The following is a 288,358-nucleotide window of genomic DNA, read 5'->3' on the forward strand; positions in this document are numbered from 1 at the left end:
TTCTGACGTTTGTTGTAAGCCTTCAAACGCCATCATGTATCTGCTGCTCATAGGGCTAATCTTTTGTAGTTGTCTCCAATGTTCCCTCCAATTTTTTACGGCACTGAGCAAATTTCAGGTCTGCTGAGCGAAAACTTGACGGTAGTGAAAATTCTGTACAACTTCCAGCACGTGTTTACAGTGAACACTAAGGCTGTACACCCTTTGAACTACAGTTAACAGTGGCCAGGTAGGCTATTTGATCATAATGTACAGTAGACCTACCAGAGTGGCCTACAATCAAAAACAATAGAGAAAATGCATGCCATAGCATTTCAACATGGAAAAAGCTGTTCTATCATTTTGCATACAGTAGCAGCCAATGTGTGGTGTTCAATGTAGGCCTACATTCCATGAGACTTTAGAAAAAAAAAAACATGCAGGCATTGACATTAACCTGTTTATCTACTTGTCCTTCAGACATGGAGGTGACTGAAATACTGTTGTTTTGCTTGATGAAAGAAACCACTTTACAAAATAAAATGCATTATTATTCCCATACCATTATTACAGAGAATCAGACAAATTATGCTACCCTCTGCCTATTAGCTACTTAGCTCATTCAACCCGGTGTCAAAATACAACACTGCCCATTTACAAAAAATAAATAAAATAAAGCTCTTTTCTTGAATAGCTTTTCAAAGAGGTCTAGAAATGTACACGTTTTGTGCTCTTGTAGGAAGCAATCACTCCCCTATTACTGACTACAAATGATCTATAACTGGGCTAATAACTCACTAACTAGCAACGGATATGAAGAAAATGTGCACACGTGGCTACATGCAGCTCTCGCTTTGATCTCAAAACAAGCGTACATACTCACGACCGCTCATGCTGTAAACACAGTCCAGTTCAAATATGGCACAAATCCATATACTGCAACGGTCTATTTGCATATAGACCTACTGCAGCTATGATTGGTTATGCCACACCGGTCTGTGTAAAGCACGGGCTGAGTCGTGTGTGTCAATGCAATAGAAACCTACTCAGATGCGTTCCGCCTACAACTAAATCTCTTGCATAGTTTATTATGTTGCATTGAAAATGGCTAATAATGCATTGATTCGAATCACAATTGCCACAGTAAAGGGAAACATTGATAGTGTTAGCAGGGAAAACTGTAGAACAGTGGTAAACCAACCTTTGAGTCAAGATCACTTTGAGTCAAAATGCACGCTCAGATGTTTTTAACGTGACGAAAAAAACAACCCTATGCAACATTAACCAATTATAAACAGTACTGTAGCAATGAGGTTGCTCAGTATGCTATAGGCCCAATACAATATAACCGCATATTAGCTTTGCTTGAATTGCCAATGCATTGTTGTTTGGGCAATTTTTTGGTATTATATTTCAAAATTTGAGGTAGGCTATATGACCACACCAGTAATAGATCCGTTGTTGTATTACTTGTATGCTCACTCAGCTGTGCTTCACATTTAAAATGATTTGCTTTTTATTACTGGGCTGATGGTGCCTGCATCTGATGGTCAGTCTCAGCAGAGGAAGAGAGCAGCAGACTGAGGGTCTGCATCTCAACATCCCTCCATTCTCCCTTTCCTCCACTGACACTGACCAAAAGGGTCCCTGTCTTCCAGCTGATGGCACAACTTGAGTCACACCGCATTATTTCTGCCTTATGCACAAATTCATGTTGTTACTCCTATGAGAAAAGTGAAATATTATTTAATATTAAATAATACCGAAGACGCTAATAATAACAGCGTAAGCCTATCTACTTTCCTACTCATTCATTACTGCTGCAGTGCTTGTTGTAGCACTGAGTGGAAATAGGAAGAACGTGCATTTTATGGCTTATAAAAGTGTTGAATACAAAGTGTTGACAGTACAGAGTAAGAATTTAACATCAATTCACTCATAAAAACAGCATCTCTTTGCTGTACTTGTTGACAGTCTCTCTCTAGCCATGGTTTTAAACATTTAGAAATCTCAGAATAAAATTTGCTGTAGCTTTCTTTTATGCCAGCTATGTTACTGCACACTGTAATCTGAGCCATCCGATTGGCCAGCGGTAGACCTTTCGTGCATTTGATTTGCTCTCAAGGCACGCTGGTAAGGCAGAGTTTGTATCTTCAGACACATGAAATGGTTCAAAATGGCAACAGTTGGCCTACCCGGCGCATAGGACAGCTGAATCAGGTGCACTTACCGCCAGCCAGAGACACATTTTTAAAAATATCAACATAAGGCTTTATCATTGGGTTTTTAACAGAAATGTTTGCCGATCAACTAGGAATGCCTTGGAGATTGACGTGACCACTGCTCTAGAAAGTTGAGAGAAGTTCAATCTAGTGCTTCTCTCTGTGGGCTGATATTTCTGCACGGCAGTCCCGGGGGAGCTGTGCCGACAGTCTCTGGGCTACTGCGCGCATGCAGCTTAGAGGGAACATTGGTTGTCTGTATATTCAATTCATTAAATCCAGCAGTTATAAAAATCATAGCAATTCCACCTGTCCCTACTCATCGTTAATTATTCCAAAAGTATTGAAGGTAAATCAACAAATTGGGTCAGTTAGGTGAAGTGTCATAGCAGAGCAGGGCGAGGCTCACCATGAGTATCCTCCTGTAGCTGTCTCTGTCGATGCCCCACAGTTTGACGTTGGTCTTGGCTCGGACGGTGGCAGCCCTGGGGGTCCCGTAGATCAGGGCCAACTCTCCAAAGCTGCCCCCCTCCCCGATATTGGTCACCCACTCATTGTTGACATACACCTGGCAGGAAGGTGTGGGGGGGTGTTTAGACATTTAGACCAGGTAAGGTTAGTAAAATACTGTCTCTATTAGATGTTGTCGTTTCTGCCTATGTCTATGTCGTTTCTATGTCTATGTCGTTTCTATGTCTATGCCGTTTCTTGTATTGTGTAGAAATAATTAGGTTTGGCCATCTAATTAGAATCCTATTTCTATGAGAGTAGGCATGCTAAGGTATTAGATAACAGGAATCTGAATAACCAAGTAACAGATGACAAAAAATAAAAGTAAGTTGCAAAAGTAAGCCTGTCATATTCCGGGGGGGAAAAACAAGACAAGCTTTCAACTTGGGGGCCTGTCTTTTTTTTTTTTTTTTTTTTTAAATGGAACGCTTGTGTGTGTGTTAACACGAGAGTCATTGTGCAAAAGCAAAAAGAGTGTTGTTGGTTCCTAAAATACATCAAAGAGACGTACATCCGTCTCTCCTTGGTCGATGACGTAGAAATTATCCCCCTCATCACCTGACAGGGAAGAGAGGATATTGTTCATATTTTCTCTGGAATAAAAAGACATTCAGGTCTAATTGAATTTCCACTGAATCTAAAGAAAAATAAGATCCTACTGTACCTTGCATAATGATAGTCTCTCCAGCGATGTAGGTAACTGAAAACATGGCATCAAATATGTCACTGCGAATAAAGATTGTATTTGTTAAGCTTTTGTAAAAATATTAAAGTTTGTGACTTGATCAGTGGGATTGATAAACTCATTGACAACCAAACTTTACAGACAAATCAAAGCCTGTTAACAACATACCTCCTCTCGTTGTCATCCAAGTGAGAGAAAAGCACATTCTTTTCGATAGCTTTAGCCAGGGCAGCCATTGTTTTGTAGTCTTTAGGAATGACCTTGAAAACAAAACGCATCCAAGATTAGGCATTTCACCCAAGCTATTCACAAGATCTCCAGCCAGCCCATAAATGACTAAGTAGAGGACACTTTTGTGGACTAGTCTGAGCGACTGTGTTTTGTGGACTAGTCTGAGCGACTGTGTTTTGTGGACTAGTCTGAGCGACTGTGTTTTGTGGACTAGTCTGAGCGACTGTGTTTTGTGGACTAGTCTGAGCGACTGTGTTTTGTGGACTAGTCTGAGCGACTGTGTTTTGTGGACTAGTCTGAGCGACTGTGTTTTGTGGACTAGTCTGAGCGACTGTGTTTTGTGGACTAGTCTGAGCGACTGTGTTTTGTGGACTAGTCTGAGCGACTGTGTTTTGTGGACTAGTCTGAGCGACTGTGTTTTGTGGACTAGTCTGAGCGACTGTGTTTTGTGGACTAGTCTGAGCGACTGTGTTTTGTGGACTAGTCTGAGCGACTGTGTTTTGTGGACTAGTCTGAGCGACTGTGTTTTGTGGACTAGTCTGAGCGACTGTGTTTTGTGGACTAGTCTGAGCGACTGTGTTTTGTGGACTAGACTGAGCGACTGTGTTTTGTGGACTAGTCTGAGCGACTGTGTTTTGTGGACTAGTCTGAGCGACTGTGTTTTGTGGACTAGTCTGAGCGACTGTGTTTTGTGGACTAGTCTGAGTGACTGTGTTTTGTGGACTAGTCAGGGATGCAAACTGGTGAGGGCCCAAAAAGGTGACTTTTTTTTGCATGTTTCAGTGCAAAAAAAAATGTATCCCTGCTAGGAGGAAATGCAGGTTTTAACTAATTAAACAACAAAGAATATGATCTACATGATCAGTCTCTGTGTGTAAAATAAGTGGTTAATGTGAACCTAACTCAGGTAAAGAAAGCAATTCAATGTTATTTGTTGCCTAGACTTTACTGCAAATGACACAAGTCTTAAGAAAAAACAATACACTTATATTGCAGTTAGACATGAGAGCCTTTATAATAGAACGCTTGTGACCACACACACATAAATATTGCACTTGGGGAAAAAACATCTTGGGGAAAAAACAAATACAATGAAACAAAAACGCAGCTATTTTTGCTCTATTATAGAGGCCACTTATAGTAGACATCAATCAAGTACACAAGGCTACATGTGTGCAAAAATAACGTTCACTGAGTAAAAAAAAATTATAATCCCCTTCACTCACACACACGTGTTACTGTCAAGTGCAACACAACAAAGGCAATATCTTTGGGCTACACTGCACATTATTACATTTTCTGCCTGTGGACATATGTCCTACAATGTGCCAGCAGAGCAAGATACCCTTTGTTGGCATAATTGATCTCTTTCAGGCAGAGAGTACACCTGGCATACCCCTTTTTATCCGCTGTATTGAAAAAGGTGAGAAATAGAGAAAGTGTGTGGTGTTTCTTTCACCTCTATAGTGGCATCCAGTTTAAGCCAGGCCCAACTCCAGCTACACTTGATCCCTGAATCCACTTGTTTAACAAGCAACGCCTCATTTTCACCTAATTCTCTCTTTCTGAAAATTAACCACATACTGTAGAGGTTAAACATTAGTTCACAGATCGTAGTTAGTTCGTTAGCAAATTAACTAGTCAACATTTCACACAGATTCCCAGGATCCAGTAAGCAACTAACGTGTTATAACTTGAGAAACGGCAAGGAGTCGTATACCAGTTAATACTATAGCGAATTGGTTAGGTTACTAATGTTAGCTCATCTGATGTTGTAACGTTAGCTAGCTAACGTTAGCTGTCTGACTTTATTAGCCAGCTAATTTTCACATCATAAACTCAATTATTTGATCAGTTAAGCTGGCTAATGTTGCTCAATATTTCTCTGGCTAGCTAATGGAGAATTCGATCCAGCTAGCAAGATAACGTTACTCAATGCTAACGATTCTTGTTCCACCACACTTTCTCCCTCACCTCAAACTATTCAAATGCCAGTTGTTTTTTGGTTACAGCTCATGAGGCGCTGATGCTGTAACTAGCAAATTGGTTGTCTCTTCTCTCTTCAGTAGCATGCTGCATTCTGTTGCTATGTGAACGATGGATACAGCCTTGGATACAGCCAGTATTGCGCCGAAAGCGCATCACTCGTTTGCTTACAGACAGTAGTGTGATCCAAAGCCAAGCATCCCTGGGACTAGTCCGAGTGACTGTCTTCTGTGGGCCAGTCCGAGTGACTGTCTTCTGTGGGCCAGTCCGAGTGACTGTCTTCTGTGGGCCAGTCCGAGTGACTGTCTTCTGTGGGCCAGTCCGAGTGACTGTCTTCTGTGGGCCAGTCCAAGTGACTGTCTTCTGTGGGCCAGTCCGAGTGACTGTCTTCTGTGGGCCAGTCCGAGTGACTGTGTTTTGTTGATGCTGTGTTGTTTTAGTAGAGCCATGTGTTTGAAGGTGATTTCCTTTTTTTCCTGTGTGCGTTTCCTCACCTTTCTGACATAGGATGCAGCGTCCTCCTCTGTGTAGACCTCAGCGCTGATGGCTCCTCTCCGCCGGCGACCCTTGACAACGGGGTTCATGGGAGGAGACACCTCCTCATCCCTGGAGTCAGAACGGCTGCTGGCCTTCTGCTGGTTTAGGATCTGCTTGGCCTCCTCCTGCACGAGGTCACAAACATCCAATCAGCTGGCAGGGGAATGCTTTACAATATAAAAGGCACTACAATGATAAAACTACTTTCATGGAAGGGCCTGTCAGGTCTGGAGGTACACAGCTAGACGGTACGCATGCATGCACGCACGCAGATGCACGCATACACACCACCCTACCCACCTTCTCCAGCCTCTCAAAGTACTCTCTGAGGAATGCCATGGGTCTGTCAGGCCTGGAGGTACACAGCTGGACGATGCAGTCCTTCAGCAACTGCTGGATGTTGTGTTTCTGCACGTAGAGCTCACACTCCCTCAGACTCCTCTCCTCCTCACTGCTCGTACTGCTCGACGCCATCACGATGTGCTCCTGCTCCGCTACGACCTGGTAAACAAATCTGACCTTTGAACTAGAGATGGAGAGAGACAACTTGGATGGTTACTTCTATCATTTTCTGAAAGAGTTACAATGCTCTTCTAATGTGGTTGTTATTGTCTTCTAAAATGAGGGCGCATGTGAGACAGAAATAAAGTGAAGAGAGGTGTTGCAGGGATGCTTGATGGAAATGTGGTCATATGATGTGATTACATCTTACTAAGTGGTAAACCCACTGTATCCTTGCTTGATGTCATCTGACATTTCTTATCAGTTTCATAATGCAGAGGTCAGGATTACTGTATATCATAAACAGTAAATAGCACCAAGTCATTCCTAATCTAACAAAGTAGATTATCAAAGACGGAGCCAGATAGCAAGCACGCCATGCTGCTTTACTACTAAAGACAGGATCTATTGCATTGGTAAAGTTAAGTCCTCCACCAAAGGGTTACATTGTACTGTTCAGTCGCATCACTCTAAGACAGATCATGAGGATACAAATGATAGAAACAACCATTTATATCAAGCATTAATAAACGAAATATCTAGCCGAGCTAATGTTGACTAGGATTTCAGACAGTTCTTGAATGTCCTGTTATCTAGTGATGCTTATTGTTCTGGCGTTTACTGCTTATGAACTTTCTCCTGGAATAATATGAGAGATGTCAAAAAAAACGTTGATTGGAGCAGTAACGTTTACCAGTTGGAAGGGTAAAAGTATAAAGCAAACGCTGGTTGGCTACGATGCTAGTTAGCTAGCTATATTAGCTATTGCCTTCAAATACAAACAGGGAGCATAACCGATGACAGCATTCAAGACCAAGCTAGTTAGCTAAGTTAGGCCTTTAATACGTAGTTAACTAGGTACTAGAGTTAGTACGCGTCACATCGCTGTTTGGTCGCAGATTACTGGTACGTTAGCTAGTTAGTTAACTTAAACATACTAATGACGAAGCTAGCTTGCAAAAAATTTATTGATTGATATCAAATCTAGCTAACTAGTTGGCATTTAGGCCTGCAAAGCCCTCTTGCCAATGACGCCATCTTGAGCTCTATCATAAACAAATGCGAGGCGGAGGCTACATATCCCGCAATTGCAAGGACATCAATTTTCAACGACGAAGCATGTAAATACTTACAAGAACCCGCGAATTCTTACCGAGCCCTTCGTCACTGACTCGGTTTTGGATGTTATTTCCACAAGCGTAACAAATTTCTCCCTTCGACTTTCCAAATCCTTGGACCGCTGCCCCACCGGATACGGGTTTAGGACCAATCACTAGCCGTCATTGACGTCAATTCGCCTCGTTCTGACATGTGAGCCGTAACCCTTGGCAACATTAAAGGGGAACGCACGGAAATCATGACGTCAATGGGAAAATTATTAAAATGATAGCGGATAGAAGGACCCGATAGTCTCCTATTCAAAATGTCCCATGAACAGTGAGTGGGTGGAGCATCCTCTATTCAAATACATCTCAATATAGGAATATTTTTTGGGATGAGATTGTTGTTTTAGATTAATGTCTGCACGCTATGCCTCAGCAGTTCAGGTTTATAATAAACAATAGATGGCAGTGCCATTGGATTATATTTATGTTTCATGATTGATCAGCCAAGGAATTTGTAAAATACATTGTTGGTATGCATAGCTTTTGTGCAAATTGCAAATGTTTTTATTTTTTATTTTATTTTTTACTCTGCAAAGCTTCACATAGAAAGATGTGTCAAAGATGGTCAGCAAAACATTCGATGGGTCCATCCATTTGATGCAGCACACTCCAACCGATCAAAACAATTCCTCGTGCCCAGAATGAAGGTAAAATTAAATAATCGCAATCGTTTCATTTAGAATGGGCGGTTCTCTCTGTACTTTTTCGGGGGAGTTTTATTGTAAATGAGGAGATTCGATTAATCTCGGACGGGTGACCGAGGATGCGTGTTTTGCACCGGGTGAAAGTTGATTGCATTCGTTGTTGTCTCCCGGGTGTGACGAAATCGGCTCAAAACAAAGTGACGTGGAGCACGTGGAGTAACGCTGAGTGTTACACCTTGATCACACTGACAGCATCATCGAGATTTGGTACACCAGAAATACATTAATTTCCAATGGAACGCTGTATTTGCCTTGCAGCATTGCATTGCAGAGCGTTCTGTGTGGTACATGCATTGGATTTATCGTACCTCTATGCATCAAATTGTATGCATAGACAGATTAACGAAATGGTAGCAGAAGGTGAATGTTGAACTTTTTCTGCGTACTATTTTCGCAATGATGCTGTGGGTGCGATCAGGGCCTTCTTGCCATACGGTATATATTTTACTTAGTCTTCACAATACATGCCGCATCACAACAAAAAGTATAATTGTACACATTAGCAACGTCTTCCGTGGTTTACTACTGGTACCGCACACAAGTCAAAGCAAAGCACAAATTGAAAAAATCCAACACGCGCGACACACTGCACACAATGAATGCTACGCAACCTAGTCCTGCAGATGAGTCGCAGTGGTGTGTATTGCCTCCCAATGAAATTAATGAATTGCTGCCTGAACACATACAGTTGACACAACCGATGTGCGTAGGATTCTGTGTTTTCACATGCACAAGTGATTTGCTTTACCAATGAAAACGAGATAGAAAATTAAAACATTAATTTTGATTGAAAATATATGTTGTATGTTTCTGGACGATGCACCATGCTGCCTTGTAGACGAAATGACCGAGCAGCACATACTGTTCGATTTGAGAAGGGCGCTCCTGCTCCTCCCTCCCCGCTTTCGACCTATGACGTACCAGGCCTTTACCCAGTGCCGCACGGCAGCATAATCGAATCCACCCAATCAGATACATGTTTTGAAAAGGTTGGACAATCTGAGTGGTGCAGAGGTAGTCTCCAAGTTCCAACCAGCCAATAGAAAAGGGCACAAAAGTGACGCATCCAGCCCTCAGCTGTTTTTGTTTTTGTCTGCCTCCTGTTAACTCTAGAAGTTAGGGTTAAAACAGAATACAAGCGCCGTGTTCTAAAATAGAAGAAACAGCAAATACTTTTAGTTTCAGGATTCAAGCCATCAATTTCCAATTTGTATAGCATGTATTACATTGTAATAACTAATCTCAAGCGCATACGTGTGTAGAGGAGCTGGGTTTCGGGGTGATCGATCCGAACACAGGCCACTGAACTAGGGCAGTGGAGCAGGACAGGATAATCACTGTGGACGAGATGGAGGAACGGGAGACATCCGACGGTCCGGGAGGGCCTCAAGGCTTGATCAGCGCCTCGTTCAACCAGGACACCACGTAAGCAAGCACCCTGTCTGCCAACTCGGGCCAGTTATAGCGTATTCAACTTGTCACACTGTTAGAAGATTCTTCTTGCATAATCTAGGCAGTAAATCTGTATGCGTCTGTCTAGCTGTAATATGGTCTGTCTGTTGGTCTGTAGCAGATATATGTTAATGTATGAATTCTATCTTCCTACCTAACCCACTTGTGCATGTAGTTTATCAATGTTAATACAATTGTCCCATGGTGTCTCATCAACACAGTTCCTAAAATATAGGTTAGTACCTTGTGAAGTACGCCACCACACTACGAAGGCTTATAGATAGATGGCCAGAGAAAAGTATCCAGGCAAGATTTGACCTACAGTAGAGATACTGGTCAGCGCAGCAGACTATTGTGCAAATTAGTTTTTTGTCTCCGATGATGACACATGCAATGAGTTGTGGAACTGTCATGATTTCTTGAAGCACTAAGGCTATCACCACTGCATGCATGGGGCGGTTGTAGGAATTGCATTATGACAAAGGGTCTTTGGGTATGGGATCCCATGCTAGGTAACATTATGAATGTTGGAAGTTGAGTGTGAGTGATAGAGGAGCAGCCAGAGACTGTTGATCTACAGGGCGGTTACAGGTGTAGTAACAGCCAGGTGGTCAAACACACATGTTAATGTTAGATCTCTGCCATTTTCAATCATCCTCAGACATGATAAGATAAGACAAGCAGCAGTTAGGCTATATGTTGCCTGGGATAGGCCTATATCCCACTGAACCACGCACCTGTTCAACTCTGAGTAGTGGTTGCCCTCAGGCACAGATCTAGGATCAGCTCACCCTCCACATAGCGTAACCTGAACCATAAGGGGGGAAATGTTAAAGTGATATTAGATCAGTGTCTACTCTAGAATGAATATGATCCTATATCCTATATCTCCATCCTATTCCACCTGTTGACAGATGCCTGCCCCTCCTTTTCTCTACACAGTATCTCTGTATATGCCCATAGTGTGCTTGATTATCAGGGGTGTTTGAAGTGCCTAGGGTGATCACATGACCTGAGTCAACTCTTGCTGTGTTGACCATACAGCACACTGTGTATCCTTCATTTCCCCCTGACTGCTATATATAGCTCAGTGGGTAGTGAGGCATTTCATGTATCCCCTACATTTCCTGGTAAGCGAAGTGTGTACAAAGGCTTTCCTTAGAAAACATCCTCTGCCTTTAGTGGTCCAATCAGCCTTGGTCCAATCAGCCTTTCCGCTCATAAGCGTAGCGTCATTTAAGAATGCACTGAGTAAAGGTAGTAGTTGATAGAGGTGTCCCGGTTAGAGAACAAGGATAGGGAGAGAGACTTGAGGTTCAGTTTACAGTGTTTGAGCTCCCATTTATTTTCTCCAATCAAAGATCCATTTCATTTCCATGAATTACTTGTGTGATTTTGATATTGGACTCACAGATAACAAAAAGACAAATGCTGGAGAGGTTTTTACATCTGCCCGGATTGTTTGTCACTGAACTCATTCGATTTTATTGTATGGTTTTTCCATTGTTTGTTCATTTAGTTTAAGAGGTATAGCGTGTGTAACTCTGTGTTGTTGCATGTGTCGAACTGCTTTGCTTTATCTTGGCCAGGTTGGAGTTGCAAATGAGAACTTGTTCTCAACTAGCCTACCTGGTTATATAAAGGTGAATAAAAACAAGGTAGATGATTATTTAGATTATGGCACGACAAGTGAACATCCAGCCTATTTGGTTATATCATATTAACAAACTGTAACCTTCAATCAAACCTTGAGAGGAGATTATGATGAAACCATTATGGCGGTTTACAAGACTACACCCCTATAGTGGATTATAGACTACACACATAGTGGACGCCATCTTGGATGTGTAACAACAGTTGGGTCTCTGTGTTTCAGCTCTCTATCAGTGGGCACTAAGTCAGGCTACAGACTCTTCTCTGTCACCTCAGTGGACAAGATGGACTGCATCCACGAAGGAGGTGAGTGAGTGTCCTTATAGCTTGTGTGTACTGGTAGCTACAGTTAAACACTAAGCTGGTATCCTAGCACCGGGACAAAACAAACACCCAATAAGCTGTGGTCAGGTCAACTAGCATGGTTGAACAGTAGTCTTGTAACCAGAGAACAAGTTGTTCTAAGCTGACATAGCCCTCCCTCTCCCACATATGTAAACAATGGTAGAGAGCAGTGTGTTACATCATAAGCCTGTTCCCAGTAATGCATTCTGCAAGTATTTTATCAGTGTTTCATATCACAGAGAGAGGAAAGTGTGTGATCCTATGAATGTTTTAGTTTGAATGAATGATGGAATGAATGATGGAAAGTGTGTGTGTGTGGTATGTATGTGTGTGTGTGTGTGTGTGTGTGTGTATTCTATGCACAGTGTGTTTTATATTAGCACTTGTATGTGATTTAACCCTTCCAACTTCCCTCCCTCTCCCTCCTTTTCCCCCCTTCCCCATCCCTCCCTCTCCTTCCCCTCCCTCTACCAGCGGAGTGTCCAGACGTGTACATCGTGGAGCGGTTGTTCTCCAGCAGTCTGGTGGCGGTGGTCAGTCTCTCCATGCCCCGACGTATGAACGTCTACCACTTCAAAAGGGGAACAGAGATCTGCAACTATAGCTACTCTAACAACATCCTCTCAGTCCGACTCAACAGACAGGTAATGGACCTATTCCAAACCCATTCCTCACCGCTACACTCCTAGAAAAAAGGTGCTATCTAAAATGTTAAAGGGTTCCCCATAGGACAGCCGAAGAACCCTTTTGGAACCCTTTTTTCTAAGACTGTATACTTAGGTCAGATTGAGGCCCCATTCCAATCCAATCTCTCTCACCAATCCTGAGATCAACTCCCATTCCAAACCTATCCCATCTTCCAGCTCTGCAGCAACGTTTCCCTCTCTTTCCCCTGTAGAGGCTGGTGGTGTGTCTGGAGGAGTCAGTGTACATCCACAACATCAAAGACATGAAGCTGCTGAAGACGCTGCTCAACACGCCCCACAACCCCTCGGGTACTGAATACGCACACACACACACACACACACACACACACACACACACACACACACACACACACACACACACACACACACACACACACACATGCACAAACACACACACAATTCATCATACCCTCAACTATGCTCAGTTTCTAAACACAGACAAACCCTCCAACCCGTCAGGTCTCTGTGCCCTCTCTGTGAACCATGGTAACTCCTACCTGGCGTACCCTGGCAGTCAGACCATCGGAGAGATCATGGTCTATGACACCAACAACCTGGTAAGACCTGATATTCAAATGACTTCTGCCACAGCGGCTATTCAAACCACTGTCTGCACAGCACAATGCATGGGGTATTCATGTTGACCCCAATGGCAGCTTGTGGGTTAGCTAGTAGAGTAGTTGGAGAGGTAGTTGAGTTGCCTTAATACCTTTGGGTACATGAAGTACAGTCATTGCATGTCACGGCTGTTGAAGTGGTCACAGGTTGATGATGTTACTAATGTGTGACCTGTGTTTTCCTCAGAGCAAGGTGACGATGATCCCAGCCCATGACAGTCCCCTGGCAGCCCTCACATTCAACGCTTCAGGAACAAAACTGGCCAGTGCCTCCGAGAGGGTGAGTCTGACTGTTCCTTTCTCTCTCTTTCTGGTTGTCTCTGCCTGTCTTTCAACTGTACCTCTCACTATATATATATATACACACATATACACTGAGTGTACAAAACATTAGGACACTTACACCTTTTGTCTTGTCCATTCACCCTCTGAATGACACACATACACAATCCATTTCTCAACTGTCTCAAGGCTTAAAAATCCTTCTTTAAACTGTCTCCTCCCCTTCATCTACACTGGTTGAAATGGATTTATCAAGTGGCATCAATAAGGGATCATAGTTTTCACCTGGTCAGTCTGTCATGGAAAGAGCAGGTGTTCCTAATGTTTTGTGCACTCAGTGTAGATCTCTGTCTATGGTTCTGTCTGATCATCTCCTCCTCCAATCCAGGGTACAGTGATCAGAGTGTTCACCATCCCAGAGGGACAGAGGCTGTTTGAGTTCCGTAGAGGGATGAAGAGGTCAGTTTATACCAGACTATAGATACTATATGTGTGGACAGACTACAGATACCACAGTTACTACAGACACAACAGACACTACAGATCAAATCAAATGAACTGTTATTTGTCACATGCGCCAAACAGTTGTAGACCTGACCATGAAATGCTTACTTATAAGCCCTTAACCAACAATGCCGTTTTAAGAAAATAGAGTTAAGTAAATATTTACTAAATAAACAAACAAAAACATGTAACACAATAAAATAACAATGTGGAGGCTATATACAGGGGGTACCGGTACCAAGTCAATGTGGAGGCTATATACAGGGGGTACCGCTACCAAGTCAATGTGGAGGCTATATACAGGGGGTACCGGTACCAAGTCAATGTGGAGGCTATATACAGGGGGTACCGGTACCAAGTCAATGTGGAGGCTATATACAGGGGGTACCGGTACCAAGTCAATGTGGAGGCTATATACAGGGGGTACCGGTACCAAGTCAATGTGGAGGCTGTATACAGGGGGTACCGGTACCAAGTCAATGTGGAGGCTATATACAGGGGGTACCGGTACCGAGTCAATGTGGAGGCTATATACAGGGGGTACCGGTACCAAGTCAATGTGGAGGCTATATACAGGGGGTACCGGTACCAAGTCAATGTGGAGGCTATATACAGGGGGTACCGGTACCAAGTCAATGTGGAGGCTATATACAGGGGGTACCGGTACCAAGTCAAAGTGGAGGCTATATACAGGGGGTACCGGTACCAAGTCAATGTGGAGGCTATATACAGGGGGTACCGGTACCAAGTCAATGTGGAGGCTATATACAGGGGGTACCGGTACCAAGTCAATGTGGAGGCTATATACAGGGGGTACCGGTACCAAGTCAATGTGGAGGCTATATACAGGGGGTACCGGTACCAAGTCAATGTGGAGGCTATATACAGGGGGTACCGGTACCAAGTCAATGTGGAGGCTATATACAGGGGGTACCGGTACCGAGTCAATGTGGAGGCTATATACAGGGGGTACCGGTACCAAGTCAAAGTGGAGGCTATATACAGGGGATACCGGTACCAAGTCAATGTGGAGGCTATATACAGGGGGTACCGGTACCAAGTCAAAGTGGAGGCTATATACAGGGGGTACCGGTACCAAGTCAATGTGGAGGCTATATACAGGGGGTACCGGTACCAAGTCAATGTGGAGGCTATATACAGGGGGTACCGGTACCAAGTCAATGTGGAGGCTATATACAGGGGGTACCGCTACCAAGTCAATGTGGAGGCTATATACAGGGGGTACCGGTACCGAGTCAATGTGGAGGCTATATACAGGGGGTACCGGTACCGAGTCAATGTGGAGGCTATATACAGGGGGTACCGGTACCGAGTCAATGTGGAGGCTATATACAGGGGGTACCGGTACCGAGTCAATGTGGAGGCTATATACAGGGGGTACCGGTACCAAGTCAATGTGGAGGCTATATACAGGGGGTACCGGTACCGAGTCAATGTGGAGGCTATATACAGGGGGTACCGATACCGAGTCAGTGTGTGCGGGTACAGGTTAGTCGAGGTCATTTGTAGATGTAGGTAGGGGTAAAGTGACTATGCATAGATATTAAACAGCAAGTAGCAGCAGTGTAAAAACAAAGGGGGTTAAGAGTTACCAGCCTCAGAAATTGCATCCCAAATAAATGCATCACAGATTTCAAGTAACAGACACATCTCAACATCAACTGTTCAGAGGAGACTGCGTAAATCAGGCCTTCATGGTCGAATTGCTGCAAAGAAACCACTACCAAAGAACACCAGTAAGAAGAAGAGACTTGCTTGGACCAAGAAACACGAGCAATGAACATTAGAGCGGTATAAATCTGTAATTTGGTCTGAGTCCAAATTTTAGATTTTTTGGTTCCAACCGCCGTGTCTTTGTGAGACGCAGAGTAGGTGAATGGATGATTTCCGCATGTGTGGTTCCCACCGTGAAGCATGGAGGAGGAGGTGTAAGGGTGTGGGGGTGCTTTGCTGGTGAAACTGTCAGTGATTTATTCTGCAGCGATACGCTATCCCATCTGGTTTGGGCTTAGTGGGACTATCATTTGTTTTTCAACAGGACAATGACCCAATACATCTCCAGGCTGTGTAAGGGCTATTTGACTAAGAAGGAGAGTGATGGAGTGCTGCATCAGATGACCTGGCTTCCACAATCATCCAACCTCAACCCAATTGAGATGATTTGGGATGAGTTGGACCGCAGAGTGAAGGAAAAGCAGCCAACAAGTGCTCAGCATAGAATAAGGCTGTAGCGTAACAAAATGTTTAAAAATTCAAGGGTTCTGGATACTTTCCGAATGCACTGTATATAGGGCAGCAGCTTCTAAGGTGCAAGGTTGAGTACCGAATGGTAGCCGGCTAGTGAAGGCTATTTAACAGTCTGATGGCCTTGAGATAGAAGCTGTTTTTCAGTCTCTCGTCCCAGCTTTGATGCACCTGTACTGACCTCGCCTTCTGGATGATAGCGGGGTGAACAGGCAGTGGCTCGGGTGGTTGCTGTCCTTGATGATCTTATTGGCCTTCCTGTGACATCGGGTGCTGTAGGTGTCCTGGAGGGCAGGTAGTTTGGCCATGGTGATGCGTTGTGCAGACCGCACCACCCTCTGGAGAGACTTGCGGTTGCGGGTGGTGCAGTTGCCGTACCGGGCGGTGATACAGCCCAAAAGGATGCTCTCAATTGTGCATCTGTAAAAATTTGAGGGTCTTAGGAGCCAAGGCAAATTTCTTCAGCCTTCTTAACCACACTGTCTGTGTGGGTGGACCATTTCAGATGATCAGTGATGTGAACACCGAGGAACTTGAAGCTCACCACCTTCTCCACTGCGGTCCCGTCGATGTGGATATGGGCGTGCTCCCTCTGCTGTTTCCTGAAGTCCACGATCAGCTCCTTCGTTTTGTTGAGGTTATTTTCCTGGAAACACTCCACCAGGGACCTCACCTCCACCCTGTAGGCCGTCTCGTCATGGGTGAACAGAGAGTACAAGAGGGGGCTGAGCGCGCACCCTTGTGTGGCCCCAATGTTGAGGATCAGAGAAGTGGAGGTGATGTTTCCTATCTTCACCACCTGGGGGCGGCCCGTCAGGAAGTCCAGGACCCAGTTGCACAGGGCGGGGTTCAGACCCAGGGCCCCGTGCTTAATGATGGGCTTGGAGGGTACTATGGTGTTGAAGGCTGAGCTGTAGTTAATGAACAGCATTCTGACGTAGGTATTCCTCTTGTCCAGGGCAGTGTGCAGTGTGATGACGATTGCATCCTCTGTGGATCTATTGGGGCGGTAAGCAAATTGAAGTGAGTCTAGGGTGTCAGGTAAGGTAGAGGTGAAATTATCCTTAACTAGCCTCTCAAAGTACTTAATGATGACAGAAGAGGGTGCTATGGGGCAATAGTCACTTTGTTCTGTTACCTTTGCTTTCTTGGGTACAGGAACAATGGAGGACATCTCGAAGCAAGTGGGGACTGTAATGTCTGTGGTGTCTGTGGTATCTGTTGTCTGTCTACACATGTAGTGTCTGTAATATCTGTAGTGCCTGTAGTGTCCCCTTCTGAGGGGGAAAAGGCGTTGTCGTGCCCTCTTCACAACTTTCTTGGTGTGTTTGGACACTACAGACACTACAGATACTACATGTGTAGACAGACTACAGATACTACAGACACTGCAGACACTACTGATACTAAACTCAAAGAAACGTCCTCTCACTGTCAACTGCGTTTATTTTCAGCAAACTTAACATGCGTCAATATTTGTATGAACATAACAAGATTCAACAACTGAGACATAAACTGAACAAGTTCCACAGACATGTGACTAACAGAAATTTTATCATGTTTTCCTGAACAAAGGAGGAGGTCAAAATCAAAAGTAACAGTCTGTATCTGGTGTGGCCATCAGCTGCATTAAGTAATGCAGTGCATCTCCTCCTCATGGACTGCACCAGATTTGCCAGTTCTTAGTGTGAGATGTTACCCCACTCTTCCACCAAGGCACCTGGAAGTTCCCAAACATTTCTGGGGGGAATGTCCCTAGCCCTCACCCTCCGATCCAACAGGTCCCAGATGTGCTCAATGGGATTGAGATCCGGGCTCTTCGCTAGCAATGGCAGAACACTGACATTCCTGTCTAGCAGGAAATCTCACACAGAACGAGCAGTATGGCTGGTGGCATTGTCATGCTAGAGGATCATGTCAGGATGAGCCTGCAGGAAGGGTACCACATGAGGGAGGAGGATGTCTTCCCTGTAACACACAGCGTTAGTCCGATGATGCTGTGACACACCGCACCAGACCATGACGGACCTTCCACCTCCAAATCAATCCCGCTCCAGAGTACAGGCCTCAGTGTAACGCTCATTCCTTCGACGATAAACGCGAATCCGACCATCACCCCTGGTGAGACAAAACCGCGACTCGTCAGTGAAGAGCACTTTTTGCCAGTTCTATCTGGTCAAGCGACAGTGGGTTTGTGCCCATAGGCGACGTTGTTGCCGGTGATGTCTGGTGAGGACCTGCCTTACAACAGGCCTACAAGCCCTTAGTCCAGCCTCTCTCAACCTATTACTGATGGAGTGATTGTGCGTTCCTGGTGTAACTCGGGCAGTTGTTGTTGCCATCCTGTACCTGTCCCACAGGTGTTATGTTTGGATGTACCAATCCTGTGCAGGTGTTGTTACACGTGGTCTGCCACTGTGAGGACGATCAGCTGTCCGTCCTGTCTCCCTGTAGCGCTGTCTTAGGCGTCTCACAGTACGGACATTGCAATTTATTGCCCTGGCCACATCTGCAGTCCTCATGCCTTCTTGCAGCATGCCTAAGGCATGTTCACGCAGATGAGCAGGGACCCTGGGCATCTTTCTTTTGGTGTTTTTCAGAGTCAGTAGAAAGGCCTCTTTAGTGTCCCAAGTTTTCATAACTGTGACCTTAATTGCCTACCGTCTGTAAGCTGTTAGTGTCTTAACAACCGTTCCACAGGTGCATGTTCATTAATTGTTTATGGTTCATTGAACAAGCATGGGAAACAGTGTTTAAACCCTTTACAATGAAGATCTGTGAAGTTATTTGGATTTTTACAAATTATCTTTGAAAGACAGGGTCTTGAAAAAGGGACGTTTCTTTTTTTGCTGAGTTTGTGTAGACCGACTACAGATATTGCAGACACTGCAGATATTAGACACTACATACACTACAGATACTGCAGATATTACATACACTGCAGATATTACAGATATTACTGATAATACAGAACAGACACTGCAAACACTACATGTGTAGACAGAATACAGATATGACAGACACAGATACAACAGACACAACAGGTACTACATGTGTAGACAGACTACAGAACGATTCCAAGGTATTGTAGTGGTAGGTTTGGTATCTTGGGGGATGATGACTCTTACCATGTGTGTCTGTGTCTCAGGTATGTGAGTATCAGCTCGTTGTCCTTTAGTTCAGACGCACAGTTCCTCTGTGCCTCCAGCAACACAGAGACGGTCCATATCTTCAAACTGGAACAGCACAGCCCCAGGTACTCACTGTTTACTCTCCATATTTTGTTGTGTTGATTGTCTTACGACTTGTCCCTTTCTGGTCCTCAGTGGCTAGTTGTCAGGTGTGTTCAATGTTTTATGTTAGTTTTGTCTCTGTAGTCAGTCAGGAAGAGCAGTGCGATTGATTCCTGCCTGTCTCCTCTGCCTGTCTCTAGTCGAGATGGCGAGTCTCCTACGTGGGGTGCCTACGTGGGGAAGATGTTCACAGCAGCCAGCACCTACCTTCCCTCCCAGGTCTCTGACATGATGCACCAAGACCGGGCCTTTGCCACCGTACGACTCAACATGTTCGGACTCAAGAACGTATGCGCCTTGTCCACGTAAGTGTGTGTGTTTGCGGGGGGATGCAGGGCGGGATGGTGTGTCACTTTATTTTACAGTCCTATTACTTGCTATATTTTCAGGGTTCAGAAGCTACCTCGTCTGCTGGTGGCATCATCAGATGGACATCTCTACATCTATAACATTGACCCACAGGATGGAGGAGAGTGTGTTCTGGTCAGGAAACACAGGTGAGGGACTGGGTTCTGGTCAGTAAACACAGGTGAGGGACTGGGTTCTGGTCAGTAAACACAGGTGAGGGACTGGGTTCTGGTCAGGAAACACAGGTGAGGGACTGGGTTCTGGTCAGGAAACACAGGTGAGGGACTGGGTTCTGGTCAGAAAACACAGGTGAGGGACTGGGTTCTGGTCAGGAAACACAGGTGAGGGACTGGGTTCTGGTCAGAAAACACAGGTGAGGGACTGGGTTCTGGTCAGGAAACACAGGTGAGGGACTGGGTTCTGGTCAGGAAACACAGGTGAGGGACTGGGTTCTGGTCAGAAAACACAGGTGAGGGACTGGGTTCTGGTCAGGAAACACAGGTGAGGGACTGGGTTCTGGTCAGGAAACACAGGTGAGGGACTGGGTTCTGGTCAGAAAACACAGGTGAGGGACTGGGTTCTGGTCAGTAAACACAGGTGAGGGACTGGGTTCTGGCCAGGAAACACAGGTGGGGGACTGGGTTCTGGCCAGGAAACACAGGTGGGGGACTGGGTTCTGGCCAGGAAACACAGGTGGGGGACTGGGTTCTGGTCAGGAAACACAGGTGAGGGACTGGGTTCTGGTCAGGAAACACAGGTGAGGAACTGGGTTCTGGTCAGGAAACACAGGTGAGGGACTGGGTTCTGGTCAGAAAACACAGGTGAGGGACTGGGTTCCGGTCAGTAAACACAGGTGAGGGACTGGGTTCTGGTCAGAAAACACAGGTGAGGGACTGGGTTCTGGTCAGGAAACACAGGTGAGGGACTGGGTTCTGGTCAGTAAACACAGGTGAGGGACTGGGTTCTGGTCAGGAAACACAGGTGGGGGACTGGGTTCTGGTCAGGAAACACAGGTGGGGGACTGGGTTCTGGTCAGGAAACACAGGTGAGGGACTGGGTTCTGGTCAGAAAACACAGGTGAGGGACTGGGTTCTGGTCAGGAAACACAGGTGGGGGACTGGGTTCTGGTCAGGAAACACAGGTGGGGGACTGGGTTCTGGTCAGGAAACACAGGTGAGGGACTGGGTTCTGGTCAGGAAACACAGGTGAGGAACTGGGTTCTGGTCAGGAAACACAGGTGAGGGACTGGGTTCTGGTCAGAAAACACAGGTGAGGGACTGGGTTCCGGTCAGTAAACACAGGTGAGGGACTGGGTTCTGGTCAGAAAACACAGGTGAGGGACTGGGTTCTGGTCAGGAAACACAGGTGAGGGACTGGGTTCTGGTCAGTAAACACAGGTGAGGGACTGGGTTCTGGTCAGGAAACACAGGTGGGGGACTGGGTTCTGGTCAGGAAACACAGGTGGGGGACTGGGTTCTGGTCAGGAAACACAGGTGAGGGACTGGGTTCTGGTCAGAAAACACAGGTGAGGGACTGGGTTCTGGTCAGGAAACACAGGTGGGGGACTGGGTTCTGGTCAGGAAACACAGGTGGGGGACTGGGTTCTGGTCAGGAAACACAGGTGAGGGACTGGGTTCTGGTCAGGAAACACAGGTGAGGAACTGGGTTCTGGTCAGAAAACACAGGTGAGGAACTGGGTTCTGTGTGTGTGAGCCTCAGAGTTGGGGTCAATTCCATTTCAATTCCAGTCCATTCAGGAAGCAAAATGACATTCCAATTCCAATTAATTTCAATGCTTTTCAATGAGGAAAATGTGGAATTTGCTTTACTTTCTGAATTGACTGGAATTGAAATGGAACTGACCCCAACCCTGGTGAGTATATGTGTGTGCTTAAGCATGGTTGTATATGTGCGTGAACTCAGGCTCTCTTTGTGTTTTCTCCAGGCTATTTGAAAGAGATGAGGCGCCACAGGAAGCACAACCGGAAGAGGAGGAGTCAGAGGATGGAAGGTCCCTCCCACCGTCAACCAGCCCATCATACGCTGCCACTGTGTCCCTCCCCTCGACCCCACCTTCTTCTACCACTCTCACAGGTAATGTGTGTGGTTTGCTTCATGAATGTCTTACCTTGTGTGATTAAGGACTTTTTTCAATCCGTATCACAGAAGTTCAGCTTTACAGCGTGATTGAAATTTAAAGGAAATGTTCCCGCTTTAGCGGAAACTGCATCACGGTAAACGCTGCATATGTCGGCTCAATTGGAAATTACCTTTAAATGTATATTGTGGAATCTGTAAATCTTCAGCTTTATAGACTGAATACAGCCCTTAGTCTGGTGATGTGTCCTGTAATCTCTCTTCTCCTCTCCTTCTATCCTCTTCCCAGGCTACTCAGAGGATGGAGGGGCTGAGAAAGGGGATGTGATCCCTGAACATGAGTTTGCCGAGGGACCCGTCTGTCTGGATGACGAGAACGAGTTTCCTCCCGTCAGCAAACAGACCAACTGACCCACCACTTCCCTGGAACCAATCAACTGGAGCCATTATGACCCGCCACTTCCCAGGAACCAATCAACTAGAGCCATTCACGCAAGAAGGAAGTATATCAGTGTTAAGAGAACCCCCCACCCCATGTCCCCAACGAGCCAATCAAATGGGAGAAATGTAGATGCCACAGTGTTGATTGGTTACTCTAATGTGCCATTCAGAAGTAGAGTGTGGCTAGATAGTAGACCCGTCTCTGTACATTGTCTCATACCTGGCCCTAAAGGTCATTATGAATACAATTTAAATCCATTCCCTAACTATCAGAAGGGAAGCAGGTCTGGGCTATGAATTTGTAGCCTTCCTCTAGTCTAATATTAACCAATATTTAACCTGGTTAAAAAGGAACTTTAATATTGAATTGCAATCATATAGCGCTATTGAGAAGTGCTCTGAGCGCTTAACCATTCAGTTGTACTTTTATAACCTGTTTAGTATAGTGATTTATAACACTGACTGGATAGTGAGGTCCGAGTCCTATTCTGCTGCTTGATGCATATTGGCTAGAACCCAGTGTAGGGTGGAAGAGGGCAGAGAGGGGCACAGACAGACTGCGTCTTATCAGTGGGCTATAGCTGTGCCACGCCCTGAGAGAGAAGAGGGGGGAGGGAGAGAGAGGATGGTGGAATAGAGAAGGAGAGAGAGGGGATGGTGGAATAGAGAAGGAGAGAGAGGACGTTCTATCATATGTCTTGAGGTGATGTTTTTGAACTTATCTCTAGAAAAAAGGTGGGAAGAATAATATACACATACTGATAATGTGAAAAACTTGATTTATAGTATTGTAGATTCTTACAGGTCCTTTTATTTCAGTGATAATATTATTAACACCATTGACTAAATAATGTTGAATATTGTACAATTTCATACATGACATAGATGTTTTTACTTTGTAAAAAATTATGTTGACTTGTACTAAATATTATTTTGGAATATGAAATTAGAATTATTCATCAATGCATTAGACCTACAGTAATTAAGTGAAGGTTTTGGCGGAAAGTGGATTTTTATTGTTTGTGTATAATGTGTATGTATATATGTGTGTGTGTGTGTGTGTATATATAGTTGAAGTTGGAAGTTTACATACACTTAGGTTGGAGTCATTAAAAGTTTTTCAACCACTCCACGAATTTCTTGTTAACAAACTATAGTTTTGGCAAGTCGGTTAGGCCATCTACTTTGTGCATGACACAAGTAATTTTTCTAACAATTGTTTACAGACAGATTATTTAACTTATAATTCACTGTATCACAATTCCAGTGGGTCAGAAGTTTATATACACTAAGTTGACTGTGCCTTTAAACAGCTTGGAAAATTCCAGAAAATGATGTCATGGCTTTAGAAGCTTCTGATAGGCTAATTGACCTCATTTGAGTCAATTGGAGGTGTACCTGTGGCTGTATTTCAAGGCCTACCTTCAAACTCTGTGCCTCTTTGCTTGACATCATAGAAAATCAAAAGAAATCAGCTAAGACCTCAGAAAAAATATTGCAGTCCTCCACAAGTCTGGTTCATCCTTGGGAGCAATTTCCAAGTGCCTGAAGGTACCACGTTCATCTGTACAAACAATAGTACGCAAGTATAAACACCATGGGAACACGCAGCCGTCATACTGCTCAGGAAGGAGACGCGTTCTGTCTCCTAGAGATGAACGTACGTTGGTGCGAAAAGTGCAAATCAATCCCAGAACAACAGCAAAGGACCTTGTGAAGATGCTGGAGGAAACATGTAGAAAAGTATCTATATCCACAGTATAACGAGTCCTATATCGACATAACCTGAAAGGCCGCTCAGCAAGGAAGAAGCCACTGCTCCAAACCCGCCATAAAAAAGCCAGACTACGGTTTGCAACTGCACATGGGGACAAAGATCGTACTTTTTGGAGAAATGTCCTCTGGTCTGATTCAACAAAAATAGAACTGTTTGGCCATAATGACCATTGTTATGTTTGGAGGACGAATGGGGAGGCTTGCAAACCGAAGAACACCATCCCAACCGTGAAGCATGGGGGTGGCAGCATCATGTTGTGGGGGTGCTTTGCTGCAGAAGGGACTGGTGCACTAAACAAAATAGATGGCATCATGAGGTAGGAAAATTATGTGGAATTATTGAAGCAACATCTCAAGATAGTCAGGAAGTTAAAGCTTGGTCACAAATGGATCTTCCAAATGGACAATGACCCCAAGCATACTTCCAAAGTTGTGGCAAAATGGCTTAAGGACAATAAAGTCAAGATATTGGAGTGGCCATCACAAAGCCCTGACCTCAATCCTATAGAAAATGTGTGGGCAGAACTGAAAAAGCGTGTGCAAGCAAGGAGGCCTTCAAACCTGACTCAGTTACACCAGCTCTGTCAGGAGGAATGGGACAAAATTCACCCAACTTATTGTGGGAAGCTTGTGGACGGCTACCCGAAACGTTTTACCCAAGTTAAACAATTTAAAGGCAATGCTACCAAATACTAATTGAGTGTATGTACATTTCTGACCCACTGGGAATGTGATGATTAAAGCTGAAATAAATCATTCTCTCTACTATTATTCTGACATTTCACGTTCTTAAAATAAAGTGGTGATCCTAACTGACCTAAGACAGGTAATTTTTACTAGGATTAAATGTCAGGAATTGTGAAAAACTGAGTTTAAATGTATTTGGCTAAGGTGTATGTAAACTTCCGACTTCAACTGTATGTATATATATATATACACACACACACACACACATGTATATATATATATATATACATATTATATGTGTGTGTGTATGTGTATGTATGTAAACAGTATGCCTATTGTTATTACCTTGTGACTGATTTGCCTAAGGGTGGAGCTTTGAGAACACTAATGTTCTTTTGAAGTTTTGATTTAAGATTTTAAACCACAAATGAAAGGGAATGTGAATCAAACAAGTCTCCTGTGTTTCATTTCATTGAAATGTCTTAGGTTAAAATTAACCTTGGAAGAAAGATCTTTGTCAAATCAAATTAAACCCAGCTATTAGTGGGACAAACTACACTGGTCTTAGGTCAGTGTGTATTGCCAATTTCATCCTACTTATTGCGTTGTCATATACTCCCCACCAGAGTGTTAGTGCAACCCAGAAGCCTCAGTGGTATTACTGTACAAGAAGTCTGTGTACAGGAAAACACTGTTAATATTGGGAATAATAGTGTGAATATTGTTTTCACTATATATTTTACCTCTTGGTGATGTCATTCCGAAACATAATGTTAACTTTCACTGCTATGCGGATGACACACAGCTGTACATTTCGATGAAACATGGTGAAGCCCTAAAATTGCCCACGCTGGAAGCCTGTCTTTCAGACATAAGGAAGTGGATGGCTGCAAATGTTCTACTTTTAAACTCGGACAAAACAGAGGTGCTTGTTCTAGGTCCCAAGAAACAAAGAGATCCTTAGTGGGTCGTACCTCATGTCCTTTTATGACTAGCTCTGATCACTCCTTAGTGGGTCGTACCTCATGTCCTTTTATGACTAGCTCTGATCACTCCTTAGTGGGTCGTACCTCATGTCCTTTTATGACTAGCTCTGATCACTCCTTAGTGGGTCGTACCTCATGTCCTTTTATGACTAGCTCTGATCACTCCTTAGTGGGTCGTACCTCATGTCCTTTTATGACTGGCTCTGATCACTCCTTAGTGGGTCGTACCTCATGTCCTTTTATGACTAGCTCTGATCACTCCTTATTGGGTCGTACCTCATGTCCTTTTATGACTGGCTCTGATCACTCCTTAGTGGGTCGTACCTCATGTCCTTTTATGACTAGCTCTGATCACTCCTTAGTGGGTCGTACCTCATGTCCTTTTATGACTAGCTCTGATCACTCCTTAGTGGGTCGTACCTCATGTCCTTTTATGACTAGCTCTGATCACTCCTTAGTGGGTCGTACCTCATGTCCTTTTATGACTAGCTCTGATCACTCCTTAGTGGGTCGTACCTCATGTCCTTTTATGACTGGCTCTGATCACTCCTTAGTGGGTCGTACCTCATGTCCTTTTATGACTAGCTCTGATCACTCCTTAGTGGGTCGTACCTCATGTCCTTTTATGACTGGCTCTGATCACTCCTTAGTGGGTCGTACCTCATGTCCTTTTATGACTAGCTCTGATCACTCCTTAGTGGGTCGTACCTCATGTCCTTTTATGACTAGCTCTGATCACTCCTTAGTGGGTCGTACCTCATGTCCTTTTATGACTAGCTCTGATCACTCCTTAGTGGGTCGTACCTCATGTCCTTTTATGACTAGCTCTGATCACTCCTTAGTGGGTCGTACCTCATGTCCTTTTATGACTGGCTCTGATCACTACTTAGTGGGTCGTACCTCATGTCCTTTTATGACTAGCTCTGATCACTCCTTAGTGGGTTGTACCTCATGTCCTTTTATGACTAGCTCTGATCACTCCTTAGTGGGTCGTACCTCATGTCCTTTTATGACTAGCTCTGATCACTCCTTAGTGGGTCGTACCTCATGTCCTTTTATGACTAGCTCTGATCACTCCTTAGTGGGTCGTACCTCATGTCCTTTTATGACTAGCTCTGATCACTCCTTAGTGGGTCGTACCTCATGTCCTTTTATGACTAGCTCTGATCACTCCTTAGTGGGTCGTACCTCATGTCCTTTTATGACTAGCTCTGATCACTCCTTAGTGGGTCGTACCTCATGTCCTTTTATGACTAGCTCTGATCACTCCTTAGTGGGTTTTTACCTCATGTCCTATTTCTTTGCCATGTAGAAGGTCATCGGTGGCATCGATACCGTCATAGCTTCTGTCTGATGGGGATTCACTCCACCCAGGGAGAGGAGGGTGGGAAAAATATCCAGTACCCTGGGAGAAGGGAGAGGGAAGAGAGAGGGAGATGAGGAGAAAGAAAGGGTCAACTCTGCACAAATAACTCAAAAGTGTAACCTATTCATCCATCTATCTTTGTAAATGTACCTTAGCAGTTATTTTTAATATACACCTGTGTTTTGTATCTGAGCTGGGTGTAGCTTCAGATATATCTGTACTGTAATGACTATACTGAGCAGGGCATAGCTGCTGCTGTTGGATGGTACCCTGACAGGCCAGTAGGACACCGTGGGCACCCTGTGCCCCCCATCCCAGGTGGTCCGCTTGGCTGAGCCACCATTTTAGGTTTAGACACACATTCTGCTCACCATTTTAGGTTTAGAGACATTCTGCTCACCATTTTAGGTTGATATACATTCTGCTCGGAATTTTATGTTTAGACAACCATTCTGCTCACCATTCTAGGTTTAGACACGCATTCTGCTCACCATTCTAGGTTTAGACACTCATTCTGCTCACCATTCTAGGTTTAGACACGTATTCTGCTCACCATTCTAGGTTTAGACACTCATTCTGCTCACCATTCTAGGTTTAGACACGCATTCTGCTCACCATTCTAGGTTTAGACACGTATTCTGCTCACCATTCTAGGTTTAGACACTCATTCTGCTCACCATTCTAGGTTTAGACACGCATTCTTCTCACCATTCTAGGTTTAGACACACATTCTGCTCACCATTCTAGGTTTAGACACTCATTCTGCTCCCCATTTTAGGTTTAAACAAATTCTGCTCACCATTTTAGATTTAGACAGACATTCTGCTCACCATTTTAGGTTTAGACACTCATTCTGCTCACCATTCTAGGTTTAGACACTCATTCTGCTCACCATTTTAGGTTTAAACAAATTCTGCTCACCATTTTATGTTTAGACACACATTCTGCTCAACATTTTATGTTTAGACACGCATTCTGCTCACCATTTTAGGTTTAGACAGACATTCTGCTCACCATTTTAGGTTTAGACATTTCTCACAGTCAAGAGCAGTGTTTTGCCAACTGGCGGCCCGTGGGCCTAATTTGGCCAGCAGATGGTTTTATTATGTTTTATAAGCAAAAGCAAAAACAACAACAAGTTAATTTCATGTTTTATTGTTGGGTATAAACTACTGTAAAAACACTAGCAAATCAGCTCCAAATAATCTTTTCCAAAGTATTCCCACGCATAGTAGAGAGATATATGTGATCAAATACAAATGTAAGCAAGGTTTGAAATGATTATGTTTTCGTCAAACATTATTTCTGTTTGGGCTTCTTGCGGTCAATTTGTAGTCTACAAATGATTTATAATTATGTTCCGGCCCACTGACCATCTGCTCAAGAAGAAATCGTCGAGTGGCTGAATCTAGTTGATGATTCCTGGTGTAGAGGCAGCTTTGCTCTGACATGAGAGAACGGAACACCATCTTTGCCTTGGGAATCAGAATGTTGGCATAGACACAGAAAAAATATTCTGAAATGGGGTCCTGAAAATGAACCGCACGTCCACTTGTAACGGTCGTCGTAATCCTCCTCCTCGGACGAGGAGGAGAGGCGAGAAGGATCAGACCAATACGCGGAGTGATTTGTGTCCATGATTATTTAATGAATCGAAACTGAACACGAAACAAAAATAACATAAAACAACCGACAAACAGTCCCGTGTGGCACGAATGCAGACACGCGATACAACCACCCACAAAACACACGTGAAACCCCGGCTGCCTTAGTATGATTCTCAATCAGGGACAAACGATCTACAGCTGCCTCTGATTGAGAATCATACCAGGCCGAACACAAAAACCCCAACATAGAAAACACACATAGACCAACCCACCCAACTCACGCCCTGACCAACTAAATAAATACAAGAAAAAAGGAAAACAGGTCAGGAACGTGACATAACCCCCCCCTTAAGGTGCGAACTCCGGGCGCACCCGCATAAACTCTAGGGGAGAGTCTGGGTGGGCGTCTGTCCACGGTGGCGGCTCTGGCGCTGGTCGTGGTCCCCAACCCACCATAGTCAAACCCCGCTTCCGTGGTCTCCTCCCAATGGCCACCCTCCATGTCAAACCCACTCTACTAAAAGGCAGCACCGGACTGAGGAGCAGCTCCGGACTGAGGGGCAGCACCGGACTGAGGGGCAGCACCGGACTGAGGGGCGGATCCTGGCTGGCTGGCTCTGGCGGATCCTGGCTGGCCGGCTCTGGCGGATCCTGGCTGGCCGGCTCTGGCGGATCCTGGCTGGCCGGCTCTGGCGGATCCTGGCTGGCCGGCTCTGGCGGATCCTGGCTGGACGGCTCTGGCAGCTCCTGGCTGACTGGCTCTGGCAGGTCCTGGCTGGACGGCTCTGGCAGGTCCTGGCTGGACGGCTCTGGCAGGTCCTGGCTGGACGGCTCTGGCAGGTCCTGGCTGGACGGCTCTGGCAGGTCCTGGCTGGACGGCTCATAACAGACGGACAGCTCGGGACAGACGAACAGCTCTGACGGTGCTGTGCAGGCAGACAGTTCATACAGCGGTGGGCAGGCAGACAGCTCAGACACTGGCTGCGCTGGAGAGGAGGAAGGCTCTGACAGCGCTGGACAGGTGGGAGCAGCTGGAGAGAGAACCCGGAGAGACAGCCTGGTGCGGGGGGCTGCCACCGGTGGACTGGTACGCGGAGGTGGCACCGGGTATACCGGACCGTGAAGGAGGACACGCGCTCTTGAGCACCGAGCCTGCCCAACCTTACCAGGTTGAATGGTCCCCGTAGCCCTTCCAGTGCGGCGAGGTGGAATAGCCCGCACTGGGCTATGCTGGCGAACCGGGGACACCATCTGTAAGGCTGGTGCCATGTATGCCGGCCCGAGGAGACGCACTGGTGGCCAGATGCGTTGGGCCGGCTTCATGACATCCGGCTCGATGCCCAACTTAGCCCTACCAGTGCGGCGAGGTGGAATAGCCCGCACTGGGCTAAGCACGCGTACTGGGGACACCGTGCGCTTTACCGCATAACACGGTGTCTGACCAGTACGACGCCCTCTCACTCCACGGTAAGCACGGGGAGTTGGCTCAGGTATCCTACCCGGCTTTGCCACACTCCTCGTGTGCCCCCCCCCCCCCCCCAAGACATTTTTGGGTCTGACTCTCGGGCTCCCAACCGCGTCGCCGCGCTGCCTCCTCATACCAGCGCCTCTCTGCCTTCGCTGCCTCCAGCTCCGCCTTGGGACGGCGATATTCCCCTGGCTGAGCCCAGGGTCCTTTGCCGTCCAGGATCTCCTCCCAAGTCCAGGAGTCCTGGGTTTTTTCCCACTGCTGTCGCCTCCCTTCTCCACTCCGCTTGGTCCTAGATTGGTGGGTGGTTCTGTAACGGTCGTCGTAATCCTCCTCCTCGGACGAGGAGGAGAGGCGAGAAGGATCAGACCAATACGCGGAGTGATTTGTGTCCATGATTATTTAATGAATCGAAACTGAACACGAAACAAAAATAACATAAAACAACCGACAAACAGTCCCGTGTGGCACGAATGCAGACACGCGATACAACCACCCACAAAACACACGTGAAACCCCGGCTGCCTTAGTATGATTCTCAATCAGGGACAAACGATCTACAGCTGCCTCTGATTGAGAATCATACCAGGCCGAACACAAAAACCCCAACATAGAAAACACACATAGACCAACCCACCCAACTCACGCCCTGACCAACTAAATAAATACAAGAAAAAAGGAAAACAGGTCAGGAACGTGACACCACTTACCAAAACATGTTGACATTTCTGTTCTAATGATCAGGGCTACATTTGTTCAGAACTATGTTCCCTTTGCACTAACCTGTAAACTTCTCACACCATGACCAACATACAACTGTCTCAATGAGTAGGTAGGCTATATCAACAGCTGCAACCCAAGTTACAGTATATGAGGGTTGTGTTCTACTAAATAGCTGTATCTTTTCCCCCGTCACATTTAGATTTTTATAGGGCATTATTTACCTGGCTGTGTGTGTAATATTGAGTGCATGGGAGTTGTATCGCTGTGTTAGCCTCCAAAGGTCCAGAGGCTGCTCTACGATGGTCCTGTTCTCAAACAGAGGCAGGGCCACCTTGGTTTCAGAGCTGCTGTTACCAATCCTCTTAATCTAGTTAAGATGACAACACAAATCTTCAGTATTTTGAGAATACTGAGTTCTGACAAGAAAATGTATGATTCATGCAGTCAAAATGATATGCCTGGATCTCAAGTTGAGATCCGGCCCAGTCTGTAAAAACTCACCTATCTATGTGAGGAAACAAAGACCTGAGGTACCTATGAGCACACAACCCCCATCTGTGGTCCGGGGTCACAGGGAGGGCAGGTTTGTGTACCTAAGGTACCTATTAGCACACAACCCCCACCTGCTGTTTAGTATCCGTGGTCCGGGGTCACAGGGAGGGCAGGTCGTAACCAGGCAGGCCTGTACAGCCCATATCATTACTGTAGAGGATCCCCAGGTAGTAGTCAAAATCTGCCCACAGAAAGCAATAAGAGACTCTCATTGTTTTGGACCTCAAACAGTGCATTTGGAAAGTATTCAGACCCCTTCACTTTTTCCACATTGTGACGTTACAGCCTTATTCAAAAATGTATTTTAAAAAAATAATTCCCCTCATCAATCTACACACAATACCCCATAATGACAAAGCAAAAACAGGTTTTTAGACATTTTTGCAAATGTATTAAAAATAAAAAACGGAAATATCACATTTACATAAGTATTCATACCTTTTACTCAGTACTTTGTTGAAGCACCTTTGGCAGCGGTTACAGCCTTGAGTCTTCTTGGGTATGACAATACAAGCTTGGCACAACTGTACTTGGGGAGTTTCTCCCATTCTTCTCTGCAGATCCTCTCATGCTCTGTCAGGTTGGATGGGGAGCATCGCTGCACAGCTTTTTTCAGGTCTTTCCAGAGATGTTCGATCGGGTTCAAGTCCGGGCTCTGGCTGGGCCACTCAAGGACATTCAGAGACTTGTTCCGAAGCCACTCCTGCATTGTCTTGGCTGTGTGCTTAAGTTGTTGTCCTGTTGAAAGGTGAACCTTCACCCCAGTCTGAGGTCCTGAGCTCTCTGGAGCAGGTTTTCATCAAGAAACTCTCTGTACGCCTCCCGAGTGACGCAGCGGTCTAAGGCATCGCAGTGCTAGAGGCGCCACTAGAGATCCGGGTTCGATCCCGGGCTGTGTTGCAGCCGGCCGCGACCGGGCAAGCCATGAGTCTGCGCACAATTGGCCCAGAGGATAGAATAGAACAGAACAGAATAGAATATAATAAAATATAATAAAACCGGTCTCTTCACGTCTCACCGACCATGTCTGTGTAGTATTCATCCTGGTGCAGAATGTCAGCCAGGGTGGTCTCAGCTCGGGGAATCGATCCAGCAACCTTTCGGTTACTGGCCCAATGCTCTAACCACTAAGCTACCTGCCGCCCCAGAAATCAATAATGGCTGTTGATACCAAAAAGCTTGAATGGCCTTTTCTATTCAAAATTTTGGAAGCTTTCAACTTTCCAGCTGAAATAATACATTTAATTAAAATATTATATAAATGCCCTAAAGCAAAAGTATACACAAATAATACTGTATCTGATGGAATAGCTTTAGAAAGTGGCACAAGACAGGGATGTCCTCTCTCCACACTTCGATTTGCACTGGCAATTGAACCGCTTGCTGGAAGAATTAGACAGGACCCAAATGTAACAGGTATCAGTATTGGTAAACATGAATATAAACTAAACCTATTTGCAGATGATCTCCTGATATACCTGACCAATATTGAAAACTCAATACCCCCCTTTGCAAAAAATATTTTCGAAATATCAAGATATAAAATGAACGTGGAAAAAAACGAAATAACGGCAATACGGAAAATAAAAATAATAACTGACGATCTACAGCAATCCTTTAAGCGGACCACAAAAATATTAAACACTTAAGATGCGTAATAAGTGACAACAAACAACAAATATCTAAAAATAACTTTATTCCAATACTGAACCATATGAAAACAGATTTAATTTAATGGAACCATCTTCCCATAAATCTCCCATAAAGAATAAACCTCTGGCATGGCTCCTAAAGTTTTTGTTTCTATTTTCGGTAATACCAATTACGCCACCGAAGACATTCTTTTAAAAATTCTGGGAATAAAAAGGGAAGCTGTATATCTTCCTAAGTCTGCGTGTGGTTTTAACCTTCCAGACTTGGAAATGTATCAAATCGATACCCAAGGCTTTTCCTTGCGACATATAGTTAAATGCACTAAAGAGGAACAATGGGTACATATTGAAGATATGCTTAGCTTTATCAAAGGATAAAGCTAAAAAGATTAATAACTTCAATGTTAAGAACACCATAACAATATGGAAGAAATGAAAGGTATTCAACAAGAACCAATATCACTCCCTAAAAACACAACCGTATGGAACAATCCTTTGATAGCTTTTCAGACTTCACCAATAAATTGGTCCACATGGAAAACTAGAGGCATAGAAACCATATATGACTTGCTAATAGGAAATACATGTATTTCCATGACAGCTTTAAAAAGCAATTATGGATTAACCAATGTAGATATTTTCTTTGTAACTTATTTCCCCCCAAAAATTAGCAATCTTGAGGGAATCCTATTTGAGTCAGAAAAGGATATACATATGATAGGTAAACTATACAACACCTTGCAGAGAGCCTATCCAACTGACAATCTGCCATTTGCACACACTGTATATAGACTTTCTTTTTTTCTATTGTGTTATTGACTGTATGCTTGTATTTTCCATGTGTAACTGTGAGTTGTCGTTTGTTTCGCACTGCTTTGCTTTATCTTGGCCAGGTCGCAGTTGTAAATGAGAACTTGTTCTCAACTAGCCTACCTGTTTAAATAAAGGTGAAATAAAACATTAAAAAAATAAATCTCTTATAAAAAAATATAATCTCTTGGAACCAAGACTTAAAAAAAACTGAACTGATATTGGCTCAAGATGGAGGGCATGTTGGAACATAACTAACGAGATTACAGTTAACGAAAATGTACGTTTAATCCAGTATAAATTAATGTAAGTAATTTATTACAAGAGACAAAATTCACAAATTCTACAGCACAATGGCAGGCAGAGTCATGTATTAAGTGTAAAACTAATAATTACTCAATAATCCATGTATTCTGGGGATGTTATAAAGTCCCAAAGCTATGAGCAGAGTGTCAGAAGTATTACAATGTAAATGTACTTTTAATCCTTCAGTCTGCATATTTCAAGACTAGTGCTGAGCAACTAGTGCTTTTTGAGTTCGGTCTTGTTTCGGTTCAATTATAAAAAAAATTATCATGTTTTTGGTTTTGATTATTTTTCTGAACATTAAATGTTATATTTGGGTTGAGTGCTATAACTACACAGAATAAAACAATTAATAAAAGTCTCATGATGGAAGTGACTGCTCATTACTGTTTATCACTTATTAACCATCATTTATTTACATTACTTTAGGCCTATTTTCATAAAATGTAGGCCTAAACAGATGTCGGTCAATAAATTGTTTAAAACTGAAAAATAATCGAAATATCGGTTAATGGCTCAGCACTATAATCAAGATATGGCATATGAGGGTGCAGTGACATACCATATGGGTTGGATGATACTTTCCCTGTCAATCATCATTAAAAAACATATACTTAAAAACTGGAAATCAACCAATCCTCCGCCATTAACGCATTTTTATTATCTAAAAATGTAAAGTGCTATGGGCTATGGAAAGAAACAAAATGGTGCAGTTTGAGGCCATGTGGCTTAAAGTGACGCAGGCACTGGAGATGTGGGTGTGTGTGCTAGCTAGTGGGTCTGGGCAGGTGTGATGTAGTTGATGTTTGTATAATGTTGTCGTTTGTATGTGTATGTTTCATGTTTCATGTTGTTTATAAAATACACAATAAAATCTTGAAACAAAAAATAAAAGATCCAATAAAGGTATTTGACATCTGGGCTGGAATTAAAGCCTCTACCTCCTGTAGCATTTATCCATGACAGTTACAGTGGGGAGAACAAGTATTTGATCCACTGCCGATTTTGCAGGCTTTCCTACTTACAAAGCATGTAGAGGTCTGTAATTTTTATCATAGGTACACTTCAACTGTGAGATACGTAATCTAAAACAAAAATCCAGAAAATCACATTGTATGATTTTTAAGTAATTAATTAGCATTTTAGTGCATGACATAAGTATTTGATCACCTACCAACCAGTAAGAATTCCGGCTCTCACAGACCTGTTAGTTTTTCTTTAAGAAGCTCTCCTGTTCTCCACTCATTACCTGTATTAACTGCACCTGTTTGAACTCGTTACCTGTATAAAAGACACCTGTACACACACTCAATCAAACAGACTCCAACCTCTCCACAATGGCCAAGACCAGAGAGCTGTGTAAGGACATCAGGGATAAAATTGTAGACCTGCACAAGCCTGGGATGGGCTACAGGACAATAGGCAAGCAGCTTGGTGAGAAGGCAAAAACTGTTGGTGCAAGTATTAGAAAATGGAAGAAGTTCAAGATGACAGTCAATCACCCTCGGTCTGGGGTTCCATGCAAGATCTCACCTCGTGGGGCATCAATGATCATGAGGAAGGTGAGGGATCAGCCCAGAACTACACGGCAGGACCTGGTCAATGACCTGAAGAGAGCTGGGACCACAGTCTCAAAGAAAACCATTAGTAACACACTACGCCGTCATGGATTAAAATCCTGCAAGGTCCCCCTGCTCAAGCCAGCGCATGTCCAGGCCCGTCTGAAGTTTGCCAATGACCATCTGGATGATCCAGAGGAGGAATGGGAGAAGGTCATGTGGTCTGATGAGACAAAAATAGAGCTTTTTGGTCTAAACTCCACTCGCCGTGTTTGGAGGAAGAAGAAGGATGAGTACAATCCCAAGAACACCATCCCAACCGTGAAGCATGGAGGTGGAATCATCATTCTTTGGGGATGCTTTTCTGCAAAGGGGACAGGACGACTGCACCGTATTGAGTGGAGAATGGATGGGGCCATGTATCGCGAGATCTTGGCCAACAACCTCCTTCCCTCAGTAAGAGCATTGAAGATGGGTCGTGGCAGGGTCTTCCAGCATGACAACGACCCGGAACACACTGCCAGGGCAACTAAGGAGTGGCTCCATAAGAAGCATCTCAAGGTCCTGGAGTGGCCTAGCCAGTCTCCAGACCTGAACCCAATAGAAAGTCTTTGGAGGGAGCTGAAAGTCCGTATTGCCCAGCGACAGCCCCGAAACCTGAAGGATCTGGAGAAGGTCTGTATGGAGGAGTGGGCCAAAATCCCTGCTGCAGTGTGTGCAAACCTGGTCAAGAACTACAGGAAACGTATGATCTCTGTAATTACAAACAAACGTTTCTGTACAAAATATTAAGTTCTGCTTTTCTGATGTATCAAATACTTATGTCATGCAATAAAATGCGAATTAATTACTTAAAAATCATACAATGTGATTTTCTGGATTTTTGTTTTGATTTTTTTAGATTCCGTCTCTCACAGTTGAAGTGTACCTATGATAAAAATTACAGACCTCTACATGCTTTGTAAGTAGGAAAACCTGCAAAATCGGCAGTGTATCAAATACTTGTTCTCCCCACTGTATATCTTAATGTAAGTTAGGTGAGTTGGTTAGTGAACAGGCGACCAAGAGTTGTACCTCATTCCCATCAAGTTCAGATGAGGGGTTTGGCTTGATCTCTGACCCACCTGCTGGTTGGCTCCCAGGTCTCCCCAACCAATACCATCTTCCAAAATGATGATGAAGTTGGGTCTCCTGGTGCTGCTTCTGTCCCTGACTCCATTCTGACTCACTGTGTGGAACAGTAGTCCACAGAGCAGGGTCCCAGATAATAGGAGCATGGAGACACCCACTGTCATTCTGGTTCAAGACCTGGGAGAGTGACAGAGTAAGACAAAGAACTGATCAAACCTAAGGTCCCAAGAGACACTTTTGTAGCAGCTTTGGGTTGAATAGTTTATTATTAAAATTATCATGGTAAAGTGCAAAAACAGCACAGGATGAGAACTACTCAGAACCACTGCACACAGACTACACTGTGACAGTTATCAGCTGGAGGGGGCTGCAGCAGACTGATATAGGACAGAGTTGACTGACTGTAACCCGATCCTCTTAACTCCTGCATTTCCTCATGATTGTCAGTGTGAGTGTGTATGTGTTTGTGAGTATGTGTATGTGTTAGAGAGAGAGAGAGAGAGAGTGCAGCAGTAAGGTTGTCACTGGTTTCACACAACATAAATTGAACAGCACACAGGATTACTATTCAGCACACAGGTAAGAGTTACGCAATACTAATTGAAGTTAAAACATTCTGTATCTGACTGAGAAGTATTGATTGAAAGGGAGCAACAAGTGAGCTGGCAAAGAATATATCTACAGTTATGTACAATCTACGTTGCCAGCAGCATGAATGAGACCCGTACAATGGGTAGTTCAATGCGGTCATTCACAAACTCGTGCTACCTTTAAATTCAAGTTGTGGACAATTTAAATCAAGTTAGCATTGGAAACTGAGTCTCCGAAAGGGACTTTCCTCTCCTCATCTCTCCTCTCCTTAAATCATCAAAATATAGGATAAGTGGAAGCAATATGGCAGAGACCAACCCAGGGGATTTGCTTTCACCTGTAGTTCTTTGAGATCAGTCCACTAAAGGAATAAGGCTAGGAGCCTATAGATCTGTTCTAGTATATTACCTTTTTGGACAGTTCCAAATTAAAAACCTTGTATAGCTCACTCAAGAGGCCCGATAATCACCCCTGTAGCCTAGTTATAATCTAGTTATATTTTCATTGTGGTTAATTATATTCAATGTGGTTATTTTCACTAACATTAATTGGTGATTCAAATACTTGGACAGCTTATAGCTTACAGTTTATACTCAAATTGGTTAGGTGCAAAATATCTGAAGACTCTAGACAGCCTTAGAACAGGGCCCTTTTTGTAGTCCCGCGGATCAATTTCCAAAAACAAAAAATATATACTTGTGTGGCCTCTACCCCCATCCCTGCCCTAGAATGTAGGAGAACATGACATCGTGAGCTAAGACAAGACAAGTAAAGTATTGGTATTATTCTTTAGGCTAAGTCAAGTCTATAGTACTATCTGCTGTTGTCTTTCCTTTGACCATCTTTGGCGGATGGGTTGTCGACCCACACAGATCTATGCACACACACTTTTGGTTAAAAAACAGACAGACAAGTCAGCACTGCAGAATGAGTTGGGAGTTGGGTTGGATGAGTTGCCAATGCCATAGGCTATTCACCAGGGATAGCATTGCTTATTCATTCATTGAGAAAAGGCTAACTGGATATGAGGACTGACAATAAAGGCGGTGAGTGAGGCAGGTTTATGTGTGTGTGAACACATGATGGTTGTGTACTGAAGTTGTGCTAAATAGCGCAGTAGCATTGATTAGGGTCCTTGATACAAAACAAACGTTGCGTTGATATAGCAGACAACTGTCCTAAAAAGCCACATTGTTTCCGATGTAAGTAGCAACAACTTTCATCATAACATTGCCTGAAACGAGAATAGTTTGTTACTAACATATGAAATTGAGAAAGATACTTAATATTGCCATTTTGCCATATAACCCACAGGTAACTATTGGCGACTAAGCGACGTTTAGTTTTTTGGGGGCGGGGTTGACCGAGGTCGGTTCAATTACCTGTACTTCAATTCCATTTAGTTCCGTTTTTTTGTGAGCCTAAAGCCCCATTTCTCTTGAGAGAAATCAAATCATTCACCAGAGAATGGGACGCTGGGCTGAAGGGAGTTTTAGTTTTCATTAAAGAAATATTCCGCCTAGTTCAGCCCAGAAACGTTGTAATTAACTACAATGACCATGATCCACTGCGCCTTTTCCGGCTCGGACATAGATGGATACACTTACACTTTAACGCCTACTAAATTAGGTTAGATACAGACAGAACGCATAGACGAACAGATAGCATTCGAGATGAATGTACACAACAAGGAAGAAAGATATGGATAGAGACAGATCGTGAAAGTATGCCTTAAGTACTTTGAAGAACTAGTAAAATGATTTAATCAGACAGCTCTGCAGGCTAGCCTAGCTAAATAGATGACAGCACAGTATTGGGAGCAGAGAGAACGTTGTCTGGCCATTTGGCAGCTACTTCCAAGGCAGCGATGAGATGATGACTTTTAAGGAATGAAAAATAATAGTCATCAAATAACAGCTAAGTAATATACACAACATAAATATTTTATTATTTCATAGTAATTTCCTATTGATGTCAACCCAATGTGGAACTGACAGAGACAATTTAATATTTTAAATGTTTTGGCAATTTAATGAATGTTAATTATTTTGGGCTTTGGAATTTCCATTAAAAAGCTCTAAAATTATAATTTTTGAATGCAATTAATGTTTAAAAAAATTATCAAAATCGAAAACTGTGTTTATTTTTAATAATGAACCAACACCAAACCTACCTCAAAGAGCACTAATCACTCAGCACTAGTAAATGGAAATCAGTAATTGAATTACCGCTTTACGTGCACGTTCACGCCAACAATGAGCGTTCACACATATGCTCACAGTTACCAAAGAGTGTTACAGTGGCGAGGGAAACTGCAGATATATTTTTTTGCCCTTCATTAAGTATTCACGCACCTTGGCTTTTTCCACATTTAAAATTGATTCGATTGAGATTTTTGTGTCACTGGCCTACAGACAATACCCTATAATGTGGAAGTGGAATAATTTTTTGTTAGAATTTTTTTACAAATTAATTATAAATGAAAAGCTGAAATGTTTTGAGTCAGTAAGTATTCAACCCCTTTGTTATGGTAAGCCTAAATATGTTCAGGAGTACAAATTTGCTTAACAAGTCATATAATAAGTTGCATGGACTGAAATAATAGTTTAGCATAATTGTTTTAATGACTAACTCCTCTCTGTACCCCACACATACAATTACAGTGCATTTGGAAAGCATTCAGACCCCTTGACTTTTTCCACATTTTGTTACAGCGTTATTCTAAAATGTATTTAATAGTTTCCCCCCATCAATCTACACACAATACCCCATAATGACAAAGCAAAAACTGCTTTTTAGACATTTTTGCAAATGTATAAATAATAATAAAAAGCTAAAATACTGTACTTTGCTCCATTCATCTTTCCCTCGATCCTGACTAGTCTCCCAGTCCCTGCTGCTGAAAAACATCCCCACAGCATGATGCTGCCACCACCATGCTTCACCGTAGGGATGGTGCCAGGTTTCCTCCAGATGTGACGCTGGACCAGAGAATCTTGTTTCTCATGATCAGAGTCCTTTAGGTGCCTCTTGGCAAACTCCATGTGGGCTGTCATGTGCCTTTTACTGAGTGGCTACCGTCTGGTCACTCTAACATAAAGGCAAGATTGGTGGAGTGCTACAGAGATGGTTGTCCTTCTGGAAGGTTCTTCCATCTCCACAGAGGAACTCTAGAGCTCTATCAGAGTGACCATCGGGTTCTTGGTCACCTCCCTTACCAAGGCCCTTCTGCCCCGATTGCTCAGTTTGGCCGGGCGGCCAGCTCTAGGAAGAGTCTTGGTGGTCCCAAACTTCTTCCATTTAAGAATGATGGAGGTCACTGTGTTCTTGGAGAACTTCAATGCTGCAGAAATGTTTTGGTACCCTTCCCCAGATCTGTGCCTCGACACAATCCTGTCTCTGAACTTTACAGACAATTCCTTCCACCTCATGTCTTGACTGTGGGACCTTATATAGACAGGTATGTCCCGTCCCCCCCCCCCCCCCCCATTATAATTTTTTACAAATGTAACCTTTATTTAACTAGGCAAGTCAGTTAAGAACAAATTCTTATTTACAATGACGGCCTACTGGGGAACAGTGGGTTGTTCAGGGGCAGGACGACAGACTTTTACCTTGTCGGCTCGGGGATTCAATCCAGCAACCTTTCGGTTACTGGCCCAACGCTCTAACCACTGCCGCCCCAAATTGTCCAATCAATTGAATTTACCAAAGGTGGACTCCAATCAAGTTGTAGAAACATCTCAAGGATGATCAATGGAAACAGGATGTACCTCAATTTCGAGTCTCATAGCAAAGGTTCTGAATACCTGTTTTCGCTTCGTCATTATGGGTTAGTGTGTGTAGATTGATGAGGGAAAAAATGTATTTAATACATTTTAGAATAAGGCTGTAACGTAACAAAAAGTGGAAAAAGTCAAAGGTTTGAATACTTTCCGAATGCACTGTATCTGTAAAGTCCCTCAGTCAAGCAGTGAATGTCAAACATAGATTCAACCACAAAAACCAGGGAGGTTTTCCAGTGCCTCATAAAGAAGGGCACCTATTGGTAGATGGGTAAAAATAAAACGCAGACATTGAATATCCCTTTGAGCATGGTGAAGTTATTAATTCCCCTTTGGATGGTGTATCAATTAAGCCAGTCACTACAAAGACACAGGCGTCCTTCCTAACTCAATTTCCGGAGAGAAAGGAAACCAATGGTGAGGCCAATGGTGAATTTAAAACAATTACAGAGATTAATGGCTGTGATAGGAGAAAACTAAGGATGGTTCAACAACATTGTAGTTACTCCACAATACTAACTTAATTGACAAAGTGAAAAGAAGTAAGCCTGTACAAAATACAAATATTCCAAAACATACATACTGTTTGCAACAAGGCACTAAAGTAATACTGAAAAAAAATGTGGCAAATCAATTCACTTTTGTCCTGAATACAAAGTGTTATGAAAATCCAATACAACCATTACTGAGTACCACTCTCCATATTTTCAAGCATAGTGGTGGCTGCATCATGTTATGGGTATTCTTGTAATTGTTAAGGACTTGGGAGTTTTTCAGGATAAAAAAGAAATGGAGCTAAGCACAGGCAAAATCCTAGAGTAAAACATGGTTCAGTCTGCTTTCCATCAGACACTAGGAGATTAATTCACCTTTCAGCAAGACAATAACCTAAAACACAATGCCAAATCTACACTGGAATTGCTTGCCAAGAAGACAGTGAATGTTCCTGAGTGGCCAAGTTACAGTTTTGACTTACATTTACTTGAAAATCTATGGAAAGACCTGAAATTGGTTGTCTAGCAATGATCAACAACCAATTTGACAGAGCATGAAGAATTTAGAAAATGATAATGGGAAAGTGTTGCACAATCCAGGTGTGGAAAGCTCTTGAGACTTACCCAGAAAGATTCACAGCTGATATTACTGCCAAAGGTGTTTCTACAAAGTCACTCAGGGGTGTGAATACTTATGTAAATTAGATATTTCTGTATTTCATTTTCAATAAATTCGCAAAAATTTCAAAAAAACAATTTTCACTGTCATTATGTGGTATTGTGTGTAGACAGGTGAGATTATAATTTTTTTAATCGATTTTGAATTCAGGTTGTAACACAACAAAATTAGGAATAAATCAAGGGGTATGAATACTTTCTGAAGGCACTGTATATGTCCAACTTGTAGAATATATTAACCTTATATCATAGCCTACTAATACAATTTGCATTATTAACTATGCATTTATTCTCTTTCCAATCCAAGGGGGGAAATTGTGGTGTAGATATTGGGCGGGGGGACAATTTTCAGACGGGGGACATGACTTGACTTGACATGACTCTCTTGAGTGGTATATGGAGGGATATTTTTAAAACACAGTATTAGTGGAAGGATAAGTCATCACCTTCATTAATGAATATATTTCCAGACAAATATTAAGAAGACACAAGATGAATACTGAGTTGTATTATAATGATGCAGACATGCATATTTATGTATAGTAAGAAGACTGAGTTTTATTATCATGATGATCATAAACATTTACATATAAAAAAAGTTTCTGCAATACTACAGTTTGTCATGGCTTTATGGTCTCTCTTGAGGGGTATTTTTGAAAACACTAAGTGGAAGGATAAGTCACCATCAGCAATGACATTATTTCAAGGCAAATATTAAGACACAAAAGAGGAAGACTGAGTATAAGGATGCACATTCATATTTACATAGGATATCATCCACTAAGTTGATCATACATTTACTACATTTACTGTGTTGTGGTTTTCCTAGTTTACAGGTGGAAGACATACACTTGGGGTACTGAGCTAAAAGATACCTTACAGTATATTTAGAGTACTGATATTCAGTCTAACAAACAGCTGTCAGGGGAGAGTCTATATTGAAACATTAAATTAGGAGGTTGCTGATAGAGACTGGACTTTTCTAGGAGGCAGACAGTAGCTGGACTCTGAAGATGGCTGTTAGTAGCTGGACTGGACTAAACTTGGAAGGCAGGCAGTGACTGGGCTCTGAAGGTGGCTGACAGAGACTGGACTTTACCTTTTTAGGATGCGGACAGTGGCTGGGCTCTGAAGGTGGCTGACAGACTGGACTTTTCTAGGAGGCAGACAGTAGCTGGGCTCTGAAGGTGATTGGCAGAGCCTGGACTGGAATTTGAAAGTCTGGGCTAAACTTGGAAGAAGGAAGACATTGGCTGGGCTCTGAAGGTGGCTGACAGAACGGACTTGACCTGTCTAGGAGGCAGACAGCTACTAAAACAAACAATTGGAAAACGAGACTTATGTTGTCTTATGTTGTAGCAACTAAACTGTCCCTTAGTGGTAGAGCGTGCTCACTCCCTGGATGTTGTGTGCTCAAGGTTGTATTTGTTCTCAGTAGTTTTTTAAATTAGTATATATTTTTCTCCCCAATTTTGTGTTATCCAATTACGATACAATTACGATCTTGTCTCATCGCTGCAACTCCCCAACGGGCTCAGGAGAGGCAAAGGTCGAGTCATGTGTCCTCCGAAACATGACCCACCAAACCGCGCTTCTTAACACCCGCCCACTTAACCCGGAAGCCAGCTGAACCAATGTGTCGGAGGAAACACTGTTCAACTGACGACCGAAGTCAGCATGCAGGTGCCCGGCCCGCCACAAGGAGTCACTAGAGCGTGATGAGGCAAGTAAATGCAGCTACCTCGGCTGGGTCTGAGGTGCAGGAAGTGGAGATGGATTGGGTGGTTGGAGCAAATGTCTTATCTGCCTGGGTATGAGGTGGCTGCCTGGGCGTGGGGTATGAGGTGACTGCCTGGGTGTGGGGTATGAGGTGGCTGCCTGGGCGTGGGGTATGAGGTGGCTGCCTGGGCGTGGGGTATGTGGTGGCTGCCTGGGCATGGGGTATGAGGTGGCTGCCTGGGCGTGGGGTAGGAGGTGGCTGCCTGGGCGTGGGGTAGGAGGTGGCTGCCTGGGCGTGGGGTATGAGGTGGCTGCCTGGGCGTGGGGTATGAGGTGGCTGCCTGTGCGTGGGGTATGAGGTGGCTGCCTGGACGTGGGGTATGCGGTGGCTGTCTGGGGTTGGGGTAGGCGGTGGCTGCCTGGGCGTGGGGTATACGGTGGCTGCCCACATCCAACCCAGCTCCTGTGCGATCTGTCGCCAGTTACGGGAGGCTACTTGAAGAGAGAGGTTCGGTGGGTACCCCCCGCTGCTTCTGTCTGCCTCGGTCAAGCACCGTTTGCCTCTCTTCCCAGACTTGTTGATGAAGGTCCGGTCCCACTGCTGTGATCTGGTCCTACGTGGACTTTCGAGACCGGGCTAGCTAAACGAGCGCTGCATAGCGTGCGAGCCAGTTTGGCTAACTCGCAGAGGTGAGCTAGCTATTCTTGCCTCCTCATTCTAGACTTACGTGCCCTCAGCTAGCACGTCAGAGTCTACAAACTCAGAATGCTCACGAGCTGCCGGCTACTATAGCGATTGGCTGGTGGCGGCAGACTCGAGTGGGCAAGCAGTGTTACACACATCCATGCTACTTTCCCTTATTCAGTCTCTAGGCTTCATAAGAAACCAGAAGAAGAGCTGTATGATTATGTCTCAGCGCATTCCGTTTCTGGGTTTCAAACTAGACTTACTTGCGTATCACGCTTTTCAAGCCTTATGGAGGGTGTCTGGTTTTCAGCTCTGCTTAGACAGATTTCATCAGGGGTTTCGCCTGTGCTTATTCCTACTGTGATTAAAGTAGTTTCCGCTCTTCCAGCGCTGGCCACTCAACTGGGCGCATCTCGCAGCCTAAGCTGTTCGCTTTGATTGTCCCAGTCAGGCCCAGTGGTGAGACCCTCTGCTATTGTCAGGGGGCTCCCATGGGTTGAGTTGTGTCTCGCAAGGTGATCACGACAGACACATCTGTAGTGGTGTGGAAATGATCCAACCATTATGTAGAAATTATGTTGAATTTAATTTAAAAAAACATTTATCGATCTGATTCCAATATTATGTGAATAAATGCAACAGGCCGTGTACGTCTCTGGAGGATCTAGTCAAGGTAGCAAGCCTTGCATCACCTCTCAGTATGATTATAATGAACATGTGTCTAACTTGCACCGTTATGCAATTATTAAGAGAGTAGATACAAATAGCTAATCCTGGCAACTAATGTTCTAGCATTAACTTATTGAGGCAAGCAGGTCAGTGATTTCAAGGTGGAGCCCAAGCATGTGCTATGCATAGTGTATATAACAACTACCAACAGACCTACTAAATTATAAACGGATAGTCAAATAGTTACTCTGTAAAATGAGGAATGCATTTATTCAATTCAACTAATAACATTTATTAGAGATAATTATGAAAACACAGAGAGATGAAAGATCAATGATTTTATAATAAAAAAGATTGTATTGGTGAAATATTTGGGTAAGCCTGGCTTCTGTTGGCATCCATGAATACATATGCACGCATCATTGAGAGATTCTGCAGTGCAGAATATCCTAGTTATCACTGTGAAATAATCTGCTTTAACTAGATTGTTTCATTGGGCCAGCTTAATGTAATGCAATGAATGGTCATGGGTCACTAAGACAAACTTACATTTCTTTACAACAAGAAATTACACATCATTAATCTACCTTAACCTGATCTTACTTTCTGATTCGGAACTTTGTGTTTGCGATGTTCTTGTTGCTCACTTGAATCAAGCTGCGAAAAGAGGTAGAAGGCATTTTTGCAAAAGCTATTCTTTCAAGGAGGGGAGAGGGAGGGGCACATTCCATTCCAGAAGATACATGTGTTTTCTGAAATGGAATGAGGCCGGCCTTACTGCGGGGCAGGTGCTGGCATGGCTAAGGTTGCTGAGCAGCATACTGAAATTAGTTGGAGAAGGGCGTATAGACAGTGGGAAAGGGGCGTATAGACAGTGGGAGAGGGGCGTATAGACAGTGGGAGAGGGGTGTATAGACAGTGGGAGAGGGGCGTATAGACAGTGGGAAAGGGGCGTATAGACAGTGGGAGAGGGGCGTATAGACAGTGGGAAAGGGGCGTATAGACAGTGGGAAAGGGGCGTATAGACAGTGGGAGAGGGGCGTATAGACAGTGGGAAAGGGGCGTATAGACAGTGGGAGAGGGGCGTATAGACAGTGGGAAAGGGGCGTATAGACAGTGGGAGAGGGGCGTATAGACAGTGGGAGAGGGGCGTATAGACAGTGGGAAAGGGGCGTATAGACAGTGGGAGAGGGGCGTATAGACAGTGGGAGAGGGGCGTATAGACAGTGGGAGAGGGGCGTATAGACAGTGGGAGAGGGGCACGTAGACAGTGGGAGAGGGGCACGTAGACAGTGGGAGAGGGGCACGTAGACAGTGGGAGAGGGGCATGTAGACAGTGGGAGAGGGGCACGTAGACAGTGGGAGAGGAGCACGTAGACAGTGGGAGAGGAGCACGTAGACAGTGGGAGAGGGGCACGTAGACAGTGGGAGAGGGGCGTATAGACAGTGGGAGAGGGGCGTATAGACAGTGGGAGAGGGGCACGTAGACAGTGGGAGAGGAGCACGTAGACAGTGGGAGAGGGGCACGTAGACAGTGGGAGAGGGGCACGTAGACAGTGGGAGAGGAGCACGTAGACAGTGGGAGAGGGGCACGTAGACAGTGGGAGAGGGTCGTATAGACAGTGGGAGAGGGGCACGTAGACAGTGGGAGAGAGGCACGTAGACAGTGGGAGAGGGGCACGTAGACAGTGGGAGAGGGCGTATAGACAGTGGGAGAGGGGCACGTAGACAGTGGGAGAGGGCGTATAGACAGAGGGAGAGGGGCACGTAGACAGTGGGAGAGGGCGTATAGACAGTGGGAGAGGGGCACGTAGACAGTGGGAGAGGGGCACGTTGACAGTGGGAGAGGGCGTATAGACAGTGGGAGAGGGGCACGTAGACAGTGGGAAAGGGGCACGTTGACAGTGGGAAAGGGGTGTATAGACAGTGGGAGAGGGGCGTATAGACAGTGGGAGAGGGGCGTATAGACAGTGGGAGAGGGGCGTATAGACCGTGGGAGAGGGGCACGTAGACAGTGGGAGAGGGGCACGTAGACAGTGGGAGAGGGGCACGTAGACAGTGGGAGAGGGCGTATAGACAGTGGGAGAGGGCGTATAGACAGTGGGAGAGGGGCACGTAGACAGTGGGAGAGGGCGTATAGACAGAGGGAAAGGGCGTATAGACAGTGGGAGAGGGGTGTAGTGAGTGAAGGGTGTAGAGACAGTGGGCGATGGGCGTAGAGACAGTGGGCGATGGGCGTAGAGACAGTGGGCGAGGGGCACGTAGACAGTGGGAGAGGAGCACGTAGACAGTGGGAGAGGGGCACGTAGACAGTGGGAGAGGGTCGTATAGACAGTGGGAGAGGGGCACGTAGACAGTGGGAGAGAGGCACGTAGACAGTGGGAGAGGGGCACGTAGACAGTGGGAGAGGGCGTATAGACAGTGGGAGAGGGGCACGTAGACAGTGGGAGAGGGCGTATAGACAGAGGGAGAGGGGCACGTAGACAGTGGGAGAGGGCGTATAGACAGTGGGAGAGGGGCACGTAGACAGTGGGAAAGGGGCACGTTGACAGTGGGAAAGGGGTGTATAGACAGTGGGAGAGGGGCGTATAGACAGTGGGAGAGGGGCGTATAGACAGTGGGAGAGGGGCGTATAGACAGTGGGAGAGGGGCACGTAGACAGTGGGAGAGGGGCACGTAGACAGTGGGAGAGGGGCACGTAGACAGTGGGAGAGGGCGTATAGACAGTGGGAGAGGGCGTATAGACAGTGGGAGAGGGGCACGTAGACAGTGGGAGAGGGCGTATAGACAGAGGGAAAGGGCGTATAGACAGTGGGAGAGGGGTGTAGTGAGTGAAGGGTGTAGAGACAGTGGGCGATGGGCGTAGAGACAGTGGGCGATGGGCGTAGAGACAGTGGGCGAAGGGCGTAGAGACAGTGGGCGAAGGGCGTAGAGACAGTGGGCGAAGGGCGTAGAGACAGTGGGCGAAGGGCATAGAGACAGTGGGCGAAGGGCGTAGAGACAGTGGGCGAAGGGCGTAGAGACAGTGGGCGAAGGGCGTAGAGACAGTGCAGCTGAGCGGAGGAGGTGCAGGGCATCCACATGATTTTTATTGATTTTAAATCAGTTATTGGGGGGGATGAATCGACCTGTTCTGAATGTTGTGGGGGGACATTTCTCCCCAGCCAATTACAAGCATCATTTACTTTACTTTCATATGAACTTTGATACCTTTTCAAAAAGGGATTTTTTGCCCACCTTCCCTACAGAATCCCATGCTCCATCCATGACAGTGTGGGGGTCCAGAGTGAAGCGCTGCATGGGGCCTAACGTCTACACGGCTCCCCCAGATGGTGGCTGGGGCTGGGTGGTGGCGGTCTCCTTCTTCCTGGTGGAAGTGTTCACCTACGGAGTCATCAAGAGCCTGGGCATCTTCCTCCAGGACCTGATGGAGGAGTTTGGGGAGAGCAACAGCCGAGTCTCTTGGATCATCTCCATCTGTGTCTTCGTCATGGCCTTCACTGGTGAGACTAGGGGCAGCATCAGGGTCTAGGGCTGGGGTGTTTTTGGAGAGCTGCAGGGTGTTCAGGCTTTTGTTACTGGCCCAGCACTGATTGAAATAATCAGATTTGTGCTAAGCTGAATCAATGCTGGGCTAGAATGACAGGCTCAAGAGCTCAAAAGAAATGCTTTTAAAGGTGACAACACTGTGATTACACTCTCAGCTACAAAAGGTCAGATGCTCTATAGTGTGCTAACCAGAGATACCTGTCCCCTTTCAGCTCCTCTCGCTTCTGTGATGACCAACCGGTTTGGCTTTCAGACAGTTGTTATGATTGGTGGACTCCTCGTCTCCATAGGAACCATCGCCAGTGGCTTCACCAGATCCATCAACGAGATGTACATCACCATCGGACTCTTTGCAGGTATTAGAAAAAAACACACACACACACACAATTGACCATCACAACTGTCACAGTGCCACCAGTGTTTCACCAGTGTGTGTGCGTGTGTCCTCTTCCCTCCACAGGTCTGGGGTACTGTCTGACCTTCCTGCCCACAATTACTCTCCTGTCCCAGTACTTCTCCCACCGACGCTCCCTGGTCACAGCTGTCGCCTCCACAGGAGAGTCCTTCTCTGTGTTCGCCCTCGCCCCAGGTAAAAGGTCACAAGGGGACTTGAACACTGCTTACTAGCTAGCAAAGTTTATCTTAAAAAAACAGCTAATGTTTCAGTTTACCAACCTTCCCATTCTCTTAATCTTACTTCTCTCAATTGCTTTTTCATTTCACATTAACCCGCATTTAATTTTAGGATGGATTGCAAACCCTAACCACTATTTGAAACACTCTCCTCTCTGTTCTCCCCTCTGCTCCTCAGCCTTCTCTGCTCTGAGGGACTGTATCGGCTGGCGTTACACCCTGGTGGTGATCGGAGCTCTACAGGGCATCATCATCATCTGTGGAGTTCTGCTAAGACCCATCATCATCAGACCTGGACCAGCCACGACGACAGAAACTGATGGACTGGCTGACAAAGAGCTGAAGGCTCTGGATACTCTGGACACACAGGAGGAGTACTACAGTAAGGAGAGGTTGTACACTAAGGGCAGTTCATATGCTAAGGATGGGTCTTACACACTGCAGAGGGATAGCAAGCTGGCTCATCGTTTCTCCCTGAGCTCTGGAGAGTCTGAAAACTCTGAAGTTCAGTTCCTCCATCACCAGGTCCTGAAGGACGGCAGTAAGGCAGGGGAGGAGATAGAGGAGGAGGAGGCGTCTTCACAGAGGTGCTTAGGAAGCAAGGAGAAGGAGATGGAGAAGGATGAGGAGACGGAGGAGAAGGATATGGAGCAGACACAAACACTATCCCCCCAGAAACTCCTTGACTTCTCCATGTTAAGAGAAGGCAGCTTCATCTGCTACGCTCTCTTCGGCCTTTTTGCCACATTGGGTTTCTTCGCCCCTCAGCTCTACATCATCGAGCTGAGTGTGAACCGTGGCGTGAAGCGTGACCGCGCCGCCCACATGCTCTCCGCCATGGCCTTTGCCGAGATCTTCGGCCGCCTCTCCATTGGTTGGGTGCTAGGCAGGAAGCTGTTCAGAGGCAGGAAGCCCCTGGTGCTGCTGGGATGTGTAGTTCTGCTGTGCCTGGTGCTGGTAGCCTTTACCCTGGTGTGGGAGTTCTGGGGCCTGGCCGTGTGTTGTGGGTTCTATGGGTTTTTTATAGGCACCGTGTCTTCGACACATATACCCATGCTGGCAGAGGAGGATGTGGTGGGCATAGAAAGGATGTCGTCAGCTGTGGGGGTCTATGTGTTTATACAGAGCTTCGCTGGGCTGGCGGGACCACCTCTGGGAGGTAAGAGATGCATTCAGGTCTCTTTTTCACAGCCCTCTGTCATGTCACGTCTCTTTTGCTCTCTCTGATATGTAGCACCAGTTTTATTTTCATTATCATCAAAGGAAAATAACACAAACTTGCTTAATTTGTGCATCATTTTAATGAATGAGTTTATTTAACTTATACAATTTATATTGTGTTCTCTCAGGTGTTCTTGTGGACCTGACTCAGAACTACGGCTCAGCGTTCTACTCCTGTGCGGTGGGTATGGGTCTAGGGGCTGTGTTCCTGGGTCTGGTACGACCAGCCAAGAGAGGCCTGCTCTGCTGCAGCACAACCAAGCCTCAGAGCATTTCGTATTATTCTGTATGTAAATCCGAGACACTACATTTACTATGATATGTTACATTTCGTACGGTATGTATTAATTTGTGGATGTCCATCATCCATATCTTATGATATGGTACAAATTACAATTCATATTTTATGTTATGAATTTGCAAAACGAATGATATGTTACGAATTCTCGCTAGGTGGCCAGATTACTAACATTAGCTAGCTCGCTAACATTAGCTAGGCTAGGAGTTAGGGTTAAGGTTAAAATTTAGGAGTTAGGATAAATGGTTATGGTTAGCTAAAATGGTTAAGGTTAAGTGAAGAGTTAGCTAAAAGGGTTAGAGTTTTTACTTGCAGAATAATACGAAGTGCTCTGAGACCAGGTTGTGCAGCAGGAGGGGGGATCAGAACCTCCCAGAACCCATGCAGGTGGGGCCAGGGAACCCTGTACCTCAGCGAGAGGGGAAGGAGGCCCAGGACAGAGACAGTCCTCAGGACTTCCTAGAAGTTGACCTTGATTTGGACCAGAAAACGTTACTGAAAAAGGCCAACAGATGACAATCTCTACTTGAAAAGACATCAAAGGTCAGAAGGAAATCCCATAAGAGTCTGAACTGAAGTCTCAGTTAAACTAGTGCTGATTGAGATAAGTCAGACAAATGTGTGAATAAAGATCTAGACTGCCACGGACTATCTATCCTGTGATTTCAGATCTGGTTTCGGGAGTCTGGAGAGTGGCTCACACTGAACAAATGAAATCCCAATCACGGCCAGTTGTGACACAGCCTGGAATCGAACCAGGGTGTCTGTAGTGACGCCTCAAGCACTGAGATGCAGTGCCTTAGACCGCTGCGCCATTCGGGAGCCCATGAACATGAACATACTGTTTTGGCTCATGGTATTGTAAGAGAGGATACAAACAATATGTGGATGCATGAAGTCAGCTGTGAAGAAATAATAACACCATGACATCATGTTGTATTCAATTACTTTTTAAACTTCACTTTACATTTTTTAGACTAAGCAATCACTTGGTACTAATAAAAAATAAATATCACAATCATTTGTAAAGTCATTGAAGTGCTTTGAATAGAAATTTACATTCTAGGATCTTCCTCTCATCCTAGTGTATATTCATAAATCATATCAATTTCCTGAGTGTGACCATTCGAGAATTTACAGGTAAATCTGGAGATTCTAGAATTTCACTTCATCCAGAATCTCCAGACACATCCTGAGCCACTGTCTGAAGGTCTGGAAGGCCAGAGTGGGTTTGGGACAGTAGGGCTCGGAGTCAGACTAGGAGACAGTGGGCTGTCCAGGGCTAGCTGTTCCCCCCTTCTCTATCCATCGCAGCAAGGTCTGAGAGAGACGAGATATACAGTGCGTTTGGAAAGTATTCAGACCCCTTGACTTTTCCCACATTTTGTTATGTTACAGCCTTATTCTAAAATGGATGAAATGTTTTTTTCCCCCTCATCAAACTACACACAATACCCCATAATGACAAAGCAAAAACAGTTTTTTTTTAAAATGTATGCAAATGCATAAAAAAAAATGGAAATATCACATTTACATAAGCATTCAGACCCTTTACTCAGTACTTTGCTGAAGCACCTTTGGCAGCGATTACAGCCTTGAGTCTACTTGGGTATGACGCTACAAGCTTGGCACACCTTTGGAGAGTTTTTCCCATTCTTCTCTGCATATCCTCTCAATCTCTGTCAGGTTGGATGGACAGCATTGCTGCGCAGCTTTTTTCAGGTCTTTCCAGAGATGTTCGATCGGGTTCAAGTCCGGGCTCTGGCTGGGCCTCTCAAGGACATTCAGAGACTTGTCCCGAAGCCACTCCTGCGTTGTCTTGGCTGTGTGCTTAGGGTCTTTGTCCTGCTGGAAGGTGAACCGTCGCCCCAGTCTTTGGTCCTGAGTGCTCTGGAGCAGGTTTTCATCAAGGATCTCTCTGTACTTTGCGCCGTTCTTCTTTGCCTCAATCCTGACTAGTCTCCCAGCCCTACCGCTGAAAAACATCCCCACAGCATGATGCTGCCACCACCATGCTGCTGCCACCACGCTTCACCATAGGGATGATGCCAGGTTTTCTCCAGATGTGACGCTTGGCATTCAGACCAAAGAGTTCAATCTTGGTTTCATCAGACCAGAGAGTCTTGTTTCTCATGGTCTGAGAGTCTTTAGGTGCATTTTGGCAAACTCCAAGCGGGCTGTCATGTGCCTTTTACTGAGGAGAGACTTCTGTCTGTCCACTACAATAAAGGCCAGATTGGTAGAGTGCTGCAGAGATGGTTGTCCTTCTGGAAGGATCTCCCATCTCCACATAAGAACTCTAGAGCACTGTCAGAGTGACAATCAGGTTCTTGGTCACCTCCCTGACCAAGGCCCTTCACCCCCGATTGGTCAGTTTGGCCAGGCAGCAAGCTCTAGAAAATGTCCTCATGGTTCCAAACTTCTTCCATTTAACCCTCATGTTATGTTCGTTTCATGTTAATTCATTCTGTGTAAATACATATATTATCACCTAATGTTGTGTTAGATCGTTTTATCGACTTAAGGTCTTGTGAACATTACAAGTTTTGAACTTGTATTTGCTATTTATGGCCTGTAGGCCTCATTGACCTGAGCTCATACAACTTGTTTTTGAGTAAAAAAAGCATAATGTATGGATTATTTTGATTAACAAATACTCAGATGAAACATATTGTGCTATTTATCACATACTACTTTGTGTCAAGGTTTAACAAGGACTCTCTCCTCCTCACCAGTGTCATGATCACAGATATGATCAAGAGCCTCACATACAGTATATAGTTTGGTCATTGTGCTGCCACAGAATGAATTGTGAGCAAGGCCTCAAAAAGCTTTATATACCAGAGCTACAAGAGAAGTTATATTTTTATTGAAACAATGTTGCAATTGTTTGTGAGAATGCCAACAGGTGTGGTATCTGTGGGGGAAATATTCTATTGGGGAAAGGTTCCCATGGGGTTTGCCATGGAAGCCAAGAAGGGGAGTGAGGTGTGTGTGTGTGTTCAAGCACACATGCTTGTGGGGGTCTGGGAGAAGAAGTGTGTCCATCTGATGAATGGGCATGTGCCTGAACTCAATTTTATACACTAATTGTAGTGTCACCCATTTATTTCTAATGACTGGTCATTTTTGACCGGGAACACCACAGGTGTAAAAAAGTTAAATAAAACACACGAAATGTAATGAAAATCATCAAAATGTATTTTGTGTGTTCAGATGTCCTGTGTGGACAAAGTCATGGAACCTTATGACAATCAGATTAAATTAACTACATTTTTCAGAGAGAAAACTTCCAATTCTACCGGGAACACAGCAGGAGGGTTAAGAATGATGGAGGCCACTGTGTTCTTGAGGACCTTCAACGCTGCAGAAATTTGTTGGTACCCTTCCCCAGATCTGTGCCTCGACACAATTCTGTCTCAGAGATCCATGGACAATTTCTTCGATCTCATGGCTTGGTTTTTGCTATGACATGCACTGTCAACTGTCAACATTTCTAAAAACCTGTCTTGCTTTGTCATTATGGGGTATTGTGTGTAGATTGCTGAGGATTTATTTTATTTGATACATTTTTGAATAAAGCTGTAACTGTGGAAAAAGTCAAGAGGTCTGAATACTTTCCGAAGGCACTGTAGCCACTCCAGAGTCACCCCATTACAGTGTAGTATGGGAAATAGACTGGCAACCAGGCTACAGAATACAGTGAATCAAAGTCGATGCACGTTTTGTGCTTACCTTGTATCTGTCAGCCATTTTGAATCCAATGGCAGACCGGTCAAAGGTCCAGGGGCCGGGGGTCTGAGTGCTCCAGGTGGTTGGAGCCCTGCATGACACACTGCATCCACTGGCAGTGCTTCACCCCGTATATGTGCCCTATCTCATGGGTGACCGTCTGGAGCCAAACACAGAGGAGGGATAGGCATAAATGTAGGGGATAAGACTGAACCAATAACAATCCATTTCTAGACAGGGCCAAAGATCAGACTTATGTTCAATAGGCCACCCTAGGACAATAGGGATTGATACTGAAACTGACACCATTCAATAACTCTGAGCTGGGCTGTAGCATGTACCTTGCAGGACCTTAGCAGTAAGGTGCTCGTGATAGGAGTGCTGTAGTAGCCCTCAAACACAGAGTAGTCTCTCTGACAAGGCCTGATACACATAACTCCTGCTGTAGAAGTTGTCATCGTACCTGGCAAAGCTGAACACTCCCATTCCTGCAGAAAGAAAATATTCAGTCAATGTATAATTTTTGTTTGCGTAACATGCTGACCACACCGCCTGTGTTTGCGTGTGCGAGCATTGCAAAATATACAGTGGGGCAAAAAAGTATTTAGTCAGCCACCAATTGTGCAAGTTCTCCCACTTAAAAAGATGAGAGAGGCCTGTAATTTTCATCATAGGTACACTTCAACTATGACAGACAAAATGACTAAAAAAAATCCAGAAAATCACATTGTAGGTTTTTTATGAATTTATTTGCAAATTATGGTGGAAAATAAGTATTTGGTCACCTTCAAACAAGCAAGATTTCTGGCTCTCACAGACCTGTAACTTCTTCTTTAAGAGGCTCCTCTGTCCTCCACTCGTTACCTGTATTAATGGCACCTGTTTGAACTTGTTCTCAGTATAAAAGACACCTGTCCACAACCTCAAACAGTCACACTCCAAACTCCACTATGGCCAAGACCAAAGAGCTGTCAAAGGACACCAGAAACAAAATTGTAGACCTGCACCAGGCTGGGAAGACTGAATCTGCAATAGGTAAGCAGCTTGGTTTGAAGAAATCAACTGTGGGAGCAATTATTAGGAAATGGAAGACATACAAGACCACTGATAATCTCCCTCGATCTGGGGCTCCACGCAAGATCTCACCCCGTGGGGTCAAAATGATCACAAGAACGGTGAGCAAAAATCCCAGAACCACACGGGGGGACCTAGTGAATGACCTGCAGAGAGCTGGGACCAAAGTAACAAAGCCTACCATCAGTAACACACTACGCCGCCAGGGACTCAAATCCTGCAGTGCCAGACGTGTCCCCCTGCTTAAGCCAGTACATGTCCAGGCCCGTCTGAAGTTTGCTAGAGAGCATTTGGATGATCCAGAAGAAGATTGGGAGAATGTCATATGGTCAGATGAAACCAAAATAGAACTTTTTGGTAAAAACTCAACTCGTCGTGTTTGGAGGACAAAGAATGCTGAGTTGCATCCAAAGAACACCATACCTACTGTGAAGCATGGGGGTGGAAACATCATGCTTTGGGGCTGTTTTTCTGCAAAGGGACCAGGACGACTGATCCGTGTAAAGGAAAGAATGAATGGGGCCATGTATCGTGAGATTCTGAGTGAAAACCTCCTTCTATCAGCAAGGGCATTGAAGGGGTGGCTTCGTAAGAAGCATTTCAAGGTCCTGGAGTGGCCTAGCCAGTCTCCAGATCTCAACCCCATAGAAAATCTTTGGAGGGAGTTGAAAGTCCGTGTTGCCCAGCAACAGCCCCAAAACATCACTGCTCTAGAGGAGATCTGCATGGAGGAATGGGCCAAAATACCAGCAACAGTGTGTGAAAACCTTGTGAAGACTTACAGAAAACGTTTGACCTCTGTCATTGCCAACAAAGGGTATATAACAAAGTATTGAGATAAACTTTTGTTATTGACCAAATACTTATTTTCCACCATAATTTGCAAATTCATAAAAAATCCTACAATGTGATTTTCTGGATTTTTTTTCTCATTTTGTCTGTCATAGTTGAAGTGTACCTATGATGCAAATTACAGGCCTCTCTCATCTTTTTAAGTGGGAGAATTGCACAATTGGTGGCTGACTAAATACTTTTTTGCCCCACTGTATGTACACATTCATGTTATTCAATAATTTCATCCAAACTGCTTGTTTGGATGAAATGTACTGCCTCTCCCATCTCCTCATTGGTTTTTAGGAGCATATACCCACGTGGGTGATTGAAAGATGAACTGAGGTCCACAGTCCAGTTGGTGGTGCTAATGCAACTTAAAGTTGGTTGTCAACTGCCATATAAAGTCTAAAGAAGAAGAAGAAGACTGAAGAGAGATTACTAGAAACTAACTAGGTTTCCCCTTTTATTTGTGGATTAATCGTCAGAGTAGAGAACACATGATTTTGTGTGACTCAAAATGGGTCAAAATTCTACAAAAGTCCAGAAAAAAAGGACCTTGTGCATTTCAGGTAAAATAAAAACCCAATGTTTATATCCCAGGACAAAGTAGCTAGCAACAGCAAGCTAGCTAGCTAAATGTCCATACATTTTAATGTGTTTCGACCTGTCTCCAAATAAATATATTGGTTCAGATATTTATTTTTTTGATCGCGTCTGGTGTGGATGGACAAAATCAACATGCGCGCAATGGCGCACGCGGATGCACTTGTGTGCCCAGTGTAGTCAGCATGTAAAGCACCACCTACTGGTATGTTAGAGTTAGAGTGAGAACAAGTTCAAGGAAAGCACCAGTCTCTCTGTAGTTGGATAAATGGTGATGATTTTGTCTGGATGCACACACCATGCCAGGGGTCCCCAGGATTACATTTAAGGGAGTATTACAGATAACAACTTTCTTTACAGCTCTGGTGCAGTTCAAGCAATGGGATAACTCCATATTATAGGAATACAACTACATTAAAGTGTGTGTGTGTGTTTAATTACCTTCAGTGAGGGAGGCCTGTCCAAACACAAAGTTCCAGGAATCTTTGGGGTAGAGGTCTATCATGGTGATGCCCATGATGCCGAAGGCATCTTACGGTTTCCTCTTCTGAAGAAACCGCAGCAAATCCCCTGAAAGAAACAATGACAACCACCTTTCATTTATTTATTATTTTTATACCCACATCGGCCAGTTGAGGGCCTCATAACACCTGAGAAACCCCCCACAAAGCGGAACCCTGGCGCATGACCCGGTGTCGTGAGCTAGTTTCTCTCACCTGCGTGGATCTGTAGGTTGTGTGAACTGCTGTTGACCCTGAAGGCACAGCCTGTGGCAGCAACGGTCACCGGAGGCAACAGCTTAACCACCAGCCGATAATAGAAGGCCTGGCAGTAGTCCCTCAACCACCTCACGTACTGGCCTGTCTCAGCCTCTGCCTCCCTAAAGGAGCCTGGGAAACAACACACAGAGATGGATAGCTGAATAGTACCACTCAATGTTTCACCTTGCATTATTTCGGTGGAGCATCCTCTCCCACATAGCTCTGTGGCACACCAACTGTAAAATGTTGTCCTCTATTGGTTTCAATGGAACATTCTGGTGTTTGTACTGTAGCCCCGAATGCTGTTTCTGTGGTCTTTGCACCTGACTCAGAAGGAAATAAAAAGTAGGAGATGCACTGGTAGTGTATGCCCTATTTGTGGTTCTTGTTCTGAGCACAGAGTGGCAAACTAGGTGCATGCACGCCTCTTTGCAAGAGGTTCAAGTCGTGCATGCTCTGTATTGGTTGCTACACTGCCTTTAACTGTGGCAGTTCAAAGATTCTATCTTTCATGACCTTTAGCTTTAGTTAAATCCATGTAGCTGCTCCCTTAACTCTGATTACTTAAAGTAGCTGATGTGTGTGGCTCAACAGTAGTGGTCAGCTCAATCACACACAAATGAGTTTGTTGTCCATGGTGCACCAGCTAATGGCATCTGAATGATTCACTGTTATTTTCAGAGGATTTTGCCACTGCAGGGAAACTGTATCTCTGTATAAAGTATTAATAGGCCATAGGGCTTGAGAGACGGCTAAAACAGAAAGAGTGTGGACCCACCTACCGATGATCTGTAGGTAGATAGTACTGTGACCCTTGATGGGCTTGCTGCGGTAGGGGTTGCAATAGAAACTCTGGAAGTCCTGCGGCTCCTCTGGGTGCGAGTGGATCCAGTCAGAGTGCACAGTGATGGGCCGGAACAAGGACCCATCCCCCAGGTAGAGACACTCCTCCAGGAGCCGCAGCTCTTCTCGGCTGTACTTATGGTAGCGATCAGTCAGGTCACAGCGGCTGGACACCAGGGCTGTGTGAAGTGTCTCTTCGGGGTGCTGGATCACCTGCATCTGTGGAGCAGTCAGGGGGAGGTGAGGAGAGAACACAGATGTGACATACGGTGAGGTAAGAGTATGATGAAGTTTCCCAAAAGGCCTAGACACTGTAGCTCCCTCCTAATGGTATTGATTAGAGTTTAATATCTGTACCTTGGGGCATCTTCCAGAGCCTTGTATGGCACAGGGACAGGTGAGAATAAGACTGCATTTACACAGGTTAGACAAAGTTTATGGGTGGGGCTGAGGCAAAATAAACTAAAAGCCTCCTGACATTCTTAATAAATATTGCATATTTGCTTTTTGTCTGTTGTCTTTAAGGTGAAGGAAAAGTTTTCAAATGAGGATCGTTTGAATAGTCCCTATAATTCCATACCTGGTGGAGGAATAAAAATAACTTCTAAATGCCTCTTCATGCAACCACCAGTAACACATCCATTCTTTTCATTCACAGGTAGATAGTATTACAGTGCATAACACTAGGGACCACACAATGCAGGCACATTCTATTCCCATATAAAGTTATAAAAATAACTTTCATCACAATAATGGAATTTCATAGAAAATATAAATATTTGTAGAACTAAAAGGTTGTTAACCTGCGACAAGTTAACAGTGTAACTGCCTCTCTGATATGCAACATGTAGCCTACTGTAGAGTTTGCAGATGCGCATTCGGTCGGTTTCAGGTTATTGGATCGTTACGTCATCAAACATCATGTAAACACTTTCAGCTGGGTCTTTTTGCTAGCAGCAGAACACTCGCTAGCTTGATCAGATTCGTAGTATTGTATTCTTTCTGATCTGTCATCTCACCAATACCGAAGGATAGTTTTTGACTGCTCTCAAATACTACCAAAACTCGAGTTAAATTGACGGATTGGAGGAATCTCGCTTGTTTCGTTATAAGTTTACCTGGTTAGCTAGCTAAAGTAGCTTATAGCGGAAAGAGACGTTAACCGAGAAGTAAACTTGTTTACTGACATAATCTGCATACATACTAGGATAGTGACAGTTAATGCTAAATTATCAAGACTAACCACTCAAGGGTTGTTTCCTTGCTAACCAAATAAGCTGTTCAACAAGCTAGCAACCAGATAAAATCAGAATGCCCTGACTGCTCAAATTCGGGGGAAAGCGCTGCTGTACGTACGAAAATAGATTTTTGCTCGACCAAAAGCTGTGAGGGAGAGGAGTCATTCCTTTACATCCGAACGTGCTCAGAGGGCCAAAGTCTTCTTTGTAACCAAAACAACCCACTGACAATCGTCTCCCAAATGTTGACAGAAAACAGGTGAGTGTTTTTCTTACAAAAATACCTTATTTTTATTTAATAAGGATCCTCATTAAATGTGTGCCCTCAGGCCACTACTCATGACTACCTTCTGGACCCCCTGGGGTCGGAAACGCTGGCTCAAGCTCCCGTTTGGTGTCTCAGTGGCGCCTGAGGTATACCAAAGCAAGCAGCACGAGTTACTGGCTGGGCTCAAGGGCATTGAACCCATCGCCGATGATGTCCTGATTGTAGGCTGTGGTGACACAGACGAAGAAGCAGAACGTGACCACGATGTGAAGCTCCTGGCACTGATGGAGCGCTGCCGATCAGTTAAGCTTCGTCTTGGCCTGAAGAAGCTGCAGTTCAAGGTGAAAGACGTCCACTTCCATGGCCACATTCTCTCGGCCAAAGGCCTGAAGCCGGACCCAGACAAGGTCCAAGCAATCCTCGACATGCCAAACCCGTCTGATGCAAAAGGAGTACAGCGTCTCATCGGTTTTGCAAACTATCTTGCAAAGTTCATGCCACACCTATCAGCAGTCTGTGAGCCTCTGCGCCGGTTGCTGGACAAAGACACACCATGGCACTGGCTACCCAAGCACGAGGCCGCAGTGCAGGAGATGAAATCTCTGGCTTCATCCATGCCAGTGTTGCGCTACTACGACGTCACGAAGCCTGTCACAATCCAGAGCGACTCTAGCCAAAGGGGACTTGGATGCTGCCTTATGCAGGAAGGCCAGCCTGTTGCGTTTGCCTCGAGAGCGCTCACCCCCACCGAACAAAACTATGCACAAATCGAGAAAGAGTGCCTCAGCATCGTCTTCTCCTGCCAGCGATTCCATCACTACTTATATGGTCGAGAGCTGGTCACCGCTGAAACTGACCACAAACCACTCATTGCCATATTCAGTAAACCTCTCCTCAACGCGCCCAAGAGGCTTCAAAGCATGCTCCTGACTCTGCAAAACTACAGCCTGAAGGTCATTTACAAGCCAGGACCAGAGATGTACATCAGCGACACACTGAGCAGGGCAACAGCACAATGTACAGGTAGAGGCACTGCCTATCAGCGGCAGGCCATCTGTTCGCTACAGCAGGAACAACAAGATGTTCAACAGATCAATCAGGCAGACTATTTAAACGTCACAGATCACCACCTAGCCCAGATCAGGCAACATACTGACAAGGACGAACACCTACAGTCACTGAAGTCCATGGCTCTCGCAGGTTGGCCATATCTGAAAGAGGAGACACCTTTCACAGTGAGAGAATACTGGACCTTTCGAGATGAGATCAGCGTGCAAAATGTTGTTCAGAGGTCAGAAGGTCATTATTCCCAAATCACTACGTCCAGAGATGCTACCCGCATACACTCCAGTCACGTTGGAGGTGACGCATGCTACCGCCAGGCTCGTGAAACATTATACTGGCCAAACATGCAAGCAGAAATTAAAGACTTTGTCAGCAACTGTACCACATGCAACGAGTACGCTCATGAACAGCAAAAGGAAACCATGATGTCACACGAACTGCCCACAAGGGCCTGGCAAATCATCAGCATGGACTTATTCAGCCACAGACAAAAGGACTATCTTCTCATCGTTGATCACTACTCTGACTTTTGGGAAATTGAACTGCTCCCTGACTTGTCTGCAGAGACGGTCATAAAGCGCTGCAAGGCGCAGTTTGCAAGGCAAGGTCAGCCTGACAAGGTAATCACGGACAATGGCCCACTGCACAGTTCAACCGTTTCACCTCAGAATGGGAGTTTGACCACGTGACCTCCTCTCCAAGACACCCAAAAGCAAATGGCAAGGCAGAATCAGCTGTCAAGATTGCAAAAAACCTGTTAAGCAGGGCCTTGCGCGACAGCAACGACCCATGGAAAGCGATCTTACAGTGGAGGAACACACCCACCGAAAACATGGACAGCAGCCCAGCACAACGCCTTCTGTCCAGACGTCTGAAGACTACCATCCCCATAGCTAACAAGCTACTTGAGCCCTGCGTCATGGTTGGCGTCACGGACAAACTGCGTCACAGAAAGCAGCTCGCTAAGTGCTTCTACGACCGGACTGCTCGAGACCTACCAGAGCTGGAGGTGGGTGAAACGATAAGGATGAAACCGCTGCCGGGAGACCACACAGGACTTTGGAGGCTGGGCACATGCCTACAGAGAGTTGCACCACGTTCTTACCTGGTGGATGTTGGTGGCTCCCTCTATCGTCGCAATCGGGTGGATCTGCACGTAGCAGAGCAGACGAACCAAAACATGCCATACACTCACCTAGATGAGCTGGATCACAGTCCAGGCCTAAGGGTAAGGGGTGCAGAATTGAGACATGAGCCAACTGAAGGTGAGGCTTCTACCCCACCAAACTCTCCAGCTCGTGGCCCTAATCCTACCCCTGTCAGAGCCAATACTTACTCACAGGTGGGTCGGCTGTGCAAGCCACCGGACAGGCTTACTCTGTAAGCAAGAGACTTAACTTGTTGTCTGTTAGTTTTTTTTTTAAAAGAAGAAAAAAAGGAAGATGACAACTGAAGTAAAAAGAAAATGTCATGCTTTTCAATTGTTATGACTTGACTGTTAAGAACTCAATGTTATGCCGTTATGTTTGCACTTTCTATTGAAAAGGATGATGTTACGGAGTCTAGTTGATAGGTATTCGACTAGCCGGACTGTTCCCCAGACTCCGCGTGTAGGGATTTGTACAATGCTTAACAAGGCTATTGAACTTGACATTGGTGTCCGTCTTTATTCCTTTATCCAACATATCATACTGAAACAACTACTCTACAACCACATATATACAATGCAAAATCCATGTGTGTGTGTCTCTTCAGTCCCTGCTGTTCCATAAGGTGTATATTTGTATTTAAAAAAAATCTGATTCTACTACTTGCATCAGTTAGCTGATGTGGAATAGAGTTCCATGTAGCCATGGCTCTATTTAGTACTGTGCGTCTCTCATCTGTTCTGGACTTGGAAGAGACCTCTGGTGGCATGTCTTGTGGGGAATGTATGGGTGTCCAAGCTGTGTGCTAGTAGTTTAAACAGACACCTCTGTGCATTCAGCATGTCAACACTTCTTACAAAAACAAGTAAAGATGAAGTCAATCTCTCCTCTACTTTGAACCATAAGAGATTGACATACATATTATTAATGTTAGCTCTCCGTGTACATTTAAGGGCCAACCGTGCTGCCCTGTTCTGAGCCAATTGTAATTTTCCTAAGACCCTCTTTGAGGCACCTGACCACATGACTGGACAGTAGTCCAGGTGCGACAAAACTAGGGCTTGTAGAACCTGCCTTGTTGATAGTGTTGTAAAGAAGGCAGAGCAGCGCTTTATTATGGACAGACTTCTCCCCACCTTAGCTAATGTTGCATCAAGATGTTTTGACCATGACAGTGACAATCCAGGGTTACTCTAAGAAGTTTCGTCACCTCAACTTGCTACATTTTTATGTTATTCATTACAAGATTTAGTTGAGGTTTATGGTTTAGTGAATGATTTGTCCCAAATACAATACTTTTCATTTTTTGAAATATTTAGGACTTTTGCCATCCATTCTGACTGCAGCTCTTTTTTAAGTCTTGCAGTGATTTCACTTGCTGTAGTAGCTGACGTGTATAGTGTTGAGTCATCCGCATACATACACATTGGCTTTACTCAAAGCAAATGGCATGTCATTACTAAAGATTGAAAAATGTAAGGGCCCTAGACAGCTGCTCTGGGGAATGCCTAATTCTACCTGGATTATGTTGGAGAGGCTTCCATTAAAGAACACCCTATGTGTTCTGTTAGACAGGTAATTCTTTATCCACAATATAGCAGGAGGTGTAAAGCCATAACACATACATTTTTCCAGCAGCAGACTGATCGATAATGTCAAAAGCTGCACTGAAGTCTAACAAAACAACTCCCACAATCTTTTTATAATCAATTTATCTTCCCTCCAGGCCTGAGGGCACACACTTTCTTGTAGGCTTAGATTGAAGATATGGCAAATCGGAGTGACATTATCATCTGCTATTATCCTTAGTAATTTTCCATCCAAGTTGTCCGACCTAGGTGGCTTGTCATTGTTGCTAGACAACAGTAATTTTGTTCACATTTTCAAATTACAATGCTTGTCTTTCATATTTTGATCAGTTGTACTTGGATGTGTAGGGTCAGCATGTCATGACTAAGTTAGCTAATCTTGCCAATTAAAAAATCATTAAAGTAGTTGGCAATATCAGTTGGTTTTGTGATGAATGATGGAGCGGAGTTGCATTTTTGCCCAATATTTAATTGAAGGTACTCCAAAGTTGTTTTACTATCATTCTTTATATAAATAATCTTTGTTTTATAGTATAGTTATTGAATTACCATTAACCTCGGTGGCCAGTGTTACATTTGTTAATGTCTCAAGTACGCTAGTTGATCTCTTCGCATATCAGTTTAACTTGAACAATATTTCACATGGTTGTTTTCTTCCCAGATAAGTTGTCATACTCATGGCTGAACATTTGAGCACGTCTGCTCCTATAACTATAATGCTGTGGCTGAGATAGCCTCTCTCTCTCCCACACACACAATGCATTCGGAAAGTATTCAGACCCCTTGACTTTTTCCACATTTTGTTACTTTACAGCCTTATTCTAAAATGGATTAAATAATTGTTTCCCTCATCAATCTGCGCACACTACCCCATAATGACAAAGCAAAAAGATTGTGAATTTTTTGCAAATGTATTAAAAATCAAAAACTGAAGTATCACATTTATGTACAGTACCAGTCAAAAGTTTGGACACACCTACTCATTCAAGGGGTTTTCTTTATTTTTTACTATTTTCTACGTTGTATGTAGAATAACAGTGAAGACAACAAACCTATGAAATAACACACATGGAATCATGTAGTAACCAAAAAAGTGTTAATTAAATCAAAATATTTTTTATATTTGAGATTTTTCAAAGTAGCCACCCTTTGCACACTCTTGGCATTCCAAATAAAATAAAATGTTATTAGTCACATACACATGGTTAGCAGATGTTATTGTGAGTGTAGCGAAATGCTTGTGCATCTAGTTCCGACAGTGCAGCAATATCTAACATGTAATCTAACAATTCCACAGCAACTACCTAACACACACAAATCTAAGTAAAGGATTGGAATAAGAATATATACATGAATATATGGATGAGCAATGACAGAGCAGCATAGGCAAGATGGTATAAAATACAATATATACATATGAGATGAGTAATGTAAGATATGTAAACATTATTAAAGTGACTAGTGATCCATTTATTAAAGTGGTCAATGAGTTCAAGTCTGTATGTAGGCAGTAGCCTCTCTGTGTTAGTGATCGTTGTATAACAGTCTGATGGCCTTGAGACAGAAGCTGTTTTTCAGTCTCTTGGTCCCAGCTTTGATGCACCTGTACTGACCTCGCCTTCTGGATAGTAGCGGGGTGAACAGACACTGGCTCGAGTGGTTGTTGTCCTTGATGGTCTTTTTGGCCTTCCTGTGACATCACGTGCTGTAGGTGTCCTGGAGGGCAGGTAGTTTGGCCATGGTGATGCGTTGTGCAGACCGCACCACCCTCTGGAGAGACTTGCGGTTGTGGGCGGTGCAGTTGCCGTACCCGGCAGTGATACAGCCCAAAAGGATGCTCTCAATTGTGCATCTGAAAGTTTGTGGGTTTTAGGTGACAAGCCAAATTTCTTCACCCTCCTGAAGTTGATGAGGTGCTGTTGCGCCTTCTTCACCACACTGTCTGTGTGGATGGACCATTTCATTTTGTGTTTCTTGGCACACGCAAGTCTCTTCTTCTTATTGGTGTCCTTTAGTAGTGGTTTCTTTGCAGCAATTCGACCATGAAGGACTGACTCACGCAGTCTCCTCTGAAAAGTTGATGTTGAGATGTGTCTAATTGAAGTCTGAAGCATTTATTTGGGCTGCAATCTGAGGTGCAGTTAATTCTGCTGCAGTGGATAAGTAGAGGTAACGCTGGGTCTTCATTTCCTGTGGCGGTCCTCATGTGAGCCAGTTTCATCATAGCGTTTGATGGTTTTTGCGACTGCACTTGAAGAAACTTTCAAGGTTCTTGAAATTTTACTGATTGACTGACCTTCATGTCTTAAAGTAATAATGGACTGTTGTTTCTCTTTGATTATTTGAGCTGTTCTTGCCATAATATGGACTTGGTCTTTTAGCAAATAGTGCTATCTTCTGTATACCACCCGTTAGTGACACACCGATATTACATTTTTTCCTTAGCAAAAAAACCTAACCGATAACACACACATGGACACAGCTGTCTAAGGCACTGCATCTCAGTGCAGGAGGCGTCACTACAGTCCCTGGTTCGAATCCAGGCTGTATCACATCTGGCCGTGATTGGGAGTCCCATAGGGCGGCACACAATTGGTTATTTTTTTGGCATTTACTTATGTCCCCATTACCAGTAAAACATAATCAAAACCTATTTCTTTCACTTACTTGCTGTGCTGTTTTGTTGTTTATTTGTTCAGTCGTTTGCTTCTCAACCAGGATTTCATCATACATGTCAAGCAGTGAAGTTTCAGCTCTGTCTGTCCGTGGCGCCTCTTCCTCGGTGCGCACTGTCACTGTGTCCGTTTCCATCTTGTCCAGCTGCGTATGTAACATTTCACGTAAACTCTGTTTCTTGTCTGCATTGAAGTAGCGGTCCTTGTGCATAGCATCGAACATGGTGGCGACACGGTAAAGAGAGAATTCCACCGAATCGCTTGTTCACAGCCTGAGTGGGCAGTTTTGTTGCTGGGACAAACTGTTGTCAAGGGCAACTGTTTCATTCGCCAATGTGGGCCAGTAGGAACATCCACCTTGTCTGGAAAAGGGGCCATCTTCACTCCATAGAAACTAGTCAGCACTAACGTCGCACACTAGCTGCTAGCTAACTGGTTAGCTTAACATTGGCGAAGTCAGAATGGGCATGCGCACTCCACTGTTATGTGACAGAATCGGTGGCATTAGAATTAGGAATTAGAATACGAATACTACACCGAACAAAAATATAAACGCAACATGTAAAGTGTTTGTTTCATCAGCTAAAAAAAAAGATCCCAGAAATGTTCCATACACACATAAAGCTGATCTCAAATGTTATGCACATTTGTTTATATTCCTGCCAGTTTTGTTGAGCAGGTGTTTCAATGCCATGACAGAGCGCATCACGTCTGCTGCAGGCGCAGTTGATGAGCTTATTTCTCCAGTCAGTTGTTTTAATGGAGCTGGCTAGTGTATTCATGTTTCCAAGTTTCAACCATGTTCTCCAATGCCATTGAAATGGCAGCAGTGGTATGACAACCAGCAGATTCCTGAGCAATACGGCTTTCCTCCGTACGAAATCCTCGACGACCCACTGTGCTGTCAGACTCCGCATGCTCATGGGGCTGATATCGCTGGTCCAAATGTCAGTCGTGAAGCTAATAGCAGTGACGCTATTACTGTGCAACTACGGTAGGGCAACATCTTAAATAGTACCAACATTTAAACAAAAGTGTACCGGTGCTCGACCAGTTGGCGATAGCCAACATCACCACGACAGAGAACGGCAATGAATTCCATTATCTTGGCTTTAATGGATTTCGCCTTTGAGTTGTCTCTCTGAAATGTTCTTACTCTTTCAAATGACTGCTCGATCCACACAGCAGACGTGGGCTAGGTTAGGAATGCTGTGTTGCACGTGTAGCGCAACTTTTTAAGTGGCATTATTATGTCATGTACCTACGTTATATACAAAGATGTTCTCATCTATCTGTGTTATATAGGTATGCACGTCAGCTGTGACATCGGTTTTTCACATCGGCATTAAACTAGACATTGGGCCGATACCGATGTTGGCCTTTTTAGCGAATATCGGTCAATTCCGATATGTTCTCCGATATATCGTGCATCCCTACCATCCATACCTTGTCACAACACAACTGATTGGCTCAAACACATTAAGAAGGAAAGAAATTCCACAAATTAACTTTTAACAAGGCACACCTGTTAATTGAAATGCATTCCAGGTGACTACTTCATGAAGCTGGTTGAGAGAATGCAAATAGTGTGCAAAGCTGTTATCAAGGCAAAGGGTGGCTACTTTGAAGAGTCTCATAAAATATATTTTGATTCGTTTAACACATGATTCCATATGTGTTATTTCATAGTTTTGATGTCTTAGTAAAAATAAAGAAAAACCCTTGAATGAGTAGGTGTCCAACCTTTTGACTGGTACTGTAAGTATTCAGACCCTTTACTCAGTACTTTGTTGAAGCACCGCTGGCAGCGATTACACCTTCGAGTCTTCTTGGGTATGACGCTACAAGCCTAGCACACCTGTATTTGGGGAGTTTCTCCCATTCTTCTCTGCAGATCCTCTCAAGCTCTGTCAGGTTGGATGGGGATGCACAGCTATGCACAGCTATTTTCAGGTATCTCCAGAGAAGTTCGATCGGGTTCAAGTCCGGGCTCTGGCTGGGCCACTCAAGGACATTATCACCTTTAGGTGCCTTTTGGCAAACTCCAAGTGGGCTTTCATGTGCCTTTTACTGAGGAGCGGCTTCCGTCTGGCAACTCTACCATAAAGGCCTGATTGGTGGAGTGCTGCAGAGATGGTTGTCCTTCTGAAAGGATCTCCCATCTCCACAGTGGAACTCTGGAGCTTTGTCAGTGACCATCAGGTTGTTGGTCACCTCCCTGACAGGCGGCCAGTTCTAGGGAAAAACACCTGGAATTTTTATTTAATCCATTTTAGAATAAGGCTGTAACGTAACAAAATGAGGAAAAAGTGAAGGTCTGAATACTTTCTGAATGCACTGTACACCCACTTTCTCAATATTGGCCTAATAAAATATGCCATTTAGTAGAAGCTTTTATCCAAAGCAACTTACTGTATACATGTTATGTATGAGGGGCCCCAGCAGGAATCGAACTGACCGTACTTGGCATTGTAAGCACCATGCTCTATCGACTGAGCCACACAGGACCACAGACACAAACTTCCTCTCCTTTCTCTCTCTCTCTCTCTCTGATCCGGTCACTCTCTCACGTTTACTCCCTGGCCTCTCTGTCACTGTGTACAGGAAGCGGCGGCGGGGTGGAGACAATGAGGGGGACCAGCTGGCCAAAAGGTCAGGAGGGGGGCAGGAGGGTCACGCCCTGGTGTCCAAGCTTGGCCAAGATGTCTGGGACTCTGAGGTGACAGGACACACACACACACACTTGTGATGGTTTGTGCAACAAGTATTTTCTGTAAGTCATTCCTGTTTTCTCTCTCTGCTCCAGTCGTCCGGCAGTGACAGCAGTAGTGGTATCAGTAGTCCTGAGAGGGCAGGGGGAGGAGCCAGCACCAGCACATGTACACAGAGCCAGAAGAACTGCACTTCCCAGGGTCTCCTCAGTCCCTCGCCAGAAGACCCTTCAATTTCCTCGTTGAGTCGCTATGGCAGCAGCACTCCCTATGACCACATCAACAGTGTCCTGAGGGAGGCTGTCCAGTCTGCAGACCAGAGGTCAGCCAGGATCTACGTGACCTCAACTCACCCCTGACCCATCACTCCTGACCCCCGTTTCCCCAACTGGGCAGGGTCGGTTCAGGTAGAAGTTGCCCGTAGGCTCAAATCTAGAATCAACTTACCCCAGATTTGTGTCTAGGAGCAACGTCAACCTATTGTCATCCATGACGTGGCAGATGAGGATATACATCCTTTGGGCTCTGGGCCAAATCCATACCATCGTCCCTGTGCCATACACCTTACATACATGAAGCACCCCTACATATCCAATGGCCCGCCCCCTGTGGTACTACTATATGCAGTATGTATGTACTCCAGCACTTTACTGAGGGGGTCTACTGCTCTGTGCTGGTCTCTTTACATGAGTGACTTCTTGTTGGACAATAACATCGCCACTGGTGCTATCTACTACAGACGGACATTTGTAGGAGTGTATAAAGGCTGAATTTTGGGTTTGTACTTGTGTACCCATGTAGGCAGGTTTCTGCGACACTAGCGGTCTACCAGTTTGTTTTGTTTTATGTTTCAGGTCCATCAGCCGCAGTGAACATCGACTGCTCATCCTCCCACCACAAAAAAGAGGGGACCATGATTACACCCACTTGCACAGAAGTATTTTTTGTGACAACACCACATTCTCCATTGTTCAGAATGTTCCAATGGAAATGAGCTTTTTGTTTCTCCCGTTCTTGATAGAGGAAACTGTTGAGCGTAAAAACCCAGCAGCGCTGCAGTTCTAGACACAAACCGGTGAGCCTGACACCTTCTACCATACCCCGTTCAAAGGCACTTTAATATTTTGTCTTGCCCAGTCACCCTCTGAATGGCACACACACACAATCCATGTCTCAAGGCTTAAAAATCCTTCTTTAACCTCCTCCCCTTCGTTTGAAGTGGATTTAACAGGTGACATCAATAAGGGATCATAGCTTTCACCTTGTCAGTCTGTCATGGAACGAGCAGGTGTTAATGTTCTGTACACTCAGCGTATTTGTTAGGTAATCGACATCTGTGCTGCTCATGACTGTACCAAAAGTTATGTATTTGAATTGTATCTTACAATACCATTCAAATAACTTGAGTTGTACTTTTGTAATGTTAGTTACCCTGACCCAGAATTCCAGACAGAAACTGACCTTCAACTGAACAGCCTCTGGTAGAACAGAATTTTTAAAAAATCAAGGGTTTTTATAAGTAATACAGGACTGCATTGCAATAATGTGAATTCAGGGAAGACTATGTAGATATTAACCCTGGCCCACTTCTATTTAAAACATACCACATTCCATGTATTTTCCAATAGAGAGAGTCAGGGAGATGTTTTCCCACTAGTCTGTAGGAGTCACTAAGTAGAAGTCTGCCTAAATGATTGTGACGCCACCTTTGAGCTGCTCTCATCTCTTAATTAAGCATTACTAATGCTGCCTTGGCCCGTTGTTGGTTAAAGCTACTGGTCTATGCAATTTAGACAGTATATAAACAGACTGCTTTTCAATAATGTTTTATTTGTCTTTTTTTTTTTTTTTCCACATTCTTGTTAATTTGGCAATAATTAGCATAGTAAAGTGCATCTGGAAGAACATCTTCAAAAGGCCACATGAAAAGTAAGCATTGTCTCTTGAGCAAAATCAACAATGTATCTCAATTAAATAACTTTACACACCGAACATTGTTTTCATGGAAAGAGACACTCGTACACATGAACGTATTGTTCATATCATACATAATGAATTGTTCTTATCTGCTTGAAAAATTATATGTACATATTTAACAGTAACAATGCTCCCATATAAATTACGCTTTGTTTGTTCTTGGAAACTACCACTGCACAGACATTGTAGACCTAAACAAACCAACGTGTCCCTAACAACAAGAGGATAATTACGGAACAGTTTTTTGAGACAACAAAATATACTGCTGCAGGCATTGAGGTGGACTTGGGGTATTGAAAACAGTATGGGTGATAATGAAACCTTATCAACATTATAGTACAACAGACATGATGCCACAAGAACACAGATTTCCACACATAACTATGGAATGTTTACCAACTAACTCAAAGATCAAAACTAGTCCATCTCTGCTATAGGTTATTGAAAACCTTCAACATAGCGGTCACCTGGCGAATGTTTGTTTAGATATTCCCCTAAATCTGCTCTCCACTCAAGGTGCAAAAGGCTTTAATGACTTCCATCAGGAGACTTAGATTACTGTATGTGAGTCCTAGGATGTAGGTTACTGTTTGTGGCCTGGGACGTAAGTTACTCTGTGATTCCTGGGACGGCTAATCTGTGTACCTTACACCTCCCATGCCACACGCATGCCTAAGCCAGCCTCACATGCCAAATCCAGTGTCATTAAGTCTGTGTTTGCCAGTGTGTGTAAAACTGGATCTCTGTGTAGTAGAATCATCTGGAATTAGGTAGATCGGCCTTTCCTTACACAGACAAACGAAACACATGACCAGCATTACACGTAGCAGGTACAGTAGTCGTCAAGATCCAGAACATGATTCTCAACACGCCACAGACAGACATCCTAAGACTCAGTCTCAGACAGCCGGTCCTGGCATATCTCTAGAGCCAATTTGGCTGCTCCCCCTCCAAACACCTCCACATCACTGTCCAGCCAGGACACCACGTTCCCGGGGGTGTAGGAGGAACAGTTGGCCATGGTGAGGATGTCAGATGGCTTCAGGACCTTGTCCCAGATGTTAACCTGGCTCAGCTCACCCACAAAGGCCTGTGTGGCGTCAAAGCGCCCGCCCACCATGTCCTGTTGAGGCCATAAACAACAGGCCTCGTTAAAAACAATAACATCCTATTCACTGTGTGGACCGCAAGGCTGAGCCAGACACACTCGACCTGTCTGGTCTCTACTGTACTCGCTCTAAAAAAAACAAAAAAAACATTTATTTTCTCATGTAACTGATCTTTAGGATTTTTGTTAGCGATGGGGCTTTTCAAATTTGGTCTACACTCTAGAGCCTATAGCACAGTACTCATGGTCATGGCTAAGAACCTGTACCATTCAAACCTGATGCGGTTTTGTAAACCAAGAGTAAAATAGGCTAAATATTTCCCATACAAATATATGTAATTGTGTATCCTACAGATAAGGGGCGCTAGTCAGCAGACTCACCTGTTCCTGCCCCAGTATGATGGCTCCTCCAGGCTTGATGCGGTGCCAGGGGGCCAGGTTATCCCCTGCCCCCAGCTTCTGACCATCCTGGTAGGCTTCCCACAGACCATCCCTGGTGGTCCAGGTGATACAGATGTGTCGCCACCTCCCATCACGCACTGATAGAGGCAGCTGAGCCACCTGGACAGGTAACATAGGAGAGGAGTACAGATGCTTACAAACAGAAAAGAGAAATACACATTAGATTGAGGAAGGTTAGGATTTGGTAAAGCTGGTAAAAAACAAAAAATCAGCAACCTCATTAAAGCCAGATCTAATTTAAAACAAAGACTCCTGTCAATAACGGTATGCTCTCCCACAGATCAGCAATACTGAGAATCAAAGAGTCCTTGAGTCATTTAGAGTGCCCTTACCTTGTCATTGATGAGCAGCTCTATGGGGTTGTTTCCCCACTCCATGACGACAATCTCATTGGCCTGTCCTGGCACCCCATAGGAGAAGGGGGTGCCTATGCCAGGGCCGGCGCTGGACCGCAGCCACATGCAGAGAGTGAAAGAGTACATCTCAGGAAGGCTCTTGGCCATGCGGCCGTACAGGTAGTTAGTACGCAGGGGGAGGACCAGCTTAAACTGCTCGGGGGACTTGAACCCACTGCCACCTACAGAGAGAATAATGGGAGAGTTGGCTATGAAGTCACCTCTATACTTATACACAAATTATGAGAACAAAATGATAAGCCAACGTTTGTCAGATTTGATCTAAAGCCTCAGTTGTTTACTGCAGTGGGGTACAGTAGTGGGATAGTTGATAGTCGATAGAATGAATGACTCATTGTGTTTACAATGTGTGAGTCTCCCTGTTTGTGCTGCAGGTGTGTACTACTGTCATCGGATTGTGTACACAGACGTATGTTTGTGCGTACGTGAGTATGTCTGTATGTGTCTGTCATATATTTCTTTTTCCAGTGATTTACCTTTCTCCAGCTCATTGATCCTGGTCAGCAGGGAGTTGAGGGTGCTCTCTGTCTTCTGCCTGTGGGCTGTGGTCTCGTTGTAGAGCAGAGACTTCTCTTCCTCCAGGTTGTTGACCTTACTGAGCAGCTGGTTTTCCAGGTCTCCCAGCCTGCGCTGCAGCAGGTCTCGCAGCTCGCTGGGGAACAACGCTCCCGACATGTTTGCTCTCTGCTGCTGCTGCTGCGGGGACAAGATGGAGACGTCATTAGACAAATAAGTGGAGACAATACAAGATGGTCACAAACAATTAGTGGAGGTTAACGCAGACAGTCTGTGGAGGTTGATAGACGTCAGGTCAATTTGTACTGAGGTCTGAGATGTGCTGCTTCCTGTCTCTTATGTTTGTCACCTTTTTAATGTGTGTAATTTTCTAAGATCATTGGCTGAGTGGAAATCGGCTACACTGTGTGTAGGCTAGTATGTTATCAGAAAGCCCAGGAGTTTTTGTCCTGGCCACATGACCTGACCAGAGAAAACTCTGGCCCCTTATTGTAACTCATGGAGAACATTGGATCTCTCCAATTGTCTCACCAGTTTCCTAAGCCTGTTAATGCATAATGAGCTTAAACACCATCTATTGTGTGGTTTAGCTTGATACCGTCATGCGTTTGTTTCCCAATGTACTTTTACTGCATGGCCTAATGGGGATTACCTGTGGTTCAGGAAGCTCTAAGCTAACAGATGGGACTACACCTACACAAGCTAGGATTGGATTTACTGAACTTGTATTTCGATCTGGAATGAAACAGCTCTGTAAGAGACCTAAATATCCCAAGAAACACATTATATCCTTGGTCATTTGAATGAGCTGTTATTATTAAGAGCTGATACATTTGTTGAGTAAGGTGACATAGGGAACTTAATCACTGGAAGGTAAAGGAGATAAAAGGCTAATCCATTTAGGGTATGCCTCCACATGATGGCAAAAATAGAATATTATAGGCTACAGGCCAAAATGGGAGCAAATTTAATGGCCAAAGTTGACTACAGCAACAGGTGTTCACTTTGGATTCAATGACTTAATAAGCAGACAATCATGCAAGGGGCAACAATTTTAAACATTAGGCCTATTTCAGATGTATTTAAGTCACACTGGTGACGATAATTTTCAGCACTCCCTTTCCATGATTTAGGAAACAAAGAGTAATTTATGGTTACTGTCCCGTGACTTACCTCTAGGTTCTCCAGTCGGTCCTTCAGACTCTGCATGGTTTTACCGAGGTTGTCGATTGTATCATTGGGATCTCTGGGTAAATCTCCCATTGTGTTCTGATTGTTTTTACTCCAAGATCCACCACTTTCATACTTCCCTTCCTCGGAGGCTGACTCGCAGAGGGAGAGCTTGGTGGTCAGCTCGTTTATGGTCCCAAGTTGGTTGACTATCGTCTCTTTCTGTTGGAGAACCGTTTCACGGAGCTGCATGACTGTGTTCCTCAACACTTCCTCGTGAGCCGCCGCGTTTGGTTCGGGAACTACGGGGACCAAACAAGTGTCAGCGCCAACGGCGATGGCTCGGCATAGGAACCGGGCTCCCGTATCCGGATTGTCATCCTGTCCACGCACAAGCTTCTCATAGCCCAGTCCCAGTGCGTAAAAACACAACAATCTCAACAGAGATAACATACCAGGGCAGTATTTTGGTCGTTAAACTTTAGTGAAATAACGGGTGGCGCCTAACCGATTATTATGCCTTTTAAATCCGGTGCGTAAAACACGCCGAGAAAGCGGTAATCTACTCGGAATACCATAGTCAATCTCGGATTAAATGATATATATGGTTTCAAAACGTTATCATTCCATACAAAGTACAATTTTGAAAAGTAAAATTTAGGCGATGGTAAAACCACATGAAGAGTCTGGGTTAACGCTCAAAGTATCCATGCCTTCAATCCGCATTACGCATTTAATGGTGCTTTAAGGACAGCGACCATGAGTTAAGAAGATTACTGTCAGATGTATGGCGCGATTGGATTGGTTGTAGTATGTTGCCATAACTACAGTCCGTATAGGTAGGTTCTGTATGATGGACAAGTCATTTTTGAGTTGTATCTAACTGGTACTGTGTGATCATTGACCAATCAATTGAAATAGATGCTATAACAATGTCCAATATTCCATATCCTTAGAAAAACTATAGTATTAAATAAATTAGGGAAATGCTTCACACATATGGTTCAGATCCATCCAACACCAGTACTAAAGGCTTTAATGGGATCACAGGTGACAAGATAGGTAGGTGGGGTTTCCACTAGATTTTGACTTCGTGGCTCTGCAATATCGTAAAAATTCATGAAAACATAAATGAGCTTTATGGTCTTAATTTAAGGTTAGGGTTAGGCATAAGGTTACCAGTGTGGTTAAGGTTAGGGTTTAATGTTAGGTTGAAAATCAAAGTTTAAGAAGAGAAATTGTAGAAATAGGCAGGCATTATAACTTTGTGGCTGTGGTAACTAGTGACGACCGCATAGTGGGAGGGTTATGAGTACTCTGACACCACCAATGGAAAGATCCAGAAGCGCCTGGCGTGATACACTAGACACTGAAAGAAAGATGATGGAAAGGAGGAGAGCAAAGTTGATGGAATGATGGAAAAGGAGGTGAGTAGAGTTGACAAGGAAACAGATGTCTAACAGGACCATATAAGGATATAAATTGCTGCTGTTTTATCATTGCCACCATGCACACTGATTAAGTCAGCCTGCCATGGTCTCATAGACATAACATAGTACATGTAAATCCGTGACACTCAAATTAGTAAGATTTGTTACAGTTTGGTATGGTTAAATAAGACGGAAGGTTTCTTAAGGCAAAAACGGAGGGAGGTTGGTCGGGCATATAACGCGAACGTCTAGCAACCCAAAGGTTGCGTGTTCAAATCTAATCACGGACAAGTTTAGCTAATTAGCTACTTTTTAGCTAATGTGCAACTACTTAGCATGTTGTTAGCTAACCCTTTCCCTAACCTTCACTGTAACCCTTTAATTTAACTCATAACCTTATCCCTAACCCTAGCATAGAAAACGTTAGCCAGCTAGATAATGTTACCCACAACAAATTGGAATCATATCATACATTTTGAAAATTGGTAACATATTCTACGTCTTGCGAATTCGTAACATAGTGTTACTTCCAAATCCGTAACATATAATATGAATTGTAAATCTTAACACATCATACGAAATGGGTGATGGACATCCACAAATGAATACGTAACATACTAAAAGGAGTGTCTCGAATTTACATACAGAATAATATAAAATGCTCTGAGACCAGGTTGGCCCTAAGAACACTTGGTATCAACCAATATTCATAAAGGATGTGCAGGTAAACAATTAGTAGCATCACCTTCGAGGTCTGACTGTGAAATCTGGAAGACAATAGCATCTAAACAACAGGAGAGATGAGCACTGAGAGGAAGACAGGAAGCTCTGTAACACAGTGGGGTTGGCTTTTGATATGGCATCGAAAACGGTCACTAAACAGCCAATTAGTGATTTGTAACACAGTTCGTATACTGACACAGGGGCGCAAAGCTCAGTTGGGGAAAATATAATCTATTTGTGTGTGTATACAGTACCAGTCAAGGGTTTTTCTTTATTTTTTACTATTTTCTACATTGTAGAATAATAGTGAAGACATCAACTAAAATAACACATATGGAAACATATAGTACCCAAAAAAGTGTTAAACAAATCAAAATATAGTTTATATTTGAGATTCTTCAAAGTAGCCACCCTTTGCCTTAAGCTTCACAAACTATTGGCATTCTCTCAACCAGCTCCATGAGGTAGTTACCTGGAAAGCATTTCTGTTAACAGGTGTGCCTTGTCAAAAGTTAATTTGTAGAATTCCTTTCCTTCTTAATGCATTTCAGCCAATCAGTTGTGACAAGGTAAGGTGGTATGCATAAGATAGCCCTATTTTGTAAAATACCAAGTCCATATTATGGCATGAACTGCTCAAATAAGTAAAGAGAAACAACAGTCAATTATTACTTTAAGACATGAAGGTCAGTCAATCAGGACATTTCAAGAACTTTGAAAGTTTCTTCAATTGCAGTTGCAAAAACCATCAATCGCTATGACGAAACTGGCTCTCATGAGAATCGCCACAGGAAATAAATGCTTCACAGAGTTCAAGTAACAGACACATCTCAACATCAACTGTTCAGAATCTGTGGGAATCAGGCCTTCATACGACTAAAGGACACCAATAATAATAATAAGAGACTTGCCAAGAAACATGAGTAATGGACATAAGACCGGTGGAAATCTGTCTTTTGGTCTGATGAGTCCAAATTTGAGATTTTTGGTTCCAACAGCCGTGTCTCCGCATGTGTGGTTCCCACCATGAAGCATGGAGGACGAGGTGTGATGGTATGGAGGTGTTTGCTGGTGACACTGTTAGTGATTTATTTAGAATTCAAAGGCTATTTGACCAAGAAGGAGAGTGATGGAGTGCTGCATTAGATGACCTGGCATCCACAATCATCCGACCTCAACCCAATTGAGATGGGGTGGCTACTTTAAAAAATCTAAAATATATTTGTTTAACACTTTTTTTTGTTACTACATGATTCCATATGTGTTATTTCATAGTTCATAGTGTTGATGTCTTCACTATTTTCTACAATGTAGAAAATAGTAAAAATAAAGAAACACTTGAATGAGTAGGTGTGTCCAATATATGTGTGTATATATAGTGCATTTGGAAAGTATTCAGACCCCTTGACTTTTTCCAAATTTTTTACGTTAGCCTTATTCTAAAATGGATTAAATCGTTTTTTTACTCATCAATCATCAAATCAAATGACGAAGCAAAAACAGATTTTTATAAATTGTTGCAAATGTATTAAAAACAAAAACTGAAATATCACATTTACACAAGTATTCAGACCGTTTACTCAGTACTTTGTTGAATCACCTTTGGCAGCGACTACAGCCTCGAGTCTTCCTGGGGTTGACCCTACAAGCTTGGCACACCTGTATTTAGGGAGTTTCTCCCATTCTCTGCAGATCCTCTCAAGCTCTGTCAGGTTGGATGGAGAGCATCGCTGCACAGCTATTTTCAGTTCTCTCCAGAGATGTTCGTTTGGGTTCAAGTCCGGGCTCTGGCTGTGCCACTCAAGGACATTGAGATTTGTCCCGAAGCCACTCCTGCGTTGTCTTGGCTGGGTGCTTAGGGTCGTTGGCCTGTTGGAAGGTAAACCTTCGCACCAGTCTGAGGTTCTGAGCGCTCTGGAGAAGGTTTTCATCAAGGATCTCTCTGTACTTGGCTCCTTTCCCTCGATCCTGACTGGTCTCCCAGTTCCTGGCACTGAAAAACATCCCCACAGCATGATACTGCCACCACCATGCTTCACCGTAGGGATGGTGCCAGGTTACCTCCAGACGTGACGCTTGGCATTCAGGCCAAAGAGTTCAATCTTGGTTTCATCAGACCAGAGAATCTTATTTCTCATGGTCTGAGAGTCATTTAGGTGCCTCTGCCTCCAAGCAGGCTGTCATGTGCCTTTTACTGAGGAGTGACTTTCCGTCTGGCCACTCTACCATAAAGGCTTGAAAAATATATGGCAAATGGAAATCCAATATGGAAGATTGGTGGAGTGCTTTAGAGATGGTTGTCCTTCTGGAAGGTTGTCACATCTCCACAGAGGAATTCTGGAAGTCGTTCAGAGTGACCATCGGGTTTTTGGTCACCTTCCTGACCAAGGCCCTTCTCCCTTGATTGCTCAGTTTGGCTGGGCTGACAGCTCTAGGTCGAGTCTTGGTGGTTCCAAACTTCTTCCATTTAAGAATGATGGAGGCCCCCGTGTTCTTGGTGAGCTTCAATACTGCAAACATTTTTTGGTACTCTTCCCCGGATCTGTGCCTTGACACAATCCTGTCTTGGAGCTCTACAGGCAATTCCTTTGACCTTATGGCTTGGTTTTTGCTCTGACATGCAGTGTCAACTGTGGGAACTTACAGTTGAAGTCGGAAGTTTACATACACTTAGGTTGGAGTCATTAACTCCTTTTTCAACCACTCCACAAATTTCTTGTTAACAATCTATAGTTTTGGCAAGTCGGTTAGGACATCTACTTTGTGCATGACACAAGTAATTTTTCCAACAATTGTTTACAGATATTATTTCACTTATAATTCATTGTATTACAATTCCAGTGGATCAGAAGTTTACATACACTAAGTTGACTGTGCCTTTTAAACAGCTTGGACAATTCCCGAAAATTATGTCATGGCTTTAGAAGCTTCTGCTAGGCTAATTGACATAATTTGAGTCAATTGGAGGTGTACATGTAGATGTATTTCAAGGCCTACCTTCAAACTCAGTGCATCTTTGCTTGACATCATGGGAAAATCAAAAGAAATCAGCCAAGACCTCAGAAAAAAAATTGTAGACATCCCACAAGTCTGGTTCATCCTTGGGAGCAATTTCCAAATGCCTGAAGGTACCACGCTCATCTGTACAAACAATAGTACGCAAGTATAAACACCATGGGAACACACAGCCGTCATACCGCTCAGGAAGGAGATGCGTTCTGTCTCCTAGAGATGAACGTACTTTGGTGCGAAAAGTGCAAATCAATCTCAGAACAACAGCAAAGGACCTTGTGAAGATGCTTGAGGAAACCGGTACAAAAGTATCTATATCCACAGTAAAACAAGTCCTATATCGACATAACCTGAAAGGCCGCTCAGCAAGGAAGAAGCCACTGCTCCAAAATCGCAATAAAAAAGCCAAACTACGGTTTGCAACTGCACATAGGGACACAGATCGTACTTTTGGAGAAATGTCCTCTGGTCTGATGAAACAAAAATAGAACTGTTTGGCCATAATGACCATCGTTATGTTTGGAGGAAAAAGGGGGAGGCTTGCAAGCCGAAGAACACCATCCCAGCATCATGTTGTGGGGGTGCTTTGCTGCAGGAGGGACTGGTGCAATTCACAAAATAGATGGCATCATGAGGTAGGAAAATTATGTGGATATATTGAAGCAACATCTCAAGACATCAGCCAGGAAGTTAAAGCTTGGTCGCAAATGGGTCTTCCAAATGGACAATGACCCCAAGCATACTTCCAAAGTTGTTGCAAAATAGCTTAAGGACAACAAAGTCAAGGTTTTGGAGTGGCCATCACAAAGCCCTGACCTCAATCTTATAGAAAATTTGTGGGCAGAACTGAAAAAGCGTGTGCGAGCAAGGAGGCCTACAAACCTGACTCAGTTACACCAGCTCTGTCAGGAGGAATGGGCCAAAATTCACCCAACTTATTGTGGGAAGCTTGTGGAAGGCTACCCGAAACGTTTGACCCAAGTTAAACAATTTAAAGGCAATGCGACCAAAAACTAATTGAGTGTATGGTAACTTCTGACCCACTGGGATTGTGATGAAAGAAATAAAAGCTGAAATAATTCTCTCTACTATTATTCTGACATTTCACATTCTTAAAATAAAGTGGTGATCCTAACTGACCTAAAACAGGGGATTTTTACTAGGATTAAACGTCAGGAATTGTGAAAAACTGAGTTTAAATGTATTTGGCTAAGGTGTATGTAAACTTCCAACTTCAACTGTATATAGCCTTTCCAAATCATGTCTTATCATTTTGAATTTCCCACAGGTGGACTTGGACTCCAATCAAGTTGTAGAAAGTGCTCAAGGATGATCAATGGAAACAGGATGCACCTGAGCTCAATTTTGAGTCTCATAGCAAAGGGTCTGAATACTTATGTAAATAAGGTATTTCTGTTTTTTTAAATGATATATTTGAAAAATGTCTAAAAACCTGTTTTCGCTCTGTCAATATGGGATATTGTGTCGATTGATGAGGGGAACTTTTTTAAATCCATTTTAGAATAAGGCTGTAACGTTACAAAATGTGAAAAAAGTCAAGGGGTCTGAATACTTTACGAATGCATTGTATACACACTACATGACCAAATGTATGTGGACACCTGCTCTTTGAACATCTCATTCCAAAAACATTGGGATTAATATGGAGTTGGTCCCCCCTTTACTGCTATAACAGCCTCCAGTCTTCTGGGGAAGCTTTCCACTAGATGTTGGAACATTGCTGTGGGGACTTGCTTCCATTCAGCCACAAGAGCATTAGTGAGGACAGACACTGATGTTGGGCGATTAGGCCTGGCTCATGGTCGGCGTTCCAATTCATCCCAAAGATGTTCGATGGGGTAGAGGTCAGGGCTCTGTCTCGACAAACCATTTCTGTTTGGAGATCGCTTTGTCCACAGGGGAATTTTCATTCTGAAACAGGAAAGGGCCTTCCCAAACTGTTGCCACAAAGTTGGAAGCAGAGAATCATCTACAATGTCATTGTATGCTGTAGCGTTAAAATTTCCCTTCACTGGAACTAAGGGGACTAGTGTTGGGGTTCGTTCCTTGTTCCTTGTCAATCATTGGCTCATTGGTGAAATAAGCATTCATACAATATCTTTAATTAAATCATTCAAAAACCTTTATTAATGCAATTGCAGACAGACGTTGACAACAGGAACATAGCACGCATGTTTCCGAGTAAGTTCTGCAAAATATAAAATGGTCCGAGTTGTTTTATTAGGCCTGCAGTCATATATCTTAGTGATGTCACTGCCTATGTCATTACCTTCTACTCCTGAGACCAAACCCATACCTACACAACCTTGAAACTCTTGTTTGTTATAGCTATCTAAAGGCTCAGCAGTAAATGTCCACTCCCCAAGTTGATTTTTAGTGGAATGTCTGACTAATCTCTTTCAGTCCCCTGCAGAGTTCTGTCTCACAGTCACAAATCTCTCAGACCACTTCTTTATAAGAGGCAGAGACTAGAAATACTGTGGAACAATATTAAACATTATAATGAATATATATGGTTAATCTGCAGTATAGGACCCTATAAATGTCTTATAACCCCTCCCCTTCTATTAATACAACATAAGCATAATCAATTATTATAATACATCACACATTTGGTACAGCCCCTATCATAACCACAAGGTGAACCCGACACTATTTCACCTTTATTTAACCAGGTAGGCCAGTTGAGAACAAGTTCTTATTTACAACTGCGACCTGGCCAAGATAAAGCAAAGCAGTGTGACAAAAACAACAACACAGAGTTACACATAAACAAACGTACAGTCAATAACACAAGAAAATAAATAAAGATCTATGTACGGTGTGTGCAAATGTAGAAGAGTAGGGAGGTAGGCAATAAATAGGCATAGAGGCAAAAATAATTACAATTTAGCATGAATACTGGAGTGATATATGTGCAAATGATGATGTGCAAGTAGAGATACTGGGGTGCAAAAGAGCAAGAGGGTAAGTAATAATATGTGGATGAGGTAGTCGGGTGTGCTATTTACAGATTGGCTGTGTACAGGTACAGTGTTAGGTAAGCAGCTCTGACAGCTGATGCTTAAAGTTAGAGAGGGAGATATGACTCCAGCTTCAGAGATGTTTGCAATTCGTTCCAGTCGTTGGCAGCAGAGAACTGGAAGGAAAGGAGGCCAAAGTAAGTGTTGGTTTTGGGGATGACCAGTGCAATATACCTGCTGGAGCACCTGATACGGATGGGTGTTGCTATGGTGACCAGTGAGCTGAGATAAGGCAGGGCTTTACCTAGCAAAGACTTATAGATGACCTGGAGCCAGTGGGTTTGGCGATGAATATGTAGCGAGGGCCAGCCGACGAGAGCATACAGGTCGCAGTGGTGGGTAGTATATGGGGCTTTGGTGACAAAACGGATGGCACTGTGATAGACTGCATCCAATTTGCTGAGTAGAGTGTTGGAGGCTATTTTGTAAATGACAAGGCCGAAGTCAAGGATCGGTAGGATAGTCAGTTTTACGAGGGTATGTTTGACAGCATGAGTGAAGGAGGCTTTGTTGCGAAATAGGAAGCCGATTCTAGATTTCATTTTGGATTGGAGATGCTTAATGTGAGTCTGGAAGGAGAGTTTACAGTCTAACCAGACACCTAGGTATTTGTAGTTGTCCACATATTCTAGGTCAGAACCGTCCAGAGTAGTGATGCTAGTCAGGTGGGAGGGTGCAGGCAGCAATCGGTTGAAGAGCATGCACTTAGTTTTACTAACATTTAAATGCAGTTGAAGGAGTGTTGTATGGCGTTGAAGCTCGTTTGGAGGTTTGTTAGCACAGTGTCCAAAGAAGTGCCAGATGTATACAGAATGGTGTCGTCTGTGTAGAGGTGGATCAGAGAATCACTAGCAGCAAGAGCGACATCATTGATATATACAGAGTAAAGAGTCGGCCCGAGAATTGAGCCCTTTGGCACCCCCATAGAGACTGCCAGAGGTCCGGACAACAGGCCCTCTGATTTGACACACTGAACTCTGTCTGAGAAGTAGTTGGTGAACCAGGCGAGTCAGTCATTAGAGAAACCAAGGCTGTTGAGTCTGCCGATAAGAATGTGGTGATTGACAGAGTCGAAAGCCTTGGCCAGGTCGATGAATACAGCTGCACAGTATTGTCTCTTATCGATGGCGGTTATGATATCGTTTAGAACCTTGAGCGTGTTGCACCCATGGCCAGCTCGGAAACCAGATTGCATAGCGGAGAAGGTACGGTGGGATTCGAAATGGTCGGTGATCTGTTTGTTAACTTGGCTTTCGAAGACCTTAGAAAGGCAGGGTAGGATAGTTATAGGTCTGACAGAACTCTGCAGGCTATCTCTGCAGTAGATTGTAACTCCGCCCCCTTTGGCAGTTCTATCTTGACAGAAAATGTTATAGTTAGGGATGGAAATTTCTGGATTTTTGGTGCACTTATAGGACCAGGGCTGACATTTGATGAACTGACTTGTTGGAAAGGTGGCATCCTATGACGGTGCCACGTTGAAAGTCACTGAGCTCTTCAGTAAGGCCATTCTACTGCCAATGTTTGTCTATGGAGATTGCATGGCGGTGTAGCTGAAATGGCCAAATCCACTAATTTGAAGGGGTGTCCACATACTTTTGTATATATAGTGCATGTACAATAACAAACGTAACATATCATACTAATTATGACTGTCACGGAAATCCGTTTACTATGTTACGTCTACCACTGAGTCCAGGTTGCAACCAGCGTTAGAGCTCTTTCAAGTCACATTATGAGTTGAGGTGAGTACAATGCCACAATGAGCTTCAGTCAAAGATCTTTACAGTTCAACATCACTGTTAAAGCTGCAATATGTAACTTTTTGAGCGGCCTGACCAAATGCACATAGAAATATGAGTTATAGATTTGTCATTCGCATTGAAAGCAAGTCTATGAAGCGGTAGATCTGTTTTATGTGCACTATTTTTATGCTTCCCGTTCTTAAATTTCGTTTTTGTGTATTTTACTTTCAGTTTTGTACACCAGTTTCAAAAAGTCGAAAATACAATATTTTTGGTTATTGAAAATGCATTTCACAGCGGTTTAGATGGTACAAAGATTATTTTCACTTATTTTGTTTTGCTTGTTTTGTAACAAAATGAAATTAGGCGAACTTTTAAAATTGTACCTACAGGAAATGGCAGAGTGATTTCTTCATAATCCATCTTTCAAGTTTGTCAATGTTACATAAAGCTCTATACACTTCGTCATATAAACACAGCTTTTCCCCGACTGCCCATCCAAGCCATGGCAGAGTGCTGTATGGGCCCTGCAGTAAAGCACATTTGTAGCTTGTGTGCTGATTTTAAAATGGACTGTCTACACCTCAATATCTTATATGTATGTCTATAGACATGCAAACTGAACTCTACATCGTTTGTATTCATATGCAAATATTGGGAATTAAATAGATATTAGATAAAACATGATAAATAGCTCCTACAATGTTGTTGTTTTGTATCTCAAATAGGTTTCACAATCTTATTTGACGTCCAACGCGGGATGGGCGGGGCTTGGGAGAAAGGAAGGTCTACCTCCGTAGCTCGGACGGGGCTGAATACTCCGTTGTCTCGAAAGGTACAGTGCGCTCGTCGGAACTTTAATAAAGATTTCATCCGGTTAGGAATGTAAATTGTTATGTAGATGTTGGTAAATATTTGGAAGTAAAAAGAGAAGTAAACGTGCATTTTTCATGACAGAGTCATATCCTGTCATTCCTACCTTGAACGTAGGTAAGTTCGCTTTCTTTGACTGCCTAACATCTTGTTGTTTTTCTCCTTTACATTGCCTTTGTTTTGTGCCAGTTTAAGGCTGATGTGGTCAAAGTTAATACATCAGAAAAAAACGAATCATATTTATGCAACATTCATAGTCAATCCTAAGCATATTCCTAGGTAGAAGTCACTTCACACGTAAACTTTTTCTTATCTATTCTTTTTCCTGAGCTACAAAACTAGATGTGAAAAGTAGGTATTTCTGTACCTTACCAGATACACCAGTAGCCTGAAGATATTGTTCTGCATATCCAAGCGTGCATTGTAAAACCTGTTGCCTAGACACTTTTGTTTTGAGTCTGTTTGTGGTTTGACCTGTAACTTTTGCGCTGGGGTCTCAGTAATAATTTTAATGACAGGTTTGTGAAATCCTTTGGTGTCCTTGGAATAAGTGAACGATGTTACCCTCTCTGCAAAGTGCATCTCCAAGGTAATCGCCTCAGAAGCTCGCACGACACGTTGCTAACTGTAGCAAAATGGCTTCTATTAATTACAGTGCAGACAAAGGCTTTGAACAGTTGTGTGGTAGTTACTCGGTTGATGATAAAGATCACATAACTCTCACAGTGCCTTCAGAAAGTATTCACGCCCCTTGACCTTTTCCACATGTTGTTGTCTTACAGACTGAATTTAAAATGGATTACATTTAGATTTTGTCACTAGCCCCATAATGTGAAAGTAGAATTACATTTGTTGTCATTTTTACAAATTCATAAAAAAATGTAAAGCTGAAATGTTGAGTCAATAAGTAAACTGAACAAAAACATAAACACAACATGTAAAGTGTTGATATCCCAGAAATTTTCCATACACACAAAAATATTATTTCTCTAATTTTGTGCACAAATTTGTTTACATCCATGTTAGTGGCACATCAAGAAGCTGATTAAACAGCATGATCATTACACAGGTGCACCTTGTGCTGGGGACAATAAAAGGCAACTCTAAAATGTGCAGTTTTGTTACACAACACAAGCCACAGATGTCTCAAGTTTTGAGGGAGCGTGCAATTGGCATGCTGACTGCAGGAATGGCCACCAGAGCTGTTGCCAGAGAATTTAATGTTAATTTCTCTACCATAAGCCGCCTCCAATGTCGTTTTAGAGAATTTGTCAGTATGTCCAACCGGCCTCACAACCACAGACCACGTGTAACCACGCCAGCCCAGGACCTCCACATCCGGCTTCTTCACCTGCAGGATCGTCTGAGACCAGCCACCCGGACAGCTGATGAAACTGAGGCATATTTTTGTCTGTAATAAAGCCTTTTTGTGGGGAAAAACTAGTTCTGATTGGGTGGGCCTGGTTCCCAACTGGCTGCACCCCTGCCCTGTCATGTGAAATCCATAGATTAGAGCCTAATTTATTTATTTCAAGTGACTGATTTCCAAACTGTAACTCAGTAAAATCGTTGAAATTGGTGCATGTTGCATTTTTTAATATTTTTGTTCAGTATATTTAACCCCTTTGTTATGGCAAGCCTAAATAATAAGCATTGACTCAGTAAATTTAATTCATTTTGAATTCAGGCTGTAACACAAAATGTGGAATAAGTCAATAGGTATGAATACTAACTGAAGGCACTGTATTTGAGAGCTGTCATTCACTGGCATTTCACTATGGAGTACTTTCTAGGCCAGGGATGGGCAACTGCAATTTTGAAATTTGTTTGTGCATCAGCAGTTTTTCACTTGTTATGCCTGTCACTGACAGTCACTCAATTATCCCATGTCAACTACCATTTTTTAGATTGGTAAGTTAGCTGGAGAGACTATCTAAACTTCTAGTAATCATGGTCAAATTACTGACCGGGAAGCCCCCATTGATTTTGTTAGTCACTGTCATTCAGATATCACATTAAAAACTGCAAATATTTCTCCCCGCCCCATGGCAAAATGTGTTGAATTTAATATTGGAAATGAGTTACAGTATAAATTGCCAAATCTTCTCTCTGCCGCATGGCAAAATGAGTAGAATTACAGGAAATGAACACTTTTATTCTCTCTGCTGTCAAGAGGGGAGCCAGTAAAATGTTTTGCCCGCAAGGTAGGGGTGGGGGGGGGCAACAAAATGTAACTTAGGGCCGGCTCTCTCATTCATGTGGGAACGCAGACATGAACCACAGCGGCCCCTCATGATGAGTTCAGATTTTGTGGTCCCCACCCCGATCAAAGTGGCCCATCCCTGTTCCAGGTTATACACTGTTGGCTGACTTGTCTCTTCACTCTTTGTAGACTCCCTCCCCTGCTGGACAGCTACAGTCAGTGTGAGGAGAATGATGAGACAATGAGTGACGCATCCATATCTAGTGCCCTACGCTTAAGACCCCATAGTCAACTCAATTATCCAGAAGTCCTCAGCCAGAGCAGGATGGCCAATAGAGAGCCACACGGCAGCCAAGAAGAACCACCGTCAAGATCCAGCCAAAACTGGCCACCCCAGGGACTATGTGCTGGCTACAGCCCCCAGACACCCTACCCCGGACAGGAAGAGATGTGTCTGAGTGCCCTGGACCACCAGAGGTACGCCTGGCTGAAATCCAGCTTTGCCAACAGCAGCGACGGATGCACTGGAGGGCCATACCCAGACAGCCTGCCATCCTACTCATACCCACACGGTGCAGACTTTGCCAGTTGCCCAGTAGAGGAGGGCTATCATCACCAGGGTAAATCCCACCACTCACTCCCCGGGCGTTACAGCCCCAGCATCAGTAGTTTGGAGCAGCCGTACTCTCTGCTCTCCTGCCCACCAGAGGCTGCCCCCCGTTACCCTTTCCTTCCCCCGTACCCCTACCCTACCCAGGGCCCGGTCTGCTGTGCACAGTGCCCTGCACAGGGGCTCGGAATGGGCCCTGTCCTACAGCTCGTTCCAAGGCCAAGTTACCGTCCACCCTACTATGGTGAGTTCCAGTTCCAATCATATAGGTGTGTGTGTGTGTGTGTGTGTGTAAAACTATATTTAGTATATTGAGTTGCACCCCCCTTTCGCCCTCAGAACAGCCTCAATTCGTCGGGCCATGGACGCTGCAAGGTGTCGAAAGTATTCCACAGGAAGGCTGACCCATGTTGACTCCAGTGCGTCCCACAATTGTGTCAAGTCGGCTGGATGTCCTTTGGGTGGTAGACCATTCTTGATACACACAGGAAACTGTTGAGCGTGAAAAAAAACAGCAGCGTTGCAGTTCTTGACACAAACCGGTGCGCCTGGTACCTACTACCATACCCTGTTGTCTTGCCCATTCATCCTCTAAATGGCACACATCTCTAGGCTTAAAAATCCTTCTTTAACCTGTCTCCTCCCCTTTAACCTGTCTCCCACTGCTTGAAGTGGATTTAACAGGTGACATTAATAAGGGATCATAGTTTTCACCTGGATTAGCCTGGTCAGTCTATGTCATGGAAAGAGCAGGTGTTCTTAATGTTTTGTACACTCAGTGTATGTCACCAGAATCCCAGTCCATATGTGGCATCCTATTCCTCAGAGGCACTCATATTTTGTCCTTCCACCTCCTAAAATGTTAGATCATCCACAGTGCATGCAGCAACATATTCTGTCTATAAGCAGGTTCCCATCCAACCTTTTTTTTATGCGAGTAAAGTACATGTCAGATAAAAAATGTCATGACAGGCCTGATGGAAGCAAATTTGACGGTAAACTTTCCAAATGTCGACAAAACAAAATACGCTAGACAAGGTGGGATCTTTTTGAGTCGGTAAAAATGTATAATGCGAGAAATAGTGATGGAGGCGCCTTATGATGGCTATTAGATCAATATTTGCACATATCGAAGTAAACTTGGAGTCACGCGTTGACATGGTATGGTGTGTGGTCCTCCCACTACGACTCCTCGCTACAGATGAAATAAATGATGATGAACTTCACAGGGTGGTGAAAGTGCTAGGTGATGAGCTTGATGCTTTCCATTAAAACATTTTCTGGTGACAAGCTCATCGATGCTTCCCTGCCGTTTGACAAATAACAATAATCTTGCTCTTTTGCCCATAATAATCTCATCATGTAGGCCATACCCGCACTGTATCTGCGAGTTGTTGCGTAGAGTGTGTGTGCTAAGACCAGAGTGCACATTCGCTATATAACCCGCCAATAATTGTGACAAAACCATTAATAGAGTTGAAAATGCGATGGAAACCTATTTAACTTGTACTTTATTCGGTACATGGGAATTGAACCACAAAAGTTACTTTCATGTGCACTACTTGATGGAAACACATCTCTGGTGGGAAAATGCTGTTATTGTTTATTGTGGGTTTTAGAATATTCCCATCGAAGTTTGTCATCAATTGGATCGAAACCTAGCTAATGACAATTAAAATTATACTCTTTGTATGTATTTGTTACTATATATATATCTATATATGTGTGTGTGTGTAAGTATTTATGTCTACAAAAAAAACGAGTACCAGTCAAAAGTTTGGACACACCTACTCATTCAAGGGTTTTTCTATATTTTTACGACTGATGAGCCTCCACTGATCAATATGAAATTGTATTTGTCACATGCACCGAATACAACAGGTGTAGACATTACAGTGAAATACTTACTTAGAAGCCCTTAACCAACAATGCAGTTTTAAGGATAAAAAAAAAGAAGATATAACAAATTATTAAGGAGCAATAATAATATCTTTATTTTTACTATTTTATACATTGTAGAATAATAGTGAAGACATCAAAACTGTGAAATAACACATATGGAATCATGTAGTAACCCAAAAAATATATTTTAGATTGTTCAAAGTAGCCACCCTTTGCCTTGACAGCTTTGCAACACTCTTGGCATTCTCTCAACCAACTTCACCTGGAATGCTTTTCCAACAGTTTTGAAGGAGTTCCCACATATGCTGAGCACTTGTTCCTTCACTCTGCTGTGGAGGCCAGGTCATCTGATGCAAAACTCCATCACTCTCCTTCTTGGTCAAATAGCCCTTACACAGCCTGGAGGTGTGTTTTGAGTCATTGTCCTGTTGAAAAACAAATGATAGTCCCACTAAGCGCAAACCAGATGGGATGGCGTATCGCTGCAGAATGCTGTGGTAGCCATGCTGGTGAAGTGTGCCTTGAATTCTAAATAAATCACAGTGTCACCAGCAAAGCACCATCACACCACCTCCTTCTCCATGCTTCACGGTGGGAACCACACATGCGGAGATCATCTACTCTGCATCTCACAAAGACACGGCAGTTAGAACCAAAAATCAAAAATTTGGACTCATCAGACCAAAGGACACAAGCAATGGACAGTCTAATGTCCATTGCTCGTGTTTCTTGTCACAAGCAAGTCTCTTCTTATTATTGGTGTCCTTTGGTAGTGGTTTCTTTGCAGCAATTTGACCATGAAGGCCTGATTTCACACTGCCTCCTCTGAACTGTTGATGTCTGTTACTTGAACTCTGAAGCATTTATTTGGGATGCAATTTCTAAGGCTGGTAACTATTGAACTTATCCTCTGCAGCAGAGGTAACTCTGGGTCTTAATTTCCTGTGGTGGTCCTCATGAATGCCAGTTTCATCATAGCGCTTGATGTTTTTTTGCGACTGGACTTGAAGAAACTTTCAAAGTTCTTGATTTTCCTGATTGACTGACCTTCATGTCTTAAAGTCATGATGGACTGTTTCTCTTTGCTTAATTCAGCTGTTCATGCCATAATATGGACTTAGTATTTACCAAATAGGGCTATCTTCTGTATACAACCCATACCTTGTCACAACACAACTGATTGGCTCAAACGCATTAAGAAGCAAAGAAATTCTACAAATGAACTTTTAACAAGGCACACCTGTTAATTGAAATGCATTCCAGGTGATATCTCATGAAGCTTATTGAGAGAATGCAAATGGTGTGCAAAGCCGTCATCAAGGCAAAGAGGGGCTACTTTGAAGAATCTCAGATATAAAATATATTGTGATTTAACACTTTTTTTTGTGTTATTTCATAGTTTTGATGTCTTAACTATTATTCTACAATGTAAAAACCCTTGAAATGAGTAGGTGTGTCCAAACTTTTGACTGGTACTATTTTTTTAATAAATAATATATATATATATATATATATATTGGTGTCATATCAGGTCCGGACCACTGCAGACATCAAGATGCAGCTGGCACCACTCAAAGGTGAGTTGTCTAACTAACCCAGCCTTTCTACCAAAAGGCCTCCTGCGGGGACGGGGGCCTGGGATTAAAAATAAATACATCAAATTAAATATAGGACAAAACACATCACAACAAAGACAACATAGCAAGGCAGCAACACATGACAACACAGCATGATAGCAACACAACATAACAAAAACATGGTAGCAGCACAAAATATTATTGGGCACAGACAACAGCACAAAAGGCAAGAAGGTAGAGACAACAATACATCACACAAAGCAGCCACAACCGTCAGTGTCCATGATTGAGTCTTCGATTGAAGAGATTGAGATAAAACTACCCAGTTTGAGTGTTTGTTGCAGCTCGTTCCGGTTGCTAGCTGCAGCGAACTGAAAAGAGAAGCGACCCAGGGATGTGTGTGCTTTGGAGACCTTTAACAGAATGTGACTGGCAGAACGGGTGTTGTATGTGGAGGATGAGGGCTGCAGTAGATATCTCAGATAGGGGGGAGTGAGGCCTAAGAGGGTTTAATAAATAAGCATCAACCAGTGGGTCTTGCGACAGGTATACAGAGATGACCAGTTTACAGAGGAGTTTAGAGTGCAGTGATGTGTCCTACAAGGAGCATTGGTGGCAAATCTGATGGCCGAATGTTAAAGAACATCTAGCCGCTCGAGAGCACCCTTACCTGCTGATCTATAATTTACGTCTCTGTAATCTAGTATGGGTAGGATGGTCATCTGAATCAGGGTTAGTTTTGCAGCTGAAGTGAAAGAGATTTAACTTTAGCCTGCAGCTTTGATATTTGCTGAGAGAAGGACAGTGCACCGTCTAGCCATACTCCCAAGTACTTGTATGAGGTGACTACCTCAAGCTCTAAACCCTCAGAGGTAGTAATCACACCATTGGGGAGAGGGGCATTCTTCTTACCAAATCACATGACCTTTGTTTTGGAGGTGTTCAGAACAAGGTTAAGGGCAGAGAAAGCTTGTTGGACACTAAGAAAGCTTTGTTGTAGAGCGTTTAACACAACATCCGGGGAGGGGCCAGCTGAGTATGACTGTATCATCTGCATATAAATGGATGAGAGAGCTTCCTACTGTCTGAGCAATGTTGTTGATGTAAATTGAGAAGAGCGTGGGGCCTAGGATCGAGCCTTGGAGACAGCAGATTTTCTGACTTTATACACTGCACTCTTTGAGAGCGGTAGTTAGCAAACCAGGCCAAAGACCCCTCAGAGACACCAATACTCCTTAGCCGGCCCACAAGAATGAAATGGTCTACCGTATCAAAAGCTTTGGCCAAGTCAATAAAAATAGCAGCACAACATTGCTTAGAATCAAGGGCAATGGTGACATCATTGAGGACCTTTAAGGTTGCAGTGACACATCCATAACCTGAGTGGAAACCAGATTGCATACCAGAGAGAATACTGTAGACGTCAAGAAAGCCAGTCAGTTGATTATTGACAAGTTTTTCCAACACTTTTGATAAACAGGGCAAAATAGGCCTATGACAGTTAGGATCAGCTTGATCTCCCCCGTTTAAATAAAGGACAAACTGTGGCTGCCAACCAAGCAAAGGGAACCTCCCCAGAAAGGAGAGACAGGCTTGGTGATGATAGGGGCAACAACCTTAAAGAAGAAAGGGTCTAAACCATCTGACTCAGATGTTTTTTTGGGGGTCACGTTTAAGGAGCTCCTTTAGGAACTCCGACTCAGCGACTGCCTGCAGGGAGAAATTTTGTAGCGGGGCAGGGGAAAAAGAGGGAGAAGCATCGGGGATAGTCGCATTAGAAGGGGTGGAAGATGAGGAAATGTTGGACGGTCTCTGATGTTACAACTTCCCCTCAATGTTTTACTTCCTTGGTTACATTTTAAAAACTGTCTAGTGTAAACGATGACATCTGTGACAATATCAAGCCCTTTGAAGAGGATGATTTAAGGAATGAATACTGTAAATTCTTCGACAGAGAAGAGTTCTGACAATCTAATTATGTCAATTACATGTAACATACTCTTTTTCCATTGGAACAGGCATGTGCTTCTTTTAATAATAACGTGTTTTCGGTTCCGGACTCTGCATGCCACTGAAGTCGTACACAAACAGTACAGGCCATAACACAGCGTTAGCTATAAGGTGGACACCACAGGAGGCTGGTGGGATGAGCTATAGGAGGACAGGCTCATTGTAAAGAATGGAATGGAATTAATGGAACGGTATCAAACACATCAAACATATGGAAACCATACGTTTGACTCATTCCCTTCAAACCATTACAATGAGCGCATCCTCCCATAGCACCTCCCACCAGCCTCCACTGGTGAACACACATCATAGGTAATGGTTTAGTACAGACCAATAGACAAGGGGTCCAAGCAACCAAACAGAAAGTGGGAACTCAAATATCTAAAAGGCCAATAACTGCCTGGACAATTTCCTCAACAGGAACAAATTAAGTATTGGCTCAGTTAGAGCATGGCGCTTACAACACCAGGGTTGTGGGTTTGATTCCCACGGGGACCAGTACGGGAAAAAGTACAAAAATGAATCCACTCACTACTGTAAGTCGGTCTGGACAAGAGCATCTGCTAAATGACTAAAATGTAAATGTAAATTACACTTAGTGTAAGTTACATTGTAAGTCAAGTTCTTGACTGGCACTATGATTTGGCTTGTCTCTCCCATCACAGTGAGAGCTTTGTCCCCCAACACAGACAAAGTGACAGACCTGGGAGTAGTACACAGCTGTCATTGGAGCAAAGTAAGTGCTGTACAGAGTATGGTAGACCAAAACTGCCAATAGTATCAACATGGAATTTGTTGTCTTTCCTTACTAGCACTGACTTTGCAGATAGTTGCTTTATTAAGGAACATTTTTACTTACTCTGATTGTGATATGTGGTTGTCTCACCTAGCTACCTTAAGATGAATGTGACTAACTGTAAGTCGCTCTGGATAGGAGCATCTGCTGAATGACAAAAATGTCAAATGTTTGTGATATTATACAAATAGGAGTGATTACACACTTGTTTCTGTTGGTCCATACTGTGTGCTATTTAACAGCACACAGTGCTATTGAGTAACATGTTATTTGTTTATTTTAGGAAAGGTCTTTGTCACCTATGAGAGAGACAGCGACAACCATTTTAAAGAGACCATGAACTTTGTTTCCCTGCTGCGACACAACGGCTTTGACACTAGTGTAAGGCTACTTTATTCCTCATCACTTTTTACAGTTCAGAATTAAAGAATTTCACTTGACATTTACTGATGTCAAGTAGTATATTAGTGATGTTTCTCTTCCTGTATGGTTTCAGGTGGATGTATTTGAGCAACAGCTCATAAGTATTAGCGCCATTGACTTCATGGAAAAATACATCAACGAGGTAAAATGGCTGATTCAACCTCAGAGGACTTTGACAAGATGGTAGAAATACTTCTTAACCTTTTAATCAATGCTATGTTACATCACAAATGAAGTCATGAAGTCAAGTTAGCATGTGTCAACATGAAGTGGCCTGGGCTGAGGGCTAATCCTTTCTATCTCCACCTTCTCAGAAATATTACCTTATCATCATTGTTATCAGTCCCAAGTATCATGAGACCGTAACGGGGGCTAACATCTATATGGAGAAAGACGAGAGGATGTTACACACAGTCTATATCCATAAGCAGGTGAGCTTATGGCAGTCCATAAAGAAACCTAATGATAATCATCTATCAAAAATAATGTTTTCATCGATTTCATGCTTCACTTCTAGAAAGTGATATGAAAGTGTGACTATGTTACAGCTGCAGAATGAGTTCATTCAGAATGGATGCCAGAACTTCAGATTCATTCCCATACTGTTTCCAGGAGCTAAAAAGGTATTGGACTTATGTGGAAATTAATGTAGTTTTTTAAAAGCACTAAAACACTTAACTAAGAAACTGAAAGACAATAGCCTCTCTCCCTCTAGCCCATTTATACCTTGCGCTAACACCACTGGAAGTTGGTGGCACCTTAATTGGGGAGGACAGGCTCATAGTAATGGCTGGAACGGCATGAATGGTATCAAACACATGAATTGTATGTGTTTGATAGCATTCCATTTACTCCATTCCAGCCATTATGATCCGTCCCACCCTCAGCAAAACGATTGTACCCACGTTTTCAGATGTGTCCACACGTGCTATTAAAATGTGTCTTTTCTGTCCACTGTCTGCATTGTGACCAGATTTCCTGGTCCCTCCCTGTATGCAAATGATATGACAGATATTGTTTCAAATTAATATGTATTATTTCTTTTAAGACACCTATTGACGCCACAAGTCAATGGTGACAGCTGTCAATGGTATTAGAGGGTGGGAAATTATGATTTTAAATGGTTTCACTGTTCACATCCGTTTACACTTGTACAATATCCAGACACAATACGTGCCTGACTACCTCCAGAGGTGGGCAGGAAGATCTGATCACAATCAGATGCTTCTTTTAATCGTCTACATCAGGGGTGTCAAACTCATTCCACGGAGGGCCTAGTGTCTGCAGGTTTTTGGTTTTTCCTTTCAATAAAGCCCTAGACAACCAGGTGTGGGGAGTTCCTAACTAATTAGTGATGTTAATTCATCAATCAAGTACAAGGGAGGAGCGAAAACCCGCAGACACTCGGCCCTCCGTGGAATGAGTTTGACACCTGTGGTCTACATCTATCTAAAAATGTGGGCACAATCAGAAAGTGGACAAGATCAGGACAAAGGCTGCATGTTAGAACCAGGTATAAACAGGGCTTCTGACTGTCTCAGTGCCATGTTCCTGCCTGGCTCCAGAACACTCTAGTCTACACCTGGCCAAAGGACAGAGACGACATCCTACGTCGACTGATGAGAGTGGAGAAGTACAACCCTCCGCCTGTTGGGGAGCTACCCACCATCGTTTCCACCCCCCTCTAGAACCACAGCCTGCAGGGTTTACTTTACAGTGAAGTCCAGCCATGCTGTTTTTCCATCAGGACTGGGTCCCACTCCCAGCCTTTTTTGGGGTGAAGGCACTGTTATTCTAGGGAATTTGTGTTTCCATAGCTATGGCTGAGTGACACTAAGGAGTTGTGAAGCACATAATCAACAACCTCTGTCTTTTGAGAACATCTGTTGCAGTATTCTGCCCAGGGAGGTGGCAATAAATTGGATTTGATTGATGTTTACCCTGTCTTATTTCAGTTGGCTTGCTCCATATAAAAACTACTATGGCATGCATCCAAGATGAGTGAATAAATATAACCTTATTTTACTAAATAAATGTTTTCCCTTATGGAAATACTCTTTTAAACGGAGGCATTTTGACTTGGACTTAAGTCACGATTTTCTTGACTCGACCAGTGATGACTTTGTCAGTCTCTCTCCCTTGCATGATTCAACATGCTAGCTACAACAGCAAATGTTACATAGCTACTGTACTAGCAGTCTAGCCTTACTTAGCTTTCTATCTGATGAAAAATTGCTTTAAAGATTGTTGGACCGCAGCTTTTACCATGACTTGGGACTCAAGTATAAAGGACTCGGAGTTGGACTCCAGGTATAGTGACTTAATCACTGCCCAGCGGGGTCTGAGTACATAGACAATTTTGACAGGTCGGTCCATCGGCAAAGAACATCTGCATCTGAAATGGTGCACTATCACAGGTGTCAAACTCATTCCAGAGACTTCAGTGTCTGTGGGTTTTCACTCCTCCCTTGTACTTGAATGATTAAGGTAATTGATTAGTTAGGATGTCCCCTCACCTGGTTATCTAGGTCTTAATTGATTAGTTAGGACGTCCCCTCACCTGGTTATCTAGGTCTTAATTGATTAGTTAGGACGTCCCCTCACCTGGTTATCCAGGTCTTAATTGATTAGTTAGGATGCCCCCTCACCTGGTTATCCAGGTCTTAATTGATTAGTTAGGACACCCCTCACCTGGTTATCCAGGTCTTAATTGATTAGTTAGGACGTCCCCTCACCTGGTTATCTAGGTCTTAATTGATTAGTTAGGACGTCCCCTCACCTGGTTATCTAGGTCTTAATTGATTAGTTTGACAACTAGGTGAGGGGAGGTCCTAAGTCTTCGTTTGACAATAATTGAAAGAAAGTAACAGACCAGCAGACACTTGGACCTCCACGGAGTTTGACACCCCCTGCCTTATAGTGACATGGTTAATGCTATACGGTATCCTTGGGACATCCCGAGCATAAACCTTTTAAATTTCATCTTCAATGAGGTGATGTCAGAGTTGTGATGTCCCATGGGCTCTTTTCCATAGTGACATACCTGTTATTCTTGTAGTGCAGGAATGTGTTTTTGTTCTAACATGGGCCCCCTCCGGGCACATAGCAAAGCTGAACCACATATGAGACAACTCCCTGCTGACTGAAAGACCCACTAGATTACCTAACTTCTATGATCTGACTTTTCCCTGCCCACAATGTTTTCAATCAAATTTAAAACACATGCAACAAATGTGAGCTGGTAGATGAGTCAGCCCACACTGGAGAGGGGGACATTTGATTCAAAACATTGCAGTGCCATGGTCCCATGGGGAGTTGAGAATATTAGGCTGTGTTTATACAGGCAGCTCAAATCTGATATTTTCCTCATTGTTCTTTTGACCAACCACATCAGCTCTTTTTCAGAGCTGATGTGATTGCTCAAAAGACCAATTAGTGAAAAAGGATCAGAATCAGGCTGCCTGTGTAAACGCAGCCCTAGTGGCATATCCAGAGACCAAAAAACTACTGAACAGATAACACATTTCTGACAAGGGCGGAATTGCAGTGAATCAGATCCATTTATTTAACGCCCGTAGGGCGGGGTGCTGCTAATGTTATGTAATGCCCCACCATAAAAGGCCTTTCTTCTACTTAGTGCTGCAACAAAAAGACAGCAGGTTTTATTGTAGTCACACACAGTGGTGCAACAGCATGGCTTTAGTTGAAATAGACACAGTATCACCACTGAATGTACCAATATGCTTTCAATCTGTGGTATACTGTAGCGCTCTGACCAACAGACAGGCATGGTTTAGAGGACATAGAGAAGGACAACTCCTCGTTCATACATTACTTCATTATATTTCACTGAGGTTTTTGCAAATCGTTCATGCAATCTACAACCAGTCCCATTCCTATTGAATGTGAATCAACAGTAGAAATAAAACACACTTGTGAAATAACACTCAATGTTAATATTTAAGGTAGTAAGAAGGGCACCTAGTGCCAGAGAAGAGCGGAAGACACATCCCACTGGGTACAGATGTCAATTCAACATCTATTCCACGTTGGCTCAACGTCATTTCATTGAAATGACATGACGTGGAAACAATGTTGATTCAACCAGTGTGCACCCAGTGGGATTACTCAACATAAAATCATTGTAGTGCAAAATCCTGAGTCAAAGTAACCAATAACTAGCTTGTGAAAATTACCTCACATTTGTTAAACATAACTCTGCAAACTGAACATACTCCAGGCATACTGTGTAGAGTTTTTACCCCTGGGGATTATTGTGGAAATGAAGTTAATATTACAACTCACAGCGAACATTGCATACCTTCAGGACTGGGAGCTGGGCACCCCTGACAAATTGTAGTCATGGTTTTAGAGCAGAGATGCCTATGGGGCCAGCATTATCCTAACCATTCCTGTTCTGTGTTGGAGATCAGAGGTTAAGGAAAGAGAAGGCTGAGGCTGATTGGCTGCTGGTGGACGTGAGGTCGTAGGTAGGCGTTGTATCGCTGATGTTATCGACACAGAGTAGCGGTGTGTTTGTAGGGGTAACACTCAGACGCTCCCTCCCGTCTCTCTTTTCCACCTGAGGCTGCAGATCTCCACTCCTCTCTGTAAGGGTTGATGGACACACAGACCTCCCTCTGGTCACCAGCTCCATGCCACTGAACAAAGAGAGTCTACCCCCACAGGGCTGCTCGATCTGGGGGTCCGTGACTCGGAATGGGTCCCGCTCTGTCTGGAGCTCTGAGTCTTTAACTGTAACATTTGAGGTGAGCTGGGTCTCACCAGTCCTAAATCCAATCTGACTGTCCACGAACTCTTCACCCTGATTAGCAGACCCTCTCTCATCATCAAGCTTGAGATTTAGTAACCTCTCAGATGTACCCCTTTGGGCCCAGCCCAGGTCAGGCAGGGGAGGGGGTTGAGCTTGCCCCCCAGGTGACTGCTCAGTCTCAGGGTCTCTCCCTCTGTGATGGTTAAAGACCGGGATGTCACCTGGGCGTGTTGGCAGTAGCAGTGCGGGACTTGTGGCAGTGGGGGGCTGGTCCGAGGAGGATAGAGGAACACCATTGGCTGCTGCTGCATCACATCCAGCACCAATGATTGGCCCGCCCATCAGAGCCTTAAACTGACGAAGGATCTGGAAGGCAAAACCATCCTTTTTTACAATGCAAAACTACATAGTGTATGTAACAAGAGTCAACCATCGTAGATCATCATCTTCCATTATAACACCCAGGCTCATCACACTCTGCCTCTCTGGTGTTGACTTATTATTCAAGGTTCAATATGCAGAAATCGCCCTGCCATTCCCTGGTTGCTAAAATTCTAATAGTTCGCTTAATTTCAGTTTGTGACAAAACAAGCAATATTGTGTAGAGAATCATTGTTCCATCTAAGCTGCTGTGAGCAGGTCGAGAGTTTCAAGTTCCTTGGTGTCCACATCACCAATGAACTATCATGGTCCAAACACACCAAGACAGTCGTGAAGAGGCACGACAACACCTTTTCCCCCTCAGGAGACTGAAAAGATTTACCTCAAAAGGTTCTACAGCTGCACCATCGAGAGCATCCTAACCGGTTGCATCACTGCCTGGTATGGCAACTGCTCGGCATCTGACCGTAAGGCGCTACAGAGGGTACTGCGAACGGCCCAGTACATCACTGGGGCCAAGCTCCCTGCCATCCAGGACCTATACAATAGGCGGTGTCAGAGGAAAGCCCATAAAATTGTCAAAGACTCCAGTCACCCAAGTTATGGACTTTTTTCTCTGCTACCGCACGGCAAGCCTTCAGAGCATCAAACTCTCTAATACACAGGTCCTTTCTCAGCTCCTGTCTGCCTGTGGTGGAAGCAGTCACACACTTCCCATAAACTGCAGCCTGGGGAGAACAAGATATTCAGAAGTATTTTGATAAGATTTTAGAGGATGACTGCACTGGTTAGAATAGATAAATCTATGGTCCAAGTCATTTCTAGTCGACACTCAGTTTCCACTTGATTATTCCCTAAGAGTCCCCATAGCAACATCGGAGGCCACTGACACCATGCATAACAATTGAAGGAAATTCCTTGGCAGGCAATTCCTGTCCTTCCGAGTTCTCCCACTTACATACAGTACATCACCAAAAGTATGTAGACACCCCTTCAAATTAGTGGATTCTGCTATTTCAGCCACACCCGTTGCTGAAAGGTGTATACAATCGAGCACACAGCCATGCAATCGCCATAGATAAACATTGGCAGTAGAATGGCCCGTACTGAAGAGCTCAGTGACATTCAACGTGGCACCGTCATAGGATGCCACCTTTCCAACAAGTCAGTTCGTCAAATTTCTGCCCTGCTCGAACGGCTCCGGTCAACTGTAAGTGCTGTTATTGTGAAGTGGAAACGTCTAGGAGCAACAACGGCTCAACCACGAAATGGTAGGCTACACAAGCTCACAGAACGGGACCACCGAGAGCTGAAGCACATAACTCGTAAAAATTGTCTGTCCTTGGTTGCAACACTCACTACCGAGTTCAAAACTGCCTCTGGAAGCAACGTCAATACAATAACTGTTCGTCAGGAGCTTCACACAAGCCTAAGATCACCATGCGCAATGACAAGCGTGGGCTAGAATGGTGTAAAGCTCGCCGCCATTGGACTCTGGAGCAGTGGAAATGCATTCTCTGGAGTGATGAATCACACTTCACCATCTGGCAGTCCGACGGATGAATCTGGGTTTGGTGGATGCCAGGAGAATGCTACCTGCCCAAATGCATAGTGCCAACTGTAAAGTTTGGTGGAGGAGGAATAATGGTCTGGGGCTGTTTTCATGGTTCGGGCTAGGCCCCTTGTTCCAGCAATGTTCCAATATTTTGTGGAAAGCCTTCCCAGAAGAATGGATGGTTGTAGCAGCAAAGGGGGAGGACAAACTCCATATTAATGCCCATGATTTTGGAATGAGATGTACGACGAGCAGGTGTGAAACCGAAAGTAAAAAAGACACAAAAACAAAACTTAAGAACGGAAAGCATAGAAATAGCACACATAGAACAGATTTACCGCTTCTTAGACTTGTTTTCAATGGGAATGAAAGATCTATAACTCATTTCTATGTGAATTTGGTTTGGTCGCCCAAAAAGTTACATATTGCAGCTTTAAAAGGTAATAACTAGACTGTGTTACCTTGATGGTCTTGTTGGCTACAGGCCCTGGGGGTCCCTCACTCAGCTGGACCAGCCTCCTCTGGGTCACCCCGAAGATTTGCTCCAGAGATAGCAGATCAGAGGTCATGAGACAGGCCACAGCACACAGCGCCCTCTGGTGGGAAGGAGGGAAGCAGCACATTCACACATATTTGCGATTTGATGTTTATTTTTCAAGAGAAACCTGATCAAAATAGCAGCACATTCAAGACACATGTATATTGACTGTACCATCTGGGCAGTCTGTGACGGGTCCTGCAATCTGCGAGAGAGCAGCTCCACCACCACCTCACAGTTCAGAGTGGAACACCTGGGGACAGATGGGAGGGAATTAAAACACTCCAAAAAACACTGGACAAAAATTAAGGTGAAGGCAGACTGGAACAAAGGTCGAAGCCAATGCTCTAATAACATGCAACCTATTGGTCTGTACTGACTCCTTGATGAAGTGCTGGTTCTCCTCTCTGGACAGGAAGACCTTGGAGCCCTCAGTCATCCTGCTGATCAGCGCCATCTCCTGCCCACAGTCCCCTAACTGCATAGCCTCCACCCTGACACAGAAAGGTGGATGGAGGGAGAGAGAGGGAGACTCAGCATGGTTGACTCATTTAGTATTTTGCTGGTAAAGACTTCATATATCATGTAATATTTCCACCGTTCTGATAGGTCTCCGGAGCTCTCCCTACTGGCTCCCGATTGGCTACTGGTGCCACCCGAATTGCTGCTACCGCCCCCCGAGACCTGGCAATGGTCTGCGTTCTCCTGACAGGAGTTGTGGGAGGAGCTATGGCTGCTGTCAATCTCCTCCCAGCCCCCGCCCACCTGCCCTGGACACCGCTGGGAAACTAAGAGTAGGGGAAGAGAGAGAGGGAACAGGCCAGGATATTGAGAGAAGTACAGATGAAGAAGGCTTTCTGTCCTGTCAAACATATGTAACAACTATGTAATAAAAGCCTAATGATCTAATCAATATAACAGCTGATTTAAAAACACCTTTGGGTCTGTGAGGAGGCACAGTGTAGGCACATGCTGGCACTGCCACCTCTACGGGGCCCGAAGGCGCCACCACTGCCCGGTAGTGGTTGTCATGGAGACGGATACCCTGGTGTTCCATCGGGGGCAGGACGGCACTGGCCACAAACTCAGTAGCCTTGCGGATCTTGTCCATCAGGGTCTCACCACCTGCCGGAAACAGGATGTGATATGGATTTGACTGGGTGTATTTGAAATCTATTCAAACAGGTCCACTGAGCCACATGAAACCAAAATGGTGGCCTTGTTGCTGCCACCTACTTGTTATGTTCTTCACTGGGCTGTAGCCAAACCCCTGCATTCTGGATCCGTGGGCAGACTCCGACCCCATGCCTGGAACGAAAGACCTCAGCGATAAAAGACAACCATTGTACTTGTGTGCCTGCCTTTCCCCACTCTTCCCATCCACTCCCTCTTTTCCCCCTGTCTCTTCCTCACTCCTCCCTGCTTCTTTCTTCTTCTCCACCATCCCTCCTTTTCTCTTCCTCAATCTCTCTGTCAGAAGGATTGGTTTAACTTGATTGTAATTGAGGTCACATCCATTCATTCAGTAGTCAGATGTCTGTCATTAGTAGCAGTATTAGGTCAGAGATTGTTTGTTAACTAATAAGAGAGATACACATGCAATAACAATACAATGTACTCACCCATGTTGGCCATGGTTAGTTTGCATGGAGACGTGCTGCTCTGGTGAGAGACTGTCTCTGTGAAGAGTAACCTGGCCAATTCCTGAAGACCGACAAAGACAGAGAGTTTGTGAGTTTCAAAAAGACGCATTGGGGGATAGTAATTGTTTTAGACATTGTTTTGGCTCACCTGTGCTGTGGCCCTCACTTTCTGGTACATAGCAGTGCCATGGATGGGGTCAAGAGGACCACTGTAAACTGATATTCAGCATAACACACAGATTCAGTATAACACTCATAGCTCTCCGAAACCCTACTGTCACAAAGAGAAGGATGAAATGGAGACACAGATGCATTAGTGGTCACATCATCATCATCATCATCATCATCTCACCTGAGGCCTGCTGGATGAAGGTGGAGTTCCGTCTGAGTTCCGTCAGAAAGTGAGGTGATCCGTGGCCACAGAGATGGACGAAGACCTTCAGAACCTGGAAGGACAGAAACGATGGAAAAGGATGAGGCACAGGAGGAACAGATGAATAGCTGATATGATATATGGTGAAGATTAGCTGCATTCTTCTACATGATTCCTCTTCAGCCTCAGTTAACAAATCAAGGTCAAATTCAGTGTTTGGGGGCTTCTTAATGCAGCTGAAAGCCTGGTAACCCGGCTAGCTGAGCTCACCTTTATTTTGACATGGCAGGATTCTACCTGCAGCCTCTCCAACAGGTACTCCAACAGGCACTGACCACACCCAGTGGACTCCTGGGAGATTTCTGCAGCGCCAGGAGGGTAAAGGATACAAACTGTACTGTCTTTGGGTTGACATTGAAAAGAATAGGATCTCGCTAAATTATCTTTAATATCAGAACACAGTACTGTATCAGCATACAGTGGGAGGTGATGGGGATAAAAGGATACTTCCGATTTCTTCAAAGAGGTAGCCAGGACAGGGCTTTTCGTCATCTGCTGTTGCTTTCATCAGAGTGGGAACCTGAGAGGGATCATGCATGGATTGGCCAACAGATGAACACCAGAATAGACCATTTAGCTAGGATTTGTGTCATTTTATGTTTGGGTTTATAGCGAAAAGCACAGGGTGGTGGGTCCAGCGTAATACACTGTGGGAAGAAATCATACCAATTGACTATAGCGCTCAAGTCTTATATAAGTCTAATCATGACACGATTTCTGTCCTGGGAGTGTGATATCATATGATGTGCTAGCATGCTAACGTTAGCTAACTAGGTTGCTGTGGTACAGTAAACAGTGGGCGTAATGGGATTTACAAAACAATGTACTGTTCCCCCATAAAGTGACATATACGAATTATATCAAAATGTTATTTGCAAGTGTTTATATAGGTAAATAACACCTACTTTCTGAAGGAAAGATAGTCGTTCCATGAATGTTGCCATGATTTTGCAATAACTGGAGTCTACACATCTCTTCCTTGGGACAGACAACGAAGGCGGGGTTTACAATGACAGGTAGCCAATCAAACAACTATGGGTAGGACTCATACGATACCATTGGTCCAAGGCTTTTGCGTAAGGGTAACCATTGGCAAATCAAAAAGTCCATAATCCATATTGCCCTAACAAATCACGTTCGTAGATTGCATGTATGTAATTTCCTGATTCAGGGTCAACAACATGGCGCTGTCCATGGACTATGTCATCAAATGGTTTGAGTGATATTTTCCTACGAGTGCCATCTATTTCTATGATACTTAGTTAATATTGTACAAGAGCTTATGCAGAGGCATTAGATCGTTATTCAATTGATTGTATTCGTAGTTTTTTTTCCATCGTCAAAGACTATTGATCAAGTGTCCACCTATTGATCAAACGTGTGGACTCGCAGTCGAGAGAGGATGAGATGGTTTCCAGAGCTGTTTGCCCAGTGTACTGGTGGGGTGCGTATGTAGCTACTTGCTAGCTACCTAGCAAATATGGGCACTGTAGCCATTCATAATCCAAAAGCATCTATACCTCAGTGGTCATCATACACTACATGACCAAAAGTATGTAGACACCTGCTCGTCGAACATCTCATTCCAAAATCATGGACATAATATGGAGTTGGTCCCCCCCCCTTTGCTGCTACAACAACCTCCACTCTTCTGGGAAGGCTTTCCACTAGATGTTGAAACATTGTTGCAGGGACTTGCTTCCAGTCAGCCATGAGCATTAGTGAGGTCGGGCACTGATGTTGGGCTATTAGTTCTGGCTCGCAGTCAGCATTTCAATTCATCCCAAAGGTGTTCAATAGGGTTGAGGTCAGGGCTCTGTGCAGGTCAGTCAAGTTCTTCCACACCGATCTCAACAAACCATTTCTGTATGGACCTCGCTTTGTGCACGGGTGCATTGTCATGCTGAAACAGGAAAGGGCCTTCCCCTAACTGTTGTCACAAAGTTGGAAGAACAGCTTCATCTAGAATGTCATTTGTATACTGTAGTGTTAAGATTTCCCTTCACTGGGACTAAGGAGCCTAGCCCAAACCACGATAAACAGTTCCAGACCATTATTCCTCCACAATATGCCTTCAAGCAAGTAGCGTTCTCCTTGCATCCGCCAAACCCAGATTCATCAGTCGGACTGCCAGATGGTGAAGCGTGATTCATCACTCCAGAGAGCGCGTTTCCAATTGTGGCGAGCTTTACACCACTCCAGCCGACGCTTGGCATTGTGCATGGTGATCTTAGGCTTGTGTGCGGCTGCTCAGCTATGGAAACCCATTTCATGAATCTCCCGACGAACAGTTATTGTGTTGACGTTGCTTCCAGAGGCAGTTTTGAACTCGGTAGTGAGTGTTGCAACCGAGGACAGCGGTCCCGTTCTGTGAGCTTGTGTGGACAAAACGTTGGATATTAGGTTATTCAATTATTGCATCTGGGCTCCTAGTGTGCGGCTCTCCTTTTCTTTTTTAAGCTTGTGTGGTCTACCACTTCGCGGTTGAGCTGTTGTTGCTCCTAGACATTGCCACTTCACAATAATAGCACTTACAGTTGACCGGGGCAGTTCTAGCAGGGCAGAAATTTGACAAACTGACTTGTTGGAAAGGTGGCATCCTACGACGGTGCCACGTTGAAAGTCACTGAGCTCTTCAGTGAGGCCATTCTACTGCCAATTTTTGTCTATGGAGACTGCATGGCTGTGTGCTCGATTACACCTGTCAGCAACGGGTGTGGCTGAAATAGCCGAATCCAGTAATTTGAAAGGATGTCCACATACTTTTGGTGATGTACTGTATGTCAGTGGGAGAACTCGGAAGGACAGGAATTGCCTGCCAAGGAATTTCCTTCAATTGTTATGCATGGTGTCAGTGGCCTCCGATGTTGCTATGGGGACTCTTAGGGAATAATCAAGTGGAAACTGAGTGTCGACTAGAAATGACTTGGACCATAGATTTATCTATTCTAACCAGTGCAGTCATCCTCTAAAATCTTATCAAAATACTTCTGAATATCTTGTTCTCCCCAGGCTGCAGTTTATGGGAAGTGTGTGACTGCTTCCACCACAGGCAGACAGGAGCTGACAAAGGACCTGTGTGTTAGTTTGATGCTCTGAAGGCGTGCTTTGTTACAGCAGTGAGTGGCATATTACAGGGGTTTCATTGTACATTTGATCAAATTGTCTGTTTTTGATGTATCAATTTACTTTATCATCAAATTGTCTTGCAGGCCAAGAAGGCCATTCTGCCCAACATAACCAGGCAATGGACCCAATGTCCCCCCCCATGTTGTTATCTTCAACATAACCAGGCAATGGACCCAATATGTTGCATCTTCAACATAACCAGGCAATGGACCCAATGTCCCTCCATGTTCCATGAACATCATGTAGTACTGTATCAGTAATGTGCTGGCAGGTGCTGAAAGACTTCTTGTCTAGTCTCACCTGTTTAAAATTGGTTCCAGGGGTAATGCCAAGACAGCGTTTGGACAACACTCTTTTCAATAATGCTTCAATGTCATACTGTGTGACTATGTACTAACATGTAGCCCACTACCGGAGACTTGTAGGACTGTGTCTTTATAATATGTCCTTTATGGCTCAGTTGGTAGAGCATGGCGCTTGCAATGGCAGGATTGTGGATTTGTGTCCTGGGGTCACTGATACGTAAAATGTATGCACAGCACGGATGACTAAGTCGATTTGGATAAAAGCGTCTGCTAAATGGAATATTGTTATGTAAATACATGTGTGTATGGGGTCGCTTTTGTTCATGTACACACACATTTTATTTTACCAGGTAGGCAAGTTGAGAACAAGTTCTCATTTACAATTGCGACCTGGCCAAGATAAAGCAAAGCAGTTCGACACATACAACACAGAGTTACACATGGAATAAACAGTCAATAATACAGTAGAAAAATAAGTCTATATAGTTGACAACTGAATATTTTGCACATTTTCAAAAAATACAATGAGTTGAAAGCTTTACAGAAAAAAACTTATTCTAAAGAAGCCATGAGCAGTTATGAAGCCACTATTGATGTCCTCTCTCTGTGGAGTCCATTTCATTCACTGTCCTTATAGTAGCCACAGCACAGTGCACCATTGTAGAAGTCAAAGCCACTGTTTCAAATGCTACAAGAACAGAGAGATGACAATTCAATCGCATAAATAAACCACCTGTACAAGTATTCCAGTATTTTGCCTACATTCTGTCACTGCTAGAGAAGCCACTTCATAGGAACAATTCTGATCTCTATACAGTTACTCACTTTGACCCATTCATTTCACTGCAAGTTACAATAAAAGGCACAAAGCAGTGGCACCCACACACACACACACAGGATATGACTAAACAAAATAACCACATTACTTTAAGTCATGGAAAACATCACATGTATGAAAGGCACTGGTGGAGAGAGAGTAGAACCAGAACATGGAATGTAGAACCAGAGTTATGGATTCAGAACTCCTTTGTGGGTAAAACGTTTGGGAATTGTACATTACACTGAGTGTACAAAACATTGACACCTGCTCTTTCCATGACAAACTGACCAGGTGAAAGCTATGATCCCTTATTGATGTCACTTGTTAAATCCAATTCAATCAGTGAAGGGGAGGAGACAGTTTAAAGAAGGATTTTTAAGCCCTGAGACATGGATTGTGTGTGTGCCATTCAGAGAGTGAATGGGCAAGACAAAAGATTAAAGTGCCTTTGAATGGGGTATGGTAGTAGGTGCCAGGCACACCGGTTAAAGTGTGTCAAGAACTCCTACACTGCTGGGTTTTTCACACTCAACAGTTTCCTGTGTGTATCAAGAATGGCCCACCCCCCAAAGGACATCCAGCCAACTTGACACAGCTGTGGGAAGCATCCCTGTGGAGCGCTTTTGACAGCTTGTAGAGTCCATGCGCCGATAAATCGAGGCTGTTCTGAGGACAACAGGGGGGTTGTTGCAAGTCAATATTAGGAAGGTGTTCTTAATGTTTTGACCAGTCAGTGTAGAAATACGGCTACAGTATCAGTATGTACTCATCAAAATGGAAGTCTGGTTTAAAATCCAGAGGAAAATGTAAGCAAGGAAGCTAACCGATTTATCCTTAATTAAATGTACTATGAATGTTTTCCAAAAATATTATGTAAAAAAAAGCAGCATGAGAACATTTAGCTACGTTCAGAAAATAAGGTATACACTATTTACAGCTCACAATAACTAACATACATTTCAAAGGGCTTAACAAAAGCACTACAGTAACAAAATCAAGTAATCTCTACAGAGCCAAAACGAAAACTCCACATCACCTAGAAGTATCAAGGGATTTAACGTGACTCAAATGCAGCCATTGGATAGCCGGATAGGTGGTGCATTGCTCTCTCAAACACACAGGACAAAAGGAAACTTGGCATGTGGTATTGCATAGCTTAACGTACATTACAGTATAGCATTGAGCTTCTTAATAAAAAAACTAAAATAAGTTAATATTTACATACAAATAGATTTATGGCAGCATAATACAGCATATTTTTATAGAATAGTCTACAATATATTTGATCATCACTATATCTGCAATGTCTTCTGGAATCATGGAAGGAGCATGCTAAAAAATGCTTGCTAAAAAAAAAGCATTCCTATTTGGTAGAAGAACACAGACACACTGGCTGTTTACACATCTTCAGCCAATAAATGGTATTTTGACCAATCAGATCTTTTGCCAATAATTGATAAAAAGCTCAGGATTGGGTCGCCTGTGTAAACGCAGCCAGAATGTTCCCTATAACAATCAATGCACCTCACACACTCACAATCCTCCTGTACTGGTCAGGTATTATGAAGACAGGTGGTAAGGCAGAGTGTGATCCATGGTACATGACTGTGCGTGGGAGAGAAAGAGTGTGTGTTGTGGATAGTATGAATGCGTGTATAACAACCCACTGTACATGTGTGTGTGTGTGTGTGAGGGAGAGAATAAGGTGTGCACATTCTAACCAACTGTATTGCGAGTGTGTTTGTGTGAATACAGGGATTTGCACAGTCCAACCCAACTGTCCGTGAGTGTATGTTATACCGTATTCATGTGTGTGTATACCGTTACCCACTCCCAGTTACTCGTCTCTCTCAAGCTCAGAGGTCTGTTTTATCTGGCGTGTGTGTACCAGTGCTACCCCCAGTAGCGGTCCCTCTAGGGCTGCATGGAGATCCCACCCCCCATGTCCAAGAAGGACTCCAGCCTCCTGGAACGCCAAGCCTCCCCTACCACTCCTACCCCCAGGGCTCTCCTCCTCCTTCTCAGGTCCATGTCTCCTTGGTCCCTGGCCTTCTCCTGGACCCCCTGGTCCTGGCCTTTGTGGGTCTTCTCTTCAACAACATCGCTGGAGTCTGACTGGACGGTCGCCCTCTCCTTCAGGTCCCGTCCACGCTTCTTCACAGCCCCTAGTTCTTCTCCTAATCCTGGTTTGACAGATCCTGGCCCAGCTGCAGCCAGAGCCTGCTCCTCCCGGGCCTTGATGGCACTCTCCAGCTGTGCCAATTTCTCCTTCTGCGCCTGGACCTTTTTCTCCTTCTCCGCTCTCTCCATCACCTCTCTCTCCGTCTTCTCCCACTGGATCCTCTCTCGCTCCGCACTCTCCCTCTCTGCTCGCTCGTTTTCCAACCTCTCATTCTCTATTCCCTCTTTCTCTACTCTGGATTTTTCTATCTCCTGCTCTCTCGACAGTTTCTCTCTCCTCTCCCTATCCAACCGTTCCTCCTCCACCCTCCCCTGCACCGCTCTATCAATCCTCACTTCTTCCAGTCTCTTTCTCCATCCTCTCCTTCGCCTTGTCCACTACCTCCACCCCTCCTTTAACTACCCCGTCCTCAGCTTTGGCAGGTGGCGGCTGGGCTGGTTCTACCTTCATCCCCTCTGACACCTTCTGACCCAGCGGTACTCCCATAGCCCCAAGGTCCCTCTCCTTAGGGGCCTCCACCTCTGCCCCTGCCACAATTGCTGCCTCAGCCAAAACAGGCCGTTTAGGGACCTCCTGAAGGACTTTTTCCTTGGCAATAACAGAGGCAACCACTTTGAAGACCTGCTCTTCTGCACTCTTCTCCACAGGGAGGACCTCATTGTGGGGCTGGATGTGAGCCTCAGCCCCTCCGGCCTGTGGAGCTCCAGCGGGCTCCCCAGGCTCCATGGTGTCTGAGGCCAGGGCAGGACCACCTTGAGCTGGGTCTTTGGATTTGGATGCTCCCCCCTCCTCCTGGACCCCCTTCTCTGCATCGGCCTCTGGAGCTCGATCTATCGTAATACAAATATCGTTATTTACTTTCCCTTTTAATAACCAAACAGTTCAATTACTCAACACTTAGATACACATCACAATATAAAGACAGAACACGTATGAGTGTGCACACGCTGTGAGTCTGTACCTGTCATTTTGGGGTGCATCTCCTGGTGCTGTTCCTTTATGACAGCCAGTAGTTTCTCCTGCTGGTCCAACAGCCTCTTCTGCTGCTCCTGCTGCTCCTTTATAACCTGCAGCAGAGCAGCATGGTCCAACTGACCCTCTACATGGGGGGAGACAGGGTTAGAACACACCAAACACACACAGGGGGAGTCAATTACAAGTGGGTTGGGTTGAATATACCATTCATAAATCATATATTTGGAGGTATTGGGTATCTACATTGGAGGGAGAAAGGGTATTCGATTTATCCAGACAAACAGTATAGGGATGTGTTTAAGGGTTGGGGGCTGGAGGAGGGATAACTCAGTCAAATTAATGTTGGGTGTGGTTGCTACAAACAACAACAGTTTGGTGGGGGGGTACTGTGTGAGAGGGGGTGAGGTGGTTTAGAACTTGAGGGTTATGGCCATTTGGGTTAGGGGGACACAGAATTAGAAAGGTGAGTGACAATGTGAATACAGATAGAGAGAGAGAGAGAGAAACACTTGAACACACTAAACAAACATGAGTTATCTATCCAAAACAGAGATGTATGGATAAACCACTACTCCAATCTTTTTGGCTCTATAACAAAGAACAAACAGCAAAAACATATACATTATAATACAAATCTTAGAATCAACTATTAAAGACAACCAGATTCTCCAATTACATTTATTGAACTACAGGACAAAATACAAACCCTCCAACCCAAAAAGGCCTGTGGTGTTGATGGTATCCTCAATGAAATGATAAAATATACAAACTACAAATTCTAATTGGCTATACTTAAACGCTTTAACATCATCCTCAGCTCTTGCAACTTCCGCAATATTTGGAACCAAGGACATATCACCCCAATCCATGAAAGTGGAGACAAATTTGACCCCAATAACTACCGTGGGATATGCGTCAACAGCAAACTTGGGAAAATCCACTGCATCATCATTAACAGCAGACTTGTACATTTCCTCAGTGAAAACAAAGTACTGAGAAATGGTCAAATAGGCTTTTTACCAAATTACCGTACAACAGACCACGTATTCACCCTGCACACCCTAATTAACAAACAAACCAAAACGAAGGCAAAGTCTTCTCATGCTTTCTTGATTTCAAAAAAGCTTGACTCAATTTGGCATGAGGGTCTGCTATACAAATTGATGGAAAGCGGTGTTGAGGGAGAAAAATACAACAGTGTGCGCTTAAAATGGGCAAAAAAACATTTCTTTCCACAGGGCCGTGGGGTGAGACAGGGATGTACAGTACCAGACAAAAGTGTAGACACACCTACTCATCAAGGGTTTTTCTTTATTTGGACTATTTTATACATTGTAGAATAATAGTGAAGACATCAAACCTATGAAATAACACATGGAATCATATACACTGCTCAAAAAAATAAAGGGAACACTTAAACAACACAATGTAACTCCAAGTCAATCACACTTCTGTGAAATCAAACTGTCCACTTAGGAAGCAACACTGATTGACAATAAATTTCACATGCTGTTGTGCAAATGGAATAGACAAAAGGTGGAAATTATAGGCAATTAGCAAGACACCCCCAATAAAGGAGTGATTCTGCAGGTGGTGACCACAGACCACTTCTCAGTTCCTATGCTTCCTGGCTGATGTTTTGGTCACTTTTGAATGCTGGCGGTGCTCTCACTCTAGTGGTAGCATGAGACGGAGTCTACAACCCACACAAGTGGCTCAGGTAGTGCAGCTCATCCAGGATGAGGTGCTAGCTAGCATTAAACGTATCTTATAAAAAAACAATCAATCTTAACATAATCACTAGTTAGCTACACATGGTTGATGATATTACTAGTTTATCTAGCTTGTCCTGCGTTGCATATCGATGCGGTGCCTGTTAATTTATCATTGCATCACAGCCTACTTCGCCAAACGGGTGATTTAACAAGCGCATTCGCGAAAAAAAGCACTGTCGTTGCACCAATGTGTACCTAACCATCAATGCCTTTTTTTAAATCAATACACAAGTATATATTTAGTTAATATTGCCTGCTAACATGAATTTCTTTTAACTAGGGAAATTGTGTCACTTCTCTTGCGTTCTGTGCAAGCAGAGTCAGGGTATATGCAGCAGTTTGGGCCGCCTGACTCGTTGCGAACTGTGTGACGACCATTTCTTACTAACAAAGACCGTAATTAATTTGCCAGAGTTTTACATAATTATGACATAACATTGAAGGTTGTGCAATGTAACAGCAATATTTAGACTTGGATGCCACCCGTTAGATAAAATACGGAACGGTTCCGTACTTCACTGAAAGAATAAACGTTTTGTTTTTGAAATGACAGTTTCCGGATTTGACCATATTAATGACCTAAGGCTCGTATTTCTGTGTGTTATTATAAGTAAGTCTATGATTTGATAGAGCAGTCTGACTGAGCGGTGGTAGGCAGCAGCAGGCTCGTAAGCATTCATTCAAACAGCACTTTCCTGCATTTGCCAGCAGCTCTTCGCTGTGCTTCAAGCATTGCACTGTTTATGACTTCAAGCCTATCAACTCCCGAGATTAGGCTGGCAATACTAAAGTACCTATTAGAACATCCAATTGTCAAAGGTATATGAAATACAAATGGTAGAGAGAGAAATAGTCCTATAATAACTACAACCTAAAACTTCTTACCTGGGAATATTGAAGACTCATGTTAAAAGGAATCACCAGCTTTCATATGTTCTCATGTTCTGAGCAAGGAACTTAAACGTTAGCTTTTTTACATGGCACATATTGCACTTTTACTTTCTTCTCCAACACTTTGTTTTTGTATTATTTAAACGAAATTGAACATGTTTCATTATTTATTAAATAAATTATATATATATATATATATATATATATATAAATAAAAGCTAACAATTTTTTATATACATATATATATTAAAAAGAAATTGGCCAATTAATCGGTATCGGCTTTTTTGGTCCTCCAATAAATCGGTATCGGTGTTGAAAAATCATAATCGGTTGACCTCTACTAGTGATAGCAGAAAATCCACTCTCGCTTACAGTTGAAGTCGGAAGTTTACATACACCTTAGCCAAATACATTTAAACTCAGTTTTCACAATTCCTGACATTTTATCCTAGTAAAAATTCATATCACCACTTTATTTTAAGTATGTGAAATGTCAGAATAATAGTAGAGAGAATGATTTATTTCAGCTTTTATTTCTTTCATCACATTCCCAGTGGGTCAGGAGTTTACATACACTCAATTAGTATGGTAGCATTGCCTTTAAATTGTTTAACTTGGGTCAAACGTTTCGGGTAGCCTTCCACAAGCGTACCACAATAAGTTGGGTGAATTTTGGCCCATTCCTCCTGACAGAGCTGGTGTAACTGAGTCAGGTTTGTAGGCCTCCTTGCCCGCACACGCTTTTCAGTTCTGCACACACATTTTCTATGGGATTGAGGTCAGGGCTTTGTGATGGCCACTCCAATACCTTGACTTTGTTGTCCTTAAGCCATTTTGCCACAACTTTGGAAGTATGCTTGGGGTCATTGTCCATTTGGAAGACCCATTTGCGACCAAGCTTTAACTTCCTGACTGATGTCTTGAGATGTTGCTTCAATATATTCACAATTTTCCTCCCTCATGATGCCATCCATTTTGTGAAGCGCACCAGTCCCTCCTGCAGCAAAGCACCCTCACAACATGACGCTGCCACCCCCGTGCTTCACGGTTGGGATGGTGTTCTTCGGCTTGCAAGCATCCCCCTTTTTCCTCCAAACATAATGACGTCATTATGGCCAAACAGTTCTACTTTTGTTTAATCAGACCAGAGGACATTTCTCCAAAAAGTACGATCCTTGTCACCATGTGCAGTTGCAAACCGTAGTCTGGCTTTTTTATGGTGGGTTTGGAGCAGTGGCTTCTTCCTTGCTGAGCGGCCTTTCAGTTTATGTCGATATAGTACTTGTTTTACTGTGGATATAGATACTTTTGTACCTGTTTCCTCCAGCATCTTCACAAGGTCCTTTGCTGTTGTTCTGGGATTGATTTGTACGTTCATCTCTAGGAGACAGAACGCGTCTCCTTCCTGAGCGGTATGACGGCTGCGTGGTCCCTTGGTGTTTATACTTGCGTACTATTGTTTGTACAGATGAACGTGGTACCTTCAGGCGTTTGGAAATTGCTCCCAAGGTTGAACCAAACTTGTGGAGGTCTACAATTTTTTTTTTCTGAGGTCTTTGCTGATTTCTTTTGATTTTCCCATGATGTCAAGCAAAGAGGCACAAAGTTTGAAGGTAGGCCTTGAAATACATCTACAGGTATACCTCCAATTGACTCAAATGATGTCAATTAGCTTAATAGAAGCTTCTAAAGCCATGACATCATTTTCTGGAATTTTCCAAGCTGTTTAAAGGCACAGTCAATTTAGTGTATGTAAACTTTTGACCCACTGGAATTGTGATACAGTGAATTATACGTGAAATAATCTGTCAGTAAACAATTGTTGGGAAAAGTACTTGTGCCATGCACAAAGTAGATGTCCTAACCTACTTGCCAAAACTATAGTTTGTTAACAAGACATTTGTGGAGTGGTTGAAAACCGAGTTTTAATGACTCCAACTTAAGTGTATGTAAACTTCCGACTTCAACTGTAGGTACATGGTTGCAAAGGGCATCAGTGCCTTAACAGAGCGATTTGCCAAGGCAGGATACTCTGAGTGCAGCCCAATCCAGAAATCTGGCAGTGGCTTCTGATTAAAATCAGTTCTCACAGAACCGCTTGTTGCAATTTTGATGAGGCTCTCTTGTTCAGATATCAGTAAGTGGCCTGGAGGCAGGGCACGAAAGGGCTAACAAATCTAGTTGTTGGTGTCATCCGTTTTGGGAAAGTACCTGCGTGATTACGCAACCAACTCACTCAGGTGCTTCGCTATATCACATTTGACATTGTCCGTAAGCTTGAGTTCATTTGCACACAAAAAATCATACAATGATGGAAAGACCTGTGTGTTGTCCTTGTTAATGCAGACAGAAAGGAGCTCCAACTTCTTAATCATAGCCTCAATGTTGTCCCACACACTGATTATAGTTGCGAAGAGTCCCTTTAATCCTTGATTCAGATCATTCAGGCGAGAAAAACCCCACTCAGTCATGTGAGAAACTCATCATGCAAGCAGTCAGACAAGTAAAAATTATGGTCAGTAAATAAAACTTTAAGCTGGTCTCTCAATTTAAAAAAAACTTGTCAATAATTTGCCCCTTGATAACCAGCACATTTCTATTTGCAGTAAAAGCGTTACATGGTCGTTGCCCATATCATTGCATAGTGCAGAAAATACATGAGAGTTCAGGGATCTTGCGTTAACAAAGTTAACCATTTTCACTGTAGTGTCCAAAACGTCTTTCAAGCTGTCAGGTATCCCCTTGGCAGCAAGAGCCTCTCGGTGGATGCTGCAGTGTACCCAAGTGGTATCGGGAGCAACTGCTTGCACGCGTGTTACCACTCTACTATGTCTCCCTGTCATGGCTTTTGCGCCATCATAGAATTTCACTGGCTTGTATGCGAAGCAGTAATTGTTTCAAAACCTCTCCTGCCATGTCACTGATGCGTCGTGAAACAGTGGTGTTTGATGAAGGCATTGTCTGTATAGTTTTTTGGGGCCTTTTCCCCCAGCATTGTCGCAGCCATATCCGCGGCAGCAGGAAGAATTAAGTCCTCCACAATAGTATGGGGCTTCCCTCTCTCAGCCACTCGGTAGCTCACCATATAAGACACTTCTAGCCCCTTCTTATTGATGGTGTCTGTTGCTTTTACACGTCTTACTTCTCGAAAGTTGTCTTAATTCTTGCTCAAAAAAACTCTCGTGGCTTATTTTTCAAATTAGCATGTTTTGTTTCTAAATGTCTGCACAACAGTGAAAGTTTCATCGAGTTGTGAGATAGTACTTTGCACATATAACACACTGTGGCTGAGGAAAGGCACTACTCCCAATATAAGTGAACCCCAAATCAATGTAGATCTCATCATATTTGCGCCTCTTCGATGGTCCAACGTCCCTGTCTGGTGCTTTCCCGGGTAAGGGGGCAATAGCTCTTTGGCTGCATCAGATTCACAACCCTCAGTGTCCATGCTAGCTGGGCTAACAACAAATGTAGAATTACTGATGCTAGCATTGGATGTGCTCGTGGAAGCAGAACAACTTGTATCGTCGACAGGTGCAGGTGAAGTACTGCTGGTAGTAGCAGTACTACCAGTAAAGCTGATATGTGTCTCTATGGACACATATCAGCTTGGACTCTATGTGTCTTAATTCCCGCGAGGGAGTAATGGTTAATGTGATTGGATGTGAATGATTTGACTAGGCTACCTGTATTTGACATTGTGTTGTTATTTCGGTGAACACTAGATGGTTTAATTTTATTTTTGGCAGTGAAACGAGGCTACTCTGGCGAGAAAAACAACCTCGCCCAAATGTATAGCCCCATTTTGAAATATAAATGTTATAAAAAAATAAAAAAATGTGAATCACATTTTTATTTGGCGTACCCCCGACGGCATTGCATACCCCAGTTTGGGAATACCTGCCCTAGACCACATAAAAAACGATATATACCTCGGCCTAAACATCAGAGCCACAGGTAACTTCCACAAAGCTGTGAACGATCTGAGAGACAAGGCAAGAAGAGTCTTCTACGCCATCAAAAGGAACATAAAATTCAACAAACCAATTAGGACCAGGCTAAAAACACTTGAATCAGTTATAGAACCCATTGCCCTTTATGGTTGTGAGGTCTGGGATCGCTCACCAATCAAGAATTCACAAAATGGAACAAACACCAATTTTAGACTCTGAATGCAGAAATTTGCAAAAATATCCTCTGTGTACAATGTAAAACACAAAATACATGCAGAGCAGAATTAGGCCGATACCAGCTAACTAACAAAATTCAGAAAAGAGCCGTTAAATTCTACAACCACCTAAAAGGAAGCGAAACCCAAACCTTCCATAACAAGTAGAGAGAGAGCGACAGAAGGCGAGGGATGAGTTCATACCTGCAACCAGCTTTTGTATCACTGTGACAGGAGCCGGTATACAGGAAAAGAAAGGAGAGAGACAAGAGTTAGCGGAGAAAAACCAAAAACCTGATGTGGAGTATCCTGAGTGAATCAACCCAAGTCTGTCTGTCTGTCCTGGTCTGTCTGCCCTGGTCTGTCTGCCCTGGTCTGTCTGCCCTGGTCTGTCTGCCCTGGTCTGTCTGCCATGGTCTGTCTTGTCTGTCTGTGAACTGTTAACCCTGGTGCTTGTTCTGTACTTCAATCCTACTCTTATTTGTTTTTCTTTAATCTTGCTTATCCTTAGTGCAATTTCCACTCCACTTACCATCCATCTTGTCCTCCGCTCCTCTCTCCTTTATTTCTGGAACAGCAGCCCCCTCTGCTGCCACAGGAACCACTGCTTCAGCAACCGGGGCCGCTGGCTCACCTAAACCACATGGTCAAAGGCCAGGTGTCCAACATATCTACAGCCAATCAAATCACCGACAGCATCTGAGATGATTGAATGTTCTGGATAAAGACCAGTCATACTCACGTTTCCCAGCAGCCTCTGGGGCTTTGGCCGCAAGAACCAGCGCCTGCTCAGCCACCACATCCTTCCCAACAAGCACCTCTTTCACTGGGGTAAGTTTCTCCACTTGCTTTAGGAGTGGGACTTCCTGTTTTTCCACCACCCCCGGGTCAGGCTTCTCCAGCACCTCATTGGACTGCACCTCGGCTCCTCCCACTTCCTCCTTTTTCACCAACAAAGGAAGTTTATCTTCCTCCTCTCCTCCCTCTTTATTCTTCACCTCTTCCTGGTCCGCCACTCCCTGACCCTCAGACTCTTCTCCTCCCGCTGCAGGTTGGTTCTCCTCCTCCAGCTCTGCGTCATTCTTCCTCTTCTCTATCTGGACCTCATCATGGGGGATGGGCGGCTCGTGCCGATGGGCCTCCCCGTCAGGTACCGCCACACCTGGAGGAGGGGGAATGCACACAGCTATAACACATGGACTTTCAGGTGTTGCTGTAAATAGTATTCTGACAAACAAACCATTACTTATAGATTATTGCTTTCCTTCTATATTCTAGTCTAGTGGATTCCCTCTGGTTCTATAGGGTTCACCCTGGTTCTATAGGGTTCACCCTGGTTCAATAGGGTTCCTCCTGGTTCTATAGCATTCCCCCTGGTTCTAACAGGTTCCCCCTGGTTCTGTACCTGCATCAGGGCGGTCCAGCTGCACTTCCTCCTCCTCCTTCCTGTCTGGAACTCCTTGTTCAGGTCCTTTGATCTGGGGGGGCTCAGCCTGTTCCTGCTGTCTCTCTACTGGACGGACTGGCTCTAAAGCAGCAGGGGCCTTAGGCCTCTCCACCAACACAGGCTTCACCTCAGGCTGTTTCGCTACCACCGGCTTCTCTACTGCTGGGAAGGAACAATTTATTTGTATGTGTAAGAGCCACTAGATGGCAGCAGAAATCTAAGCTATAAAGAGATGCAACACTAATACGGACCTACAATACAGCCTAAGAGAATGAGACGGGGACAGAGAAGACAGACAGCGACAGAGAGCGAGACAGACATACAGAGAGCGAGACAGACAGACAGAGAGCGAGCGAGACAGACAGAGAGCGAGCGAGACAGACAGAGAGCGAGCGAGCGAGACAGACAGACAGAGAGCGAGCGAGCGAGACAGACAGACAGAGAGCGAGCGAGCGAGACAGACAGAGAGCGAGCGAGACAGACAGAGAGCGAGCGAGACAGACAGACAGACAGAGAGCGAGCGAGACAGACAGACAGACAGAGAGCGAGCGAGACAGACAGACAGACAGAGAGCGAGCGAGACAGACAGAGAGCGAGCGAGACAGACAGAGAGCGAGCGAGACAGACAGAGAGCGAGCGAGACAGACAGAGAGCGAGCGAGACAGACAGAGAGCGAGCGAGACAGACAGACAGAGAGCGAGCGAGAGACAGAGAGCGAGACAGACAGACAGAGAGCGAGACAGACAGACAGAGAGCGAGACAGACAGAGAGCGAGCGAGACAGACAGAGAGCGAGCGAGACAGACAGAGAGCGAGCGAGACAGACAGAGAGCGAGCGAGACAGACAGACAGAGAGCGAGCGAGACAGACAGACAGAGAGCGAGCGAGACAGACAGACAGAGAGCGAGCGAGACAGACAGACAGAGAGCGAGACAGACAGACAGACAGAGAGCGAGCGAGCGAGACAGACAGACAGAGAGCGAGCGAGACAGACAGACAGAGAGCGAGCGAGACAGACAGACAGAGAGCGAGCGAGACAGACAGAGAGCGAGCGAGACAGACAGAGAGCGAGCGAGCGAGACAGACAGACAGAGAGCGAGCGAGACAGACAGACAGAGAGCGAGCGAGACAGACAGACAGAGAGCGAGCGAGACAGACAGACAGAGAGCGAGCGAGACAGACAGACAGAGAGCGAGCGAGCAAGACAGACAGAGAGCGAGCGAGACAGACAGAGAGCGAGCGAGACAGACAGAGAGCGAGCGAGACAGACAGACAGAGAGCGAGCGAGACAGACAGACAGAGAGCGAGACAGACAGAGAGCGAGCGAGACAGACAGAGAGCGAGCGAGACCGACAGAGAGCTAGGGAGAGAGCGAGACCGACAGAGAGCGAGACCGACAGAGAGCGAGACCGACAGAGAGCGAGACCGACAGAGAGCGAGACCGACAGAGAGCGAGACCGACACAGACAGACAGACACAGAGAGACAGACACAGAGAGACAGACACAGAGAGACAGACACAGAGAGACAGACACAGAGAGACAGACAGAGCTAGGGAGAGAGCTAGGGAGAGAGCTAGGGAGAGAGACAGAGAGCTAGGGAGAGAGACAGAGAGCTAGGGAGAGAGACAGAGAGCTAGGGAGAGAGACAGAGAGCTAGGGAGAGAGACAGAGAGACAGACAGAGAGCTAGGGAGAGAGACAGACAGAGAGCTAGGGAGAGAGACAGAGAGAGCTAGGGAGAGAGACAGAGAGAGCTAGGGAGAGAGAGAGAGAGAGCTAGGGAGCTAGGGAGAGAGACAGACAGAGAGCTAGGGAGAGAGAGACAGACAGAGAGCTAGGGAGAGAGAGACAGACAGAGAGCTAGGGAGAGAGAGACAGACAGAGAGCTAGGGAGAGAGAGACAGACAGAGAGCTAGGGAGAGAGAGACAGACAGAGAGCTAGGGAGAGAGAGACAGACAGAGAGCTAGGGAGAGAGAGACAGACAGAGAGCTAGGGAGAGAGACAGACAGAGAGCTAGGGAGAGAGACAGAGAGACAGACAGAGAGCTAGGGAGACAGACAGAGAGCTAGGGAGAGAGACAGAGAGCTAGGGAGAGAGACAGAGAGCTAGGGAGAGAGACAGAGAGCTAGGGAGAGAGACAGAGAGCTAGGGAGAGAGACAGAGAGCTAGGGAGAGAGACAGAGAGCTAGGGAGAGAGACAGAGAGCTAGGGAGAGAGACAGAGCTAGGGAGAGAGACAGAGCTAGGGAGAGAGACAGAGAGCTAGGGAGAGAGAGCTAGGGAGAGAGACAGAGAGCTAGGGAGAGAGACAGAGAGCTAGGGAGAGAGACAGAGAGCTAGGGAGAGAGACAGAGAGCTAGGGAGAGAGACAGAGAGCTAGGGAGAGAGACAGAGAGCTAGGGAGAGAGACAGAGAGCGAGCGAGACAGAGAGCGAGCGAGCGAAACAGACAGACACAGAGAGACAGACACAGAGAGACAGACACAGAGAGACAGACACAGAGAGACAGACAGAGCTAGGGAGAGAGCTAGGGAGAGAGCTAGGGAGAGAGACAGAGAGCTAGGGAGAGAGACAGAGAGCTAGGGAGAGAGACAGAGAGCTAGGGAGAGAGACAGAGAGCTAGGGAGAGAGACAGAGAGCTAGGGAGAGAGACAGAGAGCTAGGGAGAGAGACAGAGAGACAGACAGAGAGCTAGGGAGAGAGACAGACAGAGAGCTAGGGAGAGAGACAGAGAGAGCTAGGGAGAGAGACAGAGAGAGCTAGGGAGAGAGAGAGAGAGAGCTAGGGAGCTAGGGAGAGAGACAGACAGAGAGCTAGGGAGAGAGAGACAGACAGAGAGCTAGGGAGAGAGAGACAGACAGAGAGCTAGGGAGAGAGAGACAGACAGAGAGCTAGGGAGAGAGAGACAGACAGAGAGCTAGGGAGAGAGAGACAGACAGAGAGCTAGGGAGAGAGAGACAGACAGAGAGCTAGGGAGAGAGACAGACAGAGAGCTAGGGAGAGAGACAGAGAGACAGACAGAGAGCTAGGGAGAGAGACAGAGAGCTAGGGAGAGAGACAGAGAGCTAGGGAGAGAGACAGAGAGCTAGGGAGAGAGACAGAGAGCTAGGGAGAGAGACAGAGAGCTAGGGAGAGAGACAGAGAGCTAGGGAGAGAGACAGAGAGCTAGGGAGAGAGACAGAGAGCTAGGGAGAGAGACAGAGAGCTAGGGAGAGAGACAGAGCTAGGGAGAGAGACAGAGCTAGGGAGAGAGACAGAGAGCTAGGGAGAGAGAGCTAGGGAGAGAGACAGAGAGCTAGGGAGAGAGACAGAGAGCTAGGGAGAGAGACAGAGAGCTAGGGAGAGAGACAGAGAGCTAGGGAGAGAGACAGAGAGCTAGGGAGAGAGACAGAGAGCGAGCGAGACAGAGAGCGAGCGAGCGAGACAGACAGACAGACAGAGAGCGAGCGAGCGAGACAGACAGAGAGCGAGCGAGCCAGACAGAGAGCTAGGGAGAGAGACAGAGAGCGAGACAGAGACAGAGCTAGGGAGAGAGACAGAGAGAGAGCTAGGGAGAGAGACAGAGAGAGAGAGCTAGGGAGAGAGACAGAGAGAGAGAGCTAGGGAGAGAGACAGAGAGAGAGAGCTAGGGAGAGAGACAGAGAGAGAGAGCTAGGGAGAGAGACAGAGAGAGAGAGCTAGGGAGAGAGACAGAGAGAGAGAGCTAGGGAGAGAGACAGAGAGAGAGAGCTAGGGAGAGAGACAGAGAGAGAGAGCTAGGGAGAGAGACAGAGAGAGAGAGCTAGGGAGAGAGACAGAGAGAGAGAGCTAGGGAGAGAGACAGAGAGAGAGAGCTAGGGAGAGAGACAGAGAGAGAGAGCTAGGGAGAGAGACAGAGAGAGAGAGCTAGGGAGAGAGACAGAGAGAGAGAGCTAGGGAGAGAGACAGAGAGAGAGAGCTAGGGAGAGAGACAGAGAGAGAGAGCTAGGGAGAGAGACAGAGAGAGAGAGCTAGGGAGAGAGACAGAGAGAGAGAGCTAGGGAGAGAGACAGAGAGAGAGAGCTAGGGAGAGAGACAGAGAGAGAGCTAGGGAGAGAGAGCTAGGGAGAGAGAGCTAGGGAGAGAGACAGAGAGGGAGAGAGACAGAGAGAGAGCGAGCGAGACAGACAGAGAGCTAGGGAGAGAGACAGAGAGCGAGACAGACAGAGAGCGAGACAGACAGACAGAGAGCGAGACAGACAGACAGACAGAGAGCGAGACAGACAGACAGACAGAGAGCGAGACAGACAGACAGAAAGACAGAGAGAGCTAGGGAGAGAGACAGACAGAGAGCTAGGGAGAGAGACAGAGAGCTAGGGAGAGAGACAGAGAGCGAGACAGACAGAGAGAGAGACAGAGACAGAGAGAGAGACAGAGACAGAGAGAGAGCTAGGGAGAGAGACAGAGAGAGAGCTAGGGAGAGAGACAGAGAGAGAGCTAGGGAGAGAGACAGAGAGAGAGCTAGGGAGAGAGACAGAGAGAGAGCTAGGGAGAGAGACAGAGAGAGAGCTAGGGAGAGAGACAGAGAGAGAGCTAGGGAGAGAGACAGAGAGAGAGCTAGGGAGAGAGACAGAGAGAGAGCTAGGGAGAGAGACAGAGAGAGAGCTAGGGAGAGAGACAGAGAGAGAGCGAGCGAGACAGACAGAGAGCTAGGGAGAGAGACAGAGAGTTAGGGAGAGAGAGAGCGAGCGAGACAGAGAGCGAGACAGACAGACAGACAGACAGAGAGAGCTAGGGAGAGAGACAGAGAGCTAGGGAGAGAGACAGAGAGCTAGGGAGAGAGACAGAGAGCTAGGGAGAGAGACAGAGAGCTAGGGAGAGAGACAGAGAGCGAGACAGACAGAGAGACAGACAGACAGACAGACAGAGAGCGAGACAGACAGACAGACAGACAGACAGAAAGACAGAGAGAGCTAGGGAGAGAGACAGACAGAGAGCTAGGGAGAGAGACAGACAGAGAGCTAGGGAGAGAGACAAACAGAGAGCTAGGGAGAGAGACAGACAGAGAGAGCTAGGGAGAGAGACAGAGAGAGAGAGCTAGGGAGAGAGACAGAGAGAGAGAGCTAGGGAGAGAGACAGAGAGAGAGAGCTAGGGAGAGAGACAGAGAGAGAGAGCTAGGGAGAGAGACAGAGAGAGAGAGCTAGGGAGAGAGACAGAGAGAGAGAGCTAGGGAGAGAGACAGAGAGAGAGAGCTAGGGAGAGAGACAGAGAGAGAGAGCTAGGGAGAGAGACAGAGAGAGAGAGCTAGGGAGAGAGACAGAGAGAGAGCTAGGGAGAGAGACAGAGAGAGAGCTAGGGAGAGAGACAGAGAGAGAGCTAGGGAGAGAGACAGAGAGCTAGGGAGAGAGACAGAGAGCTAGGGAGAGAGACAGAGAGCTAGGGAGAGAGACAGAGAGCTAGGGAGAGAGACAGAGAGCTAGGGAGCGAGACAGAGAGCTAGGGAGCGAGACAGACACAGAGACAGACAGACAGACAGCGAGACAGAGAGCGAGACAGAGAGCGAGACAGAGAGCGAGACAGAGAGCGAGACAGAGAGCGAGACAGACAGACAGACAGAAAGACAGAGAGAGCTAGGGAGAGAGACAGAGAGCTAGGGAGAGAGACAGAGAGCTAGGGAGAGAGACAGAGAGATAGGGAGAGAGACAGAGAGCTAGGGAGAGAGACAGAGAGCTAGGGAGAGAGACAGAGAGCTAGGGAGAGAGACAGAGAGCTAGGGAGAGAGACAGAGAGACAGGGAGAGAGACAGAGAGAGAGACAGAGAGAGAGACAGAGAGCTAGGGAGAGAGACAGAGAGCTAGGGAGAGAGACAGAGAGCTAGGGAGAGAGACAGAGAGCTAGGGAGAGAGACAGAGAGCTAGGGAGAGAGACAGAGAGCTAGGGAGAGAGACAGAGAGCGAGCGAGACAGAAAGACAGAGAGAGAGCTAGGGAGAGAGACAGAGAGAGAGCTAGGGAGAGAGACAGAGAGAGAGCTAGGGAGAGAGACAGAGAGAGAGCTAGGGAGAGAGACAGAGAGAGAGCTAGGGAGAGAGACAGAGAGAGAGCTAGGGAGAGAGACAGAGAGAGAGCTAGGGAGAGAGACAGAGAGAGAGCTAGGGAGAGAGACAGAGAGAGAGCTAGGGAGAGAGACAGAGAGAGAGCTAGGGAGAGAGACAGAGAGAGAGCTAGGGAGAGAGACAGAGAGAGAGCTAGGGAGAGAGACAGACACAGAGACAGACAGACAGACAGACAGAGAGCGAGACAGAGAGCGAGACAGAGAGCGAGACAGACAGACAGACAGAAAGACAGAGAGAGCTAGGGAGAGAGACAGAGAGCTAGGGAGAGAGACAGAGAGACAGGGAGAGAGACAGGGAGAGAGACAGGGAGAGAGCTAGGGAGAGAGACAGAGAGAGAGACAGAGAGAGAGACAGAGAGCTAGGGAGAGAGACAGAGAGCTAGGGAGAGAGACAGAGAGCTAGGGAGAGAGACAGAGAGCTAGGGAGAGAGACAGAGAGCTAGGGAGAGAGACAGAGAGCTAGGGAGAGAGACAGAGAGCGAGCGAGACAGAAAGACAGAGAGCGAGCGAGACAGAAAGACAGAGAGCGAGCGAGACAGAGAGACAGAGAGAGAGCTAGGGAGAGAGACAGAGAGAGAGCTAGGGAGAGAGACAGAGAGAGAGCTAGGGAGAGAGACAGAGAGAGAGCTAGGGAGAGAGACAGAGAGAGAGCTAGGGAGAGAGACAGAGAGAGAGCTAGGGAGAGAGACAGAGAGAGAGCTAGGGAGAGAGACAGAGAGAGAGCTAGGGAGAGAGACAGAGAGAGAGCTAGGGAGAGAGACAGAGAGAGAGCTAGGGAGAGAGACAGAGAGAGAGCTAGGGAGAGAGAGCTAGGGAGAGAGAGCTAGGGAGAGAGACAGAGAGAGAGCGAGCGAGACAGACAGAGAGCTAGGGAGAGAGACAGAGAGAGAGCGAGCGAGAGAGACAGAGAGAGAGCTAGGGAGAGAGACAGAGAGAGAGCTAGGGAGAGAGACAGAGAGCGAGACAGACAGAGAGCGAGACAGACAGACAGAGAGCGAGACAGACAGACAGAAAGACAGAGAGAGCTAGGGAGAGAGACAGAGAGACAGACAGAGAGCTAGGGAGAGAGACAGAGAGCTAGGGAGAGAGACAGAGAGCGAGACAGACAGAGAGAGAGACAGAGACAGAGAGAGAGCTAGGGAGAGAGACAGAGAGAGAGCTAGGGAGAGAGACAGAGAGAGAGCTAGGGAGAGAGACAGAGAGAGAGCTAGGGAGAGAGACAGAGAGAGAGCTAGGGAGAGAGACAGAGAGAGAGCTAGGGAGAGAGACAGAGAGAGAGCTAGGGAGAGAGACAGAGAGAGAGCGAGCGAGACAGACAGAGAGCTAGGGAGAGAGACAGAGAGCTAGGGAGAGAGACAGAGAGAGAGCGAGCGAGACAGAGAGCGAGACAGACAGACAGACAGACAGAGCGAGAGAGCTAGGGAGAGAGACAGAGAGAGAGCGAGCGAGACAGACAGAGAGAGCTAGGGAGAGAGACAGAGAGCTAGGGAGAGAGACAGAGAGCTAGGGAGAGAGACAGAGAGCTAGGGAGAGAGACAGAGAGCTAGGGAGAGAGACAGAGAGCTAGGGAGAGAGACAGAGAGCTAGGGAGAGAGACAGAGAGCTAGGGAGAGAGACAGAGAGCGAGACAGACAGAGAGACAGACAGACAGAGAGACAGACAGACAGACAGAAAGACAGAGAGAGCTAGGGAGAGAGACAGAGAGCTAGGGAGAGAGACAGACAGAGAGCTAGGGAGAGAGACAGACAGAGAGCTAGGGAGAGAGACAGACAGAGAGCTAGGGAGAGAGACAGACAGAGAGCTAGGGAGAGAGACAGACAGAGAGCTAGGGAGAGAGACAGAGAGAGAGCTAGGGAGAGAGACAGACAGAGAGCTAGGGAGAGAGACAGAGAGAGAGCTAGGGAGAGAGACAGAGAGAGAGCTAGGGAGAGAGACAGAGAGAGAGCTAGGGAGAGAGACAGAGAGAGAGCTAGGGAGAGAGACAGAGAGAGAGCTAGGGAGAGAGACAGAGAGAGAGCTAGGGGGAGAGACAGAGAGAGAGCTAGGGAGAGAGACAGAGAGAGAGCTAGGGAGAGAGACAGAGAGAGAGCTAGGGAGAGAGACAGAGAGAGAGAGCTAGGGAGAGAGACAGAGAGAGAGAGCTAGGGAGAGAGACAGAGAGAGAGAGCTAGGGAGAGAGACAGAGAGAGAGAGCTAGGGAGAGAGACAGAGAGAGAGAGCTAGGGAGAGAGAGCTAGGGAGAGAGACAGAGAGAGAGCTAGGGAGAGAGACAGAGAGAGAGCTAGGGAGAGAGACAGAGAGAGAGCGAGCGAGACAGACAGAGAGCTAGGGAGAGAGACAGAGAGCTAGGGAGAGAGACAGAGAGCTAGGGAGAGAGACAGAGAGCTAGGGAGAGAGACAGAGAGCTAGGGAGAGAGACAGAGAGCTAGGGAGAGAGACAGAGAGCTAGGGAGCGAGACAGAGAGCTAGGGAGCGAGACAGAGAGCTAGGGAGCGAGACAGACACAGAGACAGACAGACAGAGAGCGAGACAGAGAGCGAGACAGACAGACAGACAGACAGAAAGACAGAGAGAGCTAGGGAGAGAGACAGAGAGCTAGGGAGAGAGACAGAGAGCTAGGGAGAGAGACAGAGAGCTAGGGAGAGAGACAGAGAGCTAGGGAGAGAGACAGAGAGCTAGGGAGAGAGACAGAGAGACAGGGAGAGAGACAGAGAGACAGGGAGAGAGACAGGGAGAGAGCTAGGGAGAGAGCTAGGGAGAGAGCTAGGGAGAGAGCTAGGGAGAGAGCTAGGGAGAGAGACAGAGAGAGAGCTAGGGAGAGAGACAGAGAGAGAGACAGAGAGAGAGCTAGAGAGAGAGACAGAGAGAGAGCTAGGGAGCGAGACAGAGAGAGAGCTAGGGAGCGAGACAGAGAGAGAGCTAGGGAGAGAGACAGAGAGAGAGCTAGGGAGAGAGACAGAGAGAGAGCTAGGGAGAGAGACAGACAGAGAGCTAGGGAGAGAGACAGACAGAGAGCTAGGGAGAGAGACAGACAGAGCTAGGGAGAGAGACAGACAGAGAGCTAGGGAGAGAGACAGACAGAGAGCTAGGGAAAGAGACAGACAGAGAGTGAGACAGACAGACAGAGCGAGACAGACAGACAGAGAGCGAGACAGACAGAAAGACAGAGAGAGCTAGGGAGAGAGACAGAGAGAGAGACAGGGAGAGAGAGACAGAGAGCTAGGGAGAGAGCTAGGGAGAGAGACAGACAGAGAGCTAGGGAGAGAGACAGACAGAGAGCTAGGGAGAGAGACAGACAGAGAGCTAGGGAGAGAGACAGACAGAGAGCTAGGGAGAGAGACAGAGAGAGAGAGCTAGGGAGAGAGACAGAGAGAGAGAGCTAGGGAGAGAGACAGAGAGAGAGAGCTAGGGAGAGAGACAGAGAGAGAGAGCTAGGGAGAGAGACAGAGAGAGAGAGCTAGGGAGAGAGAGCTAGGGAGAGAGACAGAGAGAGAGCTAGGGAGAGAGACAGAGAGAGAGAGCTAGGGAGAGAGAGCTAGGGAGAGAGACAGAGAGAGAGAGCTAGGGAGAGAGAGAGAGAGAGCTAGGGAGAGAGACAGAGAGAGAGCTAGGGAGAGAGACAGAGAGAGAGAGCTAGGGAGAGAGACAGAGAGAGAGAGCTAGGGAGAGAGACAGAGAGAGAGAGCTAGGGAGAGAGACAGAGAGAGAGAGCTAGGGAGAGAGAGCTAGGGAGAGAGACAGAGAGAGAGAGCTAGGGAGAGAGAGAGAGAGAGCTAGGGAGAGAGACAGAGAGAGAGAGCTAGGGAGAGAGAGCTAGGGAGAGAGACAGAAATGTCAGAAATGTCAGAAATCAGCTCAATGTAATTGAAGAATCCATAGACTCTAACCAATTCTGGGAAAATTGGAAAACACTAAACAAACAACAACACGAAGAATTATCTATCCAAAATGGAGATGTATGGGTAAACCACTTCTCCAATCTTTTTGGCTCTATAACAAAGAATAAAGAGCAAAAACATATACATGATCAAATACAAATCCTAGAATCAACTATTAAAGACTACCAGAACCCACTGGATTCTCCAATTACCTTGAACGAGTTACAGGACAAAATAAAAACCCTCCAACCCAAAAAGGCCTGTGGTGTTGATGGTATCCTTAATGAAATGATCAAATATACAGACAACAAATTCCAATTGGCTATACTAAAACTCTTTAACATCGTCCTTAGCTCTGGCATCTTCCCCAATATTTGGAACCAAGGACTGATCACCCCAATCCACAAAAGTGGAGACAAATTTGACCCCAATAACTACCGTGGAATATGCGTCAACAGTAACCTTGGTAAAATACTCTGCATTATCATTAACAGCAGACTCGTACATTTCCTCAATGAACACAATGTACTGAGCAAATGTCAAATTGGCTTTTTACCAAATTACCGTACAACAGACCATGTATTCACCCTACACACCCTAATTGACAACCAAACAAACCAAAACAAAGGCAAAGTCTTCTCATGCTTTGTTGATTTCAAAAAAGCCTTCGACTCAATTTGGCATGAGGGTCTGCTATACAAATTGATGGAAAGTGGTGTTGGGGGTAAAACATACGACATTATAAAATCCATGTACACAAACAACAAGTGTGCGGTTAAAATTGGCAAAAAACACACACATTTCTTCACACAGGGTCGTGGGGTGAGACAGGGATGCAGCTTAAGCCCCACCCTCTTCAACATATATATCAACGAATTGGCGCGGGCACTAGAACAGTCTGCAGCACCCGGTCTCACCCTACTAGAATCTGAAGTCAAATGTCTACTGTTTGCTGATGATCTGGTGCTTCTGTCACCAACCAAGGAGGGCCTACAGCAGCACCTAGATCTTCTGCACAGATTCTGTCAGACCTGGGCCCTGACAGTAAATCTCAGTAAGACCAAAATAATGGTGTTCCAAAAAAGGTCCAGTCGCCAGGACCACAAATTCCATCTAGACACCGTTGCCCTAGAGCACACAAAAAACTATACATACCTCGGCCTAAACATCAGCGCCACAGGTAACTTCCACAAAGCTGTGAACGATCTGAGAGACAAGGCAAGAAGGGCATTCTATGCCATCAAAAGGAACATAAATTTCAACATACCAATTAGGATCTGGCTAAAAATACTTGAATCTGTCATAGATTTATGGTTGTGAGGTCTGGGGTCCGCTCACCAACCAAGATTTCACAAAATGGGGCAAACACCAAATTGAGACTCTGCATGCAGAATTCTGCAAAAATATCCTCCGTGTACAACGTAGAACACCAAATAATGCATGCAGAGCAGAATTAGGCCGATACCCACTAATTATCAAAATCCAGAAAAGAGCCGTTAAATTCTACAACCACCTAAAAGGAAGCGATTCCCAAACCTTCCATAACAAAGCCATCACCTACAGAGAGATGAACCTGGAGAAGAGTCCCCTAAGCAAGCTGGTCCTAGGGCTCTGTTCACAAACACAAACACACCCCACAGAGCCCCAGGACAACAGCACAATTAGACCCAACCAAATCATGAGAAAACAAAAAGATAATTACTTGACACATTGGAAAGAATTAACAAAAAAACAGAGCAAACTAGAATGCTATTTGGCCCTAAACAGAGAGTACACAGTGGCAGAATACCTGACCACTGTGACTGACCCAAACTTAAGGAAAGCTTTGACTATGTACAGACTCAGTGAGCATAGCCTTGCTATTGAGAAAGGCCGCCGTAGGCAGACATGGCTCTCAAGAGAAGACAGGCTATGTGCACACTGTCCACAAAATGAGGTGGAAACTGAGCTGCACTTTCTAACCTCCTGCCCAATGTATGACCATATTAGAGACACATATTTCCCTCAGATTACACAGATCCACAAAGAATTCGAAAACAAATCCAATTTTGATAAACTCCCATATCTACTGGGTGAAATTCCACAGTGTGCCATCACAGCAGCAAGATTTGTGACCTGTTGTCACAAGAAAAGGGCAACCAGTGAAGAACAAACAGCATTGTAAATACAACCCATATTTATGCCTATTTATTTTAACCTGTGTGCTTTAACCATTCGTACATTGCTACAACACTGTATATATATATAATATGACATTTGTAATGTCTTTATTGTTTTGAAACTTCTGTATGTGTAATGTTTACTGTTAATTTGTATTGTTTGTTTCACTTTTGTGTATTGCTACCTCACTTGCTTTGGCAATGTTAACACATGTTTCCCATGCCAATAAAGCCCCTTGAATTGAATTGAATTGAGAGAGCTAGGGAGAGAGACAGAGAGAGAGCTAGGGAGAGAGACAGACAGAGAGCTAGGGAGAGAGACAGACAGAGAGCTAGGGAGAGAGACAGACAGAGAGGGAGAGGTCACGATCAGATGAGCTCCTGCATTTTTCAGCATTTTCTTTAAAAAATATAGATTTAGAGTTAGATAAACTTGGATTTTTTGTCAGGAACACATACAGGATGCTACCCTCTACAACATAACCCTCACTTCAAATCAAAACTCAAAACCTACAACCTGATTTTGGACGGAATTACGGAATCACCTGAAAAGTTCACAACAACCAAGGATTATAATTCTATATAAATTCTATATAAATTCTCTGGAAAACAACAGAAACCTGAAAACACCACCCAACCTGGAACTGAGTGAGTAATGTTTAGTCTGAAACTATATTCTATTTCCAAAAGCCAAGAAGAAAAATACATGACATTACTTTATAAGGACTGAATGGTAACATAATTCTGCCAAGCTTGATACAGCTTCAACTAGCACTTACGTGTCAAGTGAGAGGTGTCAAAGCCCATTAGCCCAACAATGGCAGGAGAGTCGAATAGTCTACCCCAACCAAATGGAGAGGCCTTAGAAGCTGCCTCCCGCTGTTCAGAGGTAATTAAAATACAGTACCCGGTGAGTGTAAAGAATGATACGGCAAGAAAAGATCACAAAATGAAGCTCCTTATGGAAAATCAAGAGACACTTTTTGCTGACTATTACAAAAATGGGAACATCAGCAACCTTATCTTCCACACAAACCATCCCCTGGCATGGCACAGTGCTATATTAGCACACTACCCCTCTGTTAAGAGAGGGGGGGTTAACGAGGGGTGGAAACTCAGGATTCTTGACAACGAGGACGAGGAGTCAGCTAACATAAATCTTTATAAGTCTGGAACAGTAATGGTACAGGGCAACCCCAAACAGTTTCAGCTGGACTTTCACCTAATCAAAGAATTAGCCCTGCAGGAGAAGCTCTCCCTTGATAAAGATACCCCCACCCCAAGCGGGTCAGACCAGACCTCTTCATCAGGACCCACAGACGAGCAACCCTCAGCAGACAGTCAACCTCCCAGCACAGAGTACTTCCCCCTCATTGAAATGAAGGATAAATTCACCCAGCTGGAGGTAAGGCAGGTGGAGCTGGAACAGCAGGTGATTACACTCCAGTCAGCACAGACCCAGACAACAGTCCAGCACAACAACACCCCTTTAACCAGACCCGGAGTGCTGGAGGTGGAGAGAGACATATCTGCTCTCTGGACAGTGGTGAGACAACTTCAACAGGAGAAAGAGCAGAAGCAGGAGCAGGAGCAGAACAGAGCACTAGAGGAGAGGATCAGACTGCTGGAGGAGAGGGAGAGGGGGATGGAGGAGAGGATCAGACTGCTGGAGGAGAGGGAGAGGGGGATGGAGGAGAGGATCAGACTGCTGGAGGAGAGGTGGAGGGGGATGGCATGTGACAGAGAACAACCCACTAGGGAGGTGGCCATCCCCACAGAGACGCCAGCAGAACAGCCCACCTCAGCACCCGACAAAAGTCTCAATACCACAGCAGAACAGTCCACACCAGACCCTGACCATAGAGTCGACATCACAGCAGAACAGACAAAAGAAAAACCCCAAGCCCAGCAGCTCTCACCCCCCCTGAGCACCCCCCCTGTCAGCCACCCTGATAGCCCTCCTGACAACCCCCCCACACCCACTGAGGACAAACACAAGACACAGATTGTTCTCCTTATGGACTCAAATGGGAAATATATAGAAGAAAAAAAACTTTTTCCCAAACACAGTGTGTCTAAACTCTGGTGTCCAAACACCCAGCGCGCCCTAGACCTTCTGTCTGAGGACAAACTAGGCTCACCTAGCCACATAATAATACACACAGGCACAAACGACCTGAGAGCACAGCAGGAAAGGGTGGCCACAGCACTGAAGGGAGTGATTGAAAAAGCTTCTTCTACTTTCCCCAACGCACAAGTGGTTATCTCCACCCTGCTACCACGAAAAGACTTCCACCCTGCTACAATACAGCGGGTAAACGCAAGCATTTCCCGTGACTGTGCCTCAAAACCAAATGTCTTTCTGGCCCACCACTCCACCCTGGACTTGAACAGCCTCTATGACCAGGTCCACCTCTACAAGGCAGCAGTGCCCACCTTTGCCCGGACTCTAAAGGACATCGCTCTCAAACGCAGCCCCAACACTTCACACAGGAGCAACAGATCAATAGACACCCCACCCAGACCAGCGAGACACCCTCCAAGACCTTCAGGACCCCCCCCTGGACCTACACATAGAGGACCCACGCCAAGAGGACTTACATCCAGACCACAACACCCCCAGACACATCCACACCCCCACCCCAACCAATCAACACCCCCCCACATCAACCATGCCCACACCCAATTTAGGCCCCCTCAGATCAGACCTATGCCACTCCTGCCCACCCCATGCACCCCACCCCCGCAAAGAGGGCATCAACATGGAAGTCACACATACGCCCAGGTAGTGAGCGGGCAAACAGGCCCAACCCCCACTCTTACACTCGCCCAAGCCAACGGCATGTACCAGATGCTCAGCAGGCTCTGCTCACACTTACTGGCCTGAGGCCAAACCACGACCAACAACATTGGACACTTTATGGAACAAAAAGCCTTCACTATCTCATCCTGGAATATCCAAGGCCTGAGGTCATCTGCCTTTGGCCTAAAGAGCAGGAACCCGGACTTCACCAAAGAAATCAGTAATGCAGACATTGTCATCCTGCAAGAAACATGGTATAGAGGAGACGGACCCACTGGTTGCCCTCTAGGTTACAGAGAGCTGGTAGTCCCATCCACCAAACTACCAGGTGTGAAACAGGGAAGGGACTCAGGGGGAATGCTAATTTGGTATAGAGCAGACCTAACTCACTCCATTAAATTAATCAAAACAGGAACATTTTACATTTGGCTAGAAATTCAAAAGGAAATTATCTTAACAGAGAAAAATGTCCTCCTGTGTGCTACCTATATCCCCCCACTAGAATCCCCATACTTTAATGAAGACAGCTTCTCCATCCTGGAGGGGGAAATCAATCATTTCCAGGCCCAGGGACATGTATTAGTCTGTGGCGACCTAAATGCCAGAACTGGACAAGAACCTGACACCCTCAGCACACAGGGGGACAAACACCTGCCTGCAGGTGACAGCATTCCCTCCCCCATATGCCCCCCTAGGCACAACTATGACAACATAACCAACAAAAACGGGTCACAACTCCTGCAGCTCTGTCGCACGCTGGGTATGTACATAGTCAATGGTAGGCTTCGAGGGGACTCCTATGGTAGGTACACCTATAGCTCATCTCTTGGCAGTAGCACTGTAGACTACTTTATCACTGACCTCAACCCAGAGTCTCTCAGAGCGTTCACAGTCAGCCCACTGACACCCCTATCAGACCACAGCAAAATCACAGTCTACTTGAACAGAGCAATACTCAATCATGAGGCATCAAAGCCAAAGGAACTGAGTAACATTAAGAAATGCTATAGATGGAAGGAATGCAGTTTGGAAACCTACCAAAACACAATTAGACAACAGCAAATTCAATCCCTTTTAGATAACTTCCTGGGTAAAACGTTCCACTGCAATAGTGAAGGTGTAAACTTGGCAGTAGAAAATCTTAACAGTATATTTGACCTCTCAGCTTCCCTATCAAATCTAAAAATCTCAAATAGAAAACCAAAGAAAATGAACAACAATGACAAATGGTTTGATGAAGAATGCAAAAATCTAAGAAATAAATTGAGAAACCTGTCCAACCAAAAACATAGAGACCCGGAAAACCTGAGTCTACGCCTTCACTATGGTGAATCACTAAAACAATACAGAAATACACTACGGAAAAAGAAGGAACAGCACGTCAGAAATCAGCTCAATGTAATTGAAGAATCCATAGACTCTAACCAATTCTGGGAAAATTGGAAAACACTAAACAAACAACAACACGAAGAATTATCTATCCAAAATGGAGATGTATGGGTAAACCACTTCTCCAATCTTTTTGGCTCTATAACAAAGAATAAAGAGCAAAAACATATACATGATCAAATACAAATCCTAGAATCAACTATTAAAGACTACCAGAACCCACTGGATTCTCCAATTACCTTGAACGAGTTACAGGACAAAATAAAAACCCTCCAACCCAAAAAGGCCTGTGGTGTTGATGGTATCCTTAATGAAATGATCAAATATACAGACAACAAATTCCAATTGGCTATACTAAAACTCTTTAACATCGTCCTTAGCTCTGGCATCTTCCCCAATATTTGGAACCAAGGACTGATCACCCCAATCCACAAAAGTGGAGACAAATTTGACCCCAATAACTACCGTGGAATATGCGTCAACAGTAACCTTGGGAAAATACTCTGCATTATCATTAACAGCAGACTCGTACATTTCCTCAATGAAAACAATGTACTGAGCAAATGTCAAATTGGCTTTTTACCAAATTACCGTACAACAGACCATGTATTCACCCTACACACCCTAATTGACAACCAAACAAACCAAAACAAAGGCAAAGTCTTCTCATGCTTTGTTGATTTCAAAAAAGCCTTCGACTCAATTTGGCATGAGGGTCTGCTATAAAAATTGATGGAAAGTGGTGTTGGGGGTAAAACATACGACATTATAAAATCCATGTACACAAACAACAAGTGTGCGGTTAAAATTGGCAAAAAACACACACATTTCTTCACACAGGGTCGTGGGGTGAGACAGGGATGCAGCTTAAGCCCCACCCTCTTCAACATATATATCAACGAATTGGCGCGGGCACTAGAACAGTCTGCAGCACCCGGTCTCACCCTACTAGAATCTGAAGTCAAATGTCTACTGTTTGCTGATGATCTGGTGCTTCTGTCACCAACCAAGGAGGGCCTACAGCAGCACCTAGATCTTCTGCACAGATTCTGTCAGACCTGGGCCCTGACAGTAAATCTCAGTAAGACCAAAATAATGGTGTTCCAAAAAAGGTCCAGTCGCCAGGACCACAAATTCCATCTAGACACCGTTGCCCTAGAGCACACAAAAAACTATACATACCTCGGCCTAAACATCAGCGCCACAGGTAACTTCCACAAAGCTGTGAACGATCTGAGAGACAAGGCAAGAAGGGCATTCTATGCCATCAAAAGGAACATAAATTTCAACATACCAATTAGGATCTGGCTAAAAATACTTGAATCTGTCATAGAGCCCATTGCCCTTTATGGTTGTGAGGTCTGGGGTCCGCTCACCAACCAAGATTTCACAAAATGGGGCAAACACCAAATTGAGACTCTGCATGCAGAATTCTGCAAAAATATCCTCCGTGTACAACGTAGAACACCAAATAATGCATGCAGAGCAGAATTAGGCCGATACCCACTAATTATCAAAATCCAGAAAAGAGCCGTTAAATTCTACAACCACCTAAAAGGAAGCGATTCCCAAACCTTCCATAACAAAGCCATCACCTACAGAGAGATGAACCTGGAGAAGAGTCCCCTAAGCAAGCTGGTCCTGGGGCTCTATTCTCTAACACAAACACACCCCACAGAGCCCCAGGACAACAGCACAATTAGACCCAACCAAATCATGAGAAAACAAAAAGATAATTACTTGACACATTGGAAAGAATTAACAAAAAAACAGAGCAAACTAGAATGCTATTTGGCCCTAAACAGAGAGTACACAGTGGCAGAATACCTGACCACTGTGACTGACCCAAACTTAAGGAAAGCTTTGACTATGTACAGACTCAGTGAGCATAGCCTTGCTATTGAGAAAGGCCGCCGTAGGCAGACATGGCTCTCAAGAGAAGACAGGCTATGTGCTCACTGCCCACAAAATGAGGTGGAAACTGAGCTGCACTTCCTAACCTCCTGCCCAATGTATGACCATATTAGAGAGACATATTTCCCACAGATTACACAGATCCACAAAGAATTTGAAAACAAATCCAATTTTGATAAACTCCCATATCTACTGGGAGAAATTCCACAGTGTGCCATCAAAGCAGCAAGATTTGTGACCTGTTGCCACAAGAAAAGGGCAACCAGTGAAGAACAAACACCATTGTAAATACAACCCATATTTATGCTTATTTATTTTAACTTGTGTGCTTTAACCATTTGTACATTGTTACAACACTGTATATATATAATATAACATTTGTAATGTCTTTATTGTTTTGAAACTTCTGTATGTGTAATGTTTACTGTTAATTTGTATTGTTTATTTCACTTTTGTATAATATCTACCTCACTTGCTTTGGCAATGTTAACACATGTTTCCCATGCCAATAAAGCCCCTTGAATTGAATTGAATTGAATTGAGAGAGAGAGGGAGAGAGAGAGACCACTGCACAACAGCAGAACCTGAGACGGAGCTGCATTTCCTGACAAAATGTCAAAAATATAAAACAATTAGAGAGTGTCATTTTCCCAAATTTGAAACCCTTATTCAAGGTTTCAAAGACCTCTCTGATGAGGATAGGCTACCTGTCCTGTTGGGGGAGGACGCAGAGTGCTGCTATAAGTTGAGGGACAGTGTCTGACAGACCAATCAACCTGCACATGTACTCTACTGTATGCTTATTGTTGAATGTATGGTTATTTGGACCCTTGGTTATTGTTGTTACTGTTGTCCCGTTGACATTTTTGATTCTCATTTTTATTTATATTGTAAATATCCAAAATAAGCTTTGGCAATATGTACATTGTTACGTCATGCCAATAAAGCGAATTGAATTGAGCTAGGGAGAGAGACAGAGAGCTAGGGAGAGAGACAGAGACAGACAGGGAGCTAGGGAGAGAGACAGCGAGCTAGGGAGAGAGACAGCGAGCTAGGGAGAGAGACAGCGAGCTAGGGAGAGAGACAGCGAGCTAGGGAGAGAGACAGCGAGCTAGGGAGAGAGACAGCGAGCTAGGGAGAGAGACAGCGAGCTAGGGAGAGAGACAGCGAGCTAGGGAGAGAGACAGCGAGCTAGGGAGAGAGACAGCGAGCTAGGGAGAGAGACAGCGAGCTAGGGAGAGAGACAGCGAGCTAGGGAGAGAGACAGCGAGCTAGGGAGAGAGACAGGGAGCTAGGGAGAGAGACAGGGAGCTAGGGAGAGAGACAGGGAGCTAGGGAGAGAGACAGGGAGCTAGGGAGAGAGACAGAGAGCTAGGGAGAGAGACAGGGAGCTAGGGAGAGAGACAGAGAGCTAGGGAGAGAGACAGAGAGCTAGGGAGAGAGACAGGGAGCTAGGGAGAGAGACAGGGAGCTAGGGAGAGAGACAGAGAGCTAGGGAGAGAGACAGGGAGCTAGGGAGAGAGACAGAGAGCTAGGGAGAGAGACAGAGAGCTAGGGAGAGAGACAGAGAGCTAGGGAGAGAGACAGAGAGCTAGGGAGAGAGACAGAGAGCTAGGGAGAGAGACAGAGAGCTAGGGAGAGAGACAGAGAGCTAGGGAGAGAGACAGAGAGCTAGGGAGAGAGACAGAGAGCTAGGGAGCTAGGGAGAGAGACAGAGAGCTAGGGAGAGAGACAGGGAGCTAGGGAGAGAGACAGGGAGCTAGGGAGAGAGACAGAGAGCTAGGGAGAGAGACAGGGAGCTAGGGAGAGAGACAGGGAGCTAGGGAGAGAGACAGAGAGCTAGGGAGAGAGACAGGGACCCATGCTTCCGTTATCATTAATCTGCAATAAACAGGAAACAGGTGTGGAAGGAAGTGGACGACTGTATCAGTCAGAGGGAGAGATAAAAAAAGAAAGACAGTGATAGAGGTAGAAAGAGATGGAAAGAGGAGAACGGAAGGAAGGATGAGACTGTGTGAACTGTCCTTGCTCCGATGTGTGTAACTCTCTCTCATTTTTATGACCCCCCTTTTCTTACCCAAACCCCTAACCTCCCCAAACCCCGGCCCTCCTGCCCTCCTGTCCCTCATTTCCTCTGTCTGTACCTCTGAATCGTCTCCCTCCATCTTATCCCGTTACAGGAAAGAGATAGCAGGCATTTCAGCTGCCCAGGAGAGGGGGAAAATGAGAAGGGGAGAGGGAAGAGGAAAGAGAAAAGGAAGTAGGAGAGGGGGAGAGAGGGGAGAGGAGAGAGCGAGATGGGGGGAGATGAGAAACCACTGGAGTTTGAAGAGCATCACTCTGGCTCCATCAATGTCAAAGATGCTCCTCTTATCCTCTACCCCGTCTGTCTAGCTGTCTGTCAGTCAAACATTCAATATAATCCCCCATTGATAAAGGAATTTATATGTTTAAAGTAATGAATAAAGTATTCCACCCTGAAACTGTATAACTGTGTGAAATGTATTAGAATTATAAGGCTATAATAATGTGTTAGAAGCATAATTCAACAATGTGTGTGACTAGGCCATTGTGTTACTATTTTGCAATATGAGCTGGGTAGACATTCAAGGACAACTGAACTGTCGACTTGTGATAACGATGAAACATGTTGCAGAAGGGTGATAAACAATGTATGTGAACTTTGGAAAAATACAGCCCACCTAAAGAGAGGTGGAGTTTCTACTGATGTGAGTTCATGTGTGTGTGTGTGTGTGTGTGTGAGGTATAAAAGGCTATGTGCATTGTATGATTTTCAGAGTACTCTCTGAATAAAGGATTGATCTATTGCAGACTGGGGACTTAGTCTAATTCTTCATTAACCAGGGTCTTACAAACCTCTGGGAATTGGTCAAAGTTATAAAATAGTTCAGTTAGAACATTGGGATAAAAATTCTCGTGACACCTGCGGTTCCATCTTTCTTTGTTTTAAGATTGCTTTGACCTTTTGGCTCTTGGTCTCTCTACTCTCACCAACACTGACATCAAAATGTGATCTTTGGAGTTCGAAGCATCTCAGACTTAGAACTGAATAGAATAGCTGACTCAAGGAAGGAACATTGTAATATGGTCCATACCGTTCAGTAAATCAGCAATGTCAGGATGGATTCCCAAGACGGCTCTCTTGTCAGCTGCAGGGGGAGGAGGGGCATGCTTGAGGGTGGAGTCACTGGCTGAGATTGACACCGTGGTGAAGGTGCTGACCAGCAAGATGCCTAACCCAACCCACAACACCAACTGTAGAGAGAGAGAGAGAGAGATGTTGGTCAGTGATGAGGTTAGTCGAGATAATGTATGTATGTACAGTTGAAGTCGGAAGTTTACATACACTTAAGTTAGAGTCATTAAAACTCGGTTTTCAACCACTCCAAAAATGTATTGTAAACAAACTATAGTTTGGCAAGTCGGTTAGGACATCTACTTTGTGCATGACAAGTCATTTTTCCAACAATTGTGTACAGACAGATTATTTCACTTATAATTCACTGTATCACAATTCCAGTGGGTCAGAAGTTTACACACACTAAGTTGACTGTGCCTTTAAATAGCTAAATAAATAAATTCCAGAAAATTATGTCATAGCTTTAGAAGCTTCTGGTAGGCTAATTGACATCATTTGAGTCAATTGGAGGTGTACCTGCAGATGTATTTCAAGGCCTACCTTCAAACTCAGTGCATCTTTGCTTGACATCATGGGAAAATCAAAAGAAATCAGCTAAGACCTCAGAAAAAAAATTATAGACCTCCACAAATCTGGTTCATCTATGGGAGCAATTTCCAAACGCCTGAAGGTACCACGTTAATCTGTACAAACAATAGTACGCACGTATAAACACCATGGGACCACGCAGCCATCATACCGCTCAGGAAGGAGACGCGTCTGTCTCCTAGAGATGAACGTACTTTGCTGCGAAAAGTGCAAATCAATCCCAGAACAACAGCAAAGGACCTTGTGAAGATGCTGGAGGAAACAGGTACGAAAGTATCTACATCCACTAGAGGTCGACCGATTAATCGGAATGGCCGATTTCAAGTTTTCATAACAATCGGAAATCGGTATTTTTGGGCGCCGATTTGCCGTTTTTTTTTTTTTTTTTTTTTTTACACCTATATTTAATCTTTATTTAACTAGGCAAGTCAGCTAAGAACACATTCTTATTTTCAATGTCGGCCTAGGAATGTTCTGCCTCGTTCAGGGGCAGAACGACAGATTTTTAACCTTGTCAGCTCGGGGGATCCAATCTTGCAACCTTACAGTTAACTAGTCCAATGCTCTAATACCTGATTACATTGCACTCCACGAGGAGCCTGCCTGTTAGCGAATGCAGTAAGCTAAGGTAAGTTGCTAGCTAGCATTAAACTTATCTTATAAAAAACAATCAATCAATGACTGTCATTGCTCCAATGTGTACTTAACCATAAACATCAATGCCTTTCTTAAAATCAATACACAAGTATATATTTTTAAACCTGCATATTTAGCTAAAAGAAATCCAGGTTAGCAGGCAATATTAACCAGGTGAAATTGTGTCATTTCTCTTGCGTTCATTGCACGCAGAGTCAGGGTATATGCAACAGTTTGGGCCGCCTGGCTCTTTGCGAACTAATTTGCCAGAATTTTACGTAATTATGACAACATTGAAGGTTGTGCAATGTAACAGGTAAATTTAGACTCATGGATTCCACCCGTTAGATAAAATACGGAACGGAATAAACGTTTTGTTTTCGAGGTGATAGTTTCCGGATTAGTCAAAGGTATATGGTTTAGAGAGAAATAGTCGACGCGTTATAATTCCTGTAATAACTTGCGGCTGAACTTGAAAGGGGTTCTTTCGTTATTTTACCGTTCATGTCTTCCATAGAGAATGTCTTGATCTACTTCAAATAAGGTCTGTGTTTTGTGCAGGCTTAAACCGCCTCGACGTTTTGATACCCGTGTAAATCTCACTAGGATAAGGTAACGTTTGTCAACATATTTTCATAAATCCACTCTACAATTTTTTTTATCTTCGCTTATATTTAGCCAATATTGATCAGAGTTACCTTGTCCTATGGATATCTACACAGCTATAAAATTGGCACAGTGGTGTAAGCCTACACAAAACACAGACCTTATTTTAATAAGTGAATCTAAAAATTTCCTATGGAATAAATGAAGGAACCGCTTTTCAGATTTTGCTAGAAGGTTTCATGGAAATTATGACTCGCACTTTGGTTGTCAATTCTTACCATGCCCATTATTAAAATAGGATTTCCTGCATATAGAAATTTAAATTTTTGTTTTCAACATTCATCACAGGTAACTTAAACTCTATTTTTATTCAAACAGTTGAGAGTATGTCACCTAAGCAGACTCTTCAGTATCATTGTCACTTCAGAGCTGTGTGTGTGTGTATTTATGTGTTATATTAAGTTCAAATAAAAGTGTTCATTCAGTATTGTTGCAATTGTCATTATTACAAAAATGTGTGTGTGTGTATGATATATATATACACTGTGGCCTGCTGGGGGTCATTTTGCAGGGCTCTGGCAGTGCTCCTCCTTGCACAAAGGCGGAGGTAGCGGTCCTGCTGCTAGGTTGTTGCCCTCCTACGGCCTCCTCCACGTCTCCTGATGTACTGGCCTGTCTCCTGGTAGCGCCTCCATGCTCTGGACACTACGCTGACAGACACAGCAAACCTTCTTGCCACAGCTCGCATTGATGTGCCATCCTGGATGAGCTGCACTACCTGAGCCACTTGTGTGGGTTGTAGACTCCGTCTCATGCTACCACTAGAGTGAAAGCACCGCCAGCATTCAAAAGTGACCAAAACATCAGCCAGGAAGCATAGGAACTGAGAAGTGGTCTGTGGTCACCACCTGCAGAACCACTCCTTTATTGGGGGTGTCTTGCTAATTGCCTATAATTTCCACCTTTTGTCTATTCCATTTGCACAACAGCATGTGAAATTTATTGTCAATCAGTGTTGCTTCCTAAGTGGACAGTTTGATTTCAGAGGTGTGATTGACTTGGAGTTACATTGTGTTGTTTAAGTGTTCCCTTTATTTTTTTGAGCAGTGTATATATATATATTTTTTTTTAAATCAAATAAAATCGGCCGATTAATCGGTATCGGCTTTTTTTGTCCTCCAATAATCGGTATCGGCGTTGAAAAATCATAATCGGTCGACCTCTAATATCCACAGTAAAACGAGTCCTATTTCGACATAACCTGAAAGGCCGCACAGCAAGGAATAAGCCACTGCTCCAAAACCACCATAACAAAGCCAGACTATGGTCTGCAACTGCACATGGGGACAAACATTGTACTTTTTGGAGAAATGTCCTCTTGTCTGACGAAACAAAAATATAACTGTTTGGCCATAATGACCATTTGGAGAAATAAAGGTGGAGGCTTGCAAGCAGACGAACACCATCCCAACCGTGAAGCATGGGGGTGGCAGCATCATGTTGTGGGGGTGCTTTGCTGCAGGAGGGACTGGTGCGCTTCACAAAATAGATGGCATCATGAGGGAGGAAAATGATGTGGATATATTGAAGCAACATCTCAAGGCATCAGTCAGGAAGTTAAAGCTTGGTTGCAAATGGGTCTTCCAAATGGACGACCCCAAGCATACTTCCAAAGTTATGGCAAAATGGCTTAAGGACAACAAAGTCAAGGTAGAGTGGCCATCACAAAGCCCTGACCTAAAGCCTTAGAAAATGTGTGGGCAGAACTGAAAAAGCGTGTGTGAGCAAGGAGGCCTACAAACCTGACTCCGTTACACCTGCTCTGTCAGGAGGAATGGGCCAAAATTCACCCAACTTATTGTGGGAAGCTTATGGAAGGCTACCCGAAATGTTTGACCCAAGTTAAACAATTTAAAGGCAATGCTACCAAATACTAATTAAGTGTATGTAAACTTCTGACCCACTGGGAATGTGATGAAAGAAATAAAAACTGAAATAAATAATTTCCTCTACTATTATTCTGACATTTCACATTCTTAAAATAAAGTGGTGATCCTAACTCGACCTAAGACAGGGAATTTTTACTAGGATACTAGGAGTTTAAATGTATTTGGCTAAGGTGTAAGTAAACTTCCGACTTCAACTGTATGTGTGTGTGTGGTACCTGTGCGGTGAGTCCATTCTTCTGGATCTTTCTGTAGATGAGGGCAGGGCAGATGAAGCAGATGAGGGAGCCCATGGTGGCTCCAGTCAGACCCAGGATGGTCTCCACTACAGAGGGAGTAGCATAGACAAACATTAAGTCACACAATCCACTTGCATGGCTAAAGCCACATACTGCCAGTGTACCACATGGGTCTACGTGTCAGCCAGGTAACAATCCTCATTCTACTCTTCCACGCTCCTCTTTCTCTCCACGTCTTCCAGCACCTCCTCAACTTTTTCCAGACAGACAAGGACATGGCTAAGCCTTCCTGTTCAATCAGAAGTCAGAATCCCCATGGCCCCGTTCCAACCCATCTGGCCCATGGCCCCGTTCCAACCCATCTGGCCCATGGCCCCGTTCCAACCCATCTGGCCCATGGCCCCGTTCCAACCCATCTGGCCCATGGCCCTGTACCAAATGAAGCAGAAACCTACCCCCCTTAATCTAATCTAGCACAAGCTAGCACACTTCCATACCCTGTGTTTCAAGCCAGTACCAATCTCTCCTCCTGGGAACCCAGGCCATATTGTGTGCCTCAGATTTAGTGTCCGTTTCCCCTCTGAGTCCCCCCATCCCCCTTTCACTCTATTAGCCTGATTAGGTACACACACACACGCTGGTGTGTGTGTGTGTCCCTACCCAAACGCAACCCTAACTAATAGCCTTACCACATAAGATGAATAAAACATGCAAACTAACCCAAACCTCTAGATCGTTACAGAAAACACACAACTAACAGAGACCTCTAAAGAACAAGTGTGCGTGCGGTGTGTGTGTTTTGTGGGGGGGCTATGAGCCAGAGAGGGTGTGTGTGTTTTGTGGGGGGGCTATGAGCCAGAGAGGGTGTGTGTGTTTTGTGGGGGGGCTATGAGCCAGAGAGGGTGTGTGTTTTGTGGGGGGGCTATGAGCCAGAGAGGGTGTGTGTGTTTTGTGAGGGGGCTATGAGCCAGAGAGGGTGTGTGTGTCTGGGTGTCTGAGAAGGGAGAATAATAGCTCTATAAAAGGTGTGATTTAAGGAGTGTGTTAACCTCTCTTGGGTACGTGAGACGTTAGCGTCCCACCTCTTCAACAGCCAGTGAAACTGCTGGGTGCCAAATTCAAATACAGAAATACTCATTATAAAAATTCAGTAAACAAAACATATTTTACATAGGTTTAAAGATTAACTTCTTGTGAATCCAACCATGTCAGATTTTTAAAATGCTTTACGGCGAATGCATACCTTACGATTATTTGAGAACATAGCCCAGCAGACAAATCATTACAAACAGTAACCAGCCAAGTAGAACAGTTACACAAGTCAGAAATAGAGATAAAATTAATCCCTTACCTTTGATGATCTTCATATGGTTGCACTCAGCAGACATTAATTTACTCAATAAATGTTCCTTTTGTTCGATAAAAACTCTTTATATCCAAAAACCTCAGTTTTGTTCACGCGTTTTCTTCAGTAATCCACAGGCTCAAACGTAGTCAAAACAAGCAGACAAAAACTCCAAATTGTATCCGTAAAGTTCATAGAAACATGTCAAACGATGTTAATATTCAAGCCTCAGGTTGTTTTTAGCCTAAATAATCGATAATATTTCAACCGGACAATAACGTCGTCAATATAAAAGGTAAACAAGAAAAGGCACTCTCTTGGTCGCGCGCATGAAAAAGTTCTGTGACACTTTAGGGTCCACTCATTCAGACTGCTCTTACTTCCTCATTTTTCAGAATACAAGCCTGAAACAATTTCTAAAGACTGATGACATCTAGTGGAAGGCATAGGAACTACAATTTGAGTTCTAAGTCAATGGGTACTGTAATGGCATTGAATAGAAAACTACAAAACCAACAAAAAAACCTACTTCCCGAATGGATTTTTCTCAGGTTTTCGCCTGCCAAATCAGTTCTGTTATACTCACAGACACTATTTTAACAGTTTTGGAAACTTTAGAGTGTTTTCTATCCAAATCTACCAGTTATATGCATATCATATCTTCTGGGCCCGAGAAGCAGGCAGTTTAATTTGGGCATGCTTTTCATCCAAAATTCCAAATGCTGCCCCCCACCCTAGAGAGGTTAAGAGTGTGACATTCACTGAGTCGTAAACTCATATTCACACAGCCTGTGCTACAATACACGACACAACACACGCACCTTAAAGACCTGCAGTCACACACACACACAGTCGCGCACACACACACCATTGGGGATGAAGATGCCTCCCAGCATGGTTCCGATGACGATGGCGAAGGTGATCATCTTAAAGCGCAGTGGAGGCATGTACACCCCTGCAGTAAACGTCCCATCCTTCTGCTGAGGGACAAAAACAGGGTAGAGAGAAAGATTCATTATAACAGTGTTGTACAGTAAAGCTCTTCCAGGTTAGGTAATTGTAATATCATATCACTGGAGACACACGGAGTGTGTCTCCGTGTGTTTGGATGTACTTTCCTTGTGGGGACCAGATAGTAAAACAAGGACAACAGTGGGTCCCCACAAGGAAACAGACTATTTTGGGTTTGGGGGTTAGATTCAGGGTTCGGGTTACAATTACAGTTAGGGGTTAGGTTTAGGAGTTAGGATTAGGTTTATAGCTCAGACACACAGGTGGGATTGTCAAACGTTTGCCTGCCGACAGTACTTAGCACCTCTGAATAGAGTGTCAGCAGTCAATCTCTTTTGTGTCCACACAGCAAAGATCTTGAAGTCGTCAGCCACTCAGCCTTGTATACTCCAAACCAGAAGGTGGCAGTAGCATTGTTGGGCAATGCATGTCCGTGTCTGTTGCTTCACGGTTTAGTCAATGTTAGATACGCTAATGTTGCTATTGTTACAGAAAGCCTTTGTTGATATAGCCAAATGGCCACAGCTAGATAACTAGCTAGCAAGATGACAAATAAACTATTTAATTAATTCTCCATAATCGCATACAGCCCATAGATACATGTTTAGCTAGCTAGCTAACGTTAGCTAAATTGTTAACATGATACGCTTGCTAGCTAGGTAAAGACACAGCAATGACTTTCGGCAGCCAGCTACATGCTGCTGCTTCATGCAAACAAGTCAATTGTGATTGCTATAGTGGCCAGATAGCTAGCTTGGTAAAGCATTTAGTGTTGTGTGCATTGTGCTGCACTTACCACCCCTTTCGTTTCATATGAAGTGTATGACTGCCTTTCTCAGTTAGCAAGGTAACGTTAGCTAGTTAAGCTCACAAACAAATAAGTCAGTGCACATAATCAAACCGAACAAAAAAATATTTATCTAAGCACAAAAATCCTTGGCTAGATGTAAAGACTTGCTCTAGATTTTATTTATTTATTATGCAGCTTTGTTTAGGTTAGAACGATTCGAATGAAAAGGGTGGATTGGACGGAAAATGGGCCTTCTTTTTCCCCTTTTCCTTGCCACTCCTGTCAGCTCCTCCACGTGGAGGTTCGTGCGCTTTGATTGTCTCAAAGTCAAGTTGTCGGCCACAAGTAGAAACTTCAGGTTCGTCGGTACACAGCAGGTACGTATTTTTATTCTAGCAAGAGAAGGAATGGCCTCCTACTGTGCTAAGTGCCTATTGGCACTCAAATTCTCAGTGAATGTCATGCTTTAGGGAAAATAGAATTTTGAATGGGAATAAATTGTTTGATCTCCACAAAGAAGGTAAAACAAACGTGTGTGTGTGTGTTTGCGTGTTAGGGCTGGGAATTGCCATGGACCTCACGATACTTAGGTGCCGATATGATATGTATTGCGATTCTCACGATTCTATATGTATTGTGATTCGATACTGTGATTTTACTGCGATTGGATGTTCCAAATATATTGCTGCTGCAGAGGGACAAGAGATGGCCTACAGAGCTAAGCTATGAAGGTACAAGCTAGCGCAAAAATATTGTTGCAATATTGTCAAAAAGATACATCGTCAAAAATAATATTCTGATATCTAACGGTATCGATTCCCCCCCCATCACTAGTATGTGTGTGTGTGTTGGTGTGTGTTAACATGCATGTGTGTATATAGTCACCTGTTGTTCGAACAGCATGGTGTTGATTGCCTGTCTACAGGGCAGTATCATCATGGGAAAGCCCACCGCCACTGACATCATGAAGCCCACCCGGATCATCTTAGTCACCAGGTTAGAAGGGAAGTTCATCAGAACGTTCCCGGCTATGTCCTCCGTGAAACTGACGTAGCCAAAGAATCCCACCTAGAGAGGAGAGGATGGAAGGGTTCATAAGAAACGGAATAGAGCTAAGCACAGGCAAAATTTGGTTAATTCTGCTTTCCAACAGACACTGGGAATCAAATTCTACTTTCAGCAGAACAATAACCTAAAACACAAATATGCACTGGAGATGCTTACCAAGACAACATCAAATGTTCCTGAGTGGCCTAGTTACAGTTTTGACTTAAATTGGCTTTAAAAAATCTATGGCAAGACTTGAAAATGGCTGTCTAGCAATGATCAACAATGTGCACAGCTCTTAGAGACTTACCCAGAAAGACTCACAGCTGTAATCACTGCCAAAAGTGATTCTAACATGTATTGGCTCAGGGGTGAGAATACTTATGGAAATTTGATATTTATGCATTTCATTTTCAGTAAATGTGCAAACAATTCTAAAAACATCTTTTCACTTTGTCATTATGGGATATTGTGTGTAGATAGGTGAAAAAACAATGACAATTTAATCCATTTTGAATTCAGGCTGTAACAACAACATGTGGAATAAGTCGATGGGTATGAATACTTTCTGAAGGCACTGTAATACACACCTAAACCATCGTGCAGTATAGAACAATGTACTGTACTACACACCTAAACCATCGTGCAGTATAGAACAATGTACTGTACTACACACCTAAACCATCGTGCAGTATAGAACAATGTACTGTACTACACACCTAAACCATCGTGCAGTATAGAACAATGTACTGTACTACACACCTAAACCATCGTGCAGTATAGAACAATGTACTGTACTACACACCTAAACCATCGTGCAGTATAGAACAATGTACTGTACTACACACCTAAACCATCGTGCAGTATAGAACAATGTACTGTACTACACACCTAAACCATCGTGCAGTATAGAACAATGTACTGTACTATGTGGCGAAGACGTCGAGATAGGTAGTGACATCATCAGCGTACACCACTCACCGTGATGTAGAAGGTGGTGACGACGTTGAGGGAGGTGGTGAAGATGGTGCTCATGCGTTTGATGGAGGGCTCGTCCAGACTGTCGTAGGTAGGCAACACCTGCCTGTAAACAAACAACCAGCCCACAACCTACAGCTGCCACATCAGACTGGACAAGAGAGCTCAAGTTTCAGGACAAACTTAATAGCTACTAGAAAAGTAAAGCGTCAAGACTTTGTGGATTATCAAATGTTTCAGGGGTCTTAAGATAATCATTTTATCAAAATCAAAAATATTCTAGGCAGAGAACAAGACAGACAAGGCAAATCATGAGGGTAAAAAGGTGAATTTTGTCTGATAGTTCAGATCTCTAGTCATTATAGATGATCAGATTGAAAAGTGAGGATCAGGGGTGCAATCATTTGTCCAATGATTGCACTCAAAACGGAAACAATTTGCAACGAAAATGAGAGTTTATATTGGACAAATTTAGGTAGGTCCCTCCCTGTTTTGTACCGTTTGGTTCAGTCTGGTTCCTAGTGAATACACCCCAGCATTTGTATCATATCACATTAAACACATGCTAAACAGATGTCATGGAGAGGACAGCTGATTTCACAAGAGGTCAGTTGTATTTCCATGAACTGGTAGGTAGAAGGGGTGAGAAAGACTTGTGTGTGCGACACAAGTGTGTGTGTGTGAGAATGAGTGGGCACTTTACTGCACTGTCTGTCAGTGCTGGTTATTATCTCTGAGAAACAAAGAGAGAAGGGGCTGTCTGTCATCGAGCAGCACTGTAAAACAAGCCTGTAAAAGGGGAACTTACAGGCCTTCTACTTTTCACCTAGTGCTAGCCTGGATTTAGAGCATTATAAAGTTTCTTGGCAGTCTTTTTTGCACTAACTCATGTGTGTGTGTGTGTGTGTGTGTGTGTGTGTGTGTGTGTGTGTGTGTGTGTGTGTGTGTGTGTGTGAGAGAGTGAGATAATACAGTTACTGTGTCTCTACTGCATTCTCTCCCTCTCCTTCTGTGGTTTTTATGAGTGTGCATCACTGTCCCAACGATGCTTTTCTTTGACGCCTGTTTAAACTCAGGAACTATTCCATCTTATAGCCGAGGGCAAATCAAACAGCTTACTGGAACTAGACCTCAAACCTGTACATTCTCTCAATAGAACGCATTCCATTTTTTTTCATTCCGTTTACACCTTGTGTAAAACAGCTTTCTATACACATTTATTTGTGCTATTCCTGCTAGTAAAATTGAAAGCGATAACTGAAACTAGCAGCCAAGCACGTGGGTAGAGTTAAACACATAGTCTTCATATTGCTTATCTTGTTTTGTTTGAATTCACAGCAGTATCACAGAGGGACATTTTCATTAGTGTTAATCTATTCTATGACTGCTCCGTTTCATAACTCTATAGTCTTGTTGGTTAATAATGATGTTAAATCATGTTGTAACAAAGTAAACAGCTTTAATAAAGGTCATAAAAAGCATGTGTTGAAAGCTGTTTAATCAGTGTGTCGTAAGATGGCCGCCGTCCAGTGGTCTGATTAGTGGTTTGGCTGGTCGCTGTTTCACCATTGGCCAAATATCACTCATCACCGCCAGACTGGGACAGGCCCACACGTGCGCGCACACAGGGACAAGTGTGCGCGCTCTCTCACACACCCACACATGTAGTGATGAGAGCAGTGTTACCTTGGTGTGATAATTATTAAAGCCTCGTTCCAGCACCAGTCAGCCTCACCCATCCAACACCTACCTCACCCTCTCCCACCTCACCCAAACACCTCCATACTCACATCAAACTCATTAAAGACACTTCATACATGCAAACCTCCAGTGCGCGTACCAAACAAAGTTAACCCCAAAATCACAACCCAGTCCAACCCCAACACACCCCTAACCACAACCAGAATCCCCACCCCTTCCCCTCTGCAGCCCAGGCACCACAGCGATGACAGAAGAGAGGAGGCAGCGACAGAGCATGCAGATGGAGGTGAAGGAGGAGGGAAGGATGGTGGGAGGGATAGAGGAGTGGGTGGATTATGCCGTAGAGGGGGGAGACTTTACTCCTCAAGATCTCCAATCAACATCTCGTATTCAGGCTTCTCTTCAACAGCCAAACTAACCAGCACACGAACTATGACGTTGGAATAAAAAATAGATTTTCCGGGGCGAGAATGCAGCTCTTGAAATCCGTACCGAAACAATATTCTGCACTTTGTTAGACAGATCCACTTACAGCTACTTCTGGACACAGTGCTGTAACTGGGGAAAGGACAGGGAATGAAGAAGCCGATTGGTTAAGCGTGAAGCAACAGCAAATCAACAAACTCCCCTACAAACATCCCCCTAACTCTCCACCCAAAAACTCTGTCTCCATCCCCTTGCAGACTAACCACCCCTATAGCCTTTGGGTGCAATCGCAAATTCACTCTGGCTATCTACTCTGGCTATCTACTCTGGCTATCTACTCTGGCTATCTACTCCAATTTCAGAGGACTCTCATCTGAGTGTGCCAGAGTGCAGAATTACTGATGAATTTAAGAACGTGCAACACCCGTTGAATATGGCCAGGGTCAGTAAACGTCTGCAAATTTTTTGAATGAAATTGTTGCCAGCAGAACAGTTACAGTCACTAGCACATTTCAACATATTAGGTGCAGCATGGACCACCACCTGAACTATCATGTCCATTCTACCCATTATTGTTCTGTCTCTAGACTCTACATCCTGGTCATGTTCTATCACCCTTTCAGGGACCAGGATACAATACGTGCTACGGGATACGATTCGTACTAATGCGCTGGAAGCGGAGAGGGACTGGGAAGTACTTACGACTGACAGGCGAAGGCCATGCCACAGATAGGGAGGCAGCGAAGGATGCCGTCCCAGCGCACCATACTGACCCGCCCCAGCCACAAGCCACTGAGCAGCCCACGTTTGAATGAAAACAGCACCATCTGAGGGAGGGAGGGAGAGCAGGGGGAGTTACGGCATGAACCAAAAGAGGAAGAGGAGAGAAGCTCCTGTCTGATCATGAGTGAAAGAATGAAAAGGGGAGGAACTGGAGAAAATGAATTTGAACAAAATAAAACCATTAGACAGAAGACATGCTGATAAAAACTGCTCTAATAATGCTGTGCCGATGTCAGCATCATCCTCTCTGTGACATTTACACAAGCCCAATGCCCAGTAGTACGGGCTGCACGATTCATTTCATTTTAAATCGGGATTGACATGCGCAATATCCATATGACAAGAGGCTGCGATATTACCAAACAGCTTTCCACTTCGCTTCTTAATATAAATACAAGTTTTCTATATTATACTGTTTGTTTGTGTAACTTGCTCTTTGAAAAACACTAGTTAGTTGGTCTTAGCAATCTGCAAATATGACTAAAGAATTTATGTTCGTCCCTAATGCTTGGGCTCCCGAGTGGCGCAGCGGTCTAAGGCACTGCATCTCAGTGCAAGAGGCGTCACTACAGTCCCTGGTTCGAATCACATCCGGCCGTGATTGGGAGTCCCATAGGGCGGCGCGCAATTGGCCCAGTGTCATCCGGGTTTGGCCATCATTGTAAATAAGATTTATTTCTTAACTGACTTGCCAAGTTAAAAAAAAGTATGCTAAATCCACTGAGATAGGGCAAACTTCTCCTCTACTACAGGCCGATACCAGTGGTGGAATATACCAGCATTGTTTGTGCAACAGCTTGTTCTTCATCAGATAGGAAAAGGAGAAGAACATTGTAAAATCTTTGTCTGAATGTACCCATGTACACAGAGTATACAAAACATTAAGACCATCTCCCTACTGTTGCGTTCCGCAGGGATGCTGGCCCATGTTGACTCCAACGCTTCCCTCAGTTGTCAAGTTGGCTGGATGTCCTTTGGGTGGTGTACCATTCTTGATACACACGGGAAACTGTTGAGCGTGAAAAACTCAGCAGCGTTGCAGTTCTTGACACAAATCAGTGTGCCGGACACCTACTACCATACCCCGTTCAAAGGCACTTTAATATTTTGTCTTGCCCATTCACCCTCTGAATGACACACTTACACAATCCATGTCTCAATTGTCTCAAGGCTTAAAAATCCTTCTTTAACCTGTCTCCTCCCCTTCATCTACACTGATTGAAGTGGATTTAACAAGTGACATCAATTAGGGATCATAGCTTTCACCTGTATTCACCTGGTCAGTCTCATGGAAAGAGCATAATGTTTTGTACACTCAGTGTATATACATCTAATAAGGGTCACATGGGAAACACTGACCAACCATTCGGTTCCTACTCTGTCACAATCATCTCCTCCCTTACTTTTTCCATTCGCTGTCATGCCAAACCGTATTCCAACCACAAAATTAGAATGATCATTCTATTTATATGATTCCAACAGTTTACCCAAATCGCAATTCGATTTTTTTTGCCCATATCGTGCAGCCCTAAAAACTATAACGCAGAATGTAAAGACTGATCAAGAAATGAAATATGTATTTCTGAGGGGCAGATGTTTTGATCGGTAAGGCATTTACGGTGTGTAGCTGCTTCCCATATCCAGCTCCAGAGGACCAGAGAGAGAGAGCTCCAAGAGCATCCTCCACATCAGAAGATGGTAGTTGAGGGGGGCAAAGGTTGAGCAACAACTGTAAACCCCATTGCCTCCAAACCATAGACACCAGAAACACAAACAACCTAAAGAGTAACTTTGAAGAGGGGACAGGAAATGGAAATGCGAGGACTGGAGATTAAGAGGGAGGAGGCTATTAGTGGGTGAGAGTTGAATTTCGTCCCCTTAGCGTTGGAGTTGATACCTTCCCCCAGGTCGGACTTCAAGGGTCGTTTCCATGGTTACTTACGGGTGACAGCAGAAGGTGGTGGCGATAATGGGCAGGCACTGTATGACGCCCCTGACCCGCCACAGATGCACACGCTCGAACCAGGAGCCTGAGATCAGGCCGTAACGCAGAGAAGACATGACTATCTACAGCAGCCAGCCAGACAGCAGTCAGCAGCAACATAAGAGAGGAAGGTAGAGAGAAACAGTCGCAGAGAGGAAGGTAGAGAGAAACAGTCGCAGAGAGGAAGGTAGAGAGAAACAGTCGCAGAGAGGAAGGTAGAGAGAAACAGTCGCAGAGAGGAAGGTAGAGAGAAACAGTCGCAGAGAGGAAGGTAGAGAGAAACAGTCGCAGAGAGGAAGGTAGAGAGAAACAGTCGCAGAGAGGAAGGTAGAGAGAAACAGTCGCAGAGAGGAAGGTAGAGAGAAACAGTCGCAGAGAGGAAGGTAGAGAGAAACAGTCGCAGAGAGGAAGGTAGAGAGAAACAGTCGCAGAGAGGAAGGTAGAGAGAAACAGTCACAGAGAGGAAGGTAGAGAGAATTGGAAAGGAGGTGTCGGCAAGGAAGGGAAGGAGTCAGGAACGACAGTGACAGAGAGAAGGAAGGAGGAGAGGAAGGAAGATACATCACAGTTAGAGGGTTAGTGGTCTGGACCAGGTTGGGCGGTGGTCGGGGCCAAGACTGGGACTGGTTCTAATCCCCGACACCACAGTACTCCAACTCACAGTGGTGTTCAGTAGAGATGTCATGGTTTTACTACAGGAGGTTGGGGCAGAGCACAGGATAGCACTACGAGGCTATACTATAATACAGTAACAGTGCTAAAGGCTAACTGTGTAAGCAGTGAAAACACTACAGAAATAGACAGCGACAATAAGATTAACAACAATAAACACTCCCAAAATCAATTAATTTCACAATAGGGTCAAAGAAAAGGCAAGGGAGTCACACTGTCCACATCCATTATTCTGTCAGTGTGAAACAGGATAAGAAAGTTCAAACACATACCATCATCAAGCTTGGTATTAGAAAGAATGAGTCATCTATTGAGTTACATTTCTATTTGCAAAACTCTGAACATTTACCCCATCTGAACAGGACCCTCTTTTACACCAGGCAGTCCTGTACCCCTACCCGTTTCCCGGTGTGGTTTTGGTCTCACCGTGAACATGAAGAACGTGTAGAACATGAGGGCCATGGCAGAGAAGGACTGGATGGATGACATCAGGTTCCTCTGCAGACTGAGAGGCAGCACGATGAACAGAGACACCACAATCAGCAGCAGCACACGGAAACCAAATGACACCTGCAGAGGGCGGGACACAAGCTCTAACCAATCATATCACACTTACAGTCAGTTCAAACCAATCAGCAACAGTACATGGAAATGTTCAATTGAATGTTTGCTACGTTGTGGAACGGTTTGTACTGAACGACACGTTTCCCCAAAACTTATTCTACGTTCTTGAATAGACTTTGAGGTATTATTGCTCCTTTTGTTGGGTGTGGCTGGGTGTGGTTGGGTGTGGTTGGGTGATGGCGAGGTGTGGTTGGGTGATGGCGAGGTGTGGTTGGGTGTGGCTGGGTGTGCCTTGGTGATGGCGAGGTGTGGTTGGGTGTGGCTGGGTGATGGCTGGGTGTGGCTGGGTGATGGCTGGGTGATGGCTGGGTGTGGCTGGGTGTGCCTTGGTGATGGAGGGGTGTGGCTGGGTGTGCCTTGGTGATGGCGAGGTGTGGCTGGGTGTGCCTTGGTGATGGCGAGGTGTGGCTGGGTGTGCCTTGGTGATGGCGAGGTGTGGCTGGGTGTGCCTTGGTGATGGCGAGGTGTGGCTGGGTGTGCCTTGGTGATGGAGGGGTGTGGCTGGGTGTGCCTTGGTGATGGAGGGGTGTGGCTGGGTGTGCCTTGGTGATGGAGGGGTGTGGCTGGGTGTGCCTTGGTGAGCCTTGGTGATGGAGGGGTGTGGCTGGGTGTGCCTTGGTGATGGCAAGGTGTGGCTTAGTGATGGAGGGTTGTGGCTGGGTGTGCCTTGGTGATGGCTGGGTGTGGCTGGGTGTGCCTTGGTGATGGCGAGGTGTGGCTGGGTGTGGTTGGGTGATGGCGAGGTGTGGCTGGGTGATGGCGAGGTGTGGCTGGGTGTGGCTGGGTGTGGCTGGGTGTGCCTTGGTGATGGAGGGGTGTGGCTGGGTGATGGCTGGGTGTGGGCGAGGTGTGGTTGGGTGTGGCTGGGTGTGCCTTGGCGATGGCTGGGTGTGCCTTGGTGATGGCTGGGTGTGGCTGGGTGATGGTTGGGTGATGGCGAGGTGTGGTTGGGTGATGGCGAGGTGTGGTTGGGTGTGGCTGGGTGTGCCTTGGTGATGGCGAGGTGTGGCTGGGTGATGGTGAGGTGTGGTTGGGTGTGGCTGGGTGATGGTTGGGTGATGGAGGGCTGTGGTTGGGTGTGGCTGGGTGATGGTTGGGTGATGGCGAGGTGTGGTTGGGTGTGGCTGGGTGTGCCTTGGTGATGGCGAGGTGTGGTTGGGTGTGGCTGGGTGTGCCTTGGTGATGGCGAGGTGTGCCTTGGTGATGGTGAGGTGTGGTTGGGTGTGGCTGGGTGTGCCTTGGTGATGGCGAGGTGTGCCTTGGTGATGGCGAGGTGTGGTTGGGTGTGGCTGGGTGTGCCTTGGTGATGGCGAGGTGTGCCTTGGTGATGGTGAGGTGTGGTTGGGTGTGGCTGGGTGTGCCTTGGTGATGGTGAGGTGTGCCTTGGTGATGGCGAGGTGTGGTTGGGTGTGGCTGGGTGTGGTTGGGTGATGGCGAGGTGTGGCTGGGTGATGGAGGGCTGTGGTTGGGTGTGGCTGGGTGTGGTTGGGTGATGGCGAGGTGTGGCTGGGTGATGGCGAGGTGTGGCTGGGTGATGGTGAGGTGTGGTTGGGTGTGGCTGGGTGTGCCTTGGTGATGGCGAGGTGTGGCTGGGTGTGCCTTGGTGATGGAAAGGTGTGGTTGGGTGTGGCTGGGTGTGGTTGGGTGATGGCGAGGTGTGCCTTGGTGATGGCGAGGTGTGGTTGGGTGTGGCTGGGTGTGCCTTGGTGATGGCGAGGTGTGGTTGGGTGTGGCTGGGTGATGGCTGGGTGTGGCTGGGTGATGGCTGGGTGATGGCTGGGTGTGGCTGGGTGTGCCTTGGTGATGGAGGGGTGTGGCTGGGTGTGCCTTGGTGATGGCGAGGTGTGGTTGGGTGTGGCTGGGTGATGGCTGGGTGTGGCTGGGTGATGGCTGGGTGTGGCTGGGTGTGCCGAGGTGATGGTGAAGGTGTGGCTGGGTGTGCCTTGGTGATGGCGAGGTGTGGCTGGGTGTGGCTGGGTGTGCCTTGGTGATGGTGAGGTGTGGCTGGGTGTGCCTTGGTGATGGTGAGGTGTGGCTGGGTGTGGCTGGGTGTGCCTGGGTGATGGCTGGGTGTGGCTGGGTGTGGTTGGGTGATGGCTGGGTGTGGGTGGGTGATGGCTGGGTGTGGCTGGGTGATGGCTGGGTGTGGCTGGGTGATGGCTGGGTGTGGCTGGGTGATGGCTGGGTGTGGCTGGGTGATGGCTAGGTATGGCTGGGTGATGGCTAGGTGTGGCTGGGTGATGGCGAGGTGTGGCTGGGTGATGGCGAGGTGTGGCTGGGTGATGGCGAGGTGTGGCTGGGTGATGCCGAGGTGTGGCTGGGTGATGCCGAGGTGTGGCTGGGTGATGCCGAGGTGTGGCTGGGTGATGCCGAGGTGTGGCTGGGTGATGGCGAGGTGTGGCTGGGTGATGGCGAGGTGTGGCTGGGTGATGCCGAGGTGTGGCTGGGTGATGCCGAGGTGTGGCTGGGTGATGCCGAGGTGTGGCTGGGTGATGCCGAGGTGTGGCTGGGTGATGCCGAGGTGTGGCTGGGTGATGCCTTGGTGATGGCGAGGTGTGGCTGGGTGATGGCAAGGTGTGGCTGGGTGATGGCAAGGTGTGGTTGGGTGTGGCTGGGTGTGGCTGGGTGATGGCTGGGTGATGGCTGGGTGATGGCTGGGTGTGGTTGGGTGATGGCTGGGTGTGGTTGGGTGATGGCTGGGTGTGGTTGGGTGATGGCTGGGTGTGGTTGGGTGATGGCGAGGTGTGGCTGGGTGATGGCGAGGTGTGGCTGGGTGATGGCGAGGTGTGGCTGGGTGATGGAGGGCTGTGGTTGGGTGTGGCTGGGTGTGGTTGGGTGATGGCGAGGTGTGCCTTGGTGATGGCGAGGTGTGGTTGGGTGTGGCTGGGTGTGCCTTGGTGATGGCGAGGTGTGGCTGGGTGATGGCTGGGTGTGGCTGGGTGATGGCTGGGTGATGGCTGGGTGTGGCTGGGTGATGGCTGGGTGTGCCTTGGTGATGGAGGGGTGTGGCTGGGTGTGCCTTGGTGATGGCTGGGTGTGGTTGGGTGATGGCTGGGTGATGGCTGGGTGTGGCTGGGTGTGGCTGGGTGTGGCTGGGTGATGGCTGGGTGATGGCTGGGTGTGGCTGGGTGTGGCTGGGTGTGCCTTGGTGATGGCAAGGTGTGGCTTGGTGATGGAGGGTTGTGGCTGGGTGTGCCTTGGTGATGGCTGGGTGTGGCTGGGTGTGCCTTGGTGATGGCGAGGTGTGGTTGGGTGTGGTTGGGTGATGGCGAGGTGTGGCTGGGTGTGGTTGGGTGATGGCGAGGTGTGGCTGGGTGATGGCGAGGTGTGGCTGGGTGTGGCTGGGTGTGGCTGGGTGATGGCGAAGTGTGGCTGGGTGATGGCGAAGTGTGGCTGGGTGATGGCTGGGTGTGGCTGGGTGATGGCGAGGTGTGGCTGGGTGATGGCTGGGTGTGGCTGGGTGATGGCTGGGTGTGGCTGGGTGATGGCTGGGTGATGGCTGGGTGATGGCTGGGTGTGCCGAGGTGATGGTGAAGGTGTGGCTGGGTGTGGCTGGGTGATGGCGAGGTGTGGCTGGGTGTGGCTGGGTGTGGCTGGGTGTGGCTGGGTGATGGCTGGGTGTGGCTGGGTGATGGCTGGGTGTGGCTGGGTGATGGCCAGGTGTGGCTGGGTGATGGCCAGGTGTGGCTGGGTGATGGCCAGGTGTGGCTGGGTGTGGCTGGGTGATGGCTGGGTGTGGCTGGGTGATGGCTGGGTGATGGCTGGGTGATGGCTGGGTGTGGCGAGGTGTGGCGAGGTGTGGCGAGGTGATGGCGAGGTGATGGCGAGGTGTGGATGGGTGTGGCTGAGTGTGGCTGGGTGTGGCTGAGTGTGGCTGAGTGTGGCTGGGTGTGGCTGGGTGTGGCTGGGTGTGGCTGGGTGTGCCTTGGTGATGGCGAGGTGTGGCTGGGTGTGCCTGGGTGATGGCTGGGTGTGGCTGGGTGTGGCTGGGTGATGGCTGGGTGATGGCCAGGTGTGGCTGGGTGATGGCTGGGTGATGGCTGGGTGTGGCTGGGTGATGGCTGGGTGTGGCTGGGTGATGGCTGGGTGATGGCTGGGTGATGGCTGGGTGATGGCTGGGTGATGGCCAGGTGTGGCTGGGTGATGGCCAGGTGTGGCTGGGTGATGGCCAGGTGTGGCTGGGTGTGGCTGGGTGATGGCTGGGTGTGGCTGGGTGATGGCTGGGTGATGGCTGGGTGATGGCTGGGTGTGGCGAGGTGTGGCGAGGTGTGGCGAGGTGATGGCGAGGTGTGGATGGGTGTGGCTGAGTGTGGCTGGGTGTGGCTGAGTGTGGCTGGGTGTGGCTGGGTGTGGCTGGGTGTGCCTTGGTGATGGCGAGGTGTGGCTGGGTGTGCCTGGGTGATGGCTGGGTGTGGCTGGGTGTGGCTGGGTGATGGCTGGGTGATGGCTGGGTGTGGTTGGGTGATGGCTGGGTGTGGCTGGGTGATGGCTAGGTATGGCTGGGTGATGGCTAGGTGTGGCTGGGTGATGGCGAGGTGTGGCTGGGTGATGGCGAGGTGTGGCTGGGTGATGGCGAGGTGTGGCTGGGTGATGCCGAGGTGTGGCTGGGTGATGCCGAGGTGTGGCTGGGTGATGCCGAGGTGTGGCTGGGTGTGGCTGGGTGTGCCTTGGTGATGGCAAGGTGTGGCTGGGTGATGGCGAGGTGTGGTTGGGTGTGGCTGGGTGTGCCTGGGTGATGGCTGGGTGTGGTTGGGTGATGGCTGGGTGTGGTTGGATGATGGCTGGGTGTGGTTGGGTGATGGCTGGGTGTGGCTGGGTGATGGCTGGGTGATGGCTGGGTGTGGCTGGGTGTGCCTTGGTGATGGAGGGGTGTGGCTGGGTGTGCCTTGGTGATGGCGAGGTGTGGCTGGGTGTGCCTTGGTGATGGTGAGGTGTGGCTGGGTGTGCCTTGGTGATGGTGAGGTGTGGCTGGGTGTGGCTGGGTGTGCCTGGGTGATGGCTGGGTGTGGCTGGGTGTGGTTGGGTGATGGCTGGGTGTGGGTGGGTGATGGCTGGGTGTGGCTGGGTGATGGCTGGGTGTGGCTGGGTGATGGCTGGGTGTGGCTGGGTGATGGCTGGGTGATGGCTAGGTATGGCTGGGTGATGGCTAGGTGTGGCTGGGTGATGGCGAGGTGTGGCTGGGTGATGGCGAGGTGTGGCTGGGTGATGGCGAGGTGTGGCTGGGTGATGCCGAGGTGTGGCTGGGTGATGCCGAGGTGTGGCTGGGTGATGCCGAGGTGTGGCTGGGTGATGCCTTGGTGATGGCGAGGTGTGGCTGGGTGATGGCAAGGTGTGGCTGGGTGATGGCAAGGTGTGGCTGGGTGATGGCAAGGTGTGGTTGGGTGTGGCTGGGTGTGGCTGGGTGATGGCTGGGTGATGGCTGGGTGTGGTTGGGTGATGGCTGGGTGTGGTTGGGTGATGGCTGGGTGTGGTTGGGTGATGGCTGGGTGTGGTTGGGTGATGGCGAGGTGTGGCTGGGTGATGGCGAGGTGTGGCTGGGTGATGGCGAGGTGTGGCTGGGTGATGGAGGGCTGTGGTTGGGTGTGGCTGGGTGTGGTTGGGTGATGGCGAGGTGTGCCTTGGTGATGGCGAGGTGTGGTTGGGTGTGGCTGGGTGTGCCTTGGTGATGGCGAGGTGTGGCTAGGTGATGGCTGGGTGTGGCTGGGTGATGGCTGGGTGTGGCTGGGTGATGGCTGGGTGTGCCTTGGTGATGGAGGGGTGTGGCTGGGTGTGCCTTGGTGATGGCTGGGTGTGGTTGGGTGATGGCTGGGTGATGGCTGGGTGTGGCTGGGTGTGGCTGGGTGTGGCTGGGTGATGGCTGGGTGATGGCTGGGTGATGGCTGGGTGTGGCTGGGTGTGGCTGGGTGTGCCTTGGTGATGGCAAGGTGTGGCTTGGTGATGGAGGGTTGTGGCTGGGTGTGCCTTGGTGATGGCTGGGTGTGGCTGGGTGTGCCTTGGTGATGGCGAGGTGTGGTTGGGTGTGGTTGGGTGATGGCGAGGTGTGGCTGGGTGTGGTTGGGTGATGGCGAGGTGTGGCTGGGTGATGGCGAGGTGTGGCTGGGTGTGGCTGGGTGTGGCTGGGTGTGGCTGGGTGATGGCGAAGTGTGGCTGGGTGATGGCGAAGTGTGGCTGGGTGATGGCTGGGTGTGGCTGGGTGATGGCGAGGTGTGGCTGGGTGATGGCTGGGTGTGGCTGGGTGATGGCTGGGTGTGGCTGGGTGATGGCTGGGTGATGGCTGGGTGATGGCTGGGTGTGCCGAGGTGATGGTGAAGGTGTGGCTGGGTGTGGCTGGGTGATGGCGAGGTGTGGCTGGGTGTGGCTGGGTGTGGCTGGGTGATGGCTGGGTGTGGCTGGGTGATGGCTGGGTGTGGCTGGGTGATGGCTGGGTGTGGCTGGGTGATGGCCAGGTGTGGCTGGGTGATGGCCAGGTGTGGCTGGGTGATGGCCGGGTGTGGCTGGGTGATGGCCGGGTGTGGCTGGGTGTGGCTGGGTGATGGCTGGGTGTGGCTGGGTGATGGCTGGGTGATGGCTGGGTGTGGCGAGGTGTGGCGAGGTGTGGCGAGGTGATGGCGAGGTGATGGCGAGGTGTGGATGGGTGTGGCTGAGTGTGGCTGGGTGTGGCTGAGTGTGGCTGAGTGTGGCTGGGTGTGGCTGGGTGTGGCTGGGTGTGCCTTGGTGATGGCGAGGTGTGGCTGGGTGTGCCTGGGTGATGGCTGGGTGTGGCTGGGTGTGGCTGGGTGATGGCTGGGTGATGGCTGGGTGATGGCCAGGTGTGGCTGGGTGATGGCGAGGTGTGGCTGGGTGATGGCTGGGTGTGGCTGGGTGTGGCTGGGTGATGGCTGGGTGATGGCTGGGTGATGGCTGGGTGTGCCGAGGTGATGGTGAAGGTGTGGCTGGGTGTGGCTGGGTGATGGCGAGGTGTGGCTGGGTGTGGCTGGGTGATGGCTGGGTGTGGCTGGGTGATGGCTGGGTGTGGCTGGGTGATGGCTGGGTGTGGCTGGGTGATGGCCGGGTGTGGCTGGGTGATGGCCGGGTGTGGCTGGGTGATGGCCGGGTGTGGCTGGGTGTGGCTGGGTGATGGCTGGGTGTGGCTGGGTGATGGCTGGGTGATGGCTGGGTGATGGCTGGGTGTGGCGAGGTGTGGCGAGGTGTGGCGAGGTGATGGCGAGGTGATGGCGAGGTGTGGATGGGTGTGGCTGAGTGTGGCTGGGTGTGGCTGAGTGTGGCTGAGTGTGGCTGGGTGTGGCTGGGTGTGGCTGGGTGTGCCTTGGTGATGGCGAGGTGTGGCTGGGTGTGCCTGGGTGATGGCTGGGTGTGGCTGGGTGTGGCTGGGTGATGGCTGGGTGATGGCCAGGTGTGGCTGGGTGATGGCTGGGTGATGGCTGGGTGTGGCTGGGTGATGGCTGGGTGTGGCTGGGTGATGGCTGGGTGATGGCTGGGTGATGGCTGGGTGATGGCTGGGTGATGGCCAGGTGTGGCTGGGTGATGGCCAGGTGTGGCTGGGTGTGGCTGGGTGATGGCTGGGTGATGGCTGGGTGTGGCTGGGTGATGGCTGGGTGATGGCTGGGTGATGGCTGGGTGTGGCGAGGTGTGGCGAGGTGTGGCGAGGTGATGGCGAGGTGTGGATGGGTGTGGCTGAGTGTGGCTGGGTGTGGCTGAGTGTGGCTGGGTGTGGCTGGGTGTGGCTGGGTGTGCCTTGGTGATGGCGAGGTGTGGCTGGGTGTGCCTGGGTGATGGCTGGGTGTGGCTGGGTGTGGCTGGGTGATGGCTGGGTGATGGCTGGGTGTGGTTGGGTGATGGCTGGGTGTGGCTGGGTGATGGCTAGGTATGGCTGGGTGATGGCTAGGTGTGGCTGGGTGATGGCGAGGTGTGGCTGGGTGATGGCGAGGTGTGGCTGGGTGATGGCGAGGTGTGGCTGGGTGATGCCGAGGTGTGGCTGGGTGATGCCGAGGTGTGGCTGGGTGATGCCGAGGTGTGGCTGGGTGTGCCTTGGTGATGGCAAGGTGTGGCTGGGTGATGGCGAGGTGTGGTTGGGTGTGGCTGGGTGTGCCTGGGTGATGGCTGGGTGTGGTTGGGTGATGGCTGGGTGTGGTTGGATGATGGCTGGGTGTGGTTGGGTGATGGCTGGGTGTGGCTGGGTGTGGCTGGGTGATGGCTGGGTGTGGCTGGGTGATGGCTGGGTGTGGCTGGGTGATGGCGAGGTGTGGCTGGGTGATGGCTGGGTGTGGCTGGGTGATGGCTGGGTGTGGCTGGGTGATGGCTAGGTATGGCTGGGTGATGGCTAGGTATGGCTGGGTGATGGCTAGGTATGGCTGGGTGATGGCTAGGTATGGCTGGGTGATGGCGAGGTGATGGCAGGGTGTGGCTGGGTGATGGCAAGGTGTGGCTGGGTGATGGCAAGGTGTGGCGAGGTGTGGCTGGGTGATGGCGAGGTGTGGCTGGGTGATGGCGAGGTGTGGCTGGGTGATGGCGAGGTGTGGCTGGGTGATGGCGAGGTGTGGCTGGGTGATGGCGAGGTGTGGCTGGGTGATGGCGAGGTGTGGCTGGGTGATGGCGAGGTGTGGCTGGGTGATGCCGAGGTGTGGCTGGGTGATGCCGAGGTGTGGCTGGGTGATGCCGAGGTGTGGCTGGGTGTGGCTGGGTGTGCCTTGGTGATGGCCAGGTGTGGCTGGGTGATGGCGAGGTGTGGTTGGGTGTGGCTGGGTGTGCCTGGGTGATGGCTGGGTGTGGCTGGGTGATGGCTGGGTGTGGCTGGGTGATGGCTGGGTGATGGCTGGGTGTGGTTGGGTGATGGCTGGGTGATGGCTGGGTGATGGCTGGGTGATGGCTGGGTGTGGCTGGGTGTGGCTGGGTGTGGCTGGGTGATGGCTGGGTGATGGCTAGGTATGGCTGGGTGATGGCTAGGTATGGCTGGGTGATGGCTAGGTATGGCTGGGTGATGGCTAGGTATGGCTGGGTGATGGCTAGGTATGGCTGGGTGATGGCGAGGTGTGGCTGGGTGATGGCGAGGTGTGGCTGGGTGATGGCGAGGTGTGGCTGGGTGATGGCGAGGTGTGGCTGGGTGATGGCGAGGTGTGGCTGGGTGATGGCGAGGTGTGGCTGGGTGATGGCGAGGTGTGGCTGGGTGATGGCGAGGTGTGGCTGGGTGATGGCAAGGTGTGGCTGGGTGATGGCAAGGTGTGGCTGGGTGATGGCAAGGTGTGGCTGGGTGATGGTAAGGTGTGGCTGGGTGATGGTAAGGTGTGGCTGGGTGATGGTAAGATGTGGCTGGGTGATGGTAAGGTGTGGCTGGGTGATGGCTGGGTGTGGCTGGGTGATGGCTGGGCGTGGCTGGGTGTGGCCTAAAGTAATGAGTGAAGTACGTAAATGGAAGCGTTCCCCAAGCTACAACCTCCCAGTTTTTCAACTGGTAGTTAAGTACAGCACCGTTTCTGTCTAATTGAACAAATACATTTTTTGGTGCTGAACTCAGCCCTGGGGAGGGTGGGACAGGAAACTAATCAGACCAATCATATCACACGGTCAGTTCTGAGAGTGTACATCCAATCAGAGCATTTATGAATGTTTATGTATTGTTTATGATGACATTCTAATTTGTCTATATGCAGGTGATTTATGATGTGCTGTTCATATGTAAACTAGGTTACGGAAAAAGGGATTCTATTCTCTGATTGTATTCTGTAACTCAAAACTCATGACTCCTACCGGTAGGCCCAAAAACGGGGCAAAGAAATTAGAGCCCAGGTCAGCGATGACGACATAGAAGGCAATACATGTCCCCAACATCAGACCTATCATACTGTAGAGAGAAAGAGAGAGAGACAGAGACAGAAAGAGAGACCAGAAGAGAGAGGGGACGAAGTGGGAGAGACATTCAGACAATAGCGAGGCTCTAAAGACACAAGATATACAGTGCATTCAGGAAGTATTCAGACCCCTTGACTTTTTCCACATTTTGTTACAGCCTTATTCTAAAATTGATGAGGGGGAAGAAAAAAAATGTAATCAATCTACAATGACAGGTTTTCATACATTTTCGCAAATTTATAAAAAGAAAAAAATGAAATACAATTTTTTTAATTTTCTTTTTACACAACTTCCCCCCCCCCCCCCCCCCAATTTCACGGTATCCAATTGTTAGTTACAGTCCTGTCCCATCGCTGCAACTCCCGTACGGACTCAGGAGAGGCGAAGGTCGAGAGCCGTGTGTTCTACGAAACACAACCCAGCCAAGCCGCACTTCTTGACACAACGCCCGCTTAACCTGGAAGCTAGCCGCACCAATGTGTCGGAGGAAACAACGTAAACCTGGCGACCATGTCAGCGTGCATTGCGCCCGGCCCGCCACAGTAGTCGCTAGTGTGCGATGACACAGGAACATCCCTGCTGGCCAAACCCTCCCCTAACCCGGACGACGCTGGGCCAATTGTGCGCCACCCCATGGGTCTCCCAGTCGCGGCAGGCTGTGACAGAGCCTGCACTTGAACCAGGATCTCTAGTGGCACAACTAGCACTGTGATGCCTAAGACCACTGCACCACTTGGGAGGCCCTGAAATATCACATTTACATGAGTATTCAGACCCTTTACAAAGTATTTTGTTGACGCACCTTTGGCAGCGATTACAGCCTTGAGTCTTCTTGGGTATGACGCCACAAGCTTGGCACACCTGTATTTGTGGAGTTTCTCCCATTCTTCTCTGCAGATCCTCTCACACTCTGTCAGGTTGGATTGGGAGCGTTGCTGCACAGATATTTTCAGGTCTCTCCAGAGATGCTCGATCGGGTTCAAGTCCGGGTTCTGGCTGGGCCACTCAAGAATATTCAGAGACTTGTCACGAAGCCACTCCTGCGTTGTCTTGGCTGTGTGCTTAGGGTCGTTGTCCTGTTGGAAGGTGAACCTTTACCTCAGTCTGAGGTCCTGAGCGCTCTGGAGCAGGTTTTTCTCAAGGATCTCTCTGTACTTTGCTCCGTTCATCTTTCCCTCAATCCTGACTAGTCTCACAGTCCCTGCCACTGAAAAACATCCCCACAACATGATGCTGCCACCACCATGCTTCATCATAGGGATGGTGCCAGGTTCTCTCTAGGTGTTGCAATTGCAATTCAGGCCAAAGTGTTCAATCTTGGTTTCATCAGACCAGAGAATCTTGTTTCTCATGGTCTGAGATTCCATTAGGTGCCTTCTGGCAAACTCCAAGCAGGCTGTCATGTGCCTTTTACTGAGGAGTGCCTTCCGTCTGGCCACTACCATAAAGACCTAATTGATGAAGTGCTTTAGAGATGGTTGTCCTTCTGGAAGGATCTCCCATCTCCACAGAGGAACTCTAGAGCTCTGTCAGAGTGACCATCGGGTTCTTGGTCACATCCCTGACCAAGGCCCTTCTCCCCCGATTGCTCAGTTTGGCCGGGCGGCCAGCTCTAGGAAGAGTCTTGATGGTTCCAAACTTCTTCCATTTAACTTAGGGATAGGCGTCCCGTCAATGGGACAGTTGTAAATCATGCTGCGCCTCATGATCGCAGATTTTAGAGAAACAACAAATGTCGGTACCTATAAGTGTCTTATTTCAGCTAAAAGCTTAAATTCTTGTTAATATAACTGCACTGTCCAATTTACAGTAGCTATTACTGCGAAAACATACGTACTTACATTCTAAAGTCTTGCTCTGATTTATCATCCAAAGGGTTCCAGAGATAAAAAGAAGTGTCGTTTTGTTAGATAAACTCCTTTTTCATATCCTAAAAAGGTTCATATACCATGCACAATCGATTTTGTATGTCCACTCATTCAATTTGCAAAGAAAGGAATCTGTGAAAATCTAACCCTAAACGTTGTTTCAACCAGCCAAATCATGTTCGTATGTTTTCCTCAGAGATCCTAGAACGTAACCAGACTTCACTATATCATTAGGGGTGTAGTATATCCTATAGGACACCATATTTGGTCAGAGAGCGACGCCTTCATGGCCGATGACGCGGGCGGTCTTCACTTGAACGACTAACTTTGTCAAATAAGCACCAATTGGGGTCAAACAAAGCTAGCTAGATACTCCCGTAAAGCCCGGCTCGTTGGCTATCTGGAAACCCTGTATATGTCGTAAAATGTAGTTACTAACCTTGTACGACAGCATGCTTTTTCCTTTCGGACAAAAATTGCAAGAATATTCAGAGTTATGAGGTTATGAAAACTGGTTGTTTTGCAAATGTTGAACTTATAATATGGCTACTAATACTGGAAAAGCTAAATCAAAGTCCAAGTATACAGATTTGACGATATTCTTGCAGAAAAATGTAATATGAATACAAATGTCTCCTTGACTATCTGCCCAAATGTACCTGGGTGACTTCACACTAAATGTCATGTAGCTCATACTTCAAGTTATCCATCTGAAACTTTGCATACACTGCTGCCATCTTGTGGACACCATCGGAATTACAACCAGAGTGATGACTGGAACTGGGACCTTTCTCTTGCATTTCAAAGGTGGTGGTAGAAGAAGAAAAAAACGTGTTCTTTTTCTTTGTATTTTCTTCTACCAGATCTAGGCTGTTATATTCTCCTACATTCAATTCACATTTCCACAAACTTCAAAGTGTTTCCTTTCAAATGGTACAAAGAATATGAATATCCTTGCTACAGGCAGTTAGATTTGGGTATGTCATTTAGGCAAAATTGAAAAAAAGGGGGCTATCCCTAAGAACTGTGTTCTTGGGGACCTTCAATGCTGCAGAAATCTTTTAGTATCCTACCCCAGTTCTGTGCCTTAACACAATCCTGTCTCAGAGCTCTACGGAAAATTCCTAGCGTGTTTAGGAATTGGTTATAGCTTGGTTTTTGCTCTGACATGCACTGTCAACTGTGGGACTTTACATTGACAGGTGTGTGCCTTTCCAAATCAATTGAATTTACCACAGGTGGACTCCAATCAAGTTGTAGAAACATCTCAAGGATGATCAATGGAGACAGGATGCACCTGAGCTCAATTTCGAGTCTCATAGCAAAGGGTCTGAACACTTTTGTAAATATTTAAGTTTTTTATAAATTTGCAAAAATGTCTAAAAACATGTTTTTGCTTTTTCATTGTGGGGTATTGTGTGTTGATTGATGAAGAAAAAAAAACATTTAATCAATTATAGAATAAGGCTGTATCGTAACAAAATGTGGGAAACAGGATGCACTGTACATCGCAACTAGTGCTGACCCCATTTAGTCGACTGGTTGAGCAAGGGGAACAGCTACTCCAAGTCTCAGAGCGAGTGACGTCACCGATTGAAACGCTATTAGCGCGCACCCCGCTAACTAGCTAGCCATTTCACATCGGTTACACCAGCCTAATCTCGGGAGTTGATAGGCTTGAAGTCATAAACAGCTCAATGCTTGAAGCATTGCGAAGAGCTGCTGGCAAAACGCACGAAAGTGCTGTTTGAATGAATGCGTACGAGCCTGCTGCTGCCTACCATCGCTCAGTCAGACTGCTCTATCAAATATCAAATCATAGACTTAATTATAACACACAGAAATACGAGCCTTAGGTCATTAATATGGTCGAATCCGGAAACTATCATTTGGAAAACAAAACGTTTATTCTTTCAGTGAAATACGGAACCGTTCCGTATTTTATCTAACGGGTGGCATCCATAAGTTTAAATATTCCTGTTACATTGCACAACCTTCAATGTTATGTCATAATTACGTAAAATTCTGGCAAATTAGTTCGCAACGAGCCAGGCGGCCCAAACTGTTGCATATACCCTGACTCTGCATGCAATGAATGCAAGAGAAGTGACACAATTTCACCTGGTTAATATTGCCTGCTAACCTGGATTTCTTTTAGCTAAATATGCAGGTTTAAAAATATATACTTCTGTGTATTGATTTTAAGAAAGGCATTGATGTTTATGGTTAGGTACAGTCGTGCAATGATTGTGCTTTTTTCGCAAATGTGCTTTTGTTAAATCATCCCGTTTGGTGAAGTTGGCTGTCTTTGTTAGGAAGAAATAGTCTTCACACAGTTCGCAACGAGCCAGGCGGCCCAGACTGCTGCATATACCCTGACTCTGTTGCAAGAGAAGTGACACAATTTCCCTAGTTAAAAGAAATTCATGTTAGCAGGCAATATTATCTAAATATGCAGGTTTAAAAAATATATACTTGTGTATTGATTTTAAGAAAGGCATTGATGTTTATGGTTAGGTACACGTTGGTGCAACGACAGTCATTTTTCGCGAATGTGCACCGCATCGATTATATGCAACGCAGGACACGCTAGAAAAACTAGTAATATCATCAACCATATGTAGTTAACTAGTGATTATGATTGATTGATTGATTTGTTTTTTATAAGATAAGTTTAATGCCAGCTAGCAACTTACCTTGGCTTCTTACTGCATTCGCGTAACAGGCAGGCTCCTCGTGGAGTGCAATGTAAGGCAGGTGGTTAGAGCGTTGGACTAGTTAACCGTAAGGTTGCAAGATTGAATCCCCAAGCTGACAAGGTAAAAATCTGTCGTTCTGCCCCTGAACAAGGCAGTTACCCCACCGTTCCTAGGCCGTCATTGAAAATAAGAATGTGTTCTTAACTGACTTGCCTAGTTAAATAAAGGTGTAAAAAAAAGAAAGAATAATAAATAAATAAATAAATCGGCCAAATTGGTGTCCAAAAATAGCGATTTCCGATTGTTATGAAAACTTGAAATCGGCCCTAATTAACCGGCCATTCTGATTAAATCGGTCGACCTCTAGTAGCAATATTTATAATATATAAATAGAATATATTATTACACACACACAACCGTTCAAAAGTTTGGGGTCACTTAGAAATTGATGTACAGGCGTACAGAGGCCCATTATCATGAACCATCGCTCCTGCGTTCCAATGGCACGTTGTGTTAGCTAATCCAAGTTCATCATTTTAAAAAGGCTAATTGATCATTAGAAAACCCGCCATTACATCCATGGGAATGGCCAGAAAAACCATGGACACGACTACATGTGGACTACGCTGGACCTTTCCTAGGAAAAATGTTCCTTGTGCTGATTGATTCTCACTCAAAGTGGATGGATGTTTAACCCATGAACACGTCAACATCGTACGCTACGATTGAGAAGTTAAGACAAAGCTTCAGTGTTATGGGATTGCCTCAAATGTTGGTTAGTGACAATGCTACTTGTTTTACAAGCACTGAATTCACAAGTTTCATGAAACAAAATGGAATTCAGCACGTAACGTCGGCCCCTTTTCACCCATCTTCAAACGGATTAGCAGAACGTGCGGTTCAGACCTTGAAGGAGGGGATGAGGAAGATGCAAGGGCCCAGCACTGAAACAAAGGTGTCAAGATTCTTGTTAAGCTACAGGATTACTCCTCAAGCTACGACTGGGTTGTCACCTGCAGAAATGTTGATGTCAAGGAGGTTAAGGTCAACCTTGGATCTCATCAGACCAGACCTGAAAATAAAACAAAAGCAATGGAGTCAAAAATGGAATCATGACACCCGAGCCAAACTCAGAAGTTTCTCACCTGGAGATGATGTCTATACAAGAAACTATGGGTTTGGTCCTAAATGGATTCCAGCTACCATTGAGGATTGCTCAGGACCAGTATCTTATACTGTGATCATCGGAAGTGGACAAAGACTAAGGAGACACGTGGATCAGATCCAAGCTCGAATTCCAGTTCCATCCGGAGATCTGGATCAATTCTTAAACGAGCAGGACAGGACATTGGAACGTTCCCCAGAGTTGCAGTTGGACAAACCACCTGAGACCAACAATGCTCAACTTCCTGAGACCACCAGTCCGGGACGACCTCCTCCTGTGAAGTCTCCACAAAAGGACTTTGTTTCACCATCAAGGGGTGAAGATCTGGTGGCACCAGCTACACCACCTCTGAGACGCTCTATTAGAGAGAGACGTCCGCCAGACTTTTTCAGATCCTAAAGGAGATCATTTTTGAAAAAATGTAAATAAGAAAATAGCATAGCTCAGAAACGAATTAAATTGGGTTATTAGCTTTAAAGGGGGGGAATGTAGTAACCTGGTATATTTATGTTTACCAATAGATGGCAGTATTGACTCAAGACGGGGGTTTGCTTCCCGCTATCCGTAGCTATTTCCTATGTCTGCCTATTTAACTATGATTAAGAAAGCTTCAGGTAGTTTAAGCCAGGTGCACAAGAGAATGTAATTCTTAGTTACAATTAATACTAAACCGTACTTAAGTCTCATGAGTCGTAACTCTAAGAAGCCTTTAAGGATACTACAGTTAGTGATTAATTTGAGCTATATTTCTGCTTTTTGTGACTGCTATCTTTCGCTGGAAAAATGGCTGTGCTTATTGTGGTTTGGTGTGACCTAACATAATCGTTTGTAGTGCTTTCGCTGAAAAGCATATTTGAAATCGGACACTTTGGTGGGATTAACAACAAGACTACCTTTAAAATGGTATAAGAAACATGTTTGTCTGAGGAATTTTAATTATGAGATTTCTGTTGTTTTGAATTTGGCGCCCTGCACTTTCACTGGCTGTTGTCATATTATCCCGTTACCGGGATTGCAGCCATAAGAAGTTTTAACTAGGGAAATTGTGTCACTTCTCTTGCGTTCAATGCAAGCAGTCAGGGTATATGCAGCAGTTTGGGCCGCCTGGCTCGTTGCGAACTGTGTGAAGACCATTTATTCCTAACAAAGACCATAATTAATTTGCCAGAATTGTACATAATTCTGACATAACATTGAAGGTTGTACAATGTAACAGCAATATTTAGACTTAGGGATGCCACCCGTTAGATAAAATACGGAACGGTTCCGTATTTCACTGAAAGAATGAACGTTTTGTTTTCGAAATGATAGTTTCCGGATTTGACCATATTAACGACCTACGGCTTGTATTTCTGTGTGTTATTATGTTATAATTAAGTCTATGATTTGATAGAGCAGTCTGACTGAGCGATGGTAGGCAGCAGCAGGCTCGTAAGCATTCATTCAAACAGCACTTTCGTGCGTTTGCCAGCAGCTCTTCGTTGTGCTTCAACCATTGAGCTGTTTATGACTTCAAGCCTATCAACTCCCAAGATTAGGCTGGTTAACCGATGTGAAATGGCTAGCTAGTTAGCGGGGTGCGCGCTAATAGCGTTTCAATCGGTGACGACACTCGCTCTGAGACCTTGAAGTAGTTGTTCCCCTTGCTCTGCAAGGGCCGCGGCATTTGTGGAGCAATGGATAACGATGCTTCGAGGGTGGCTGTTTTCGATGTGTTCCTGGTTCGAGCCCAGGTAGGGGCGAGGAGAGGGACGGAAGCTATACTGTTACACTGGCAATACTAAAGTGCCTATAAGAACATCCAATAGTTAAAGGTATATGAAGTACAAATGGTACAGAGATAAATAGTCCTATAATTCCTATAATAACTACAACCTAAAACTTCTTACCTGGGAATATTGAAGACTCATGTTAAAAGGAACCACCAGCTTTCATATGTTCTCATGTTCTGAGCAAGGAACTTAAACGTTAGCTTTCTTACATGGCACATATTGCACTTTTACTTTCTTCTCCAACACTGTTTTTGCATTATTTAAACCAAATTGAACATGTTTCATTATTTATTTGAGGCTAAATTGATTTTATTGATGTATTATATTAAGTTAAAATAAAAGTGTTCATTCAGTATTGTTGTAATTGTCATTATTACAAATAAATAAATAATAAATAAAATTGCTCGATTAATCTGTATCTGCGTTTTCGGTATCGGTGTTGAAAAATCATAATCGGTCGACCTCTAGTCTCAACGTCAACAGTGAAGAGGCGACTCCGGGATGCTGGCCTTCTAGGCAGAGTTCCTCTGTCCAGTGTCTGTGTTCTTTTGCCCATCTTAATCTTTTATTTTTATTGGCCAGTCTGAGATATGGCTTTTTCTTTGCAACTCTGCCTAGAAGGCCAGCATCCCGGAGTTGCCTCTTCCGTGTTGATGTTGAGACTGGTGTTTTGCGGATAAGTGACTCACTGGTACGCTTATGTTAACAAAGCAACATATCCTAAAAACAGGACAGGTCAAAGTAAAATGGACATTATGGAATGGACAATCACAACTGTTGTCCAGGATTTTCACCCGATTGTCATGATCAGTGGTTTCAAGTTTGTATCAGTACATTTTTGACAAGCTGATCATAGTGAAAAATAAAATACTTCTGCATTTCCCGCTGTGTAAATAGGCTCCTGCTTCAATAGCCAAATTGATTAGTCACAGGAATCAGGACTAATAAAGCCAATGTAATGCTTTTTTTGGTCTTTTCCGGACATCGTTTTTTGGTGTTTTACAAACGATAGGCTTACCACATAGATGGGCATTCATAAAATGACATTTCAGGCAACACTGTAGGCTACACCTCAGTAAACACGAACTGGTGCCTTTTGGACGGCTTTTTTTGGTGCAGTTCCAGACCAGCCTTGATTTCCACATTCACGGACATTGGTTTTTGGTCCGGTCCAGACCAAATCTGGACCAATTATAGACATTCATGTTTGGTTCAGATATTGTCCGATCTGGACCAGCCTTGATTTGGTCCAAACATAGTCTAAAAATTACATTTTTTCAACTTTCATTCAGAACCAAAAATGAGCCTGATTTCAACATCCGGAAACATTTATTTTCAACGTTTGTAAAATAGGTATTTTCAACTTTCATTCAGAACCTAAATTGAACCTAACTTCAACGTCTGGAAAATACATTTCTTAAAACTATTCTAGTTTTACGGGGGATGTCATTTTTTTGGTATCGCCTATGGCGGCAGAACGGTAAAGAGCGGCCCTGGCTATAGGTCAGGCCCTATTGTGCCCTATTCGGACTGGATTCGTTTTAATGAGGGAGGTTGGGTAATGTCGGGTAAATTTAGAACCAGGAACAGATATAGCCCTTGGTTCACTCCAGACCCGACTGCCCTTGACCAGCACAAAAACATCCTGTGGCGTACTGCATTAGCATCGAATAGCCCCCGTGATATGCAACTTTTCAGGGAAGTTAGGAACCAATATACACAGTCAATTAGGAAAGCTAAGGCTAGCTTTTTCAAACAGAAATTTGCATCCTGTAGCACAAACTCAAAAAAGTTATGGGACACTAAAGTCCATGGAGAATAAGAGCACCTCCTCCCAGCTGCACACTGCACTGAGGCTAGGAAACACTGTCACCACCGATAAATCCACGATAATTGAGAATTTTAATAAGCATTTTTCTACGGCTGGCCATGATTTCCACCTGGCTACCACTACCCCGGTCAACAGCCCTGCACCCCCCACAGCCTCCCCCATTTCTCCTTCACCCAAATCCAGATAGCTGATGTTCTGAAAGAGCTGCAAAATCTGTACCCCTACAAATCAGCAGCGCTAGACAATCTGAACCCTCTCTTTCTAAAGTTATCTGCCGAAATAGTTACAACCCCTATTACTAGTCTGTTCAACCTCTTTCGTATCGTCTGAGATTCCCAAAGATTGGAAAGCTGCCGCGGTCATCCCCCTCTTCAAAGGGGGAGACACTCTAGACCCAAACTGCTACAGACCTATATCTATCCTACCCTGCTTTTCTAAGGTCTTCAAACGCCAAGTTAACAAACAGATTACCGACCATTTCGAAACCCACCGTACCTTCTCCGCTATGCAATCTGGTTTCCGAGCTGGTCATGGGTGCACCTCAGCCACGCTCAAGGTCCTAAACGATATAATGACCGCCATCGATAAGAGACAATACTGTGCAGCCGTCTTCATCGACCTGGCCAAGGCTTTCGACTCTGTCAATCACCACATTCTTATCAGCAGACTCAACAGTCTTGGTTTCTCCAATGACTGCCTCGCCTGGTTCACCAACTACTTCTCTGATAAAGTTCAGTGTGTCAAATCGGAGGATCTGTTGTCCGATCCTTTGGCAGTCTCTATGGGGGTGCCACAGGGTTCAATTCTCGGGCCGACTCTTTACTCTGTATATATCAATGATGTCGCTCTTGCTGCGGGTGACTCTTTGATCCACCTCTACGCAGACAACACCATTCTGTATACATCTGGCCCTTCTTTGGACACTTTTAACAAACCTCCAAACGAGCTTCAACGCCATACAACACTCCATCCGTGGCCTCCAACTGCTCTTAAATGCTAATCAAACTAAATGTATGCACTTCAACCGATCGCTGCCCGCACCCACCCGCCCGACTAGCATCACTACTCTGGACGGTTCTGACTTAGAATATGTGGACAACTACAAATACCTAGGTGTCTGGTTAGACTGTAAACTCTTCTTCCAGACTCACATTAAGCATCTCCAATCCAAAATTAAATCTAGAATCGGCTTCCTATTTCGCAACAAAGCCTCCTTCACTCATGCTGCCAAACATACCCTCGTAAAACTGACCATCTTACCGATCCTCGATTTCGGCAATGTCATTTACAAAATAGCCTCCAACACTCTACTCAACAAACTGGATACAGTCTATCACAGTGCCATCCGTTTTGTCACCAAAGCCCCATATACTACCCACCACTGCGACCTGTACGCTCTCTTTGGCTGGCCCTCGCTTCATACTCGTCGCCAAACCCACTGGCTACAGGTCATCTATAACTCATTGATAGGTAAAGGCCCTCCTTATCTCAGCTCACTGGTCACCATATCAGCACCCACCCGTAGCACGCGCTCCAGCAGGTATATTGCACAGGTCGCCCACAAAGCCAATTCCTCTTTCGGCCGCCTTTCCTTCCAGTTCTCTGCTGCCAATGACTGGAACGAACTGCAAAAATCTCTGAAGCTGGAGACTCATATCTCCCTCACTAACTTTAAGCACCAGCTGTCAGAGCAGCTCACAGATCACTGCACCTGTACATAGCCCATCTGTAAATAGCCCATCCAACTACTTCATCCCCATACTGTATATATTTATCTAGCTCCTTTGCACCCCAGTATCTCTACTTGCACATTCATCACTCCAGTGTTTAATTGCTATATTGTAATTACTTTTCCAGTGTTTAATTGCTATTTTGTAATTACTTTGCCTCCATGGCCTATTTATTGCCTTACCTCCCTCATCTTACCGCATTTGCACACACTGTATATAGACCTTTTCTACTGTATTATTGATTGTATGTTTGTTTATTCCACATGTAACTCTGTGTTGTTGTATATGTCGAACTGCTTTGCTTTATCTTGGCCAGGTCACAATTGTAAATGAGAACTTGTTCTCAACTAGTGTAACTTTAGTCCGTCCCCTCGCCCCGGCACGGGCGCGAACCAGGGACCCTCTGCACACATCAACAACAGTCACCCACGAAGCATCGTTACCCATCGCTCCACAAAAGCCGCGGCCCTTGCAGAGCAAGGGGAACCACTACTTCAAGGTTTCAGAGCAAGTGACGTCACCGACTGAAAGGCTGCTAGCGCGCACCACCGCTACCTAGCTAGCCATTTCACATCGGATACACTAGCCTACCTGGTTATATAAAGCTGAAATAAAATAAAAACGTAATTATGTGAACGCCCACAAAACACCACATCTGTAACTTTTGTCCAATCCGAATCTGCCATGTCAGTCATTTTTACATGACAGGAGAGTAACAATTCCAACCAGAATAGCCTACTGTTTTTGGGGGAACTCCAAGGTCCTCTGATAATACTAGTCCCTGTGTTTTGAGAGAAATGTCTGAGATTGGCAGGTGTTGCTCGCGGTTTGCGCAAGAAAACAGTAACTGATTTGATAAAATGGAACTAAGTGCCGCGCATAAGCTATATATGAATGGCCTTCATGTAGCCTATCAACTTCACAGTGAATGCTTTAGTTTCTATGTTTTGTGCGTATTAATTGAATATTACCAAATGCATCGGTAAAGAATATTGAGCCTATTAAATGCAACCCTTGCTGTTAAATGCAACCCTTGCTGTTAAATGCAACCCTTGCTGTTAAATGCAACCCTTGCTGTTAAATGCAACCCTTGCAGTTCAGTGTGTCAAATCGGGTATTCTAATCCTATAACAATTCAAATATTATGGCGACACTATAGGAAAAATGTTTTGGTTTAGAAACTTGGGAACCAAGCTGGAGTTATCAGTGTAGCCCCATCACCTGGACATGTTGAAATACTGTATCTTCACGCCTAGAATAAAAACCTCCAGGCTTCTGTCAGAACTGTCAATTTATTGGGAAAAGATTTTAAATTACATGGGGCAGTTTGAAAAAAAATTAATCCAGTCTGACTCGTCCTCTGGAATAACGGACATTCTGGAGTAATAATTACATAACCAATGAGCTCTAGTAATATTAGTCCCATGCAAATAGGTATTTGGTCATATGCATGCGATGCATACATGTGTCAAGTAAAGACAGCAAGGGTTGAGGAACAAGGGAGTGTTTTTCCTAAACAAATAAGGGATTTCAGTAACAGGTCTTTTCAGTCAGAAATGGCCGTAATTATGTTGCAGCTTCAGCAACACGGACAGCGCGATAAACACTGTTGATGTTATGTGGTGGCCGCTGCAGCAGAGAGGAGAGTCAACGGGTGCTAGTCAGTCACTCGCTGTCTTTTTTTAAATTATACACAGCACAGCAAGTCTGAGCCCGGCACAATCAAATCAATTGCTGGTCGGATTCCCTATAGTCATTTGTGTCTTAATTATTTAATCAAACCAGGTGCTTAATACATCAGACAAGCTCAGTGAATTTAGTTGATTTGATTAAAACCCATTGGATGTGTCAATATATGGAAAATACACATTTAAAAATGTAAAGAACAGACGACTCTTGGCTGTCTGTTTTTAGTTAGGGACAGCCCTAATTGCAAAAGCATTGGCTCTCAAAGGAAAGGATACATACCTGGTCTCCACCAGTGTTTTGCCTGGTTTGCCATAGGCATGGAAAGCTAGGCCAGCATAGGTCCTGCGTTTGGTGCTGCTGGCCGTGTAGACCAGAAACATACATGACTGGTGGGTCATCCACGAACAGAAGAACAGCAACAGAGTCCCTAGCACTATCCCACACTAGAGAGAGAAGCAGAGAGAGGGAGATGTCAAAACTCTCAGCAAGTAAGGCAACTCTGTCATACACATTTCATATTGACAGGTGCATGACGAGAGACTAAAAGGGCAATTCAATACAAAGGTGTTAACATCAGATTTAAAAAATGTATCCACAGCCTGTATATTACACCTGTTAGAGAGCGTGGAAAGGTAAACACGGAACATATGGTGCCTTATTCACTGTCATATGTCACACCAGTAGGTTATCGTGAGTTCACAAATAAGTTATACACACCGTATAATGAACTAAATCTGCTATAGGAATAATCGTTTGGCCGGTGTGAGATAGCGGTACCTGTTTGAAACAGAAAGGCATGGTCAGCACGCTCACTCCAACGATGCTGTTGACCACGTTCATGATCAAACCCCAGTTTGAAGCCGCCACCGTCATTTTGCACGGTTCGATGTTTTTCACCACCCAAAACCGTTCACCGAACTAGCTAGCTACGTTGAGAAATGACAACGGGAAATCGCTAGCAGTGGCGGCCGTTATTTGGTCCAAGTTGCGATGATGACAGTAGTTGAATCCGGTGACTGCTTTGCTTTTTCCAAAACGTATCCCTCAAGAGTTTGTGATGTGGCGCTTGTAGGCTAGCGAACTTGGAGAAACAACAACAAAACATCACTGCATCTACCGATCAGATCAGGCAAACTAGATCATTCAGCTAAAATACATGTATGAGACATTTCGATTAAATAAAGTACGTTCATCTCCATGGTGCATGTGCGTTTAAAAGGAAAGTTTGACAACTGAAAGGAAATCGAACTGTTGTTACAAAAACTGGTCAACCGTACGTAGCTACCGTATTAGCTATGTTATCATCGGTGATTCTTCTACTTTGGTCCACTGTGTTGGAAAAATAGCGTTATAAATTTATATCATTCACATAACATTTTATATATTTACCATGAAACAGGCGACTACAAAAGCTTCGAAAATCACTTTTCCTGAATGACTAACCAGGAAGTATGAATCTCGCTCGACAACTCGTGACAAGACAACAATCAAAGTATAACAACTCTGGCTCGTGATGCATTTGGAAGGCTTAGATGCCCTCTAGCGGCCAGGCGTGTTCCTGCATTTCAAAAGGGTAGTGTCCCAAGATACAATACATTAATTGCGTTTAAGCAGCCGTGACAACCTGGAAAAAAAACCTCCAGGTTCATGTTACCAATGACTGTCTGGCATTTTTCAGTTAGTGTATAACATTTGAGAAATTACTAATTTGTCACTTGATCATGGTGTAGCCATTTTTCATAATTACTTTCTGTTTACAAAGTGCAGGCAGAGATTAAATAGGCCTACAGTAGAGACTTTGTTATCATCACAAACACACAGCCACAACTCGTCCCAAATTAAGTGAAAGCGGCACACATACAGATGACATCCATGATGTTCTGTTTTTCTAAATCCCTTAGAGATTCCAGGAAGACGGGAAAACAGGAATGGTCGATGTGGGAGCTGGAATCAGAGCAATAGAATCCTGACTCTGAAAGAGGTTTCTACTAGGTAGTAATACTAATGTTGTGTGTTTCTTCCTAATGTTACGGTTAGGATTGGGGAGGGTAAACTGATCATGGGTCAGTTTGGTTAAGGTTAACATGCACCCTGAGCCGTAGCTCTGTTGAGGTGGTTATTTTGTTGTCTGGCTAAAAAGATGGGGGACCAGGGGAGGGGAATGACCTGACCACTTTACCCCAGCTAGGGCTCTGGTCTCTGGGGAAGGGGATTTGAGAGGCAGGGATCCGATGGAGCTTTGGGGGGTGGGAGTGGAGAGAGGGGAGAGAGAGCAAGTGTGAGTGAGTGTGTGTCTGTGAGAATGTGCGAGCATGTGTGTATGTGTGTGCGTCAGGGAGGTAGGGGAGGTTAAGACAGGAAAAGCCTGGACATTGTGCTCCAGTGACCCCTCAAAATCAATGTGACAGACTGGTTGATTGGCTGGAGGGTCCTGTCTGTCCACACCTAATCCCTCAAGGCAGGTCCATGACCTGGGTTGGGATAGGGCTGGGGGGGGGGGGGGTGTGTGTGTGTGTGTGTGTGTGTGTGTGTGTGTGTGTGTGTGTGTGTGTGTGTGTGTGTGTGTGTGTGTGTGTGTGTGTGTGTGTGTGTGTACAATGAGGCTGGTAGGTGCGAGCAGATATGGAGGGTAGTTGCCTTGGCAAGACTGGCAGAGGCAGGACAAGGTACATGGGCAACAGTTGTAGTTGGGGGAATTTTTCAGAGGGCACATTTCAGGGCAGATTTGGGAGGATAACCCAGTCGGGTGAAATTAGACACAGGCATCTGGATCTGACCTCTGGGGGTGACCCCAGGTCGCGGTGGGGTTGCGGGGCACAAAGCAGAGCACTGACCCCCGAGAGGTCAAGCATGAGGGCGGCTGAAAGGAGGTCTTTGTGAGGCCAGGCATGCACACAATTTCCTATGAGCACCGGGGGCTTGAGGTCCTGAGTCTGCCCAGGAAACCAGCACACAGAGAGGAGGAGAGATGTGTGTGTGTGTGTGTGTGTGTGTGTGTGTGTGTGTGTGTGTGTGTGTGTGTGTGTGTGTGTGTGTGTGTGTGTGTGTGTGTGTGTGTGTGTGTGTGTGTGTGAAAGAGAGAAATAAAGCAAGAGATACAGTACCCGTCAAAAGTTTGGACACGCCTACTCATTCAAGGGTTACTATTTTCTACATTGTAGAATAATAGTGAAGACATCAAAACTATGAAATAACACATATGGAATCATGTAGTAACCAAAAAAGTGTTAAACAAATCAAAAAATATTTCCTATTTCCTAAGTAGCCAATTCCAGATTATTTTGCAGATCATCTAGAACTTTCCTTACAGCAACACTTACAGCAACACTTACAGCAACACTTCTCATAAAAACTAGTAGAGAAGCAGTTGATCTCTCGTCAACCCTCAACCAGGAAAGACAAACAGATCCTAAAGGTAGTCTTCATATAATTAATTAAAATGCCTTTATTAGTATGGCATTTCTATTGAACATGCCATACTAATGAAGGCATTTTAATTAATTATATGAAGAGTGCCTTGGTCCTCCTTTCTTTTTGATGACCAATTTACCCCTTTTACCAAAGAGCACCTTCTATCTACCAAAATGTACTATAGTGTACCTTAGTAGCGCTTCCCTTCCTCCTCTTTCTACTAGATCCTAAAGGTAGATGGATGATTTTAAATATGTTATTGGACCATAAACAGTTATGGCTTTATTAACCTTTACGGTCCAAATAATAATGATCCGTGCTTCTTTGAAAATATCTATAATAATTTATCAACCCTACAAGCAATGCAAGACTCTATTATTATGGTGGGAGATTATAAAAGGTTTTAAATACCTCTATGGACCATAAAGGAAATCATACTACAATCTATCACCCTCATGCACTTAAGGTAATCACGAATATCATGGATATATTGGAACTAGTGGATATATGGAGGCTTAAATATCCTGACCTAGTGAGATATGCATGGCAGAGGGTCAGTCAAGATAGTTGTCTTGACTACTTTCTTATGTCATTCTCGTCAAAAGTTTTAAAAAGTGTTGATAGGGGACAGAATGCGGTCGGACCATCACATAATTGGCATATATATTACTCTTACAGAATTTCCACGTGGGCGAGGATATTGGAAATTTAATCAAGCCTATATGAGGACAACTTGCTTTTCATTAGGACAGAAGAATTTATAACAGACTTTTTCCAACATAACATAGGTACAGCAGATCCCCTTATTGTATGGGACACTTTTAAATGTGCCTTTAGAGGCCATGCAATTCAGTACTCATCTATAAAACAAAAGCAATTTAGGTCAAAAGAGTCCATATTAACAAAGGAAATGGAAGGACTAACAGAACAGATATATAGCAATAACAACTGTACCATAGAGGCTCAGAATAAGTTATTGAGGAACTTATTCAATAAAGATCAAGTGTAATATATGATAAAAATAAAGCTAACTGGATGGAATATGGGGCGGAAAAGCACCAAATAATTTTTTTAATCTTCAACATAGAAATGTTACCAAAAAGATTTTACTGAAACTTGTTACAAATTACGGAGTCACCCATGATTCACCAAACAATATTATGAAAGAGGAAGGAAAGTAAGCATATGTTTCAGTTTCAGTCTCCTCCATCTCTAACCGAAGCTAATTGTATGGATTTTTTTCTATTAGTAATGTGAAATGAACAGCTGTACAGAAAGACTCACGTGAAGGCGAAATTAGAGAGGAGGAACTTATTGATGCAATTAAAGCCTTTAAGTCCTGGAAAACTCCAGGGCTGGATGGCATACCAGTTGAGGTATACCCCCAAAAAATAGATATACTCAGAGAACCGTTATTAGCATGTTTTAACTCCTATAAATTGTAGAATTTCAGACACTCAACAAGAAGTTCTTATTTCATTATTACTGAAACAGGATCCAAGTGGCATATATAAAGATCCAGTCCATTTAAAAAATTGGAGGCCTCTGACACGTCAGTGTTGTTGTCACGCCCTGACCTTAGAGATCCTTTTTATGTCTCTATTTGGTTTGGTCAGGGTGTGATTTGGGGTGGGTATTCTATGTTCTATTATTTGTATTTCTATGTTTTGGCCGGGTAGGGTTCTCAATCAGGGACAGCTGTCTATTGTTGTCTCTGATTGAGAACCATACTTAGGTAGCCCTTTCTCCCACCTGTCTTGGTGGGAGGTTGTCTTTGTTTGTTGGCACTATAGCCTTTAGCTTCACGTTTTTTGGGATTGTTTATTGTTTTTGTCGGCGTCATATAAATAAAGTAATATGTACGCTCACCACGATGCACCTTGGTCCACTTCCTTCAAGGACGGCCGTGACAGTTGTGATGCAAAAAATTATAGCAAAATGCATAGCGCATAGAATTAAAAAGGTATTGTCGGATATTATTCATCCTAATCAGACAGGTTTTTTTACACGGACGATACATTGGAGATAATATAAGGCAAGTACTGGAAACAATAGAACACCATGAAAAATCTGGGAAACCAGGCCTGGTATTCATAGCTGACTTTGAAAAGGCTTTTGATAAAGTACAACTGGAGTTTATATATAAATGCCTGGAATTTTTCCTTTTCAGATTATCTCTTATAAAATGGGTTCAAGTTCTGTAACATAACCCTAGGTATAAAATTGTAAATAATGGATACTTCTCAGAAAGTTTTAAACTGTCAAGAGGTGTAAAACAAGGTTGTCAACTATCGACATATCTATTTATTATTACCATCAAAATGTTAGCTATTAAACAATTGTTGGAAAAATAACTTGTGTCATGCACAAAGTAGATGTCCTAACCGACTTGCCAAAACTATAGTTTGTAAACAAGAAATTTGTGGAGTGGTTGAAAAACAAGTCTTAATGACTCCAACCTACGTAAATGTATGTAAACTTCAGACTTCAACTGTATATAATGAATATGACGGCAGAAATGATTAAATATTAAAGCATTAGGCCTCTCACTAAAGCTGTCAATCATACAAAAGTTATACTTAAATCTGAACTGATCTCTAGCAAATTAGTAAGAATGTCTCACCCCATGTTCAATAATGGCATTTTTCCCTTTAATCAGATTACAACCTCTCACTTTCGGTTATTTGAAAATGAAATAATCTCCAAATATCGATTTTTTAAAAAGAAGCCATAGAAAGTTAGTTGAAATTTCAGTTTATTCCACCAGAAAAGAAAGAACAAATAATACAACACATATTGTAGTGAAAGTCAAATATACTAATTGATATTAAAAAAAACTATTTTTCGATAAAATTTTGAAAAAAGCTATAATCTTTGTAAATGATATCATAAACAGGACTGGTGGAATTATGTCACACATGTAACTAACAAAAATATATGGAAATGTCTGTAATACCCAATATTACAATCAACTAATTGCAGTATTACCACAAAAATGGAAGAGGCAAGTAGAAGTGGGAAAAGTAAGGAACTCATCTGTCAGCCCTGCATTAAATACCAAAATTTGTTAAAGAAAATTGTGATAAATAAAAAAATATACCAGTTTCGTTTAAGGACCAAAAAATTGACAGCCGTGCCATATAGATTGCAAAATAGTTGGGAAGAGATTTTCGATGTACCGATTCCATGGCACATGGTTTATGAACTGATACGCAAAACGACACCGGATTCAAACCTTTGAATTTGTCAATTTAAATTATTATACAAAATTCTTGCACCCAATAGCATGTTAAATATATGGGGGATACAACCTTCCCAGCTGTGCAGATTTTGCTGCGAAGAGACGGAGTCATTAGATCATTTATTTTGGTAATGTCTATATGCAGCTTGTTTTTGGTCACCGGTCCAGGAATAGCTGAAGAATTGCAATATTTACATGGAGCTAACTCTGCAGATAGCACTACTGGGTGTTTTTAAAAGTCATAGTCAATCGATCAATAATATAATAATACTTTAACAAAAATGTTTATCTTTAATTTACAATCTGTAGAAACTATAAGAATAGAAAATAACTTTTGTGAAACATCACAGCACAGTTGAAAAATATATGGCAAATAGAAGTCCAATATGGATGGTGTTAAGAGATAGATGGGAGGGGTTGAATGGAGCTGAAATGTGGGACTAACAACACGATAACTAATGTCAAATATAGTGTCCGTAAAATGTAAACTCAGCAAAAAAAGAAATGTCCTCTCACTGTCAACTGCGTTTATTTTCAGCAAACTTAACATGTGTAAATATTTGTATGAACAAAACAAGATTCAACAACTAACACATAAACTGAACAAGATCCACAGACATGTGACTAACAGAAATTGAATTATGTGTCCCTGAACAAAGGGGGGGGGGGTCAAAATCAAAAGTAAAAGTCAGTATCTGGTGTGGCCACCAGCTGCATTAAGTACTGGAGTGCATCTCCTCCTCATGGACTGCACCAGATGTCTTGCTGTGAGATGTTACCACACACTTCCACCAAGGCACCTGCAAGTTCTCGGACATTTCTTGGGGGAATGGCCCTAGCCCTCACCCTCCGATCCAACAGGTCCCAGATGTGCTCAATGGGATTGAGATCCGGGCTCTTCGCTGTCCATGGCAGAACACTGACATTCCTGTCTTGCAGGAAATCACGCACAGAACGAGCAGTATGGCTGGTGGCATTGTCATGCTGGAGGATCGTGTCAGGATGAGCCTGCAGGAAGGGTACCACATGAGGGAGGAGGATGTCTTACCTGTAACGCACAGTGTTGAGATTGCCTGCAATGATTACAAGCTCAGTCCGATGATGCTGTGACACACCGCACCAGACCATGACGGACCCTCCACCTCCAAATCGATCCCGATCCAGAGTACAGGCCTCAGTGTAATGCTCATTCTTTCGACGATAAATGCGAATCCGACCATCACCCCTGTTGAGACAAAACCATGACTCGTCAGTTTTCGAGCAATTTTTGCCAGTCCTGTCTAGTCCAGCGGCGGTGGGTTTGTGCCCATAGGCGACGTTGTTGCCGGTGATGTCTGGTGAGGACCTGCCTTACAACAGGCCTACAAGCCCTCAGTCCAGCCTCGCTCAGCCTATTGCATATAGTCTGAGCACTGATGGAGGGATTGTGCGTTCCTGGTGTAACTCAGTTGTTGTTGCCATCCTGTACCTGTCCCGCAGGTGTGATGTTCAGATGTACCGATCCTGTGCAGGTGTTGTTACACGTGGTCTGCCACTGCTAGGACGATCAGATGTCCGTCCTGTCTCCCTCTGTCTCCCTGTAGCGCTGTCTTAGGCGTCTCACAGTACGGACATTGCAATTTATTGCCCTGGCCACATCTACAGTCCTCATGCCTCCTTGCAGCATGCCTAAGGCACGTTCACGCAGATCAGCAGGGACCCTGGGCATCTTTCTTTTAGTGTTTTTCAGAGTCAGTAGAAAGGCCTCTTTGGTGTCCTAAGTTTTCATAACTGTGACCTTAATTGCCTACCATCTGTAAGCTGTTAGTGTCTTAATAACAACCGTTCCACAGGTGCATGTTCATTAATTGTTTATGGTTCATTGAACAAGCATGGGAAACAGTGTTTAAACCCTTTACAATGAAGATCTGTGAAGTTATTTGGATTTTTACAAATTATCTTTGAAAGACAGTGTCCTGAAAAAGGGACGTTTCTTTTTTTGCTGACTTTATTTAGGTTCAGAACCTTTGTGAAACAGCACAGTTAAAAATGACAAATAGAAATCAAACTGGATGGTCATCAGAAATAGATGGGACATGTTGAGGGTAGAGGAAGGACAGGACAAAAAATATATATATAACTATCGTAAAATAGGTTTTGTCTGTAAAATGTATATACTGTAGTATGTATACGCTGGAAATAGAGGCCTAAGCATTGTTGTTCACTAATTTACTCCAATTAGGGGAGGGGTGGTAGGGTGAGTGGAGAACAATAAAGGAAAATATATTTGACCAATCAGCTGCGCAGCATTACTTTTTCCACCTCTTTTGCATTATTTCTTTGAATCATATAAATATTAAATTCATCATCGATCCAGGAGGCTGAAACAGTTTCTTAGCAATTGCATGCTTCAAATCAAATCAAAGTTTATTTGTCACGTGCACCAAATACAGCAGGTGTATACCTTACAGTGAAATGCTTACTTACAGCCTCTAACCAATAGTGCAAAAAAGGTATTAGGTGAACAATAGGTAGGTAAATAAATAAAACAACAGTAAAAAGACAGGCTATATACAGTAGCGAGGCTATGAAAGTAGCGAGGCCACATACAGACACAGGTTAGTCAGGCTGATTGAGGTAGTATGTACATGTAGATATGGTTAAAGTGACTATGCATATATGATGAACAGAGAGTAGCAGTAGCGTAAAAGAGGGGTTGGTGGGCGGGACACAGTGCAGATAACCCAGTTAGCCAATGTGCGGGAGCACTGGTTGGTCGGCCCAATTGAGGTAGTATGTACATGAATGTATAGTTAAAGTGACTATGCATATATGATTAACAGAGAGTAGCGTCAGTGTAAAAGAGGGGTTGGGGGGGGGGGGGGGGGGGGGGGGGGGGCACACAATGCAAATAGTCCAGGTAGCCATTTGATTACCTGTTCAGGAGTCTTATGGCTTGGGGGTAAAAACTGTTGAGAAGCATTTTTGTCCTAGACTTGGCACTCCGGTACCGCTTGCCATGCGGTAGTAGAGAGAACAGTCTATGACTGGGGTGGCTGGGATCTTTGACAATTTGTAGGGCCTTCCTCTGACACCGCCTGGTGTAGAGGTCCTGGATGGCAGGCAGCTTAGCCCCAGTGATGTACTGGGCCATACGCACTACCCTCTGTAGTGCCTTGCGGTCAGAGGCCGAGCAATTGCCGTACCAGGCAGTGATGCAACCAGTCAGGATGCTCTCGATGTTGCAGCTGTAGAACCTTTTGAGGATCTCAGGACTCATGCCAAATCTTTTTAGTTTCCTGAGGGGGAATAGGCTTTGTCGTGCCCTCTTCACGACTGTCTTGGTGTGTTTGGACCATTCTAGTTTGTTGGTGATGTGGACACCAAGGAACTTGAAGCTCTCAACCTGCTCCACCACAGTCCCGTCGATGAAAATGGGGGCGTGCTCGGTCCTCCTTTTCCTGTAGTCCACAATCATCTCCTTAGTCACATTGAGGAACAGGTTGTTATTCTGGCACCACCCGGCCAGGTCTCTGACCTCCTCCCTATAGGCTGTCTCGTCGTTGATCAGGCCTACCACTGTTGTGTTGTCTGCAAACTTGATGGTGTTGGAGTTGTGCCTGGCCATGCAGTCGTGGGTGAACAGGGAGTACAGGAGGGGACTGAGCACGCACCCCTGGGGAGCTCCAGTGTTGAGGATCAGCGTGGCAGATGTGTTGCTACCTACCCTCACCACCTGGGAGCGGCCCGTCAGAAAGTCCAGGATCCAGTTGCAGAGGGAGGTGTTTAGTCAATAATTAGCTTAGCTAATAATTAGCTTGTCAAAAATGAGCATGAATAATTTAACAAATACTTCCAGTGCTGCATCTGGATTCACTTCCTCATGCACATCAGAACAACATACATGTCTTTACATTTTCAACAAAAGAGAAAGCATTTTGTATGATCTCTTATAAATTATTTTAGGCCCAAATGTTGATACTTTGGCTTTCCACAATGCTATGGTCACTACAACTAACTGATATTGCTTTGGAGCAAAGCTCTGCAGCATTAGTGAATATCTGATCAATACATGTGGATGTCACAGATCCAACACTTTTGGTTTGCACTCTAGTTGGTTGAGTGATAACTTGGGTCATATTACAGATATTAGCCACTGTTAGAAGCTTCTTCTTTAGTAGACAGCTAGTTGCTAACAAGTCAATGCTCAACTTACCCAGAAAATAGACCTCTCTGTTATTATCACACACACGATCAAGCATTGCACACAAATTATTCTATTACTGACTGTTAGCACTTGGTGGCCTATAGCAGCACCGCAAAGGAACAAGCTTTAGATGAGGCAGGTGAACCTGCAACCACAACACTTCAACAGCATTTGACATGACATCCTCTCTAAGCTTCACAGGAATATGACTCTGAACATATAACTCAACATCTCCCCCACAGGCATTCCTGTCTTTTCTGTAGATGTTATATCCTTGTATTGTGGTATAATCAAAGGAATTATCTAAGTGAGTTTCAGAGATGGACAGTATATGAATGTTATATGTTAGTGAGTTATTGATTTCATGAAGCTTATTTTTAAGGCTACATACATTTGAAGTCAGAAGTTTACATACACTTAGGTTGGAGTCATTAAAACTCATTTTTCAACCACTCCACAAATTTCTTGTTAACAAACTATAGTTTTGGCAAGTCGGTTAGGACATCTACTTTGTGCATGACACAAGTAATTTTTCCAACAATTGTTTACAGACAGATTATGTCACTTATAATTCACTGTATCACAATTCCAGTGGGTCAGAAGTTTACATACACTAAGTTGACTGTGCCTTTAATTCTTGTCAATACGGGGGCGCTGTTTTCACTTTGGAAAAAATCGTGCCCAAATGAAACGGCCTCGTACTCTTTTCTAGATCATACAATATGCATATTATTATTACTATTGGATAGAAAACACTCTCAAGTTTCTAAAACTGTTTGAATTATATCTGTGAGTAAAACAGAACTCATTTTGCAGCAAACCTCCATACAGGAAGTGAAAAATCTGAAAACGAGGCTCTGTTTCAGGGCCTGCCTATTCAACTGGCTTTTATTTATCGATATGCATGCACTTCATACGCCTTCCACTAGATGTCAACAGGCAGTGGAAGGTGGAATGGGGTGTCTAGCTTGATCTGAGGTCGAATAAGAGCTTTTGGAGTGACAGGCCCGGTATTTTCTTTGTCTTCGAAGGCGCGCTGGGGAGCTCGACATTGTCTTCTGAAAAGCGTTCGGTATACACGGCGAATATCTCCGGCTCTGATTTTATTTGATACATATGATAATAACATCATAAAGTAGGTTTTTTCAACCGAGTTTTATCAGTTTATTCAACGTTTATTGGGACTTTTGGAGTTTTCCGTTCTTTGCGCCAAGAGAGGATGGGAATGTTAGCAACCTTGGCTAGCATTGTGGTGCGAATTCGACAGAAGAAATGGACATTCTAAAACCAAACAACGATTTATTCTGGACCAAGGACTCCTTGTACAACATTCTGATGGAAGCTCAGCAAAAGTAAGAAAACATTTATGATGTTATTTCGTATTTCTGTGTAAAATGTTGACTCCTATTCTCCGCCGTGTTGGTGAGTGCTGTCTCACAATAACGCTGTATGTTATGGTAAAGTTATTTTTAAAAATCTAACACAGCGGTTGTCAGGATTTGGCCAGGATTGTTCAGGTTTTGGTCACTAGATGCCCCCATTGCGCCTTTTTAAACCTTTTGTTTTTCCCTTGTTCTAGTTATTATTTGCACCTGTGCCTCATTTCCTTGTAGGTATTTAAACCCTTAGTGTTCCTCAGTTCTTTGCTCTGTGTTTGTATGTTAACACCCAGCACCAGCCATGCTGTGAACATTTATTTCTCTAGTTGGATTTTCCTGAGGTACTCTGGTTTTGTTCTTGTTTATTTTTGATTATTCTTTTGAGGTTTGTTTTCCCTGCTGTTCTTACCACTTTGTGGATTTTCATTGTATCTTGGAGGATATTCATTTTTTCTCTTGGCATTACTTTTGACATTGTGGATTTATATTTTTTGCCTGAAGATCTTTTTCCTTTATTAAACCACCGTCTCTAGTACTGCTGTGTCTGCCTCATCTTCTGGGTTCTGCCGACTATTAGTGACTGTTTCTCACACCGGGTCCTGACAGCGGTTGCATTAAGAACCAGTGTATCTTTCATTTGCCATACAACAAGTATTTTTATGTAAAGTTTATGATGAGTTCTTTGGTCAGATTAGGTGAGTGTCCAAAATATCTCCGGAGATTCTGGTGAATCGTTGCTACGTATTCACAATGTATAACCAGGATTTGTAGCTATAAATATGCACATTTTCGAACAAAACATAAATGTATTGTATAACATGATGTTATAAGACTGTCATCTGATGAAGTTGTCCAAAGGTTAGTGATTAATTTTATATCTTTTGCTGGTTTTTGCGAAAGCTACCTTTGCGGTGAATAAATGCGTTTGTGTGTTTGGCTATTGTGGTAAGCTAATATAATTCTATATTGTGTTTTCGCTGTAAAACACTTAAAAAATCGGAAATATTGGCTGGATTCACAAGATGTTTATCTTTCATTTGCTGTACACCATGTATTTTTCATAAATGTTTTATGATGAGTATTTATGTATTTCACGTTGCTCTCTGTAATTATTCTGGCTGCTTTGGTGCTATTTTTGATGGTGGCTGCAATGTAAAACTATGATTTATACCTCAAATATGCACATTTTCGAACAAAACATAAATGTATTGTATAACATGTTATAAGACTGTCATCTGATGAAGTTGTTTCTTGGTTAGTGACTAATTTTATCTCTATTTTGTCGGTTTTGTGAAAGCTACCTATGCGGTGGAAACATGGTGAAAATATGCGGTTGTGTGTTTGGCTATTGTGGTTAGCTAATAGAAATACATATTGTGTTTTCGCTGTAAAACATTTTAAAAATCGGAAATGATGGCTGGATTCACAAGATGTTTATCTTTCATTTGCTGTATTGGACTTGTGATTTCATGAAAATTATATTATATGATATCCCTGTCCCGTTAGGCTAGGCTATGCTAGTCAGCTTTTTTGATGAGGAGGATCCCGGATCCGGGAGAGAGAAGCGGTAGAGGTTTTAAACAGCTTGGAAAATTCCAGAAAATTATGTAATGGCTTTAGAAGCTTCTGATAGGTGAATTGACATTATTTGAGTCAATTGGAGGTGGACCTGTGGATGTATTTCAAGGCCTACCTTCAAACTCAGTGCCTCTTTGCTTGACGTCATGGGAAAATCAAAATAAATCAGCCAAGACCTCAGAAAAAATATTGTAGACCTCCACAAGTCTGGTTCATCCTTGGGAGCAATTTCCAAACGCCTGAATGTACCACGTTCATCTGTACAAACAATAGTACGCAAGCGTAAACACCATAGGACCATGCAGCCGTCATACCACTCAGGAAGGAGACGCGTTCTGTCTCCTAGAGAATAACAGCAAAGGACCTTGTGAAGATACTGGAGGAAACAGGTAGAAGATGATCTATATCCACAGTAAAACGAGTCCTATTTCTCTATAACCTGAAAGGTTGCTCAGCAAGGAAGAAGCCACTGCTCCAAACCCACCATAAAAAAGCCAGACTACGGTTTACAACTGCACATGGGGACAAGATCATACTTATTGGAGAAATGTCCTCTGGTCTGATGAAACAAAAATATAACTGTTTGGCCATAATGACCATCGTTATGTTTGGAGGAAAAAGGTGGAGGCTTCCAAGCCGAAGAACAGCATCCCAACCGTGAAGCATGGGGTGGCAGCATCATGTTATGGGGATGCTTGGCTGCAGGAGGGACTGGTGCATTTCACAAAATATATGGCATCATGAGGTAGGAAAATTATGTGGATATATTGAAGCAACATCTCAAAACATCACTCAGGAAGTTAAAGCTTGGTCGCAAATGGGTCTTCCAAATGGACAATGACCCCAAGCATACTTCCAAAGTTGTGGCAAAATGGCTTAAGGACAACAAAGTCAAGGTATTAGAGTGGCCATCACAAAGCCCTAACCTCAAACCATAGAAAATGTGTGGGCAGATCTGAGAAAGCATGTGTGAGCAAGGAGGCCTGACTCAGTTACACCAGCTCTGTCAGGAGGAATGGGCCAAAATTCACCCAGCTTATTTTGGGAAGCTTGTGGAAGTCTACCTGAAACATTTGACCCAAGTTAAACAATTTAAAGGCAATGCTACCAAATACTAATTGAGTGTATGTACACTTCTGACCCACTGGGAATGTGATGAAAGAAATAAAAGCTGAAATAAATAATTCTCTCTACTATTTTTCTGACATTTCAAATTCTTAAAATAAAGTGGTGATCCTAACTGACCTAAGACAAGGAATGTTTACTAGGATTAAATGTCAGGAATTGTGAAAAACTGAGTTTAAATGTATTTGGCTAAGGTGTATGTAAACTTCCGACTTCAACTGTATATTCATATGGGCTATTCATAGCCCTTTTCTGGGTAGCTTATCAGAGATAGACATATTGTAATATGTAAATAAATAAGTCAAATAAAACACTGTTTAGGTCAATCAGGCGCTTGTGAGCATCAGTGGGTGTATGTATGTGTGTGTATATGTGATGCTGGGTTGAAGCTACTGACCCGGAAGCTAAGCTCTCTGATTCCTCCCAGGCTTTGGGACAATGAGTTGTGTGTGTGGCATTGATAGTGCATCCTTGTCTGTAAGTCTTAAAGAACACATGCATATTGCTGTGTGTTCAAGAGAGAGAGAGAGAACCCTCTGCTCCAGTAATCACAGAATGCATGCATATTGCTATGTGTTTGAGAGGGAGAGCGAGAGAGAGAGAGATAACCCTCTGCTCCAGTAATCACAGTTAATTACAACGCAGCATTAGCCCTGGCCTTGAATGGGGTTTTCAACCAGCCTCTTCTACAGAGAGAGAGAGACTGCATGGCCCTGTCTGTCCAACTGAACATTGCCTACCTTTGTCCCTCGCCCCTCTACATTCTATTAACCCCCTGTCATTTGACCATCAGTAATACACTGGGGGCTTGAAGCTAGGCCCTAACGACCACTCTGCTCATTGGCTACTAAGCTTCAGATAGAAGGAAGGAATGGACGAAAGATGTCTTCTGGGCTGGATGGGTAGGTCTGGTGTTGTCGTTGTTAAATGGGGAGGCCATGTAGAATCTGAATTAAGCTTTAAAATGCTTTTTTAAACTTGGAATTTCTGTGAATTCTTGTTCATTCTGTTCTTGAAAAATGGAGGGTTATGTTCTAAGTATTTTGGTCATGAGAAATCTTGTTAATACTTTTATTAATGCCGGCAAGTCAATGCTTTCTGATAAAGTTATAATGCCAAAGATGTACAGATAGTGTGTGGAGCGGGAGCTTGGGACATTAAAAGTGTCAGTGTAACATTCTTGATAAGGAGAACAACTCAATCCTCCCTCTCACACTCTTCTCCTATACGAATGGTGCCTCTTTCTCAGCATAACCTATTTTAGGCCTGAACACACACACACACACACACATGCACACACACAAACAAACACACATGCAGATACACACTTTCAGGAACACACATACACACATAGGGATACACAGTCACACACACATAGAGAGTGACGGTATTTTACCCTCTGGGGACAGTGTGCAGTGTGAATGGCGGAGACTGTTACCTGTGTGAGTGAATGGAACAGAGCGTCTGTGTGGATTCATGCTTGGTCTCCTCTGCTAAACCCACTAAAAGGCACAGTGTGTCTGACATTCCTGCCCACCCCTGTGATCTACACAGTGTGTGTGTGTGTGTGTGTGTGTGTGTGTGTGTGTGTGTGTGTGTGTGTGTGTGTGTGTGTGTGTGTGTGTGTGTGTGTGTGTGTGTGTGTGTGTGTGTGTGGATGAGCGTAGTTCAGTGCAAAAAGGGAAGACATTCCTTCACATTTAAAGTCTCTTTGGTGGGGTTTGAGGGATCTAGGGATGATAATTTACACAGGCTTTTCACTTACTGACCGGCCGGGGTGTAACTGAAGTGGAAAAACTCAATAATTATACCAATTCCTAAAGCATCTAGTCCCTCTGTGCTGAATGACTACCGCCCTGTCGCCTGGACATCCTTAGTAATGAAATGCCTTGAGAAAATTGTGAAAAGTCATATTCTCAGCGCCACCCAGAAGCTCCTCGATCCATTTCAGTTTGCCTATCAGCACAGCAGAGGAGTTGATGATGCCATTCTTAGTCTCCTTAACATGGTCTATAGACATCTAGAGGGTGCCAAATCTCATGCCAGACTTTTGTTTGTTGACTTTTCTTCTGCCTTCAACACAATCCAGCCTTACATTCTGGCACAGAGACTCATTCGGGACTTCTCCTTAGATGGGGAGCTGGTTTTGTGGTCACAGCGGGTCAAAATAGGTCCCCACGTGTTGGACATACACAACACCAACACCAACACTGGCTCTCCTCAGGGATGTGTTTTGTCCCCACTCCTGTACATCTTGTTCACTAATAGTTCTACTAGTTCCCATCCTGACAGACACCTCGTTAAGTTCGCTGATGACACTGCCTTGATCAGCCTGTTGCATGATGACTAGGAACACCGTGGCCCGGTCTTTAATGACTTTGTAGAGTGGTGTGACCAATCACACTTGGTCCTCAATACCAATAAGACCATAGAGATGTGCATAGACTTCAGGAAGCATACAACACCTACCTCTGCAACATCTATCAGAGGTCAGAACATAGAGATTGTAGAGGAATATAAATATCTGGGTGTCCTCTTGGACAATAAGCTTCAGTGGAGTAAATGTACAGACCTGATCTACAAAAGAGTCAACAGAGACTGTACTTTCTCAAAAAGCTGGGATCTTTTGATGTTAATTGTACTGTACTGACTGTTTTACAAATCTTTCATTGAGAGTATTTTAACTTTTTGTATTGTTTGTCAATGCCACTGTCAGCCAGAGAAATATGCTGAGAAGGATTATCACCACGGCAAGCAAGGTACTTGGAGTCAAACAGACAAGCCTGGATGAGATCTTTAAGGTCAGGGCCCTCCGCAAGGCTCACAAAATCATTTTAGACCCAAGCCACCCCCTGTACCCAGACTTTATACTACTCCTCTCTGGGCGCATGTATAGGGCACCCCTCGGTAGGAAAAACAGAACTAGACAATCATTTGTGCCAGGTGTGATATCCCTCTTAAATAGCTCGGGCTAATGTTTCTATCGACTCAGTAAGGCCAGCAGGCTAGTCTCTTTTTATTGCTAGGTAACTGTTATGAAAGTTGTATTGTCAATTTGTTTTGTTATTTAAAAGCCACTTTAAACGTGTACATGACACTGCAACAACATTTACCCATGGGGACAATAAAATCAGTAAAGTAAAGTAAAGAAGTCACTCAGTGACTGGTGGAAATGAACCCTGTCGTGGGGTTCATGGGGGTCAATCTTCTTAATTGACACCACCCCCACTACCTCTAATGTTACCCCTCCCTCCCTTCATCCCTTCACTTCCTTCCTTCCTTCCCTCCACCCTTCCATTCCTCTCTTTCATAACTTAGTCTACCAACACTGTGTGATTGTACTTTAGGGTCATTCCACCTCAAAATGCACAAGAGGATTTCGACACCCTTCATCTCGGATTGTGTTGAAATCATTTCTGTAGTTAGAAGTAGGCTAAATTAGCATTACTGAAACATTATTTTGTTGAAATATAATTAGCTCTCTGAGAAATTAAGCTAATTGATTGCACCAAATTGGCGATTTTAATTTATAGGATTCAAAGTCTTCAAATCTCAATAGCTATAGTACCAAACATTTGATCATTCTTCCTAACAATGAGTAAGACCTTAGCGATCCAATAAAATGATCAAAAGCCACCCATCAACCCCCCCCTAACAACCAGTATAGTATGGAGCTGTGGCTTGGAGTATTGCTTCTTCATCCTATTGCTTCTTTATCCCTGTGACTCTGGGGGGAGGGGGGAGAGGAGGGGGGGATTAGCCATTGAAGTCACTTGCATTTTTTACAATAATTTAGTGTGAAAGTACATGGTTTTGCCCACTAGATGTCGCTGTTCCTGTTGCTGATGCTGCCACTTTTATACATTTTGCTGTCTTGTGTTTATTAAATGGATCACAACATTTTCTTTGCGACTTTTGGTAAAAAAATAAGTATAAAAAAAAAAAATGTATTCCCGCTTTCACGGAGTTAGAATACCTCATGATAAGCTGCAGACCATACTATTTACCAAGAGTTTTCATCTATATTTTTGATAGCTGTCTATTTACAACCACTGTCTATTTGCCCAGTGACACGAACCTACCAGATGAGCTAAATGCCTTCTATGTTCAGTTCAAGGCAAGCAACACTAAACCATGCATGAGACCACCAGTTGTTCCGGAGGACTGTGTGATCTCGCTCTCCGTAGCCAATTGACCTATAAACAGGTAACATTCGTAAGGCTGCAGGACCAGACGGAATACCAGGACACGTACTGACCAGCTGCCAAGTGTCTTCACTGACATTTTCACCTATCCCTTTCTTTATTTTTTACTATTTTCCACATTGTAGAATAATAGTGAAGACATCACAACTATGAAATAACACATATGGAATCATGTAGTAAACGAAAAAGTGTTAAACCGTCCGTAAGGCGCTACAGAGATTGGTGCGGACAGCCCAGTACACCACTGGGGCCGAGCTCCCTGCCATCCAGGACCTCTTTACTAGGCGGTGTCAGAGGAAGGCCCTAAAAATTGTTGAAGACTCCAGCCACGGAAGCGATAGACTGTTCTCTCTGCTACTGCATGGCAAGAGGTACCACTGCAAATCTGGAACCAACAGGACCCTGAACATCTTCTACCCCCAAACCACAAGACTGCTAAACAGCTAAACAAATGGCTACCCAGACTACCTGCATTGACCCTTTTTGCACTAACTCTCTTGCACTGGACTCTACTCTACACACATACTTGACTCTACACACACACTGGACTCTTCTCACACACTGGACTGTACCCACACACTGGACTCTACCCACACACTGGACTCTACCCACACACTGGACTCTACACACACACTGGACTCTTCTCACACACTGGACTGTACCCACACACTGGACTCTACACACACACTGGACTCTTCTCACACACTGGACTCTTCTCACACACTGGACTGTACCCACACACTGGACTCTACCCACACACTGGACTCTTCTCACACACTGGACTGTACCCACACACTGGACTCTACCCACACACTGGACTCTACCCACACACTGGACTCTACCCACACACTGGACTCTACACACACACACACTGGACACGCGCACACATGCATACTGACGCCACACTCACACACACAAACACACAGACACACATAACACGCACACACATGCATACTGACGCCACACACACACACACACACACACACACACACACACACACACACACACACACACACACACACACACACACACACACACACACACACACACACACACACACACACACACACACACACACTAACACTCACACTCACACTAACACTCACACTCACACACTCAAATCAAACTTTATTTCTCACATGGGCCGAATACAACAGTTGTAGACCTTACCATGAAATGTTTACTTACAAACCCTTAACCAACAATGCTGTTCAAGAAAGAGTTAAGAAAATATTTACCAAATAAACTAAAGTAAAAAAAATAATAAAAAGTACACACACACACACACACACACACATTCACCTTCATCACATACGCTGCTGCTGCTGTTTATTATCTATCCTGTTGCATAGTCGCTTTACCTCTACACTTACGTACATAGCTACCTCAATAACCTTGTAGCCCTGCATATCGACTCGGTACTGGTACTCCCTGTATATAGCTATGTTATTTTTACTCGTTACTGTTATTCGTTATTCACTATGTATTTATTCCTCCTGTCACTATTTTGTATCTTTAACTCTGTTGGAAAAGGACTCATAAGCGTTTCACTGTGTCTACAACTGCTGTTTACGAAGCATGTGACAAAAAAACATTTTATTTTATTTGACACTCTTGCTTTCTATCTTTCTCTCCTCCTTATGTCCTCTTCCTCACTTCCTCATTCTCCTGTATCACCCCCCCTCTCCCATTTTCTCCTGTCACTCAACAATGCATGTGGATGGCCCCACAGCAGCTGTGATCCATGGCTTCTGGGATAAAAACACATTCATGTTTTTATAAACAGGAAATATCTCTTTAATACCAGTAAATAGAATAGAAACACAGCCATTCATTATCCCCAGCGAACCCTGACCTCATTACATGGCTGCCTGTGCCCAGCGAACCCTGACCTCATAACATGGCTGCCTATTCCTTGCGAACCCTGACCTCATTACATGGCTGCCTGTTCCCTGTGAACCCTGACCTCATAACATGGCTGCCTGTTCCCTGTGAACCCTGACCTCATAACATGGCTGCTTGTTCCCTGTGAACCCTGACCTCATAACATGGCTGCCTGTTCCCTGTGAACCCTGACCTCATAACATGGCTGCCTGTTCCCTGTGGACCCTGACCTCATAACATGGCTGCCTGTTCCCTGTGAACCCTGACCTCATAACATGGCTGCCTGTCCTGTTTCATGATGAACATGTACAGCAGTAACGTTCATTATCTCCGGCGAACTCTGACCTCATAACATGGCTGCCTGTGCCCAGCGAACCCTGACCTCATAACATGGCTGCCTGTGCCCAGTGAACCCTGACCTCATAACATGGCTGCCTGTGCCCAGCGAACCCTGACCTCATAACATGGCTGCCTGTGCCCAGCGAACCCTGACCTCATAACATGGCTGCCTGTGCCCAGCGAACCCTGATCTCATAACATGGCTGCCTGTGCCCAGCGAACCCTGACCTCATAACACGGCTGCCTGTGCCCAGCGAACCCTGACCTCATAACATGGCTGCCTGTTCCCTGTGAACCCTGACCTCATAACATGGCTGCCTATTCCTTGCAAACCCTGACCTCATAACATGGCTGCCTGTTCCCTGTGAACCCTGACCTCATAACATGGCTGCCTGTGCCCAGCGAACCCTGACCTCATAACATGGCTGCCTGTTCCCTGTGAACCCTGACCTCATAACATGGCTGCTTGTTCCCTGTGAACCCTGACCTCATAACATGGCTGCCTGTTCCCTGTGAACCCTGACCTCATAACATGGCTGCCTGTTCCCTGTGAACCCTGACCTCATAACATGGCTGCCTGTTCCCTGTGAACCCTGACCTCATAACATGGCTGCTTGTTCCCTGTGAACCCTGACCTCATAACATGGCTGCCTGTTCCCTGTGAACCCTGACCTCATAACATGGCTGCCTGTTCCCTGTGAACCCTGACCTCATAACATGGCTGCCTGTTCCCTGTGAACCCTGACCTCATAACATGGCTGCTTGTTCCCTGTGAACCCTGACCTCATAACATGGCTGCCTGTTCCCTGTGAACCCTGACCTCATAACATGGCTGCCTGTTCCCTGTGAACCCTGACCTCATAACATGGCTGCCTGTCCTGTTTCATGATAAACATGTACAACAGTAACGTTCATTATCTCCGGCGAACCCTGACCTCATAACATGGCTGCCTGTTCCCTGTGAACCCTGACCTCATAACATGTCCTGTTTCATGATGAACATGTACAGCAGTAACGTTCATTATCTCCGGTGAACCCTGACCTCATAACATGGCTGCCTGTCCTGTTTCATGATGAACATGTACAGCAGTAACGTTCATTATCTCCGGCGAACCTTGACCTCATAACATGGCTGCCTGTGCCCAGTGAACCCTGACCTCATAACATGTCCTGTTTCATGATGAACATGTACAGCAGTAACGTTCATTATCTCCGGTGAACCCTGACCTCATAACATGGCTGCCTGTGCCCAGTGAACCCTGACCTCATAACATGTCCTGTTTCATGATGAACATGTACAGCAGTAACGTTCATTATCTCCGGCGAACCCTGACCTCATAACATGGCTGCCTGTGCCCAGTGAACCCTGACCTCATAACATGTCCTGTTTCATGATGAACATGTACAGCAGTAACGTTCATTATCTCCGGTGAACCCTGACCTCATAACATGGCTGCCTGTGCCCAGTGAACCCTGACCTCATAACATGTCCTGTTTCATGATGAACATGTACAGCAGTAGTGGACATTATGTACCGCAATGTAAACAGATCATGATGGAGGTGGATCTTCTTTATAAGGGAATGTCAAATGTATTACACACTTTAAAAAAGGGTTCCAAAAGGGTTATGTGGTGGTCCCCATAGGAGAACCTTTTTTGGTTCCAGGTAGAACTCTTTTTGGTTCCATACAGAACCCTCCATTGAAAGTGTTCTACATGGAACCCAAAAGCTTTCTACCTGGAGCCAAAAGGGGTTCTTCAAAGGGTTCTCCTATGGGAACAGCCAAAGAACCCCTTTTGGTTATAGATGGCACCTTTTTTTCTAAGAGTGTAGAAATTGTGCAATAAAGATAACCTTGACATGTGTATGCTTAACTCTGAATGTGTGTGCTCTTGTTTCCTGCCCTCATCATATTTGTGTTTTGTCTGTGTACTCAGCACTCCATAAATGTTTGTCCTCTCCAACCATGGCCACACTAAACACTTTACAGTCCAGATGATCCATCACCACTCCCCTCTTCTCCCATGCTCAGTTCTAGTCTCTTATTACTTTCTTCTTCCCTCATCCAAATTCAGCTGTGTAATTCTCTCTCGGAGGACCTGATTGATCTGCGTCCTACACGTTTGAGAAACATCAACTGGGCAAAGGGGGATTTTAAGTCAGAGAGAGAAAAGAGACAGAGAAGAAAGGAAGGAAGGGAGAGAGGGAGGGAGGGAGTGAGAAGAGGAGAAAGGGAGGGAGAGGGGGAGAAGAGGATAGCAGTGCCACTGTGGTTTAAGAAGAAAAGACACGGGTTCCCTTTGTGATTACATCTTCCGCTCCTCTTTCTGAACAGAAGAGAAACAAGGAGGCTTTAGTTTTCCACATTTAGCCTCTGCCAAGGACTCCTTCTCTCTGTTTTTCTCTCTCTCCTTCTCTCTCTTTCTCTCCTTCTCTCTCTCTCTCTCTCTCTCTCTCTCTCTCGCTCTCGCTCTCGCTCTCTCTCTCTCTCCTTCTCTCTCTCTTTCTCTCTCTCTCTCTCTCTCTCTCTCTCTCTCTCTCTCTCTCTCTCTCTCTCTCTCTCTCTCTCTCTCTCTCTCTCTCTCTCTCTCTCTCTCTCTCTCTCTCTCTCTCTCTCTTTCTCGTTCTGTCTCTCTCTCTCTTTCTCTCTATATATCTCTTTCTCTCACTCTCTCTGTCGCTCTCGTTCTCTCTCTCTCTCTCCATCTCCCTCTCCTCTCTCTCTCTTTCTATATCTCTCTCTGTCGCTCTCTCTCTCTCCTCTCTCTCTCTCTCCTTCTCTCTATCTCTCGCTCTCTCTTTCTCGTTCTCTCTCTTTCTCATTCTCTCTCTCTCTTTCTCTCTCTTTCTCATTCTCTCTCTCTCTTTCTCTGTCTCGATCTCTCTCTTCTTCTTCTCTCTCTCTCTCTCTGCCTTTCTCTTTCTCTCTTTCTCTCGCTCTTTCTTTCTCTCTCTGTGTCTGTGTGTCACTACTCCACATGTATTAAATACAAAAGTATATGTAGTTATGGGTTATTCTATGCAAATCTATGTAACATTATGTGCATCTCTATGTAGCCTTATGTAGTCCTGTGTGCCCCCTGCCTCTCCGATAGTAGCATGATGTATTAGGAGCCCTCTCCCTCATTCTGCCACTTAAAGATCATCCTCATTTCTCATCAAGTCACTCACTGACACACACGCTGACAAACACACACACACACACAACTGTCCATCAACCCACCCCCATCCCCTGCCATAGTTATATGCTTCACAGAATTCCCAAACTACACACACACACACCTCTGACCCTATTTGGGGTCACATAGACGGGAACCAAAATGAGTTCCAAATGTTGGCATTATTTATTATCGGGTGTCATCTCACTGTACAAATCCCTTACAGATGTTTGCCTCTTGTGCATGTCTGTGTGTGTGTGTTTGTGCGTGTGTGTGCGTTTGTCTGTGTGTGTCTCTGTGTGTATGTGCGTGCGTGTGTGTGTGTCCCTGTGTGTTTGCATGTGCGTGTGTGTGTTTGCATGTTAGTGCCTCTGCGTGTGTGTGCTTGCATGTTCGTGCCTCTGCGTGTGTGTGTGTGTTTGTGTCTGTGTTTGCATGTTCGTGCCTCTGCGTGTGTGTTTGTGTCTGTGTTTGCATGTTCGTGCCTCTGCGTGTGTGTGTGCCTCTACATGTTATGACCAATTACAGTACAGCATACACTACAGGTGTTACAGTTCGCTGATATGACCCTCCCCTTGACACACCCCCAACCTCCCCTTGACACACCCCCTCCCCTTGACACACCCCCAACCTCCCCTTGACACACCCCTAACCCTCCCCTTGACACACTCCCCATCCATCCCCACCACTCCCCTTGACACACCCCCACCCCTCCCCTTGACACACCCCCAACCTCCCCTTGACACACCCCTAACCCTCCCCTTGACACACTCCTTGACACACTCGGAAGCCCCCACTTGGGAGCCCCCACTCGGGAGCCCCCTCTGTTTGTCATGGCAGCACGGATTGTTTGAGATCCCAACCGAGTCATCTGTTATGTCACCTGACCTCACCCTGAACTCTCTCTGACACACACACACAACCTCTCAGGCTGATGTCATTGCAAACAAAGAATCACCTCCTGGAGAGGGCTGGGGCTGCAGCAGTGTGATCTTCTACTATGATGTCATATTGGTGTGTGTGTGTGTGTGTGTGTGTGTGTGTGTGTGTGTGCGTGTGTGCGTGTGTGTGTGTGTGACTGCACCACAGAGAGTAGGGGTGGGACTCTTTCGGTTTGATTATTTAGGGGCCTCCACATTATATAATCGAGTGTGTGTGTTTGTGTGAGTGTTGGTGTGTGTGTATGTGTGTGAGAGAGAGATAAGTACTAAAGCACTAAATAAACTTCAGTTAGTGCTAAATACGGTTGCTAGAATCCTGACTAGAACCAAAAAATGGATCATATTACTCCAGTGCTAGCCTCCCTACACTGGCTTCCTGTTAAGGCAAGGGCTGATTTCAAGGTTTTACTGTTAACCTACAAAGCGTTACATGGGCTTGCTCCTACCTATCTTTCCGATTTGGTCCTGCCGTACATACCTACACGTACGCTACGGTCACAAGACGCAGGCCTCCTAATTGTCCCTAGAATTTCTAAGCAACCAGCTGGAGGCAGGGCTTTCTCCTATAGATCTCCATTTTTATGGAATGGTCTGGCTATCCACGTGAGAGACGCAGACTCGGTCTCAACTTTTAAGTCTTTACTGAAGACTCATCTCTTCAGTGGGTCATATGATTGAGTGTAGTCTGGCCCAGGAGTGTGAAGGTGAACGGAAAGGCTCTGGAGCAATGAACCGCCCTTGCTGTCTCTGCCTGGCCGGTTCCCCTCTCTCCACTGGGATTCTCTGCCTCTAACCCTATTACAGGGGCTGAGTCACTGGCTTACTGGTGCTCTTTCATGCCGTCCCTAGGAGGGGTGCGTCACTTGAGTGGGTTGAGTCACTGACGTGATCTTCCTGTCTGAGTTGGTACCCCACTTGGGTTGTGCCGTGGCGGAGATCTTTGTGGGCTATACTCTGCCTTGTCTCAGGATGGTAAGTTGGTGGTTGAAGATATCCCTTTAGTGGTGTGGGGGCTGTGCTTTGGCAAAGTGGGTGGGGTTATATCCTTCCTGTTTGGCCCTGTCCGGGGGTATCATCAGATGGGGCCACAGTGTCTCCTGACCCCTCCTGTCTCAGCCTCCAGTATTTATGCTGCAGTAGTTTATGTGTCGGGGGGCTAGGGTCAGTTTGTTATATCTGGAGTACTTCTCCTGTCTTATCCAGTGTCCTGTGTGAATTTAAGTATGCTCTCTCTAATTCTCTCTTTCTCTCTTTCTTTCTCTCTCGGAGGACCTGAGCCCTAGGACCATGCCTCAGGACGACCTGGCATGATGACTCCTTGCTGTCCCCAGTCCACCTGGCCGTGCTGCTGCTCCAGTTTCAACTGTTCTGCCTGCGGCTATGGAACCCTGACCTGTTCACCGGACGTGCTACCTGTCCCAGACCTGCTGTTTTCAACTCTCTAGAGACCGCAGGAGCGGTCGAGATACTCTTAATGATTGGCTATGAAAAGCCAACTGACATTTACTCCTGAGATGCTGACTTGCTGCACCCTCGACAACTACTGTGATTATTATTATTTGACCATGCTGGTCATTTATGAACATTTGAACATCTTGGCTATGTTCTGTTATAATCTCCACCCGGCACAGCCAGAAGAGGACTGGCCACCCCTCATAGCCTGGTTCCTCTCTAGGTTTCTTCCTAGGTTTTGGCCTTTCTAGGGAGTTTTTCCTAGCCACCGTGCTTCTACACCTGCATTGCTTGCTGTTTGGGGTTTTAGGCTGGGTTTCTGTACAGCACTTTGAGATATCAGCTGATGTATGAAGGTAAGTAGGATTGATAAGTAGGATTGGTTCCACATAGGCTACATAAACAACCACGTGTGTGAGTGTTTCTCGTCATTCATTTCATCAGCAGGTATGGAAGGGGAGAGGTATAGAGAGGGAGGGGGGTGGCATATGCCATGCTTGTCAGCTGCGGGAGGGGTCGTTTCGACCCAGTGACACTCCACTGACACCCTCCACCTCCCTCCCCCACACACACAACCTCCCCCATCTAAACATCTGGTTTAGCCATTGTTCCCGCTCTCTACTGACACACTCCTCCCCCTTCTCCTCAACCCTCGCTAACAGTATCTGTGAAGTTACAAACATCAATACTAATTAGGACTGTATTAAATGTCCGGCTTCATAGAGGGAAGATTGATCTTAAACCACCCACAACCGCAAACTGCACAAATTGTTGGAGGTAAAATGACACTGATTTACAATAAAAGGCTGATTTGATGGAGATGACTGTTTGGCATCACTGTTTCTGTCAGAGAATTTGAAGTCTTTCTGTATAGATTTTAATGAAGCCATATGTGATACTTTGTTGCATCAGCTAGACAAGTTGTTAAGTATATTAGGAAAATCCTTAAAGTATGATGACAACCTTATCCTTTTCAGAATGTTTTATTGATGTCAAACTAGAGAAAGAGTGTACATAAAGGGTAATAAAAAGCATCTCACAATAAACTTTTCAATGCTACATTTTTCTATGCCAAATGCCATGAAATGAAATGTTTGCATTTGTGCCATGGGATTCAAATGGAGTGAATAAAGCATTAAATCTGAAGAAAAGACAAGTTTAGAAGGTCAAATGTTTTAAATAGTGACAATAACAGACAGGAGGTAGGGATTTGTCTTTCCTTTGATTGTCTGCATATTTTTTTAAAAACATCCCATGGTCAAGCACTCAGCATACAAAGACAGAAGGCTAGCAACAAGCGTCATGTCTCAACCCAGACAATGCAGTTGTGGGGGGTAGTTTTGATGGGGTAGGGTCCCAGAGAGCTAGCCACACTGACTGTACAACCTGAATAAAAGAAGACGCAACTTGAACTAGAATGTTTGTGTCTGTTAGTGCCAGACCATACCCCTCCCCCTCTACATACTCACAAAACATATGCACACACACACACACATTAATTCTCTCCGTAGTAGCACGGTCTCTCCACTCGCTATCATTGACAAAGTAAACACCCAGCACGTGAGGATGATAAATGAACTATCCCACACCGGATCCACACGTTAGGAGAGACTCACTACCATTCCCACACCCTCTCTCCCTTCTCTTTTTCTCTCTTTCTCTCCTCTTTCAATCACCCCACCATTATGCATCTTATTTTCTCTCCCCCACTCACTTTTCTCTTCACTTCTTCTCTCTCCCCCCTCATTCACTCTTACCCCAGCAATCCCTCCCCTCCCCTGACCCTGTTTACCTCCCCTGTCTCCGTCCTTCCTCTGAAAGCCACACACCTCCCCCCGTCGTCTGCCCCAGTGGCCCTCTGGCCTGTCAGTCTCGGCCCTAGCCTGCACTGCTGCTGCCTGGAGCCAGCTACCTGGTGCTCCGTGTCTGGGATCTGGTGCTCCCTGCCTTAAGACTGGGGTCTGGTGCGCGCTGCCTTGGGGCTGGAGTCTGGTGCTACCTGCCTTGGGGATGGGGTAGGTAGGTAGGTGTGTGGTCACTAGAATCTCCCCATGACCTTAACCCCTCGCGCTGCCCCCTGGTGGTGTAATGGTGTATAGCTGTGTGTGTGTTGGGGGAGGGTGCAACGAGTACAAGGCCTAATGTGATTTCATCTCTTTATTATTGGTATTACAATTACATTGTACATTACATTGTACCACAATAGAATAACACAAAATAACATGAGACTACCGCTTTTCAATACAACCCATACATTTGAATAGTTTAGCATAGAATTTTTGATAATTGGAAATACTGAAACTCTGGGAGGTCCACAACCAATTAAATAAGCATCACTGCTCTTCTCCCTACACCCAAGATAGAGAAAGAGAGGAGAGAGAGCGAGCTAGAGTGAGAGAGGGAGGGAGGGTGTGAGAGAGGGAGATAGAGGGAGGGAGGGAGGGAGGGAGGGAGGGAGGGAGGGAGGGAGGGAGGGAGGGAGGGAGGGTGGGAGAGAGGGAGGGAGGGAGGGAGGGAGGGAGGGAGGGTGGGAGAGAGGGAGAGAGGGAAATAGAGGGAGGGTGGGAGAGAGGGAGATAGAGGGAGGGTGGGAGAGAGGGAGATAGAGGGAGGGTGGGAGAGAGGGAGGGAGGGAGGGAGGGAGGGAGGGAGGGAGGGAGGGAGGGAGGGAGGGAGGGAGGGAGGGAGGGAGGGAGGGAGGGAGGGAGATGGAGGGAGCTGTAGGATCAGTAACAGAGGATCAGAGGATCAGCATGTGCTGATCTTTTTTAAATGATTTTTTTTATTGCTGTCAAAACATTAGTAGTGGGATTAAAACAGGATAGAGGGTGGAGAAGAGGAGAGGAACAGCAGACATTAAAGAGGTATAAAACGCCTCTCCTCCAGGGCCCACACCGCTGAGAGGTGGGGAAGGAGAGAAAGAGGGAATGAAAAGAAAGAAAGCGATAGGGAAGAGGAGGCCTGTACAGACGTGCACGTCTGACAAAAAACTTGACATAGCCTAAATAAATTCAATCTCATTTACAGTTTACATAGGGAATCCTATATACTTGTTCAGGCAATCATTCAATTCAAAAAACCTACCTGTCCCCGTCATATTATAGTAAAATATGTGCTTCATTTCATTAGGTAAATTGGAAACATCATACAATGAAGAATGTATCTTTTTTGCTCCATAGCAAACAATTACACCAACTACAGACTCAAAAATCTACATTTAAAAAAGACAAAAGCACAAAGGCCGTTGACACTGACAGGGGCGTCAATTTGTACATATTCCAAATTCAACATTGTTAATTTAAGAAATGTAAATTCTATAAAAGGTGGAAGGCTATTAGTGAGATCTTAGATATTTGTATTTATTAATATATTGTATTTATTAATACAAATCTTACTTTTAAACTCTAAATACATTTGACCCATTGAAACAGTCCACATTTGAATTGTAAATAAAATAGAACCCCCGAGATATGCTTCTGATGCACGTGCGCAATAGGCCTATATTCTAGCTACCTCAAAAAATGAACCTCAATAATATTTATTCCCAGTTCTTAACACGCCTCGTCTCGCCCTGTTAACATGTGTCTGCGATATTAAAGTCTGAAGGAGAGAAACATTGAATCGATTTTCTTGTTTTATCACATTATGTTTTTCTACACACGCGAAGTATTTGTGGAAGGCTTCTGTGTGAACATATCTCCGTGCATCTGCAAATGAATAGCCCTAGTTTGTATATCCACATAGATCAAACGGCTGTTGAAAGTGCATGGTTGGATCCATGGAAACCTACACTTGCAACAGCTTGGGAAATCCATAGTTTACAATATTGAAGCCAGATGATGAAACCTTATGTTCCATTAACGAAGGTTTAGCTGAAGTTATTCCATTAGATAAGTACGAGTTTATATCGTATGTAGGCCTACTTCTAAAATACCTGAGGTCTTGAAGGTAGACCCCCCCCCCCCCCCCCCCCCCCCCCGTCGCTCTCTCTCCCTCCCTCATTTAGCCCTAAGGTCTGGGAAAGAAGCCCCGTCCTTTCCCTTCTGTTTGTGATTATTGCTTACACTGTTTAACGCTCAACCATATTTTCCCTGTTCTCATTTCACGGTCGATAGCTACGAAATGATTTTGTTATTCACAAATGTGCAACTAGATAGCCTACATTTTATTTTGCAACGTCTGTGCTCTTGAATAACTATCAATCTAGCAATAAAACAATTTGACCTTAAACACTGACGCCTTGAAACAAACCTGGTTATTTAGACTGGAATTTGCAACAAAAGCGAGAGATGGTTTACCAGCGAGACTAAATGTGGTAAATGTAGCCTATGCATATTTTACATTACGATGTTGCCTATTATTTCCATTTAAAAGATCCTATAGGGTGTGAGAACGACTACAATTTATCATTCATTGCAGTTAATCGCAGCAGAGACTGCATTTAATTGACGTTGTATTGTATTTCTTAGCTGGGCGCTGTATGCCTATAGGGTGGGGATTGGGGATTCGCTCTCCGCCCGTCCCAACTCAGCAGGGTGGCGAGAGAAGCCCCCGCCGCGTTGGAGGCCCCCTTCCCCCGCTGCAGGCAGGTAGCTATTCTGCCTTGCTGCCCACCAAACAATCAACTGGTAGCAAGGGAAGGACGTTATCTTGTATCTTTGAGCACGGGTAGTTCTGTCCTGTCTTGCACAAGAAAAATGTATAGGACTATCATTTTGAAAATGACACTCAATCAACATCGAGAAATATAAAAATTCTGATGCAGATGTGTCCCCGAGGCAGAGTAGTGGACGTATTGTAGCCTAGCTGAGACAGTAATGATGTATCTATGCAAATACGGCAACTTAATGATCTAAACTGAAATATATTGCCTATTTGACGTGGCTGCTGCTATCCTCTATGGTCCACACTATCTCCAGTCTCCACTATTGTAAATCACACAACCTCTTGTGAAAAGTTTGTTCGTGATACAAAACATGGTGCAGTTAGTTGTATCAGGCGAGATGGTAGCCATGCTAGTATAACGCCCACATAAGCAGCTCATAGGCCTATTCGTGGAGAAATCCCCAAGCTGTGTAAAATAACGCGCTCTCTTGGCCTACCCCTCTGCTGGCGCACAAATCATGTTTTAGGAGTGTGCTGGATTTCTTTCATATTCAAGAAGCTTTCAGTTTACAAATCGTACGTGCGTCAAGGGCCAGCGTACAAAATGGGCGTTTGGAACGCAGACCCTCAAAGGACATAGCCTATACCCCTACGGAGTCTGAATAGACCTTACTTCTGATTTAAAATGTTTTCTTCGCACGGGTGCTTCTGATGAAACAAATGTGGTTGTTCAGAGACATTGTATATGCCTATATGTAGTAAATTATTGCAAGTTACATGCCGTGGTTTTATAGGCTATAGCTTCCTACCTATGTCGAATTTGTTGATTAGAGCCCGACCTCATTATATGATTCTGCAAGTATCATGGCTATAATTGCTCACCTCCCCTCATAGCGGCCTAGTGTTGATTTAGACATTTCTTGAATTCTAGATATTTTTTTTTATCTTTACACACGCCAAAATATTTTCTAAAATGTGCATTTTGGAATTATTTGAGTAATCTAAATATATGTATTCCATTGCTCAAAACAATATTTTATTGTAGAACACATTTCTCAAGGCGTATCTCAAGTATCTTGTAGGCTACATCTTTGTAAACTGGGAAGTGTTCTTGGAGCCAGCGGTGAGAGTTCGAACTATCTTATGTTGTTGGATTTGCAACCTATAAATTGAGTAAAAATAGGTCATACTCATAGTCTTGAAGATATATACCCTGTTGGTGTATGCATTTGTGTTTCATATTTGTAATCTTTTTTAAATATTGTTTGTTGATCCTCAGAACTAATAAATGTCATATTTGTCTAATGAAATTAACTAATTAATGTGTGATGTACTAGATTTACTATTAGCCTACGTTTTATATAAGTTATAGGAATATATACAGTATATATATATATATATATATATATATATATATATATACACACACACCTGTAGTTAGGTGGTTATTGCATGCTAAAGAGATCCGTTTTTTTAAGATGCTCAGGGTTTGGACTATAGCCTACATTGAGATTCTGTAAATACTGTTTTTAAGTAATCTCTTCTAGTTTTTTTTCTTCATATAATAATGTCAATGTTAACTCTAACGAGGTAGATGTGAAAATGTTGATATTCTCCTCCTAATATATTAAGGTTGGGCCCGGTCTTCGGTGTTATTATTACAACTATTATCGCGTCATCATGTCCATAGTCAAAAGCCCCCCTCCCTCTCGCCGCAGTCACTTCGAATTAACTCCACAACAACCGCGCACCGGCCTCTGCTTGAGCCTCCATGACATTCCTCCAAAACTTTACGTTCAAACGTTCAGACAAAAAAAGCGCTAGAGCGATTTCTAATTTGTCTCAATGCCCAGTTGTTGTAAATCAAACGCACACCACATAATGCAGACTTGTGTGTGTATACGTCGTTCATAATCGACAATAAACAAATATTTGATTCTGTGAATGGTAGTGTTGATGGTGGAATTCTGTTTAGGCCAATATGAAACCAACTACTCAAACCGTAGTATGTGGTAACACGATATGGGAGAAGATAGTTTTGAAGCAAGACGGTATTATTATTATTATCGTCATGATAATTATAATAGGCTACATTTATAACAACGATTTGTATACATTTTGAAAGGTATCATAAAGTCGCTTTGTTTTTGCAATGTGTTTACATGAAGTCCTGTTTGTACTAACAAGACCATTTAGAATGTCATTTGAAAGCGGCCTTTTGTAGCTAACTTCTATTTTGCAGACTTCATTAGGATGAAATATTCTAGTGGCAACTTGACAACAATGGCTAATTTTTAAACATGGGAAAATGAAGAAAGAAATACTTTTTCTAAAATTGTTTATTCTTAGATCATATATAGGCTTGATTGTAATGCAGAATAAATTGTAGGCTTATCAAATAATGGAGTGTCAACAACTATCAATATTAATCAACTAACAAATGAATGTGCATGCAGTGTTGACAAACTTAGTCATGGTTTTGAATTACACTGAATAACACTCACACATTGAAAAAATATGATGAGAAATTAGTTTGTGAAGTGAAATTGAAGTAGTCTTATCTATAAACACATTGTAAAATAAAACAAATCTGTTAAGTCTGAAATAAAACCTTCTAAACGTTTTATCCTCCAATAACCATTTTGAGGGTCACACTATGCTTAATGTATAACCAAATATAGTTGATTGTATTGAAGTAAAGAATAAAACGTTTATCGTTAACAACAGACTTTTAGTCTTTATCTATGAAGGCTACACACAAAGGATTTCAACATGGCGAATGAGGCGCGCCCACCCCGCCCGTCTGATCGATTTTAAGGTTTTTATTGCTGTGGCTTTTACGCATTTAATGCACCAATGTCTCCTACAGGAGTAAAAGGGCACTTTCACAACAAATCGAAATATCTTTTTCATGGTTAGCATTATACTAAGTTTGATCTTTAAAATAGAATTAAATGTATATAGTGAAATAAATCGAATTAAAAAATCGAATGCAATAACACAACGTATAATTATTATTTATTTTAAATTGAATAGAAACGCGTCCTAAACAACATTAATGTTCATGTTAAATGATACTAACATGCACATAATTTAAATATTCTCGATTTAAGATAGTTTCAACGTTTTCTTAGGTAGCCTGGTAAGATTTCTCAAATTGTCCATATTATAGTAAGATATGCATTACTCTACCTACATTTTCAAACTAATTCCAGCAGTTATATTAGCTTTTTCATGCTAAATTCATTTATTTTATCATTTAATGCCTTTTATATTCTGCAAAGACTATGCAAATTATAAAATACATTCTGATTAATTAGTTAGCTCTGCAATCTGCATTTGAACTATAAATGAATAATATAATAGCCCACCTTTCCTTGTTCAAAGCAATCCTTTGCAGCTTCGCTTGTTATTTAAAAAAATATTTCCCATAAAGCGTCACAATTTATTTGCAACTCCTCTAGCCTACATGTCAACGCGAAGTAGATAGATAAAACGCAATTGTTCAATTTTCCCGATTTAAACTCATTCCGAGCTGGCAGACTGTATGTAACATGAGGAGGGAGCACCAATGCAGCTCAAGAATAAAAATAAAACACATTATGCAAAAGTTTGTTTGAATCTCGCGCCCTGTGGGAGGGGGGAGGGGCGTTCCAAACTGCGTTGTGTCGCGCGCATAGGCTGCGTTCCTGTGTTGTTGTATAATTCGAATATGAAACCATCCCTGGTATTTCCCGGTAGCTTCGCATGTCCCTAACGAAAACACACACGTTATCCGACTAAACGGGTCGGCTTTCTTCCGTCTTTCTAAGTACAAATGGGTTGATTTTGGGCATCGATGGTGCCGTGTCCAATGTCCCCATCCCCCCTCTCTGAAAAGAGAGCAGTTTTCCGCAAGACGACTGTCCTTTGCCCTAAATTCTCCCATACCGAAGATCCATATGCCCTCTTTGGATAAACGAGATCCTCCCTCGCTGCGCTGATCCATCCTGTCCCGGTCCAGCTGTGTGCTTTACCTCTCTCTTCGCGGTGTAGCCCTATCCATATCCAAACACCGCCATTACCTCTGTGCGAGTATTCTCGCAGACTGCACAGCATCTGGGCTGTCAGCGCAGAGACGCGAAGAAGGGGATCTCCCCCCCTTCTCTCCTCTCAGCCGAGCCGTAGAGGACGAAAAGAGGGGGAGGGGAAGCCCGCGCTGATAGCTGGAGGGAGCCCCGGTACGCAGAGAGCTGAGCTGTGTAGCGTCTGTAATCGTTGCTACGAAATCCCGCATGAGGGCGCGTGGATTAAAGGAGGATCTGCATATTCACGCGAGGAGAGAAAAGTTGAAGTGGCAGCTGGCTTGATGTTAATTCTCCCTGTTACTGTATTATTATCCAATCCATGTATGGATTATATAATACTTTATAGAAAACCTTTAGCCTGTAATCCATTATGAATTCAGATTTTTCCTCATGATTCAGCATTGGCCTTTAGGACAGACAATATACACCATAAAAAATAAAAGTATAGCTCCCCCTATCTAGACACACGCACACAAACAAACATTTCCCCTCCCATTGCACTTGACTTCCTGAGTGGCGTAGCAGTCTAAGGCACTGTATCTCAGCGCAAGAGGCTGGTTTGAATCCAGGCTGTATCACCTCTAGCCCTGAGTCCCATAGGGTGGCGCACAATTGGCCCAGCGTCGTCTGGGTTTGGCCGTCATTCTAAATAAAAATATGTTCTAAACTGACTTGCCTAGTTAAATGAAGGTTACATTAAAAATATATATATATATCTTCACACTCCCATGGTAGCAGAGCATTAGCAGCTGTTCAGTGTTCTGCTGCAGCTCTCAGATAGACAGTTGTAGATGTGAACAGAATACTTTTACAACACGACTGGAGCTAGAACCCTAACAGCAGCTAAGTCATGCTGTGTTGAAGTAGTGGATATATGAACATCTGTGTGTCTCATCTTGTGTGTGTGCGCTCACTTGTATGGAATGTGGTAAGAGTTTATGCACACATTCACTCTCTCTCTCTCACACACACACACACACACACACACACACACACACACACACACACACACACACACACACACACACACACACACACACACACACACACACACACACACACAGCACTGTAAGTTAAATAGTCTACTCCACCCTTAGAAAAGCAGTTTATTCAGTGCAGTGCTATAGGAGCTGGGTTGGGGGTCAGGGGTAGGTGGTGCTATTTCAGATAAATCCCTGTAGGGTTGCTGAATAGTCAGTCCTCACCTATGTAAATGCACCCCTGAGGGCAACAGATTTATCTGCAAGAGAACGGTTCAACCCCCTCAGCCCCCCACATCTACACACCGTCCCCATATACGCTCAAGCACACACACGCACGCACAAACAAACATTTCCCCTCCCCATCGCACTCACACACACTGTGACACCCCTTCCCCCCACAAACACACACACATCGTCCGTATACACACTCCCCCCTCCCCCCACAAACACACACACATCGTCCGTATACACACTCCCCCCTCCCCCCAACCCATTTCCCCTTCCCCTCAGTGTTGAGATGGATGGTCCATGTGCCTTTTGTCTGGATGTAAATCTACTTTTATCCTGAATTAACTCTCTAAAAGGAGATAATAATTTGACAATAGCCTGCCGCTGATCCACTCACATGTATAATATTGAGTAGATTCTCACTGACAGTGACATCGCTGCTGATCTGATGTGGATTTAGATGGCATGTTGGTATGTTTTGGTTTGGTTGGTGATGTCAGAGGAAGATGGCAGCAGGATCAACATCAGCTGTTGCTGAGGCAGATCTGTTATATGATTAAATGCTACCCCGTCCTCACTCCTAAACCTTAGTGAGTCTGGTGGAATTAACCAAATCTTTCCTTTGGGACAACACACACACACACACACACACACACACACACACACACACACACACACACACACACACACACACACACACACACACACACACACACACACACACACACACACACACACACACACACACACACACACACACACACACACACACAGTGCTCCATATTCAGTCTCCTGTGGAATGGAAAAGCAGCAGGGACAGTGGAGGGATGGGGTCAGGGGTACAGAGGACTAGAGGTCAAGGGGGTAAAAGGAGCTTGTGGGGGACTATAGGGGGTAGGTGGTCAGTAGGGGACCATATGGGGGTTGGTGGGGGGTAGTAGTAGAGCCTGCGTGGGGGGTTCAGTGCCATTACCCTAGGACAAGCAGCATGGCAACATTACCATGGGTACTAACATTTTATCAGCAGCTAACTCAGTCAGGTTGTTTAGAGGTATAAGTGTGTGTGTGTTTCTCCCCCTCCTCTTTTAGTGGACTTACTCACTGTCCCATATAACTCAATGTTCCCGGAGGCCCATAAACCTAATCTATGAAATATCACCCCTCCGTTTCACGTCAGGAACACACTCCACTACGATACGACCGATGTAAAAAATGAATCTGAGGAAGAGGCCACCTGTTGCTGGGCACGACAGAGGAACATGGAAGTAGGAGACGAGCAGTGGGATGGAATTATGGGATGGCTGTTTTTAATGCAGCAGCTCATGTAAAATCAAAATACATGTCATATAAACATATTTAGGTATAGCTTTATGGAAAGCCTATGCTGATGTTCAGGGTCATCGAAAGGGTGAGAGAGAATGATATTATAGACTCTGTATTTTAAGTCCCTTCTTCGAAATGTCTTGAATTGTTTCTTTTTCAAATAGTTTTTTAAATGGCGCTATCTGGAAATCTGCCCCGGGCACCAGAGAGATGGAGACAGATCAGATGGAGCAGAAATTAAAGAGGAAAGGATAGTTGGAAAAGAAGAGAGAGATGGAGAGAGTTGGCTCTTTGTCGGGACGAACCGATTGGATCAGCGTATGTGTTGACCTCTCACCCCACAGCTGGATCTGAAACAGTTTCGACCACAAACTTCCTTTTCTTCTCTCGGCGGGCAACGGCTGCGGGGTGGCCATTGCTATCAATCACATGACGTACCCCAGCCATGCCCTTCCTCGTGATGCTGTTGCAGATTTGAGGAGATAGGAAGATAAAAGAAGAGGGTTTTTAATGAAGGAGTGAAGAGAGTGTGAGAGAGAGAGGGACAGAGGAAGGGTAGACAACAAGCAACTGCATCAGCAGACGGAGGGAGGGTGACAATGCATTCATTGTCTCTGTCCTGCAGGCTGCATCAGCAGCTGCAATAAAAAGAGCTTAAACCTGTCTAGGATAGGGGTTCCGCTAGCGGAACTCCTCCCACATTCCACTGAAAAGGCAGAGCGGGAAATTCATTTTTTTTATTTTTTTTTTTTATATTTAACTTTCACACATTAACAAGTCCAATACAGCATTTGAAAGATAAACATCTTGTGAATCCAGAAAACATGTCCGATTTTTTAAATGTATTACAGCAAAAACACCACGTATATTTATGTTAGCTCACCACCAAATACAAAAGAGGACAGACATTTTTCACAGCACCGGTAGCATGCAGGTAGCATGCACAAAGCCAACCTAACTAACCTAGAACCAACCTAACTAACCTAGAAACAACTCCCTCAGATGACAGTCCTATAACATGTTACACAATAAATCTATGTTTTGTTCAAAAAATGTGCATATTTGAGCTATAAATCAGTTTTACATTACTGCTACCATCATAGCTACAGTCAGAAATAGCACGGGAGTAGCCAGAGTAAATAGACACCAACGTCAACTACCTAATTACACATCATAAAACATTTCAGAAAAATATATGGTGGATAGCAAATGAAAGACAAAGATCTTGTGAATATAGCCAATATTTCCGATTTTTAAAATGTTTTACAGCGAAAACACCACGTATATTTATGTTAGCTCACCACCAAATACAAAAGACAGACAGACATTTTTCACAGCACCGGTAGCATGCAGGTAGCATGCACAAAGCCAACCTAACTAACCTAGAACCAACCTAACTAACCTAGAAACAACTCCCTCAGATGACAGTCCTATAACATGTTACACAATAAATCTATGTTTTGTTCAAAAAATGTGCATATTTGAGCTATAAATCAGTTTTACATTACTGCTACCATCATAGCTACCATCATAGCTACAGTCAGAAATAGCACGGGAGCAGCCAGAGTAAATAGACACCAACGTCAACTACCTAATTACACATCATAAAACATTTCAGAAAAATATATGGTGGATAGCAAATGAAAGACAAAGATCTTGTGAATATAGCTAATATTTCCGATTTTCTAAGTGTTTTACAGCGAAAACACAATATATCGTTATATTAGCTTACTACATTAGCTAGCACACAGCAGCATTGATTCTAGTCGAACGGTAGCATAGCACAGTTCGACAGATATATGAAAAAGCATCCCAAATTGGGTCCTTATCTTTGTTGATCTTCCATCAGAATGTTCACCCTGGGGTCCTTTGTTCAGAAACGTCTTTATTTCGATCCAGAACGAACGATTTCCCTCTTGAATTAGCAAGCACACTGGCAGTGCGACGCTAACCTCTCCATCTTGACAAAATTCTTGCGTCGCATCACGTCTAAAGTCCAGAATAAATTTCAATAATATAATTAAACTATATTGAAAAACATACTTTAGGATGATATTGTGACATGTATCGAATAAAATCGAAGCCGGAGATCATATTCATCAATAACGACGGTTTTCCAGGAGGTGATACCAGGTCCAAATTCGCGCCTCCCAACAAAAAATAAATGGCGGTCCTCTCAATCAAAGAGGTTGTATTCAACCCCTGAACGAGATAATCACCTCATTTCTGCTCTCATTTCCGCATGACACCCAGGGGAAGGCGTATGGCGTGTTTCTACAGTCATAAGTGACATGCCCTTTTATAGACAAGCTCTTGAAGAGAGACCTCGATTTTGGAAATCTCACTTCCGGATAGGAAATTGGCTGTAAAAAGAGTTCTGTTTCACTTAGAGAAATAATTAGAACTGTTTTAGAAACTAGAGAGTGTTTTCTATCCAATATTAATAATAATATGCATATTGTACGAGCAAGAATTGAGTAGGAGGCCGTTTTAAATTTTGAACGATTTTCCCCAAAAGTGTAAACTCCACCCCTAATCCTTAAGAGGTTTTAAACCCTGGAGAGGACCGATAGATGGATGGAGGGATGGCAGAGAGGGCAGAATGACTCGCATGGCCTTTAAGAGATGTCTCTGTTTGCGGCCTCACCATCTTCTACTGTAATAATCCTCTTTTATGCGGTACATGGATAATGTGAAGAAGTAAAAGGGGAAAATACCTATAGCCTCAATAAAGGGAAGCTGTCAGCTTGACCATCCTGTACTGGGCTGTACAGGGGCTTCAGAAATTTGGTCTTTTGCCCTGGCGAGCTTCTTAACTGTGGTCCTATAAGACTCTCTCCTATGCGCTCTGTCTGTCTGATTAGCCACCCACACAGCCACATATCATGGGCTCACATGTTCTGATGGCGGGAGGCCCAGTGCTTCCGTATGTCCATTCCTTGACTGTTTCTGCGTGTGTTCTATACCGTTCTATACTGACCTGACGGCTAAAAATCTAGAGCAAGTAAAGTTCCTGGTTGAACAGAACTCTGTGTGTTTGCAAATGGTCCTTTTCCAGCGCAGGCTCTCTCGCTCCAACTCTAGAGAGCTCACATGACCATGTGTTTCTTTGCAAGGCTGATGCCAAGTCTCTATGGGTCTTAACTTACCCATAGATAATGATCTGGTGTCAGTTTTCCCATTTCACCCCTAATGGTTAAGGTTAAGACATAGGCAGAGTTAAGCAGATCCTAGATCTGTGCCTGAGGGCAACTTGTACCCGAAGTATCCGGTGACACCTTGAAGTGTTTTCCGTTTACCAAAGAGGAGCCTATTGGCCCAAAGTTGAAGTAGAAACAGGTCTGATTCTTAACCTGCTCCAGCTGTGGTCCTGCCTGCCTGCCATCCCGCCCGCGATCCAGCCCCCGCACCTCTCCACCCAAGCTCCAGACCCCGCACCGATCCACCCACACTCCAGCCACCGCAACAATCCACCGATGCTCACAGCCATGCTTTCATGGCCCTGTTAGGAACCTGCAACTGAATTACACACACACACGCAAACGCATGCACACGCGCGCATATACACACAGAGCAAAACCAGGATCATTCACACGTCCAGGGCCGGTTCCAGGCACAAGCTACATAAGCGGTCGCTTAGGGCCGTCGGCCGCTAGGGAAATGTGTAGAATTGCAGGAAATTAGTTTAAAAAAGGTAAACTGACCTCACCCATTGCCACGCCCACCACCTAAGACCCTTTTTATCCAGAAAAAACCCTGCATTTTTACAAGGGTTTAATTAATCATTATCTATCTATGTTTTACTTATTCGTTGGTCTGTGTATGTTTTTTCAATGCCCAACACTTGTGTTGGGTCTTGACTCAAAAGACACCTCAATTGGTGGGTTACGAACAGTGGCGTGTCCAGAACATTTTGAATGGGGTTGCCAAGGTTGGGCACAGACCCAGTTTAAAGGGGGCATAACATTTTGAACCTTCATCGATACAGGGTGGATTTTTTTCAGTGTAATCATGATGGTTCATCGCATTAAATGCTTCAGCTTATGTTTGGTACATTTCCCTGTTCCAATAAATCATACATCAAACACTTGTTACAGTGTTTGCATTCAAGGTCAGGATTTTTATATAAGGGTATTAGCATACAGAAGTAAATTCACTTGAAAGTGCCGCCAAGAGTGCGAATTATACCGTGATATTCGGGGGGCCAATTTTTTTTTACATTACATCCTATGTGTGCACGCACTTGCGGGGGCATGAAAAATGTTTATGGCCTTTATAGTAAAGACATATAATTTAACTGTAAAAATGTATTACCTTTGAATGTGTCATGAACACAATCAGTCATGACGTTTTCATCTGATTGTCAAACAAATTACTTCAAAAAGTAGGTTAAGTAGGTTACCTGCACGTGCTCGTCGACTTCAAAATAAGTCCAACATTCGAACAGTGCACTGCGCACCTGCCATTTGAATGGAAAGGGACATCTATTACAAACACCATCAGTGTAATGACATTCAGCCTACAAATTGCCGTGTATTCATGGATGCCAAGGGAATCAAATCAAATGTATTTATAAAGCCCTTCTTACATCAGCTGATATCTCAAAGTGCTATACAGAAACCCAGCCTAAAACCCCAAACAGCAAGCAATGCAGGTGAAGAAGCACGGTGGCTATGAAAAACTCCCTAGAAAGGCCAGAACCTAGGAAGAAAGCAAGGCTTCCTCAAAAAAAAGACAAAAAAAAAAAAGAAACAAACATTTAAAAAAGAAATCTCATTCGTGTTTCATAATTTTCCTTCAATTCGCAAGAGGCTGAATCTATTTCACCAGAGAAAGCATCCGCAAGAGGCTGAATCTATTTCACCAGAGAAAGCATCCTCAAGAAGCAAACAGTGCCCCTCTGTTTAAGTTTCTGTAGACCATGAATATGTCATGTCATACTCTTTTAGGCCAGACAGTATCAGATATGTGGGCTACATATATTGAGACAGCTGTTTCGGTAGTGTAGGGGTTAACCTCCTGACGTCATGATTCCTGGGGTGGTGACCTCTTTTAGGCCAGACAGTATCAGATACGTGGGCTACATATATTGAGACAGCTGTTTCGGTAGTGTAGGGGTTAACCTCCTGACGTCATGATTCCTGGGGTGGTGACCTCTTTTAGGCCAGACAGCATCAGATACGTGGGCTACATATATTGAGACAGCTGTTTCGGTAGTGTAGGGGTTAACCTCCTGACGTCATGATTCCTGGGGTGGTGACCTCTTTTAGGCCAGACAGCATCAGAAACGTGGGCTACATATATTGAGACAGCTGTTTCGGTAGTGTAGGGGTTAACCTCCTGACGTCATGATTCCTGGGGTGGTGACCTCTTTTAGGCCAGACAGCATCAGATACGTGGGCTACATATATTGAGGCAGAAGGGCGCTGTTTTGCCCACTCAGATACTTTCTCCGATGAGATTGATGAGTCTTTGTGTCGGTGCGTGTCTTGGTCTAAATTATCCATATATTCAGAGATAACCTGTTATTTTAGACATCCAGAACCCCTAGTGCTGGGGTATTCAACTCTTACCCTACTAGGTCCGGAGCCTGCTGGTTTTCTGTTCTATCTGAACAGATAATTAATTACTTCTACCTGGTGTCCCAGGTCTAAATCAGTCTCTGATTAGAGGGGAACAATGAAAAAAAACACAATGGAACTGGCTTAACGGTCCAGAGTTGAGTTTGGGGGTCATAGGGCATCAGTTACAATTGTATGTGTGTGTTGAGATGTAACTGATTACCTGAAATTATGTATGCTTTGAGATTTCTTTCATATGAACTTCGGTTTATTGCCGGATGACACCGCTATGGAGATATTCTCTCTCTCTTTCTCTCAATTCAATTGGCATGACGTAACAATGTACATATTGCCAAAGCTTATTTTGGATATTTACAATATAAAAATACAAATGAGAATCAAAATTGTCAACAAGACAACAGTAACCAAGTGTCAAAATAACCATACATTCAACAATAACAATAAGCATACAGTAGAGTACATGTGCTGGTTGATTGGTTTGTCAGACACTGTCCCTCAACTTATGGCAGGCAGCAATGTAGTGCGCTGCCAGCCCACAGCTCTCTGTGTCCTCCCCCAACAGGACTGGTAGCCTATCCTCATCAGAGTGGTCTTTGAAACCTTGAATAAGGGTTTCAAATTTGGGGAAATGACACTCTCTAATTGTTTTATATTTTGTCAGAAAATGCAGCTCCGTCTCAGGTTCTGCAGTGGTTGCACTCTCTCTCTCTCAACCCAACTAGGGATGGGGAGGGGCTTTAGCGGGTGAAATAGTGGAGAACAAATGGAGGGTTACTTAGTAGCAATGCAAAATATAATGGTACAGCTATATGGACACTCAATCACTATGGTACTTTTTAATGGTAAATTTACAAACATACAGTATATTATGATAAATAGATTTCCAACTTGCATCATTATGGTGAAATAAGTATAGCCAGATATAATTGTAATGGCTTAGCAGATAATAAGAAAAGAAGAACAATACTTACCTGGCTCAAAGAGAAGGAATATAATATCTATTGTTTACAGGAAACTCATTCAATTTTAGATGAAGTTGTGTAAAAAAAGAACTGGGGGGTGACATATACTTCTCCCATCAGCAAAGAAACTCAAAAGGGGTGATGATATTAATTAACAGTAATTTTGATCCGAATGTGCAAATTGTCCAAACAGATCAGCAAGGTAGATGGATGATTTTAAATATGTTATTGGACCATTAACAGATATGAATCATTAACCTTTACAGACCAAATAATTATGATCCACGCTTCTTTGAAAATATCTATAATAAATTATCAACCCTACAAGCAGTACAACACTCTATTATTATGGTGGGAGATTATAATACTGTTTTAAATACCTCAATGGCCCGTAAAGGAAATCACACTACAAACTATCACCCTCATGCTCTTAAAGAAATCATGAATGTCATGGATATATTGGAACTAGTGGATATATGGAGGCTTAAATATCCTGACCTAGTGAGATATACATGGCGGAAGCTCAATTAAGCTAGTCGCCTTGACTACTTTCTTATGCCATTCTCTCTGGCACCAAAAGTTTAAAAGTGTTGATAGGGGACAGAATGCGGTCGGACCATCACATAATTGGCATATGCATTACTCTTACTGAATTTCCACATGGCGAGGATATTGGAAATTGAATCAAAGCCCATTGGATGATAACTTGTTTTTAACTAGGCCAGAGGAATTTATAACTGCATTTTTCTGACATAACATAGGTACAGCAAATCCACTTATTGTATGGGACACTTTTAAATGTGCCTTTAGAAGCCATGCAATTCAGTACTCATCTATAAAACAAAGGCAATTTTGGTCAAAAGAGTCCATATTAACAAAGGAAATGGAAGGACTAACAGAACAGATATATAGCAATAACAACTGTACCATAGAGGCTCAGAATAAGTTAGAGGAAATACTAAAAGAACTGGAGGAACTTATTCAAGAAAGATCAAGTGTAATATATGATAAAAATAAAGCTAACTGGATGGAATATGGGGAAAAATGCAACAAATTATTTTTTCATCTTCAACATAGAATTCCTACCAAAATGATTTTACTGAAACTTGTTACAAATTACGGAGTCACCCATGATTTACCAATTCATATTTTGAAATAGGAAGCAAAGTACTTTAAGCATATGTTTCCATTTAGGTCTCCTACATCTCTAACCGAAGCTAATTGTATGGATTTTTTTTCTATCAATAATGTAAAATGAACAGCTGTACAGAAAGACTCATGTGAAGGCGAAATTACAGAGGAGGAACTTCTTGATGCAATTAAAGCCTTAAAGTCCAGGAAAACTCTCGGGCTGGATAGCGAACGAGTCGAGGTATACCAAACGTTTTAATATTTTCTCAGAGGACCATTATTAGCATGTTTTAACTACTCCTATGTAAATGGTAGTGTCGTGGAAATTCTTACACAGGGACATTCGAAGTCAATCTTAAATGAATAATTGTTTACTTGTCAGTGTTGGAGAGTTCCAACCAACTCAATGCACCATAGTACACATGTCAATCAGTAGCTCTGCTTGGGCAGTCCCAGCAGTTGTCTTGTATACGGCTATACACAGACAAGTTATATTTGCATGATTTAGTACAATTAATTAATCATTACAGTTTTGTTTCATTCATGTGACCAAACAATACTGGTTCATAACATGTGACAGACCATGTGACGTAGAAGTGCATCACTGGCCGCGGGCAGCATTTGGTACTTTAACGCACGCACACATTCATCACTCCTCCCTGCTCCGTTATCAGATAAGTTAACAATGTGGGTCGACACACAAGTTAACTTCTCTATCTTAGTACATATATTTCACACTTACTTCAGTAACCGGTTATGGGATAAAGAAATGAACAGACAAGTGTTCATATTTAATATAAGCAATATTTATTATACTTATCGATGTTATGGATGAGCGCGTTGTTTGTTTGTTTGTTTGTTTGTTCCTCTGTTCCTCTTCCTCTTCCTCTCTCTCTCTCTCTCTCCATCTCTGTAGCTTCCGGGTATGCTGGATAAGGACCCGAGCTAAGGGAATTAGGCTGACTTTGTAGTGCCTGTCCCGAATGGCTCATTAATGTAAATGGGCATATTGAATGACACTGTCAGTAGTGATGTAATTCTGTAAATGTTATATTGTGATATTGTTTCATAAAAAACGTGTTGCAATGTATATACTTTAGTATGTTTAGTTAAATGGAAAATGTAGGTTTGAATAGGTAATTGCTTAATTAATTAGTGTTAATTGTTCTGATGGGAGGGGCTTCCCCTACAAAAGGAGCCTGTCTTTCAGTTCATGGGAGAGGCATTTTGGATTGAGCTGTGGATGGGGCAGCATTGTTTAAAAATAAAAAAATACATTAAAAAAATAAATAATAATAAATAAAAAGGTTTTATAGCTGTCACATAAGGTATACGTTTGATGGCAGTACTGTTTTTGTTCCGTAATCACTATGTAAATAAACACCCTTGCACAGAACAACTTTTGCGGCTCCGCCATCTTTTTATTTTGATAGAGGTTAAGTTTTCCAGTTTAGCCTTCTGTTCTACTCTACATGACAGACCAATACCTCACAAGGCTTCTTCTCTCTAAGATGAGACCTTGTAACTGAGATATCTTTCGTTCTCAAAACAAGGTCTGGGCGTATCGCCAAATTGCAGCTACTGATAGTGAGGATCTGTTCAGTCAGCTACTTGCATGAACACAGACATTGGTTTATAGAACAGTACATGAATAGAACACAGAAATTAGTCATAAGAAAAGCATAAACATTAAAATGGCCATTACAGTAGATTATCAGACACTCAACACGGTCTGATTTCATTATTACTGAAACAGGATAGAAGTCGAAAATATAAAGATCCACTCCATTTCAAAAATTGGAGGCCCCCTACACTTCAGTGTTGTGATGCAAAAATTATAGCAAAATGTATAGCGCATAGAATTAAAAAGGTATTGTCGTCCATTATTTATTCTAATCAGACAGGTTTTTTACATGGACGATACACTGAAGATAATATAAGGCAAGTACTGGAAACAATAGAACACTGAAAAATCTGGGAAATCAGGCCTGCTATTCATAGCTGACTTTGAAAAGGCTTTTGATAAAGTACGACTGGAGTTTATATATAAATGCCTGGAACATTTCAATTTTGGTACCGGAGTGCCAAGTCTATGTCCAATAGGCTTCTTAAGAGCTTCTACCCCCAAGCCATAAGACTCCTGAACAGCTAATCAAATGGCTACCCAGACCCCTCTTTTACGCTGCTGCTACTCTCTGTTAATTATCTATGCATAGTCAACTTAACTCTACCTACATGTACATATTACCTCAATTACCTCGACTAACAGGTGCCCCCACACACTGACTCTGTACCGGTACCCCCTGCATATAGCCGTGCTATTGTTATTTTACTGCTGCTGTTTTATTTGTTACTTTCATTTTACATTTTTTACTTATCTATTTTTTACTGAACACTTTTTCTTTCTTAAAACATTGTTGGTTAAGGGCTTGGAAGTAAGCATTTCACTGTAAGCTCTACACCTGTTGTATTTGGCGCATGTGACAAATTACATTTGATTTGATTTTGGAGAATCTCTTATAAAATGGGTTAAAGTTATGTATAGTAACCCTAGGTGTAAAATAGGAAATAATGGCTACTTCTCAGAAAGTTTTAAACTGCGAAGAGGAGTAAAACAAGGTTGTCCACTATCGGCATATTTATTTATTATGGCCAATGAAATGTTAGCTATTAAAATCAGATCCAACAATAATATCAAGGGATTAGAAATCCAGGGCTTAAAAAGATCCTCATAGAGGATCTAGATAACTTTTCTAACCTTTCTGGAATACAACCAAATTATGATAAATGTAGTATATTACGTACTGGATCACTAGAAAATACAACTTTTACAATACTGTGTAGTTTACCAATAAAATGGTCTGATGTTGATGTGGATATACTCAGTATACATATCTCGAAATAAATAATCTCAATCCAATAAATTGTCACACCCTGATCTGTTTCACCAGTCTTTGTGCTTGTCTCCACTCCACCCTGATCTGTTTCACCTGTCTTTGTGTTTGTCTCCACTCCACCCTGATCTGTTTCACCAGTCTTTGTGCTTGTCTCCACTCCACCCTGATCTGTTTCACCTGTCTTTGTGTTTGTCTCCACTCCACCCTGATCTGTTTCACCAGTCTTTGTGCTTGTCTCCACTCCACCCTGATCTGTTTCACCTGTCTTTGTGTTTGTCTCCACTCCACCCTGATCTGTTTCACCAGTCTTTGTGCTTGTCTCCACTCCACCCTGATCTGTTTCACCTGTCTTTGTGTTTGTCTCCACTCCACCCTGATCTGTTTCACCAGTCTTTGTGCTTGTCTCCACTCCACCCTTATCTGTTTCACCTGTCTTTGTGTTTGTCTCCACCCCCCTCCAGGTGTTGCCCATCTTCCCCATTATCCCCAGTGTATTTATAACTGTGTTCCCTGTTTGTCTGTTGCCAGCTTGTCTTGTCATGTCAAGCCTACCAGTGTGCTTTTCCGTGCTCCTGTTTTCTAGCCCTCCTGGTTCTGACTTGTTCTGCCTGCCCTGACACTGAGCCCGCCTGCCTGACCATTCAGCCTGCCCTAACCTTGAGCCTGCCTGGCCACCTGTACCTTTCGGACTCTGACCTGGTTATTGAACTTCTGCCTGTCCTCGACCTGCCTATTGCCATCCCCTTGTATTTTTATAAATATCAGAGACTCTAACCATCTGCCTCCTGTGTCTGCATCTGGGTCTCGCCTGTGTCGTTATATACATTTTAATAGAGCGTTTGAGAAAATAGATAAGATCTTGCTACTGAACCATGGAAAGGAAAATACCTGTCTATTTGGGGAAAAATCACCCTGTGTCACGACTCCCTGTTCGGGCGGCGCTCGGCGGTCGTCGTCTCCGGTCTACTAGCTGCTACCAATCCTTTTTCCTTTTCTTTTGGTTATGTCTGTCTTGTGTGTCACCTGTGTTCTATTTGGTTAATTAGGGGGGGTAATTTATCTCGCCATTTCCTCTGGGTTTTGTGCGGGATTGTTGCGTTTACTGTCATTCAGTTTTGGGTTGCGTTTTGGGTTCTGTTTGACAGGTGGTTTGAGGATACTGTTGTAGTCCTGTTTTTCTTGTTCGTTGGACCTTGTTTATTAAACGCCCTTTCGGAATCTTGTTTTCTCTTGCGCCTGACTCCACACCCACATCTCCTTTTGGAGAATATTGACACCCTGATAAAGTCATATCCCAGTTTACCTATTTGCTCCTGATCTTGCCTACACCTAGCGGACAGTTTTTAAAAATGATTTAAGAAAGAAATATTACATTTTATTTGTAACAGCAAGCCAGACAAAATTAAACGGGCCTATTTATGTAATAAATAAGAATTTGGAAACAAATTCAATATTAAATATTAAAGCATTTGACCTCTCACTAATGGCTTCAGTCACACAAAAGTTATACTTAAATACAAACTGGTTCTCTAGCAAATTAGTAAGAATGTCTCACCGTATGTTCAAGAATGGCCTTTTTCCCTTATTCAGATTACAACTTCTCACTTTCAGTTATTTGAAAAGGAAATCATCTCCCAAATATCGTTATTTTTAAAACAAGCCATAGAAAGTGTAATTTCAATTTAATCCACCAGAAAAGACAGAACAAATAATATAACAAATATTGTGGTTAAACTCAAATATACTAATTGATTAAAAAAAAGTTTTTTAAAATTATGTTTAAAAAAAGGTATAATCTTCATAAATGATATCATAAATAGGACTGGTACTTTCATGTCACACATGCAGCTAACAAAAACATATGGAAATGTCTGCTCTACCCAAAATTACAATCAACTAATTGCAGCATTTTACTGCAAAATGGAAGAGGAAAGTGGAAGGGGGAAAAAGTAAGGAACTTGCCTGTTGGTCCTGCATTAAAGACCATAATTGGTTGAAGAAAATTGTGATAAAAAAATAATAATTACAGTTTCATTTAAAGACCCAAAAATTGACAGCTGTGCCATATAGATATGCAGATAGTTGGGAAAAGATTTTTGACGTACCGATTCCATGGCACGTGGTTAATGAACTGATACGCAAAACAACGCCGGATTCAAAACTTAGAATTTTTCAATTTAAATTATACAAAATTCTTGCAACCAATAGAATGTTAGATATATGGGGAATACAACCTTCCCAGCTCTGCATATTTGGCTGCGAAGAGACGGAGTCATTAGATGATTTGATTTCATACTGTCCATATGTAGCTTGTTTTTGGTCACGGGTCCAGGAATGGCTGAAAAATTGCAATATTTACCTGGCACTAACCCTGCAGATAGTACTACTGGGTGATCTAAAAATGTATAGTTAATTAATCAATAATATAATAATACTTTTAGCAAAAAAATATATTTTCAATTTACAATCTGTAGAAACAATGAGAATAGAAAGGTTCAGAACTTTTGTGAAACATCACAGCACAGTTGAAAAATATATGGCAAATAGAAATCTAATATGGATGGTGTTAAGAGATATATGGGAGGGGTTGAATGGAGCTGAAAGTTGGGACTAATAAAAACAAATAATAACACAATAACTAATGTAAAACATACTGTGTCCGTAAAACGTATGTGTTAAGAACTTTCGTGAAAGAGCACAGTTTGAAAGATATGGCAAATAGAAATCAAACTGGATGGACATCAGAAATAGATGGGAGAGGTTGAGGGCAGAGGAAGGACAGGACAAAAAAAAAATATATATAACTATTGTCCACTAGTGTCCATAAAATGTATATAGTATGTACAACCTGGAAATAGAGGTCTAAGCATAGTTGGTCACTAGCTTACTCCAGTTAGGGGAGGGGTGGTAGGGTTAGAAAGTAATAAAGGAAAATATATATTTTTAAATATATGTAGGTATATGTATTTGTATGTATGTATGTGCATATGTTTGTATTTATATACAGTATGTATGTACACTACCGTTAAAAAGTTTGGGGTCACTTAGAAATGTCCTTGTTTTTGAAAGAAAGGCACATTTTTTGTCAAATCGATCAGAAATACAGAGTAGACATTGTTAATGTTGTAAATGACTATTGTAGCTGGAAACGGCAGATTTTTAATGGAATATCTACATAGGCGTACAGAGGCCCATTATCAGCAACCATCACTCCTGTGTTCCAATGACACGTTGTGTTAGCTAATCCAAGTTTATCATTTTAAAAGGCTAATTGATTTTTAGAAAACCCTTTTGCAATTATGTTAGCACAGCTGAAAACTGTTGTTCTGATTAAAGAAGCAATAAAACTGGCCTTCTTTAGACTAGTTGAGTATCTGAAGCACCAGCATTTGTGAGTTCGATTACAGGCTCAAAATGGCCAGAAACAAATAACTTTCTTCTGAAACTTGTCTGTCTATTCTTGTTCTGAGAAATTAAGGCTCTTCCATGCGAGAAATTGCCAAGAAACTGAAGATCTCGTACAACGCTGTGTACTACTCCCTTCACAGAACAGCGCAAACTGGCTCTAACCACAATAGAAAGAGGAATGGGAGGCCCCGGTGCATAACTGAGCATGAGGACAAGTACATTAGAGTGTCTAGTTTGAGAAATAGACGCCTCACAAGTCCTCAACTGGAAGCTTCATTAAATAGTACCCGCAAAAAAACAGTCTCAACATCAACAGTGAAGAGGCAACTCCGGGATGGTGACCTTCTAGGCAGAGTTGCAAAGAAAAAGCCATATCTCAGACTGGCCAATAAAAAGAAAAGATTAAGATGGGCAAAAGAACACAGACACTTAACAGAGGAACATCCCGGAGTCGCCTCTTCACTGTTGACGTTGAGACTGGTGTTTCAACTTCAACATACTCTCCTGCAATCCGCCTCACCCAGTGTGGTATGGATCTGCTATTTTCTTTCTATTGAACCGGAACCCCCAACAGAAGCTAGCCAGCTAACTAGCTACTAGCTAGTAGTCAACTAGCCTTTGCTAGCGGTCATCAGCTAACCTTTAGCCCGGACAACTCTTGCCAGTCTGCACAGCGCGACTCAAACCAGAGCAAATCGGACTTATTTTTTCCATATCTCCGGTTCCCTACCGCAAGCTCTGAACCTTTTCACCTGGATCATCGCAGCTAGCTAGCTGCTATCCGAGTGGCCACTCCTGGCTAACGTCTCTGTCCCGAAGCAATAACAATTAGCCTGGAGCTAGCCTTTGCTAGGCCCATCTCCCGGCTTGCCGAAGATGTCCATCAGCCACTCCTTGGGCTACAATACCTATTTTGCCAATTGGCCTGGACCCCTTTTAGTGCCGACACGGAGCCTCGCCGATCCATCACGACTGGACTACCGACGTAATCTGCCTGAGGGGGTTTTCAACTGGCTCCTCCTTCGCAACGTCCCCTGAAAGCCCATCTGCTAGCCTGCTAGCCGCAACCCCGCTAGCTGTCTAGAGCATATCGGACTGTTAGCTGAAGAGGCCAATCAGACAAATTCTTTGGCCGCTATACCTATTTTGCCAATTGGCCTGGACCTTTTTACCACACGGAGCCCTGCAGATCCATCACGACTGGACTGCCGACGTAACAGCACGAGGGGGCTACAACAGACTTCTTCCATTGCGACATCCCTCTAAGGCCCTTCTGATAGCTTGCTATCCCCGGCCCGCTAGCTGTCTGAATCACTGTGTCTCCAGCCCGCCGAGCTACTCACTGGACCCCTATGATCACTCGGCTACGCATGCTTCTCCCTTATGTCAATATGCCCTGTCCATTGCTGTTTTGGTTAGTGATTATTGCCTTATTTCACTGTAGAGCCTCTAGCCCTGCTCAACACGCCTTAGCTAACCATTTAGTTCCACCTCCCACACATGTGGTGACCTCACCTGGTTTAAATGATGTTTCTAGAGACAATATCTCTCTCATCATCACTCAATGCATAGGTTTACCTCCACTGTATTTACATCCTACCATACCTTTGTCTGTACATTATGCCTTGAATCTATTCTTCCGCGCCCAGAAACCTGCTCCTTTTACTCTCTGTTCCGAACGTACTAGACGACCAGTTCTTATAGCCTTTAGCTGTACCCTTATCCTACTCGTCCTCTGTTCCTCTGGTGATGTAGAGGTTAATCCAGACCCTGCAGTGCCTAGCTCCACTCCCATTCTCCAGGCACTCTCATTTGTTGACTTCTGTAACCGTAAAAGCCTTGGCTTCATGCATATAAACATTAGAAGCCTCCTCACTAAGTTTGTTTTATTCACTGCTTTAGCACACTGCCAACCCGGATGTCCTAGCCGTGTCTGAATCCTGGCTTAGGAAGACCACCAAAAACCCTGAAATGTCCATCCCTAACTGTAACATTTTCCGACAAGATAGAACTGCCAAAGGGGGCGGAGTTGCAATCTACCCAGAGATAGCCCGCAGAGTTCTGTCTTACTATACAGGTCTGTGTCCAAACAATTTGAGCTTCTACTTTAAAAATCCACCTTTCCAGAAACAAGTCTCTCACCGTTGCCGCTTGCTATAGACCACCTTCTGCCCCCAGCTGTGCCCTGGACACCATATGTGAATTGATTGCCCTCCATCTATTTTCAGAGCTCGTGCTGTTAGGTGACCTAAACTGGGACATGTTTAACACCCCGGCCATCCTACAATCTAAGCTTGATGCCCTCAATCTCACACAAATGATCAATGAACCTACCAGGTACAACCCCAAATCTGTAAACACGGGCACCCTCAGAGATATCATCCTAACCAACCAGCCCTCCAAATACACCTCTGCTGTCTTCAACCAGGATCTCAGCAATCACTGCCTAATTGCCTGCGTCCGTAATGGGTCTGAGGTCAAACGACCACCCCTCATCATAGTCAAACGCTCCCTAAAACACTTCAGCGAGCAGGCCTTTCTAATCGACCTGGCCCGGGTATCCTGGAAGGATATTGACCTCATTCCGTCAGCAGAGGATGCCTGGTTATTCTTTAAAAGTGCTTTCCTCACCATCTTAAATAAGCATGCCCCATTCAAAAATGTTTGAACAAGGAACAGATATAGCCCTTGGTTCAAAATCTGGACCTCTACAAATCAGCCGGGCTAGACAATCTGGACCCTCTCTTTCTAAAATGATCTGCCGAAATTGTTGCAACCCCTATCACTAAACTGTTCAACCGCTCTTTCGTATTGTCTGAGATCCCCAAAGATTGCGGACATCCCCCTCTTCAAAGGGGGAGACACTCTAGACTCAAACTGTTACAGACCTATATCTATCCTACCCTGCCTTTCTAAGGTCTTAGAAAACCAAGTTAACAAACAGATTACCGACCATTTCGAATTCTCCACTATGCAATCTGGTTTCAGAGCTGGTCATGGGTGCACCTCAGCCACGCTCAATGTACTAAAAGATATCATAACCTCCATCGATAATAGACAGTAATGTGCAGCCGTCTTCATCGACATGGCCAAGGCTTCTGACTCTGTCAATAACCACATTCTTATCAGCTGACTCAACAGCCTTGGTTTCTCAAATGACTGCCTAGCCTGGTTCACCAACTACTTCTCAGACAGAGTTCAGTGTGTCAAATCGGAGGGCTTGTTGTCCAGACCTCTGGCAGTCTCTATGGGGGTGCCACAGGGTTCAATTCTCGGGCCGACTCTTTTCTCTGTCAACGTCAATGATGTCGCTCTTGCTGCGATGATTCTCTGATCCACCTCTACGCAGATGACACCATTCTGTATACTTCTGGCCCTTCTTTGGACACTGTGTTAACTAACCTCCAGACGAGTTTCAATGCCTTACAACTCTCCTTCCGTGGCCTCCAACTGCTCTTAAATGCAAGTAAAACTAAATGCATGCTCTTCAACCGATCGCTGCCCGCACCTGCCAGCCTGTCCAGCATCACTACTCTGGACGGTTCTGACTTAGAATATGTGGACAGCTTCAAATACCTAGGTGTCTGGCTCGACTGTAAACTCTCCTTCCAGACTCACATTAAGCATCTCCAATCCAAAATTAAATCTAGAATCGGCTTCCTATTTTGCAACAAAGCATCCTTCACTCATGCTGCCAAACATACCCTCGTAAAACTGACTATTCTACCGATCCTTGACTTCGGCAATGTCATTTACAAAATAGCCTCCAACACTCTACTCAGCAAATTGGATGCAGTCTATCACAGTGCCATCCGTTTTGTCACCAAAGCCCCATATACTACCCACCACTGCGACCTGTATGCTCTCGTTGGCTGCCCCTCGCTTCATATTCGTCGCCAAACCCACTGGCTCCAGGTCATCTACAAGTCTTTGCTAGGTAAAGCACCGCCTTATCTCAGCTCACTGTTCACCATAGCAGCACCCACCCGTAGCACGCGCTCCAGCAGGTATATTTCACTGGTCACCCCCAAAGCCAATTCTACCTTTGGCCGCCTTTCCTTCCAGTTCTCTGCTGCCAATGACTGGAACGAACTGCAAAAATCACTGAAGCTGGAGACTCATATCTCCCTCACTAACTTTAAGCACCAGCTGTCAGAGCAGCTCACAGATCACTGCACCTGTACATAGCCCATCTGTAAATAGGCCATCCAACTACATCATCCCCATACTGTTTTTTATTTTTTTTATTTTGCTCCTTTGCACCCACGTATCTTTACTTGCACACTCATCTTATGCACATCTATCACTCCAGTGTTTAATTGCTATATTGTAATTATTTCGCCACTATGGCCTATTTTTTGCCTTACCTCCCTTATCCTACCTCATTTGCACACACTGTATATAGACTTTTTCTGTTGTATTATTGACTGTATGTTTGTTTATTCCATGTGTAACTCTGTGTTGTTGTTTGTGTCGCAATGCTTTGATTTTTGTTGGCCAGGTCACAGTTGTAAATGAGAACTTGTTCTCAACTAGCCTACCTGGTTAAATAAAGGTGAAATAAAATAAATAAAAATTCTAGTTTGCTCAGTTTTTTTGCAAGTTCTTTCCATTGTGTCATGCAATTATCTTTTTGTTTTTTCATTATTTGGTTGAGTTTGGTTAGGGAGCTCTTTTCCAGGTTCCTTTCTCAGTAAGTGATGGCTTTGTTATGGAAGGTTTGGGAATCGCTTCCTTTTAGGTGGTTATGGAATTTAACGCTCTTTTCTGGATTTTTAAAATTAGTGGGTATTGGCCTAAATCTGCTCTGCATGCATTATTTGGTGTTATACGTTGTACATGGAGGATATTTTTTTTTACAAACTCTGCATGCAGAGTCTCAATTTGGTGTTTTTCCCATTTTGTGAATTCTTGGTTGGTGAGTGGACCCCAGACCTCACAACCATGAAGGGCAATGGGTTCTATAACTGATTCAAGTATTTTTAGCCAGATCCTAATTGGTATGTTGAATTTTACGTTCCTTTTGAAGGCCCTTCTTTCCTTGTCTCTCAGATCGTTCACAGCTTTGTGGAAGTTACCTGTGGCCCTGTTGTTTAGGCCGAGGTATATATTGTTTTTTGTGTGCTCTAGGGCAACGGTGTAGAGATGGAAATTGTATTTGTGGTCCTGACAACTGGACCTTTTTTGGAAGACCATTATTTTTGTCTTACTGAAATTGACTGTCAGGGTTCAGGTCTGACAAAATCTGTGCAGAAGATCTAGGTGCTGTTGTAGGCCCTCCTTGGTCGAGGACAGCAGCATGAGATCATAGTCAAACAGTAGACATTTGACTTTAGATTCTATTAGGGTGAGGCCGGGTTCTGCAAACTGTTCTAGTGCCCTCACCAATTCGTTGATATATATTTTGAAGAGGGTGGGGCTTAAGCTACATCCCTGTCTCACCCCACGGCCCTGTGGAAAGACATGTGTGTGTTTTTTGCCAATTTTAACCTGTTTGTGTACATGGATTTTATAATGTTATGTTTTTACCCCAACACCACTTTCCATAAATTTGTAAAGCAGACCCTCATGCCAAATTGAGTTGAAAGTTTTTTTAAATCAAGAAAGCACGAGAAGACTTTGCCTTTGTTTTGGTTTGTTTGTTTGTCAATTAGGGTGTGCAGGGTGAATATGTGGTCTGTCATACGATAATTTGGTAAAAAGCCAATTTGACATTTGCTCAGTACATTGTTTTCGCTGAGGAAATAAACTCCGCAAAAAAAGAACCGTCCTTTTTCAGGACCCTGTCTTTCAAAGATAATGCGTAAAAATCCAGATAACTTTACAGATCTTTATTGTAAAGTGTTTAAACACATTTCCCATGCTTGTTCAGTGAACCATAAACAATTAATGAACATGCACCTGTGGAACAGTCGTTAAGACACTAACAGCTTACAGACGGAAGGCAATTAAGGTCACAGTTATAAAAACTTCGGACACTTAAGAGGCCTTTCTACTGACTCTGAAAAACACAAAAATAAAGATGCCCAGGGTCCCTGCTCATCTGCGTGAACGAGCCTTAGGCATGCTGCAAGGAGGCATGAGGACTGCAGATGTGGCCAGGGCAATACATTGCAATGTCTGTACTGTGAGATGCCTAAGACAGTGCTACATGGAGACAGGATGGACAGCTGATCATCCTTGCAATGGCAGACCACGTGTAACAACACCTGCACAAGATCGGTACATCCGAACATCACACCTGCGAGACAGGTACAGGATGGCAACAACAACTGCCCGAGTTACACCAGGAACGAACAATCCCTCCATCAGTGCTCAGACTATCCACAATAGGCTGAGAGAGGCTGGAATGAGGGCTTGTAGGCCTGTTGTAAGGCAGGTCCTCACCAGACATCACCGGCAACAACGTCGCCTATGGGCACAAACCCACCGCCGCTGGACCAGACAGCACTGGCAAAAAGTGCTCTTCACTGACGAGTCGCGCTTCTGTCTCACCAGGGGTGATGGTCGGATTTGCGTTTATCGTCGAAGGAATGAGCGTTTCACAGAGGCCTGTGCTCTGGAGCGGGATCGATTTGGAGGTGGAGGGTCCGTCATGGTCTGGGGTGGTGTGTCACAGCATCATCGGACTGAGCTTGTTGTCGTTGCAGGCAATCGCAACGCTGTGCATTACAGGTAAGACATCCTCCTCCCTCATGTTGTACCCTTCCTGCAGGATCATCTTGACACGACCCTCCAGCACGACAATGCCACCAGCCATACTGCTCGAGATTTCCTACAATCAGAAATATCAGTGTTCTGCCATGGCCAGCGAAGAGCCCGGATCTCAATCCCATTGAGAACGTCTGGGACCTGTTGGATTGGAGTTTGAGGGCTAGGGCCATTCCCCCCAGAACTGTCCGGGAACTTGCATGTGCCTTGGTGGAAGAGTGTGGTAACATCTCACAGCAAGACCTGGCAAATCTGGTGCAGTCCATGAGGAGGAGATGCACTGCAGTACTTAATGCAGCTGGTGGCCACACCAGACACTGACCGTTACTTTTGATTTTGACCCCCCTTTGTTCAGGGACACATTATTCCATTTCTGTTAGTCACATGTCTGTGGAACTTGATCAGTTTATGTCTCAGTTGTTGAATCTTGTTATGTTCATACAAGTACACTGCTCAAAAAAATAAAGGGAACACTTAAACAACACAATGTAACTCCAAGTCAATCACACTTCTGTGAAATCAAACTGTCCACTTAGGAAGCAACACTGATTGACAATAAATTTCACATGCTGTTGTGCAAATGGAATAGACAAAAGGTGGAAATTATAGGCAATTAGCAAGACACCCCCAAAAAAGGAGTGATTCTGCAGGTGGTGACCACAGACCACTTCTCAGTTCCTATGCTTCCTGGCTGATGTTTTGGTCACTTTTGAATGCTGGCGGTGCTCTCACTCTAGTGGTAGCATGAGACGGAGTCTACAACCCACACAAGTGGCTCAGGTAGTGCAGTTCATCCAGGATGGCACATCAATGCGAGCTGTGGCAAAAAGGTTTGCTGTGTCTGTCAGCGTAGTGTCCAGAGCATGGAGGCGCTACCAGGAGACAGGCCAGTACATCAGGAGACGTGGAGGAGGCCGTAGGAGGGCAACAACCCAGCAGCAGGACCGCTACCTCCGCCTTTGTGCAAGGAGGTGCACTGCCAGAGCCCTGCAAAATGACCTCCAGCAGGCCACAAATGTGCATGTGTCAGCATATGGTCTCACAAGGGGTCTGAGGATCTCATCTCGGTACCTAATGGCAGTCAGGTTACCTCTGGCGAGCACATGGAGGGCTGTGCGGCCCCACAAAGAAATGCCACCCCACACCATGACTGACCCATCGCCAAACCGGTCATGCTGGAGGATGTTGCAGGCAGCAGAACGTTCTCTACGGCGTCTCCAGACTCTGTCACGTCTGTCACATGTGCTCATGTGCTCAGTGTGAACCTGCTTTCATCTGTGAAGAGCACAGGGCGCCAGTGGCGAATTTGCCAATCTTGGTGTTCTCTGGCAAATGCCAAACGTCCTGCACGGTGTTGGGCTGTAAGCACAACCCCCACCTGTGGACGTCGGGCCCTCATACCACCCTCATGGAGTCTGTTTCTGACCGTTTGAGCAGACACATGCACATTTGTGGCCTGCTGGAGGTCATTTTGCAGGGCGCTGGCAGTGCACCTCCTTGCACAAAGGCGGAGGTAGCGGTCCTGCTGCTGGGTTGTTGCCCTCCTACGGCCTCCTCCACGTCTCCTGATGTACTGGCCTGTCTCCTGGTAGCGCATCCATGCTCTGGACACTACGCTGACAGACACAGCAAACCTTTTTGCCACAGCTCGCATTGATGTGCCATCCTGGATGAACTGCACTACCTGAGCCACTTGTGTGGGTTGTAGACTCTGTCTCATGCTACCACTAGAGTGAGAGCACCGCCAGCATTCAAAAGTGACCAAAACATCAGCCAGGAAGCATAGGAACTGAGAAGTGGTCTGTGGTCACCACCTGCAGAATCACTCCTTTTTTGGGGGTGTCTTGCTAATTGCCTATAATTTCCACCTTTTGTCTATTCCATTTGCACAACAGCATGTGAAATTTATTGTCAATCAGTGTTGCTTCCTAAGTGGACAGTTTGATTTCACAGAAGTGTGATTGACTTGGAGTTACATTGTGTTGTTTAAGTGTTCCCTTTATTTTTTTGAGCAGTGTATTTACACATGTTAAGTTTGCTGAAAATAAACGCAGTTGACAGTGAGAGGACATTTCTTTTTTTGCTGAGTTATATGAGTCTGCAGTTAATGATAATGCAAAGGATTTCCCCAAGGTTGCTGTTGACGCATATCCCCCTGTAGTTATTGGGGTCAAAGTTGTCTCCACTTTTGTGGATTTGGGTAATCAGTCCTTGGTTCCAAATATTGGGGAAGATGCCAGAGCTGAGGATGATGTTAAAGAGTTTAAGTATAGCCAATTGGAATGTGTGGTTGTATATTTTATCATTTCATTGAGGATACCATCAACACCACAGGCCTTTTGGGTTGGAGGGTTTGTATTGTGTCCTGTAGTTCATTCAATGTAATTGGAGAATCCAGTTTGTTCTGGTAGTCTTTAATAATTCATTCTAGGATTTGTATTTGATCATGTATATGTTTTTGCTGTTTGTACTTTGTTATACAGCCAAAAAGATTGGAAAAGTGGTTTATCCATACATCTCCATTTTCTATAGACAACTCTTCGTGTTTTTGTTTGTTTAGTGTGTTCCAATGTTCCCATAAGTGGTTATTCTGTGGATTCTTCAATTACATTGAGCTGATTTCTGACGTGCTGTTCCTTCTTTTTCTGTAGTGTATTTCTGTATTATTTTAGTGATTCACCATAGTGAAAGAGTAGGTTCAGGTTTTCTTGGTCTCTATGTTTTTGGTTGGATAGGTTTCTCAATTTCTTTCTTAGGTATTTGCATTCTTCATCAAACCACTTGTCATTGTTGTTAATAATTTCTTAGGTTGTCTGCTTGACATTTTTAGATTTGATTGAGAAGTCAAATATTCTGTTTAGGTTTTCTACTGCCAAGTTTACACCTTCACTATTACAGTGAAACATTTTGTTCAAGAAATTGTCTAGAAAGGGTTGAATTTTGCATAACTGTTTTTTGTCGATTTCCACACCACTTTCCTTCCAGATATAGCATCTCTTAATACTATTCAATTCCTTTGGCTTTGATGCCTCATGATTCTGTTCAAGTAGAGTGTGATTTTGTTGTGATCTGATAGGGGTGTCAGTGGACTGACTGTGAACGCTCTAAGAGACTCTGTGTTGAGGTCAGTGATAAAGTAGTCTACAGTACTACTGCCAAGAGATGAGCTATAGGTGTACCTACCATAGGAGTCCCCTCAAAGCCTACCATTGACTATGTACATACCCAGCATCCGACAGAGCTGCTGGAGTTGTGACCCGTTTTGGTTGGTTATGTTGTTGTAGTTGTATCTAGAGGGGCATATGGGGGAGGGAATGCTGTCACCTCCAGGTAGATGTTTGTCCCCCTGTGTGCTGAGGGTGTCAGGTTATTGTCCAGTTCTGGAATTTAGGTCGCCACAGACTTGTACATGTCCCTGGGCCTGGAAATTGTTGATCTCCCCCTTTAGGATGGAGAAGCTGTCATCGTTAAAGTATGGGGATTCTACTGGGGAGATGTAGGAGGCATACATGAGGACATTTTTCTCTGTTGAGATAATTTCCTTATTAATTTCTAGCCAGATGTAAAATGTTCCTGTTTTGACTAATTTAATAGAGTGGGTTAGGTCTGCTCCACAGCAAATTTGCATACCCCCTGAGGCTCTTCCCTGTTTCACACCTGGTAGTTTGGTGGATGGGACTACCAGCTCTCTATAACCTAGAGGGTAACCAGTGGGTCCGTCTCCTTTATACCAGGTTTCTTGTAGGATGGCAATGTCTGCATTTCCAATTTCTTTGATGAAGTCTGGGTTGCTGTTCTTTTGGCCATTGGAAGATGACCTCAGACCTTGTATAGTTCAGGATGAGATAGTAAAAGCTTTGTGTTCCATAGTGGCTAGTGTTGTTTTGTGTGGTTTAGGCCCGAACCATCACAGTAGGTGTGAGCAGAGCATATTGAGAATCTGATACATAGCTCTTAGGTCGCAGGATGGAGCTTGGGCAGGTGTAATAGTGGGGGACTGGGCCTGTTACTCTGCTCACGGACTGGGCATATGTCCTGCTGTCATATTGAGGTCCTTGCCGCAGGGGTGGGGGGCATGGGGTGGGCAGAAGGGGCATAGGTCTGATATGGAGGATGCCTATATAGTGTGGCCAGGGTTTGCTTGGGGTGGTCTTAGCTGGTTGAGGTGTGGCTGGTGATGCTGTGGTCTGGGTGTAGGTCCTCTTGGCATGGGTTCTCCTGGTGCAGGTCCTTCAGGAGGGGGTCTTGCAGGTCTGGGATGATGTCTCGCTGGTCTGGGTGGGGTGTCCGTTGCTCTCTCTCTCCTTATCAATTCAATTCAATATACATTTAAGGGGCTTCATTGGCATGGGAAACATATGTTTACATTGCCAAAGAAAGTGAAATAAATAATAACAAAAGTGAAATTAACAATAAAAAATGTACATTTAACATTACACTCACAAAAGTTCCAAAAGAATAAAGACATTTCAAATGTCATTCGTTGCCCTTTTCTTGTGGCAACAGGTCACACATTTTGCTGCTGTGATTGCACACTGTGGTATTTCACCGAATAGATATGGAAGACAGAGCAAGCGTTCCTCCCAACCGGTAGTAGGGGTTAATCTCCTGACGTCATTATTCCTGGGGCGGTGACCTATGGTGGGCAGTTTATGCTCGAGGGGGGACAGGGAAAGAAAGCCTGGCTATCAAGTCTCAGGACCTACTTTTGAACGCAATTTTGAACAACACATTCAACATGTATTTCGAGACGCACACTTAGAACGTTTTAAAAAATATTTTTCAATTGTCTTGTACTGGATTGCATTGTTACGCAAGGGTAAACTTATTAGTAAAAGGCTCAACGAATGGACTTTGGGTTGGTGTCTTTTTTGCTTTCGTTTCCTGACATTTATTTGTGTGGTAAATCCATATGGGTATTAGCTATATGGGTTGTATTCTCCATAATGGCGAATAGTTGATCATTAGTATTGTATCCTTTAGTGCGCCAAATCGCGCCTTTTACGCAGAAACTCGTCGGAACAGTTTAAACCTGATCAAAGGTCTGCGACAGGCGCATGTAAACGCCATGGACTTTTACGCATGTGCTAAATAGTTAAGGGTTGCTTATAACTCAGACCGTGTGTTTTTGTCCGTTTGTCATCTTTGAAATGGGCACAACAATGTGCTTCTGGAAGTCTGAAAATCTTGACGTGCTTGCGGTAGGACGCGTGCTGGAAGAGAGGGTGTGTGCCGAAACTTGGGAGTTTTTCTGCTACCAGTAGTTTGATAGTGGTAGGTTCCTTTTAGAGGTAAGAAAATGTGCAAATTCTGACCGGATGAGCCGGGACTCGATGTTAACCAACTAGCTATCTCTCCAAGCAGGGGAAGGCTTTTCTCTCAATATCTCTGTCTCAGATCCCTTCATATCCGGCACGACTACAGTCAGATATTTAAACAAAACAATAATGTCACGGGGAAGGTGTGTTTTCGGTATGTGTGTGTTGGGGAAGGTGGGGGGCATACATGTTTACGGTCGGGCCCCCACCCCTAATAAAAAAGGCACCAAAGCTCTATAGCTCTGCCCTGGACCAGGAGGGAGAAATGGGTATTGCGTTACGTTCGTGTTCATCAATTTTCTGTTTAATGTCAGCGCGCGAGCTTCATTGTGGCTGAGGGACGCGTCATCCAGCCATAAATTTGCGATTATACAGCATCGAGGAGACTGTTCAAACGGATTCCGTCTCGCGCGCACACAGGCACAGGATCCGGTGTTTCTAGAACACTACGTTTAGAGTTCGAGTGAACGGAAAACCCCAGTGACTTCAGAAGTTATTTCTTTGGAATAAATAATCCTAGGAAAGGTTCATTAATGCGATTATCGTTGAATAAATCAGTGATTTTATGATAGGCTAGTTTATAGTTAGATTACACTCGCAGGAATTTTATGTCTGTTTGAGGATTTAAAACTTCAGGAGGGTAAGGTTTTAGGCCTACACCTTATCTATCTTTTGTTTTATTCTCCTTTTCTACATAAATCCGATCCTCTGTGTTATGAATACAGTTTTATAGCGGACTGACGTTTTATAGGTAGGTGTTTTCTACTTTACACATTTTGATTCATCATTTTCACTGTTAATTACAGAATATAAACAAACGGCTGTATTTTGCACGGATGTCGTTTTAAAACGTTGATTAACTCTGACATAACGGCTTGAATAGACAGGCGTGTTTTAGACTGGTTTAGATGTTTTTATGTTGTCATACACGTTTCCAATTAGGCTATGCCTTTTTTAAATTGATTGCAAATGCTGTAAAGACATGAATTAAAATCACAACACATGATTTATTTATCTATACTGAAATACTTGTAATGTTTTACATTGCAGTTTTTATCAAATACATTGCTGCTCATTGTATACGATTCAAATATGCACTTTTGCCGATTCTAACACTGCAAAAATTATTTTAGCATGCATTTATTTTCCCACAGTCTCTAGCAGCTGAAATATAACATTCGTAGTAACAACCTTGTGCCAATTGTTCCAGAGTTGCTATTTATTCACCTCTTATAGCACAACCTGTATGGCAAATTTGGAACGCTACTGGCCCTTTTCCTGTCCTGTATTTGCACATTGAAACATTTTACATTTTGAACACCTTTATTGTAGACTGCCTAAATCACATCGGATGACGTTAGAGTATGCCTATTAGTGGGGCCTACATTCACAGATCAAGGAGCCTGTGTTGTCATTCATTTGTAGCCAATTTTTAGGTTTGGATATGACTGTGTGAGCCAATAAGTGTATGTCGGCCTCATTTAAAAGATAGAATATTGAACATCTTTACTGATTTGGCATGGTTTTGGCTGGGAGCACATCTCTTTGTGTTATAACCAAAATTGTAATGTATGGTTATAAGCCAGGGACTTTATCCCCCAGAAAACATTTCATATGGATTGTTTATTATTAAGGTACTTGGTCACACACACACTCCTAGTCGAGAAAGACAGGACGAGGCTGTGATGCCTAACCATCTAACTATGTAAAGACGGTTGGTTGCTTTCTTCGCGCAATTGGGTCCTTAAAATAGTTATATATAGTAATGGTGATGCGATGAGTTGATGCGTATCTGATGAACAGTACATCATGTGCGAAAATAACAGCTCGCTGGTTCCTGAATCTCCATCACACTCACACACACACTTATTTAAAATATCAGTGGGTGAAGAAATGTTCAGGTCTTATAGTTGCTTATTTCCTGAAGTTGGGAGAGATTTAACCCAGAGATAGTAAACAATTTGCATGTCGACATTTTGTTACTCCGTTGTCTTAGCACATTGAGGTTTCATGCAGATACTGTTTTATGTATGTTATCTGTCAGAGTGGGAGAAGCCTAAGTGATTTGACAATTATTGATTAGCTAATACAACATGCGATACAACATGCAATACATTTGTGGCATAAGGCCTTACGTGACAATTGTTTTATTGTATATTTTGTAGTTTCACTTCCACAACAACTAAAATGAATTGTACAGTTTAAATTGTAAAACATGATTTCAATATAAAATGATCCATCAATAATACATTAGATTTTTGCCTACATTAATTACCAATTAATGAATTCTGACATTTAATAATGATGACATTTTGAAATGAACCAACTACATGCTTCAACAATTAAAGGCCCAGTGCAGTCAAAAACTAGATTGCCTGTGTTTTATATATATTTCCACACTCTGAGGTTGGAATTATACCATGAAATTGTGAAAATTATGATAATTCCCTTTTAGTGTAAGAGCTGTTTGAAAAGATTGAGGTGGGATGGAGTTTTGCCCTGCCTGGTGAAATCACCAGGCGGTAAATTAGTTAATAGACCAATACCAAAGAGAGTTCCAAACCTCTCTGCCAAAAAGAGCTAGTTTTCAGTTTCCCCTCCCCACTCAGACCACTCCCACACAGTCCTGGTCAAATTATTGCTTGAGAAATTGCTCTTTGCTAATAAGCTATTTTTGTTTATTTTTTACATTTTCATTGAAAACAATCACTGTAAGGTACTTAATTGTTATTGAGCTAAAAGCGGCTGCATTGGACCTTTAATATGTTTCATTATATAAATGATGACATTTTATAATGAACCACACATGCATGATCCAGTAGGCTCCACCGGCTAATACTTTCACCTTAAATCGATAAAACAATAGTTTGAGCTAACCAAAGCTTTTAACATGTTCATGTTGTTATAGTAGCATTTTATTTTGCGTAGTTTGACGTTTAGCTTCTTCTATAAAAACCTGTTATAATGAAGGAGGCATGTGACATGTATAGGAGCTGGGCCTATACTCACACTAATGGGGTGCAGGTTTGCTTCTACCGATAACCGCCCAAGTCTACCGGCTTCAAAATTACATATGATCGTAGCTGGCTTCCTGCGCAATGATGTTTATCTGGTAGGCCTATAACCAGTTGTGATGTTCTGGTAACCTGTCGGCGTATAGTAACAATATATTGCCATCTAATAACACATATATTCTATCCAGTCATGCACTTATTGTATTCAATTGCACGTTTAACTTTGAGGTGGGAAATATTCATTTTTTCCCCCTCTTTGTCATCGACGACCTCGAGACCGCGAAACGCTTGCCTTGACCATTGGCTTTACCTTCAATTTAGGCCTACACTTTATTAATCTGTCCACATAAGAACGAGCCTCTTCTTTATCCTCTTCCTCCTCCTCGCCGTCCTCCTGCATTTGAAAATCATGGCATAGCATATCTCACATCTTCTGTAATCGCAGGCCTAAACAAATCGTGCCCGATCATGTTGTGTGTGTTGAGTGTGTGTGGGTGTGAAGCCAGGGATGTCATATTTTTCACTTGGTCATATTTTACATGACGCAAGTGTAAGAAGCTTTTTTCTTTGTAGACCCGCCCCATGGCCATTCTCCTCCTTGTTCTCCGTTAAGAAGGGAACGCTAATTTGCTTCCCCTGGTCGAAGGATGCCAGTAAAACTGCTCGAACCCTAATTAACGACAACGATAGCTTTGCTGAGAGTCTACGAGGTGTCCAGATGAAAGCACGTTAACTTGTAGGTGTAGGTCTTTGGTCCATATTGGAAACCTCTTCACACGTCAGCCACATGTATCCGTGTATCTCCGGTATATTTAATCCCATTATATGTGTCCATGTCTACGGACAGTGCTGTAGCACTGTTATGGCCTAAACTGTGATTCCTATCTGTGTTGCCGTCCCGTTCAAGAGTTTAATTTAGGTTATATGCATGCTTAAGCAAGCTACGCTATTGGAGGATTGACGGAACATCCAGGTAGCCTAATACAGGTAGCCTAATATACTCTATAGAGTATACACGTGGGCTTTAGAAGGCTGCTTCATGTATGTTCAAATGCTGATAATGAGGACGTGTTACATGAGGACGACCTCGGTAATGGATAGCATTCTGCAGTATAGGCTATTGCCTAAACCCATTGTTGTTTGGCAAGATGTCGAAACGCTGAAACAAGCGGGCAATCTGCAAGTTTGCGATAAAAAAATGTATGTTGTCCATGACATTAACAATTTATTTATAATGTTTTGTGGTTCATTTCACTTTGTTGACTTGTAATATAATTCACTCGCCGCTGAAAATGTAGATCTTGGCTATTTTGGATGGTCACCAAAATACATTAATGTGCAAGAAGTATTCAGCCAATCTAAATCTGTAAAAATGAGGTTCAAGAAAACATTTATTACTTTAAAAAATATATGTTTATAATAAGCTGAAGAAAAACAACTCAATACTGCTAACATTGGAGATATTTGGTTTCCAACCATTCCGGTGCTGTGGCGTTCTTTCTGTTTTAGAACATATCGGTGATGGCCTGTTGTGACGTGGCTATCTATCACGATGACCAGAAATAGCAGCTTCTCATGCACACACTGAGCTGAAAATGTCACGTTGCTTTTATGTAGGCCAAAGTTCTAGTCCATCATGTCATCTTTTGTGTCCTCACCATGGTCTTGGGGACCTGCACAATGGGTGCATTAGGCTATAGCCTACCAAAGTTGAATTTATTGATAGATGTAGGCCTAAAAACACACAAACTGAAAAGTTGCTGAGTTGCAGTCTCCACACACCCTTGTTGACCACTAAACCATCAAAATATAGGGCTTAACGTGTATAAATTACTCCCATAGCTCCAGACATAGCCTGCACACACATTTAATACCTTTTTTTCACTAAATGTTATTTTAGTAATATCCGCAGAGATTTCAATAAATCGAATTTCTATATTTCAGTCGGTCAGTAATTTCATCCACGTCTCGGAGGTATCAGGCTATGCATTTAACTTGTTAAGGCGTTTCCCTTGTGAAAGGCCCTGTTTGGAATTCGTCATCATTAAGGGACATCAGGAATATTTTCGTGAGAATAGAATTGTTGCCCGCTATAGGGGGCCTCTCGGCCCTCATTTACCTCCCCAGGCAGTCAGTGTGTTTCCCGTCGACTGCAAATTGCGCTGATAAATATGTAGCTATACCCGCACTAAGTTCTTTCAGCTTTACCTTAGGGCCAACGCACCTATACGTGACACAACTTATTTATTTAGAATACCCTGTCCTTTTACACTGACACGTGCGCACATGCTACAAGCAGCAAGCTCCCTTTACATACAGAGATTGCCTCGAGCGCTGAGGCGAGCGAACTGTGCAGCGCGGACGTTCTTTGGTTCTAGAATGGTCATGGTGAGAACGCAGGTCAAACAGAAAGACGCTCTTCTCTCCAGCGGAAATGAAAACTCCAGCCTGGGTTTTTGGAAGTGGGCCTTTCCTTGCGAAAAAGCGCACCGCTCTATTAGTTTGGGTGTGAGAGGGGAAGGGAAGGGGGGAAAGTGTCAGTCAAGAACGCTTCATTGCTCGAGGACAATCCCTCGCGCAGGACCGGTCTGTTTCAAGAGCAATCAGTCAATCCGCATTAATTATCCGCGCGCCCCCTCGGTATAGGGTAGCTCGCGCTGGCACACGGACGGGAGAGAGATGAGAAGAGAAAATAAAAGAGTGTGTGTGCATGTGCGTGTGTGTGTGTGTTATGCTTTCTATACACATCGAGCAGGCGAGCACCCACCCAACCCCCACCTTTTAAGTGAAAAAGAACCAATACAAATCAGGCAGCAAAGGGCTTTTTCTTGTCACTAAATAAATTAAATGCAGATTTCTGTTTTAAGTGCGGGACCCCTTTTGTGAGGCTAGGAACATAATTCTGTATTGTCCCGATGTCATTAGTTTTAAAGACAACCGTGCTAGAGAATGGAATGGGAGCGTGAGGTTGGAAGGTGATTTCTTCGGGGGAAATCACAACGATATTAATGAAAATGTTATATTTTTATCTGTAGAGGAAGGCGCCTCTGTTTATCACTGAGCATGCACCTCCTAACTCAATGAAAGCATGACATTTAGGTTGAATAGAAACTGATGCCTATATATCCGACATTACAGTGGTTTTACGAATGTAGTATCTCACGGGCTTCGTCTGTTTTTATCAGCCTAATGGGCACTATATTTGGCACATTTGGTGCGGCACAAGTCTGTCCTCAGAATATCGATGATCAGATTTGGACCTTTCCCACCTGGCACAGACGTCAATTCAACATCTATTCCACGTTGGGTTCAACTTAATTTAATTGAAAAGACGTGAAAACAACGTTGATTCAACCAGTGTGTGCCCAGTGGGTTTAGTCAAAGCGTAGAGATCGTGTGTGTCTGTGGGGGATGACGAATCCAACCCATCGACAGGCCACTGGGGGTCAGGACCCATGGAATGCGATGTGCATATGTAGATTGCAGTGTGAGCGAACGATTCAATTATGGATTATGCGCAAAAATCTATTCGTTTTTATATTATTTAATTAATTCTTTAATTTGTTGCCATACATAAAATACTAATTTCTAAGCTACATTTATTTGCATTGCCGTTGTCCAGGACAGACAATTTTGGATGTTGTTTGATACTGCTGGTCAGATGTTGGGATTGGGGTGTTTGTTGTGGTTTTACCAAAAGGAGATTGATTGAATAATGCAGATATCAAAAGTGAAAATCTAATCTTTTTTCTGTCGGTCTGCTCATTAGATCTACCCCAGAAATGCAGAGATATCATCTTTGTCTGGGATTTTTATGTTGTCTAAATTATGGTTTTGCAGTCAATTATATCATTATTGTTTTTTGGGTACATTACCTCTTTCTTTATTTAGCAGTTAGACCTAAGAACATTTATAACATGTCAGTCAAATGTCACCAGTGTTATAACCTTGCGTAATAAACTATGATACATTTTCATTACTATTATCATTAGGCTAGTATTATTAGCCTGTGTTTAATCAGTGAATTTAATTATGAAATCCTCCACCAATAAAGCAATATAGGACCGTTCTGAATTACAAGAGATTTAGCCTATTCTTAGAGAGAACATGTTTCTAAAAATGTTTCTCTGTCCATATTTTCCACCCTTATTGATATAGACTATTGTTGATCTTTTCTTGTAGCAAACAATGTATGTAGCTAATCCCAATTCATGGTAACAAGTAAACCAACACCCATGTGAGGTGTCCTTGAACAGTTATGGTAATAATCCAATTTGCGATTGTAATTTATTTAAAAACGGAAATATCCACTTACTTTAGCATGGTTACTGAATAGCTGCAATAAAAACGTACGCGAACGTTTTAGAAACACGGATGTAATGACATGAGTCCAACGTTTTCTACCACATAATCACTCTTGCGCTCCATCTCCGCGTATTTCTTTAGCAAAAAAAATATTTTGTGCGTTTCGTATCTTGGAAAAACAGCATTCTCATTTCCAATAAGGGCTAAATAGTTGTTTCCTGTCATTGAAGCCATTTTACCTTCCATTTTCTCTATGTAACGTTGTTATTCCATCGCATTAATCCGCAAATCTAGCCTCTACGTTTAATAGAACATGTAATTTCCCCCTTTTTAACGTATTCCCTTTGATTTAGTCACTCTTGACACCACTTTTGCTCTGGGGCCAACGGGGTTCGCCGTGTGGGCGCCTTGAAACAGCCCCTCCTTATCTCCTTTCATCATTCAACCCGGGGCCGCCTTGAAACCGCAGGGCCAGTAATTGCTTTTTTCAGTCAGCCCAGTGCGGACTGGCCAGCAGCCAATCAGAGCCTTGTTTACACTTTGTGATTGACAGCTCTCTGGCAACATGCCAACCAATCAGACACTTTACACAGACCGAAGGCTGGAGTTTTAACCCTTTACTTCCAGTTAAAACAAACTAGGAATATTAGCTTATAGCTCATGATTTTTAGCATGGAAATACGCAAGGCCATATCCTTCCTTCTTTAATTTACTAAATTAGTGAACTGTGAGCAAAACTAACCCCGAGGACAGTATATTTCATTGTGATTCGATTTCCCTAAGTGTGTGTGCATGTGTGTCATGACAGTAAACATAAACAGACACCAACGTTTTTACTTCCCCAGTAATTTAGTCTATTAGAATCAAATTTGACTTCCTCCTGCATTTCTGTTGATCTTTAATTGTCATTTAAGCTACTATTTGGCCTATATTTAGCTTATTTTACAAATACATATTTGTAGGCAATTCATAATAAATGGGATACTCAGGTGTAAGCCATTTTATTATACGTGTTTATTAAGGTTATTAAGCAAGTTATAGGCCTAAATAAATTAAATTAGCCTGATTAAACTGATAATTGAAAACATTTGCCTATTTCTGGTGACATAAGTAAGGTCTAAGTGTGAAGCTTTGAAAAAAGAACGTTATTGTAAAATAATACAAATAAAAACTGGTACGGCAGGTAGCCTAGTGGTTAGAGCATTGTGCCAGAAACCAAAAAGGTTGCTAGGTTGAATCGAGCTGACAAGGTAAAATTCTGTCGTTTTGCCCCTGACCAAGGCAGTTAGCCCACTGTTCCTAGGCCGTCACTGTAAATAAGAATTGTTCTTAACTGACGTGCCTAGTTATAAATAAAAAAATATCCAAAAGAAAAGTATTGTTTTAACGTAGTTTGGTGATTGACGTGTAGTTCATGTGATCACAAAATATTCTGTGGACTTTCTAATGATCAAAAGTCGTGTATTTTCTGCTGTTCGCTCACAGAGCTGGGCTGTGTTTTGATGATATCTCCTGACATTTGCATGCTACGCTCTGGAAAGGGTTATGCTCTGGCAAGGGCTAAAATCAAACGCCCGCCGTTTTGTTTTAGGAATCCAACAGCATTCCTATTGGTTCAGGGCATCTTCCAATCAGAGTTTCTGTTTATCGCGGGGCGCGCCTCACGGACACGCTTCTCATTTTATTTATCAAACCAATGGGAGAGCGCGTTCCCCTACTGTCCCTCCTTCGCTCGTAGTTGAGTGGCACTAGCGGATACAGTGGGAGAGTTTCTGTGTGGATGTACAAGCTTAGATTCACTAGAAGCCTGTACTTCTACGATGCATCTCTATACCTCAACTGCACACTACAATCTGCAGACTAGGATGTAACTATTTCCACATGTTTTCCTTTTTGTACGCCGCTTTTTTTCCTTTGTATATTTTTCTATTTTTTTTTTTAATCATTAATTGTTATGCAAGGAATAACTTACCAGTAAGTAATTTATTTATTGTGTCCATTTTGAATGTGTGTAATAATAAACATCTATACTTTCAACTTCTGCTTTTAAAAGAGTCTTTGTAGTAGAACATTTATGGGTTATTTTAGACTGCGTAAAGACAAGATGCATGCATTTAAATCACAAGGCACATATGTTCTATTGCTTAGTAGTAGTCAAGTAGTATAGTAATATAATGAAAGTAACAACAATATTAATATTTCTAACAAAATAATAATAATTATAAATAGTACAATGACAAATACTATAATGACTATAGTATATAACAAAAATGCATGAGAATATAGCCATTTTAATATTTGTACTTAAGCCAAGTGAAGGTTCCTTCCTTATGCTGTTGACAAGCTGAACGTTGATTGTTGTATAGACAATAATTGTTATTGTACAATTAAACAATCATCTACAAAACCTCTCTCCTGACGAGATGAGGTGCCACGTTTAAAATATGATTATTTTAACAGAATTTAAATGATTTTGGTTCTATGCATAAGACGCGCTTTTACGTGCGGTTTAGATACCACTAATAATGGATTATATTGTAGTTTTGTTGTTTTAATATCAGTAGGCCTATTTGATTATAGGCTTGGCCTACTGCAGTTTTTCACAGTTGTTATCGAGGGGGCTTTGCCAGTAGACAGCTCTTGCCGAGTCCCACCAGGCAGGTTTCGCTGTGCTTGGAGTGTCCCTCTTGGAGTGTGTCTTTCGCTTAACTGGCCTTTGAATATCTTGATTTAGTATCCCAGTTATGGTTTGTGACTTCGCTTTACTGCAAAATCGTGAATTGCAGCTCTTGGGCCTAACGTAAAGCCGTGTAGTAAACAAATAACAGTGATAACAGTGATGCCCTTGTGAGAGTCTATTATTTTTCAGAAGAGTTTGTGCGTTCTATGCCCAAAATGCCTTCGTTTTATTACAATCTCATCTCATGTGGGGGATTGGGAAGAAAGGAGAAATTCGTGCTTGTTCCACCTCAGTGTTTAGGCAGGCTTTTCGTGTATTGCCATTCGGCTGGTAGTTTTCGAAAGGTTTTTTTTGTCTCCTGATAGTTTGACCCTTTGGGGCAGCGATGGAGGAGGGGGGTAGGAGAGAGAAAGACTGTCTGGCAGAGAGGAGTGGAAGGAAAGAAAGTCTCAGCGTCTCCTAGCCTACTCCCACGTTGATCCCAGATTTAAATTAGGCCCAGGCTACCTGTTTTTTAATCAGATTTCAATGTGTTTTTTTATGTGATGGCCTCTCAGTGACACCGTTGAAGGACGGTAGGCCTAGGGTCCTACATTGATTGTAGATGTTGTTTGGTCGAAATGCATAGCTTGAGTGGCTTCGTGTTGACTTGGAATGTAAACATTTTAGACGTTTGTTTACGAGGAATAATGTAAAAATATTCTGCGTGAAATGAGAGGAAGCGATGTATCTTCGATTGTTGCAAAATTAAATTCCATAATAGTTTTTTCATGGTTCCACTACTACACACAAAGAAAATAAAACACTTTAAACTTTTCACTCTGAAAGCACCTTTAGCCTTTAATGTAAGTATTTGATTAAAAATAGAAGAAAAAAATGTGCACGTTTAAAATGTAATTATTTTAATATAATTTAAATGTATTTGGTTCTATGCATTCTAAGACCGTTCTTTGTAACAGAATGAAACATGTTTTTTTTATCACATTGTGAGGCCAAGACCATTTTTCAACGATTGTCAACATTTTGAATGAAAATACACTCTAACACGTCATGCTCAAGGATTTGGATACATGTGCAAATCTCTCACTGAGCACCGTGCGCGCACGTGCACACACACACACACACACACACACACACACACACACACACAGTCGTCAGTAGCCTATGCTGCCTGAACATATACGCCTCTGCTCTGTCGTTGAGAGAGGCTTGTCTAGCTCAGAATTCCTGAACGTTTCAGTTTGACTACCGTTCTGGAGTAGAATGTTCGATGTATACTTTTCTCCTTGAAATAGCAAGAGAACCAGTTGGTTTAGCTCGCCATTTTATATTTTCTTTGTTCTCTTACCTTGGATTTTGCTGATATAATTGAAGTTCACCAATCACCGTATCAGTAGTGCCTGAATGGAGGTGCTATTGAAGCGGCCTAATACATTGCCCAGTGAGATGTGTTTTGTGAACACAGGCCCACCTATCCAAATTTGAGCGCCATGGGGTGTCCCATTGAACTGAATGACTAGGGGTATAAGGCACATATGAGTATGTTGATTCCCATTCCTATATGTATTGCTTACGTCTCTATCCCCGGCGGTAAACGTAATGTAGTTGGTGTTGTTATTAGACATGTCCTACAGTTGCACCCACCCATACATGCATTATAAGTGATTACCATTGTGAAAGGGGTGAAAGGCAATGTTGGCTTAACTATTAAATTACCTTTGCGATAAACAAGCGATTTCAATGCCTTTTCTCAAGCACATTCAGGCTATATATGCCAGTAAAGAAAATACACATTTACAGACATAAATGAGCCAGTCAAAATTCACGGACGTGACAGAATTGTCCCAAGTCTAACAAAATACTATAGCTGATACATTTCAATATATTTATGCCTACATTTAAGTCTTAATAGTATTTTGTTTACATCGACATATTTATAATGTAGCCTATTTTCCTTTTGATGATTTGCAGTAGGCTATGGTCAAGGAAGCAGTTTTGATGCTTGGAGTTTGAAAATTACAAAATTGGTCTGTAATGGACTGACTGAAAGATCAAACATTTGCTTCAGGTGAGATATGGACGAACGTCTAATTCCGACGTGAGACTGAGAGATGGTAGACCCCCCCCCCCCCAGACTGACTCATCTATAGGTTTCAGAATACACCGAAGTAGTATAGCTTTATTATCCCCTACAGTGAAACAACCCGTAGTTTAAGATGACCACTCCTTTTGTTGTTCCGTTTGTAGCCATCCTGCTCTTTCTTGTCTGCCATGAAGACGAGTAGGAGGTTTGAGTCTGTAGTCTACGGTAGGCTACTGTAGACTGGGTAGACTATTTGTTTAAACATTTTAGCATTCTTTTACTGATACTTAAAAACACTTAATGTTATACTTTTGTTATGCTAGGAAATAAAGTGTAGTTGGCAACATTAGACAGGATGCGTGTGAGAATTACACGCCTAAATTGATCTTTCAGAGATTTTGTCCCATTGTTTTCGGTGCATTGACGTGGTCTTGTGTTTTCTCTTTGTAGAACATGACCGGGACATACTTTTTGGTGGGCAAGGCAAATACTCGAATGAGTTCAAGACGACCTATCCGAAGTTCATAAAAGGGATTATTGCATCTAGGCAGCGTTCGATGCTTCTGGCTTTTCCTCTGGATTTGGGATTTATTGCTTCTCGACAGAATGGAAAGCCGGGATTTCGCTCCTCCACACCACCTCTTGACAGAGCGGGGCGCGTTGGTTCACCACGCCTCCTCTCGGATAGCTTCTGGCGGCCGAGGCACCGTGCAGCACCCCGCTCACTTCCAGCCTGGAAAATACTATTCCCCTCACATCGCCAGGGCCCCACATTCAGGTTGGTGTGAATACGAATTTGTTGGAATATAAGATTAATTGTACGATTTTATAAAAGGGTCTCTGGTGTTTTTGGACTGTTTGAAAGTGGGACGGAAAGTGCGTCTCCCGTGGTAAACTTAACCCTGCCGTTTGTCAGGGACGAACGAGAGTTTATTGGAAAAGGAAATGAGTTAGACGATGTGGTCATTCTCGAAATTAGGAATTACTGTGGACTCTTGATATTTTATGTTCCAGTTTTAGTCAATATTATATTTTATTGAACCGTTTCTAGCGCTGTTTCTTACATACCCTGTCAGAACCGAGTGTAGGCTACTTTAATATGAAAAATAAGCGTGCATTTTATAAAAGTAAACACAAAATAAACTTAATTTGTTAAATTACAGATTTAGTGAGACTAAGCCTATTCTAGACAATAGGATTTGTAGTTAGAACACAATATACAACATTATTATATAACATAGATTATTACATAATTCAGAAATATGGGATTATTTAGAAAGAGTAAGGGATTATTAGGCCTACAATACATTATTTGCTTTCAAGTGACATGGAATCTTTCCAAATGAAGTTGGATAGTTTCACCTCTCAAAAATCTGTTTAGTTAAATGGACTAATCCTAATGTTATAAATGGGTTTTAATCCATTTGTAACTTTATGTTGCCTCATTGACCATCAACCGTTTGTCCTTTGCTAAAATTATTGTTGTATGTGCGTAGGCTAGGCTACTGTAGACCTATTCCCGTGAGCGTGGTGCGTGTGGAGGAGTGACGTGCGAGCTGTTGCGTTCCTTTCCGTCTCGGTGAGGCCCCGGGACTGTCCTGATTCCGAGACCGGGGGTCAGTCCGTAGGAGTGGAGAGGAGCTCGCGCTAATAGAGGTGCGCGTAATACCAGACAATCCGGTTTCTATATTGAGCGCGGACGTGACGGGCGAGAATGGTTTGACAGTGCATGCATTAGATTTTAACAAGTAGCTTTGGTATCCTGTCCTAAAGGAGGAGGGGAGGGGGGAGTGAAGGTGTGTGTGTATGTGTGGTGTAAGTGAAGGCTGGGGGAGGGGTGTCTGCTGCACCTAATCATGTAGTGAATCGTAAAACCGAGCGAATGCGTGTATAAATATAAAACCTATGTGTCTTGAGTGAAATCACATTAATTTCTTATTAAACGTTGAGATACGAACAAGTGTTGTTGTCGTTATAGTTAAGAACATTTATTTTCTAGCTATGTTGGTCTAAATGCATTACGCTTATCAATTAAATTGGGAATTTGAATCGTTTAGTATGCCAGGCCATCTTTGTAAATACACATTTAGTGACTATACCTTCTGAATAGTTGAATAAAGATTTAATAAAGTAAACATGAAAATTATGGTTAAATTGACAAATTAAATACAGACTGAATTTATTCTCACCACCTTTATGGGCATTTTACAGCAGCAGCACATGGTATTTAGCTGTGCATTTGAGAGCGTTAGGCATTGTCTGCTCTATTTTCTTGTACAGTAACTTTGCTGGTGAAGCTATCTTATCACAGAGTATTATTGTAATAATAATAACTATATGAATTGCATTTTTATAGTCTTTTAGCGTTTATATAGTCTTAAAGTGTTTCACATTGTATGTTATTATATTTAGAATGCCAGTACTTCAGTATTGCTTCATTATTCCTAATGGATGATTGACATTCTGATGGGGATTGTTTTTTGGATGGGGTTCTGTTGTAAGGGGGGTGGGGAGGGGGGCACTTTGTGTTGGGCACCCCTTGAGATTCAGATAGCTGTCTGCCTGGCCCTAGGCCACTGGGCAGGGGGTTGATGTGATGTGTGGTGCAGGCAGGGCAGGCGGGGGCGTCAGGGGGGAGTCAGGTTGGAGGAGGAAAGGTTTTTGGGGGTTAGTTAGATCTCCTCTTCCTGGGACGACTCTCCCCCAAAACACACACGCAAACGCTCACGCACGCACGCGCGCACGCGCACGCACGCACGCACGCACGCACACACACACACACACACACACACACACACACACACACACACACACACACACACACACACACACACACACAGATTCACCAATGTTTTGCATCTGCAGCAGGGTAATTCCAGAATCTTATGAGGAAATGGTGGGGAAAATTTCCTTATTTTATCCTCGTTGTTTTTGCTAAATCTGTATATGATCCATCTATAATGTCCACGCCCTTATAAGGATCCGAATGGTGTCTGTTGCGCATGATGAGGTGACTAAATGGCTGTTATCACTATTATATAGCATAGCTATAAAGACCAGCCCCTCAGATGAACACCAGTGATATTGTGTTGTCTGTGAGGTTCATATCTGAACTGGGACCATTTGTCATTCTATTCCTCATATACATTTTCATCTGTCTCTCTCTCTCTCTCTCTCTCTCTCTCTCTCTCTCTCTCTCTCTCTCTCTCTCTCTCTCTCTCTCTCTCTCTCTCTCTCTCTCTCTCTCTCTCTCTCTCTCTCTCTCCTCTCCTCTCCTCTCCTCTCCTCTCCTCTCCTCTAGGCTGTAGTTGTTTCAGTGCAGATGAGGGTTGTGTCTAGTCTGTAGGTAGATGTATAGTTGAACAGGTGTGCTGTATCATGGAGGGTGTGGCTGAGCCTCCTTGCACAGGTGTGTCACTTTTCAGAAGGTGTGGATTAGTGGGTGTGTGTGCACGCGTACGTTTGAGAAAGAAAGAGGCTGACGCACGCACGCACGCACGCACGCGCGCACACACACACACACACACACACACACACACACACACACACACACACACACACACACACACACACACACACACACACACACACACACACACACACACACACACACACACACACACACACACACATACAGTCTTCTACAGCTGACCTTGTAGCAACACACAATTCAGTCCCATTCAAAATCCTATTTTCCATAACCTCTAACCCTAACCTTAATCCAAAAACCTAACCTTAACCCTTAACCTAACACTAGCTCCTAATCCTAACCCTAAGACTAACCCTAGCTCCTAACCCTAACCCTTAACGTAATTCTATCCCTAATCCTAACCCCCCTAGAAATAGCATTTGATCTTGTGATGACTTGCAAAATTGTTCGTTTCTGATTCCCACAAGAATAGTTAAACACTTCTGCACATGCACACACACCCTGAAAGCCCGCTGGACAGACAAGGGTTTCCTCTCTGTAGCAGCTTGGGCTTAGTGCTGTAATAATCATGTTCAGAGAGGCCTGCAGACCTGTCTGTCAGATCCTCGTTGGCTCTCTCTTTCTTTAATCTCTTGCTTTTCCTCTCTCTCTTCTTTTCCTTTTTCTCTCCCTCTCTCTTCTCCTTTTCTCTCCCTCTCTCTCTTCTCCATTTTCTCTCCCTCCCTCTCTTCTCCTTTTTCTCTCCCTCTCTCTCTTCTCCATTTTCTCTCCCTCTCTCTTCTTCTCCTTTTCTCTCTCTCCCTCTCTCTTTTCCTTTATTTTAATTTTTTTTGTATTTAAAAAAAATTAAAAAAATTTTTCCCCCTTTTCTCCCCAATTTTCGTGGTATCCAATCGCTAGTAATTACTATCTTGTCTCATCGCTACATCTCCCGTATGGGCTCAGGAGAGACGAAGGTCGAAAGCCATGCGTCCTCCGAAGCACAACCCAACCAAGCCGCACTGCTTCTTAACACAGCGCGCCTCCAACCCGGAAGCCAGCCGCACCAATGTGTCGGAGGAAACACCGTGCACCTGGCCCCCTCGGTTAGCGCGCACTTCGCCCGGCCCGCCACAGGAGTCGCTGGAGCGCGATGAGACAAGGATATCCCTACCGGCCAAACCCTCCAGAAACCCGGTCGACGCTAGGCCAATTGTGCGTCGCCCCACGGACCTCCCGGTCGCGGCCGGCTGCGACAGAGCCTGGGCGCGAACCCAGAGACTCTGGTGGCGCAGCTAGCGCTGCGATGCGATGCGATGCAGTGCCCTAGACCACTGCGCCACCCGGGAGGCCCCCCTCTTTTCTTTTCTCCATAAGTGCTGTGTCTCGTTATGTCAGCACTGGCTCCTACACTGTCCTGTGTGTGTGTGTTTGCTGTGTGTGTTTGTTGTGTATTTGTGTGTGTGTGTGAGTGTGTGTGGGTGTGTGCCGTGTGTGTCGTGTGTGTGTGTGATTTGTGTCTGCCTGTCTGCCTGTCTGCCTATCGTCCTGTCTGTCTGTTTGTCTGTCTGTCTGTCTGTCTGCCTGTCTGCCTGTCTGCCTGTCTGTTTGTGTGAGAGGTAGACCAGACACATAGAGTTAGTAAACGGAGAGACTCGTCTACCTCTCTGGGGCGGTGTGTGTTGGAGATAAGGGTGTGTGTCTGTCTGTGCCTTTAGATGGAGGAGAATGTCCTCTGATCATAGTTAAGGCTAGCTGTGAATCTAGAATAGTTCCTCTACGGCAGGGGTTCCTAAACTTTTTCCCTCAGGCCTCCCTTCCAGCACATGTATTTCTATGGACACAAGCACTGTTCATGACACAAACTGTTCACACCCCTTTTGTTGGCGGAGATACAATTTTGCAGGTTTAAGGCTTATTTCCTGCAATTCTACACATGATGCCATGGGGTGCAGAGAACATTTTGCAAGTTTAAAGCTTTAAAGCTTATTTTCTTGCAATTCTATACATTTTGCCATTTCTAATGTTTATTCATGTGATATTTGAGTGACTCAAACATTACAACAATATCCTTGGGATAAAAAAACCTAGCTAATAAAGGTCAGCTGACATGAGCTAGTTCATCTGGACATTTCTGACAAGTTGTAAATAGCTCTCTAAGGTGTGCAATGGTTGACATAACAAGAAGAAAACTGATGATGCACTACTCAACTTTGAAATTGCACCTTATGCAATCTACTATTACAACTTTTGAGAGTAAGTTGAAAGATGGCCTGAGTGCCTTAAAATATATATGTATATTTTTGGGGTGGGGGGGACCCCCGTTCCCCCCAGGCCAACCCCTCGCCCCACAGTTTGGGAACCACTGCTCTATAGGAGCAGGGAGAAGGTGTAATGAACAGTCCTTAGGGAGAAGGTGTAATGAACAGTCCTTTAGGGAGAAGGTGTAATGAACAGTCCTTAAGGGAGAAGGTGTAATGAGCAGTCCTCTAGGGAGAAGGCGTAATGAACAGTCTTTTAGGGAGAAGGCGTAATGAACAGTCCTTTAGGGAGAAGGGAGAAGGTGTAATGAACAGTCCTCTAGGGAGAAGGTGTAATGAACAGTCCTTTAGGGAGAAGGTGTAATGAGCAGTCCTCTAGGGAGAAGTCATAATGAACAGTCTTTTAGGGAGAAGGCATAATGAACAGTCCTTTAGGGAGAAGGGAGAAGGTGTAATGAACAGTCCTTTAGGGAGAAGGTGTAATGAGCAGTCCTCTAGGGAGAAGGGAGAAGGCGTAATGAACAGTCTTTTAGGGAGAAGGTGTAATGAACAGTCTTTTAGGGAGAAGGCGTAATAAACACTCTTTTAGGGAGAAGGCGTAATGAACAGTCTTTTAGGGAGAAGGCGTAATGAACAGTCCTTTAGGGAGAAGGTGTAATGAACAGTCCTCTAGGGAGAAGGTGTAATGAACAGTCCTCTAGGGAGAAGATGTAATGAACAGTCCTCTAGGGAGAAGGTGTAAGGAACAGTCCTCTAGGGAGAAGGGAGAAGGTGTAATGAACAGTCCTCTAGGGAGAAGGGAGAAGGGAGAAGGTGTAATGAACAGTCCTCTAGGGAGTAGGGAGAAGGTGTAATGAACAGTCCTCTAGGGAGTAGGTGTAATGAACAGTCCTCTAGGGAGAAGATGTAATGAACAGTCCTCTAGGGAGAAGGTGTAAGGAACAGTCCTCTAGGGAGAAGGGAGAAGGTGTAATGAACAGTCCTCTAGGGAGAAGGGAGAAGGGAGAAGGTGTAATGAACAGTCCTCTAGGGAGTAGGGAGAAGGTGTAATGAACAGTCCTCTAGGGAGAAGGGAGAAGGTGTAATGAACAGTCCTCTAGGGAGAAGGTGTAATGAACAGTCCTCTAGGGAGAAGGTGTAATGAACAGTCCTCTAGGGAGAAGATGTAATGAACAGTCCTCTAGGGAGAAGGTGTAATGAACAGTCCTCTAGGGAGAAGGTGTAATGAACAGTCCTCTAGGGAGTAGGTGTAATGAACAGTCCTCTAGGGAGAAGATGTAATGAACAGTCCTCTAGGGAGAAGGTGTAATGAACAGTCCTCTAGGGAGAAGGGAGAAGGTGTAATGAACAGTCCTCTAGGGAGAAGGGAGAAGGTGTAATGAACAGTCCTCTAGGGAGTAGGGAGAAGGTGTAATGAACAGTCCTCTAGGGAGAAGGGAGAAGGTGTAATGAACAGTCCTCTAGGGAGAAGGTGTAATGAACAGTCCTCTAGGGAGAAGGTGTAATGAACAGTCCTCTAGGGAGAAGATGTAATGAACAGTCCTCTAGGGAGAAGGTGTAATGAACAGTCCTCTAGGGAGAAGGTGTAATGAACAGTCCTCTAGGAAGTAGGGAGAAGGTGTAATGAACAGTCCTCTAGGGAGAAGGGAGAAGGTGTAATGAACAATCCTCTAGGGAGAAGGTGTAATGAACAGTCCTCTAGGGAGAAGGTGTCATGAACAGTCCTCTAGGGAGAAGGGAGAAGGTGTAATGAACAGTCCTCTAGGGAGAAGGGAAAAGGTGTAATTAACAGTCCTCTAGGGAGAAGGTGTAATGAACAGTTCTCTAGGGAGCAGGGAGAAGGTGTAATGAACAGTCATCTAGGGATTAGAGAGAAGGTGTAAGGAACAGTCATCTAGGGAGCAGGGAGAAGGTGTAATAAACAGTCATCTAGGGAGTAGGGAGAAGGTGTAATGAACAGTTATCTATGGAGAAGGTGTAATGAACAGTCCTTTAGCGAGCAGGGAGAAGGTGTAATGAACAGTTATCTATAGAGAAGGTGTAATGAACAGTCATCTAGGAAGTAGGGAGAAGGTGTAATGAACAGTCCTCTAGGGAGTAGGGAGAAGGTGTAATGAACAGTCCTCTAGGGAGAAGGGAGAAGGTGTAATGAACAGTCCTCTAGGGAGAAGGTGTAATGAACAGTCCTCTAGGGAGAAGGTGTAATGAACAGTCCTCTAGGGAGAAGATGTAATGAACAGTCCTCTAGGGAGAAGGTGTAATGAACAGTCCTCTAGGGAGAAGGGAGAAGGTGTAATCAACAGTCCTCTAGGGAGAAGGTGTAATGAACAGTCCTCTAGGGAGAAGGTGTAATGAACAGTCCTCTAGGGAGAAGGGAGAAGGTGTAATGAACAGTCCTCTTTGGAGCAGGGAGAAGGTGTAATGAACAGTCCTCTAGGGAGAAGGGAGAAGGTGTAATGAACAGTCCTCTAGGGAGAGGGGAAAAGGTGTAATGAACAGTCCTCTAGGGAGAAGGTGTAATGAACAGTTCTCTAGGGAGCAGGGAGAAGGTGTAATGAACAGTTGTCTAGGGAGCAGGGAGAAGGTGTAATGAACAGTCCTCTAGGGAGAAGGGAGAAGGTGTAATGAACAGTTGTCTAGGGAGTAGGGAGAAGGTGTAATGAACAGTTGTCTAGGGAGAAGGGAGAAGGTGTAATGCACAGTTGTCTAGGGAGAAGGGAGAAGGTATAATGAACAGTCCTCTAGGGAGTAGGGAGAAGGTGTAATGAACAATTATCTATAGAGAAGGTGTAATGAATAGTCCTCTAGGGAGCAGGGAGAAGGTGTAATGAACAGTTATCTATAGAGAAGGTGTAATGAACAGTCATCTAGGGAGCAGGGAGAAGGTGTAAGGAACAGTCATCTAGGGAGCAGGGAGAAGGTGTAATAAACAGTCATCTAGGGAGTAGGGAGAAGGTGTAATGAACAGTTATCTATGGAGAAGGTTTAATGAACAGTCCTTTAGGGAGCAGGGAGAAGGTGTAATGAACAGTTATCTATAGAGAAGGTGTAATGAACAGTCATCTAGGGAGCAGAGAGAAGGTGTAAGGAACAGTCATCTAGGGAGCAGGGAGAAGGTGTAATAAACAGTCATCTAGGGAGTAGGGAGAAGGTGTAATGAACAGTTATCTATGGAGAAGGTGTAATGAACAGTCCTTTAGGGAGCAGGGAGAAGGTGTAATGAACAGTTATCTATAGAGAAGGTGTAATGAACAGTCATCTAGGGAGTAGGGAGAAGGTGTAATGAACAGTCCTCTAGGGAGTAGGGAGAAGGTGTAATGAACAGTCCTCTAGGGAGAAGGGAGAAGGTGTAATGAACAGTCCTCTAGGGAGAAGGGAGAAGGTGTAATGAACAGTCCTCTAGGGAGAAGGTGTAATGAACAGTCCTCTAGGGAGAAGGTGTAATGAACAGTCCTCTAGGGAGAAGATGTAATGAACAGTCCTCTAGGGAGAAGGGAGAAGGTGTAATCAACAGTCCTCTAGGGAGAAGGGAGAAGGTGTAATGAACAGTCCTCTAGGGAGAAGGTGTAATGAACAGTTCTCTAGGGAGTAGGGAGAAGGTGTAATGAACAGTTCTCTAGGGAGAAGGGAGAAGGTGTAATGAACAGTCCTCTAGGGAGAAGGTGTAATGAACAGTCCTCTAGGGAGAAGGTGTAATGAACAGTCCTCTAGGGAGAAGGGAGAAGGTGTAATGAACAGTCCTCTAGGGAGAGGGGAAAAGGTGTAATGAACAGTCCTCTAGGGAGAAGGTGTAATGAACAGTTCTCTAGGGAGCAGGGAGAAGGTGTAATGAACAGTTGTCTAGGGAGCAGGGAGAAGGTGTAATGAACAGTCCTCTAGGGAGAAGGGAGAAGGTGTAATGAACAGTTGTCTAGGGAGAAGGGAGAAGGTGTAATGAACAGTTGTCTAGGGAGAAGGGAGAAGGTGTAATGAACAGTTGTCTAGGGAGTAGGGAGAAGGTGTAATGAACAGTTGTCTAGGGAGAAGGGAGATGGTGTAATGAACAGTTGTGTAGGGAGAAGGCGTTATGAACAGTTGTCTAGGGAGTAGGGAGAAGGTGTAATGAACAGTTGTCTAGGGAGAAGGGAGAAGGTGTAATGAACAGTCCTCTAGGGAGTAGGGAAAAGGTGTAATGAACAGTCCTCTAGGGAGAAGGTGTAATGAACAGTCCTCTAGGGAGTAGGGAGAAGGTGTAATGAACAGTCCTCTAGGGAGAAGGGAGAAGGTGTAATGAACAGTTATCTATAGAGAAGGTGTAATGAACAGTCATCTAGGGAGCAGGGAGAAGGTGTAATGAACAGTCCTCTAGGGAGAAGGGAGAAGGTGTAATGAACAGTCCTCTAGGGAGAAGGGAGAAGGTGTAATGAACAGTCCTATAGGGAGAGGGGAAAAGGTGTAATGAACAGTCCTCTAGGGAGAAGGTGTAATGAACAGTTCTCTAGGGAGCAGGGAGAAGGTGTAATGAACAGTTGTCTAGGGAGCAGGGAGAAGGTGTAATGAACAGTCCTCTAGGGAGAAGGGAGAAGGTGTAATGAACAGTCCTCTAGGGAGAAGGGAGTAGGTGTAATGAACAGTCCTCTAGGGAGAAGGGAGAAGGTGTAATGAACAGTTGTGTAGGGAGAAGGGAGAAGGTGTAATGCACCTTGTACTAGGGAGAGAGGTAGAAGGTATAATGAACAGTCCTCTAGGGAGTAGGGAGAAGGTGTAATGAACAATTATCATATAGAAGAGTGTAATGAATAGTCCCTCTAGGGAGCAGGGAGAAGGTGTAATGAAACAGTTATCTATAGAGAATGAACGTCCTTCGGGGCGAATGTGAACAGTCATCTTAGGGAGCAGGGAAGGTGTAATGAACTCATCTAGGAGCAGGGAGTGGGGAAATGTGGTAATAAAACAGTCATCAGGGTAGGGAGAAGGTTGTAAGGAACAGCATCTATGGAGAAGGTTTAATGAACAGTCCTTTAGGAGCAGGGAGAAGGTGTAATGACAGTTATCTATAGAGAAGGTGTAATGAACAGTCTCTAGGGAGCAGAGAGAAGGTGTAAGGAACAGTCATCTAGGAGCAGGGAGAGGTGTAATAAACAGTCATCTAGGGAGTAGGGAGAAGGTGTAATGAACAGTTATCTATGGAGAAGGTGTAATGAACAGTCCTTTAGGGAGCAGGGAGAAGGTGTAATGAACAGTTATTATAGAGAAGGTGTAATGAACAGTCATCTAGGGAGTAGGGACAAGGTGTAATGACAGTCCTCTAGGGAGTAGGGAGAAGGGTATGAACAGTCTTAGGAGAAGGGAGAAGGTGTAATGAACAGTCCTCTAGGGAGAAGGAGAAGTGTAATGAACAGTCCTCTAGGGAGAAGGTGTAATGAACAGTCCTCTAGGGAGAAGGTGTAATGAACAGTCCTCTAGGGAGAAGATGTAATGAACAGTCCTCTAGGGAGAAGGGAGAGGTGTAATCACAGTCCTCTAGGGAGAAGGGAGAAGGTGTATGAACAGTCCTCTATGGAGAAGGTATAATGAACAGTTCTCTAGGGATTAGGGAGAAGTGTAATGAACATTCTCTAGGAGAAGGGAGAAGGTGTAATGAACAGTCCTCTAAGGGAGAAGAAGTGTAATGAACAGTCCTCTAGGGAGGGGAGAAGGTGTAATGAACAGTCCTCTAGGGAAGAGGGGAAAAGTGTAATGAACAGTCCTCTAGGGAAGAAAGGTGTAATGAACAGTCTCTAGGGAGCAGAGGAGAGGTGTAATGAACAGTGTCTAGGGAGGCAGGGAGAAGGTGTGATGTAATGAACAGTCCTCTGAGAGGAGTGAAGGTGTAATGAAACAGTCCTCTAGGGAGTAGGGAGAAGGTGTAATGACACGTTGTCTAGGAGAAGGGAAAAGGTTGTAATGAACAACAGTTGTCTAGGAGTAGGGAGAAGGTGTAATGAACAGTTGTCTAGGGAGAAGGAGATGGTGTAATGAACAGTTGTGTAGGGAGAAGGCGTTATGAAACAGTTGTCTAGGGAGTAGGAGAAGGTGTAATGACAGTTGTCTAGGGAGAAGGGAGAAGGTGTAATGAACAGTCCTCTAGGGAGTAGGGAAAAGTGTTATGAACAGTCCTCTAGGGAGAAGGTGTATGAACAGTCCTCTAGGAGTAGGAGAAGGTGTAATGAACAGTCCTCTAGGGAGAAGGGAGAAGGTTGGTATATGAACAGTCCTCTAGGGAGAAGTGTGTAATGAACATCCTCTAGGGAGAAGATGTATGAACAGTCCTCTAGGAGAAGATTAATGAACAGTCCTCTAGGGAAAGGTGTAATGAACAGTTCTCTAGGGTAGAGGAGAAGGTGTAATGAACAGTTCTCTAGGGAGGAGAGTAGAAGGTGTAATGACAGTCCTCTAGGGGAGAAGGTTAATGAACAGTCCTCTAGGGAGAAGGTGTTAATGAACAGTCCTTAGGAGAAGGGAAGTGTAATGAACATCCTCTAGGATAGGGAAAAGGTTGTAAGAACATCCTCTAGGGAACAGGTGCATGAACAGTTCTCTAGGAGCAGGGAGAAGTGTAATGACAGTTGTCTAGGAGCAGGGAGAAGGTGTAATGAACAGTCCTCTAGGGGAAAGGGAGAAGGTGTAATAACAGTCCTCTAGGGAGTAGGGAGAAGTGTAATGAACAGTTGTCTAGGGAAGGGAGAAGGTGTAATGAACAGTTGTCTAGTGAGTAGGGAGAAGGTTAATGAACAGTTGTCTAGGGAGAAGGGAGATGGTGTAATGAACAGTTGTGTAGGGAGAAGGCGTTGATGAACAGTTGTCTAGGGAGTAGGGAGAAGGTGAATGCACAGTTGTCTAGGGAGAAGGGAGAAGGTGTAATGAACAGTCCTCTAGGAGTAGGGAAAGGTGTAATGAACAAGTCCCTCTAGGGAGAAGTGTAAGAAACAGTCCTCTAGGGAGTAGGGAAAGGTGTAATGAACAGTCCTCTAGGGAGAAGGTGTTGTGTAATGACACAGTCCTCTAGGAAAGTGTAATGAACAGCCTTAGGAGAAGGTGTAATGAACAGTCCTCTATGGAGAAGGAGAAGGTGTAATCAACGTCCTCTAGGGAGAAGGGAGAAGGTGTAATGAAAGTCCTCCTAGGGAGAAGGTGTAATGAACAGTTCTCTAGGAGTAGGGAGAAGGTGTAATGAACATTCTCTAGTGAGAAAGGGAGAAGGTGTAATGAACAGTCCTCTAGGGAGAAGGTGTAATGAACAGTCCTCTAGGGAGAAGGTGTAATGAACAGTCCTCTAGGGAGAAGGGAGAAGGTGTAATGAACAGTCCTCTAGGGAGAAGGGAGAAGGTGTAATGAACAGTCCTCTTTGGAGCAGGGAGAAGGTGTAATGAACGTCTCTAGGGAGAAGGGAGAAGGTTGTAATGAACAGTCCTCTAGGGAGAGGGGAAAGGTGTAATGAACAGTCCTCTAGGGAGAAGGTGTAATGAAACAGTTTCTCTAGGAGCAGGGAGAAGGTGTAATGAACAGTTTGTCTAGGGAGCAGGGAGAAGGTGTAATGAACAGTCCTCTAGGGAGAAGGGAGAAGGTGTAATGAACATCCTCTAGGGAGAAGGGTAGGTTTAATGAACAGTCCTCTAGGGAGTAGGAGAAGCTGTAATGAACGTTGTCTAGGAGAAGAGGAGAAGGTGTAATGAACAGTTTGTCTAGGAGTAGGGAGAAGGTGTAATGAACAGTTGTCTAGGAGAAGGGAGATGGTTAGATGAACAGTTGTTGTAGGGGAGAAGGAAAAGGTGTAATGAACAGTTGTCTAGGGAGTAGGGATAAGGTGTAATGAACAGTTGTCTCAGGGAGAAGGAGTGGTGTAATGAACAGTTGTGTAGGGAGAAGGCGTTATGAACAGTTTGTCTAGGGATAGTGTGGAAGTTGTATATGAACAGGTGTCGTAGGAGAAGGGAGAAGGTGTAATGAACAGTCCTTAGGGAGTAGGGAAAAGGTGTAATGAACAGTCCCCCTAGGGAGAGGGTAATGAACAGTCCTCTAGGGCAGTAGGGAGAAGGTGTAATGAACAGTCCTCTAGGAGAAGGGAGAAGGTGTAATGAACAGTTATCTATAGAGAAGTGTAATGAAATCATCTAGGGAGCAGGGAGAAGTGTAATGAACAGTCCTCTAGGGAGAAGGAGAGGTGTAATGAACAGTCCCTCTAGGGAGAAGGGAGAAGGTAATGACAGTCCCCTATATGGGAGGGGAAGGTAATGAACAGTCCTCTTAGGGCAGAAGGTGTAATGAACAGTTCTCTAGTGGAGCAGGGAGAAGGTTGTAATGAACAGTTGTCTAGGGAGCAGGAGAAGGTGTAATGAACAGTTTCCTCTAGGGAAGGGAGAAGTGTAATGACAGTCCTCTTAGGGAGAAGGGAGTAGGTGGAATGAAACAGTCCTCTAGGGAGAAGGGAGAAGTGTAATGAACAGTTGGTAGGGAGAAGGAGAAGGTGTAATGCCACAGTTGTCTAGGGAGAAGGGAGAAGGTTAAGACAGTCCTCAGGAGTAGGGAGAAGGTGTAATGAACAATTATCTATAGAAGGTGTAATGCAATAGTCCTCTAGGAGCATGGAGAAGGTGTAATGAACAGTTATCTATAGAGAAGTGTAATGAACAGTCTCTGGGAGCAGGGAGAAGTGTAGAACAGTCATCTAGGAGCAGGGAGAAGGTGTAATAAACGTCATCTAGGGATAGGGAGAAGGTGTAGGAACAGTCATCTATGGAGAAGTTTAATGAACAGTCCTTTAGGAGCGGGAGAAGGTGTAATGAAACAGTTCTATAGAGAAGGTGTATGAACAGTCATCTAGGGAGCAGAGAGAGAGTGTAAGGAACAGTCATCTAGGAGCAGGGAGAAGGTGTAATAAACAGTCATCTAGGGAGTAGGGAGGAAGGTGTATGAACAGTTTACTAGAGAACGGTGTAATGAACAGTCCTTTAGGGAGCAGGAGAGGGTGTAATGAACAGTTATCTATAGAGAAGGTGTAATGAACAGTCATCTAGGGAGTAGGAGAGAAGGTGTAATGAACAGTCCTCTAGGAGTAGGGAGAAGGTGTAATGAACAGTCCTCTAGGTAGAAGGAGAAGGTGTAATGAACAGTCCTCTAGGGAGAAGGGAGTTAAGGTGTAATGAACAGTCCTCTAGGGAGAAGGTGTTATGAACAGTCCTAGGGAGAAGGTTGTAATGAACAGTCCTCTAGGGAGAAGGAATGTAATAACAGTCCTCTAGGGAGAAGGGAGAAGGTGTAATAACAGTCTAGTGTGACTCTATGAGAAGATAATGAACAGTTCTCTAGGGAGAGGAAGTGTGGCTGTTATGAACAGTTCCTCTAGGAGAAGGGAGAGGTGATTGGAACAGTTCCTCTAGGGAGAAGGTGTAATGATACGTCTCTAGGGAGGAAGGTGTAATGAACGTCCTCTAGGAGAAGGGGAAGGTGTAATGAACAGTCTCTAGGGAGAGGGAAAAGGTGTATGAACAGTCCTCTAGGGAGAAGGTGTAATGAACATTCTCTAGGGAGCAGGAGAAGGTGTAATGAACAGTTGTCTAGGGGACAGGGAGAAGGTGTAAAAAGTCCTCGGGAGAAGGGAGAAGTGTAATGACAGTCTCTAGGGGTAGGGAGAAGTGTTTGTAATGAACAGTTGTCTAGGGAGAGAAAAGGTGTGTAATGAACAGTTTTCTAGGAGTAGGAGAGGTGTAATGATAACAGTTGTCTAGGAGAAGGAGATGGTGTAATGAACAGTTGTTAGGATGAGGCGTTATAACAGTTGTCTAGGGAGTAGGGAGAAGGTGTAATGACAGTTGTCTAGGGAGAAGGGAGAAGTGTTGTAATGAACAGTCCCTAGGGAGTAGGAAAGGGTGTAATGAACAGTCCTCTAGGGAGAAGTTGTAATGAACAGTCTCGTAGGAGTAGGGAGAAGGTGTAATGAACATTCCTCTAGGAGAAGAGAAGGTGTAATAAACAGTCCTATAGGGAGAAGGTGTAATGAACAGTCCTCTAGGGAGAAGTGTAATGAACAGTCCTCTAGGGAGAAGATGTAATGAACAGTCCTTAGGGAGAAGGTGTAATGACAGTCCTCTAGGAGTAGGGAGGAAGGTGTATGAACAGTTCTCTAGGAGAATGGGAGAAGGTGTAATGAACAGTCCTCTAGGGAGAAGGTGTAATGAAATCCTCTAGGGAGAAGGGAGAAGGTGTAATGAACAGTCTTAGGATAGGGGAAAAGGTGTAATGAACAGTCCTCTAGGAGAGAAGGTGTAATGAACAGTTCTCTAGGTAAGCAGGGAGAAGGTGTAATGAACAGTTGTCTAGGGAGCAGGGAGAAGGTGTAATGAACAGTCTCTAGGGAGAGGGAGAAAGGTGTAATGAACATCCTCTAGGGAGTAGGGAGAAGGTGTAATGAAACTTGTCTAGGAGAAGGAAGAAGGTTAATGAACAGTTGTCTAGGAACAGTCTAGGGAGAAGAGGTGATATAGACAGTTGCTTAGGAGGAAGGGAGAGGGTAATGACAGTTGGTAGGGAGAAGGCGTATGAACAGTTGTCTAGGGAATAGGAGAAGGTGTAATGAAAGTGTCTAGGGAGAAGGAAGAGAAGGGTAATGAACAGTCCTAGGGAGTAGAGAAGGTGAGAACAGTCCTCTCGGAGGGAAGTGTTAATGAAACAGTCCTCTGGAGAGGGAGAAGTGAATGAACAGTCCTCTAGGGAGAAGGGTAAGAACAGTCCTCTAGGGAGAAGGTGTAATGAACAGTCCTCTAGGGAGAAGGTGTAATGAACAGATCTCTATGGGAGAAGGGAGAAGGTTGTAATCAACAGTCCTCTAGGAGAAGGAGAAGGTGTAATGAACAGTCCCCTATAGGAAAGTGATAATGAACAGTTCTCTAGGAGTAGGGAGAAGGTGTAATGAACAGTTCTCTAGGGAGAAGGGAGAAGGGTAATGACAGTCCCTCTAGGGAGAGGTGTAATGAACAGTCCTCTAGGAGAAGGGTATGAACAGTCCTCTAGGGAGAAGGAGAAGGTGTAAGAACAGTCCTCTTAGGAGAAGGGAGAAGGTGTAATGAACAGTCCTCTTTGGAGCAGGGAAAGGTTTAATGAACAGTCCTCTAGGAGAAGGAGAAGGTGTAATGAACAGTCTCTAGGGAGAGGGGAAAAAGGTGTAATGAACAGTCCTCTAGGGAAAGGTGTAATGAACAGTTCTCTAGGGAGCAGGGAGAAGGTGTAATGAACAGTTGTCTAGGGAGCAGGGAGAAGGTGTAATGAACAGTCCTCTAGGGAGAAGGGAGAAGGTGTAATGAACAGTCCTCTAGGGAGAAGGGAGTAGGTTTAATGAACAGTCCTCTAGGGAGTAGGGAGAAGCTGTAATGAACAGTTGTCTAGGGAGAAGGGAGAAGGTGTAATGAACAGTTGTCTAGGGAGTAGGGAGAAGGTGTAATGAACAGTTGTCTAGGGAGAAGGGAGATGGTGTAATGAACAGTTGTGTAGGGAGAAGGCGTTTATGAACAGTTGTCTAGGGAGTAGAGAAGGTGTAATGAAACAGTTGTCTAGGGAGACAGGGAGGAAGGTGTAATGCACAGTTGTCTAGGGAGAAGGGAGAAGGTATAATGAACAGTCCTCTAGGGAGTAGGGAGAAGGTGTAATGAACAATTATCTATAGAGAAGGTGTAATGAATAGTCCTCTAGGTAGCAGGGAGAAGGTGTAATGAACAGTTATCTATAGAGAAGTGTAATGAACAGTCATCTAGGGAGAAGGAGAAGGTGTAATGAACAGTCATATAGGGATTAGAGAGAAGGTGTAAAGGACAGTCATCTAGGAGCAGGGAGAAGCGTGTAATAAACAGTCATCTAGGAGTAGGGAGAAGTGTAATGAACAGTTATCTATGGAGAAGGTGTAATGAACAGTCCTTTAGGAGCAGGGAGAAGGTTTGTAATGACATATCTATAGAGAAGGTGTAATGAACAGTCCTCTAGGAGTAGGGAGAAGGTGTAATGAACAGTCTCTAGGAGTAGGAGGAAGGAATGGAACAGCTCGGGAGAAGGTGTAATGAACAGTCCCTCTAGGGAGAAGGTGTAATGAACAGTCCTCTAGGAGAGAAGATGTAATGAACAGTCCTCTAGGGAGTAAGGGAGAAGGTGTAATCAACAGTCCTCTATGGAGAGGGAGAAGGGTGAATAACAGTCCTCTAGGGAGAAGGTGTAATGAACAGTTCTCTAGGGAGTAGGGAGAAGGTGTAATGAACAGTTCTCTAGGGAGAAGGGAGAAGGTGTAATGAACAGTCCTCTAGGGAGAAGGTGTAATGAACAGTCCTCTAGGGAGAAGGGAGAAGGTGTAATGAACAGTCCTCTAGGGAGAGGGGAAACGGTGTAATGAACAGTCCTCTAGGGAGAAGGTGTAATGAACAGTTCTCTAGGGAGCAGGGAGAAGGTGTAATGAACAGTTGTCTAGGGAGCAGGGAGAAGGTGTAATGAACAGTCCTCTAGGGAGAAAGGAGAAGGTGTAATGAACAGTCCTCTAGGGAGTAGGGAGAAGGTGTAATGAACAGTTGTCTAGGGAGAAGGGAGAAGGTGTAATGAACAGTTGTCTAGGGAGTAGGGAGAAGGTGTAATGAACAGTTGTCTAGGGAGAAGGGAGATGGTGTAATGAACAGTTGTGTAGGGAGAAGGCGTTATGAACAGTTGTCTAGGGAGTAGGGAGAAGGTGTAATGCACAGTTGTCTAGGGAGAAGGAGAAAGGTGTTAATGAACTGTCCTCTAGGGAGTAGGGAAAAGGTGTAATGAACAGTCCTCTAGGGAGAAGTGTATATGAACAGTCCTCTAGGGAGTAGGGAGAAGGTGGAATGAACAGTCTCTTAGGAGAAGGTGTAATGAACAGTTCCTCTAGGGAGAAGTGTAATGAACAGTCCTCTAGGGAGAAGGTGTAATGAACAGTCTTCTATGGAGAAGGGAGAAGGTGTAATCACAGTCCTCTAGGGAGAAGGGAGAAGGTGTAATAACAGTCCTCTAGGGAGAAGGTGTAATGAACAGTTCTCTAGGAGTAGGGAGACGGTGTAATGAACAGTTCTCTAGGGAGAAGGGAGAATAGGTGTAATGAAAACAGTCCTCTAGGAGAGTGTGTAATGAACAGTCCTCTAGGGAGAAGGTGTAATGAACAGTCCTCTAGGAGAAGGGAGAAGAGTGTAATGAACAGTCCTCTAGGAGAAGGGAGAAGGTAATAACAGTCCTCTTTGGAGCAGGAGAAGGTTAATGAACAGTCCTCTAGGGAGAAGGGAGAAGGTGTAATGAACAGTCCTCTAGGGAGAGGGGAAAAGGTGTAATGAACGTCCTCTAGGGAGAAGGTGTAATGAAACAGTTCTCTAGGGAGCAGGGAGAAGGTGTAATGAACAGTTGTCTAGGGAGCAGGAGAAGGTGTAATGAACAGCCCTAGGGAGAAGGGAGAGGTTAATGAACAGTCCTCTAGGGAGAGGGAGTAGGTTTAATGAACAGTCCTCTAGGGAGTAGGGAGAAGCTGTAATGAAAAACAGTTGTCTAGGAGAAGGGGAGAAGGTGTAATGAACAGTTGTTAGGGAGTAGGAGAAGGTTAATGAACAGTTGTCTAGGGAGAAGGGAGATGGTGTAATGAACATTTGTGTAGGGAGAAGGCGTTATGAACAGTTGTCTAGGGAGTAGGGAGAGGGTGTAATGAACAGATGTCTAGGGAAGTGAGAAGGTGTAATGCCACAGTGGTCTAGGGAGAAGGGAGAAGGTTATAATGAACAGTCCTCTAGGGAGTAGGGAGAAGGTGTAATGAACAATTATCTATAGAGAAGGTGTAATGAATAGTCCTCTAGGTAGCAGGGAGAAGGTGTAATGAACAGTTATCTATAGAGAAGGTGTAATGAACAGTCATCTAGGGAGAAGGGAGAAGGTGTAATGAACAGTCATCTAGGGATTAGAGAGAAGGTGTAAGGAACAGTCATCTAGGGAGCAGGGAGAAGGTGTAATAAACAGTCATCTAGGGAGTAGGGAGAAGGTGTAATGAACAGTTATCTATGGAGAAGGTGTAATGACAGTCCTTTAGGGAGCAGGAGAAGGTGTAATGAACAGTTATCTATAGAGAAGGTGTAATGAACAGTCTCTAGGGAGTAGGAGAAGGTGTAAATGAACAGTCCTCTAGGGAGAAGAAGGGAGAAAGAAGGTGTAATGAACAGTACCTCTAGGGAGAAGTGTAATGAACAGTCCTCTAGGGAGAAGGTGTATATGAACAGTCCTCTAGGGAGAAGATGTAATGAACAGTCCTCTAGGGAGAAGGGAGAAGGTGTAAACAAACAGTCCTCTAGGGAGAAGGGAGAAGGTGTAATGAACAGTCCTCTAGGGAGAAGGTGTAATGAACAGTTCTCTAGGGAGTAGGGAGAAGGTGTAATGAACAGTTCTCTAGGGAGGAAGGGAGAAGGGTAATGAACAGTCCTCTAGGGAGCAGGTGTAATGAACAGTCCTCTAGGGAGAAGGGAGAAGGGTAAGTAACAGTCCTCTGGGAGAGGGGAACGGTGTAATGAACAGTCCTCTAGGGAGAAGGTGTATGACAGTTCTCTAGGAGCAGGGAGAAGGTGTAATGAACAGTTTGTCTAGGGAGCAGGGAGAAGGTGTAATGAACAGTCCTCTAGGGAGAAAGAGAGGTGTAGGAACAGTCCTCTAGGGAGTAGGGAGAAGGTGTAATGAACAGTTGTCTAGGGAGAAGGGAGAAGGTGTAATGAACAGTTGTCTAGGGAGTAGGGAGAAGGTGTAATGAAACAGTTGTCTAGGGAGTAAGGGAGATGGTGTAAGAACAGTTGTGTAGGGAGAAGGCGTATGAACAGTTGTCTAGGGAGTAGGGAGAAGGTGAATAGAACAGTTGTCAGGGAGAAGGGAACAGGTGTAATTGCACAGTTGTCTAGGAGAAGGAGAAGGTGTAATGAACAGTCCTCTAGGGAGTAGGGAGAAGGTGTAATGAACAGTCCTCTAGGGAAGAAGGGAGAAGGTGTAATGAACAGTCCTCTAGGGAGTAGGAGGAAGGGGAATGAACAGTCCTCTAGGAGAAGAGGAGAAGGTGTAATAAACAGTTGTCTAGTGAGAAGGAGATGGGATAATGAACAGTCCTCTAGGGAGCAGGGAGATGGTGTAATGAACAGTCATCTAGGTAGCAAGGGAGAAGGTGTTATGAACAAGTTATCTATAGAGAAGGTGTAATGCACAGTCATCTAGGTGAGTAGGGAGAAGGTGTAATGAAACAGTATCTATAGAGAAGTGTAAATGAACAGTCATCTAGGGAGCAGATAAGGTGTAATGAAACAGCCATCTAGAGATTATGAGAGAAGGTGTAAGGAACGTCTCATACTAGGGGAGGGAGAAAGGTGTAATAAACCAGTCATCTAGTGAGTAGGGAGAAAGGTGTAATGAACAGTTATCTATGGAAAGGTGTAAGATATACAGTCCTTTAGGAGCAGGGGAAAGGTGTATGAACAGTTATCTTAGAGAAGCGTGTAATGAAACAGTCATCTAGGAGTAGGGAGAAGGTGTAAAACAGTTATCTATAGAAGAACGGTAATGAACGTCATCTGGGAGTAGGGAGAAGGTGTAATGAACAGTTATCTATGAGAAGGTGTAATGAAACAGTCATCCTAGGGACAGGAAGAAGGTGTAATGAACAGTTTTCTATAAGAAGGTGATACATGAAAACAGTCCTTAGGGGCAGGGAGAAGGTGTACTGAACAGTGTATCTATAGAGAAGTGTATGCAGTCTCTAGGGAGCAGGGAGAAGGTGTAATGAACAGTTATTATACAGAGAAGTGTGTAATGAACCGTCTATAGGAAGCAGGGAGAAAGGTGTATGAAACAGTTATCTATAGAGAAAGGTGTAATGAAACAGTTCTTTTAGGGAGCAGGGTGAAGGGTGTACATGAAGCAGTCCTCCTAGGGGCAGTGAGAAGGTGTAATGACACAGTCATCTCCGGTATGATAGAGAGAAGGGTGTAAATGACAGTCGTCTCAACGAGTAGGGAGAAGTGTAATGAACAGTTGTTCTAGGGAATGGAGAAGGTGTGTAATTAACAGTCCTCCAGGGAGAAGGAAGAAGCGATAATGAACAGTCCTTTAGTGGAACAGTGTACTGAAACAGTCACTAGAGAGAGGTGTAATGAACAGTCCTCTTGGTGAGAAGGTTTGCTAACGAACAGTCCACTAGAGAGAGAGGTGTAATGAAAGTCGCTAGGGAGAAGTGTTGTAATTGAACAGTGCCTCTAGGGGATAGGTGTCATGAACATCCTCTAGGAGAAGGTGGAATGACAGTTATCTATGAAGAAGGTGTAATGAAACAGTCCATCTAGTAGCAGGGAGAGTGTAAGGAGAACAGTCATCTAGGGAGCAGGGAGAAGGTGTAAATAAACAGTCATCTAGGGGTAGGGAGAAGGTTGAATGACAGTTATCTATGGAGAAGAGTGTAATGAACAGTCCTTTAGGGAGCAGGATGAAGTTTGTAATGAACAGTGATTCTAAGAGAAGGTGTAATGAACAGCCATTATAGGCGAGCAGAGAGAAGGTTATAGAGTGAACAGTCATCTAGGGAGCAGGGAGAAGGTGTAATAAACGTCATCTGGGAGTAGGAGGAAGAGTGTACATGAACACGAGTTATCTATGGAGAAGGGTGTAAGCAAATCAGTCCCTTTAGGGAGTCAGGGAGAAGTGTAATGAAACAGTTCTCTAGGGAGTAGCGGAGAAGGTGTAATGAACAGTTCTCTAGGGAGAGAGGTTGTGACAGGCTCAGAGGGTGTAATGAACCAGTCCTCTAGGAGAAGGTGTAATGAACATCTCAGGAAGTGTGTGAACACCCTAGGGAGAAGGGAGAAGTGTAAAACAGCATCCTGTTGGAGCAGGAGAAGTGTAATGAACGTCCTCTAGGAGAGAAGGAGAAGGTGTAATGAACAGTCCTCTAGGGAGAGGGGAAAAAGGGTTTTTGTATGAACAGTCACTCTAGGGAGTGAAGGTGAATGAACAGTTCTATAGGGAGCAGGAGAAGGTGTAATGAACAGTTGTCTAGGGAGCAGGGAGAGAGGTGTAATGAACAGTCCTCTAGGGAGAAGGGAGAAGGGTGTAATGAACAGTCTCCTAGGGAAGAAGGAAGTAGGTTTAATGAACAGTCCTCTAGGGAGTAGGGAGAAGCGGTACATATGAACAGTTTGTCTAGGAGAAGGGAGAAGGTGTAATGAAGTTGTCTAGGGAGTAGGGAGAAGGTGTAATGAACAGTTGTCTAGGGAGAAGGGAGATGGTTGTACTATAACATTTGTAGGAGAAGGCCGTTATGAACAGTGTGTCTAGGGAGTAGGAAGTTATCGTGCTGGAAGGTGATGAAAGTTGTCAATGAGCAAGGAGAGGTGCACGTGTCTAGGGAGAGGGAGAATTGGTATAAATGAAACAGTCCTCTAGGGAGTAGGAGAGAAGGTTATGAACAATTACTCTTAGAGAAGTGTGTAATGAATTAGTCCCTCCTAGGGAGAAGGGAGAAGTTGTAATTAACAGCCTTAGGCGAGGAAGGTGTTAATGACCAGTCCTATAGGGAGAAGGGTGTACACGAAAAGTCCTCTAGCGGAGGAAGGGAGAAAGGGGTACTGACAGTCCTTCTAGGGATAGGGGGAAAAGGTTGTAATGCAAACAGTCCTCTAGGGAGAAGGTGTAATGAAACAGTTCTCTAGAAGCAGGGAGAAGGTGTAATGAACAGTTGGTAGGGAGCAGGAGAAGGTGTAATGAAACAGTCCTCTAGGGAGAATGAGAAGGTGTAATGAACAGTGCCTCTAGGGAGTAAGGAGACGGTGTAAGCAACAGTTGTCTAGGGAGAAGGGAGAAGGTGGTAATGAACAGTTGTCTAGGTGAGTAGGAGAAGGTGTAAAGAACAGTTGTAGGGAGCAAGGGAGATGGTGTACAGAACAGTTGTGTAGGAGAAGGCGTTATGAACAGTTGTATAGGGAGTAAGGAGAAGGTGTAATGCACAGTTGTCTAGGGAGTAGAAGGGAGAAGAGTGTAATGAAAAAGTCCGCTAGGGAGTAGGGAAAAGGTGTAATTGAACAGTCCTCTAGGGAGAAGGTGTGTAATGAACAGTCCTCTAGGGGATTAGGAGAAGGTGGATATGAACAGTCCTCTAGGAGAGAAGGTGTAATGAACAGTACTTCTAGGGAGAAGGGATAAATAACAGTCCTCTAGGGAGCGAAGTGTAAATGAACAGTCCTCTATGGAGAAAGGGAGAAGGCGGTAATCAACAGTCCACTAGGGAGAAGGGAGAAGGGTAATTGGAAAAGTACCTCTAGGGAGAATGTGTAATGAACAGTTCTCTAGGGAGAAGGGAGAAGGTGTCATATGAACACCCCCCCCCCCCCCCCCCCCCCCCCCCCCCCCCCCCCCCCCCCCCCCCCCTGTTCTCTAGGGAGAAGGGAGAAGGTGTAAAATGAACAGTCCTTTAGGAGACAGGTTTGTAATGAAAGTCCTCTAGGAGAAGGGTTAATGAACAGTCCTCTAGGGAGAAAGGAGAAGGTGTAATGAACAGTCTCTAGGGAGAAGGGAGAAGGTGTAATGAAAAACCGTACTCTTTGAGCAGGGAGAAGGGGGAATGAACAGTTCTCGAGGGAGTGAAGGGAGGAAGGTGTAATGAAACAGTCCTCTAGGGAATGAGGGGAAAAGGTGTAAGAACAGTCCTCTAGGGCGAACGGTTTGTAATGAAACAGTTCTCTAGGGAGCAGGGAGAAGGTGTAATGAAAACCAGTTGTCTAGGGAGCAGGGACGAAAGGTGTAATGAACAGTTCCTTCTAGGGAGATAGGGAGAAGGTTGTTAATGACAGTCCTCTAGGGAGACGGGAGTAGGTTAATGAACAGTCCTCTAGGAGTAGGGAGAAGCTGTAATGAAAAGGTGGTCTAGGGAGAAAGGAGAAGGTGTAATGAACAGTTGTTCTAGGAGTAGGGAGAAGGTGTAATGAACAGTTGTCTAGGGAGAAGGGAGATGGCTGTAATGAAACAGTTGTGTAGGAGAAGCGTAGGAACAAGTTGTCTAGGGAGGTCGGGAGAAGGTGTAATGAACAGTTGTCTAGGGCGAAGGGAGAAGGGTGTAATGCACAGCTTGTCTAGGGAGAAGGTAGCAGGTTATAATGAACACTCCTCTAGGGTAGGGAGAAGGTGTAATGAACATTATCTATAAGAGAAGGTTTGTAATGAAATAGTCCTCTAGGTAGCAGGAGAAGGTGTCAATGAACAGTATCTAGAGAGAAGGTGTAATGAAACAGTCATCTAGGGAGAAGGGAGACAGGTGGAATGAAAACAGCTCTAGCGGATTAGAGAGAAGGGGTAAGGAACAGTCATATAGGGAGCAGGAGAAGGTGTAATTAAACAGTCATCTAGGGAGTAGGGAGAAGGTGTAATGAACAGTTATCTATGGAGAAGGTGTACTGAACAGTCCTTTAGGAGCAGGTCGAGAAGGTGTAATGAAAAAACAGTTTATCTATTAAGAGAGGTGTTAAATGAACGGTCCTCTAGGAGAGGGGAGAAGGTTGAATGAACAGTCCTCTAGGGCGAGGGAAAGGGTAATGAAACAGTCCTTAGGGAGAAGGTGTAATGCAACAGTCCTAAGGGAGAAGGTGTTAATGAACAGTCCTCTGGGAGAAGATGTAATGAACAGTCCTATAGGGAGAAGGAGAAGGTGTAATCAACAGTTCTCTAGGGAGAAGAGGAGAAGGTCTAATGAAAAAACAGTCCTCTAGGGAGAAAGGTGTAATGAACAGTCTCTAGGAGTCGAGTAGGGAGAAGGTGTAATGAACAGTTCTCTAGGGAGTACGTGGAGAAGGTGGTAAAATGAACAGTCCTCTAGGCGAGAAGGTGTTAATGAACAGTTCCCTCTAGGGACGAAGGAGAAGGTGTAATGAACAGTCCCTAGGAGAGAGGGGAACAAGGTTGATGAACATTCCTCTAGAGGAGAAGATGTTGTAACTGAACAGTTCCTAGGGGCAGGGGAAGAAGGGTTGTAATGAACAGTGTCTAGGAGCGCAGGGAGAAGGTGTAAGTGACAGTCCTCTAGGAGAAAGGAGGAAGTGTAATGAACAGTCTCTAGGGAGTAGGGAGAAGGTGTAATGACAGTTGTCTAGGGAGAAGTGAGAAGGTGTACTGAAACAGTTGTCTGGAGTAGGAGAAGGTGTATGAACAGTTGCTAGGGGAGAAGGGGAGTGGTAATGAAACAGTTGTGTAGGGAGAAGGCGTTATGAACAGTTGTCTAGGGAGTAGGGAGAAGGTGTAATGAACAGTCCGTTAGGGAGGAAGGAGAGGTGTAATGCACAGTTGTCTAGGGACGAAGGGAGAAGGTGTAATGAACAGTCCTTAGGGAGTAGGGAGAGAAGGTGTAATGAACAGTCCTATAGGAGAAGGAGAGAAGGTGTAATGAAACAGTCCTCTAGGGAGAGAGAAGGGCCATGAACAGTCCTCTAGGGAGAAGGGAGTAAGTGTAAATAAACAGTTGGTCTAGTGAGAAGGGAGAAGATGGTATAATGAACAGTCTCTAGGGAGCAGGGAGATGGATGTAATGAACAGTCATTAGGGGACAGGGAGAAAGGTGTAATGAACAGTCTATCTATAGAGAAGGTGTAATGCACAGTCATCTAGGGTAGAAGGGAGAAGGTGTAATGGACAACAGTTTATCTATAGAGAAGCGTGTAATGAACAGTCAATCTAGGGAGGCAGGGAGAATTTTGGTGTAATGAACAGTCATCTAGGAGATTAGAGAGAAGGTGTAAGGAACAGTCATATAAGCAGGAGAAGAGGTGTATAAACAGTCATCTGGGAGAGGGTGAAGTAAGACATCATCTTGTTGTCGTAGATGAAACAGTTATCTATGGAGAAGGTGTAATGAAACAGTCCTTTAGGGAGCAGGAGAGAGGTGTTAATGAACAGTTATCTATAGAGAAAGGTGTAAATGAACAGTCATCTAGGGAGTAGGGAGAAGGTGTAATGAACAGTTATCTATAGAGAAGGTGAATGAACAGTCATCTAGGGAGTAGGGAGAAGGTGTAAGAACAGGATCGATAGAGGAAGGTGTAATGAACAGTTCATCTAGGGAGCAAGGGAAGAAGGTGTAATGAACAGTTATCTATAGAGAAGGTGTAAGAACAGTCCTTTAGGGAGCAGGGAGAAGGTGTAATGAACAGTGTATCAGATAGAGAAGGTGTAATGAACAGTCATCTAGGGAGCAGGGAGGAAGGTGATAATGAACAGTTTATCTATAGAGAAGGTGTAATGAACAGTCAATAGGAAGAGGGAGAAGGTGTAATGAAACAGTATCTATAGAGAAGGTGTAAGAACAGTCTTTTAGGGAGCAGGGGGAAGGTGTAATGAACAGCCTCTAGGGAGCAGGGAGAAGTGTAATGAACAGTCATCCGGGAGTAGAGAGAGTGTAATGAACAGTCTGTCTAAGAGTGGGAGAAGGGTAATGAACAGTTTAGGGAGAAGGGAATGAATAACAGCCCCAGGGAGAAGGGCGTAAGAACAGTCCTTAGGAAAAGGTGATGAACAGTCCCTAGGAGAAGGTGAATGAACAGTCCTCTTGGGAGAAGGTGTAAGACAGTCCATAGAGAGAAGGTGTATGAACGTCTCTAGGGAGAAGGTGTAAATGAAACAGTCCTCAGGGAGAAGGTGTCATGAAATCCTCTAGGAGAAGGTGTAATGAAAGTTATCTTTAGAAAGGTGTATAATGAACAGTCCATAGCAGGGAGAAGGTGTAAGAACAGTCTCTAGGGAGAAGGGAGAACGTGAATAAACAGTCTCTAGGAGTAGGGAGTGAAGGTGTAATGAACAGTCTCTAGGGAGAAGGTGTAATGAACAGTCCTATAGGAGCAGGGAGAAGTTGTAATGAACATATCTATAGAGAAGGGTAATGAACATCATCTAGGGAGCAGAGAGAAGGTGTAAGGAACAGTCATCTAGGGAGAGGGAGAAGGTGTAAAAACAGTCATCTAGGGAGTAGGGAGAAGGTGTAATGAACAGATCTATGGGAAGGTTGTAATGAACAGTCCTTAGGAGCAGGGAGAAGGTGTAATGAAACAGTTCTATAGTGAGTAGGAGAAGGGTGTAATGAACAGTTCTCTAGGAGAGGGAGGAGTGTAAGAAACAGTCCCTAGGGAGAAGGTTAATGAAAACAGTCCTCTGAGGGAGAAGTGTAACTGAACAGTCCTCTAGGAGAAGGGGAAGGTGTAATGAACAGTCCTCTGTGTGGACAGCCCAGGGAGAAGGTGTAATGAACAGTCCTCTAGGGAGAAGAGTGTAATGAACAGTCCTCAGGAGAGGGGGAAAAGTGTAATGAACAGGTCCTCTAGGAGGGCGAAGGTGTAATGAACAGTTCTCTAGGGAGAAGGGAGAAGTGTAATGAACAGTCTAGGGAGTCAGGGAGAAAGGTGTAATGAACAGTCCTTAGGGAGAAGGGAGAAGGTGTAATGACAGTCCTGGAGAGGGAAGTGAAGATCAGTCCTCTAGGGAATTGAGAAGCGTAATGACAGTGTCTGTGAGAAGAGGAGTAGGTGTAATGAACAGTTGCTATGAGAGAGGGAGAAGTGTAATGAACAGTGTCTAGGGAGAAGGGAAACGATGGTGTAATGCAACAGTAGGGTAGGAGAAGGCGTCTATGAACAGTTCGTCTAGGGAAGTAGGGAAAGAAGGTGTAATGAACAGTTGTCTAGGGAGAAGGAGAGAAGGTGAAATGACAGTGTACTAGGGAGAAGGGAAGGTATAAATGAACAGTCTCTAGGAGTAGGGAGAAGGTGTTAATGAAACAGTTATCTATGAGAGAAGGTGTAATGAACAGTCCTTAGGGAGGAAGGGAGAAGTGTAATGAACAGATCTCTAGGGAGAAGGTGTAATGAAAGTCCTCTAGGAGAAGGTGTAATGAAACAGTCCTCTAGGGAGAGGGAAGGTGTGTAATGACATTTCTATGGATAGGGGAAAAGTGAATGAGCCTCTAGGGAGAGGTGTAATGAACAGTTCTTGGAGAGGAGAAGTGTAATGAACAGTTTCTAGGGAGAAGGGGAGAAGTGTATGAACAGTCTCTAGGGAGAGGGAGAAGGTGTAATGAACAGATCCTAGGGAGAGGGAGAAGGTGTAATGAACAGTTTCTAGGGCAGAAGGGAGAAGGTGTGAATGAACAGTTCTTAGGGAGTAGGGAAGAAGTGTAATGAACAGTCTTCTAGGAGCAAGGGAGATGTGTAATGAACAGTTCGTGTAGGGAGAGGGTTAATGAACAGTGTCTAGGGAGCAGAGAGAAGGTGTAAGCACAGTTTTAGGGAGAAGGAGAGAGGTGTAATGAACAGTCCTAGGGAGTAGGGAAAAGGTGTAATGAACAGTCTCTAGGGAGAAGGTGTAAGAACAGTCCTCTGTGGTAGAAGGTGGAAGAACAGTACTCAGGGAGAGGTGTAATGGAACAGTCCTAGGGAGAAGGTGTAATGAACAGTCCTCTAGGGAGGAAGGTGTAATGAAACATCCTACTAGGGAGAAGGGAGAAGGTGTTAACAGTCCTCTAGGGATAGGAGAAGTGAATGAACAGCCTAGGAGAAGGTGTAATGAACACGTTCTTAGGGGAAGTAGGAGAGAAGGGTGTAATGAACAGTCCTCTAGGGAGAAGGGAGAATCTGTAATGAACAGTCCCTTAGGGAGAAGAAGTGTAATGAACAGTCCTCTAGGGAGAAGGTGTAATGAACACGTCCCTAGGGAGAAGGGAGAAGGTAATGAACAGCCTCTGGGAGAAGGGAGAAGGTGTAATGAACAGTCCTCTTGGAGCAGGGAGTAGTAATGAACAGTATCTTAGGTGAGAAGGTGAGAAGGTTGTAATGAACAAGTCTTAGGGAGAGGAGAAAAGGTGTAATGAAACAGTCCTCTAGGGAGAAGGTGTAAGGAAAAGTCTCTAGGAGCAGGGAGAAGGTGTAATGAAACACAGTATGTCTAGGAGCAGGGAGAAGGTGTAATGAAAACAGTCCTCTAGGGGAGGGAGAAGTGTAATGGACAGTCTCTAGGGAGAAGGCGAGTAGTAATAGAACAGTCATCTAGGGAGTAGGGAGAGTGTAATGAACATTGTCTAGGTGAGAGGAGAAGGTGTAATGAACAGTTTCTAGGAGTAGGGAGAAGGTGTAATGAACAGTGTGTTAGGGAGAAGGAGAGGTGTAAGAACAGTTTTAGGGAGAAGGGAAAGGTGTAATGAACAGTTGTCTAGGGAGTAGGGATAAGGTGTAATGAACAAGTTGTCAGGGAGAAGGGAATGGTGTAATGACGTTGTGTAGGAGAAGGCGTATGAACAGTTGTCTAGGAGTAGGAGAAGGTGTAATGAAACAGTGTCTAGGGAGAAGGGAGAAGGTGTAATGAACAGCTCTAGAGTAAGCGAAAAGGTGTAATGAACGTCTCTAGGGAGAAGGTGTAATGAACAGTTATCTAGGGAGTAGGAGAAGGTGTAATGAACAGTCCTCTAGGGAGAAGGGAGAAGGTGTAATGAACAGTTATCCTAAGAGAAGGTGTAATGGAACAGTCATCTAGGGAGCAGGGAGAAGGTGTAATGAACAGTCTCAGGGAGAAGGGAGAAGGTGTAATGAACAGTCCTTAGGGAGAAGGGAGAAGGTGTAATGAACAGTCCATAGGGAGAGGGGAAAGTGTAATGAACAGTCCTACTAGGGAGAAGGTGTAATGAACAGTCTATTAGGAGCAGAGAGAAGGTGTAATGAACCGTGTCTAGGAGCCGGGGAGAAGGTGTAATGAACAGTCCTCTAGGAGAAGGAGAAGGTGTAATGAACAGTCCTCTAAGGGAGAAGGGAGTAGGTGTAATGAACAGTCCTCTAGGGAGAAGGGAGAAGGTGTAGAAACAGTGTGTAGGGGAAGGGAGAAGGTGTAATGCACAGTTGTCTAGGAGAAGGGAAGGTTAATGAACAGTTCCTCTAGGGAGTAGGAGAAGGTGTAATGAACAATTATCTATAGAGAAGGTGTAATGCATAGTCCTCTAGGGGAGAGGGAGAAGGTGTAATGAACAGTTATCTATAGAGAAGGTGTACATGAACAGTCATCTAGGGAGCAGGGAGAAGGTGTAAGGAACAGTATCTAGGGCGCAGGGAGCAAAGGTGTAATAAAACAGTCATCTAGGAGTAGGAGAAGGTGTAAGGAACATTCATCTATGGAGAAAGGTTTAAGAACAGTCCTTTAGGGGAGCAGGGAGAAGGGTAATGAACAGTTATCTATAGAGAAGGTGTAATGAACAGTCACTAGGGAGCAGAGAGAAGGTGTAAGGAACAGTCATTAGGGAGCAGGGAAGAAGGTAAAAACAGTCATCTAGGGAGTAGGGAAGAAGGTGTAAGAACAGTTATCTATGGAGAAGGTGTAATGAACAGTCCTTTAGGGAGCAGGGAGAAGGTGTAATGAACAGTATCTATAGAGAAGGTGGTAAGACAGTCATCTAGGGAGTAGGGGAAGGTTGTAATGAACAGTCCTCTAGGGAGTAGGGAGAAGGGTAATGAACAGTCCTCTAGGGGAGAAGGGAGAAGTGTAATGAACAGTCCTCTAGGAGCAAGGGAGAAGGTGTAATGAACAGCCTCTAGGGAGAAGGTGTCATGAACAAGTCCCTCTAGGGAGAAGGTGTAATGAACAGTCCTCTAGGGGCAGAAAGACTGTAATGAACAGTCCTCTAGGGAGGAAGGGAGGAAGGTGTAATCCAACAGTCCTCTAGGGAGAAGGGAAAGAAGGTTAATGAACAGTCCGCTATGGAGAAGGTTAATACGAACAGTTCTCTAGGGAGTAGGGGACAGCGATGTACTGAACAGGTTGACACTAGTGTAATGAACAGTAAGGGAGAAGGTGTAATGAACAGTCCTCTAGGAGAAGGTGTAATGAACAGTCACTCTTAGAGGTAATGCACAGTTGGCAGTGGGAGATGAACAGTCCTCTGGAGGTAGAACAGTCCAGGAGAAGTGTCAATGAACAGTCCTCTAGGAAAGGTGCATGATCTAGGGAGAAAGGTGTAAGAACAGTCTCTAGGAGAGGTGTCATGAACATTCCTCTGAGGGATGACAGTCCCCGCTAGAATGTGTAAGAACAGTT

General features: G+C 44.6%; 8 protein-coding genes, 2 long non-coding RNA genes and 1 pseudogene across 20 annotated transcripts in view; 6 read left to right on the top strand and 5 right to left on the bottom strand.

Annotated features, from left to right (window-relative positions):
• LOC120046811 (cAMP-dependent protein kinase type I-alpha regulatory subunit) overlaps positions 1 to 7,930 on the bottom strand; it is an 11,462-nt gene extending 3,532 nt beyond the window's left edge. Inside the window, exons 1-7 of one of the 2 annotated variants that reach the window (XM_038992333.1) lie at positions 7,785 to 7,929; positions 6,451 to 6,676; positions 6,108 to 6,275; positions 3,565 to 3,656; positions 3,376 to 3,437; positions 3,223 to 3,269; positions 2,611 to 2,769 (exon numbers count right to left, since the gene is read on the bottom strand). In XM_038992333.1, coding sequence (XP_038848261.1) covers positions 2,611 to 2,769; positions 3,223 to 3,269; positions 3,376 to 3,437; positions 3,565 to 3,656; positions 6,108 to 6,275; positions 6,451 to 6,624 — 702 coding nt within the window. In that variant the 5' untranslated portion in view covers positions 6,625 to 6,676; positions 7,785 to 7,929. Of the gene's footprint in view, positions 1 to 2,610; positions 2,770 to 3,222; positions 3,270 to 3,375; positions 3,438 to 3,564; positions 3,657 to 6,107; positions 6,276 to 6,450; positions 6,677 to 7,784 lie in introns of both variants that reach the window. The other variant, XM_038992335.1, reaches the window with a different exon arrangement.
• Positions 7,931 to 9,869: 1,939 nt separating this feature from the next.
• LOC120046812 (WD repeat domain phosphoinositide-interacting protein 1-like) lies at positions 9,870 to 23,647 on the top strand. Its single transcript, XM_038992336.1, has 12 exons — positions 9,870 to 9,946; positions 11,850 to 11,932; positions 12,446 to 12,615; positions 12,870 to 12,966; positions 13,138 to 13,235; positions 13,483 to 13,575; positions 13,966 to 14,036; positions 19,495 to 19,602; positions 19,780 to 19,944; positions 20,029 to 20,136; positions 21,933 to 22,081; positions 22,374 to 23,647. Exons 1-12 carry the CDS (start codon positions 9,870 to 9,872, stop codon positions 22,493 to 22,495), a joined length of 1,341 nt encoding a protein of 446 aa, XP_038848264.1. The 3' UTR covers positions 22,496 to 23,647.
• Positions 23,648 to 48,894: 25,247 nt separating this feature from the next.
• LOC120045997 (monocarboxylate transporter 7-like) lies at positions 48,895 to 51,494 on the top strand. The gene is made up of 6 exons (XM_038990914.1): positions 48,895 to 49,275; positions 49,534 to 49,677; positions 49,782 to 49,910; positions 50,133 to 50,328; positions 50,434 to 51,113; positions 51,304 to 51,494. Exons 1-6 carry the CDS (start codon positions 48,969 to 48,971, stop codon positions 51,492 to 51,494), a joined length of 1,647 nt encoding a protein of 548 aa, XP_038846842.1. The 5' UTR covers positions 48,895 to 48,968.
• Positions 51,495 to 51,626: 132 nt separating this feature from the next.
• Positions 51,627 to 59,539, bottom strand: LOC120045998 (annotated as a pseudogene).
• Positions 59,540 to 60,249: 710 nt separating this feature from the next.
• Positions 60,250 to 71,132, top strand: LOC120046813 (protein FAM104A-like). Of its 2 annotated transcripts, none has more exons than XM_038992338.1 (4): positions 60,250 to 60,817; positions 69,908 to 70,022; positions 70,110 to 70,421; positions 70,869 to 71,132. In XM_038992338.1, exons 1-3 carry the CDS (start codon positions 60,801 to 60,803, stop codon positions 70,371 to 70,373), a joined length of 396 nt encoding a protein of 131 aa, XP_038848266.1. In that variant the 5' UTR covers positions 60,250 to 60,800; the 3' UTR covers positions 70,374 to 70,421; positions 70,869 to 71,132. The 2 variants fall into 2 exon arrangements, with proteins under 2 accessions (XP_038848266.1, XP_038848265.1); XM_038992337.1 differs by having other exon boundaries at positions 70,110 to 70,336.
• A 694-nt stretch (positions 71,133 to 71,826) lies between these two features.
• LOC120046814 (neuronal pentraxin-2-like) lies at positions 71,827 to 76,921 on the bottom strand. 3 transcript variants are annotated; one of them, XM_038992341.1, is made up of 5 exons: positions 75,667 to 76,921; positions 74,454 to 74,673; positions 73,894 to 74,138; positions 73,481 to 73,660; positions 71,827 to 73,114 (listed from the first exon to the last, which is right to left on the bottom strand). In XM_038992341.1, the coding sequence occupies exons 1-5, from the start codon at positions 76,114 to 76,116 to the stop codon at positions 72,878 to 72,880; spliced, it is 1,332 nt and encodes a 443-aa protein (XP_038848269.1). In that variant the 5' UTR covers positions 76,117 to 76,921; the 3' UTR covers positions 71,827 to 72,877. The 3 variants fall into 3 exon arrangements, with proteins under 3 accessions (XP_038848269.1, XP_038848268.1, XP_038848270.1); XM_038992340.1 differs by having other exon boundaries at positions 73,481 to 73,693; XM_038992342.1 differs by having other exon boundaries at positions 73,113 to 73,228; positions 73,481 to 73,693.
• A 73-nt stretch (positions 76,922 to 76,994) lies between these two features.
• On the top strand, positions 76,995 to 97,950 carry LOC120046815 (E3 ubiquitin ligase TRAF3IP2-like). 6 transcript variants are annotated; one of them, XM_038992343.1, is made up of 11 exons: positions 76,997 to 77,090; positions 86,346 to 86,607; positions 87,009 to 87,079; positions 88,883 to 89,547; positions 92,737 to 92,782; positions 95,458 to 95,528; positions 95,872 to 95,969; positions 96,085 to 96,153; positions 96,326 to 96,442; positions 96,560 to 96,634; positions 97,553 to 97,950. In XM_038992343.1, exons 3-11 carry the CDS (start codon positions 87,048 to 87,050, stop codon positions 97,697 to 97,699), a joined length of 1,320 nt encoding a protein of 439 aa, XP_038848271.1. In that variant the 5' UTR covers positions 76,997 to 77,090; positions 86,346 to 86,607; positions 87,009 to 87,047; the 3' UTR covers positions 97,700 to 97,950. The 6 variants fall into 6 exon arrangements, with proteins under 6 accessions (XP_038848276.1, XP_038848271.1, XP_038848273.1 ...); XM_038992345.1 differs by having other exon boundaries at positions 86,346 to 86,452; XM_038992346.1 differs by lacking the exon at positions 87,009 to 87,079.
• A 1,604-nt stretch (positions 97,951 to 99,554) lies between these two features.
• Positions 99,555 to 106,329, bottom strand: LOC120046816 (AP-4 complex accessory subunit Tepsin-like). 2 transcript variants are annotated; one of them, XM_038992350.1, is made up of 13 exons: positions 106,241 to 106,329; positions 105,783 to 105,855; positions 105,546 to 105,637; positions 105,255 to 105,348; positions 105,051 to 105,118; positions 104,882 to 104,963; positions 104,496 to 104,567; positions 104,196 to 104,384; positions 103,858 to 104,047; positions 103,640 to 103,753; positions 103,434 to 103,512; positions 103,183 to 103,317; positions 99,555 to 101,151 (listed from the first exon to the last, which is right to left on the bottom strand). In XM_038992350.1, exons 1-13 carry the CDS (start codon positions 106,277 to 106,279, stop codon positions 100,441 to 100,443), a joined length of 1,938 nt encoding a protein of 645 aa, XP_038848278.1. In that variant the 5' UTR covers positions 106,280 to 106,329; the 3' UTR covers positions 99,555 to 100,440. The 2 variants fall into 2 exon arrangements, with proteins under 2 accessions (XP_038848278.1, XP_038848279.1); XM_038992351.1 differs by having other exon boundaries at positions 105,783 to 105,982; positions 106,241 to 106,325.
• A 183-nt stretch (positions 106,330 to 106,512) lies between these two features.
• Positions 106,513 to 109,507, top strand: LOC120045723. The gene is made up of 3 exons (XR_005476749.1): positions 106,513 to 106,779; positions 108,348 to 108,454; positions 108,548 to 109,507. It is a non-coding gene; the product is annotated as an uncharacterized LOC120045723 (long non-coding RNA).
• A 2,564-nt stretch (positions 109,508 to 112,071) lies between these two features.
• LOC120046817 (putative sodium-coupled neutral amino acid transporter 10) lies at positions 112,072 to 181,849 on the bottom strand. The gene is made up of 17 exons (XM_038992352.1): positions 181,766 to 181,849; positions 181,154 to 181,457; positions 180,656 to 180,819; positions 167,521 to 167,614; positions 157,579 to 157,722; positions 154,416 to 154,540; positions 151,590 to 151,692; positions 150,447 to 150,629; positions 148,629 to 148,740; positions 146,395 to 146,501; positions 142,357 to 142,516; positions 120,986 to 121,186; positions 120,323 to 120,742; positions 120,113 to 120,214; positions 119,785 to 119,805; positions 112,733 to 112,870; positions 112,072 to 112,601 (listed from the first exon to the last, which is right to left on the bottom strand). The coding sequence occupies exons 2-17, from the start codon at positions 181,247 to 181,249 to the stop codon at positions 112,096 to 112,098; spliced, it is 2,676 nt and encodes an 891-aa protein (XP_038848280.1). The 5' UTR covers positions 181,250 to 181,457; positions 181,766 to 181,849; the 3' UTR covers positions 112,072 to 112,095.
• Positions 181,850 to 283,363: 101,514 nt separating this feature from the next.
• On the top strand, positions 283,364 to 287,129 carry LOC120046818. Its single transcript, XR_005476854.1, has 3 exons — positions 283,364 to 283,399; positions 286,726 to 286,760; positions 287,090 to 287,129. It is a non-coding gene; the product is annotated as an uncharacterized LOC120046818 (long non-coding RNA).
• Positions 287,130 to 288,358: the final 1,229 nt, after the last annotated feature.

This window comes from Salvelinus namaycush, chromosome 4, assembly GCF_016432855.1.
Source record: "Salvelinus namaycush isolate Seneca chromosome 4, SaNama_1.0, whole genome shotgun sequence".
Classification (NCBI taxonomy): Eukaryota; Metazoa; Chordata; class Actinopteri; order Salmoniformes; family Salmonidae; genus Salvelinus; species Salvelinus namaycush.

Coding starts and splice junctions, on each gene's coding strand:
- LOC120046815 (XM_038992343.1), top strand. CDS start 87,048: ATGTTACCCTCTCTGCAAAGTGCATCTCCAAG. Junction 95,529..95,871: donor ACAGCTGTCATTGGAGCAAA/GTAAGTGCTGTA, acceptor TGTTTATTTTAG/GAAAGGTCTTTGTCACCTAT. Junction 96,443..96,559: donor CAGTCTATATCCATAAGCAG/GTGAGCTTATGG, acceptor ACTATGTTACAG/CTGCAGAATGAGTTCATTCA.
- LOC120046816 (XM_038992350.1), bottom strand. CDS start 106,279: ATGGCAACATTCATGGAACGACTATCTTTCCTTCAGAAA. Junction 103,513..103,639: donor AACCAGCACTTCATCAAGGA/GTCAGTACAGAC, acceptor ATCTGTCCCCAG/GTGTTCCACTCTGAACTGTG. Junction 101,152..103,182: donor TAGCCAACAAGACCATCAAG/GTAACACAGTCT, acceptor TTTGCCTTCCAG/ATCCTTCGTCAGTTTAAGGC.
- LOC120046817 (XM_038992352.1), bottom strand. CDS start 181,249: ATGACGGTGGCGGCTTCAAACTGGGGTTTGATCATGAACGTGGTCAAC. Junction 119,806..120,112: donor AGCGGAGGACAAGATGGATG/GTAAGTGGAGTG, acceptor CTCCTGTCACAG/TGATACAAAAGCTGGTTGCA. Junction 112,602..112,732: donor GATGCACCCCAAAATGACAG/GTACAGACTCAC, acceptor GTATTACGATAG/ATCGAGCTCCAGAGGCCGAT.
- LOC120045997 (XM_038990914.1), top strand. CDS start 48,969: ATGAACTTTGATACCTTTTCAAAAAGGGATTTTTTGCCCACCTTCCCT. Junction 49,276..49,533: donor CTTCGTCATGGCCTTCACTG/GTGAGACTAGGG, acceptor GTCCCCTTTCAG/CTCCTCTCGCTTCTGTGATG. Junction 49,678..49,781: donor CACCATCGGACTCTTTGCAG/GTATTAGAAAAA, acceptor TTCCCTCCACAG/GTCTGGGGTACTGTCTGACC.
- LOC120046813 (XM_038992337.1), top strand. Junction 70,023..70,109: donor AAGATGTCTGGGACTCTGAG/GTGACAGGACAC, acceptor TCTCTGCTCCAG/TCGTCCGGCAGTGACAGCAG. Junction 70,337..70,868: donor GTCCAGTCTGCAGACCAGAG/GTCAGCCAGGAT, acceptor TTTATGTTTCAG/GTCCATCAGCCGCAGTGAAC.
- LOC120046812 (XM_038992336.1), top strand. CDS start 9,870: ATGGAGGAACGGGAGACATCCGACGGTCCGGGAGGGCCTCAAGGCTTG. Junction 13,576..13,965: donor TGGCCAGTGCCTCCGAGAGG/GTGAGTCTGACT, acceptor CCTCCAATCCAG/GGTACAGTGATCAGAGTGTT. Junction 20,137..21,932: donor GTTCTGGTCAGGAAACACAG/GTGAGGGACTGG, acceptor TGTTTTCTCCAG/GCTATTTGAAAGAGATGAGG.
- LOC120046814 (XM_038992340.1), bottom strand. CDS start 76,116: ATGTTATCTCTGTTGAGATTGTTGTGTTTTTACGCACTGGGACTGGGC. Junction 74,674..75,666: donor ACCGACTGGAGAACCTAGAG/GTAAGTCACGGG, acceptor TTGTCCCCGCAG/CAGCAGCAGCAGAGAGCAAA. Junction 74,139..74,453: donor GATCAATGAGCTGGAGAAAG/GTAAATCACTGG, acceptor TTCTCTCTGTAG/GTGGCAGTGGGTTCAAGTCC.